The sequence below is a fragment of the Crotalus tigris genome, unplaced genomic scaffold (genome assembly GCF_016545835.1).
Source record: "Crotalus tigris isolate CLP2741 ecotype Arizona unplaced genomic scaffold, ASM1654583v1 scf7180000024506.7606697, whole genome shotgun sequence".
NCBI classification, from domain to species: domain Eukaryota; kingdom Metazoa; phylum Chordata; class Lepidosauria; order Squamata; family Viperidae; genus Crotalus; species Crotalus tigris.
In genome coordinates, this window is record NW_024100678.1 from 2,179,821 (window position 1) to 2,390,000 (window position 210,180).

The 210,180-nt window shown below is 39.5% G+C and overlaps 10 protein-coding genes and 1 long non-coding RNA gene across 15 annotated transcripts in view; 6 read left to right on the forward strand and 5 right to left on the reverse strand.

Moving 5' to 3' along the window:
* The first annotated feature begins 17,045 nt into the window (after positions 1 to 17,045).
* LGALS1 (galectin 1) lies at positions 17,046 to 25,381 on the forward strand. Its single transcript, XM_039333697.1, has 4 exons — positions 17,046 to 17,154; positions 19,387 to 19,466; positions 23,843 to 24,014; positions 25,166 to 25,381. The coding sequence occupies exons 1-4, from the start codon at positions 17,149 to 17,151 to the stop codon at positions 25,310 to 25,312; spliced, it is 405 nt and encodes a 134-aa protein (XP_039189631.1). The 5' UTR covers positions 17,046 to 17,148; the 3' UTR covers positions 25,313 to 25,381.
* A 5,898-nt stretch (positions 25,382 to 31,279) lies between these two features.
* On the reverse strand, positions 31,280 to 32,308 carry LOC120303770 (urotensin-2 receptor-like). The gene has a single exon (XM_039333539.1). It carries the CDS (start codon positions 32,306 to 32,308, stop codon positions 31,280 to 31,282), a length of 1,029 nt encoding a protein of 342 aa, XP_039189473.1.
* Positions 32,309 to 35,804: 3,496 nt separating this feature from the next.
* Positions 35,805 to 51,411, reverse strand: LOC120303830 (arf-GAP with dual PH domain-containing protein 1-like). The gene is made up of 11 exons (XM_039333693.1): positions 51,019 to 51,411; positions 49,373 to 49,500; positions 48,120 to 48,211; positions 47,933 to 48,015; positions 44,415 to 44,527; positions 43,999 to 44,145; positions 43,325 to 43,408; positions 42,998 to 43,060; positions 41,967 to 42,038; positions 38,411 to 38,642; positions 35,805 to 37,054 (listed from the first exon to the last, which is right to left on the reverse strand). Exons 1-11 carry the CDS (start codon positions 51,107 to 51,109, stop codon positions 37,026 to 37,028), a joined length of 1,134 nt encoding a protein of 377 aa, XP_039189627.1. The 5' UTR covers positions 51,110 to 51,411; the 3' UTR covers positions 35,805 to 37,025.
* Positions 51,412 to 53,863: 2,452 nt separating this feature from the next.
* On the forward strand, positions 53,864 to 74,863 carry NOL12 (nucleolar protein 12). The gene is made up of 6 exons (XM_039333650.1): positions 53,864 to 54,097; positions 56,168 to 56,273; positions 57,271 to 57,319; positions 58,610 to 58,746; positions 63,664 to 63,749; positions 71,239 to 74,863. The coding sequence occupies exons 1-6, from the start codon at positions 54,018 to 54,020 to the stop codon at positions 71,408 to 71,410; spliced, it is 630 nt and encodes a 209-aa protein (XP_039189584.1). The 5' UTR covers positions 53,864 to 54,017; the 3' UTR covers positions 71,411 to 74,863.
* A 2,447-nt stretch (positions 74,864 to 77,310) lies between these two features.
* On the forward strand, positions 77,311 to 144,905 carry LOC120303866 (TRIO and F-actin binding protein). 4 transcript variants are annotated; one of them, XM_039333748.1, is made up of 22 exons: positions 77,311 to 77,351; positions 77,847 to 77,963; positions 82,907 to 83,052; positions 90,064 to 90,190; positions 91,263 to 91,437; positions 94,122 to 94,509; positions 95,145 to 95,277; positions 97,728 to 99,122; positions 99,886 to 99,963; positions 128,223 to 128,279; positions 128,763 to 128,831; positions 129,152 to 129,241; positions 130,304 to 130,413; positions 131,098 to 131,641; positions 132,857 to 132,952; positions 137,152 to 137,299; positions 139,987 to 140,098; positions 140,760 to 140,919; positions 141,572 to 141,682; positions 142,283 to 142,369; positions 143,532 to 143,685; positions 144,178 to 144,905. In XM_039333748.1, exons 1-22 carry the CDS (start codon positions 77,340 to 77,342, stop codon positions 144,180 to 144,182), a joined length of 4,314 nt encoding a protein of 1,437 aa, XP_039189682.1. In that variant the 5' UTR covers positions 77,311 to 77,339; the 3' UTR covers positions 144,183 to 144,905. The 4 variants fall into 4 exon arrangements, with proteins under 4 accessions (XP_039189682.1, XP_039189685.1, XP_039189683.1 ...); XM_039333751.1 differs by lacking the exons at positions 77,311 to 77,351; positions 77,847 to 77,963; positions 82,907 to 83,052; ... (4 more) ...; positions 97,728 to 99,122; positions 99,886 to 99,963 and adding exons at positions 105,087 to 105,312; positions 125,340 to 125,416; XM_039333749.1 differs by lacking the exons at positions 77,311 to 77,351; positions 77,847 to 77,963; positions 82,907 to 83,052; ... (4 more) ...; positions 97,728 to 99,122; positions 99,886 to 99,963 and adding an exon at positions 105,088 to 105,312.
* On the reverse strand, positions 144,718 to 147,724 carry LOC120303868. Its single transcript, XR_005555550.1, has 2 exons — positions 146,886 to 147,724; positions 144,718 to 145,259 (listed from the first exon to the last, which is right to left on the reverse strand). It is a non-coding gene; the product is annotated as an uncharacterized LOC120303868 (long non-coding RNA).
* A 2,268-nt stretch (positions 147,725 to 149,992) lies between these two features.
* On the forward strand, positions 149,993 to 152,263 carry LOC120303867 (histone H1.0). The gene has a single exon (XM_039333753.1). It carries the CDS (start codon positions 150,489 to 150,491, stop codon positions 151,065 to 151,067), a length of 579 nt encoding a protein of 192 aa, XP_039189687.1. The 5' UTR covers positions 149,993 to 150,488; the 3' UTR covers positions 151,068 to 152,263.
* A 2,898-nt stretch (positions 152,264 to 155,161) lies between these two features.
* On the forward strand, positions 155,162 to 170,425 carry GCAT (glycine C-acetyltransferase). Its single transcript, XM_039333651.1, has 9 exons — positions 155,162 to 155,434; positions 157,421 to 157,551; positions 159,086 to 159,187; positions 159,886 to 160,032; positions 160,445 to 160,599; positions 162,587 to 162,669; positions 164,528 to 164,699; positions 166,184 to 166,305; positions 169,273 to 170,425. Exons 1-9 carry the CDS (start codon positions 155,236 to 155,238, stop codon positions 169,422 to 169,424), a joined length of 1,263 nt encoding a protein of 420 aa, XP_039189585.1. The 5' UTR covers positions 155,162 to 155,235; the 3' UTR covers positions 169,425 to 170,425.
* A 1,613-nt stretch (positions 170,426 to 172,038) lies between these two features.
* Positions 172,039 to 175,672, reverse strand: LOC120303847 (noggin-1-like). Its single transcript, XM_039333713.1, has one exon. The coding sequence runs from the start codon at positions 174,082 to 174,084 to the stop codon at positions 173,266 to 173,268; it is 819 nt and encodes a 272-aa protein (XP_039189647.1). The 5' UTR covers positions 174,085 to 175,672; the 3' UTR covers positions 172,039 to 173,265.
* A 7,558-nt stretch (positions 175,673 to 183,230) lies between these two features.
* GALR3 (galanin receptor 3) lies at positions 183,231 to 203,915 on the forward strand. Of its 2 annotated transcripts, XM_039333696.1 has the most exons (4): positions 183,231 to 183,835; positions 197,513 to 197,680; positions 197,765 to 197,886; positions 199,577 to 203,915. In XM_039333696.1, the coding sequence occupies exons 2-4, from the start codon at positions 197,537 to 197,539 to the stop codon at positions 200,145 to 200,147; spliced, it is 837 nt and encodes a 278-aa protein (XP_039189630.1). In that variant the 5' UTR covers positions 183,231 to 183,835; positions 197,513 to 197,536; the 3' UTR covers positions 200,148 to 203,915. The 2 variants fall into 2 exon arrangements, with proteins under 2 accessions (XP_039189630.1, XP_039189629.1); XM_039333695.1 differs by having other exon boundaries at positions 183,233 to 183,835; positions 197,513 to 197,886; positions 199,577 to 203,914.
* Positions 203,916 to 209,396: 5,481 nt separating this feature from the next.
* The window catches only part of ANKRD54 (ankyrin repeat domain 54), an 11,301-nt gene continuing 10,517 nt past the window's right edge, over positions 209,397 to 210,180 (reverse strand). Inside the window, exon 8 of the mRNA XM_039333527.1 lies at positions 209,397 to 210,180. This exon is cut by the window's right edge and continues 1,046 nt beyond it. The gene's annotated coding sequence lies outside the window, so the exon portion shown is untranslated.

Here is a 210,180-nt window from a genome sequence, read left to right on the forward strand (position 1 = left end):
CAATAGTAACAATCCCTGCCTCCTCCTCAGATTCTTTTTCCAAAACTGCTATGGGTGAGGACATAAAGATGGTTATTGAATACACCTGTACATGGCATCTGTGCCACACCTTTCTTTGACATACCTTTCCCAGAAGCCCAGTTTAAATTCATATAAGCACTTTGGGGCTGGAGGCACATTAATAACCTGGAGAGCAGACATGGTGGTCATGGCAAGCCTCCAAACACCCATCTATCAGGGTCAAAACCAAGACGTTTGCTCCATTGTTGGATGCCCTACATTCAATGCTTCCACGCCCAGCTTACTCTTATCTTTTCTGATCATTCACTTCCAAATAAAGGACTCGCCCTTTTTCATTCTTTCAAAGTATCTTCTGGATCTATATGAATTCCAGAAGTATTCTTGGAAATAAAGGCAATACAAGTGGCTGGCACTTTGAAGTATGTTTATTTCCAATCTTATTTTTTTAATTCAAAAAATATTTTAAAGGTTCATAGAGCAGAAATTGGCCAGAAGCCCTTTTTCTGATTTAGACATATTTTTAATGGCTATGCTCTTGGCACAATAGTTTCTCGTGAATTGTACTATTAGCTTGCTATAGAGCTTTACAGCTTCTCTTTCCAACTTGCTGTGAATTTTACAGTGTGGGATGTTGTCCTGCACTGGGATGAACAGCATCAAGAAGGAGGCAATTAGCAAGTTTCTAATGCTTTTATTAATTTGTTCATAAGTCACTTAATGATTCATGCTATGATTACAGGATATAAATTATGCAAAGAAAACCAAGAACAATACACAGAAAAAGTACATTGTGCCTCTTAATTCATAGCTATAGCTTAATACAGCAAAAAAGACCACATCCAATCCAGGAAACCTAAAGGTCAATTTGAAGAGTAAAGAATCAGGAGAGACCAAAAATGAGACCAGAGGAACACAGGTCTCATAATGGAAAATTGTTTTCAATGCAGGGAAGGCATCCTGGGAGTGCTCTTAAATAGCAGGAATTCAGGACCTTGCCTAATTAGAAGAACATGCTGTCTGCTGTCAAGGAGACCTGCTACTCCTTAGTTGATCATGTGTTTTAAGATTTGGTACTCACCCAAGTTCAGGATTTGGCCCCTTGTTCTCCAAATCAGCAATCACCTAACACTGGGTCTGAATTGTTGATTTGTTTCCCATCTACAGATTCTCCTCTTCAGCTTTAGAAATAGGCAAGTCCGTAACAATAACTAAATGGGAATGCTCCATCATCCTGCTTGAGTAGGATCTCATAATTTTATTGCACAGAACATTTGTCTTACAACTCAAGATTGAAGCAACACTCTAAGATTAAAGGCTTAAATTTATTATTTTGAGGGTAGGAAAGAAAACATCTGGTCATAGATTTGGAAAAAGTTCTTCAGACTATCAAGCCAACCTGGTGATTAATTCTAGGAATTCAAGCAAGCTCAATGCATTGAACAGCCAGTCAAGGAGAGTTAATCATTTCTGTTAATTCTTGAGTCTACTGCCCTATTGAAGTTTTCTTAATATTCAACAGGAATTTTCCTTGTTTGTGACTTATTCTGTATAACAAGAGTGAATAGGCATTGATCTTTGGGGTGTCATCCATTCATATTCTTGAAAAGTGGTACATGTCTTTCTACTCCCTTTGTAAGGCTAAGTATTAGAAATATACAGCTTTCTGACAGGATGGATCATTCTGAAATAAACTCAAACAAGGTAATCCCTGATCTGGTTACCACCTGCTCTTTGATCAGGACTGTGGATCTAGGAGGACCTTCAGATTGCACAATGTGTCTGTCTGGGATTGTTCAACCCCATCCAGGCCAGAAGTGGAAAAAACTTGATACTAGAAGGCCCAAGCACCCAGGGCCACTCAGTCTTACTTGGGTTAAGCTGGAGCCCATCGTATGGGAGGGAGAGGGAGAGGACCTACTCCTGGTCCAACACCTTAATCACATTATTTGCTGACTATAAGTATAGAAGGGTTATTATTTTTTAAGGTAGGATACTTTCATGTTGTATATGTTCCTGTGTTAGCTGTCTTTACAAAAAGTCCTGTAGCCTAGTAATAAACAATAACAAGAATCTATTTTACCAATAAAGTTATATCAGATAATCAAGTTTTAGAACACCTTTAGAATACCTAAATAGAAGCATTTCCTTAAAAAGAGATTACTGAATCCCCCACAATATAAAGGAGATCCCTTTATTATTTGTTATGTTCTTCAGTTTGCCAATTGGCTTTGAATGCTGCTAGAAAATACAAACTTTTCAAAAAGGGATTTCAGCAGTAGAGGGTGCTCTAATGTAATAAGTGTTTTGTATTGTAAGCAAAACAAGTATTTTTATTTTAATAAAGTCAAATAGAACATAACATTTTTAACATTTAAATAATTGATAGCATAAAATTATTTGTTGGGCTTTCTACTAAGTGTGATGTAATAACTTCCTCTCTTTGTTATACTTTAGGGTATCCAAAAAAACAAAGCAGGCTAGGAAAAAATATAATAGCAAAAAGTAATTCTTTCATTTCACACTATATACACATTTCTTAGGATAATAAAGGAAGTAATTATCACAGTATAATTTTGTTTTATTTCAAGTGATCACTCCTTTCAAATGATCTGTTAGACAGGAAGCATTTTGATACTTGGGTCTCCAAATAGTATTCAAAAGAAGAAAGTAAATGCCACATAAATAATAGTAAAATTAACCACAGCAAATGTAGTCTTAGATACAAGTATGAATTGCAAGCAAAACAACAAACAAAGAAAATCCAAACTTCTGATTCATTGGGAATGTAAATTGTTTTAAATCCTTGATTATAGGCTATTCACTCTTTCCACAGAGAAGTTGAGTTGTAGTCTTTTCCATAATCAAAGCATGCTTTTTGAATAGTTCGATATGTTGTAATCCTTGAATAGTAGTGGTGTTAGTGATGTTTGTTAATTAATTGTGGAATAGTGAATAACATGAATTTATTTTATAGGATCCTATCATTTGAAATTTATATTTTAAACTATTTCTAACTAACTCACAGACAAAGCAATTTCATTTACTCACTCTCTCCCCCCAAATCTCTATTTCTCAAGCTGATTCTTTATGGAACATAATATTTTGCTCTTTCACAATATAATCCAGCAATCTCAAATTTCTTACTGTTAATTATATTTTGTTTGCATTATCAGTCGAAGCATCTTACCAGAACCAAGCTTTTTCACAAAGCTGTCTAGTTATAAAAACATGGCATTCCCTTTCCCTTTTAAAAAATAATTTCAAAAATATAAAATAAGAAATCTGTGAACTGTACCTTTCTTTGAATAAAATGTGAAATTAACACCGGTGTTGCTCATGTCAGCAGTTTGGACCTATGCTGTAGCTGAGCAGTAGAATTATTGTCCACATCTTTTTACTATAAAGCTAGACTTCCAATAAATGAAGGGAAGTGACACTAGTTCAGGAATAAACCAATCCACTGAAAACCTGTGACTTAAGATGGAGACTCCAGATAATGGACTTCAAATTTAAAAAGCTCTGCCAACTAAATATACATCATTATGTCAGTCAAAATGCTTGTCCAGCACTCTACAAAATGTTCTTTATTTATATCCTGACCTTGTACAATACAAAATAGTTGCATCAGTCCCTGGTATTATTTTTCTCTGATCATTGAACTTGACACCCCCAAGGTAAATTTTCTTATTTAAGTATGGCAGAGGATAAAATGGAAATATTCCAGCTTTTCCTTTCTCTTTTTAGTTAAAGGTTTGGCTGCACTATGCCCTTCTACTGTTTTCAATTAGAAAACAGGTTTCATTTTATTTATTTATTTACTTTGCTTTTTAGTGGTATTAGTGTTGGTGAAGACCATGGCTAGTGAAGCGGGAGCAGAGATGAGAAATGAGATGTGTGAGAGAAGCAGAGCTCTGTGCCTCTCCAGAATTTCTTCTTTGCTCCCTACTATCACAGTTCTGACACTGGAGAGGCAGCACCCACCAAGTCCTCTGAAACAGATGAAGATCCTGAGGTAGAAACCCACCTGTGGACCAAAATCTTTGTGTACCTTTTCAGGAATGAGGCTGAAGACATTGACAAAAGACAAGTTCTGTTATGCCTACAATATTCCCACACTTTATTAAAGAAGTTGTCAGATTTAAAAAATGAGATTTATCTTAGCTCTTGACAAATCCATGCTGATTTCATGTAATTACTGCATTGTTTTTGAAGGTGCTTACAAAGTGAACACTTCATGATCTGTTCTAGCCCAAGTACTGATGTCAGACTGACTGGTCTGTAGTTTGCTGGATTCTCCTTTTTCTACTTTTTGAAGATAGGATCAACATTTGTTATTCTCCAGTCATCTGATGTTTCACCAGTTTCCCAATATGTTTAAAATATAATAAGTATTCAGTCATATAATCAGCTAATTTATTCAGTATCCAAGAAATGGAATTAAACTGGCCTGAAAGTCAAGCTCATTTAAGGAGTTCAATTATTCAGATAAGAAGCAGAAAAGGTACTTCAGAGAGTCCAAAGGCATGTTCACCACACCTGTTAGTGCCTCCTTAAAGAAGCCATACCTTTTCCTGAGGCCTCAAATGCATATTTTTCTGAGATCACACATCTAAGTTAAGAATATTTAATCCTTTTATATCTCCCTCCAGCCTCTGAAGAAGAAAGTAGTTAGTAATTTCCTGCCAAAATTATGCTTGAAGAAGTTTGTCTCCCAACAGATTTTGTTTGATTGTATCTAGCCTTTGGCACAAAGGGTCAAGGTGGTAGACATTCTCTCTCTAGCCCGGTTTTTCCTGGAGCCAGTCCTACACTTTAGGCACACTACCAAACTGGATACAACAGATGCTAGAATAATTAAAGCCTCCCATCATTACAAGGCCAAGTTTCTTTTAAAACTTTGCTATTTCCTCTAAGAAGACATAATTCACATCTTCTTCACCATTGAGAAGGCAATAATAGATGCTGACAATAGTATTTTTTTATTACCTGCAATCAAGTGCTGCTTATAGCATCCATTTGAATTTTTGAGCAAGAATGGGGTTTTTTTAAACATACAGTGTAACTCCTCTCTCATTCTTTGAAAAAAAATCAATTGCTGTATTCCAGTGTTTCTCAACCTTGACAATTTTAAGGCATGTGGACTTCAACTCCCAGAATTCCACAGCCAGCAATGCTGGCTGTGGAATTCTGGGAGTTGAAGTCCACATGCCTTAAAATTGTCAAGGTTGAGAAACACTGCTGTATTCTAATCGGGGGCTCTGGTATACATTAAATTGTATCTGTTGTCTGGCACTAAAGCTGAAGCTCATCCTTTTGTTTGTTCGTATCCATGTATTATATAGACAGTGGAGCCATGGGTTTTATAATCCTGTTCTTATTCCCAGTATGCCTCTCATAAACAAAACAAATTCTGTAATCGGGAAAGAAGACGAGAGATCATGCTTTACATATTATATTGTATAAATGTGAATTTTAGTGAACAATAATGAATATATGTAGAAACCAAAAAGATACATCTAATGATTTTCATTGTAGCAGACTCACAAAAGTAACAGACACAATTCAGCCAATTTTCTGTACAGCTTGCCCTGCATGTGTGCCTTTTGGAATTCCAGTTGTGTGCAACTATCATAAGCTTGAGAAAAATAGGTTAGTTGAGTTCCAGTGAAGAGGGAAACCGGAGTGCTTTAAAAGCCGGTTTGGTGTAGTGGTTAAGCCATCAGGCTAGAAACCAGGAGATCAGGAATCCTAGTCCCACATTAGGCACAAAGCCAGCTGTGTGATCTTTAACGATTCACTTTCTCTCAGTCCTAGGAAGGATGCAATGGCAAACCACTTCTGAAAAACCTTGCCAAGAAAATAAGATAGTTTTTGAGAATCAGATATGATTGAAGGGAAGAAAAAAAAGTAAGGATAGATACTGAGTATTAAATATTCAACCATTATCATTTTTTTTTTAAAAGCCAGCCTACGAGTGACACCACTGAAATAATGCAGGTGACAGGCAGTGTGCAATTCTTAGCAATATTCTTTTATTGTTGCTACATTCAGGCCACGTGGAGCTCTTCTTGTTGGCAGGTAGCTGCCAAATTAGCTTTCAAATACAGGCATCTTTTTCCTGCTATCTGTTCAAAATGAGACTATAGGTTTGTTTCTCACAATAAAGAGGTGTGATAGTAAATATTTCCCACACTTCTCACACCTTTGACAACTTTTCAGCCACAATTCTAAAATCCTGCTACAATGGAAGCCAACTTTGAGTGGAAGGAAAACTTGTGATTCACATTTCCAGTACTCCTTGACTTGCAACCATTCGTTTTGTGACTGTATGGCACTGAAAAAAGAGACTTACAACTATTTTTTCACACTTATTATAACTATTGCAGCATCCCCATGGTCACATGATCAAAAGTTGGGCACTTGGCAACTGCCCTGTGTTTATGACATGTTGACCATTTGTAAACTTCCCAGCTGGCTTCCAACAAGCAAATTGAATGGGGGAAGCCAGACTCACTCAGCAACCACATGAGTCACTTAACAATTGCAATGATTCGCTTAACAACTATGACAAAAAAGATTGTAAAATGTAAAAAGTGCAACTTAACAACTGTCTTGCTTAGCAATGGATATTTTGGGCTCAATTGTGGTTGTAAGCAGAGGACTACCTATATTTAATTGAGAGGATAATGACTCTTCAGACCCAACCGTCAGTCTTAGGCAGGTTAAAAGAAACAAATCCAGAAGCTCAATCATTTGCTCCTGAGTCTATATTCCAATATCTCAGGGGCTGCCATAAAGAAGAGGGAATTAAGCTATTTTCCAAAGCACCTGAAGGCAGGACAAGAAGCAATGGGTGGAAACTAATCAAGGAGAGAAGCAACCTAGAACTAAGGAGAAACTTCCTGACAGTGAGAACAATTAATCAGTGGAACAGCTTGCCTCCAGAAGCAGTAAATGCTCCAACACTGGAAGTTTTTAAGAAGAGACTGGACAGCCATTTGTCCGAAATGGTGTAGGGTTTCCTGCCCAAGCAGGGGGTTGGACTAGATGACCTCCAAGGTCCCTTCCAACTTTACTATTATTATTATTATTATTATTATTATTATTATTATTATTATTATTATTATTATTATTATTATTATTAACAGAGCAGGGAAATTTCACTTCCAGATTGCTTTTTCTCTGTGTTTGTGCACATGTGTGCGGGTGGGTGGGTGTGGGTATGCATCTGTGTATGTATAAGCTACATTAGCATGGACTGAAGTGATTTATGATTTATTTTACAAAATTACAGTAAGTTAGAATGCATCTCTGCAAGACTGTTAGTCCCCAAGCTCTTTTCCGTTGGCAGAATTTCACATACTTCTCAACTGAACAACAAAGCCAGAATTCAAAGAGCTGTGTCAGGTGCCTAAACATGTGGGAGTCTTCATTTATTTTGATCAGCAGATTTTTGGGTCAGAATCACAAGCTATTATGAGAAGTCCCCTTGGTTTCAAAAGCCATTGTGTTTTGTAACAACCATATTGTGGGCAGGAAACTAAATGTGATTTCTTTACACATTTTGATAAATTGTTATGATAATGGTAGTTTAATTTTAGGCAGGCAGGAAGGAAGGAAATGTACAAAGATTTTTTTTTCTGCATCATTATCTTCATTATTAATTAACCCAACTTTCTGATGAGCCAGTTCAGCATCTATACATGTGAAATTGGATTCTTTTTATGGCCCAATTGTGCTTCACTTGCTTCCATTAGACCATATTTTGTTATTTAATGTGCACCCTTGCACTTCCTTTCAGAGTTCTTGGTATCTCTTTTCGTTTTAACTGCTACTCTAAATAAAGTAATTGCATCAATGGAGATCAGCATTTTATTGCTCCAGATCATTTAGGAACAACTTAAAACATTGCCTATTACAAATTCTTTGTGAGATCTTTGTGTTATTTATATCCATCCATTGTGACATGAGAATAAGTTATTGAATAACTTATTTGAGAAGTTATTAGGTCATTCGATTGGCTCCTTCTAATACCTTTCCATCTCCGTGATGTCCTTTTGAAAATGGAACAAAAACTGCATACAGTACAATGCTTCAGATTTTGTGTATACGTGTCCCTCAGTTGGTCACAGTTTATTTCCTAATATTTGGAAACATTATTTTTTTTTACTGTTGCTACATATTCTGAGTGAGGTAAGTATAACATATTGTAGCAATTCTGCCCTTTTCACAAAATGTCCTATTTATGTTCTCTCAGAATTAAATGTTGCATTAAAAAAAATATTTCCAAATAAATATGCACAACACCCCCAACCTTAAACTTTATCTCAAAAGGGAGCATGAGAAATTCCATGAGAAGCAAAAGAACTTCTCATACAAATGATAGTTTGCAGTTCTCATGTAGCTGGAAATATGTCTAAAGTAGACAGTACAGATTATAGAGCAGAATAGGGATTTAGGGTTCCCAGACTGAGTCTAATTTTATTTCTAAACAGAAGCAGGAGACACTGCTTTATTCTTGAGAAATCACCTTTACTCCTTCGTTCATATTACTGGAGGATCCAGAGAACTCAACTGATTATTTGAAACACTGTGGTTTACCCACCGTTTCTTCTATCTTTTGTCCATACCACACGAATGAGAAACACAGATGAAAGAGAGCTTTCCTGCTGCAACAATCCATGATAAAGAATCTCTGATAAAAGGGCCATCCAGCTGCCTCTGAAACAGATCCAGTGGCTGGAAGCCCACTACTTCACTGGGTAATCAGTTCCACTGTTGAAATGCACTCTGAAATGAGGGCGAATGAGTATTGGAAAGAGGTACCAAAAGGGGGAAGAACTGCAGAGCGGAGGGCTAGGAATGGTTTGTCTGCTGCCACTCCGGAAGGCTATTTTCAAATGCCTTCTTGTAAACTGTATAAAATGCTCAGGCTGATTACTAGTCCATGTATCCTTTTTTATATTAAGATTCAAAACAGTGTTAAAGTAATAAAGTAGAACCTTATTTTTTAAAATATATTTTCACTACAAAAAGCATGCCTAGGATAATCTCCTTTCACTTAACTTCTTTCCTAGGAAAGAGTATATTTCCAAGTTAAATGAAAATTATTATCAAACACAATCAACCTTTGCTGCACAAAATGCTCCAGGGTTACACTGCAAGAATGCAATGTGTCAATAATGGTAATTATAAATGTTTCCTTATTCTTGGATATTCTTTATTGCATTGAATTGAATTTTAAAAAGTGTAAAGATCATGTAAGAAAATACAAAAACATACATTTAAATCCATTGCTCTATCCTAGAAATACTGCTGCTTAAATTATGGAATTCAGTGCCACAAAGTGTAGTACTGTCCTTTAATGTAGATGCCATTAAAGGCAATTAAAAGAATTGTGGAAGATAGACTACCAGTAACAGTGGTGGGTATATGGTAGCTTCATCAGCACATTGTGGTCTTGCAGATATTGCTGAATTATCATTCTCAGAAGCACAGACTATGGTCAATGGTGAGAAATATTGAGACCAGCCAATAGTTCGAAGACGTGCTTATTCTTTCTGAACACCTGTTTCTGGGGGACAGTAGCAAATAAATCCTGTTACCTCCAGCTCTTGTCTTTGATTTGATAGACTGGTAAACTGCCTAAGTATATAGTAATTTAGTATGATACCTAAACTAGAAGACTGTTTCTGTGTTTTAATACATCATACAAATATAAGAAATTGGAACAGGTGGTGGAGAGGTTGTATCTCCTGTCTCTCATCTTTGAACCTAGCACCAGATGTGGCATGCTGGTGGCCATTGCTGGTGAATAGACAGAAACCATCAATAGTTCCACAAACTCAAACATGCATAGTAAAGGTACAAAGATGGCAGAGAGGGTATGGTGGTGTGTACATGGTTAGTATTTCTCTTGTATGCAAACAGGTTGGAAGGTAGACCCAGTAGGAGCCTCAGTGTGGAAGCTTGAGAATCTAGAGTCTGTGCAGATTTGCCAAGCCATAGGCAAGACAATTATAAGCACATCACCGTGGGAGAAGATGAGGCCTTCCATGTTACATTGGACTGACAGCATCAGTCATTATGTAGCAATAAAAGACATATCTTAGCTTATTACTTTGAGAATATTTCACTGCTAAAGACAGAGACAGCATTCTTTATACATCAGCATGGATACTTTATGATGGATTCTCCTGGAGGCATTTGGAGGCATTTCCCTGTTGAACCTTTTTCATCTAGTGAGTGCAACAAATTAGCCTTTTTGATTCATTGTTTTAAAATCTGTTCAACTGACTTCTCTTTCTGAGTTATTAGGCAACAGAATTTCCTTACCACAATTCCAGAATGACCTCACACTGTCATTTATTAACTTATTGTTAATACTGTACTTATTTTTTGAGGGATCACTTCCCCAGTCTGGTACCCTCCACAAATTTTGGTCCTTCAACTTCACAATGCCCAGAGAAGCATTGGCCAGCTAATCTATTTACTCAGCCTCCTGCCCACATTTTTCTCCCCCTTGTCTTACTTGGAGAGGAGTAATATTCTGCTAGCTTGGATAGGTTTTTACTAAAAATACAAACCTTCATGAACACTGATATTTTTGAACATCTAGGGAAAAAAATAAAAAATGTATCCTTGGGGCCAAAGAAGTCATAATATAGATAGTCCTCAACTTACAACCACAACTGAGTCCCAAATTCCTGTTGCTAAGCAAGACTGCTGTTAAATTAGTTTTGCCCCATTTTATGACCTTTTTGACACAGATGTTAAGTAAATCACTGAAATTAAGGTAGTAACACGGTTGTTAAGTGAATCTGGCTTCCCTATGGATTTTGCTTGTCAGAAGTTTGCAAAAGGTGATCACATGACCCCAGGACACTGCAACTCTCATAAATACGAGTCAGTTGCCAAGCGTCTAAATAAAGGAAAGAGTTCAAACTGAGCTTCAGTAGTTTAGTAGAAATACTGAGGTAGTTTGCCAATGCCTTCTCCTGGAATGGTTTTTCAGCTTCCCAGTTTAGTTTACAAAGATATTTATCAGGAGATTTTCAGTCCACTTAATAACTAGGCTTGACCTGCTCAACTTCTGAGTTTAAACTAAGTTAACCAGGAATTGCCATCGATTGAGACTTATATTAATATCACCACTTTGAATTGAGTCAGAAAACAAACTGGCACCCAGATCACATAATAGGGAGGAGTTAGCTGATGTAGTCCCTTTTTCACAATATCCTGCCTTTCCTGGGAGTAGGGTTATCATATGGGGAGAGAAGCACCTTTCGTAGAAGTTTAATTTTATAATTATTTTTTTACATTCAGACTAGGAAGGATTAACTTATTGCTCTAAGTACATGGGCAGACTTTATTTTAATTTCCAAGGTCCATGCTTTTCATTTCAAAAGCCCTATGCTGTGCAAGAGATCAATTCAATATCTAATAAAAGTTATTTTTCTCTTCTTTGGCAGCCTGCCAAAGTTGGTGGGGGGTGGAAAGTAATGGAAAAGCAAAGGAGAATTTTGGGTTTTGATTTCATCAGCAATCTTCATATAACCCTCTGTAAATTCCCCTGACCGGGCAATGTTGTCATATTCCATCAGAGCAGGAGTATTGATCTTGGGTTGCACTGAGGAGACCAAACTACTGCATTTTTGAAAATAGAATGGACTCCCCAGGGTAATAGTGCCTTTGCCAATAACTCTGTCAACATGCATAGCTACTGCAAAATCTAGTGATAAATTTTATATGTGAATGGTCTATGCCAGGCCTGGTTACACTGATAGCAGAGATTATTCAAGGTGCAGCTAGATTCATTTTAAACTTTGGGGAGTGGGTGTGGGGGGAGGTGGAATAGTGCAATGAGAGCTAGGTTTCTGTGCAGTTGGAAATATGGAGTTTAATTTTAAAAAAAAACATGGAGATATGTGAGCAAAGATCAACAAAATAGAAATGTCATATTGTCAGACCTGCCAGCACTTAAACCGAAAAATAGAAATGATCCTTGGCTCAATTTATTGAGCAAGGTATAATTTTATTAGAAGTCAAGTGTTTGGCAGTAATGCATAACCAGAACAGAGAATCGCACACCAAAATCCCTAAGTTCAACTTTTCCCTCCCTCAACTGCCTCTCATCACTGACCCCTAATGACCAATCAGTTTCAAGCAAGATGTTTTCAGAACAGAACTTCAAAAGTAGATTGATATGCAGTTACTTTCTTCTCCCAGCCAAGTGACCTTGAAGCAGCATCTCAGGGAGATACAGAAATACTTTCGCTTTCCCCCAAGCATCCCCCCCTCCCATCCCCCCCTCCCCAGAGTTCATGGCAGGATGTCACTGCATGGTAGCAAAGCACAAAAGCAAGGGGAAAGGAGCAGCTCACACATATTTTCTAATTCATTATCAGTTTAATATCTCATTGTTATGCATTTTTGATTAGAAAATATTTGGAAGGTGATCATAGACTACAGAATGAATGGCAGAACTTTATTAATATCATACACTTGCTAATATATTCTTTTTTTTCAGAAAAGAGCCTGATATTTCTGATACTTTAGGACCAATTTATAAAGATGAATCATCCAAGGAGTGGCAGGCTAACTAGCACCAGATTCTAGTATATTTGCAATCTGATACAATTTCCACTATAAGGCAAATGTCATGCTTTGTGGAATGGAACTAATTACTGTTTGTGCCAAAAGTAAGTTTTAATCTATTTTAGTTCTTGCTTAGTTTCTCCTTGTTCCTAACCAGATGGATTCCACAATTTCTTGCTTATTAAATCCATCCTTAGTGGAGCTGAGAGTGAGAATAGTTTATAGCAGAGATATATGTGCAACTCAAAGAGTGTCTCTTGGTCCCAAAAAGTTATATATACAGGTTCATAGTCAGAATAGATATCTGTTACTTATTTACACTATGACTGGGGAGAACGTAGTTTGAGATTACCAACCAACATAATCAGTCCTTTGCTGTAGAGATCTAACTTTCTGTTTCCCTGTTGTAATGAAGATAAGATAAGATAACCTTTATTGTCATTTTTTTAACCGTGGGCACAATAGCACACATCAAAAATGAAATTTAGTTGCCCGCTCTCAAAGTGAAACACATACATTTGATTTTAATGTCTGATTTTACTGCAACAGAGAGAGTCGGATGTCAGTGTCTTTTGTTTCTTTCCCCCATTTCTTCACACCTTTTTTGTTTTCCCTTTTTCTACTGTTGTCCCCTACTATTTGCTTTTGTATTTTCACATTTTATGTTATATAAATGAATAAAACTTAATAATAAAAAAGAAACAAAAAACTAAAACAAGCTTATTGAAAGATTAACACCCCTCTTTTCCTGTATGTTTGCACCAGAGGGTAGAAGGGAAAATGGGGAGTGCATTAAAATCATGTCTGGTGAGTTTAAAGGACAGAAAAGCTTGATGCTGCTGCACCGAGTATGTTATCTACTGGGGTAACAAAACATCTGTAAGGAAACAACCAAGCTTAAAGAGCACTAAGGATGCCACAGGACCACGGAAAAGTAGATAATCTAGCTCTAAAGTATAGGAAACAAAGGCCAGCAGCTACCCACCCCTCCATCGTATGTTATATTTATAAGGCTAGATCAGCAGGAATACCCTGAAAATGGATATGTGTTTTTTTGCTGAAAAGTGCTTGGGAGAGAAGATATCCCCACACTTTCTAGATATAGCATTCACCCTCTGCAGCTGTCTCTTATCTTTATGCACTTATTATATCACCAATGCATTAAATTTTGGAATTCCGTGAGAATGCTAATGTGAGATCCATTAACACCATTTCCATAAGCAAGCATAAGCTGGTTTTGTAGAGCAAAGGAGAACCGTTTGTTCTGAAACTCATGGAAGGACTTCAGCTGCCTTGAGATGAAAATACAAGCAAAACCACAAGCCACAGAAACAGACGTTTTGCCTCTGGCTTTATTTTTCTTTACTCTGCAGATTTAATTCTTCAGAGAACTTATTCTCCCCACCCCCTATCCTCCACTTGAAAAAAATCTCACAATTGGCAAGCTATACCAAAAACTGGTCATTCTCAGCTTCTGCAGAAATTGCTGAAAAGCCTTTGCCTTTGTACTAAATTCTTCTGTTAACTCCATCTGAAACCAGCTGGATTATCACCAAGCCACACCCACTTAAGGGATTAGATTAGATCTGAAAGTTGGCCACTTGTCTAAACAATTCAAGGCACCCCAATTTAATGAGCTTCCCACCTTGCCTTTTGGCAGCATTAGACCCTACCTGAGCTCTTATCAGATGATTGTGGATCAATTAAAAATTAAACAAAAAAGTTGTAGCAGCCAGTATGGATGACCTACCAAAGTGACAAAGCCAAGATAATGATTCCACTCTTTGCTGGGTAATATGACTTGTTGAATAGAAGGGAGTATCTATAGCTCAGGATTGAACTGTGGAATGCTTTTTGTTCTCTTAGATTGGTTATTTGCTTGCAGGCTTTTTATTACCTAACTACATTACAGTACAGTACAGTAAAGTTATGCTTAAAATCCTACAAGCTAGACTCCAGCAGTATGTGGATCGAGAACTACCAGAAGTACAGGCAGGATTTCGAAGAGGCAGAGGAACTAGAGATCAAATTGCCAACATACGCTGGATCATGGAGAAAGCTAGGGAGTTCCAGAAAAACATCTACTTCTGCTTCATTGCCTATGCAAAAGCCTTTGATTGTGTGGATCACAACAAATTGTGGCAAGTTCTTAAAGAGATGGGAGTACCAGACCATCTCATTTGTCTCTTGAGAAACCTATATGCGGGTCAAGAAGCAACAGTGAGAACCGAACACGGAACCACTGATTGGTTCAAAATTGGAAAAGGAGTCCGGCAAGGCTGTCTACTGTCGCCCTGCCTATTTAACTTATATGCAGAGCACATCATGAGAAAGGCAGGGCTAGATGAATCAAAAGTTGGAATTAAGATTGCTGGGAGAAATATCAACAACCTAAGATATTCAGATGATACCACTCTAATGGCAGAAAGTGAAGAGGAACTAAAGAGCCTCTTGATGCGGGTGAAGAAGGAGAGTGCAAAAGTTGGCTTGAAACTCAACATTAAGAAAACCAAAATCATGGCATCCGGCCCTCTCAATTCCTGGCAAATAGATGGGGAAGAAATGGAGGTAGTGACAGATTTTATTTTTCTGGGCTCCAAGATCACCTCAGATGGGGACTGCAGCCAAGAAATTAAAAGACGCTTGCTCCTGGGGAGGAAAGCTATGGCAAATCTAGACAGCATCTAAAAAGCAGAGACATCACCCTGCCAACAAAAGTGCGTATAGTCCAGGCCATGGTTTTCCCAGTTGCAATGTATGGCTGTGAAAGTTGGACCATAAGAAAGGCTGAGCGCCAAAGAATTGAGGCCTTTGAACTATGGTGCTGGAGAAGAGTCCTGCGAGTCCCTTGGACTGCAAGGCGTTCAAACCGGTCAGTCCTAGAAGAGATCAACCCCGACTGCTCTTTAGAAGGCCAGATCCTGAAGTTGAAACTCAAGTACTTTGGCCACCTAATGAGAAGGAAGGACTCACTGAGAAGGGCCTAATGCTGGGAAAGATTGAGGGCAATAGAAGAAGGGGACGACAGAGAATGAGATGGCTGGATGGAGTCACTGAAGCAGTAGGTGTGAATTTGAATGGACTCCAGAAGATGGTAGAGGACAGGAAGACCTGGAGGAACATTGTCCATGGGGTCGCGATGGGTCGGACACGACTTCGCAAGTAACAACAACACATTACATCCTCAGTGCGAGTGAGAGTGGGGTTTGCTGCTTGTTTTAGTTTGTTTTTTATGCTACATAATATAGCCTTTTTTTTCCTTTTGCCATATGATATTCTATTGTACATCTTTCAGTGTGAACATCCATTCATGGCTCCTCCTCTCTCTGGCTTTCCTAAAGCATTAAGTGTTGATGAAAAGTTGCAAGCTCATTTTGTCACTGTGATGCCTAGAACATCCTTGCAGCTTGCAAAGATGGAAGAAATGCTATGAAGTACTGGCAATTAATGTCACGGAGAAAGAAAAATAGAGGCCGAAATAAAGGAGCCTAGGTACGGTACTTAACTGTAACCCGATGTCCTTCAAATGTAATAAATTTGCAACTTTCAGGATTTTCAACTAGCATGTTGCATTTCTGCAGCCTCACTCTGCAAATCTTCTTTTGATCCTTCCCAATGTTAGATTTTTCTGGTGTGACAAAGATGTGGTTTTGAAATTTTACAGAAGGATTTTTCAGTACCAAATTCCCCATTCTTCCTTCAGCCTCAGAGGAAAAATGCAAAACATCTTATGATCTCTGGTAAGTCCTCCCATAGATCATAAGATTTCAGCCTAGTCATATTAACTGTTGATGGTTATGTTCTCTTTTCATGGGAAGAATGACCAGAAAATAATCCACAAAATATTCTAAAATAGAATCATTCTGGTTAAGCAAAAACAGATTGCAATCCTTCCTGAGATCAAAATCAACTATATTTCTCACCCTGGAGATATGTCAGGTAAGAGTAAAACATTAGGATAAAATCTCTGTTTGGAAGAAAGTCAGACAACAAAACAATCTAATAATAAATGTGTGCCCATCACTGTTGTTGGACAAGAGTATGGTATCTTGAGTTAGATATAAGAATCATGCCTTAACAATAGGTTAATTCAGCAATTCTGGTTTAAGCTTCCCCCACTTTTTTTTCTTTTTAAATAAAGCCATTTATTCAAATATCTCTGGATCTTTTGGCTATGGTCTTTATAGGCTTTTTCAATAAAGAGACCCAGAAGTGCCTGCTAACTACTCAGTTTAAACTGGGGAGGGGAGAGATCTTGGACAATAAAACCCTCTCTTTGTACGGTAAAAGTATTTTCCATTGGCCTCAATGCATAACAATAAAAAAAACACTATGCCACATTGCCACATCCCCCACAAACAACTGCCTTGATAATCCTTCCAGCCATCATTCACTGCTGCTCTTCTATTGGTTGGTGGAGTCTATAATTCCTCAGTTGCAGAGTATTTAAAAGCAAGGGAGTGGCATCATAGTTCCCTTCATCTCTGAGTAGAATCTTCTCCGTGAGCTGCAGGAACAAGGAACAGAGCCATGCCTGTGAGTTTATGGGGCAGTGATGTATGATGATTAAGGATGCTGGCTATTGTTGAAGCGAGACATTCAGATTAAATTAGGGTACCTTGCCTTCCTGCTGTTGGAAACAGAGGCAAGATACCCTAATCTACCCTGATCCTTCTGGAGAGGGGATCTTGATTTTGAGCTGGCTGATTGGTTTTTCCTAAAAGCTGTCATTGTAGTAGTACCACAGTGAAAGGTGAAATTGGCTAAAAAAAATGTTAAATAGAATGTGTGGTCTCTTAACAGGCTTCTATCTAGTATAGAGTTTCTGACGGATTGACTAACTATGAGGTTATTGTAATTTTCTCATTTGTTTGGGAAAAGTTCATGGAAGTTTGGCTTAGATTTGTTTCAGCTTAACAATCTTTTTCTCCCCATTCTCATCCTATCAGCTTTCTCCCAATTTTGCAGTAGCTGCAGAAAACTGCTGAAAAAAAAAAGCTACTAACGGAAGCCTCAGTTTTGCAGACTCTGTAATCTCATTATTATTATATAAGTCTAGCATGATTTTAAATCCACAAATTTGAAGGAACTGAAGACATCTATTAGGGGGAATAAATAACAGGAATGTTCAAAGTCTTGGGGCAACTTGGTGTGGCTCAGGCTGGCGTAGACTTGCAGGGGCGTTGCCCTATTAGGCCTTTCCTCACATTATCTATCATTTTCTCTCTTTTATGGGTAACTTAACTTTTGCAACAACAACAAAAACCCGAAATGAATCTTTTTCCATTTTTTTTTAGTTCAGTGTCAGGAAGAAATATTGCTCGAGTTCTGTTTTGGCTGCTTCGTAAAAAAAAACTGTAGGCATCAGAAAAACTAGGATTTCTCTTGCCTCTTCATAAAACATACTTTGCCAGTTTTAATCTCTTAAAAATACCCCAAAGACTTTTGTAACAATTTCTCTGAATAGCAGATGGGGATTGAGAACAGTTTTCCCGAAGAACATCGCATCAGGCATTCAGGATCAATGTGATAGGAGTCTGAACTTAGCCATCTTTCCATAAAGGAAGGGACTGGAAGCTTTAATTGTTCATGTTGCCATCTTTTACTTTTGAGATTTTTCACAAGCTTCCAGTTATGAATTACTGTGCAAAAGTTAACTATCAAATGATGATGTCAAAACACCTCTTCCCCTCTCCAAAATCCCTGGCATACACAGTCAGAAGATGGCTATGGGTTTGAAGCACTTCTCTGCTTTTCATGGCCTTGCCAATCGTGAAATTCAGCTTGCAGCAAAAGGTGGCTGGCAGTATCATGACTCAGCCTGGTTCTTGTCTTGCTCCTCTCGGCTCTGTTAGGTTTGGCAGGATAGAACAAAGCAGGATGAGGCTGCAGTAATGATGGTCTGGGAGCGAAAGAATGCCAGCTCAGAGAGAACAAGATGAAAATCTCAGATGAGGTTCTTTCTTTTGTGTCATGGCTGCCTTAATGCAGCTGTCCAGAACCACACAATGCTAGAGCATTTGGTCAAAGTTATAGCTACACTTGTGTTTAATAACGGAAGGGAGGAAGATTTTTGTTTTTATTGTCAATAGCAACAAATATTCCAATTATATGATTATTTTTTCATTCCCAGCAGAGATGTCTACTTAAAGAATAACATCTTAATGTGCCATGCTAATATGGAATAACTAATTCCAGGATTTTTATGTAAACATAGTGCAGATTAGCAATCTTTCCACCTAATAATGTACGATCTGATGAGAAATAACCAGTTATGCTACCCCTTCTGATTTATGCAGAAATATCATTCCTATTGCTGTTCTGGCCAAACATTATTTGGATTAGCTGGAAAGTATCAATATAAATTTGCATTTGGTTAGCGGACCACTTTGCTATGTGTCCTAATCTAGGAACAAAACATATCAAGGCACATTATAAGGGAAATGCATGATATTCCATATTTCTGCTAATTCAATTAAATTTGTACCAGTTTTATTTGTTTAGAATACCTTTCCCAACCAGTGAACCTCTAGAGATGTTACAGATTTGATCCCATTGTTGTTGGCTGAGGTGAGAGTATTGCAATCCCTTCTGGAATGATTCTCTGAACTGGTAACACTGGGTAAAATCTTCTATCAATGCAGCAAATTGTTGGCTTCAAATAACCCAACAGCAGTTGTTTATAATGGATGTAGATTCTAATTTACCTTTTCTACAAAGGAGGTTACACAAACAACTCACTAAATGCTTTTGGAATTCCTTTTCTAGGGAATTGTTTGTACTAATCTGAGCATTGCACCTGGCCAGAAGGTGTCCGTGAAAGGTGATGTTCTATCAGGAGCTAAGAGGTAAGTTGGCATCACTAGTAAGATAATTTGGAACATATTTAGAATCATATGTAGTAGAACCTTGTATTGGTTCATATAAGCTTTCCTCACCAGGTGATGGCCATTGTACAATAGGAGTTTATATCTAACACATCTGGAAGATGCCAGATTGTTAAAAGCTGAATTAACCATAATGGCTTCTTCCAAAATGCCTGGGAACTATGGTTAAGTAACATACAGAAATTTCTTTGTACCTGTCAGATTGCCAATCCCATCAGGCAACCAGACCAGAAAAAGAACTCCACATTAAATTAGAACTATACTTTATTCAGATAGGATATAATACTGGAATCTTGAACACTTGATGTGCTTTATTTCTCTATTTCTTATATCCCAGCAAATCAGGGATGAGATTGCTTAAATTACCTCTAGATACTACCTTGCTTTCTGAGACTTAGTGTTTCAGCCCTCTTTGTTTATATAATGATTCTTGCATATTTCTATCAAGATCATCTCCCTGACTCTCTACACCAGTGGTTCTCAACCTGTGGGTCGGGATCCCATTTGGGGTCGAACGACCATTTCATGGGGGTCGCCAAACAAGGCTGTCCGCCATTTTTCCCCCTTTTCTTTGGCCACGCCCCTGGCACCCGGTGATGTATAAGTGGCTGGGGGTCACCACAACATGGAGAACTGTATTATGGGGTCACGGCATTAGAAAGGTTGAGAACCACTGCTCTACACTGATATATTCTCCAATGAAATAAAGTACAGTCCTGGACCTATGAGAGTAGGAGGAAGAACTTAGTAGTTCTCAGTAACAAAACAGAAGAATCATGTTGCGTCTTTCCTCTTCTTACTCTAAAAGGAGCAAAATACTTGCTAGAAAAGATTCCAAAGTTGTATTTTCCAAACATCTTTTGGAAAAAAAAATCTTTGGGACAACCATGATGTGGATGATTGAGAATCTCCATGGACAATTTGCTAGAAAAGGGTTAATGCCACTGTAACATTTTCCAGTGACTTATATCTGAACACATCCTCCCTGGTCTCTGCTACTCCTGCCAAAAAACTAAATAAAACCAGCTGTTGGGCAGCAGCCCTACTGTCTGTCTGCCTTCTGTCTCCTCTTGGAATGTGCCTCTCCTCTATTCACTGCACACAGTAATCTGTGTTTGGTGGTCTTCTAAAAGAAAGAGTAAGATGATTTGAAAACTGTACATATGCTCTTCTGACTGTGGTTTCCAGTTTGAGTCTCCATTTTTAGAGACACATGTTTGTCCATTTGTTGACTCATACTGTGGCATTCCTCAGCCAAGTGTCTTCCAGATGTGTTGGATCACAGCTCAACAGCTCAAGCCAGCATGTTCAAATGTCATTCAAGCTAGGAATTGTGGGAGATGCATAAAGACATTTTTCATAAAGTTGAGAAAAATTATCTTGATTTTTTTTTTCAAACCCTGACATTTGACTATTGGATTTTTTTTTTTTTTTCAGAAATGGATATTTGACTATTACATAGGCCTTGTTTTTTCCCTTCTATTCAATCATGCCTGATTCTTAGAGATTGCCTGGACCATCTCTGCAGTTTTCTTGGCAAGGTTTTTTAGAAATGGTTTGCTATTGCTTTCTTCCTAAGGCTGAGAGAAAGTGATTAACCCAAGGATACTTAGCTTGCCCAAGACGGAGTTAGAACTCATGACCTTCCAGTTTCTAGCCTGATGCTTTAGTCACTACACCAACAGCTCTCACATATGACTCTAAAAGTTTAAAACTGTATGCTTGCTCTTCCAGTTCTCACCAATGTCAGGAAAGGAACTGGAGACTTTCCTTGAAAAAACTGCATGATCAGCACCACTTAGTAATTTCCAATCAGTCCTTAATGTTTGGCTTGACATGAAAGCAAAAGTGGGTGATAGGTCTGTAGAGGAAGAGCAGGTCTAGGCAGGAAAATATTTTAGAAATCATTCCAAATGATAAATAGTGGAGTATCTTGCCAAAAAATGGTAACATACAGATAGGAATATTCCCCCTTAAAATATATTGAAGAAGTACAAATTATAACTAAAATCTAGTCATTGAAGGCCACTTAAGAAAAAAAAGGAATTCACATGGCAAAAAGGTACAATTTGAAAGAGAAAAATGGCAGGATATTATGAAAATCATGCTACACAATGGACTTACCCAAGCAGGTGACTTCCAGATTGTGCTGCTTTTAAGCTCCCATCACTTCTGGTTAAAAGGAATTGTAACACCCTCTGGCAAGCACCAACGGTGTTGGTGGGGAGTGTGTTAGACATCTATAGACCCCCTTGGGGGAGTCTGTATTTTGTCACTGAGACAGATATTCTGAGGATCAACATGCCCCAACTCTTCCCTTACTGGTAATAAAATCATTCCCATTATTTGGCTCAGACATCTCCCACTTGCACCCCAAAGGCAGGGAAGATCCCTGGAAGAGACAGATGCTACTAATTAAAGTCAAGAAAACTGATCTTCTTTGGGAAAGATGCTTGAGTAAGAACATTGCTATGTGACTGCTTCAGCTTAAGGGTAAGGCGAGGCAGCTACCAGGCTGCAAACTGGGGTGGGAGAAGGTTGGAATTGGCAGTGGATGCCTTTTCCCCATTACCATGTTGCAGAGTTCCCACCCATCCTGAAATTAGTCAGAAATTACCAGCATGAAATTTTCCATTCCCATTAATGATCCCCCTCCTGCCTCTGTTTCCCTCCAAAGCAGAGTTTTTCAACCTTGGCCACTTTAAGATGTGTGGACTTCAACTCCAAGAATGCTGGAATGCTGGCTGGGGAATTCTGGGAATTGAGGTCCACATATCTTAAAAGTGTCCAAGATTAAGAAACATTGCTCCAAAGTAAGGGATGGCAAGCCAGTTCTTAAGGCCTTTGCATAACGCCAGTGCATTTGGAGCTATCAACTACACACAAAGACACACACACACACACACACACACAGAGAGAGAGAGAGAGAGAGAGAGAGAGAGAGAGAGAGAGAGAGAGAGAGAGAGAGAGAGAGAGAGAGAGAGAGAGAGAGAGAGAGAGAAAGAGAGATGACTTCAAGTCTGTCTCATTGAGGGACGGGAAAAAGTCCTTGGGGATGTCATGGGGACAGGGCAAGAGCCCACCATCTATGTTTATGCCGTGGTTAGGTACAAGTGGGGACAGATCCTGAAATGGTATAGGGTTACCTGCCTGAGCAGGAGGTTGGACTTGATGACCTCCAAGGTCCCTTCCAACTTTATTACTATTATTAATTATTATTATTATTATTATTATTATTTGTTCCCAAAGTTGTTTTTCTTGTGATTTTCCATACATCAGTAACTTGACTGTCCCATGAAATTTGAGATGTAAACATTTCTCTGATTTTGTGCACTGGAAGAGATGAGTCATTGACAGTTCCCTAACTTGTTTCTTTCTTTCCTATTATCTTTGCATGAAATCATAAATTCTCTGCTCATGCTCCTATCTTGTGTTTAGTTCAGAAAGCAGATGTCTTCTCAGAGTGTAAAATCTCTTTAAGATTCTAAACATCTGAGAGGAATTATGCTTTCTAAACTTTTAGAGAGATATAACATTTAAAATCAACACAATCTTGAGTGGAGGAAAAGATACTTATTATATGTCAAATCTGATTGTGTAAGCTTTCGAAGCAATGTCAAACTTTACTAAAACAAACAAAATGCACTAAGATCCAGATTATGGTAAATTGAGTTAAATATTTCCTGAGATGACCTGCTCCAAACTGATTTGGAACAGAATATTGAAGTAGCATGTGTGCTTATTCTTATCTTCATTTATTGCTCTTTATCAGAGTAGAAAATATGCAATGGAGAGCATTTGTATGAGTGAGAGAGACCACCTGTTTAAGACCTGAACTTGCTTCAGATTACAATGTGAAGGAGGGAAGGAGGAAGCTACCACAATAATTCTCAGTAGCTGCATTTGTGGAGTATACTGCAAACTATCCAGCATGTTTCAGCCTACTTGGTTGTGTGAACTCAGTTTGCCAGTTTACTTTAGTGTCTTGTGTGAGCCAAAAAATTGGGTTAATAAAGTATGGATAAGTAAGAGTGCCAGGCAAATACTTCATGCACATATTGCCACTATTTTTCACATAACCCTTAGAACAGTGGTTCTCAACATGTGGGTCGGGACCCCATTTGGGAGTCGAACGACCATTTCATGGGGGTCGCCAAACAAGGCTTTCCGCCATTTTTCCCCCTTTTCTTTGGCCACGCCCCTGGCACCCGGTGATGTATAAGTGGTTGGGGGTTTCAGTGATTTTGGAAGAGAGGGATATAAATGCCATAAATCAATCTATTTCTATTATTCTTCCTACACAAGGATCTAACCATATTTTTTTCCATCCATCACAGTTTTGCAATAAATATCGGCAAAGACAAAGAGAGTATTATTTTACACTTCAATGCACGTTTTGATGCTCATGGAGACATCAGAACCATCGTGTGCAATTCCAAGATCAATGGGCAATGGGGGAAAGAACTCAGGGAGAGCAACTTCCCTTTCCAGGAGGGTAGCCCTACTGAGGTAAGACTTGAAAATATTCAAGAAGAGACAAAATGCACCTGCATGCTTGGCAAACTTAGAGCAGTGTTTTCAAACTTGGCAATTTTAAGATGTGCAGATTCCAACCCCCAGAATTCCCCAGCTAACTGAGAAATTCTAGGAACTAAAGACCACAAATCTTAAAAGTTGCCTACTTTGAAAAACACTGGTTAAGAGCTACACACATCTTACGCACTTAAGCCAACTATTTTGAAGCTGGAATTCCGAACTAAACTTGTTCTTATCCAAATTGATAATGAACCTTATCCTTTTCACTTTCAGAAGGTCTTCTGTTAAATCAGTGTTTCTCAACCTTGACAATTTTAAGGCATGTGGACTTCAACTCCCAGAATTCCACAGCCTCTGGGAGTTGAAGTCCACATGCCTTAAAATTGTCAAGGTTGAGAAACACTGTGTTAAATCTATTAAGAATGGTATGAGAAGCTATCACAACATAAGGGGCAGCTTTCCCCAGCACTTACTCTGCACCTGTTTGATAAAAATACCAATTCTCCCAGCCGGTGGCTTATCAGCATTCTATTCCAATACACCTAGGGACTAATTTAGACATTATTCATCTAATAGTCCTTCTAATACTCCTCTAGCAGTTCCTTTAATTACTCCTCTGATAGTACCAACTGAAGCTCTTGAAGGTTTTGTGATGGGCAGCTCTTGGGAGCAGTTTATTTCCTTACTTGTTCAACTTCTCCTTGGGGAGTTCCTAGCTCTTTCTAGTGACAATGAATAATTTTTTAAGAATGATGGGGTCTGTCATATATGAAGATCTCAAATTATGTAAGTCTGTTGTAGCTAATAAAGAGGAAATTAAGAACTTGTGCTCTTCCCAGCATTCTTAGTCACTGGCTATATTGGATGAGACTAATGAGAACTGGATTCTATTTGGAAGACTATATATTCTCCAACCTTGTATAATAGAACGTTTATCCATCATATAATTAAAGGCTTAAAAGCTTTATGAAATTACCAATCATTAGTCAGATTTTCTTTGGCAATTCTTTCACCTACCCAACTGCTTCCCAACTTATTATTCATTATTATTAGGCTAATTAAATGGATGTTGTCTCTTCTGCTGAACTATATTTCACTCCACAGTGTTTTTTTTTTCTTTTCAGATATTGTTCACACATGACAAAAAAGAAGTGACTATTACATTGTCTGACAACCATCAGATCAAGTTTCCCAATGACTCTGGTTTGGAAACCATTGACTTTATCTGCACAGAAGGAGACTTGTGTTTCAAAATCCTCTCACTAGTTTAAACAATCTCCTCCTGTCCTGCTCACTTTTTTTGCTTAATAAGGCAACAAAATAAATGCAACTGAATTCTGGTCTTCTGGTGATGTGTCTTTTCAGTTCTTGCCTTTGTAGTTCAGGATTTTTCAAACCAAGCATTTCTATATACAGTACCTTGAGGGTGGCTGACTGGACATATGGTTGCCTGGTATCTCTATATTCAGTATCTTGAGGGTGGCTGACTGGACATATGATTCCCTGGTTGAGAGATAAAAGCTGTATACATTAAAAATGTAAAAGAAATATATTTTGGGGTCCTTATTGTTTAGTAGAACTATTTGCATCTCAGTTCTTATTTTATAACAATAAAAAGAAAATAAAAATGATAAAATAAAAGATGATAAACCAGAATAAAAACAATTTATTTCAAAACAAAACATAATTTAGGAAGAGTTACTGGCTAAGCCAGCATAGAATATATATTTTTAAAGGAAGGCTAAAATTTGAGGCCTGGTGTGTCATAGAAATGGAAAGTTATTCCACAGAACAGAAGATGCTACCACACAGAAGATCTTTGACCATAGGAAAAGACAAGAACGTAACCTTATCTCAGTTTGTCCAATAGTCTCTCATCAATACAGAGTTTAATTAAAGATATTTGGAGGATACCAGTTAGCAGAAATAGATAGCCAGTTTGTTGTAGCAGTTAACCTGATGCTTTAATTCCTGGCTAGAAACCAGGAGTCTGTGAATTCTAGTCCTCATTAGAAGCCAGGTGGGTATCCTTGGGCTGGTCGCTCACTCTCAGCTCTAGGAAGTAGACAATGGCAAACCACTTCTGAAACCTTGCCAAGAACTCTGCAGGGACTTGTCCAGACAATTACCAGGAATCAATACTGACTCCAGGAAAACAAGCAAACAAAAAAAAATAGCAGAAGCCTGCTTCACCTATTGGAAAGTATGCTTCACCAGCTGTTGAAAATGCACCAGAACTTCCAAGTGCTAACTTGTTACTTCTGCAATCATAAATACATCATGAATATCCTAGAAGTGCAAAACATGTATCCATGTGAAACCTTCCTGGAGTAATTGGGCAAGAAAAATGAAAGCTTATAGTATTTATTTCAGGCTACCTACTTGTACAATAATCTTCAATAATTGTTAAAACATATAAGCCACTTCAAAGAAAAAGCCCTCAAAGTGCCATGCAAGCATTTTAAAATATATTCATGACTACAAAAATGTGGCAAAAAGGGCGAATCTAAAATCGTTACTAGGGAAATATTAGAGATTTTTATTAAGTCAACACAAAATTTATCATACATGAATACATTTTAAGATCTCCATGTAAGGCAGGAAGATTTTCCACTTAAAACTATTCATTTAGCAATCATTCAAAATTACAACCGCACTGAAAAAAGTTACCTATGACCAGTCCTCACACTTATGACCAGCGCAGCTTTCCCCACAATCATGTGATCAAAATTTACCCGCTTAGCTACCAGCACATCTTTACGATGGTAACAGTGTCTCCAGAACATGTGATCACCATTTGCAAGCTTCCCAGCCCACTTCTGACAAGCAAGGTCTAGGACGGAAGCTGGATTTGCTTAATGACATGATTCACTTAACAACTGAAGTGATTTGCTTAACTGTGGCAGAAAAGGTTATAAAACCCAGTGCAATTCATTTAATAGCCACCTTGTTTAGCAATGGAAATTCTGGTCCTAATTGTGATCATAAGTCAAAGACTACCTGTATACCTGAACCAGTTTGGCTTCGTGCAGAAGGTATTGAGCAATGCCTGTGGATTGCCAGTTTTATAAAAGACAAATTTTAGGGTTAATCTACTCTTAGCTATGCTGCCTGTTATCCCCAGGGGATATCCTTGCCCACCTCCTGGCTGTGGGCTCAGCTTCAAACTGGGCATGTGACATAGATACGCCACAAGAAACATCCTAATAAACCATGTTCCTGATTATCCCATTTTATCTAAATTGTCTTGAATGTCATAAAGAAGGCAGTCTGCCATCTGGTGGTGAGGAAAGAGTCATACAGACTACAACGTGTTCTAGAATCTACATCAGAGGTCCCCAACCTTTTGGGCACCAGGGACTGGTTCCGTGGAGAGAAGTTTTTCCACAGACTGGAGGGGGCATGGTTTTGTGTGCTGCCTACATCCCGTGGATGGAACTTTGCTTGTTTGTGCGGACCAGTTGCTGGTATGCCGCGGCCCGGTACTGGTCCACCAACAGGGGGTTGGGGACCCGTTTTAGATTGCATGCAGACTTCTATTTGGCAAAATGAATTTGCTGAAGATGGGAGGAGTAAAAAAAAAAAGACTTTACCTATGTCCAATTCCTTTTAATATTTTTGTTTGCATCTTGCCCTTCCCAGTCATGTAAGCTGGCTAGCCCCTGAGTAGGCAAATCCACCAGTTAATAGGCATTTTAACACAGAAATCAGCTGAAATTATATTACTGAATTTGTGGTTGAATTTTGAGTGGGATTCAGACTGGCTTGTAGCTGGCATTAAGGGCTGATCTGCATAACTGACTTACTCCAGAATGATGATGGACTGCCAATCACTTTTGGAGGTTATGAACGCACAAGATCATCCTATGATTCTAATCGACAAGGAAAATAACCTTCCCTTTTCTTTTTGCTTGTTTAGTTATTCAACCCATCTGCTAGGCTTCCTTTCTTTGTAGGCAAATCCCTCCCTTCCAGTTGATCACTGTGTATGGTCCCCCCTGACTATTTTACCAATTTAAAAAAACTGAACTTCCTTTTTTTCTGTTAGGATAGAAGAGTAGAACAGTGGAATATGGACTTTCTCCCCTCCCCATGAAATTACTGAGAGTTGTGCTGCTCTTCCCTTTGGGTCCAGGTGGCATTTAAAACTTGGTTTAGGGTTAGGTTATCTAAAATCTATGGTGTTTTCTTTTTCCTTTTTACCCTCCTGGAGGGCTAAAGAAGCAGAGAAATACACTAATTAGAACATTAAACTATGCAATTCTGTTCTGTTTTGTATTTGTTCTGTTCCATTTGCCTTTCCATTTTCCAATTTCAAAGTTGCTTCCAAAGTTATATTAGGGCAAGCTGTTGTAGAGTCGGAGAATAATATTGCAGGCAGAGTTTTCCATCAATTGCAGACGTAGGATGAGCTGAGATCATGAACTTTGATATGATTAAAAATATTAACCAATGCACAATTAATGAATGCACAAATGACTTAACTGTTATGGGTGAAACTTTGGCAGCTATAAATCAGCCTTATATCTTTGGTAGGATGTGTCTTTTTCACTGGAAGAAAAAATGTCTCATGTGGCTGTAACATACCACATAGCAACAACATTTAAGAATGGGATGAGAGGCCAGTTTGCACTCTCTATAATTAGAGTATTGGAAATGCTTACAGGACATAACTGGAATATCCGTATCTTAAACTTCTTCTATAATTCCATCTCATTGACCAAGTGATAGCTTTCCACTACATGTGCAAATAATCTCTTAATAAGCACATTCTTAATCTTAAACAGAACAGAGTAAATGCAATGATTTTCTCTGATAGTTTTTATTGCCCTATTGGTTTGTACCAGATCATAAAATCAAGAGAAGCAAAAGACAGGCTTAAGCTTAACATGTGGGGATGAAACAGCTTACCAGATGATTATATTAATGCCATAGTAATGGACTACATCACAAATGGTGATCTCTATATATTTTAGAACACTTATTTCAATTTAATATGCTGGATTATAATTCTTAGCACTTCTGCATAACACAGGCAGAGTAGAAGTTGAGAAATTGCGACTTACGTCAGTACACTACTTGTTAAACTTGTCATTTTGGTAAGAAGTTTATTACATATCTACATGGATGAAAAAACTGGGAACTGAGGAGATAATATAATTTCTTTCTAGGACATTACAGCCACCCAGGCCTTATATCAGGCTGACATAATTAATGGGAGGAATAGAGCCAATTGTTTGATACTGTTGATATATGCCAGAAGGTGTGGACGAAGTTGATGCAATGACATCACTGGAAGATCTGAAAGACCAGATTAGGGATAGATTGTCATGGGGAAAATCTATCTATGTTGTCACTAAGAGTCAACAACAACTTGATGGCACATAACCAATATGTATATATCAAGTACAATAGGCTAGATCCAGACTAAAAAACAATAAACTTGATTACAAGTATAGCCCTCCTGAAATCAACACAGCTTAACTGAAATTAATATTAATTTAATGACTCTAAGAATATTTCCATAGTATTATTCTACCACTTCCTGATTTTGCAAAAAAATCCATTATCCTCTACAAACCTGCCAACTTCAAAATGCCAAAGATGAGGAGCAAAGATCACTGACCCACTCAGAACTGCCAGAAGTTCTCCACTAACAAAAATCCCCTCAAGGAGAAATAAATTGCCTCATACACACCTATATTCTTGTTATCTGTTCTTGTCTGATGGTATGTAAAGTAAAAACCAGATGAACCCCGAACTCTGGGAGTGGGTAGGCAGGAGTTCTGATGAAGGGGAAATAGTAATCCACAGGTTCAAATGAGCCAAGGTATTATCAAATAAAAAAGTATTTTCAGATGCCCAAAGCTGAGCCAGAAACAAATTAATTCAGCTTCTAAACTGGGCAATATAATGAGCTCAGAGATCTAGAGCTGTTCTTAAATTAATGCAGAGCTCTCACTTAGAAATAGCATCCAGGCCAGGAATACAATACTGCTGCAGGAAACTAAGGAACAGCTATTATTTATTCTTAAATGCCTTTGAGATCAGGTGATTTTAACAGAATATTTGACTTCCAACCTTTTGTTTTTTCAATTTTGAGAAAAGAATATAGGCATTATCATGGAGGCAACACTGAGCCTTTTCCCAACACACATTTAAAATACTACCCACCCATCCTGGAACCAGAAGAAAATGTACAGCTGTCAGCATTTTGAGGTAAATAGATAGGAAACCCGTAGAATTTTCAGGGATGCTTTTTATTGTTCTAGGATACAATAGCAATATCTTGAAACTAAACCAGTCAGAATTTTTGTCTATTATATCTTATACCAAACAAAATCAAGACAGGATTATTCTTTCTAAACGTTCTCCTCCCAATGGTTCATCTACCCTTTCTTCATTCTCACTTCCAGCATGTGCAGGTAAAGGGTTTTGAAAAAAGCATCACATTTGCAACTAAAGCCACCCTTAAAAATAATAAAAAAAACCTTCCCAAGTTCAACAGGATACTTTTTCATAAGTGTGGCATCTTGAGCCTGCCCAGGAGGTGATCTGCAATTTCTGCCAGGTGGTAGGAAAGCCTGATTTGAAAAAGGTAGATTCTCTGTCTCTCCTTGAAAGACAATGATCCTGGAGGGAGATGCCCAGGGACCAGAAGGGAAGGTTGTCTCCACACCAGCCTGAAATGGCCAGTAGGTGCCAGAACGATTCATCCCCTTTGGCTACCTGACTGAATCACCGATAACAAAACACATTATATTTTGCACACTTTTATCTAGCATCTGTGACAAGATGCCTACTGTTACAAATTTATCATGGATATCTTCTTTAATGCTGACTACCCTTCCCAACTAATAAAATGGGAATTTACTAGACCTCAAAGCAATGTCCCACTCTTTAGCACTACTTTTCCTTCTTAATAATATATCTAAGCCTTCATAACCTCCACTAGCAATCCTAGAAAATAAAAATGTTAAGTAGTTGCAGCCCATGCTTAATTTGGAAGGGTACTTGACTGCTCAGAGTAAGGAAAAGCTGATCTGAGAGCATTTTAAGGTCTAGAGAGGTCAGCAGGAATATTGTCACTAGTCAGCATAAGTCTCTATCATGTGCTATCAAATTCTCAAGATGCCTAAAAAGTTGAAGTTCTTGGATTAAGTGAGTAGGATGAGCCTTAGGAACAATGACATCTTTGGCATTAATTATCAATGGATGTCTTCTGTTTCTTCAATCTGCTACAACTCCGCTGCAGATACAAGTTCTGCTTGAGGTTTTGCATCTCTCCCCCTTCTGAAGAAGGCATGCTGTCTGCCTTGTCTTTCCTCACACTGAGTTGATATGTACTCACGGTAATTCTTTGTTAGCAGGGTATAAAGAAATGGGTTGATGCAACTGTTGCTATAAGTCAAACAGGTAACACCAAAGTTGAGGTAAGCCTGAGCAGTAGAACCAATCTCCAAGTCCATTGACCAGTATAATTTGGCTAACTGCCAGGCCCAGAATGGTACAAAGCAAGCCCAATAGGCCACAATGATGCTGAAAATCCTGGAGAACAGCTTCTGTTTCAACATTCGGCCCGTCACCTGAGTCTGCATAGTTTTTGTAGAAATCCAATAGCTCCATGCAAGACGTGAGTACAGTATGGCTAGGACAAGGCCAGGTGTTAGGATGCTAGTGCCAAAGAGAATTGTGAGGTAAACTCGGAAGGCATCAGGTGTCCATGTGGGAAAGCAAATATGTTTATGGCTTCCACCTTCCCGCTGCTGGATCATGACCATCATTGGTATTGTAAGTAACAGTGACAGAAGCCACACAGCAATGCTGGCAACCTTATGATAACTGTTCCCAGCAATCCTAGCCTTTAGTGGTCTGGTCACTGCCCAATAACGTTCCAAGCTCATGGCTGTCAGCAGAAAGATGCTAGCGTGCATTGTGAGCAAGTCCAAGCTAAGTAAAAATCTGCATCCTGCATCTCCAAAGAACCAGTCCTGGGCAAAATATGTACAAACCACGAAAGGGATGGTGGAAAGGTAGAGTAAATCTGCCAATGCCAAGTTAATAACATACACACACAAACAGCTTGTTGAACGAATTGCCATGCTGCCAAACGCTACCACCAGTGTATAGATATTCCCTGTCATCCCAACGAGGCACATCAGGAGGAGGATTGCTCCCAAAACTCCTGTGAGAGAACTCTGCTCCTTAAAGTCAATTTCTTCATCTGAGAAATTGCCCCAGAATGATTCTTCAACGAATTCTGCCATTACTGGGTAGCCAAAAGGCACTTCAATGCTACAGAAAACTACCATAGACACATTTTGTGCCTCACATTTGTGGCATTAAGATCAATAATGAAGGATGGGAATGCTGATGGGGAAAAAATCCAAAATAGGTTGGTTATGAGATAAAGAACCTATTCTTCATAAGGAATGATGGCAATGTCTTCTTTGCATGTCATGCTCAGCAATGCTTCTTACCATTCCTTAGAGAAAGACCATGACTGTAAGAAGTACATCCATTGCATTTTATGAATTAAACAGCATGATTTCTTCTTCTTTTTGTTTTCAGCCTCCAAAGATTGTGTCCTCTGTGCATCTGTGGGTCTCAACTACTCTCTCTATTCCAGTATTTATCTGCTAGCCCATTAGTGCAAATAAATCTTCTTGAAGCAATCCAACTGATTTCTTCCTCACCTCTTCTGCTGCCCAACTGTGCCCTACTCAAAAATAGCATTCCCCTTTACGGTGGATGAATGTGTCTGACTCACCACTTCACACTCAGATGCTAACATTCTCAGCAATAACTTCTGGACTGTTAGCTAATGAAGAATGGCACTGTGTATTTAAACCACCATGTCTTCCCATCCATCTAACTCCCATTTTCTTCCTTCAGCTTTCTATCAGTTTCTTCAACCCCAGCTTCTCCCTTTTTGTGCATTGTTGTGTGGAGAAGGAATTGTCTTAGAATAAAAATAGAAAGTGTTAGGATGGAAGAGGACTAGGATGGAATAAGACAAACTAGTTAATGGAATTAACATACTTTCTATAGTGCAACAGAAAGGATTGGCACTGAAAAGAATTCCCTCTTTGATAAGTTTAAGTGTTAAAAAAAGGAACACATAGAATTGCTTGTGTAGCATTGTAATTTTAACAATCTTTTAAATATATCTGGAATAAAGGATGAGTTTTTTTAGTCAAATCATACCTGATATGTCTTCATCTAATCAGGGTGCTCATCATCTTATGTAGTGGTCTATAACAGATGTGATCAGATTTGGATAAACATAGATTTAAAAGAAGCTTTTAGACAATTAAAGCCAGCTTGCAATCAATGCAAGAACTCATATTAAAGCAAGTCTCATATTTCTATGATTCTGCCTCTACTTTAACTCAGCCAGGACTTCATTCCCAATCTTGGAAATTGACAGTTATCATATTTCTCACCCATCGCTTTCATTTTCAAGGCTAAATATATCCAGTTCTTCTTTTAGGACATAGTTTCCAGGACAGAAACTTTGAAAATGTTTTGAAAGAAATGAGTTATGAATCTTACACCTCACTTCTCTGCTGTTTAGTAAAGCTTCCTGCTATTTTTTTGTGCATCTGAGGGAAAAAAAGATTCAGCTGCTTTAAAAGTCACATTCAGTTTAATGAATTGAACGATTAAAACAGACTTACCTTTTTTTCAGGGTTGCATGGAAGCCTAAAAATGACAGGCTGTTATAATTTCACTTTGAAGTGTACAAAGTTTACTTTCCAGGCTAATGATTCTTCCTCTTGTTCCAGAATTTACTTTGCTTCTGTCAGGACATTGAAGTCTGATAATACCAGGGAAGTAGTGGTTGTAGAGGAAGAGTGAGGTAAATAAATGATGAGACTGGAATTCAATCAACCGCGTACTTACTGCACTCTATAAGTTCTGCTAATCTTCTCCATGCTGAGATCCTTCAAATACATTGTTATTCCCAGAATAGTCAACCAGTTCTACCAGATAATTCTAGAAACTATAGTATAACGTTCTGTAGGGTAATGCACTTTATGGAAGGCTGCATGGAGTATTGTGATCCATATAACTTCATTAAGTGGAAGCTTTTTAAATGTAAGCCTATGAGTGAGAAATCAGGGCTGATCTGTGGCAAGGGAAGTAGCAGCAATTTTTTGATCTACCAGTCCCAGGCCTATGGACAGAAAAGACATTGAAATGGATATTGTTTTGTCAACATGACATAAGAAGCATGGATGTGGTTGCACAATAGGTCTGATGATGGCATTGAAAGCAGCCAAATTGCCAGCAGAAGCAGGACTACGAAGACTGTAGAAGCATTTGGTGAAATTATCGTCATTAGGGCTATTATATCTGAGGTGCAGAAATCCAGAAGATGACTAGATAATAGCAAATAACTTTTTGTTACCATCTAAGATTATCCAGATTTTAACAGCTGGGGCTTAGTAGCTGCAATTGATTTACTTTCAGTGATTTTCTACATAAGCGCTACCAAGCTGCCTTGACCGCTGATTATAGAATGAGTTGCTCTCTGAATCAGCTTAATCAGCAGGAAGGAAAGCATTGTTTGAAAAGCTTAAAATAAAACTAGTGGCATGTTTTGAGATGTAGATTTAAGAAAATGATGTTCCTATTAACTTTCCCAATCTTAACTGAGTCTCTTTAAAATACGTTCTTTAAGTTATTCCCTTAAAAAAAAAATGTTGTTTCTAAAGTACCGGTAGCTTCTTGCTGCAAGTTCAAGCACTGATCTGCAGCCTTTAATGAAACCAGCTTTTTCTGGTCCTATTTGTTCATTTGATCAATTCATTGCCCAACCAATACAAGAACAACCAGACTGATTCAAAAAAAAAATAATAATCATGTGGCAGTTGTAAATCTAAGGAAGTCTACATAAGTTTGAAAAAGTCTCATTCAAGCTAATGTCAATTCTTGATGATTCCAAAAGTACATTCATGAAGCTTTCTTTTCAGCATACCATTGGACTTTTCATTTTAATTTCCTAGTCCCTGATATTTCTTTGTAACCTCCCATCCCACTAATACAGTGGTTCTCAACCTTTCTAATGCCGCGACCCCATAATACAGTTCCCCATGTTGTAGTGACCCCCAACCACTTATACATCACTGGCTGCCAGGGGCGTGGCCAAAGAAAAGGGAAAAAAAATGCCGGACAGCCTTGTTTGGCGACCCCTGTGAAATGGTCATTTGACCCCAAATGGGGTCCCGACCCACAGGTTGAGAACCACTGCACTAATAAGTCTGATTCTTGTCAACTTAGCTTTTGAAGGAAGATGCTGTCATCTAATAAGAAAAACAGGCATGACAGGTTAGAGATATTTAAAATGTATTGGGAAAAGATACCATTGATCCTCCATTCAATTGCTTTAATTATGAAAAAAACAATTTAATTAAGGATTGTTGTTTTTCGTTTCTCTGATTCACTTTCATTTCTGTTGGATTGAAAAATAATAGAAAAATATTTCAAAGATTGCCCACATGGGTGATAAATGTGCAAGAGAAAGAGTAATAGAAGATGGAATAAACAAATGGATCCATCAATATTTCATTTCAGAAACAGCAGCACATGTGATTTTTTTAAAAGAATTGGGAACCCAGCAGGATATGCATCTTTTATGGCCCATCAAAACTGTCTGTTTGTTCAGTTTGCTTGAATGTGGATAGAATTGATGCAATGAGGTGGGCAACCTTTTCAGGGGTGTCCACAGGCTATGATAAAAAAAAAATCAAGATGAAATCAAGGTTCCATCTATTTTATGTATGTACAACACATAAAAAACAGGCAAAATTTTGATTATACCATCACAGCTGCTATACTGGCTTTTTTTTTAACCATGTCTTATGGACGCTTCTCACTCTTTACAATCATTTCCACTTGGGAGTTAGTTTTATTCAAAGGATGAAAGAGACTTGCTCCAATGATACAGTGATATATAGCAAGGGGAGGTTGAGGCACGTTTAAAGATAAAAATGGATGCATTGACCCATTCATTTTAAATTTCAAGTTTTTGGAAAAAAAAGCATTAAAAAGTATACTGCCAAAATCAGCCATTTGGTCATCAAACTTTAATGAAACAGTTCTGAGGTTCTTTAACAAACCATACTGAGGAACAAAGGATGCTATGTAGTCTAAATATGTCTTGCCGCCTCTGATTAGTGAATTGTAGAAAACCTAGAATTTTCATATCATTTGGATAGGAAGCCAATAAAGTTATAGGCAGCAGAAAATTGGCTGGCTCTCACATTGGTATTGATGGGGAAAGTGAAAATAATGCAATTGAAAGAATGAACAAGACAATATAAAGTAGCATTTTGTACACCTTAGCCTTTAAAAGGAGCTTGCCAATCGTCTACAGGCAACTTTAAGAGACAGGTCTACAGTCCTTTCCTCCCCACTTTCCTTTGAAGAAAATTTCAGAGCACAAGCACACCAAAAATGGCAACCTATCATATGGACTTGAGTAAGCAGAAAAATGGGAAAGAATGGTAGGCCTGGAATCAGAATAATCACAGAATGACAGGCAAGTGGATACTGACACAACCATCATCCTGGTGGCCCTTCACATTCCTGCCAATGTCTGCAAAGCTCGCCAGGCAATCAGCAGCAAGCAATAGTAGTACAAAAATGGGAATGTGCATATTTTGATCAATGCAAATAAACTATTCAATTTATTGAAGGGCTCTGCAGTAGCATCCATCAGCTGCTTTACATCAGTCTTTGTGCTTCTTATTTCTATACCAAGTGTAGTTCAGGGTCAAAATGACAGAGGACTTTGAGGGACAGATGTCCAGCAGTATTTTGGCAAAGGGCGGTCTAAATGGATTTTATTTCTTTCAACACTTCTTCCTGTTCTGAGAGAATGCGTAGGCTGCTTTGACTCCAGAAAGTCTTTTCTTCTGTGTTATCCAAAAACTGTAGACCAAGAAAACAGCAGCAACTCACTCTTCCCCAGAGATGTTAATGTTTGATCCTAAAATTAGCTTCAACTGTTAAAAAAAAAAGTGAAAATCTATTATATTATAAATCTACTAAGGCAAAAATAAATAGCCATAGGCAAAGGGGGGATAATTCTGCAACGCTATATTTACACTGATTTTATTGCTGACCATATGACATAATTTATTTTAAAATTACTTTTTTAGTCCTGATGGTTGACAAGCTAAAAGGGTTGCGGGCACTGCCTAGTGGCAGCAAGAGATAACAGCTGCATTTTACTACCCAACAGCGTATAGTCATACTGGCCACATGACTAGTGAAGCATCTTTAGACAATGCTAGCCCCCCTTGGTTAAAAAATGAAGATGAGCACCACCCCCTAAAGTTGGACACGACTGGATAGGGAAAGCTTTACCTTTACCTTAAAGGTCCTCTTGCCTTATGACTAGTGAAAGCATAATAATTTCAGTAGTGTAAGTAATGTGACATGCTTGTGTTATGTTGGGAAAAATAAAGGATATAGAACAGGACATCTCTTGTTCAACTCTCATACCTGCCCAATCTACCTAGATGACCTTCCTGTTCTTATAGGTCACAGCAGAGTTTCTCAACCTCAGCAACTTGCATGAACTTCAATTCACAAAATTCTGTAGACACCATGCTGGCTAGGAAATTCTGGGAACTGAAGTCCATACATCTTAAAGTTGCTGAGATTGAGAAACACTGGGAGTGTTTCAGAATACATTTGGAGTGTTCAGAACATGCAGAGGGCAATCTTGCAATAGTCACGAAATAGCTTCTATAGGGGACAGAACCAGTTACAAAACATTAGTTTAACAATTAGTTTTACCTACCATCTTCTCCATACTCCGATTGCTTACCTTGGTCCTTGTCCTGGGTACATTGGCATACTCACAAACAAGCCACTGAACTGTAGTCTCCCATTAAGCTTACAAGGTTCATTTGATCCCTACAGTATTTTTAGAGGTTGCCACTTTACCATAGAGCCAGATTGGTGTAGTAGTTAGGGTATCAGTCTGGAAACTGAGAGATTGTGAGTTCTAGTTGTGCCTTAAGCAAAATGCTATCTGGGTGACCTTGAGCCAGTCTCTCTTAGTCCTAGGAAGAAGGCAATGGAAAACCACTTCCAAAATCTTACCAAGAAAACTGCATGTTGTGAAGGCAGTCAGCAGAAGTCAACATTAACTCAAGGCAAGTGGAGATACACAAAGATACACAGAGTTTTCAATGTAGCTTGCCACTCCTTACTTCTTAATTCATCTATTTTAATTTATCAAGTCAGGAGGGGAGGAATACCAAGAGAAAAATCAGCAATCACTTTAGGGCGACGCCCTGTCTTCAATCTCTCATAGTTGAATAGAATGAAAATATCCTCTTGGAACTTACTTGCATACTCCTGGGGCGTCATGGGCTGCTTTATCACATGGCTGAAGACAGCTTTCCATTCCTCCTGATCTTTCTCCGTCTCACAGGTGAAGATGTAGTTGCGGTCAGGAGTTACAATAATGATGCCATGTTTCCAGGTGAACCTACCCTGCATGTCATGTGGCAATCCTTTTATGACGTTATATCCTTGTTCCTCATTACCCAGGAAAACTTCACCTTTAGCAAAAGCATCCTGCATGGGACAAGGAAAAAAATACATCTGTCTAAAAACTATTTTGGGATTCTAGACTATAGTTATAACTTATAACAGAATACTGTCAAGATGCTCCGGTTGTTTCCCCTGAGAAGGAAGAAATTTGCCAATACTTTAGCTACAATACCCTAACCTTAGAAAGAGGAGCAGCAGCTGGTAGAACTGAAACAACAGCAGAACATTTCTTCATTCATTCTTAATCTGGACAATAACCAATGTTCTCTCAGCAGAAACATTTAAGGCTGGGGTTATCAGTACAATGGGGAAATCAGTATAGTCAAGATATATTCTGCTGCCGATATTTCCAGCAGAATGTTGGATATTCTGATGTTTCCCTCTTATCCATCTTGTCAGCTCCCCGGTTCCTTTCTTTCTTCCAGATATTTTCTTCCAAACAGCTAATTTTTATCCAAAATCTGCTTGGCTGATAAATGTAACAGATAGTTGCCATCTATAATGATTTCTGATGCATTTCTGAATGCAATATATGAACCCTTCACCTCATCTATGGCAAACTTTAACCTTAATCATTGTACTGTATATTTCTCAGATAGACTATAGCGGGGGAATCAAACTCGCAACGTCACGTGACGTGTCATGACGTATCGTGACTTTTTTTCCATTGCTAGCAATGGGGTGGGCGCGGTTTCGCTATGATGCATCCGGCCCACGTGCCAGTAGTTTGACACCTCTGGACTATAGTGTTTGGCCTTTGCTGTAACCACTTCAGACCAGATGCAAATCACAGTCCAACCTCGGAGATACAACAACCTGTTACTGCCTCTATAAGGCATGGCTATCTCAAATGGCTTTGCAAATGTACTTTTTCCTGGTTTTTTTTAATGAGGTTTATACAACTTGTAAAAAGGCAAAGAATTGTTGTTCTACTTTCTTCATAGATCAGCCAAGAGAAGCTGGCTGTCTGATTTATGAATGAAGAACTCTAGCCAATTAAACATTTCCCGTCAAGTCCTGCTATTAGCCTTACTGCAGGAGAAGCTGTTTTTACTAATCAACCCCCTTCAAGATTCTCCCCCTTTGGGGAAGAATTTGCCAAGCACTGTTCAGAATCTTCAGTTAAAAATATGTTACACATGGAGCTTCTTAGGAAGTCAGAAAATTAAATATGTCAGCTAAACAAGAAACTTTAGATATTCTCTACAAAAAAATTAATCCAAGGCCTATGAAGAACAGCTGCAAGACTTGGGTTTGGCTAATCTAAAGAAAATAAGAAATAGGGGTGACATGATAGACTATCCCAGTATTTGAGAGGCTGCCACAAAGAACAGGGGGTCAAATTATTCTCCAAAGCACCAGAGGGCAGGACAAGAAACAATGGTTGGAAACTAATCAAAGAGAGAAGCAACCTGGAATTAAGGAGAAAGTTCCTAATGGTGAGGACAATTAACCAGTGGAACAGCTTGCCTTCAGAAATCGTGGATGCTCCCTCACTGGAGGTTTTTAAGAAGAGACTAGACGATCACTTGTCTGAGATGGTATAGATCAGTGGTTCTCAACCTTTTTAATGGTGTGACCCCCAACCGGTCGTAAGTCGAGGACTACTCAACCAGTCGTAAGTCGAGGACTACTCAACTGGTGCAGCACCGTTTGCAGAATGGGACTTTTGGCGGGCTCAGCAGGGCAGAGACAGCCTGGACAATTCCTATTGGCTTTTGAAAGCCAATAGAATTAGACTCTATTCAAGAGAGTCTATTCTATTGGCTTTCAAAAGCCAATAGAATAAAAGGGAGTAGCACAGCTAAGGAAAAGGGGAAAAAAATGGCGGACTGCGTTGTTTGGCGACCCCCGTGAAATGGTCGTTCGACCCCAAATGGGGTCCCGATCCACAGGTTGAGAACCACTGGTATAGATTCTCCTGCTTGAGTGGGGGGCTGGTCTAGAAGACCTCCAAGGTGCCTTCCAGCTTCTATTCTATTCTATTCTATTCTATTCTATTCTATTCTATTCTATATCCTGGACTGAAAAAAATGTTCACTTTTAGCCTTTGAACTGGCTCTCTGGTGAGCTAATGAAAAGATTGATCAATATGATTCCTTTGGCGCAAAGTTTAAAAACAGAATCACTTTTATATATCACTAACAAATGTGTATTTTACATCATTGAGTTGTTGTTTTTTTATTTTTGTTCTTTGGTACTCATTTTTATTCTTTTTTAAATATACATGTATATTGTTTGTATTTTTCTTTTCTTTATCTTTTGTATTACAGATTTGCTTTGGGAATTACATGTTACACTGAAGGATTAAGGATGGTAACTGTTTAGTCTTAGGTGGAAAAACCTTTCATTCCCCTGGGTATTATTGAACCCTCAGAATCCCAACAACATCTCAATCACAATCTTCCTTGATTGTACATGGCATAGGAAATGGGCAATGTCAAAGTTAGGTTCTTGACAAGGTTGCTTCAATCTTTGGGACTAATGATGGAACATATACAGAACATATGGAAATCAAAGATGTGACCTTCAATGTCTTGGTAAGAAATGCAGAGAAATGCAATTCAAGCATATCTTGAATTGGGCACTGAATAGGGAAAGGCTGCTCCAACTTTAAAATTGAGGAGATAATTCTCTCTAATTTAGAATACATAACCAATAAAAGGAGAAATAGTCTGGTCTGTTGATGTGTTTTTAACAGACGTTTGATATGCAAAAAAATCAAGTTGGAAAATTTATTTTATTTTATTTTATTTATTTATTAGTAAAATTTATATGCCGCCCAATCCCTAGGGACTCAGGGCGGCGTACAAAATTAAAACAACAAATATAACAATTAAAAATGAATACATTCACACGGCATGTCCCAATCGAATCCCGGTCCCCCTGGGGACATCAACCCCAGGCCTGCCGGAACAGGAGAGTTTTAATAGATTTCTTGAAGGCCGGCAAGGTGGGAGTAGTTCGAATCTCAGGGGGAAGTTAATTCCACCACGTCGGAGCCACCACAGAAAAGGCCCTTCCTCGAGGGCCTGCCAGCCGTCATTGTCTGGCCGACAGGACCTGAAGGAGGCCCAATCTGTGGGACCTCACTGGTCTCTGGGAACTATGCGGCAGTATGCGGTCCTGTAAGTAACTTGGTCCTAAGCCATGAAGGGCTCTAAAGGTGACAATATGAAATTTGACATAGATGGGTTTTGGGGGGCTACAGAACTGAGTTCAAAAACCAATAACCCTATTTTTATTTCAAGCAACAAAATGACCATGTTTCTGTTGGACAAATATTTACTTAAATACCTGAGTAAATGAGGAAGCTGAGAGAAAAGGCAAAATCAATTACTGACTTACCAAAGGATCTTTGAAGTACATTAGCCTTCGGTGATCCAGACTGAACCAGCGCTTCTTGAAACACTCCTTTTGCTGTGAAAACCAACCACAGACATTTATAAGAGGAGAGAGCCCTCACCTGGTCATTCTTTGGAAGCAGCATTAAAAACAACTTCAACTCCTAACCAGTGCTAGAGCCAAGTACTAGAGTGGAGATTTTGGGTTTATTTGTTTCCTTTGTTGCTGTTTTTACATTTACCAGTCAATCATTCCAAGGACATTACAATAAAAATTGTAATGGATAGACTCAATTACAGTAGCAGTAAGTGCACCCTTGGAAGAGCTGAAGGTTCAGTTTAGAGAAAAATCATGATGGAGAAAATCTAAGAGTCAACAACAACTTGATGGCATGTAATCATCACCATTATCATCATCATCCCACTCAAAGATAATGTGAGGCTTTTCACTTCAAAAACATTGCATTTTGTTGAGTGAAAGAATAGTTAATTTTATTAAAATCTGCCTGGAATTGAGCATCGCTGAACACTCTTGTCTTTCATGCTCCCTTTCTTTTTATATATAAACAGACTTTCAGCATCAATAAATACATAAGAATAAACCACTTACACAGCATTTAAAAGAAGCAATAAAAAGCAAAGAAGGAAACAAAAAGACCAGAACACGTCCTTTCCAGCAACCCTCAGATAAGTAAGGATTAACACCCAACAAACAATCAAGCAGAAAACAATATCCTAATCAAGGAACTACCAAGGGGAAAACCATATCCCCACCAACATTGGTAGGGCAAGCTACTATATATACTTAAGCAGGGAGCAACTCCCATACTCACTAGCACTGATGATGTTATCCAGTTGCATAATGAAATGTCTGCAAGCAAATAATCAAGATCAGACACATCAAGGACTCCACAATTCAATCCTAAGCTACAGATATTATGTTCTATTGGAACCTCTTTTTTGGTGTATGGTAACAAAGTACAATAATAAATAATAATAAACTAATAAATAGCAATAAGTAATAAGTAGTTATACCTTAGGTCCAGTTTTTTCCATATAGCCTTCTCTTAAGAAATTCCGTGTCAACCGGATTTTCAGCTGCAGCAAAAAAAGTTATGAGGATGATCTGTAAAAATGCCTTAGTTACTTTGAACAATTAAAAACTTGAATGAACTTTATTTTATCCAGCTATTCATGCTGGACAGAGAAGAAAACATGCATGAGTCCAGAGACATATAATTATCTCATTGCATGGAGATAGCCAAAAATCTGAAAATAATTAGATTGATTATGTCACAAGGAAATCAGATCAGCTGTAATATAGTTTAGTTAATAGGCTATCCAGTTTTGCAAGCTTCTTACCTCCTCATCACTAGCGCCAGGAAAAGCAACTTTAAGGTGGTGGAATTTTATAGCACGGATTGTATTGAACCAGTCCACAATTTCCTAGGAAGAGAAAAAGCACAATAATTATTAAAATATGATTGGCAACTTGAGCTTAAGGTGATCTACTCAGAAACAATTCTCAGTTTACTTCTATGGAATTTATTTGATTGGTATACAGAACTTCCAGAGGGAATTTCTAGACCAAAGTATGCACTAGAATAGAGTTTTGTTGTAATACACATGCACCAAACTATATTTCCTGTTTCTTAAATTAATTACTGGCACAAAGAAAAGGCTTTCAAAGAAGAATTGAAAGAGAAAAAGAAAAAATACTCTTTAGATATGTTAGGTATAAAACTGCAAAATTTTAACCATGCGCTGGAGAAGCTTGCAGAAGGTTCATTTAAAGAGAATTTCCTTATTAGGCTTTCAACCACAGATATATTTACTGGCAATAAAAAAGGTCATGATGAACAGAGAGTTCTTGCATTGCAAGTAGGTCTTTTCTAGGGAAGAGTTAAAGACAGGAGGGAAAAACAAGTAGAAATGATCTGGCCCAGCTCTAGTAAGGGTCTTAAATGTACCATTTAAAGATTGCAGCAATAATTTCCTATAGATGTACAATAAACATATACACCAGATCCTCATACCTTCCCATCCTCGTGATAAACAAAGATGTTGCGAGTCTTGTTATGTTTAAGATAAGTAATCTGCAAGCCATTTGAATGCCTCATCTTTTCTGGCTGGAACATGGCATTGACAGTGTCAATTTTAACTTCCATTTTGGGTTCTTTTGCCTGAGAAGAAAGAGGTTTTGCTATTACTTGTACACTATTAATGGGTAGACATAGGGCTACAAAGTTCCACTTCTATCTTCATCCATTTAAAAAAAGGAAAGATCCTTCTACCCCCTATGAACTTAAAAAATGTAGTTCTTGCAGAAAGCTGAGTTGATAGTGAGAAAGAAAAGGAACTGTAGAGACATCCAGATAATCAAATGATTCTCTGACCCTAAATAAGGCTGTACTCTGTGTACGAGTCACTTAAAAGCTGATTTGTTACGCACATCCTGTTTGATGAAATATTTCAGACATCTCTCTTTCTCAGACAGAAGAAATCTGCGTGGCTGATATAGCTGATTATCTCGGCCTTGTTTCCACAGGATCCCTTCCTTTAGTCCTAGGAGAAGAAATACAAGCTGCAGAGTATGGCTGTGTTAAATCTTTTTAATTATGACACACTAGGTCACAACGGCAGGGTCAAATAGGTAGTCCTCAACTTATGGCTATAATTAAGCTCAGAATTACAATCCTAAGTTCTCTCCATCATTAAGTACGTCCTCACATGACCAACCCAATTTTACAACTGTTTTTGGAGACTTGTTAAGCAAAACAGCAGTTATAAAGTAAGCCCATTGTACCCAATGGATGCTTTTTGCCAGCAACCAGAGTTAAAAACTGGTTTCCAGCAAAAAAAAAAGTTGTATATTGCAGTCATGTGATCACGGGATCCTGCAAACAACCATAAATGCAGGCTGGTTGCCGAGTGCCCAAAATGTGATCACATGACCAAGGAGCAGACATTAGAATCCATTCAAATCCAGGTCATAAATAACTTTTCTGGGGTCCATCGGAATGTCAAACAGCTGCTAAGCAACTGGTCATTAAGTGAGGACTACCTGTATATCAAATTATCAATATCAAATTAAATCCTAAATCCTAGATCAGGGCTTTTCAACCGGTACGCGTACCACTAGTGGTACGCTGGCACCTGGCAGGTGGTACGCATATGAGGGGTTGAACAGCACTGTAAAAAAATGTAAAAAAAAGTGTAAAAGTGGATGAGGTGAAGCAGCAGCAGTGCCACACAGGCTTGTGGGAAAGTCAACTGGAACTGCACATTGCCTGGGCCCTACTGAGAGCCCAGGATCAAAGTGTGCAGCTCCAGCTGATTCGGGGAGGCCTTGGGGGCAGCAGGCAGCCTCACACATTCTTCGGGTGGAGATTCAGCTGGAAGCTGTGCGACACATTGCTTGGGTCCTGCTGAGAGCCCAGGATCAGCGCACACAGCTCCAGCTGATTGGAGGTGGCAGGCGGCCTCACCCAGTGTTCAGGCAGAGATTCAGCTGGAGCTGCGTGAAGCATTGCCTGCCTGGGTCCTGCAGAGAGCCCAGGATCAGCACGTGCAGCTTCAGCTGATTGGGGGTGGCAGGCAGCCTTGAGCAGTCTTCAGGCAGAGATTCAGCTGGAGCTGCGAGAGGCATTGCCTGGGTCCTGCTGAAGGGGAGAGAAGAGCTGATATTAAAGGGGATGAGGGAAGAGATGATATTAAAGAGGGTGAGAGAAGAGATATATTAAAGGGGGTGAGAGAGGACTACCTGTACTTTATCACTTTTTTCCGTGGGGTTTTTTTTTTTTTTTTTTGGTCATCAAGTTTTTGACACCTTGCTAAGCGACTGGTGGTACTTGAATATTGCCATATTCTAAAAGTGGTACAATTGGTGAAAAGGTTGAAAAGCCCTGCCATAGGTTACAAACTACAACAACCGGCTTCTGGCAATATGCTTAACCACATTCCAAAAAACCACATTAAGGCTAAATTTGTTGCTGCAAATGTAATTAGCCTAAACTTTCCTTTGCTTGGTACTTCCAGACATTTAGAGTTATAATCCTATAACTTCTAATTACAGACCATATTGTCCAGGCTCGCAGGAGCTATAACTAGGCCTACCATATTTCAGCTACAAAAATTCAAATGACTATTATCTTATTTTGGCCATTTTATTTTTGGTAGTCCAGATACAGTAATTCTAAATTGTTGTGTACCTACAATTCCTCATTATGTTACTTCATCTTTTGAATCAAGAGTGAAATTGATTCAACTTCAACAAGGCCAAATCCCCTCACTCTCCACTCTAAACTGTTACTTTGGAAGAGGTCCTTTTTCCTTCATATTCCTTAGTTGTAGTTATTTAAGAGCTTGTACAAGTGGTAATACTTGAGATAGAGCATCCTTTTGTTCAGTAGGAGATATATCTTTTTTCACTTCTTTGAAGTCAGAAAATAAACCCAAGATGTGGAGTTGCATTGTAGTCTTCAAGCTAAAGGATTAGCAGCAGATCCCTAGTGCAGGTTCTGATGAAAGGTTTTTCCACCCCATTTTGTAAAAGCACCAGGTTCCTGCTGCAGAGATCTCTCCAGTCTTCCCCCTACCTTTTTGTTGGATGGCTACCCCTTGACCCTCCCTTGGAAAGGGAGAATGGAGATGAAAAGGACCCTATAGGCCATTTGTCTTAACTCTGGCAGTGCCACTGGCTTATATTTTTCATAGGGCTGGGCTTTTATTATCTTCTTCAGCACTAACAGTTTATTTGAGGGCACTTTACAGTAAAGAATGTGGAGAAAATGTTTAATTTTTAATTTCTAAATTTGCTCTGCTTATCTCATGAGAAAGTCTTCAAATACTTGAGATATAATTTCACATCTTCTAACACGCAAAGACCACAAATACAGAGCTAGAATTCTTCCTGTTGCATTTTTGCAGGTTGTCACACTGTGACACTTCCTATGTTGGACAACAGTGAAGTGTTATTACCTGTAGCACTGGCAATATCATTTTTATGAATAATGTGGGCCTGTTAGAAGGAAGAGGTTTCTGTATGCCTGAGAGTAGTTGTTTGGTTAAGCATTGGGAACATAAGCAGCTGCCTTCTCCCATGGAACTGGCTTTCTGTGTCATTTTGGGTAAATGAGAAACTAAATGACATTCTGCAGTTGTAATGTTTGTTGTGGATATGGTTTAATATGTAAGACCTAGTATTTTAAACATAGATGGGCGGAACTAATGTTAGGAGAGAAAATTGCACTTCCATCAAATAGTTATTTTACTTTTCCTAAAGCAAATTGTTTCTGTATAATCATTTTTATCTGTGTTTCAGTATCACATTGTAGGCCATTTATTTTGCTGCCGGGTCTCAAAATAAGGAGAGGGGAGAGCAGACCATCTAAATATAATAACAAAGAACAAATGCAAACCATACTATGCAGGAATAACTCGAAATTGAACTGCCCTATTACTAGCAATTTGTATTTCCTGAAATACATAGCTACTTCCTCAACATAACGTATTATAAAGGAATATATCAGGGATGTCCAACCATTAAGTGTTTAAGGAGATGTGTTACATTTGTGTCCCTGGGTACTCCCTGCAGGCAATTCCTTCCCTTTAACAAAGCAAATGAATGGATTGTCCACAACCTGATAGCCTAAAAAGAACTACTGTATTGTAGTTCTAGTCATATTGGAGGGGAGAAAATTCAACCAATTTCATCTTATCCTTTTAGTGGTATACTTCATTGGATGGAATTTCCCCTTTTAAATCTGGAGCCAGAGCTTTATACTAAGCTCCCTGAAAATTATAGAGAGATTGATACAACATAAGTAGCTCCCACTGGGCTTTGCCTCAGGTCTTCCAACATGCTGTTTGGAAAAGTTATTTCCCAAGTTTTAATATGATTAAGATGAAAGGCATATACATTTGCATAATATATAAATAAAGGGAAAACTTCCATTATAGAATTGTTACCATTGGAATAAAGAATTTCTTTCTTTGGCTCCAGGAATTCCTTCCGTTCATACTTGGCTCGTATCCACTGCTCTCTGAGGACTCTGCAAGATGTCACCACAAGTGATAAAGCAGGTAAGAGAAGTCCAAGAATTGGCTTACCACCCAATCTCCTATACTTTCTCTAGTCAAGAGTTATAGCACTTACTGACAGTCGCTGTAAAATGGGTGGTAATAATAAGCAGGTATATGAGCCTCATACGTTGCTTTGGCCAGTGCATTCCCACGCTGGGACAGAAACTGTAAAGCAAGAAAAGGCAAATGCTCTCAGACATCCCCCTTGGCACAGAAATGATCTCCATTAGTAGTATTTCTACCTCTCAGTTATCAAACTCCAATCATCCTCAATCATATTCTGTAGAAAACTTTCTCTCTGCCAATTAGTGCTTGTAAAGGGATGCAGACCTGACCTTCTGTAAGAAAGAAGCAAACCATTAAAGAGCAGGCTTGCAGAAATGATTACACAGTCTTGAAAAAGAACACAGTTTAGCCTATTGTGTAAGGCATCAGGCTAGAGACCATGATACTGCAAATTCTTATCCTGTCTTGGTGATCTTGGGACAGTCACTCTGTCTCTGCTCTAGGAAGGGGGCAATTACAAAATATTCAAAAAACCATGCCAAGAAAACTGCAGGGACACATCCAGACAGTTGCCAGGAATCAGGAAGGCACAAAAAAGGGAAGAAAAAAAAACCTCAAAGTAACCGTGCCTTAATTTTGTTTAGGAAAATGTGGGACAGAGAGAAACCTGGACAGGCTTTCAAGATAGTGTTATTCTACCTTTTTACAATAAAATAGACTCCTAAAATCTTTGCTGCACCTGTTTCTTGACCTGTCCTACATCAAAGGACTAATAGCACCAATTCATCAATTATGAGAGAAGGGCTTTTGTTGGACACTTTTCTGAATTCTTATACCACTGCACCCTTTTGCTTAGTAAGCGTCTCAAAAACATGAGTGTCTGCAACAGCAGAATTTCATGTGGCCCTCAGCAGTCTTTCAAGTTAGTTAATTTTCTGAAAATGGCCCTGACCTGTCCAGATTACTGACTCTTTCCCTTAACTACAGGAAACCAAAATCTGAAGCAGGCATGCTGGAAAGCTAGCAAAGCAATAACCTTGTAGGAATAGTATTCTCCTAGCAAACACTCATGTCTGAGAAGTATCTTAGTTGTGGATAAATAGAATTCACCTGCTGCAATTAAAACTGAACTGGGAATTTATACCGTTTGTTCTTTGTCCAAAATTGGGCATATAATTCCTTCCCTGCTGCTGCAATTTAAGAAAAAATAGTAATTTCCCCTCTCTTGACATCTGCCTCCTTGAATGCTTTTGAGAGAAAAGATGGTTTACATGACCAAAACAAATAACAGGGAAAGAAACTTCTCAGGATAGTACTCACCTGTATCTGACTTTCCTCCCAGCAATTCTTTATTGACTTAACTTCACTTATATTAGGGATCTTGTGGTGTATTTCTGAGCACTCATAGCAGATGAAAATACCCAAAGTACAGGAGACCCAGCAAGGATCTGAACAGAATCAAAGAGCATCAATGGCTATGGACTGACTGTTATGAGGTTGAGTACAATAAATCGTAGGGAGCCTAAGTTCCTTAAGGTTCCAATAGTCATCAGTTAATTATCACTGCTGCTTGTTGTTCACATGTCATTGTTACTGGCAACACCTTTCTTCAACCTAATATCTCAAAGTTATTTATCAGTCAAGAACTGAAAATGGACCCTCTTTGGGGGCTTTCTCAGAGTCCTGCTTGGATGTGTATAGGCCACACAATACTGTGATGTTATAGAATCAGCAGGGCAGAATTTTTTAACCTCCTTTTTTGTTCTATTTTAGGGTAGTTTTAAGGACGAGATTGATGCTATCCAAAATAAAAATATAAATCCCCTGAACCATTTTTTTCTTAGGAGGCCAGTCTCTGCAAATACTTTTAAATAAATCAAAATCCCAGCTCAGCCTCCTACACTTTGGGGGAACTCCAGTAAGGGCCTGGCAAAAATATGGCAATATCAGAGTATTGGGAAAGGCTTTAACTCCATGTCCTATCAAAGGCATGATCTGTTAAATTTCTGTTCTTTCTGATCCAGATTACCCAGGCTGTAAACAATGCAAACAGGATTAAACAACTGTGCCCTGCTGTTTCAGTTTATAATATCAAAGGTCAAAGAATACCTTATGCAGTTGATTTATTAAATAACATCCTATTGTTTTATTATGTGTGCCTCTCAGTGGCCTGCATCAATTCCACCTCAAAGGCCTGCCCATATAAGTATCTCTTAGAACCCTGCAGCCCAAGTGGTTTGTTAAACCTCAAATGTTCATGCCATCTTCAGGATACAGTCCCCTCATCAATGCTTAAGTATTTTTTTTAATTACATCCATTTCTTCTATTTGAAAAAAAATCTATCTTTTTCTCCAATACCTCAAAAGACTGGATACCTTCAAATATTTGCCTCTGTCTGGATGGTAGTCCTTCTCTTAAATAAAGTCCAGTGAGTTCATGCTTTCTTGGTCCTTCAACAATCTCTGTATAGTAGTACTATAATTCTTCATTTCTATCTTCCAAGGAATTCACTCTTATTCTTCGGCAGTGGAAGCAATCTCCCTTCCTAACTACTGCTAGATTCTGAACTTCGAATCCCACCACCCAGAGGAAGCATGGCCAATCATGATGGCCATTTGGAATTGTTGTTCAGCAACATCTGGACTGCTATACATTCTCATCACTGAATGGAAAGTCAGAGAGACAACAGTAAGCACATTCCTGTGTTAGATAGCTATTATCTGCACAGAGTTACAGAAGCCTTAATCCTTAGCAGAACAAAATATTTAATGTACAATATATAGCATACACAGCATTCCATATTTAAGAAATCATATGATAATATTAACAATATCTTCCTTGTCCTAAGTGCCAGGTATAATTCCTCCATCTGAATTTCTTTTAAATTACTGCAATTGTTTTTTTCAGGAGCTATCTTTGCTAGTTATTACTTCCTATTACCACCACCATTTCCCCCTTTATTTACCAGGCCGCCCGCAATCTGCACATATGGCATTTTCTTTTCTCTTCCAAACTTCCTGAAGGAGGTTTCTATTCCTCTCATCTTCTGCAGCCATTTTTCTCAGTTGTTTTTTAACCCTCCAGGAAGAGCAGGGCTTTTTTTTTCCTCCTCCACGTGCATAGGAGACTGATGTAGAGAGGTATGTTTCTCTTCCTTTTCTTTTTTTGCAAGGGGAGAGAAAGAGCAACAGGAAAACAACAGTCAGTGCCCCTGCAAGGCAACTTGAATGATAGACTGCTTTTGTAATCCAAACCAAGTTCAGGCTGAAGGGTGTTAGGTAGATTCAAGTGACAAGAGAGTGCTGTAGTGCAGGAGACCAAAGCTGTGGGTGTAGACTTAAAGGGAAGTACAGCTATTAACCACAGAACCGGATTTTCCATCTCAGAAAGGGCTAAAGGACAAGCTCCTAAGTTTAAGCATTTTGCAGACTGCTCTGTGATCAACAATACTGTATGACTTTCCCACCCCTTTGATAAGTTCAGAGTACTTGTAATCAGTCACCTATTAGCATGAATCATATTTGGTGATTTAAAAAGGGGGGAAAGTGAACTTGAAGATGAATCAAACACGTTCAAGTTGACTTGAATTTTTAAACACATGACAAATAGATCTCCTAAAAGATCCTCCAATTCCACTTTGCCTTCTGCTTCCATGAAATAAAGTCTCCATAAAATTGCTCAACCTGGCCTACAAAAATCCTGATGAGCACTAAAAGTGGTAGCAATCAAACATAAAATTCTAATTATGCTGTTATTTAGAGATAGTCTGGATTTTTGCAGTCCAAAATTGGTAGCCTTTATTGAAGACTTGAAAGAAAAGGCAAAATGACCAATTCAATAATTTGAGTCTATCCAGTGGAGACTATCAGGACTAGGTCGTAGCTCCAGGGTATTCAGCATGAGGATAAGTTGACATTTTCAAGCAATGTCCATCTGTTTGTGACCATCAAAGTAAGAGACTGAGGCACTAAATCTGTAATTTTCTACCACAGTTGGACAAGCATCAAGGATTAGGGTTTTATTTTTTTTTTACCAAAAGCCAAACAACCATAACTAATTTGCTTCAAATGCAGATCAAACGTTGGATCTAGCTGGGAACAAATTGTGGTTCAGAAGGAAAAACTGACTGTACATTACATCCCAAGGTTGTACATTGCAATGATCAATAATGTCTGATAGCTTAATTTAGAAAATGATCCTTTTTATAGCTTTTTCTGTTCATTTAAATGTATTATAGTTCTAATAGAATCTGGGCAGTGTACAAACCAAGGCAAAGTCTATGAAAACAGATACATAAAATAATAGTTTGTACTAAAATGATTTTAAAATGACACAAATTAAAAAGAAACCTCCCCCCCAACAATACTACATTAAGCTCAGACCTGTGATCAAAACCAGGTTTTCAAGGCCTTCTTGAATTCTAGAGTGAGGTGCCATCTTAACCTTTGCGGGAAAGCTGTACCAGTGTGTATGGGTTGTTACAGGGGAGGCATGCTTTCAGTCCCACAGGATGACATTTAATAAAGGAGATTTGGAGCACACCTACTCTGCCAGAAGAAACCAGATTGGCAGAAACAATTGGGGATGTGGTCCCTCAGATCTCCAGGCCTTTATACCATACACGATGGCTTTATAGGTAATAACCAGAACACTGAATTGTATTTGGAACCCAACTGGCAACCAATGCAGTTTGAGAAGCAGAGGTGATACATAGGGATGCCGCAGGAACCATTGCTGCTGTATTTTGATCTAGCCATAGCTTCCAGGTGTTATTCAGGGGCAGTTCAGCAATGGTCAGCTGGAAGCTCTTGCAGATCAACTGTATAACATGCAGTGAAATGCTAATAGATGAGCTGTGGTGGTGCAGTATTTAGAATGCAGTATTGCAGTTCGATTCCTTCGATCCCTATTGGCTAAAGGTTGACTCAGTCTTCCAACCTCAGGAGGTCAGTGAAATGAGGACCCAAATTGTTGAGGCAACATGCTGATTTTGTAAACTGCTTAGAGAGTGCTGTAAAGTCTAAGACTCTAAGTGCTATTGCTAGATCCCAATCTACCTGCTTCCTTCCCCCTGGGAGTTTGCTTACTGTTTATTTATGTAGTCACTCTTATTCTTTTCTGTTAACAAAAGTACAAGACCAGTATTGTGGCTTGAATGGTGAGTGAACTTTTAGAGAGAAAATTTTTCACATGCAAATACTGCAGAAGGTATAAGTGAAAAAGATCCAGGAAACCATTTAAAAATGCAAGCTAGCCGTATGTTCCACAGAAACTGACACTTACTTCAGATGACAGAGACTGAGATATAGATGCTTTTTTTTAACACATCCTAACCCAATTTGCTTCATCACGGTTGACTAAAAAAAAAATGGAAGCACACGTTTAAATCACAGGTTGCAAACCACACTAGCTGGGCTCATATAAAACTAAACCATAATCATAGCATGATTTAGCATATAATTTACACAGTCTTTGCTATCCACATGATAAGATTGCTCATTTTTGGCTAACCAGAAGCGTGCTGAAGCATTGGGAAAACAGATTGTCTCCGGGAGGAAGCCGCATTTAGGTTCTTGGCCCCCAAAATATTTCAACTGTGGATACTGCAACGCAGTCCCTAGGCCAGGGGTAGGCAACTTCGGCTCTTTTATGACTCATGGACTTCAACTCCCAGAATTCCTGAGTCAACTATGCTGACTCAGGAATTCTGGGAGTTGAAGTCCATGAGTCATAAAAGAGCCGAGGTTGCCTATCCCTGCCCTAGGCAAAAGTTGTGTAGCGATCGCATGACTTAAAAAAAAAGAGTTGGTAACATATAACAAGCATGACAAGGAATGATTAAATCCAACAGCAGAGGCGGAGCTTTCCACGAAAACTCATCGAGGAGGCGGCGGCGGCGGAACGGAAGAGGTGGTGCACTAGTTTGCACTTCGGCCGGCGGAATCGGAAGAAGTCATCGCCGGCATGGGCCGCAAGAAGAAGGAGCGGCGCGATGGAAATGCGATGCTCCGGAGAGTCGTGTGTTTTGACGAGAAGAATCGACGGTGAGTGCGGGAGAGGAGGAAGAAGCTGGGCGAATAGATCTACCGCTGCCCAGCTCCTCGCTGGGCGATGTGTAGGCTTTCGATGTGCAGATGCCTCCCGCGGAAGCCCCCCCCTGCGTGGGGAGGGGGGAGTTACCGGGAGACTCTTTCAATAGTGAGAGAAGAGTTAACGCTGAACAGGATGCTTGGTGCAAGATTCAGACACGTGTTGCTTTAGTATAATGTTTTTCAAACTTGGTCACTTTAAGATGAGTGGACTTCAACTCCCAGAATTCCTAGATTTTCCCCAACTTCGTACTTTCCAATTTTGGTTCACAGAACCTAATCAATGGCTGGTTGATGCTGGCTGAGGATGATGGGAGTTGTCCTCTTCTTCATCAGCCAAGGATGTCATGTTTTAGAAACAATACACAAAATAGTTAAACCAACTCTTCAAAGAGTGAAATCCAATTTTCGTTCTTGAAGTTGACATTCACAGTTACTTGTTTACTTGGCTTTTGCCTTCTCATCCTTCTTGCTTAGGAAGCACCTACCCACCCTCCTAGAGAAGGAAATATTTTGGGGAATATTTAAAAAGCAGAATATATTTTCCCAAACGAATAATAGAAAATCTTAGGCAGAACCCCCCCCCCCAAGTCTCTCTGCCCCAGGAAGAAACCAGGTCTGTAGAAATGTAGATCTGATAATGCCTTCAGAAAGACGAGCCAGGAAGCTTAGAGCTGATGGGATTAGAAAGACAAAAGATCCCTAGAATCAACCCAACCAACCCCTCAACCCAAAAAAATCCAACACAGGAAGTAAGCCATCAGCCACAGCCCCAGGGAAGCAGGATATGACCTTTAGGACATAATAGGATTAACCCATCACCTACAGAATACCAGAAGGGCACACTGAACCTCAGATCAAAGTTCATGCCACAGGAACAACTCCAAACACAAAAACCCAAGAAGGTATAAAAACTTACCACTCCCCACTACATGTGGTCAGCTTTCTCAGAGCCACATTTTCTGTCTGGCTCTGCTCTTCAATAAACAACAACCTCCTTTCTAAAGCAGTCTCCATTTTGTTTATTCGTGGCTTGGACTGGACCCTGATGAAGATTTTTCTTTCAACAGGCTGTATCTGAGTTACAGATATTCATGCTTTAGACTGCAGCTGAGTTAAATGTTTTCTCTGTGCTGCCAAGTAGAACACATAATTTTTTTTCAACTTAAGAGGCAAATAGAAAAGTGAAATTGGAGCAAGAAACTTTGCTTTTTGTGCTCCATCTAAGCGTGTAGATAAGTTAAATCTAAAATAAAATGGCAAGTAATGGGCAACAATTACATTGGCAAGAAAGCTAGCTCACTTAGTGGAACAGAATCACACAAGGGTACCTGGACATTCAGAATTATAAATAATTCTCAGTTAACAACTGCCTGATCTAATGATTGCTCAGTTATATCAGTGCTGAAAAAAGTAGTTTTATGACTGGTCCTCACACATGGAACTGTCACAGCATCCCACAGTCATGTGATCATTATTTGTGAGCTTCACATCTGGTTTCCAACAAGCCGAATCGATGGAGAAGCCAGCAGGAAGTCAGCCATGTGATGTTACACTTAACTGTGGATGAGTCATTTAATGTTTGCAGTGGAACTGACATAAGTCTGGCATAGTCATGTGATATTTCACTTAACAACCATATCTTTTAGCAAAGGAGCTACTGGTCCTAATTACAATTGTTAAGGACTATCTGTATTACTCTTTGAGAGGCTTTAAAAAAGAATCATAGCTTCCATACTTTATGGTTATCCAGTCTGCTCTGCCATTTTTCCTCCTGTACAAATGATTTAGACTCTTAAGAAATGTATTGCAGGAACCAGCCCATACTTCTGAGTTAGCCCACATTATGACCACATCATGGGATGTCTACATGGGAATGTTTAATATGGACAAAAGCATTATATGCTTTTACCTAAAGGTAAAACTTTTGTATGTATTTGCCTACTGATCATGCAGGATAACTTTATTTGTAGAATAATGATTGCAAGTTATTGCTGCCTACTATACTGTGCTCATTCTTTCCAGGGAGTTCTTGACAGGGTTTCACAAACGTAAGGTTGAAAGGAGGAAAGCAGCTGTGGAGGAAATAAAGCGCAAATTGAAGGAAGAAGAAAAGAAGATGAAAGAAGAGGTATGATTTCATCTAAGATCTGTCTGGAAAATGGAAGGCTGCAACAGCTGCAGAATTGTGTCCTTCCAAAATGGGTGATTTGTTTTCAAACATTTTGGACAGCTGCCTTCATTTTGCCTTTTTATTATTGATACTGTAAGAATGTAAGTAAACTATTTGCTTGCTATTTTAGCAAGCTTACCCTCGCCATTTTGACTCCATTCTAAATATGTTATACCAATTTATTACCAAATTAAACTGACCTTACTTCTGATTAAACAACAGAGGCATATGATTAGGGGACAGGAGGCTAAAACATATAAGGAACGGTTGCTGGAATTGGGTATGTTTAGTTTAATGAAGAGAAGGACGAGGGGTGACATGATAGCAGTGTTCCAGTATCTCAGGGGTTGCCACAAAGAAGAGGGAGTCAAGGTATTCTCCAAAGCACCTGAAGGTAGGACAAGAAGCAACGGGTGGAAACTAACCAAAGAGAGAAGCAGCCTAGAACTAAGGAGAAATTTCCTGACAGTTAGAACAATTAACTAGTGGAACAACCTGTCTCCAGAAGCTGTGAATGCTCCAACACTGGAGGTTTTTAAGAAGAGACTGGACAGCCATTTGTCTGAAATGGTATAGGGTTTCCTGCCTGAGCAGGGGGTAGGACTAGATGACATCCAAGGTCCCTTCCAACATTATTGTTATTATATGTGCTTGGAAATAAAATAGAGTACCTCAGATTATGGCTTATATTTTGAGTCAAAGATTTTGTGGGGGGAAAAGAGCTTTGTTTGGGGCACCATGGTTTAAACTAGTTTATTTTAAGGGAGATTCCAGATCTTGTAGGCTTTGATAGTGCAATATTATATTACCACATAGACCACAATTCTACCAAATACTATACTACTACAGTATACATAACTTCTTGTTGGCAGGATTTTAACTAGCAACTTGAATGAGGCAGTTTAGGAGATGTCTGAAAACTCTTGGAATATCTATTTGTTTGCTTCTCTTGTAGAGACATAAAGAATACATGAAGATGTTGAAGGAGAGAGAAGAAGCCTTAGGTAAGTATCCTATTTGAAGATGTAGCCTAGCCTGGAATCCCATAATGAATAAGATGACAACTTAGAGAACAAAAGACTGTTTCATACAACCTGTCTAAAATGAGAGTAAATAAATATGAATCATGATTCAAACCATATCTTCATTATGAGTTTTGAAACATTTGATCTCTTTAATGAATTAGTTTTTCTACTCTATAATCTTTAGCACACTTTTACTAAGTGTTATTTTTACACTACTCAGTGTGACTATGTTTAGGCCACTGCTGTTAATCACAAACAGTTGGAGGGAGGTTTAATGTTGATTTTTTGTTGTTGTTGCACTGTATAAGCTTTCAGTCTTTAGAAGAATGATTACCGTACGGACTTTCTGCTGATCTGAGGTGGTGTTTTATGAATTTGTCTAGAGACGCAATGGGATGAAGAAATAATTCTAAACTTATAGGGGTAAAAAGTCACTAAATTTGTTTAAACTTGTAGTGATGAAGATTGGAAGACATTTTACTATATTCCTATCTTTTTTTCTTTTTCCTTACACTATTTACTCTTTCTTTAAATAGATTAGTATTATAATCAAATTCATAGAAAATATATATATAAAATGAAATATATTTTCGTGGTATCTGACTCAAATGAAAAGATAGAGAAGGTTGTCAAGACCTGGTTAAAGATACGTATGGAGTTCTTTTTTGATACTTGAAGCTTGACCATTATTGGTGGAATTGTGTAGTAAATAGTGATAATAATGTGGCAAATACAGATAACAAAAGAACCTACTTCAAGGATTATTTTCATGTTTCATTTCTTAAAATATTCCTGTTTAAAGTTATGGAGATGAAGACATCAATTGTTGTTCAACCCACATATGTAAAGAAACAATAGAATGTAATGGTAGCAGGGCTGAAAGGTTTAAGCTTAAAGAATTCCTTCCATAAGGTTTCCATTTAGAACAGGGGTCCCCAAACTGTGGGCCATGGCCTATTCGCAACTAGGATGTGAGTGGCTGGCTGATGCGCGTGCATGCGTGCACACAGTCCCACTCACACAAGCATCGCGAGCATTCGGGGCCTCACTTATGCAAGCATAATGTGTGCTCTTGGCCACACTCACGTGAGCAACAATTGCTCATACATGACTATACTTGCGCACTCGCCTGCCCCTTCCACAAAACCATCCCTTCTTTCCCCCCTCCCCCTGCTCCGAGGATTTAGAACATAGATACCATTCTTCAACAGATTGGTTGAAGAAACTCCCTTTGCACAAGAAATTATGGCTGTTATTTCATCTTCTCAGAGGAAGCTGATGAATTGGAACATCTAGTGACATCTCGAACAGAATCGGTGAGCTATGATCACCCAAATCATACTGTCACTGTTACTACCATCAGTGACCTGGACCTTTCTGGTGATCGTGTGCTGGGGCTAAATGAGGTAATATATCTGTTTTATTAACTTGTTTATTCACTTATTAATGTAACAAAAATATTTATATGTATTTTTTATATGGCTGCCTAACTCACAAATTCAACTGGTTGGCTAACATAGGTGTAAAATACAGACAAATGAACAACAATAGGAGGGCCACAGCATGCAATATAAAATAGAATAGAATTCTTTATTGGCCAAGTGTGATTGGACACCCAAGGAATTTGTCTCCGGTGCATACATTCTCAGTGTACATACGAGTAATAGTGATAATCATGATCATATACAACATGAAAATACATTAATCATAAATCGTGAAATACAACACTTCATCATAAATTATAAGATGCAACACTTAATGATAGTCATAGAGTACTAGCTAAGCAAACAACATAAATCATACTAGGATACTAAAAAAAACCAATATAAATTGTAAGATACAAGCAGCAAAGTTATAGTCATAAGGATAGGTAATAGGAAAGATGAGGAGTATCATAGTGATACAGCTTTACTAACTATTTTGATAGTTTTGTAGGAATTAGTTGTTAAGCAGAGTGGCGGCGTGGGGAAAAAAACTGTCCCTATGTCTAGTTGTTCTGGTGTGCAATGCCCCATAGCGTCATCTTGAGGGAAGAAGTTGAAGTAGTTTATGTCCAGGATGTGAGGGGTCTGTAGATATTTTCACAGCCCTCTTTCTTGCTCGTGCAGTATATAGGTCCTCAATGGAAGGCAGGCTGGTAGCAATGGTTTTTTCTCCAGTTCTAACTATCCGTTGAAGTCTGTGTCTGTCTTGTTTGGTTGCAGTTTTAAACCAGACAGTTATAGAGGTATAAATGACAGACTCAACAATTCCTTTGTAGAACTGTGTCAGCAGCTCCTTAGGCAGTCTAAGCTTCCTCAGTTGGTGCAGGAAAAACATTCTTTGTTGTGCATTTTTGATGACATTTTTGATGTTAGGTATCCATTTTAAATCTTGAGATATTATAGAACCTAGAAACCTGAAGGTCTCTACTGCTGATACTTTGTTGTCTAGTATTGTAAGAGGTTGTAGAATAGTAGGGTTTCTCCTAAAGTCTACTATCATTTCTACAGTTTTGAGTGTGTTCAGTTCAAGATTGTTCTGGTCGCACCACAAGGCTAGTTCAGCCTCCTGTCTGTATGCCAATTCGTTGTTGTCTCGAATGAGGCCAATCACTGTTGTATCATCTGCAAAGTTCAGTACTTTAACAGAGGGATCTTTTTTTTTTTAACCAACAAGACAAAACAAAACAAAGCAAAACATAACACACATACACACACAATATATACTCCTCATTTTTTTTACAGCAATTGCGTAATGGTAATCTATTATTTACATTTCCCCCCTTATTCTTCTTTAGAATATTTGTCCTTATAGCCCCGTTATTTCTTATTTACATTTTTCTTCCTTCATGTTCTACTTCTTACTAAGAATAATTCTTATTCTTATACATTATTATACACATATTTTCACTTTTGACCTTTCCATATTTATTCTCCTCTATTATTTCTAGTCTCCAACCAGACATTCAGCTTGTTCCATGTTATATAATACTCTGTGTCTTCCTTTTCTTTTATCTCTTTTGTTAATTTGTCCATCTCAGCACAGTCCAGGATTTTTCTTATTACTTCTTCCAACCGAGGGATCTTTTGAGATGCGGTCATTGGTATATAGAGAGAAGAGAAGTGGAGAGAGCAAACAGCTCTGGGGGGGCCCCTGTGCTAATTGTACAGGTATCTGATGTGATTTTGCCTAGCTTCACTTGCTGCTTCCTGTCTATTAGAAAGCTTATGATCCACTTACAGATGTGCTCAGGTATGGCTGGCTGATTTAGTTTAGTGAGAAGAATATCTAGAATGATAGTATTAAATGCCAAGCTGAAATCTGCAAAAAGGACTCTTGCATAGGTCTTTGGAGATTCAAGATGTTGTAGGATGTAGTGGAGAGTCATATTAACAGCATCATCTGCTGATCTATTTGCTCGGTAGGTAATTTTCAAGGGGTCTAATAGCGGATCCGTGATGGTTTTCAGGTGGAACAGCACTAGCCTTTCAAACTATGGATGTCAGAGCAACCAATCTGTAGTCATTCAGTTCTTTGATGGAGGGTTTCTTTGGCACTGGGATGATAGAGCATTTGAAGCAATAAGGAACATAGCACATCTCTAGTGATTTCTTAAAGATGTGGGTGAAGATGGGGGCCAATTGGTCAGCACAAGCTTTCAAGCAAGAAGGCGTTATCTTGTCTGGGTCTGGTGCTTTTGTCTGTGAAATAGACCTTGCACATCATTTTCTTTGATTACCAGAGATGGGGGACCCAAGGGGAGGAGGTCAGTTATAGGAGGTATGGCTGTTGTTGGTGTATCTGAGATGGGGATGGTGGAGATAGGTGACAATGGTTTCCTCTCAAACCTACAGTAAAACACATTCAGGACATCTGCCGGTTGTCGATTTCCTTCAGCATGGAGAGGAAGTTTGCTCTAGCCCAGCATGGCTCAGGAATTCTGGGAGTTGAAGTCAATGAGTCATAAAAGAGCCAAGGTTGCCTACCCCTGCTCTAGCCAGTGATATTTTTAAGAGTTTTCCACATATTTGCTGGTTCATTTGTTGAGAACTGACTCCCTAGTTTTTCAGAGTAGCTTCTTTTTGCTCTGATCTCCCTTGTTAGTACATTTCTGGCCTGATTGTACAGCATTCTATCTTTTTTCCTGTAGGCTTCCTCTTTGGCACAACATACCAGTAGTTCCTTGAGTTTAGCTGTGAACCAAGGCTTATTGTTACTGTATATTGGCAAGTTCCTGGTTGGCACACATAGGTTTTCACAAAAACTAACATATGATGTTACAGTGTCTGTGAGTTCATCCAAGTCTGCAGAGATATCTTTGAAAACTTTCCAATCAGTGCAGTCAAAGCAAGCCTGTAGCTTTAGCTTTGCCTCCTCAGTCCAAGACTTCACTGATTTAATTGTTAGTTTTGGTGTTTTAAGCCTTTGTCTATAAACATGTACACGGTGAATCATACAGTGATCAGAGTATCCCACAGCTGCTCGTGGTTAAAACCAATAAGCATCTTTTAGTGTTGTGTAGCAGTGGTCTAATGTATTCTTGCCTCTAGTGAGACAGTTGAAGCGCTGAAAGTATTTTGGTAGCTCTTGACTTAAGTCAACACTATTGATATCACCTAGCACAATGAGGAGTGAATCAGGATGTTTTTCTTCAACCCACATAATCAGTCAGCTAGAGTTCATAATGCATTGTTTACGTAAGCTTGTGGCAAAATGTACACAGCAATTTGTAGAAATGAGGAAAACTCTCAAGGATAATAAAATGGTTTGCAATTGATCATTAATGTCTCTAAGTCCACATCACAGAATTTCTTTAGCTACATTTTTGCACCATCGGTTGATATAAAAGCAGAGACCGCCCCCTCCCTTCTTTTTATCGGATGTTTCTGCAATTCTCTCTGCCCTCTGTATCTGAAACCCTGGGTTATGCAAGCCTCTCTCATCAATTGGCTCATTAAGCCAGATTTCAGTGAAGCAGAGGGCTGCTGAGTTGTAAAAATCGGAGTTGATCTGATGGCACAAAAACATAACATCTCAATATCCTAAACCGTTTTTTCAACAAGCTCATCCAACATTTTAATTGGGGTGTACATGTGTGTCAAGTTTTTAAGTCTTACAGAAATTCAGCACTTTCCAGATCTCAGGGGACCTGCTATTCCAAAGCATAGGAATGTGTGCCTCATATATCCTTTAAGTAGTGTTGTTTCTTTTTTGAAGGGACTCAAAGCACTCTCTTTCTGTTGGATTTTGTGGAATGGGCAGCTATCCATAATAGGTGGTTCCTCAAATAACCCAACACTGAGCCATAAACTGAGCCAGTACATTTACGGCTTTATCAACAAAAGCCAGTATTTTTAATTGCATCCAGAAGCTGATAAACGAGTGCTTATGTAGTGGTTATGTAGTAATCATGATCATGGTACATCTGGATTGCCAATGTTAGACCCATATACAGTGTGTAAGACTAGTCTGTTGGGGAGATACCATGGGTCCAAGAGGATTCCCAGATTGCATAGCAATTCTGCCTAGGGAGTGCTATCCCATCCAAAGTGAGGTGTGGGGAGAGAAAATGAACAAGCCCACAGCTACTCAGTTTTGTTTGGGTTAAGCCAAAGCTTTTCCTCCCCATTTAAACCCCTAAGGCCGCCAGACACAGAGAATCTGAAGGCACTGTTTGGTCAGCTTAGAATAGAGATGGAAACATACCTACCATTAGCATACTGACTAATGATATTTAACCCCATGGCAATGGTTAAGTTCACTCTGAGATGTGTTGGAAAGTAACTTGATTTTAAGTTTCTAGTCCAGACCGTCATCAGGAATCAACATTGACTGGGAGGCACAAAAATAAAATATGCAAAAGGGGCCTGGAAGAAGAACCCAAAATTGTCCAGCATCCTTCAGTGAGGAGTATGGCTCAGTGGGTATTAATCTGTGATCTCCACAGCCATAGTCTGACAGTGTAATCACGATACTACACATTTCTCTCATACATGTATTTGTGCAACCAAATATACAAGATCTTAGTACTTTATTATAATTGTAATGCCTTTTGAGCTGTTATCCCCAAAGTTTATGGAAGGGAATAGTTTGCCTGAATCCAACTAGAAACCAAATTTTGAACCGTAATTTACGGATTACAGTTCGCTACAGTGCTAAATGATGGATGCTAAGTTTTGGTTCTACACGTTTGGTCTTGGTGTTGATAGCTACTATTCTTTAAAGTGTTAACATTTAATTTGAAATGTTAATATTTTGTTTAGAAAATCAAATCATGTTTCTAGTTGTATGTCTAGATTTCATTGTGGTGTTCATTATTAGCTCATGTGCCTTCTTTTTAGAAAGAAAATACTGACCTGGAAGGAGAAGACGCCTTGAATACATGTACATTGCCTAAGAAAGCTAGAGATCCTCTTCTGTCTGAGAGGTATTACAATTGTGTGACTTACTTTTAATTACCAAATCATTCAGAATGTCCCATCTGTTCTCCCAAGATTTGCTTAGAGATTATTCTAACATGGAGCGGAGAGTAAACTCCATTGAATTGAAGGGGTTTTTGTTCTGAGTAGACAGATATGGGATATGCTGTCTAGTTATGTTAGAATGAAATAGGAGAGGTAAGTATGATTCGGTCAGGTGGAAGCGGGCATAGAGTGAAAGTGTTACTTATGTAAAGATATTACTGGCTGAGTTAGGAAGAAATGTGACTGAAGAATCTTCTCTCTGCTGGTTCTCTCTCATGGTATTCTTTCCTTAGAAAGTATACAAATACTCTTACCCCTAACCCTTTGCCTGTGTAAATATAGTTTTCCCACCTGGCAAATGAGTTAGTTTTTTAGTCTTTTTAAATATGTTGGGATTTTTTTTTTACAGTCCTAGTTCTCCCTTTAGTTCTAAATTTATTGCTGCAGAGTTTATTTTCTCAGTATGAATTGATTTGTTATCTCTCAATAATGCTGCATTTTGTATTGTTTTGTTTAACTTTTATAATCTGCCCAGAGAAATTCAGATGTACAGTTTTTTTAAGGCATGTAAAAATAAAATATGAGAAGAGGACTATGTCAGAATCCAATTATATTTCATCTTTAATTATCAAACATAGAAACTCCCAATTCTGCCTTCTCTGGATTCTGCCATAAGAGGGAGAAAAGGGGGAGAGCAAAGGGGCTTTATGGCCCTCACTTCCTTCAGCACACTTCAAAGGACTGAATGTGTGTTTATTGTGGCCTCTAAGCTTTAACATATCAAAGAAGAGTAATTGCCTTTCATGTAGTTATCTGAAGTCTCCATCCAGACGGAAGAAGAAAGGGGATGGAATTGTGATACTTGAAACTATCACTGGAAGGGGGGTTGATTGGGTGGGACTACTGGGGAACCCCTTAAAACCTTGAATGGGAGAGCTTGAACCCCAAGTCCTGTCTAGCATGCCTGCAACCATTTTCTCTTAATAAAGGATTCCTGTTGGAAGAGCTATTCCAAGAGTTCTGTCTTCTTAAGATGCAAAGTGGGGTGGGTCCTTACATTAGACAGGACTTGCAAAATTAATCCACCTGGAAGGTAGACCCTTGCCGGGGGATTTTGCAAAAATTTACCATGTCAGACAACGAAGCAAGAGAGGGAGAAAACTCCCTGGAAAGAGAGCCGCTGACCCAGTTGGAACCTTGCCAGATGTTGGGATCCGAGAGGCCAGATTTCTCAGAAGAAGAAGTGGTGGAGACACAGGACCACAAGCCTCGCTGGTCGATGGGCGTTGGAAAGAAAAGCGAGTGGGGAAAGGAATCAAGAAAAGTGACCCTGAGACGGGGAACCAAGCAACCAGAATGGAAGCAGGAGATGGAGAAATCCCTGCACGCAAGTGAAGAGGGAGGAAGCTGTATGCCGTACTCAGACTGGATCCTAGAGAGAGCTATTGACCTGATGAAGAGAACTCTCAGCTCCCTAGGAGAGGAGATTCCTGAGCCCTACGCCCGCCCCAGTTCCTGGAGCCACAAAGGGAGAGACACCGAGGGGGACGTGGAACCTGCAACCCCAGGGACATTTACTGATCCAGGAGCTCCCACCCCCTACCGGACCACAGATGGAAATCTGGACGGAAGACACTACCACCCACAATGGAGGCACCGATCCATTCCAAGACGTCCACCGTTGGAGGTGAAATTCAAAGGGGAGCCAACACGCTTGGGGTTTTTCCTAACCCAAGTCCTCAGCTACATGGAGGAATATGGGCAGGACATCCCCAGCGACAAAGCCCGCATCCGGATCGTGCAATCTGCCCTGGATGGACCAGCTGCAGATTGGGTGGTGAACCTGCATGACTCCAATGCCCCAGAACTCAGTAACTTCAACCGTTTCATGTCCTCGTTGAGAAGACGGTTTGAAGACCCCCTGGCTGATCGCAAAGCCCGTGAAAGAATAACAACGATGAGGCAGGGCAAACGCCCAGTGGCTGAGTATACACAAGAATTCCGAGCCATTGCCAGCAAACTGAATTGGCCAGAAGACATCCTCCTTGGCCGTTTCAAAGACGGACTAAACTATGATCTATATGATGCTTGCCTGCCCCGAGGAGACCCACATCGACTTGAGGAATGGTACGTCTTGGCAGAGGAAGCAGAGATCGACATATTGAAGAGGCATCGCCGAGGAAAACAATGGAGCCGCCCCCCGCCTGAGCTGACACACCAACCGGTGAAATCATCGGATACAGCCAAGAAGCAGATGGGGTGTTTCAAGTGCGGAAGAGAAGGGCATCGAGCTGTAGAATGCCGCTCAAAGGCCCCCCAGCACAACCCAGACAGATCCCCAATCAACAAACCCAGAGGGTATTCAGCTAAGCCAAAAGAAACAGCCATGAAAATGATGGAAATTGCAGAAAACCCCACCTCTGCTCACCAAGGGGAAAGAACTCCAGCCTACACCACAGGGACGGTGGATGCCTCAGATGACAGCTCGGAAGGCGAACCCCTGGTAAGTGGACGCATCACACCCATCTTCAAAACAGTGACTATATTAATCCCCCCCATGCCCGAAGCTGTGAAGGTGAAAGCCTTAATAGACTCTGGCTGCACCCGCTGCCTCATTAGCCCAACACTAGTGGGGAATCTGGGCATCCCATCCAGGAGACTGGAACAACCAATCTCATTTGGCCAGCTAGATGGATCCATAGCAGGGGGGGTGCCAGCTACCCTAGCCACTCTGCCAATACACCTCTCCCTGGGCAACCATGAAGAGGACTTAACGTTTGTGGTGACCCCAGGTATGGAATGCCCAATGATTCTAGGGATGGAATGGTTGAAAAAATGGAACCCCTGGGTAAATTGGAGGACGACAGAAATCAAATTCCCGAAGGGGGACCCTATGGACTTAAAACCCCAAGAGAGGCTACCAGAATCAAGAATAGAAAAAGCATCCATAGGAGAGGAAAAAAGATTAACAGAAATACCAGAGGAATATAGGGACCTTGCTGAAGTCTTCAGTGAGGAGAGGGCGAATGAGCTTCCCCCCCACCGACCCACAGACTGTACCATTGAATTCAAGCCTGGGGCAAAACTCCCGAAGCCCAGATTATACTCCATGAGCCCAAAGGAGAAGGAGGAAATGGAAAGATTTATAAAAAAAAAACCTGGAGAGAGGTTTCATTGAACCAGCTAAGCCTAAAGTGGCTGCCCCGGTCCTTTTTAGAGAGAAGAAGGATGGCTCTTTACGTTTATGCGTGGATTATAGGGCCCTGAACACAATCAGTGAAAGCAACCTATACCCGCTGCCCCTCATGAAAGACATGCTGTCACACCTATCGAAAGGGAAAATTTTTTCTAAACTAGACTTAAGGGAAGCTTACTATCGCGTGAGAATCAAGGAAGGGGACGAATGGAAGACTGCATTTAACTGCCCCATGGGGTGCTATCAATTCAAAGTCTTGCCATTTGGATTACAAGGGGGCCCTGCAGTCTTTATGCAATTAATCAATGACGTTCTAAGGGAGCACCTGTTTAAGGGGGTCCTTGTTTACTTGGACGACATTCTTATCTTTACCGAAACAAAAGAAGAACACGTCAAACTTGTCAGAGCGGTTTTAAAGAAGCTGCGAGCCGCTCACCTATATGCCAAACTCTCAAAATGCGAATTCCACCAGGAAAGGATAGACTACCTAGGCTATCGCATATCCCCACAGGGCATTGAAATGGACCCAGAGAAGGTCAGAGCAGTATTAGAATGGGCACCACCCCGCACAAGAAAGCAACTACAAAGTTTCCTGGGCTTTGCAAATTTTTACCGCCAATTCATCCCCTCATTTGCACAGATAGCCTTGCCCCTCACTAACTTACTAAAAACGAAGGGAACATCCTCAGTAAAACCTAGCCAGCCACTAACATGGACAATGGAGTGCCAAGCAGCGTTTGAGAGACTAAAGAGACTTTTTTCTGCCGAACCAGTACTAAGGCACCCAGATATGGACAAGCCCTTCATAATACAGGCAGATGCAAGTGATGTGGCAGTGGGGGCTGTGCTATTACAAGAAAATGATGATGCAGTATTGCAACCCTGTGCATATACATCTAAGAAACTCACGGAAACAGAACAGCGCTGGCCCGTATGGGAGAAGGAGGCTTATGGGATACGTTGGGCATTACTCACGTGGCGACAGTTCCTGGAAGGCAACAAAATCCCCTTCCAGGTATGGACTGATCACAAAAATTTAGAAGCCCTGAAAACTTCCAGGAAACTCAATCCCAAACAAGCCCGCTGGTCCCAGCATTTTCACCAATTCCAATTTAAGCTCAAACATTTACCAGGAAGAAAGAACTTCCTGGCAGATGCACTATCTCGCATGCCCCAATATAACAGCGCACGAACCACAGACTCTAGACCAATAATGGCAGAATCACAACTGGCAGCGCCAGTAACCACAAGAACCCAAGCCAAAATAAAACCACAACTGGACAGCCAAACTGGGATTGAATTCAGAAAAAGTTTGGAAACAGATGATTGGTTCCAGAAAAACAAACATGTGTGCACAATGAGAGACGGATTGCCTTGGGTAGGGGAAAAGTTATATATACCAACAACTCAAAGACTAACTTTCATGCAACTTTGCCATGACACAAAATCAGCAGGGCATTTTGGATTTGTAAAAACTTTACACTTAATTAAACGGCAATTTTGGTGGCCATCAATAAAAAAGGACATAGAAAGTTATGTTGCCAGCTGCCCAACCTGTGCATCAGCAAAGAGGTTGCAAGGGAAATCGCCAGGGCTGTTACAACCAGTGGCAAGTCCCTCAGCCCCCTGGAGGGAAATAGCCATGGATTTTATAGTGGAATTGCCTGAAAGCAATGGGAATACTGTTATCTGGACAGTCACGGACCTATTTTCCAAACAGGTGCACTTTATCCCTTGCCAAAAAATTCCCACTGCAAAGGCCTTAGCAAAACTTTTTATCCAGCACATTTACAGATTGCACGGGGCACCCCAACGCATCATCTCTGATAGGGGAGTGCAATTTACGTCTACATTTTGGAAGGAATTTTTATCCCTCTTAGGGACCACTCAGGGACTGACATCTAGCCATCACCCTCAGACAGATGGACAAGCGGAACGCTGCCAGTCGGTACTTGAGCAATATTTGAGATGTTTTTTAAATTTCCAACAGAGTGATTGGACGGACTTACTTCCTTTTGCAGAAGTTGCCTACAATAATGCAGTCCACTCCAGCACAGGCTACACTCCTTTTCAAATAGCCAACGGCCAAAGTTTCAACCCTATGCCAGAGTTAACCCCAAAAGAACCAACGATCCCTTCACTGAAAGAATGGATGGAAAGCCTACAAAACACCTGGCCAATAGTCAGAAAATCACTAGATGAAGCTAGGCGGGCATACAAAGCACAAGCCGATAAAAAAAGGGTTGAGCCTACACCATTCATTATAGGAGAAATGGTGTACTTATCTACAAAATACCTAAAGTCCCTACAGCCCTGTAAAAAACTTGGACCAAAATATATAGGACCTTTTCCAATTAAAAGGATCATAAATCCAGTAACAGTAGAATTAGAATTACCCAAAAACCTCAGGCAAATACACCCAATTTTTCATTGCAGCTTGCTGAAAAGAGAGCATCAGTCACCTCTACGGCCAAAAATCCCCCCCCCACCACCTCCAATCATGGTGGAGGGGGAACAACACTTCGAAATAAAAGAGATCCTTGACTCTAGGAGATATCGTGGAACAACTCAGTACCTAGTTGCCTGGAAACACCTCCCTGCCTCACAAAATGAGTGGGTCCATAAACGTCACGTCAGAGCCCCGAAGCTATTGAAGAAGTTTCACACAGAGTATCCTAACAAGCCTAACTAAATTTTTTACTTGTGTTTTCTTTCAGGTGGATCTCTCTTATTGTTAAGAGGGGCCGGATGTCAGAATCCAATTATATTTCATCTTTAATTATCAAACATAGAAACTCCCAATTCTGCCTTCTCTGGATTCTGCCATAAGAGGGAGAAAAGGGGGAGAGCAAAGGGGCTTTATGGCCCTCACTTCCTTCAGCACACTTCAAAGGACTGAATGTGTGTTTATTGTGGCCTCTAAGCTTTAACATATCAAAGAAGAGTAATTGCCTTTCATGTAGTTATCTGAAGTCTCCATCCAGACGGAAGAAGAAAGGGGATGGAATTGTGATACTTGAAACTATCACTGGAAGGGGGGTTGATTGGGTGGGACTACTGGGGAACCCCTTAAAACCTTGAATGGGAGAGCTTGAACCCCAAGTCCTGTCTAGCATGCCTGCAACCATTTTCTCTTAATAAAGGATTCCTGTTGGAAGAGCTATTCCAAGAGTTCTGTCTTCTTAAGATGCAAAGTGGGGTGGGTCCTTACAGACTGGCAATTTTATAAATAAGAGGAACATTCAAGTCAGAATTATTCCAAGGAGACTATTTTTTTTTCTAATCTGTTTACTGTCCATCTTTAGAGCTCAGAATTGTCTTTAAATATTAAAAGATCCTAAAGCTGGCTGGACATACATAGCTCTGAGCTGTGTTTATAATCATGATTTCTTGAATAAACCACTATAATGCTCTTGACTAATGACTATTTCATTTTATGTCTGTTCAAAGCTCCAATGGCTTCAGAAAAAGTCACAACCTATACTTGCGCATATGGCCATAGCACCATCTTCAGAGTCGTGTTATCACAGTTTAGGAGCTTGGCAGTCAGTTCATATTTATGACCAGTTGCAGCATCCTGTGGCACATTAATCATGATTTGCAACCTTTTTTTGCTAATTTCCAGCAAAAAAATGCCCATTGAGAAAGCTGGATTTGCTTAACAACTGTGGTGATTTGTTTAACAACTGCTTAAAAATTGTTGTAAAATCAGATCCAATTTGACTTGTAACCTCAACTTACAACAGAAATTCCAGTTCCAATTGTGATTGTAACTCAAGGACTACTGGTAGTTTGCAAACCATAGCAGCTATGTTGACATAGCATATAAGGCTCCAAACCAGCCACAATAGTGTATAGGGAGTTTTCCCCCATGCAATGAGATCTTTGAGGAATTGAAGTCCAGTATATCATCCTTTGGATGAAGCTTAGTGCAATGGAGAAAACCAGTGGCATAGTCCTATCAGGTGTTCCATGTTGCCTAGATCACCAGTTATTACAAGAAGGTCTTATGGATCTTTCCTGGTGCCTCAACACCCTTGATAACATTAAGTCTCACGTCTAGGCAGCTTGAGACCCAGAACTCATTAGTGTTACCAATCAAGTTGTATAATGAATATCCTCAATAGAGGAGAAAGACACGCATCACAAGGAGAAAACAAGGAATATAGGTAAGGGTGAATAAACCTGAGAACTAAAAGCTAGCTTGTATTTTTTAAAACTAAGAAACAATCATTATTTTCTTCTCCTGTCAACAGAATTTCTTCCCTCACTGCTTCTCTGCATTCCCGTAGTCAGAAAAAGGGGAAAAGAAAACAGATCAACCACAAACAAGGAGTAAAGAACAGAGGCCAAAAGATAAGAACAGGACGAACAAGCAAGTCCCAGCGCCGGAAAATGACAGGCAAAAGGAGACATGTCCAAGACTGAAAGGCTGACTTGGACTGTTAAACTGCTAATTGGCTTGGAGAACACAGTCTTCTGCTCAGGATTGCAGAAGAGAGGTGATATTTGGTATTCCAGGAACTAAGAAATGTTGAGCCTGTACAAGCAAGCCTAATCTTGGTTTGTGTAGGTCTCCTGCTGGGAAGGACCTCTCTCATTACCTTCCCTTATTTCAGTGGACAAAGACTTTTTTTTCCAGAGATAAATTAGATCCCTGATTAATATCATGTTTCCCAAGATTGGGGAAGGCTGCATTTATAATTGTATTCTGGTTGTTATCTCCATACAATATCATTTCATGTATTGGATTCAGAAATAGAAACAGGTATAAAAGAATAGCCATGGACAACCAGGTGTTCTCAACTTGTTGGGACAAACACCCAAATATTGTGCAACACATCTGTCAAGTATCAAGTTGGGTAAGGCTGGCACAGATAATAGCAATATTTTCTTCTTGCACATTTTTTTTACTATTATTCATGTTAATTCTCATCTCTTGATGAGAAAACATGTTTGTCATAAATTCTTGTGACATTTTCAAACAATTACACCACTACTCATAAACAAGCATTGAAGATAAAAGTAGCTGTTAACTTTTTGAAAATTTTTTGCTCTCGTGGCAAAACATAGAAGCTGCCACCATTCCCAGAATAACTTGTTAGTGCTCACAGGAAATGAATATATGGAAACAGTGGGAATGAATCTGTATCTCCACTTAAAAGCCCCATACTTGATCTATTAGCTGTCAGAGATTTTTTTTAAATGACCAGGATCCAAATGCTTTTTAGGTGGATCCATAACTCTTCATTTTATTTTTCGTTCTGAAAAGTCCCTCTCACAAAGGGTTGGCTCTGTGTCTGAGCATCATTTAATTATAGTACATTTAAATGTTAGGGCTTCTATCAACAACATTTTTAATTCCTGAATTAGATTTCCAGATCAAGAAAATTTATTGGATGTACTTTTTTGCCCATCCAGCAAAAAGGAGAGGAGGCAGGAAGAGGATTTTCTGTATTATGTTCTAACAGCAGCCTAGAAAACTGGGGAGAAAGCCAATACAGATGCTGTTGCTTGTATCCTGGCAATAATCACACCAAGCCAAAATATTTCTGATCTACTTATAATTGGTAACAGAGCCCAGAACAACAGAGAAATAATGCATTATGATGGTGAAAACGAAGGGAAAGAGGGAGAGGTGAGACCTAGAGGTCAAGCTGTATATGTGTCTTGTGGCCTCAGTCATGTGAGGACTTTGAAAGGCAGCACTTGCTGGATAAAGTATTTTTGCTCCTTTTCTTTGAAGGGTAAATGACAGAAACACTAGGTTCATGGGTGGTTTCCTCTTTGGGTGAGGGGGTAGGTGAGGGAGGAGGGTATGTTTTCTGATTTCTCAGCTATTGGAAAGCCCTCACTCAATAAATGGGATGATACAATCTTTTAAAGAAGACACTTGCATATCCAAATCCAGCTTTGGCAAATGTGCCAATTTCTATCCTACACAGACTGGCATAGCCTAATGTCAATGCTCCACGCACAAGGAACCTTTCATTTGGATTGCTGCAATGAATTCTTCATAAAGCTATCTTGAAGTCAGCCCCGAAGCTGTAACTGGTGCAGACTACATCTCCTAATGCAGTGGTTCTCAACCTTTCTAATGCCGTGACCCCATAATACAGTTCCCCATGTTGTGGTGACCCCCAAGTGGGTGTGGCCACCAATAAGAGGGAGTAGGACAGCTAGGGAAAAGGGAACAAAATGGTGGACAGCATGGTTTGGCGACCCCCATGAAAATGGTCGTTCGACCCCAAATGGGGTCCCGACCCACAGGTTGAGAACCACTGTCTAATGATTAAGAGAGGAGGATATAGAGTCCATATCACGCTAGTCCTGAAAGTGTCACACTGGTTGTGATTACTGGACTGTATTTCAGGTGCTGAGATTAATTTGTAAAGATCCAAGTACTTAAAAGAATACCTCCTTCAACACTGTCCAAATTTGCATTACAATCATGTGGGGAGGCCTTGTGAGGTCCTGTTAGTGGATTTGGTTAATAGTATGATGGCTATCTTTTTGTAAATCTTGGAAAATCACTAAGGCAACCTCTGCCCATTTTATGCTAGCAATCTGCTTCCCCTGACCATTGGAGTTGGTGGTGAACCCTACAGTGAGTGTGTCACCCTCCAATATCATGTTGGAACAGAGAATTGAATCATGCAGTTCATCACCAGGAACATGGTGGCGCCTCACTTATATTGGATACTTAATATAAAATGATTAACTGCTATGTCTAAGTGGACTTTGGTCATGCAAAATACTCTAGGATTAAACATAGTAGAAACAAGCATCAGAAATGAATTGTTAGCAGGAATATCATCTTGGAACTATTCCCTCAACATTTTAAACCATACAGGCAACCCACTGTCTCTAGCAAGTATGGTTAATGGGAGTTAGTCCAAACATTTGGAGACCAGGTTGCTAACTTTGCTCTGAAGTACAAACAACTGCCAGATAGCTCAGCCCCACTTCTATAACAGGGATTGCAGGAAGGAGAAACAGACAAGCGGGAGGAGGGATTTAGAGAGCTCTGCTGGATCAGACCAATTTCAGCATCTTGTATTATTCCATCAGATGTTCAGTAACGAAGACATGAAGTTTATTATTAATATTCTCACTGTTTTCCAGTGGACAGCATTGAATGGGTGGTTGCCTTTGATCCTAATTTCCAGAGAGCATATGTACCTTGACATAGAATTTTTGCATTTATTCCCTGCCGCCTTTGAAGATCCCCCACCCCATTAAATGAATATATAGACCATTCTCTATCCTGATGCCATCCAGATGTGTTTGGATTCTGGCTTTAGAATTTTCAGCCAGTATGACCAAGATGTATGAAGGAAGATGCCAGACTGGAGATGGCTGCTACAATGGTTGGTATTCTTAGATGAGATTAAGTTCTAATGTGGCTGGTTTGATTTTGGCTTTGTCTGTAGTATGAGCAAATACTTAATGGTGGAATTGCTTGTAATGTTTTTATGACTAGGTATTTTTTTCTCTGCTACTACAGCCTACAATGGCAGGGTTTATCTTCATTTGGCTTGCTACATCTGGGGGCCATCCATAATTACTGTAAATGTACTTAAATGTGCAACAGATTAGTTTTTCCTACTAATAGGCAGAAGAGTAAGCTTGGGTGGTCTAGAAAGAGATGCTTAAGCTTTGTTTTAATCAAAATTCCCCTTGTGCAGAAAGAAAAGAAACATAATCCTGATTAATGAAGATCCAACGAGAGATACTTAAGAAAGGTTTTCAAGGGAGAGATAGACTGAGAGAAAAGGAAGATGTTGCTAAATTATAATAATGCTAAATTGTATGTGAGAAATGAAAAAAAAGACTTATAAATATTGAGATAATTGCAATAAAATCTACCTTATCAATCAATTTAGCAATGTATTGGGGATTGATTTATATCCTGATTCAATGAAGATGGTCTCATTTGTTCTGGAACTCATGGCCCACATAGTGCTTCCTCCTATCATTTTTCATCATAAGAATCACTCTGTGAGATACATCATATTTGAAGTTTATACTGAGGGGCTTGGTCAGGTTTTTCATTGGAAAGGTTGAGGTTAGTTGAGATGGCTCTTTATATTTATGATTTCTATATTACACACCACCCAGGTTGTTTTGAGAGGACATTTTGTGGAACAAAATCTAAGTGCGCATATGCCTACAATAAAGAGTATTGTGTGCCTAAAAGGCTACAATGCTGGATCGGTAGCAACAGCATCCTTGTCAAAAATACACTTTTGTGGTAGAGTTGACCTAGAGCAGGGTCCGGCAAAAGTTGGCACATACTGTCATGGAAAAGAGAGATTCCAAAGATGCTATAACCACGGCAAAAATCAAGAAAATACCCTTCATGCGATGCGGTGTCAAAACGGGTGCCATTGCTTAAGTACGCTATTTCGCACTTTATCTCCTTATAGCGGTGAAAAGACCGAAAGCATTAAAGAAAATAATGGTTTGCACGAAAGCAAGCGTGCTAACGCTGACAGAAAACATGAAGGGGAGAAATCAGTCACACACCCAACCACTCTGCAACGCGGGTTGTAATAAAATATTGGGGGAGAGGAGACGTCTATTTAATTGCAAAAACACCGTAGCCGAAAAAGTTCCAACTCAAAAACTTCCAATATCGCCAGAAATTTCATTTGTTGCTGATCGGCCCACCCCACTGAGACAATCAATTGAGATAGTACATTCAAATGAGTGTGGTCCGTGCAGCCAATGGAAAGGAGATTAGTGGGTGGAGTCTTGATCCACTTCCTCGGAGGAAAGTTTGTATTCATAAAAAAAGGTCGGTGGTGGAAGAGTTCTAGTTGTAACTAAGCATAGGCGTGCGTAGCAGGAGTTGCCTTCTCAAGGTGCGTTTTTTTCCTCTATACTATGTAGTGATACTTTATGAGCTTGCTATTTTCTAGTCACAAATTACTTATAGATTAGTATTAAAAACTATCCAATTCTTAATAAGATGGTATTTAAATTTTCTGTAGAAAATTTACATTTTCCAATTGTTGATAATTGTTGATATTTTTATTATATTATTGATATTATATATTATTGATATATAAGTGAATTATTTAGAGCTTGTGAATTTCTTGCAGGTACAATACAATTTTCCTCTATTAGTAAGTTCCAGAATAGTTTCAAGTGACTGTGCTTGATTTTTATGTGTTTCTAAATGTATTGCATGATAATTTAAAACAGTGGAAGAAAAGGGGGGGGGGAAATCACGTAAGGAAGCATATAAAAAGAAAGATGTGCAGCAGACATGGATTATGAAATTTGAGTCTTTCTATGATATGCATTGTAAAAATCATTTCTAATTTTTTTTCTAAAAATTACCGTTGACTCCTAAGTTGTGCTAAATTCTTAAATCAGGTTTCTAATGAATGAGCAGGAGCTACATTTTGTCTGACAGGAAGAGAAACTATACAAAGATGCTTGTGTAGAGCTTATGCTGTGGAGTGTGTTTTTTAGTTATCTAAGAATCGGTTGATATAACTGCACGGTAGCATGAGTTATAGCCATTGCTTTTCTGGGGGAATGTTGTACCCTGATAGTTTTTTTTTCCTTTTCAATTATGTCTGATTCTGTGAGACTGGACAAATCAATGCAGTTTGTTTGGCAAGGTTTTTCAGAAGTGGTTTGCCATTACCTCCTTCCAAGCTGGTTTTGTGTCTAACGCATCTCCTGGTTTCTAACCAAATGCCTTAACCACTACACAAACTGGCACTAAAAAGCATAGATTAATCACACAAATAGAATACATAAAAAACATAGAAGAAACTGAGATGAGAAATTAAGGATATAAAACCAATGTTAAGTTTGAAATATAAAATGGCAAGGGCAGTTGTGTTTAATTAGTTCAGTCAAAATCATTTGACTTACATTTATATCCTCATGATCACAAATAATTAAAAATACAGAAAAGTACCCACTGTCATTAAGCTGGTTCTTACACTGATGGAATTGCGCAGTGATTGCTCTCTTGTTAAAATTAGAACGTGATTATTTGCTCTCATTTTCCTTTTCCAAAGTCTTAAGCTTCATGTTGACCCACACCATTTCCACTATCTATTAGAAAGTAGAATCTTGTCAAACACTTCACAGAGAAATGCATGTGGTAAACATGGGCATCTGAAAACATTATATAATGTTGAAGCATCAAGATAAGTACAAGTGTTTTGGCATGCAACACACTTATGTGTACCTGAAAGTTAGAAGCAATGTCTCTCAGCTGGGATGATGGAACAGGAGATATTTAGGCATACAATACTTCTTCAGCCTTTTATCATACTAGCATCAATGGCAAAAGATAGCTTCTTAACATTAGAAGAGCTTTTGCTAAAATATGTGCATCCAGGTAAGAAATATGAAAATGTATTCCCTTTGTAAACCACAGTTATCTACAGAATAACCCTTGCTGGAGGATCCCAGCAAGTTAAAAAAAAATGTTTTTTTTGAGAAACTGCAGTTGTACTGTATCTAGGAGACAGCAGGTTGAAAAAAACCTTAATAAGATGATTCTCTGCTGGTACAAGTGAGAAAATTTACATAGCAAGTCTACCTAAACAAGATATGCTTGTGTGGGTGAGTGTTTGATTCCCATGTAACTGTAGGCATCTCTCTAGCTTTGATATTCCCTTCTGAAAATTCTTTTCCAGGTGATGAAAGAGCTATCTTACAATTGCCAGTAGATGCCAGGCTGTACAAAATGTTTTCTCTTTGATAAGTTTGGAGGAAACAAGGGGTATTGTTGTGTCTTGTCTTCTGATCCGTTCACAGCTGTTCTACCTCCCTGCTGTCTCCATCTTTCCACCAAACTACTTGCCTAAGGCATCTTTCCTTCCTTGCATAGACTATGTCCGAACCAGCTGATTATATTCTCTGTGAGAAATTTGAGGCCAATATGTTTGCCAAGAACCGATGCCAGAACTGTTTGCGAACAATCACTGCTCATCAACATGGTAACCAGGTGAGCTTAATTTTGATATGAAGGAAAAATTAATTCATGAGGAGTGCTTAGTGTTGGGAAGGGTAGCATCATAAATGTTACAAGAGGAGTTTTACAACAGTAAGGGGTTAAAACAGAAGCAATATTTCTGGTGATTAAGATTTAAGGCAATGGTGTACAATCCTTTTTAAAAAAATCAAGAGTCTGTTAGCACCTTTTCCAACTAGCAGACTTTATTTAAAAGGATAAGTTTTCATCAGTTGCAGCTTCATTCTCCCTTTTAAACATTACCAACAAACTAATTCTTAATGAAAAGGAGGATAAAGGATAAAGGTAGTAATCCTGTTCAGTGAACCCACTTCTTGTCCTTTACATTTTTATATATATTTAAAAACACTTTTATGCTAGAGTTGGTACAGATTTGGGTTGTGGATGTTGCAGGTGTGGAATGGAGGTTGAAGCAAGAAGTTTGGCAATTTATCCTGAGTCCCCATCAGATGTTGTCGTCAGAAGGCAAAAGATGTTTTTAATATTGTACTTGGATGGGATACAACTAGGAATTCCTCTGGCTGTAGACTAAATTAGCAAGTTGAAAGAAAAAAACACCTCAGAAGAAGGCAATGGCAAATCACTTCCATGTTGTAAATCTTCCAGAAAAGCTTGAGTAGATCTATTTATGTAGTTGCCAGGAGCTGACCTGAACTCAACAGAATTTTTATCTTTGTTGTGATAAACTTCTCATACTGTAAACTGCAATTTAAAAACATCAAAAGGAAAATGTATAAATAAAATAAGTTACACCTAAGTCTATAGTACATTCAACCAGCCTAGAATAAATATTTATAATTGTAATGAAGAATAGCACTTGACTAAAGTAATCTCAAAATACGTTTCAGTAGTTAACTTAATCAATTTCAGTACAATGAAATAGGGTATTTTGACTTGCCAAGCCAAATTTCTTGTGCAGTTCTCAGTATATGACAGAAATTGCTGGAATGGTCTATAGCAATGATGGTGAACCTTTTAGAGACCGAGTGCCCAAAAACTGGCCCCGCCCCCACTCCCCCCCTGTCCCACGCCCACCTCGCCTGCTCACAGGGCCACTCACCGCCTCCAGGGCCCACTGCAGATCGCCCAGGCAGCCCAGCAGCACCATGGCAGCCACGCCCTCTGTCCACGTCCCACAGCATCAACTGTGCACAATGGGGCATGAGGCCAGATTCTTGGCTATGCTGCCTGGCTGCCATGTTCTTGGCTGCACTGCTCCACATGGGCCACGCTCGGGGGTGATTCTCCAAGGGGCTGCTGGTGAGGTGGGGGTCACGGGGGGAGGCAAGGCTGGGGCAATGGCACATGTGCCCATAAAGAGGGCTCCAAGTGCGGCCTCGGGCACGCGTGCCATAGGTTTGCCACCACTGGTCTATAGGCACTGTGATAATATGTGATAGGCAGGAATCTTAAAGAGTGCACTATCAAGGGATGTAACATAATAGTGATGCCTTGCCATATCTGAAAGAATGGGCCTATATCTACAGAATTCTTCATCTGAAACACAGGAAAATTCAAATCCTGGATACTTAGCAGAATAATTATAAGAAAGGTGGACATTTAAAGCAGGCATGTGCTTCAGTAGACATCATCTTGGTATGAACAATGCCACAGAAGGAAAATTATATGTGTGCTGTTATAGAGACAAAATGGCTAAATGATTTATCTTAGAAATAAAGACTCAAGATTATTGTGGAATAAGCACTTAGTGCCCTCCAGATATATTGACCTCAACTCTATCAGTCTCAGCCAATATAAAAAATGGCAAGTGACTGCAGATTCAAAAACTTTGAGAGTCCTTCTCCAAAGTTATCTACCTTTATATTTTTCAGAACTTGCAAGGGAGCCAGGATGACTTTGAATACTTGCAGTTCTTCCTCTCTCTCAAGAATATTCTAGATGTGCTAATCCATGACCCTGTGCTAAATTTAGGATAGTGGAGATTGTTGTGGTCGAAACACATTTCCATTATTCCTACAAGGAGCACTTGATGATGGGGCATTTCCTTTATAGGCTGTTCGCAATCCCTCAGTTGGGACTGCTGGCTGTTCCTTATTTAGGGTTTATTCTACTTCCTTTTGTTCTCTCTGGATTCCTTTGACTTCCGCTTAGGTAGATGCTTTCACCAGGTTCTTCAGCCATAGAACCAGCAAACCATGCTCCTTCCTGTACCTTTAAAAATGTAAAGTGGGATTATTGAAAATAATGCCCCTTTTTATCCTTGTAGGACTGCATCTACTAAAATGCAGCTTTCTGCACCTGCCTGTGATACTAGAAGGCTGATTATTCAGGCTGTAAACTAACCTTCATCCACCTGGTGTTCTTAGAGGGCTTAGATTTCTCTCCCCCCCTCCCCCCACTTAACATGCTGAAGACTGTGAAGTGGGTGGGGAGAGGCTGCTGAAAGTGTCAAAAGTGACTATCCTCTATTTTCCTGTTTTGAAGCATCCTGAGGAAAGCAGAGAAGTTACTCCTGTCACAGCCCCAGCACTTCCTAAAACAATGTTGGCTTGCCGAAAGGAAAGAACACTCCTTCCTATTGGCTTGCTGTCTGTAGTACTGTTTGCAAATGTGGAATATCAATAAAATTCTAACGTTTAGTTAAAAAAAATATTTTAATGATAAATTAAGGATTGTGTTAGGAGGTGTCAGTGGCTGAAAATGTCAGTTCAAGGTCTACTGTGGAGATTCTAGGAGGTTTCTTTTCTAAAGGGCTGGGAATTCTGTGTCTTTAATTGCTTTGTGGCAGGTGGCTACTCAGCAGGTGAAACCTGCCCTGTTTATTTTCTGCAAGGCTGTAGGATGCTTTCTGGCCTGGTCTAGATTGACTGGGCAAGCATTAGCACCATCCTTCCTTATAGAGTGCCAACTTGTATTCTGTAAACAGTGGGTTTTACGTTGTGTTTTGTTCACTGGGCTTCATCAGCCCAGGATTATGAAATAATAATGAGGTTTCTTCTCTCCAGTCCTGGCCCTCTAGAATTTCCTCCTGGCTCAGCTGTGTGCAGCCCAGAGCCAGTCCCCCTGAGCTTGAGCAAGACAATGGAAGGGAAATGGAGGTGCTGACAGCAGTCTGCTAGGGACCCTCCCTTTGCTGAGCAAAATCTGTTAAGGTAACCTGACTGGGTTGAGGGGGGTGGATGGCTGTCTAGCTGAATAAAGCAATAGGATGCTCTTAAAGGCACAGGCACATTTGAAATTCAACTTGGGATCTAAGTAGAAGAGGATGATTTACTTACACTCCATTTCTCTGGAGCAGAGCAGGCAATGCTTCTCATTAGATGGTTCATCCCTGATAATCATGGGCTTGATCAGGAACCATATGCTAAGCCATAATATGATTGATTTTCACTTCGAAATAGTGGTTTATGGCTCTGTGAAACATGAATTCAGCCTATGAGTCAGGTAATCTATACCTCCACTAAAGTTCAAGCTACAATTAGCAAATTTGTGGTTTAAGAGTGTCTGTAGGATTGGAACTGGTGTGGCCAATTGTAACCTTCAGTATACAGTTATTCCATTAGCCTGGCATAAGCTAGGAATAAAAAAAAAGTATCCTCTAAATGGGTTTGTAAATATCATGAAGCTGTATTGGTTGATTTGGTTTTGACTTTGGTGTTGTGTGAACCCAACTAATGGCTAATTTAGCAACCTGGGCTTCATACAGTCTGTGAGCTCCACCTGAGTAGGAGCTTGGAAATATTGCCAGGCAAAGATGGGTCCATAAAGAGATATAGTTGTAATACAAGTAGCTAGTGCATGGCCCCTCTCCAGATATTTTGAATTATAGATTTTATATCCCTTCTATATCGGCTGGTCTGGGAAAAGCTGCATTGAAAATGAGTTGTGGATACTAGATAACTATCTTAAATGTTAAAGTGGGTTATCCCCTCTGAAGAAAGGTATGCACCAATGGCCAGAGGAGGTTGACTGTGGTGTTGGAGACAAGTGTTGGTAATGTGGTATTCATATTTTTTAGTCTATGAGCTTTTTGGTCCATGATTTTCATTCTGGGCCTCTTTATTTGTTAGGTTATATCAACCTTTTCTCCAGGAGCTCATGGAGGTTAACATGAGGATTCTAACAACTAACCTGATTGGCTGGTCTAAGAGCATGACTGGCCCAGATTGCCCAGTCATTGCCATGACTGAAGGTGAACTTCAAATCTTGTAAAGTGAACAAAACATTTGAGATATTTTTTGTTGAGATGCTGCTTAAAAAACAGTGAGTTAACAGTATTAGCTGTCCCTGTACAGGTAATCCGTGACTTATAACAGTTCATTTAGTGATGGTTCAAACTTACAATGGCATTGAAAAAAGTGACTTATGACCATTTTTCACACAACCGTTGCAGCATCCCCATGGTCACATGATCAAAATTCAGATGCTAGGCAACGGTCTCACATTTATGATCATTGCAGTGTTCCAGGGTCATGTGATTATCTTTTGAGATCTTCTGACAAGCAAAGTCAATGGGAAAGCCAGATTCATTTAACAACCATGTTACTAATTTAACAACTGCAGTGATTCACTTAACAATGATTTCAAGAAAGGTTGTAAAGTGGGGCAAAATTCACTTAACAAATATCTCAACTTAGCAACAAAAAATTTGGGCTCAATTGTGGTTGTAAGTCGAGGACTACCTGTATTGAAAGATTCTGGGCAATGCATTACAATATGTCAAAGCAAAAGTTATAAAACTCAACAAACTGAATTAAACTCAGATAACCAAATAATCTGATTAAAATGCTAAGATGGGCACCTATAATCAAACCAACAAAGGCCAAAGGCTCATTGGAATAATGGTGATTTTAATTGTTCACAGAAGATAACCCATCTTTCCTCTGAGAGCTGCTGAAGAAGCAATAGGGTACCTTTGTGCCCATGTTTTATAGCTTATCAATTTTTTCTGACAGGGATTCAAAAAAGATGCCATAAACCTTCCTAATTGTATTGCTAGTACCAGCGAATTTGATCCTGCTGATCCATGGGACCCTCTGTGCATTCTAGCATCCCAGTGTAAAGTCTATGTATATGTGGGTTCTGAAGACAGAAGCGAAAGGTAAGTACTGTATTTGTGAGACAAAAGATGGTTTATTTTTGAAAGTTACAGCCAGTTTTTCAGTAGGCATACAGAGTTTCCTGGTCAAGCTTCAAAAGTGTGTAAAAGGGATGAAGAAACTTTTTATATGGTAGACAACATGTGATTTTGCATAATGTCACAAGTCTTACATGTAAAGTGATATTGATACACATGAGAGCCAGTTTGGTGTAGTGGTTAAGGCAGTGGGCTAGAAATTGGGAGACTGTGAGTTCTAATCCCACCATAGGTACAAAGGCAGTTGGGTGACCCTGGGCCAGTCACTTTCTCTCAGTCCTAAGAAGAAGACACTGCAAACCATTTCTGAAAGAATAATATTAAGAATTGAAGAAGATCACAAATATTAAGATCTGAAAATAGGAAGATAATGGCATAAACTGACTGTGGTGGTCCTAGTGGTTATTAGCACACTGGGTCTTATACCAAAAAAACTTGGACAGCACTTAAAAATTCTGTGAATTGACAAAATTTCCATGTGTCAATTGTAAAAGGCCACACTCTTTGGATCTGCAAATATACTATGCCAATACATTACAATATTGTAGGTTGTTGGGAAGAAGTTGATGTATATGATGGCCAACACCAGTTAAAGTACTGGCAGCTGTGACTTCACATTGTTGAGAACAGACAATCATAATGCCTACTCCAGATCTTTGGGAAGGATTTGATTGGTGGATAAAAATGCCAAATGCGGTCTAAACATCTGGTTGACTATATGACTAACCACAATACACAATACATATTAAAATAAAAATACCATTCTTGGAAGATTTGATTATTTCAGAAGGTTTTACTCATTTGTATTTATTTTTAACTGTACTGCAAATGAATAGACTATCTCTAATGATATCCCTATCCCTACAATGCTAGCGTCCTGAGTACTGTAAAAAATCTTGGGTCTCCATTCATAAAGATAACAGTTTTTAGCAAAACAATGAATGGGAAAGTTTTTCCTTGCCACATTTTTATTCCTTGCAGTTTTATATGGCAATAATAAACTATGTGAAAGGTTCTTGTAATAGGTAAGTGTGAAATGCACCTGGCTATCCAGTGTGATATTTAAATGTGAATTGAATTTCCCCAAAAGACAATTTGCTTTCCTTATTCCAGTTATTCCTAAGCATAGTTTCAGAATGGTTTTGCACAAAGGCTCAGGTTATTTCTATCACCAATTGTGGTGGTCTCCCATGGAGAATGAGACACGCAGACAGGTATCTCGGGATGAGAGCCCAGAGCTGACTCCAGCACCCTCTTTTATTGTTACTAAGGTTTTTACATCACACAGCATAATCAAAAGACGTATATAGGGGTGGTTACAATGTATCAAATAACAGACACTCTCCAGATACAAGGCTACTGCAGGTGTTCTTATCAGAGTCTGTCCAAAAGGCTGATGAATGTATCCTGTGTCTGAAACAGTTATCTCAGGCCCTTGTGGGAGATGCCCATGGATAGATGCCCATGGACATTTGTGCAATTAGTCCCACATCTCCTGCTTTTCTGTTTTTTCAATGTTACTCACTTCCAGTTCCAGAAGGGATCTTGATTCACTGATTAAGGCGTCCTTCCTAGTGGAGGGCGTAACATTTTTGCACATTTGCAGGAGGGAGGGAATACATTGAATGCAACAACATAGCAATACAAATAATATCAAAATGGTTACTATAATAGAAATCAAAGATCGTAGCCAGGATCCATCTGGTAGCCAGGACCAAAAGGCACCCCAAATATCCACGGTGCCTGATCCATCACTGCGTAAGGGATTATTCTGGAGCATAGATTCCATTTTCTTTGCTGTAGCAGAAATATTAGGTTGAAAATCATGTATATATATACAACAATGAGAATGAATTAAGGCACATACACCGCCTTTTGCTGCTAAAATAATATCTAAAGCATACCGATTTTGCAAAACTACTTCCCTTATTTCCCCCATTTCTTGATTAATCATTTTAATGCTGTTAATTGTTTCATTAAACATATGAACAGTCCAATTGTTAAGCAAATGAAGGTCTCTATAGTTCATGGCAACTCCTAGATTGGGTAGAATCCCTCTGCTGATTTGAGTCTCTAAACTACCACCCAATGTTAGGGGTGGATCCGAGGAACCAGTATCACGTTTGTTCCGCAGGCGTCCATCAGGGAGATGAGGCAAAGCATATACAGCAGGAGTCAAAAGGCCCAATGTACAGGTGCCTTTCCAATCCTTAGGCACCTGGCGATAGGCTCTACGGCCACATAGTAGCCACATATCGGGTAACTCATAATAACCCTGGTGAGACTCATTAGCAAATGTTATTATGGATTCCATGTCAAGGCAAGCCATGTAGGTACTGATGTTTGTCCATTGATTGCTTTGATAAGTGTCATTTACCTTAGTAAGGTTGCTTTTGATGGATTTACATTTCTTTGCTGAATTCCATATAATAACTTGTTGACAATTACTATAAGTTCCCAAATAAATGGCAGTACGGAATAGTCCTGTGCTATAAAAACAAAATCTGGCAGGTTCCATTATACGAGCACCCACAGCATATGTCATATTCAATGTCTCTGTAGTTATGCTCCACAGCTGCTTCCATCCTGTTTCATTGAACGGGATGGCATGGAAAATAAGGCCACCACGACTGTCACCAGGAATTTGCATGCAGATCCAACAGTTCGTGACGTTAAGTGTAAGAGCAGTGCGCCTGGCATCCCGTACAAAAGCATTAAAAGCCCACAGTCCCTGATCCTCATATGCCTGGCTGAGGTGGTGTACGTTGAGCCATATAAGGACGAACACAACGAGCTGGAGTCCAAATGATCTCGCCATGGTCGTCTATTGCAGCATAGCCTCGACCCCAAGTAATGAGGGAGGCAGGCCCTTTCCAGGTGGGATCAGGCAAACGTCGATAGTATACCTGGGGGCGTGAAGAATCTGTGGGAGAAGCAGAAAAATGCCTGCTTGCGGCAGTTGAGCCAGGGGTGCCAGAAACATTCAAAAAGTTTAAGGTAAAAAGTACAAGATTAAGAGTGTTTTGTATCCCAGGCAAGCCGGGGGTATTTTCCCCTTTCTTTTTTGCATGCATGTCTTCTTTTGGATTGCCCAGGATAGAAAAGATACGAATACAATGATTAATAACATGTTTAGCAGACTCACCCCTTTGAGGGGTGGCCATAATAAAACCTGAATAGGTGTCAATGGAAACATGCAAGTATTTCCAAGGGGCAAATGGCAAATATTGTGTAACATCCATTTGCCAAAGTTGACAGCTCTGCGTCCCTCTTGGGTTGACCCCTTGAGGAACAGAGTGTGCTTGGAGGCTGCAGGTGGGACATTGTTGTATGATAGCCGCAGCCTCCGTAGCTGTTAAAGAAAATTGTTTCATTAAAGCCTTCTTATTTTGATGAAAATATGAATGGCTGTCCCATGGAGTTATGGGAGATAAAACAAGGACAGAAACGTCCTGGTGAGTGGAGGCGGCCGAAGCGGCAGCATCCGCCTTGGCATTGCCTTCGGAGATAATACCAGGGAAAGGTTGGTGACTTCTAATATGAGCAGGAAAAAAAACAAGTAGAGCGGGAATGAAGAAGGGATTGGAGTGTGAGAATAGACTGAAGAGAGAGTCATCCAGTGAGGGTGACACATATGAATCAGATAAAGAGGTGAGAACTTTATATACATAAAGACTATCTAAAATAAGATTAAAAGGTTCAGAAGAAAAAGTTTGTAAGGCCAATATTGTAGCAGCAAGTTCAGCACGCTGAGCAGAAGTTTGAGGAGGAGTAATTTTTGTGTGCCATTGTTCACCCTCCTTCCATACACATGAACCATAAGTCTTGCTGCCATCAACATACAGGGTGACAGCGTTAGGAATGGGAGAGGAGGAAATGGGAGAATGCAGAGAAATTGAAACATTATTAAGGAGTTGGAAGCAAGGGTCAGAGGGAATATGACAGGAAACAGATCCTGCCCAGTCAGCAAAAGAAAGTTGCCATACATCTGAAGAGTGTAATTGAAGCAAGTGCCTTGGGGTTGATTCCCCTTTTGGATTGCAGCTGCAAGAGTGTCCATTTGAAAAGCATTGGTTCCCACAATGCGACAGGCTTTAAGAAAGTCTGCCAGAGTGGCCGTGGGACTGGAAACAATTGGTTTAAGAATGGACTGGCAGTCTGCATTTGCATATTCATAAGCCAATTTTATGAGGATTTCATTTGCTGCATCTCTGTTTGAAATTTGATGCTCAATGGCAACTTGCAGGCAATTCACAAAGTCTGCATAGGATTCAGTTGCAGTTTGGTGAATGGCAGAAAAAGATTGAATCGGGCTGCCAGACTCATCAACACGAGCCATGGCAGAAAGAACACAAGCATTAATGATAGGAAATGCAAAGGGAGTAAAAGTTAGAGCTTGAGCATTGAGGGTACTAAAATTGCCTTCTCCAAAGAGTTGTTCTGCTGTGTATTGTGAACCTGGGTAATTAGCTCTCTTTTGTGCCTCTCTTTTATATTCAGATTCAAAGACTACGTATTGTGTTCCGTTAAGAAGCATGCGGAACAGATCTTTCCAATCTTGAGGCAACATTCTATATGCACTAGCAATTGAATGTATTAGTCCTCTAGTATAGGGACTGGTTATGCCATAATCTTTTGTAGCCTTTTTCAATTCTCTGATCATAGCCAGGGGAAGTGCCTCCCAACCCACTATTAACCCTTTAGCAGTCTGTTGGTAATTAACAGGGAACAACTCTGTCTCGGATAGTTCAGAAACGCTTAAATCACCATTATTTAAAGCCTTTTGAAAAGCACCACGCATGATTCCAGGAGAGAGAGAGAGAGAGGAGAGAGGAGGCAACGTGGCAGGAACAGGAGAGGTTGTTTGCTGTTTATCAGAATCCATAAAATTTGCAGGGACAGAAGGGTTAAAACCAGCTCCAGGGGGTAAGGGAGTGGCCAACATAACAGACGGATTTTTATACGGTGGAGGATCTAATAAAGGCTGATGAGGCAATTCAGCATAGGTTTGAATCAAAGTATAGGCAATTTTCCAAAGGCATAAAATCTCTGGGGGGGTTCTCGGAGACTGGTGGAGAATAATACCAATTTTCCTCCATGTATCTATTTTTAAAGATCCAGACTCCGGATAGGATGAGCAGTTAGCCCAAACGTAAGCAAGCAATTTAACAGCCTCAGATTTAGAAAGGTGACGGGTTAATTTCTGTTCCTGATCAGTAAGATATTTTTTCCTGCCAAGTAGCCTCAGCTCTTCCACATGCTGCTTTTGAGCGTGAGACATTCCACCCCCCATACTTACGAAGAGGAGTCAGTTGCCAGCAACTTCGTCGGGTGCACCAAGCCTATTCCAGGCGATAAGTAAAGGGTTGGCAGGGACGTATCCTTCAGTGGATCACGTCGGGGTCACCAGATGTGGTGGTCTCCCATGGAGAATGAGACACGCAGACAGGTATCTCGGGATGAGAGCCCAGAGCTGACTCCAGCACCCTCTTTTATTGTTACTAAGGTTTTTACATCACACAGCATAATCAAAAGACGTATATAGGGGTGGTTACAATGTATCAAATAACAGACACTCTCCAGATACAAGGCTACTGCAGGTGTTCTTATCAGAGTCTGTCCAAAAGGCTGATGAATGTATCCTGTGTCTGAAACAGTTATCTCAGGCCCTTGTGGGAGATGCCCATGGATAGATGCCCATGGACATTTGTGCAATTAGTCCCACAACCAATAGTGTGATTTAAACTATTTTTAAGTTGGCAATTTAGTGAGGGTTTTTTCTTTTTGAAAAAAAAAAATCAAAATATAATTAGTTTTCTGCAGAGATACAAGAAGTGTATTTTTAACTCGCTTTGTGTGATGTCGATGGTTATCTCAAACGTTCAGACTTTGCATGTTAACCATAAAGAAAAAATGTTGCAAGTGGTTCTTTTAATGTATGATATGTTAATTTCAAAGTTTTTTATTAATAGTCATGTAATTGAACTGTATGATCCATTTAATTGGCTGTTCATATTGTACACAAACATTCTTTTCAATGTTATTTTAATTGAAAGACTTGTAAATATTTTTAAGAGATGACTATTTGTTGATGTACAGTATAGGTCCCTTACTTCATCCAAATTTCCAGGAAGCTAAAACATTTGGGACACGGATGTCAAACTTGCCACGTCACGTAACGTGTCGTGACATATCACGACTCTTTTTGCATTGCCGGCAATGGTGTGGGTGCGGCTTCAGTATGATGAAACCGGCCCGCGGGCTGGCAGTTTGACACCCCTGATTTAGGAAATCTCTTTTTCAGCCCAACTCACCTCACACAGTTGTTGTTGTGGGGAAAATAGGAGGAGGAAAAATGTGTTGGATATGTTTACCGCCTTGAGTTATTTGTAAAAATAATAAAGGCGGGATATAAACAAAGATAAAACCTAGTATTTCAGTCTTAGAATGATCAGAGAACGGTGCTAGTAAAGGAATTATTTGTATGGAAGTATATCAGAGTAGTAAAATCCATTGCTGGCTGGATTCTACATAGAGTTTCTCCCACTTAAACTGCAACCTTACATCTTTCTTGGCTGATAGGAGACATCCAGCCTTCTTACTTTAGACAATTATGAGTAGTGCAGTGAAATTAGTACATTCATTTTTGGTTCTTACAGTAGACCGATGACAATAGAGGAGCAGAACATCAGAGCAAAATTACAGCATTTCACTTGGCAGAATGAGTAGATAAATTTCCAAATTCTTGGAAATCAGCCTCATGTGACACAGGTTTAAGTCAGTAAAGTCAGCACCAAATAAAAACAAATCTGAAGATTCACTTTAACCAATTGGCATAACTGTTGATTTTGACCACCTTTACATGATTTATTTTAAGCAAAGCTGAGCCTTCTATTATAGGCATAGCTCTTAACATTACAGTTGTACCTGAAATGTTGGTGGTTCTCAGTTGTTTGACTTCTGCTTGCCCCACAGCCGGCAGGAAAGCTTGGATCACACTCAGCTCAACTGCAGCAACGAAGAATCTGAAGCAGCAAATACATGCCCTGATGCCAGCAATATCCTCAGCACTGATGCAGATGGCAATGCCACGCTTAGTGAGGTGAGATCAATTCTCCTATCTGCTTAAACAATAACTCTTCCATATGCGTACAAAATATTCCATGCTTAACATTATTCTTTTTATCACACATTCTCTAAATCAGTGTTTCCCAAACTTGACAATTTTAAGGCATGAGGACTTCAACTCCCAGAATTCCACAGCCAGCAACGCTGGCTGTGGAATTCTGGGAGTTGAAGTCCACATGCCTTAAAATTGTCAAGTTTGGGAAACACTGCTCTAAATCAATAAATGTACAATGAACTTTATGCATTCCTCCATTTTTTTTAGCAACCTGAAGGGAATAGGTCTAGTCTGCACATTCTCTGCTGGTACAGAGCTATATGGCGCTTCCCAAAATTTGCTCATCGACTCTTCTGGAAACCTTCCATTCAGGATTCTGCCAAAATAATGTTTGCAGGCACAGTTAACAAACCAGACCCTGGTAGATGTTCCCTCCACTCTTTCTACAAAAGAATCAAAATAGCATTCTTCCAATAGTCAGACCCTGATGCAGTTTTCACATAAACATTGAACGAGTTGTACATGCATTCCACAAGCAAAATATCAGTACAGGTAGTCTGCAACTTACGGCCACAATCGAGCCCAACTTTCTGTTGCTGAGACATTTGTTGAGTGAGTTTTGCCCCATTTTAGGACCATTCTTGCCACAGTTGTTTAGTGAATCACTGCAGTTAGTAAGTGAATCTGGCTTCCCCCTTTGACTTGCTTGTCAGAAGGTTACAAAAGGTGGTTACATGACTCCAGGATATGAGTCAGTTGACAAGCATCTGAATTTTGATCACGTGATCATGGGATGCTGCAATGGTTGTAAGTGTGAAAAATGCTCATAAGTCACTTTTATTGGTGCTGTTGTAACTTCGAACAGTCACTAAATGAACAGTTGTAAATTGAGGACTACCTGTATTTTAATATTCCTTCACTTACCTTCAACTTCACTATTTGAAGTTCTTACCGTATGAAAGCATTCTCACCATATGAAATAATAAGTACATGAATAAATCTGCTTTGTTGTAGGGACTTTTTAGTGACATGTTAATTCTTATTCTCTTAGGACCAGGAAATGACTAGACTGCTCAGCAACATTCTGGAGTCTGAAAAAGAAAACTCACTACAGCTTGCAAGTCTGAAGAAAAAGGTACAATCTGAAAACTTGCACCCTGATTGGCACAGATGGGCTGAGGCAACATCCTGTAGAAGAACAGTGTCCTGGAGTTGTCTGAAACCTGGTATGTTTTCCTATCACCAACAACTTTCTGTAGATCTTGTTTTTAGAAAATAATCTCCTCATTAAAAAGAGATTTTAGTGCTCCACTAAGGAAAACAAATCTGTATTCTAAGTAAACTAAAAATTATTTTCTCTCTCACCGTTTATATCAATCTTCCCTAAATGGTGTCTTCCAGATGTATTAGTCTTCAGTTCACATACCTTTCTGTTATACTAGATTTCAACTCTGTTTGGCGGTTTGGGAAAGCCTTATCTAGGTTTCAAAGAACCTGAAAGTTTTAGACAGGTTAGAGGTGGATGTAAGGGCAAAAGGAAATAATACTTTTTAAAATGTTTTTTATTAAAATATTTTATATACATTTCTTTTTTAAAGAAAAAGATATGATTAACATAAGAAAAAAGATATAAAAAAGAAAAAGAACAGAGTAGAACAGAAAACATGAAAAGGCTTCTGATCGTCCTCTTGGCAGTCATACATACAATTCTAATCAAACTTCTCTGTAAAATTACATCATAATCCTCTTTTTTCTATAACCTATAATGTTATGTTGGCCTCTTTCCATCTGTCAGGAATCTTTCCATTCTGTAGAATAATATTCCTTGTTTGTTGTAAATGTTGTAAACATTCATCCTCAAAACATTTATAATAAGAGGCCAGCAAACCATTTGGGCCAGCTGCCTTCCTTGTTTTAGTATGTTTTTCTTGACTTTTATATAGAGTAAAACAATACTGGGGAAACATTCTGCATATTTGCATTATCTGTTATTACAGTATTTCCTTCTTGTAACTTTAGTATTACTTTATTTTTCTTTTCACAACATATGCCACCCATTTCTGCAATATACTTGCAGATTCAGCTTTTTTTGTTTTGCATAATTCATCTTTATTTCCATCTTTCTCATTGTTAACATAGATAACCATCTCTGTAGAAGCTTAATTTGGTGAGTAATTGTTGTTCCCTCTGATGACTTCCTGTTTTGCTTTTCTCTGTCTTTAACACTTTAGTCCTAATTAACTCTCCATAGCTACAATCACACAATCTGGCTCATATTATAATTACCTTCTTATTTTGTAAAATCCATCAAGTGTCTAATTTCCTTAATAAATAATCAATATTCCCATGAAGCTTCAGTCTAGTTGTCTAGTTAATTTTACTATTTTTAAAGAGACTTCAAAGACAATTCTTCTGTTTTCTAAAACTATTGTCCCCTTTACCTATTTAAAACTTAAATAGTAATCTTGTTTTTTGCTTTTAAGTCAAAATTAGGGTTTTTTTCCTCTTAATTTCAAAAAGAAGGCAACTGAATGAGTGTCCTTATTTTTTCTTGTTGCTTGGAAAATCTCTCTTAAGACATAAATTAATTATATCTGAAAGTGGTTTTTTTTAATGGGTCTTTGGCAGGTCCAGTGTCCATAAGAGTTGCACAGTGTTTTTGAGTGCAGTGGTAACTCCTCTACTTCCAAGCTACTCAACCCATGATTGACCACAACAAGCTTAATTCCTGTAGCCTCTTTTGCTAGAACACAAGTGGACGATCTCTTCTCCGAGGAAAATTTTGTTGACCAGAACTTTCAACCTGGCTGCCAATCTCTTTGCCATGGTGTTGTCCTCACTCACAGGAACATCTATCCTTTCATAGATCCTCACTCAGAAGCCGCAAAAGAAAGTAATATTAAGAAGCAGATTACAAATTTGAAATGACCTCCTAGAGAGGACAAAAAAACAACAACAGGAGAATTTCTGAAGAAAAGGAAATTAATCAGTATTAGGCACTAAAGTCTTTCCCTTTGACTCATCTTCGTTGGATTTCTAAGTAACCTTTAGTATTACTAAATACTAATATTTATTTATTCAGTAATATTTCCATACAGTGTGTGAATAAGTTTGTGCCAAGGACTTAGAAATACTTCTTCTCTCCCTTCTTTGAAAACTGGCATTCTGAAGATCATATCTCAGAGCTAGAGATTGGACTCCATTCATGGGAGGGGTTCATGAAGGAATGCACGCTGCTTTAGTTCAGTGTAGAAATCTTTTTGGTAATCTGTTTTTCAGCTTACTCTCATCATTGAATATGAAGACTTATTTTGTCTTGAGCAGTGGTGGACAAGCTGCAGTTACAACCAGTCAAAACAATCTTTATCCTCATCCACTCACAATTCCTTTCAACCACCTTGAAATTATTAGATGGGGATTGAAGGCTTTTCTTTTTGCTCACCATGCAAATGCCAAAAGGTTGTTTTTAAATTCCCTAGTCTCGTAAGCATTTTTAAATTAAGCTTTCTATTGGCCAAAAGGATTTGCTATGTCAATTTGGTCACCAGCAAACATAATTGATAATACAAGAGCCTTCATCAAACTGGCATCCCTTACATATTTAGATTGTAATTCATGTTTTCACTAGCCAGCATAGCCAAGGGGCAGACTGGCTGAGGCTTAGAAACTGGTAATTCAACATGTCTGGACAATTGGTCTGGAAATTCTGTAATAACTCTACTCCATCAATGTATAGAAAGATTCCGAGAAAGAATAAGGCAGAATAGAATGCTTTTTGTTAGTCCTTTGGGGTCTTTGTTGCCCAATTCTGTTTTAAAAGCAACTCTGTTCAGAGATATTTTTGAACTGTTTCTTTCCTAGGGATGTGTACATTTTTGAACAATTTGTCATATCATTTTTTTCCTTCTAGAATCCAGGGTTATGAGCCAGGATTGTGGGGACAGCAGGAGGAAGCATCAAGCTGAGAGTGGCTATTTCTCTTTGGAGTGTTGTAAATCAGAGTCAAATTGGATCTCTTCCACTTCCTGTCCTAATCATAGCATGTTGCCTGCCTCTATCAATGCCACAGGAGCAAGCAGGTGGACTACTTCCTCCCTCAGCTTGGGAGATTCAGAGCTGAACTGGCACAAGAGTCGCAGCAGTGAGGACCGATGTGGGCTTATAAGGCAGAACTATACAATCTTGGCTGACTTACCCAAGGCAAAACGGCTCCACCAGGATACTTTTGAAAAAGATCACAGCCGTGCTCATAGTCCAGGCCGAGCAGAGGTGGAACGGATTTTTGGGCAGGAACGCAGGTAAGAGATCCTGTTGCATCCCAAACTGCAACCTTTCTCAGCCACAAGCATTGGAACTAGATAACAATATTACTACAAAGATTCATCTATGATAAAATGGAGAACATTCCTTTTGGTCCCATTAGAGCAGGGGTCTGCGGCACATTTAGAACTGGGCCATGGAAGTGATGAGCGAGCATGCACTCACAGCTCCACTTGTGCAAGTGGCAGGCACATGTGCTCGCTGCTTGCACAAATGGAGCTGCACAAGTTTGCTCCATTTGTGCACAAGTCACGTGGAACTATCCCCTCTCCCAATTGTAGTGACTCGCTTGACAATCATTGTAAAAATAGTCATAAAATCGAGTCTACTCATGTGGTGACTTGACTTCTAACCAAAATTCTGGGCTCAGTTCTGATCGTAAGTCAAGGACTGCCTAGTTTACATATCTATTGTACCAGCATTCACTTGGCTTTGGGAGAATAATGGATTTTATGATCAAACATGGCTCAAGGCTACCAGACTGGGAAATATTAATATTAAAACATATCCTGGAGTGTATATGTTCATATTATCCCTGTATTTGAATGTGGAAGTCCTTTGCAGGTTGTTTCAGTTGTTTCTGAAGACTGTCTTTTTATTTTTTGGTTGTTAGGAAGTCAGAGACACTGGAAGTATTCCAAGCGCTGGAAGAGGGCCTCCTAGAACGATTGGACAGTAAGTCCTTGAAGCTGGCCAAGGAAGGGCGATTAGTCAGAAGGCGGTCGAGCCCCACCCTGTGCAGAGAAGTGAGTGTCTGGTCCACAGACAGAATTTCAGTTTCATGTAACAGCTGAATATAGAAGGGGAAAAGAAAAATGTATTTTCAGTGTTGCATCCCTTCATTTGTCTTGCTTTCTGTGATAGTCAACCTTGAAAAATGAAACTCTTGCTCTTTTGGCTTTTTCAACTATGGGGCAGAATACTGAGGAAGAGACCAGTCCACGGCAGCTGAAGATTGTACCCCTTCTAAGCACATAAGACAGTTGTTAGCTTGAAAATGCTGTGCTCACAAACTCTTCCTGGTTGCACAAAATTCACCATGGTGCAAGGGAGAAGCAAACCAATTTAATCCTCTCTTTGATGTGCTAGCTTTGCAAGGATATCAGATTTGTCCCTTACATATCTTTGCATTGTGGTGTTGGGAAGAAACTGCTTTGCCTTTTCATTTGCCAAAAGATGGCAGAATACTTTTTATGTGTGGGCATGGCAACTAAAAATAGTTGAAACCTATATTTTAATTTCCTTAACTGCTAGTGGTATCTGCCAGTGGCCCAGTCCCAGGGAATGCATGTTCCTGTAATAATAGATGTGAACATGAAGTCTGAAAAATAGTCACTATGTGTGAACCAACATGATATAGGATTCTACTTTTTATCTTTTGTTGTTTATTTTAAATATACAGATAGTAATCACTGGGGGCAGCAAGGATACGGGAAGATCAGAGATCAGAAGCTCAGAATAACCTGCTTGACCAGTTAACCTGATACTGATTATTTAATTGCACTAGGTGAAATTTCTGGGCTATTGAGAATGTTCCATGTATTTTGCAAATCCCTTACTACTGCAAAATTTAGCCTCTTCAGTGTTTTGGATTTATTTTTTTAGAACTCCTTGCCACATACATAGAACAGTGATGGCAAACCTTTTAGAGACCAAGTGCCCAAATCGCAACCCAAAACCCACTTATTTATCACAAAGTGCCAGGGCCGCATCAGCATTGTGGTCTCGGGGGGGGGGCAGAGAGGTGCCTCTGAGTGCTGCCTCTGGCACACAAAAACCGGGGCTGCAAAAATGGGCCACTGTGCTGCAAGGTGCTGCACGGTCACTGCCGTGCCGCGGGGTGCAGATACAAGGCACTGCACCAAGCAAGAATGGGGCAGAGCTAGTGAGTATCATGCAGGCACTAGCCCCGCCTCATTTGCAGTGCGTGCATGCTGTGGCCCCGTGCGCGCATTCACATGTGTAAAATGCTTCCCCCTCCCTTTTCTTCCAGTCCACCAATCGAAAATGGTTGGTGACCTCTGCTCTACCACCTCTACTCGAGTTTGCTAGTCGGGCGCTTTGCCTCCTTTGTGCTGAGCGGGGCTCCTGCTCCGTGTGGCAGTGGCGGCCTGATGGACCTACTGGCAGCGGTGATATGTGTGCCAACAGAGAGGGCTCTGAGTGCCGCCTCTGGCACACATGCCATAGGTTCGCCACCACTGACATAGAACAAAGTTCTTAGCATCTTGGACTACAAAGCAGGCTTGTAAACATTGGAAAAGGTCAAAGAAAATCTCAGAAGGCTTAGAAAAATATCCAACTAGTAATCATTGATTTTCCTAAATCCAAGAAATTATAATCTTTAATCATTTTGTTTGACCTACGTTTCTGGCTTCCAGATGTGCTAAAATTGTAGTTCCCAGAACTCCTAATCAATATGCTTGTGGAATTATGGGAATTGCAATCCCAACCAATTTGAAGGATCTTAGATTAGGAAAGACTGATCTTGAGCTATTGAGCTTTGTAGTAGAATGTTTTTCTACATATGCAATACCCATCTGCTTAAATCGTACAGCCCTAGAACTCCACTATTCCTTTTTGTAATACCTAAAAAATAGATGATTTCTAGTTGCTTATCTCCAAATCCCAACACTTCCAATCACAAGCATCAATGATATTTATAGTGCTACCCAATATCTACTGAACCTTCCTGTTCTAAAAGCAATGGCAGCACTTTTTTTGCAACATAGAACATACATTTCTTTTTAAAATATTGCCTTAATTAAATATTTCTGCTTGGCACTGACCATAAGGCAGTGGAGGATACACAGTGTCACCAAAGGCATCTAGGTAAGTTCAAGAAAGTCTGATTGAATAAGGTGATTTTACCATTAAGTGGAATGAAGCAGCAATTTTGGCCCCTGCTAATGAAAACAAGGGTTTCTGTTTTATTTAACAAACTATATTGGCTTGTATTGAATATTCAACAGTGAGAGAGATGTAGTAGGACGCTCTTTTATTACTGAAAATTAAAAAGATATGTGAGGAAATCAGACACTGTAGTAAATTGAATTTCCTACAGTTATAAATTTCAACATGAGGGATACTTTTCTGATGGATGTCTAATTTCCAAAATAATCCACTAAGTTTAACTGTTTGCAATGGGTACCTAGATGGGATTGCATGATTTGTTCTCTTCCCTTCCCTGCTACAGGTAAAGAAAAGATTTCCATGGGAACCAGAACATTCTAGGACAAGAGAATCTCTTTGCATAGGAAGATCAGAACAGCAACTCAAGATTAGTAGCCAGAGCCATGGTGAATCCTTGCACTTAAGGAGCCCAACTCAGCAATCAGAGAGAGCAATTCAAAGTAGAGGGATGCCTCTGTATTCAGCAACTTCATCCTCTCAGAAGATGGAGAGAGAAGGACGGAAATTGGAGAAGCTTGTGTCCTGTCTGAGTTCCAGTGCAGAGAGGGTTGCCCTTTGTCCTACAAGTCATGGGAGGCAAGTGGATAGTGATAAAAAGAGGCGAGTGGAGATCTTGCATCACAAGAGCCCTGGGAAGAATGGCACAGATACCAGATGGAAAAGCAGTCCAAGTACCTTGCATACTGCTAATCCTTCAAAGACTTTGGACAAGAACCAAGGAAGGCTCACAAGGCAACTAGATAGATATAAAGAAAGTGACCGGAAGGCACGAGGAAAACCTTTGCTCCTTATAGGTACCGTTGACCAGCCAAGAAAGGACATAAGAGACTCCGAAGAAGTTATTTGTGCTGTTGGCCCAAGAAATGAAATCGCAGCTAGAGGGAAAGGGGGACAGCTATTGGTTTGTTCAAGGCGTGGGTATGATCAGTGCGGAACCCAAGAAGTGAAAAAGTATTCTTTTAATCCTAGGAAACAAATGGGAATCAGTTTGAAAGGTCCTAGTGCAGAGTCTGTGAATAACTCTACTCCTAGAATATCTGCTAGTAGAAGTAAAAGAGATATCAGACATTCTTGTGATCCATGGAGATGCAAAGAAGACAATTGGAACAGCTTGAGAGAGCTCAGACATCCTCCAAGTCCTGGGAGTTTGATGGAAAGTAGCCAAATATCCCTTGAACAGACAAGATGCTGTGCTGCTTCACAGCAGCACCTAGAGAATAACTGGAAAAGTCAAAGGGAAGCCAGGCGTTTAAGGGCCAGTGCCAAAAGTGATGGGCTGAGCAAAAGAGACCCTTCAATTGCTTTCACTCCTAAGAAGGAGAATGATTTGCAGGGTTGTTGCACATCCTTTAGCCCCACAGACCCTACAGTTTTTGGACAGAAAGGGATGGCCCAAGAAGTTCTTGCACACTCCATCAAACCAGAGACTGGCCCAAGAATCCAAGAAAGCTCCCAGAGCCTGGTACATCCAGTGGCATTCTTGGAAAAAGAGTGGGTAAGGCAAGGGGAGTGCTTCCGTTCTGCCAAGCCAGGGCAGCAACAGTTGGTGGATAACAGGAAAAACCAAGGAGCTCCAATAAAATGGGCAGAGGATGAATGGATAAACTGGCAGAGGAGTCCCAGTCCCTCAACAGCAGAAAAGCATCTGGGAAATAATAAGGAAAAGCTTTTCTATCAGGTAAGGAAGAGATAAACAAACCCTGCCAGAAATTGCTTTCAGGTTATCCTATATTTTCTCTTTGTTCCTGTTTTCTGCCTGGTCTTCAAAATGCAGTGGGGATAAGCAGGCATGCGTCAGAGAATCCTGTTTTCTGACTCCTGAAACAACATTGTCTCATTTTTAAGTCAGTATGTACATATGATGTGTGTGTATCCCTGTAAAATATGTCATTTGCACTATTGTATGAGCAGTTGAGTCAAGGAGTGGAATTATATAAAAATAGAAAAATGTAGCTACTACATCCTGGTAGATGTGTGGGAAGATTCCATGGCCCTAATGTCGGTTCTCAGGATTTTAAAAACCATGGTTTATTTAACTAACCAAATGTCCACAAATGATTACTGCAATCTGCATATGCAATATTAATATAGATGAAGGGTTACTCATTCAGTAGGACAAATCTGAACTGTTGAAAAGGCATTAGGAAAGGGCTGTTATAAGCAATCAGTACTACATACTGTAGAATATAAAAGTTTTCATTGTGGTGTAAAATAACATATTTACACTGATATTGTGTAAGGCACACTAAAATAGCTTAGAATTGCTGTTTTATAAAGACATGTGACTGCTTATTTAATTTTTAAAAATCCTTGACAAAAACATCCATTGGCTTCTGAACAGAAGTAATGTTTGCTTTTTGAGGCATTTCTTCGTTATCCCATTAATGGGGAAATGGCGATTCTCCTAAAATATACTTTTCTTTCTGCACTTTCCTTTGTAGAAGCAGCAAGGTGAAGGGCACAGTGCTTGTTCCTCTAGAAGTCAAATCCTTTATCTGGGCTCCAATAAGAAACATAAGGTACAGTACAACTTTCTTCTTTGGCTCAAGTATATGCAACTTGATGTCCTTCTAAATTTTGGATTTCTTCAATTCCAGTCAACATGCTCAAAAGGAAGGAACTATTGGAAATGAAGTCCCGAATATCTGTATGACCATAGGTTGTCTACTCTTGATTTAGCTGCTCAACATTGCCTACTATTGGCACCTCAAAAAAACCTTATACTTTTCTTTGGAAAGAATTCTTCTGTGCATACTTGGTGCAAATTCAATCCTTAGCATCTCCAGATACCTGTTAATATATCTTGGACAAATACTGTAATTATAAGAATCTGAAAAGCAGATTTGTTTCTTCTCCTAGGAATAAAGGCAACTGCCTTATATCTGATCAGTCTGCTGATCTATTTAGTTAAATACTATTCTGATGAGAATTGCTCTTCAGAGGTGTTTCCCATCTTTTTTCACTAGATTTTTTTGCAGGAGGGGTCACTGGCTATGTGCCTCATACTTTTAAAGTTGGTACTCTGTCCCTGAGCAATTCTTCTTAAGGGACTGGTGGTACTGAGATCAGCCAAGCACAACTGATATCAAAACTGATAGCAGACTTAGCGACCACTAGGAAATACTAGGGGTGGCAAGTTTAAATAAATGCATTTGTAAAAATGCATTCCTGAATTGTGATCAAGAAAACATGGAAGTACCTATGAAATCAGGAGTTGGGGCTTGACATGAAGACTTATTGTATCTCGCCATGGGAAATATACTACTGATGCAAGCCCACTGAAGATTTTGATGTTTTCAAATAGATGGTCGTAAGTTGCAAGTAAATGAAATGCACAGAGCTAAAAAATAATAGTTCCTTTAAGTTTAAAAAAATCCAGTCCCCCTAATATTTGGTTGTAAGACTGAGAAGGGTCCCCCTTGCCAATTGGCCTGAATTTATGGGTCCAGGAACAGTGCAGTGTTGAATCTGGACTTGAAAAACCTGATTTAAAAAGTAGTGCATGAATAGCAGGAGCATGTAGACAACATTGGGGACTATTATTTATTGTTCAGGTGGAGATGGCTGGCCAGCTGGCCTCTTCTGTAGACATTGCATCAATCCCTGCCCCCCCAATCTTTAGAGCAAGCCTCTGCTTGAATTGCAGCTGCAAGTGAATGATACGAATCTGCCTGCATGCTTTAGGCCAGCTTAACACCTGTATATCTGCTCTTCCAGACACTGCCTCTACTGTTGAGCATGTTACACCCTTAAGGGAGGCAGCAGCAAAGTAAATAGCCTGAAAGAACCATTAATCCCTATTTAGAAGCCATGACACTGAAATGACCTAAAGCTATATGCAAATATTTCTCTAGTGGGAAGAGATATTCTGTAATACAAGATAAATACATATTTGAGGAGAGTTTGTAAATATACAATCTCTTTAATTTTTTAAAAGGCAAAATCCATTATCCAGTTAATCTTTTGCAGTAAAAATAGGCCTCCATTTACATTTTTACAGATACCAGCTATGAAGAATTTCTCCAAGTCAGGGGTGTCAAACTCGCCACGTCATGTGACGTGTTGTGATGTATTGCAACTTTTTTTCATTGCCGGCAATGGGGTGGGCGCAGTTTCGCCATGACACAACCGGCCCCTAATCTAAGTATTCTGAATTGCATGATTTCTGGGGGGGGGGGGAGTGGAGTGGAGGAAAGTATTTGGTATAGCTGGTAGAGAGCTGCCCTGGGTGTCATGCTCCATGGCTACCCAAGAAAACTGTTGATTTTTCAACTTCTCCTGGCATATTTTAATAAATAGTAGATAACATACAAATGAGTTGGGCAATATAGATAAGCTAGTAGACTCATTTTTCTTCATAAAGCAATTCACCCCGTATTATTGCATTTTAATTTGAATGTTCAAAATGAAAAATTCGTATTTTGTGAATAGAAAATGTTGAAGTACCTTTGCCAATAATTTCTGTTCCTTCTAAAAAATAAATGGTCTTATATTAGACAACTTACAAATATCCAACAGGGAAAAGCTGGCAATTTCTTAAGTACAGTCATGTAATTTTAACTGAAGATGGAAGCAATTTAGTGATTTGCTACAACAGATGTAATACTGAGCAAGGTTGACAGATGGGAGACAGAAGCAGCTGGTTAGCACCCTGTTTAGGAGATGGCATGCTGGGGTGATTTTCTCATTTACAGAGTGTTCTCTTCCCATCATCCTGCATTTTTCTTGCTAGCAGCAAACCTTCTCATCATTTTTTCCCCCAGTGGATACCAATAGATTTTCTCAAAAAAAAAAAAAAAAGTGTTTTCAGCTGCTGGGCTGTACAGTAAGCAAGTACTTTTGTTTCCAACTGTGCATGCTTGAAAATGATTTTTTTCCCCTTACTTTATATATTTAATTGGTTCTTAGGTTGCAGAGTCATTTGAGTTTCCGGAAAGCAGAGTTAGGGCCTATTGTGTCCTGGTTGAATGAACCATTGATGGCGATGCTACTTATTTCTTCGGGCTTTTCCAGAGATCATGTCATTACAAGTTCAGCTAGTGCTAGTAAAATGTGAAGTGTGCATTTTCTGAAGCTGTAAGCTTTTCATTTGGTGCCAGACAGAGCTCCATTTAAGAAAAAAACAATGAACAGTAATTCAGATTTCTCTGTGGGATGTATTTATATTATTAAATTTGCTTTATGCTTTAACTGCCCAGCCATATAACTATATAAAGGCAATCCCTTCCTAACTAGCAAATTCTTGCCATTATTTTTAATGATAAAAGAAAGGATCCTTTGGAAAAGAGTGTGTTCAATGTTAACTAACGGTTTCCTGTGTGTTTTCATGCTTTTATTCAGTCTATTCATTGGAGCCTTTCTACCCTTGGCATCTATGTATGGTCCAAACATAGCATTGCCTTCGTCTCGTCCTCAGTTCATGCAGGAGTCCTAAATTTCCCTTAATTACTATTAAGTAAAGTAATTACTATTACTGAAATAGTATTTTTCCCCTCATTCTGGCATTAACCACAGGCAGCCTCAAGACATCTGAAATCTCTTAGGCTTTGTCAGTGTTGCCAGGCAAATGGAGAGACTACTATGCCCTGAAATAGAATCAGGATAGGGATCAGCAACAGAGACAGCAAATTTATGGCAGCCTAGTTCCCCTGACTCAAAGCTGGGTAGATTAACTATGTGGAAAGATCAGTGGTGGGATTCAGCCAGTTCACACCACTTCAGCAGAACCGGTAGCTAATTTTTTGTTGCTCAGGCCCAGAATGGACTTCTGGAAGCGGCATCCACACAGAGAACTGGTTGTTCACATATTTGAATCCCACCACTGGGAAAGGTCATCTATGAGGCAGCCTCCCTGAGGAAATTCAAGGTGGGGCTATGTGTCCACAGTCTTTGTGAAACTTGAATACAGCTAGCCCTTGATTTACAACCATTTGTTTAACAATTGTTCAAAGTTCCTATGGCACTTAAAAAAAAAAAGACTTATTACTAGTCCTCACATTTACCTCATATTTACAATGGTTGCAGTATCCTGGGGACATGTGATTGTCTTTTGAGACTTTCCCGGCTGGCTTCTGACAAGCAAAATGGTTTTCTTTAAGATTTGCTTAACCATGTGATTCATGTAATTGGAGTTATTTCCTTCACCACCATGGCAAAAAAGGTAATAAAATTGAGAGCCATTCATTTAAAAGCCATCTTGCTTAGCAATGATAATTCTGATCCCAATTTTGGTCATACATTGAGGGCTACTTGTACTCAGTCACATTAAGGGTCAAAATGCTCTACTGCATACAGAAGCTATGGAAAATAGGCTCCTGGTTCAGGGAGTGACGAAACCTAAATTTATCTTAGAATGTTGTATTTACTCCTTATTTGTAAGCAATTTAATGGTTTTGTTAGCCCAACTATTTCTCTTATCTTTAGATTTTATAAAGTTTGTAAGTTACAAATGTTTTAACCTTTATTGGGTTGGTATGGATAATGGGTTTTCTGTTTTTTTAAGTTTCCAGAGTGTAGTCATCTCAATATGCTGATGTCATTATCTTGGCATTTTAAAGATAACATTCTGAATTTTTGGTCCCAAGCTTTTGTGAATAGAAACAGCTCACTTGATTATAGAGGTATTCTAATCTGGGACTGGTGGCATAAATAGGAAGCTGAGAATTATGAATTTAAAAGAAATGAAATGCAGTCAGATTGTTTTTAAAAGGTCGATACTTAAAAACTGTTGTTGGTCTTGAACCTGTCATTCCATTTTGACTTAGGAAATGTAATTGGCACAATTCTTGCTCTAATGGGGTTTCCCTCACTTAAATTATTAGTGTTTTTCATTATACCTCTTGGATTGCATGATAGAAACAGTAACTTTTTTTGTTTCAGGCAAAAGCAGAAATTTTTACAGCATTGCATACTTCAGAGTAAATACATTGTCTGATCTTGTCAGCCTTTGTGCAAAAATATGAGCCATAGATTCTTCCCCTTTCCCCCATCAATGTAAAGGCTAAAGTTATCAAATTATTGGACTTCCCATTTGTGCAAGCCAGAGTTTATATGTAAACCATCATGATGAATTCCACAAAACACCTTTTATCCTACTTAGGTTCCCCCTCGGGCTTCTTTACAAATTAACATCAGATTAGAAAGAATGCCACCAAAGAAGGCTGAGGTAAGGGTGCTTTCCCTCCCCCCCTATCTTAAATTGCAACCAGACTTCTCCCTCCTTCCCAATAATTCCCAGGATTAGAGAAAGACAGGGGAGGAAATAACGCGCGGGAATCTGGAAGGATGGTAAAAAGGAAGAAGGCGCAAGCCTTTGCGTCGGATTGTATTTCGGCATTCGCGCCTCAAGGCTTTCCATAAGATGATAGGCTCTTTTTTACTTGTTTTCATCAGCCAACCTCTTCTTTGCTCGGGTTGACAGGCGCAGCCCGGCGCAGGGTCTGTGTCTGGGAAGGGACTGCGCGGCGCCTCTCGCCGGACTCTGCCGGCTCCCTGCTCCCTCGCCGCTTTGGTCCCTCGCGCCCGCCTCCACCATTGGTTACTCTTGCTTTGGGGTAGCTAGGCTCCGCCCCATCTTCGCTCCTGCTTCCTCATTGGCTGCTTGGTAATAGTGCCTCACGAACGTTGCAATTCGATACGTTCTTATTGGCAGGGAAGAGCCTCCCAGGAAGTTTTGAGGAAAAAGGGGAAAAAAGTTTCTCCTGGGCGGATCGGAGAAGTTAGGCGAGTTCGAAGGCGAGCGAGCGGAAGGCGAGAAATGGCCATTGATGCCGCTGCTCTCGGCAGTGACTTTAGCGTCGCTTGGGGAGGCTGATACGAAAACGTCCCAGGAGACTTGACAGCCGTTCGCTTTAGACGGCAGCATGACGGTAAGTATCGGTCCTGGAGACTTTTTGTGACCGCGGATTCCGGTTGTGTAGACTGTCTGGAAGGCGTGTCCGGTCAAGTTGAGCGGTCAGGCAATCCGCTACCTTTCGGCTTCGAGCTAGTCTCGAATTGTAGATGTTCGCGGGGCTTTTCCCAGCTTTTCCTCTCCTAAAGGAGGGCTGATACCTGAACTTCCCCGCTATGGCGCCCCTTTTTTAGGCCTGCTGCTTTTTTTCTCTCTTTTGGGGAGAGGTCACGCGTTTGAACACGAGTGCGCGCCGTGCTGACTTGGGTAGATTTTGCGCCGGAGGCTTTCGGAAGGGGAGAACGAAAGCTTGATCCCTCCAAGCCCGCTTTGCTGAAAGCGGCCGACGCCGGTTCTCTCCTTTCTCTTCCCTCAGGGGAAAAAATGTGGGCAGAACAAGCAACTGGCTTGATAAGTTTTCTAATTTTTACTGAAAAAGAGCTATGCAAGCTTTCTCGGTAACACAGAATTCTTTCGTTAGATAACGGATAACGAATTCTGTAGAAAATGTCTGTTAAAACATGTTGAACGCTTATTCTGGCAGAAAAAGTATTGCGATATTCCCTCATGATAGTATTGTGTTCATAAAATATCCATATCCGTAGAGCAGATACGTTTATAACTAGGAAGAGCCGCTGCTCCTGGGTAGGAAAATAATGTTTTGTCTGTCCCAGAACCTACCATCCTTTCTAGGCAGACCTAAGAAGTTGGCTTTGTGCAATCTCTTTTCTTCAACTTCTTCTCTTTCCCATTCTGACCTCCTGGGAATGGGTGTGTTGTAATCATCGCATCCAGCAGTTTTGAGATGAACATCATGTTGATTTGGAAAGCACAGAGGGTTTTTTTATGGCTATTGCATATGAGTTGTTAGGATTACTTTGTGGAAAACTTTAAAGAAAAAAAAACTTAGCCAAGCATATTCTCTGGATCTGTTTCTTCTCCTTAGCCTGTGAATTGGACATTATAAAATATATTGCAATAAACAATGTGTGGTTTCCTGTTTACTGAAAATTTTTCAACATTTCATTCCTCATCTTTACAGAAAAGAGTAGCATCCAACATTTTGTGGAATTTCTGAAATAGTTGGCAATAATGGTATTTCTTCTTATCCTTAAGAAAATAAGGAACCTGGAGAGGATATTGTTCCTGAATCCCAAAACAGGGAGAGATTGTTCCTGAAAGGGGATGGGATGGGTTGTGGAAAGGGATAGGGTACAAGAGGACTAATACTGAAAATACTGAAACTTTGCTTTTTGTAAATTTGTGTTATGGACCTTTCCCCAATGCCTTAGGACCGCGGAGCAGAATTACTTAGTGTGAGATTGAACAAACTGAATGCAGTAACAAGTTAATGTCCCTGGCAAAAATCTGACCTTCCCAGTCTGATTGGCAGGAAACAGATTTGCCAGTTGATCATGGTGGCTGGTGTGAAGCTTTCTGCTTGTTGGATTGTGAGATCAATGAGCTTGTTATGCAAGAGGTGAAAATAAATGGGAATCTTAGCTCTTTTACCTTTTTGTTTAGCAGCCATGAAATACATCTGCTTAGATGTTTGAGGGCAGAGCACTGATCTAGGAATATTCGTAATGTCCTAAAATCTGTGAGAGAGGGCTGGAATAATGAGGGAGTGTGTGTGTGGTGATAGCATTTGGTTATTTATCCTGGCTGCATGAAGAATGAAGGCTTCAAGTGATTTCACAACCATATTAGGGGAAAGCCATGACCCTGAGTTTGCTCCCTGCTTCCTACTGCCTCATTAACATCCTGCAGCCCTTCCTATCCTTCCTGGAGACACCACTCCTTTTCCTCTTCTCTTACCCTTCTGACCCTCCCACTATCACCACTCCTGGCTCGGAATAATTACTGAGAGAGGAGGAGAAGGAAATGGGCACATGAAAATGATTTTCCATCTTGAGGTCTGTGTGGAGTGCCTCTCAGTTCCACACGAATGGCATAATTCCGGGTTAGATTTTTCTACTTTTGGTTTTCCATTCGCTCTGTTTTTATTGTGGGTGGGTGGAGTTGATTGTCAAGTCTTGGCTACAGTGCAGAGAGAGTGGTGGTTTATTTTTTTTAAAAAATAATAGTGTTGAATTCTATCTCACTAGCTAGAGAAGGTGATCCTTACCTCTTGCTGTTGCTACATTTCTTTCTTCCTTTTGACAGTGTCATTTTTATTAATTCAGTTTTAGTGAGTTCTCACTCAGCGCTTACACAGGAAAAATTTTCCAGTGACTCTTGTATGCAAAACAGTCAGGTGATCTTTCTTTACTCTTAAACAGATCTGTACTTTGGTGGTATCTATTGGAGACAACATGTCCTTTACAGAATACAGTTTAGTCTGTGTTACAGGCATGCATTCCTCGACATTTAACCCAAAGGAATGAGTAGATAATAGTAAATGGCAACAAACGATAGTTTGTGTGGAAGTATATGGGAATGTCACCCATGGCAATTACCAGAGGTTACATTCAAATATAATACTAAACAATTTAATATGTTAATGAGCTTTGAGTTTCAGTCTCCCTCCCAAGGCATGGCAGTTGAAGAAAAGGCAGGTCAGTGCTTCCAATTCTGTTCCAAAATGTTGTTGTGGATTACATATGATAGAAGTGTTACAACTTTCTGCACAAATTTAAAGCAGCTGCATTTTTTCTTGAGAATGAGTGCCAAAATGCTGCAGTTATGGGGGTTTGATGCTGGAATTAAGTGCTGGACTAGCTGTAGGGAGCCCAAGGTTCTGATTCTCTGTTAGGCATAGAAGACAGCTGGATGACCTTGCCCCAGTCTTGGCTCAGTCTCTATTTCTCAGCTCCCCAACAGCATCAAGTTCTCTGATTAGCCTGCTTGAAGAACTAACCTCTCATTGCATCATGCTTTGATGCCTTTGCTCTGTGAAGTAGGCAAGGACAGAGCAATCCAGCAGACTCCTCAACAAATAAGAAAAAGCTAAAAAAAAAAAAACCTTGGAATTTGTGGCAGCTGAACTTTTGTGAAATAAACACAAAACTCTGCATAGCGCTTGATCCTCCTGTTGAAATAAAGTCTTTTGAGTTTCATCCAAAGAAGCAATGATCTGTGATAGCTTACAAACAAGGATTAGTTTTTTTATTTTAAGCTATGTAAGCCGTGGACTGCTTGTTAAGATGTAGTACCAACCCTACTAAACTGTAATGTATCTTACTTGTTTTTGATTTAGCGTGTAAAAGCTAGCCATTATAGTTGGTGAAACATTGTTTGATTAATGTTCCATCTTTCTACCCCAACACTATTCAAATCATCTATCATTTTTTAACAATTCCAAAAAATAAACAAATTACCATTAATATTAACATGAAAAACTAGTAAAAGTTATGCCTTCATAGATTTTTAAGACCAGTGTTTCTCAACCTTGGCAGCTTTAATATGTGGATTTTCAACTCCCCAGCCAGCCTGCTAGCCTCTGAGAGCAAGGGCACCTTCAAAAGGGACTTTTCTATCGATTTTAATAAATTCATACAAGGAAAAGTAGTTCCTGATATAAGAAGAACCATATATATTTAAACTTTATAAAAAAACATTTTATACTAGTTGTATTGTAGTTGCTAGACACTCTTTAAAGTAGCCCATGTACAATAAGTTGCAATAGCCAGATGTAATCAGCATAGTCATTCTCATAAAATTCTGCTAGGTTAGAATAATTATTAAAGCATTGGCATTAGCCACAGTTGCGCAAATATACTTCTTGCCATAGCTGCCCTCTTTGAATTCCGTACATCTGAGGATTAAGGAACACTCACAAACTATGGAACTTCTCTTTCTGGAGGAGTACAACCCTGTACAAAATACCTTTGTCACTGAGTTGAGTTACCTATTTATCAGTAACACCAGGGCTTTTTTTCTCATAGAACGCCCAGAACGGAGTTCCGGCACCTTTTTTTGGATGGAACCTTGTAGGGTAGGCAAGGCGGGTTGTATGACGTGTGTGAGTTCCGGCACTTTTTTTTTTTTTTTTTTTTTTTTAGAAAAAAAACACTGAGTAACACATTAATATTACATAGGTTTCAGCTTGTTCTCCTTCATCCAATCCATTATCAGGCTTAAGCAAGACTCAAAAGGTATCTAAAATATCTGGATGCTAATAAGCACTAGAACTGGGTTCATCAGCCTGGGTAACACCCTGCTACTGTGCTTTAAATGATCGCCCCTGCAGTTTCATGTAGATGTTACATTGTAGGGAGAGCAAAAGGAAATCTGTGGGATAGTTTCGATCAAAGCTTTAATATTAAGTAGAACAGTGGTTCTCAACCTGTGGGTCGGGACCCATTTGGGGTTGAACGACCATTTCACGGGGGTCGCCAAACAACGCAGTGCGCCATTTTTTCCCCCTTTTCCTTAGCTGTGCTACTCCCTTTTATTCTATTGGCTTTTGAAAGCCAATAGAATAGACTTTCTTAAATAGAGTCTAATTCTATTGGCTTTCAAAAGCCAATAGGAATTGTCCAGGCTGTCTCTGCACTGCTGAGCCCGCCAAAAGTCCCATTCTGCAAACGGTGCTGCACCAGTTGAGTAGTCCTCGACTTACGACCAGTTGAGTAGTCCTCGACTTACGACCGGTTGGGGGTCGCGGCATTAAAAAGGTTGAGAACCACTGAAGTAGAAGTTCCCAACCACCACATTCTGGGTATTGCTTGATATGAAATGCTGGAACTACAGTAAAGTTGGCATGTAAGGCCCAATTCCATCAGATAATCTAGAAGGGTGTTTTGTTGATCATTTTGAAAGCAACTGAGAGGTCCAAAAGCTCCAATAGAAGTGCATTCACCATTTTCCAGTTTCACTGCAGATCATCACCAAATTAGCCAAACACTGTAATTGAAATGTTTCCAGAACATCAACCATATGTTTGGATTACTTTTCCCAGAAATTGAAATTTTAAGAGTGATATAATTGTACAGAACTCTTGGCCAATAAGCACGTTTTAACTCACTCTCCTTTGGCTGGAAGGGGATATTTCCCTGAAAGGAGGCACTGAATATTTTCCTCAAGAAGTATGGGCCTAGCACAGGGATAGGCAACCTCGGCTCTTTTATGACTCGTGGACTTCAACTCCCAGAATTCCTGAGTCAGCTATGCTGACTCAGGAATTCTGGGAGTTGAAGTCCACGAGTCATAAAAGAGCCGAGGTTGCCTATCCCTGGCATAGCAGTAGTAGAGGCCCATTAAGCAACTATAGTTTTCATCTCCGAAGACATCTTGTGTACATGTTCAAGAGCCACAAATATTCTAACATAATATACAAGTAGTTGCTGCTGAGATTGTGTCTCTATGATCTGCTCCAATGCATCACAAGTCAAAATACATCCTTTCAACCTTACCTGCAAAAAATAATTTGCAAAATAAAACAAATGAGTCACTGAGTCAGTGATTGCCAACCCTTGACCTAGTATGGTATAATTTTAAGGCTTGGCGTGTATAAGAATTTGGAGTTCTGATTACTGCGAACTTGGAAATACAGGAGTTGGAGGCTATTTATTCTTTTAATAGAAAACTTATTCTTTAACATTATGGCAAGAGCCTTGTCACTCAATCTATTCTTGTCTTCTCCATTAACTATTTCTATGAAAACCATCTAGGCATTAGAGTTGGTCAGTATTTATTTAAAACAAAAGAGTTGCATGGAAATTATTTATGCAAGTAACTTGAGTAAGGTTACTTTACTTGTATTTTGGTAGAGTTATATGAAAACTCAACCAATGGTTGGTGGAATCTAATACATGTTTGCCTGTTTGCATGATCTATTCCTAATTTCTGTATAGTTATGCTTTAAAAAGAATCAAGGCAAGTTTAATGAATTATGTCTCTTTTTTTGTATAGATTTTATTAGTTTTTATAGGGTTAGGGGTAAGGTAGGGTTGGGGTTTGGGTTAGGGTTAGGGTTGGGGTTGGGTGTCTAATATATATCATTAAATTAGACTCTTCTGTTATATGTTGCTGCTGGTCAGGAAAAATTTTCTCTGATGTTTTATATTCCACGCAGTAGAATGGGTTTCTTGCTGCTTCTGAACACCAAAACCTAAGTCAGAATCGAGCCTTTGGTTTTTTTTTTTACTATGGTTCGTCACATAATAAGCCAGATGTTTAGACTGGATTTTATATTTTTATCCACCTATTGAGTCCTTCCCTTCTGACCTGGGATGGGCAGATATGGATGTTTGAGGGTGTTAAAGATATGATTGCAAGTTGTAAGCTGTTCGAGTAAAGCTGCTTTTTGCAATTGATTGATGGTACTATTTTAAATGTTTTTGATAATCAAGATTTATTTTAAATAAATGTATGCAGTACAAAGTCACTTTGAATTATGCTGGAAGTGCATTTTGGGAATTGCAGTCTAACAATATGACAATTTTGGGCTTTGAAGGCTACTTTATAGAATTTTTCTTTTGATTGAAGGAACTTTGTCCTCACTTATTAGAAAACAGAATTCTTTACAATTTACAATTTTACCTGACAAATTATAATAATAATAATAAGTGAAGGAAATACCATCAAGTTCCAGTCATTAGATACAAGTTGGAATAGTGGACTGGACTCAAAGAGAACTAAAAGCCCTGGATAGGAAGACCAGAAGAATAGTGAGAATGAATTCACCCTTCTGCCATGCAGAGTTGTTGACAGGCTCTACTTACAAAGGAAAATGGGTGAGCCCAGAATGTGGCAAGTACAGGTAGTCCTCGACCTATGCCAGTAATGCCCATTAGGTTTGCAAGTTGTGACAGCCATTAGGTCAATGTTTCTCAACCTTGACAATTTTAAGGCATGTGGACTTCAACTCCCAGAATTCTGGGAGTTGAAGTCCACATGCCTTAAAATTGTCAAGGTTGAGAAACACTGCATTAGGTGATTGTCTTATTTAACGACCATCCCTGCTCTCACCAGTGTGGTTAAGTGAAAAATGGGGGCCTTGGGAACTGCAGGGGAGGCCCTGGGAGGCCTAGTGCAGGCTGTACCCTGACACCCCCCCAGGCATCGCATGCTCTACTTCCTGCCCTTCAGGGTCCCTGCCAGCTATTGGGCCTGTTTTCCACTCCACTGGGTCCCATACACTCCTCCCCCCTTCACGGATCACTTACCTTTTACTGTAGGTTTCCTTCTGGAAGCTCCAAAGATCACAACTGGGGAAGAACAGCAAACTGTTCCATCCATATGATGCATGGCCTGGCACCAGAAGCAAATCCCTTTTTCAGTTCAGCCTAGCAATGCAGCCAAGGGATGCAGCAGCTTGCTCTTCTGCATTGTCTTCCTTTCTATTCCAGGTAGCTAGAAGCTGTGTGGGAAACAAACTGGGAGAGCTTTGTCCCAACATCATTTTCCCCCTCGCTACTTCTGACCTCCTTTTCTAGCCCAGGTGGAAAAAAAGAAGAAAGGCTAAAAAGCTGCAAGGGAAACGAAGCTGGGACAAAATTCTCCCGGCTTCATTTCCCCTGCAGCTTCTAGCCCACCTGGGCTACAAAGGGAGGCGAGAAGCTGTTGAGGGGGAAACGAAACTGGAATAATTTTTACAGAAGTGTCAAATTCAGAAAAAATGAGCCTTTGTGCATATTCTACAGATGTTTGTTTATTTATGATGTGTAAATTAGAAGGGACAGATTATAAGATTTTATTACATCAGTGGTAGTCAACCTGGTCCCTACCGCCCACTAGTGGGCGTTCCAGCTTTCATGGTGGGCAGTAGGAGTTTTGTCCGATACTGAAGCACTTTCCTTTTTTTAATTTAATTGACTTTTTAAAAAAATTTCATAGCATTATTTAAAAATGTTTTCATTAGGTTTTCATAAAATTCCCCGTGACAATTTAAATTTCTGAAAATATACTATTTGTATCGCCCGCACATAAGTTTAGTTCACGTTACATAAGTGAAACTAAATGGCGCTATAGTGCAACCGCAAACAAACGAGCCTTGTCTCAGAATAGCTCGCACATCTCCCCCCACACCACCCAGCTGTAACAGGCAAGCAGAGCTGGTAGCCGGCGCCCCCCAAACCCAATTCACGATGCGTGAGAGACATGCGCAGACGACGATACATAGTGCAGGCTCTTTTGTTTGCGGTCGCACTGGTCAGTATGCAGTTAGATTTGTGAGAGTGAGCACGTGTCTACAGCTTCAAACAAAATATTGTGAGTCCATGTCTCAGAAAAAGAAATACGCTCATGGCTATTTGCCAGAGTCTCTGAAGATGGGTTTCATAGAATCTGTTGTAAATAAACAACATCCAATGTGTTTATTGTGTCATAAAACATTATCCAATGAGGCAATGAAGCCAAGTCGATTGCGAGAACATATTTCTACAAAGCATCCAAATGATAAAGACAAGCCCATTGAATATTTTCAGGAAATATATAAAAAAATTTCAAAATCATTCAACAATCATTGCATCATTTAAGAAACAACATGCAGCAAACGAAGATGGATTAATTGCCGCTTATCGCATTTCACAATTAATTGCAAAAAGTGGTAAAAGCTATAATATTGGAGAAACTGTAATAATACCCTTTATAAAAGAATTTATCTCAACAGTAATGCATCAAGATATACCTGAAATTTTAAAAACGTTGCCCCTAAGCGATAGCACAGTAAAGTGACGAATTGAAGTAATGGCAGTTAATGTTGAAAAAAAAACTGATAAGTATTCTCCAAAACTCTTCATTTTCCATGCAAATGGACGAGTCTACCATTGCAGATAATAATGCTTTATTGATGGCATATGTACGTTATTTTGATGAAAACAATACATTACGAGAAGAAATGCTATTCGCAATAAATCTCATTACAGATACAAGAAGATTATCTATATTTAATACTGTGAAATCATACTTTACAAAAAATAATATTCCTTTGAATAATATTGTTGCATGCGCTACTGATGGAGTACCATCAATGGTAGGTCGCTATCATGGATTTGTTGCTTATTTGAAGGAAGAAGTGCCAAATGTTTTATGTATTCATTGTGTGGTGCACAGACAACATCTTGTAGGAAAACATCTAAATACAAGTCTCCATTCATCATTAACTATAATAATTCGAGCCATAAACAAGGTCAAATCCAATGCAAAAAAATGATAGAATGTTTTGACAGCTTTGCCAGGACAATAATGAAGATTTTATTACGTTACTTTTGCACACAGAAGTTTGGTGGCCGCTGCCAAAGGGTACATCTTTGGCTTGTTTTGTAGCATTATATGATAGTGTCATACAATTTTTTGAAAGTAATAATGAGACTAATCTGTGTCAACAGTTAAAAACAGTAAAGAATGATGCCTTTTATTTGGCAGATATTTTCAAGAGATTTCATGATGTCAATTTGCAGCTTCAAGGAGCTAATAAAACTCTTATAGGTTGCCAAAGTATTGTGTCATTATTTGACAAACTTGAACTACTTCGTTATAATCTATTGAAGAGAGAATTTCATCAGTTTCCTGAATTATCATCTATAAAAGATGATGTAACTCCAGAGGATATTGACAGATTCAGTAGCCACCTCAACGAACTTAAATTGGACATGGAAAAACGATTTGAAGATATTTTGAAATTGAAGGTGTATGACTGGATGAAAAATCTTTTTACCGCAAATATTGAAGAGGCTGATACAACTTGCCAAGAAGAACTGTTAGAAATTAGATATGATGAAGAAAGTAAACATAAATTCGATAGTGGTGGATATGAAAACCTATGGCAAAGTAAAAAAATGCCTGTCTTATATCCAGATATGTGGAAAATGATATTCAGTTTATTGATACCTTTCCCTACCTCATATCTTCTGGAATCAGGCTTTAGTGCTGTTAATCATATTATGATCAAAGAAAGAAACCGCCTGAATATTTCCAAAAGATTTATTCTGCCAAACTTAGCGAAAGTCCAACATAAAGTATTTGGTAAGTAATTATTTGGTAAGTAATTATTTGGTAAGCAATATTTTACTTACCAAATAATATTTTAATCTTCATTCACTGCATGTTGTTTTTTAAATGATGCAACCATTGTTGAATGATTTTGAAATTTTTTATATATTTCCTGAAAATATTCAATGGGCTTGTCTTTATCATTTGGATGCTTTGTAGAAAGATGTTCTCGCAATCGACTTGGCTTCATTGCCTCATTGGATAATGTTTTATGACACAATAAACACATTGGACGTTGTTTATTTACAACAGATTCTATGAAACCCATCTTCAGAGACTCTGGCAAATAGCCACGAGCGTATTTCTTTTTCTGAGACATGGACTCACAATATTTTGTTTGAAGCTGTAGGCACGTGCTCACTCTCACAAATCTAACTGCGTACTGACCAGTGCTACCGCAAACAAAAGAGCCTGCGTCGTGTATCGTTGTCAGCGCATGCCTCTCGTGCATCGTGGATTGGGTTTGGGGGGGCGCCGGCTACCAGCTCTGCTTGCCTGTTACAGCTGGGTGGTGTGGGGGGAGATGCGCGAGCTATTCTGAGACAAGGCTCGTTTGTTTGCGGTTGCACTATAGCGCCATTTAGTTTCACTTACGTAACGTGAACTAAACTTATGCGCGGGCGATACAAATAGTATATTTTCAGAAATTTAAATTGTCACGGGGAATTTTATGAAAACCTAATGAAAATGTTTTTAAATAATGCTATGAAATTTTTTTAAAAAGTCAATTAAATTAAAAAAAGGAAAGTGCTTCAGTATCGGACAAAACTCCTACCGCCCACCATGAAAGCTGGAACGCCCACTAGTGGGCGGTAGGGACCAGGTTGACTACCACTGATTGATTCTGCCAAACTTAGCAAAAGTCTGACAAAGTATTTGGTAAGTAATTATTATTATATGCTTTAACTTGCTGTAACTCTGCTTTATAAATTTTATAAAGTAAACTTACTTCCCTACTTTATAAATCACTATTAATGTGGAACCGGTGGGCGGTTAGAAAATTTTACTATTAACAGAGATACAAAAGTGGGCAGTAGGTATAAAAAGGTTGACTACCCCTGTATTACATGATCTCCACAATTGGAGTGGAAAATTCATTAAGTGGTGCAATTGTTAAGCAAGACACAATTTGACTGCAACCTTCCCTGCTAGCTTCCCCGCTAACTTTGCTTATTGGAAGCTGGTTGGGCAAATTGCAAATGGCGATCACATTACTACAGGTTGCTGTCTCTGTCCTAAGTGCAAGCTGGTTGCTAACTGCCTGGATTGTGATTATGTAACCACAGGGATGCTGTGGCCTTCATATGTATGAGGACTAAATTAATTTCAGGGCCCTCAACTTCAAACAGTTGCTTAACAAATGGGTGTAAGCTGAGGACTATCTAACTTGCATACAAGAGAGGCAATCCAAGTGAATGGCTAATTTTTTAAAGTTCCTTTGTTTGATTTACATTGATTTAAGTTTAATTTATATCTGAGCAGAATCAGAAGCAATAAATATTAACAACCTATTAGAAAAAAAACTTATCACGGGACATTGCTTTTTAAAAAAATGTACGACAAAAGTTGTCTTTCCCATACCCATAAATATCTTACTCTTGTGCAATATGTATATGTAACATTACTTTGGCTGGAACATTTTACGGTGATGATTCCAGATCTGTATCACTGATTTTGCAAATTGGAATGACCTTGTAGTAGTCTGGTCTGGTGCAGCAAAGGTAGCCAGCCATTCACAATTATAGTTTTTCAGAAAAAAAATGAGCTTATTTTTCCTATGAAAATTATACTGTTTTTCATAAGAAAATTTATATCTGCAGTGAAATGGGATAAAAAATATTTTTAACTTTGCTTTCAAATTTTATTTTAAGAAATTTATTTTAAAAAATTTAAGTTCTTTTATAAATACACTCAAAATCCCTAACAGTTCAGTGTTGATTTAGTATCCAGTTAGTGTTGAAAAATGTGCTAAGTCTTGCAAAAGAGAGCCAAGAAACTAGCTTGCAGAGATAAACCTCTGAAGCTGGAAATTTGAATCCAGGTCGGGGGAGCTAGATGTACCAAACCTCTATAAAGTTGCTTGCAGTCCTCAGGTATCCTTTTTCAGGTTATTTGATGTTCCTTGATATTCCTGTGGGCGTGACTAGGATGAAACACTGGATAAATGTATCAGTTAATTGAGGGTGAAATGTTCCAAAACTCAGCCCTACTCATTTATTGCTGCTTAAAAACCCTATAGATATAAATCAGGAAAAAAAATGAACTATGGGTTTTGGTGATTAAAAAAATAGTTAATAGAAAAAAATAGCTTTTCTCTTTGTAGCCATAGAATATGAGAGGATGTTGTAATTATACTTGATTTGCTGCAAAGAAAATCAGAAATTTCTTCTATTTTTTTTTTTGTCTTTTTGCACTTTTGTCTATTTTTCTCTCTTTTCATTTATTTTCTTTCTTTATATTAGTTTTGGTTAATTTGTATATTCTTTTAAAATCTTTTAACAAAATTTATATGTACAGGTAGTCCATACTTAATGAGTTACAACAGATTTTCTTCCAAGAACAACTTATGACCCAGTTCCAGAATTCCAACAGCTATGCTGCCCCCCCCATGCAGTCATGTGATCACATTTTGAACATTTGGCAACCAGCTCATATTTAGGCCATTTGCAGCATCCCGCATTCATGTGATTACAATTTTAGCAGGCTTTTTGTCATTTTTCAGCATTTATTTCCGGGTTTGGGCAAAAAACACCCATTGAGTAAAAGAGGTTCGCTTAATGACTGCTGCAAAAAAGGTAATAAAATCTGGTACAATTATGCGGTGAGCCTTTTAAATGATTGCCACAACTTATAACCGTAATTCCAAGTTCATGTATGGTCATAAGTCAAGGACTACATATATATATAGTCACTTCCCCCTAAAATGTTATGTGTGACCTTTGTCCACCCATAGATTGTTTGCAGTTACAACAGCATTAAAAAAGTGATTTGTGACCATTTTTCACACTTATGACCGTTGCAGCCTCCCTCTGCTCACGTGATTTACATTCAGATGCTTGACAACTGACTCATAATTATGGCACTTGCATGTGGTCCCTTTTGGCGACCTTCTGACCAGCAAAGTCAAAGGGGAAACCAGGTTCACTTCACAACCATGTTATTAATTTAAGAACTGCAATGATTCATTTAACAAATGTGGGACTGGTTCTGTGGAGAGAGGTTTTTCTGCAAACTGGAGCATGCGTGGTTTTGAGTGCTGCCTGCATCCCATGGACGGGTCTTTGCTTGTTTGTGCAGCCCAGTTGCTGGCATACTGTGACCCGGTACCGGTCCATGGACCAGAGGTTGGGGACTCCTGCTCTAGATATATTGAGCAGTGGGTTTTGATTATGGTAGTCACAACACATTCTTAGTAAGGTGCCAGCTAGGGAAAGCCAGATTTATTTTTGAAAAATAGAAGTTAGAATTAAGGTGGAGGATACAGTGCCATGTTTGGTTTTCTGTTTAACTTTATTAATTCTGTGTGCAGAACACTTCTCATTCTCTGTCACACAATCTTTTTATTAAAGGACTTGTTGTTTGCTTGCTTTTTTTCTGCCCTAGTTATGAAATCCTGTTTACTTTTGGAGTAGGGTGGATATAGTATTTAATTGTGATGAACCATTCTGATTTGATGGATTTTGTGAAATACTTTCAACTGGGTTCTGTAACCTCATTTCTGGAAAACATGAACAGGTCACTGTTTTCCAGTTTCAGGTATATTGGGGATGTGGCATAGTTCAAAGAGATTATAGATAACAGCAACCTTTTATGTCTGATCATGAAGTTTGGTTAGAATTAGATCATTGCTGCAGCGGTCATAGTTTCATTTTAGTATAACTGCACAGTGACCAAGAATGCTTTAATGTATTCATTAAGTAATCCCTTAATTAACTAATTCATTATTTTAGACTTCCTGAATCTCCGGTGTGTGGACTACACAGCTCTGCTGGCTGACAATAGCAGGAAGTCTTGTACGTATATCTGAAAGACTTAAGTGGAGGAAGGGTAGATTGCACCGCCACTGACAACACTGAAATTAAAACTCACCTCTTTTGCATCAAGTTTATATCATTATTTAGTGATCTGCTTTTGCTCCTGAACTTCTAGGTAACAGGGAATTAGTGTGCTAACTTTTGTCTATTTAAACTTATTAATTGGTTTTGGCAGTATATGTTTATGACTTGCATGTGAAAAAGATTATGGCTTTCCCGGTTAAGATAAGCCACTCTAAATCAAAAGTAGAAATGGAATTGGAGGGATGTCCTAATGTCCATGCTACAGATTGCTTTATGCTTTCTCTTGACTTTGTCTCCAAAGTTTGCGTGGACTTTGTGCCATTTTAATCTTCTCCACAGTCCTGTGAAATAGCCATAAGCAAAGAAATTTGGCCAGAAAACCAGTTGCTTAAACTGGGCAACAATTTCATTGAGCTAGCTTTTTTTATAGCTACTGTATTGTGCTGGAAAGATTCCTGACTTTCTTAGCCTCATTTTTTTTCCACGTGGCTTCTCTTTTTGATTTGGAGGAAACTGTTCAGAACATTATGGCTTTATTATTTAATTTTTATCCTTAAGAGCATGAGTGGTGGCCCCCAAACCTCTTGAGACATACAAGGTATTTGTAATTCTCTCAGAAACTGTTGGACCCCCCTTTCATGCAATCTTGCTATAAACTACTAGATGTCTTAGGAGCATTCCTTTCTTGTTCTTCTACCGTTTTGCCAGTCTAAGCAATTCCTCTCCTTTGGTATTTACATTCTTGGCGTACTTGCACACTATTATCATATTCCCCATCAACTTCATTTTAGCAGGGTAAGCATTTTTTTATTCTTTTTAATCTCATGTAGCATAGGCCTCTTCAGACCTGTAAGAGGATTTGTGAAATACACATGCGAACGCATGTACACACACAGATGTTTTACTACATCTTGTAGCATGTTGTTTTAAGCTGAAATGTAACACTTATGGTGTAATTTAATTTGCTGCTGGTTGTTTTCTTGCATGACACATCTTTTCTACTATTCTTGTTAATTTAATATTGCTAACTTTCATCTAATTGGACTACCGTTTTCTTTTCTAGTATTCCTTTTTCCTAGGTTTTCTTGAGAGCAGTATGATCTGCTTGGGCAGGCTGCATTGAGAAATGAATACAGTTCAAAGGTAGAATACCTGTATATGTAGAAAGTGCCAAGATCAACTATTAGCATCACCATTTGAAAAGAGTTTGGTAGCACAAATTCCCCCCCCCCCGCTATGGGTTTATAAGTGATAGGAATACAGATCGTCCTCATTTAATATCTACGTGTTCAGCAATTGTTCAGAGTTACGAGGGTACTGAAAAAGGAAGCTACAACCCCCAGTCCTCATAGTTGCAGCTTCACAGCATCCCTGCATTCACATGATTATGATTCAGGCATTCGTCAATCAGTTCACAATTACCTACAACATTGCAGTACCCTGCAGTCACATGATCACCATTTGCCATTCTCACTGCTGGCTTCTGGCAAGCAAAATCAATGGGGAAGCCAGCAGAAGGTTGCAAAAGGCAATCACGTGATTGCAGAACATTACAAATATGTGGGATTTGCCTAACAAATGACCGCATCACTTAGCAACAGAATTCCTGGTCTCAATTACCATTGATAAGAAAGGACCAATTGTAATAAATCACAATGCCTGAAGGATCAAATTGGGAAATTGTTACAATATTGGAAGAGAAACCCTGGAAAGCTGCCTGCTATTTAGAGAAAATATAAGGATTCAAAAGTCTGGTGCCTTCCAGATGTTTGAGAGTGCAATTCTCATAATCCCTATCAGTTGGTCAAGCTGGAATGTCTTAATCATTTGCAACCTCTAAAGATGCCAGGATGTTGTTGAGAGAAGTGGACAGTTTCTTATTAGAAGGACAACCAATCTAATTTCATCTCGTGTTTCTAAGATGTCTGTTGATGATGCTTACTAGCTTGGATTTCTGGAAATTTATATCAAAATGTTGCATTTACATTTTGAATCTGAACATTTTCATATCATTGACAGAGCTAACAAACATCCACTTGCATATACACAACCTGCTGATTCCCCGAGAGAGGAACAATGATTTGGATGGTCTGAGTTTGAACGCTTCATTAAACAGCAAAATGATTTTTAAAAATGAAGTGAATCTTTCCTATAACCCATGGTTTTACTTTTGAAGTTTGACAACTACATCTGAGTATTATTATTCTGTTGTTTCGTTTATAGAGAAATTATATCTAGATTTGTTGTAGCAATTTTTTAAAGTCAGTAACCTAACATCAGATGTTTTAAGTACAACCCTTAACCCAGACAGAAAGATCATTTCCATGGGGGTAATGTTATGTTTTTTTTTTTAAATCAAACCAATCAATGGCCTCCTATTTTTAAAAATTCTCTTTAATACAATTCAAACAGTTAATCAAGCTAAAGTATAATCCCTTGCAGCTTCTAGTTTTTCTTGACCAAACGTCACTTGCCTATATATTTATAACATGTGTTGCTACGTTTCCACTTGGGAAAATACTTATACTTATGACTTTATTGGATAAATGAGATCCATCTCCATATTTTGATGTTTGTTGCAACTAGGAATATCATTCCTTCAGATCTGCATAACAGCCTTGTGCATCTGGATTTTAAATACTGTTGAAAAAGGGCTGCCAGGCATAAATATATTATTTATTTATTTTCCATCTTTCCTTTCCTTTTTTATTTTTTTCCATCCTCTTTCACTTTAATTTGTATTAGTTTTTACAATTATAATTATATTTCTTAATTTTTCAATAAAATTATATTACAAAAAAGGAAATGACAACTTAGAAACATTGGTTCTATCTTTCCTTTCTTTTGCCACAATTGTTCTACTTCTATTTGCAAGTGTTTGTATTTGGTAATTTTTTCTAGTTCTTTCTCCTCTCTTCTGCTGTCTCCAGGTACTGCCACATCCACTATCCAGACTTTTTTGTCTTTCTTATCAATAATGGCTACTACATCCAGGGTGTTATGTGGCAGGCTTGTCTATTTGAATTCTAGAACCCCAGAGCAATTTAGCTTCATCACTTGCTATTACTTATCCTATTTTGTGGTTGCACCAGGTTTTGCTTGCAGGGAAATGGTGTTTCTTGCAGATATTCTAATGCAGAGGTCCCCAACCCCCGGTCTGTGAACTGGCACCAGTCTGCAGCATCTAGGAAGTGAGCCGCGCAAACAAGCAAAGCTCCAACTTCAGGATGCAGGCAGTATTCAAACCCACACCCTCTCTGGTTTGCAGAAAAACCTTTCTCCATGGCACCAATCCCTGATGCACAAAAGATTGGGGGCCTCAGTTCTAATGCATCACTGTTGTGATGGAATCTGGCACTGATTGCAGAAGGGAGGGGCTTTTTCTGCATACCAAGGATTTAAAGCTGATTTGTCTTGTAGCTTTTAGCCTCTCTCTCCTCCAAACCAGCGCCAGATGCCATTACAATTGTGGCTAGTTTGTCATGCCATTTGTAGCCAGTCTATGCAGCTAACTAGGTGTCCAGTGTTTTTTCCACTTCTTTGCAGAGACGACATTTGCTGTCCGTTGCTGTCTTCTCAATTTTTGTATGGGCTAGTTATTTAGGCTTGGTCTTGTGCATCTAAAATTAGCCCCTGTAATAATAATGGGGCCATTAGAATCAGGGCCATCTGGATTTTGTGGAGACCCTTGTTTCAGAGGGTAGGTGCTGCTGCATAGAAGGCAGACTTCCAGGATCGCATTAGATCAGTGGTTCTTAACCTTTTTAATGCCGCGACCCCCAACCGGTCGTAAGTCGAGGACTAGTCAACTGGTGCAGCACCATTTGCAGAATGGGACTTTTGGAGAGCTCAGCAGGGCAGAGACAGCCTGGACAATTCCTATTGGCTTTTGAAAGCCAATAGAATTAGACTCTATTCAAGAGAGTCTATTCTATTGGCTTTCAAAAGCCAATAGAATAAAAGGGAGTAGCACAGCTAAGGAAAAGGGGGAAAAAATGGCGGACTGCGTTGTTTGGCGACCCCCGTGAAATGGTCGTTCGACCCCAAATGGGGTCCCGACCCACAGGTTGAGAACCACTGCATTAGATGATATTGTTTACTCAAAGAAACCCAGAGTACACCAACTCGGCAGGATGAAATTGGTCAGGCAGATCCTGTAGAGGACAGGGGGTATCACATAAAAAGAACTTCTGAATACAGATAGTCCTTGACTTACATCCCTTCATTTAATGGTAGTTCAAAGTTATAAAGGCACTGAAAAAAGTGACTTACAATCAGTTTTTGCACTTAAGACCATTGCAGTTCCTGCAATCACATGATCTAAATTTGGCTGCTTGGCAACTGGCATGTAATTGCAATTGCAGAAGCTCAGTCTTACATGATCACCGTTTACAAACTTCCCAGGGAGCTTCTAGCCAGCAAAGCCAAGCAGGAAGCCAGATTTGTTTAATGACAGCTATGATTTATTTAACAACTGTGGCAAAAAAAGTTGTAAAATTAAGTGTGACTCACTTAATAATTGCATAGCTTAGCAACAGAAGTTCTGACTCCAATTATGGTCATAAATCAAGGACTACCTATATGATCATTTTGAGCTGTTCTGTAACCTGATGGGAAATGATCAACATTATATGTAATACATGTGGAAGGTTCTAGGTTGTTGAAGTTCCTAGAGGCACAATTGGTCCTTCAACTACGGTACCTTGATCTTAGGGCATTTAAAAAGATATTGATTCCCACCCTTTTGAATCCATTGTATAGATACCAGGTTATGTATTGCTGCTATAAAATATGGTAGAATGCATACCTGAGACTTAACTAGTGGGCAGCAAAATTACCCTGAGCTCTTTCAGGTACTAAAACAAAATTTTACACATTTTCTTCATGACTTTGATTGTCCTTACCTGTCTGATATCTAGGAATCTGATGAAATTGAAATCTCTTTGGAATGGTAGCTAGAGACAGTCCGCACTTTATGACCACAATCAGAACTACACTTTCTGTTGTTAAGTGATGTGGTCTTAAGGGAGTCATCATGTGAACGCACCTGGTTTTACAACCCTTTTTGCCACAGTTGCTAAGTGAATCATGCATTCGTTAAGGAAATCTGCCTTCCTCATTGACTTTGCTTGTGGGAAGCTGGCTTGTGACTATGGGATGCCACAAGCTCTGTTGTGAAGAGCTGCTGAGGGGCTCTTCTTCGTTCACATGGGATAATTTCATCTCCCTTCTTCTGCTAGATACTGCCTATTATTTTTTATCCTTTTTTAAACTGGCATACATCCAAATAAAACTCTCTTAGCAGCTGTCCAACATTTTTATTTTTAAAAAATACAGATGGTCCTTGACTTACAGCCACAATTAAACCCAAAATTTTTGTTGCTAAGTAAGACAGTTGTTAATTGAATTTTGCCTCGTTTTATGACCTTTCTTGCCACAGTTGTTAAGTGAATCACTGAAGTTGTTAAGTTAATAACATGGTTCCCATTGGCGACCCCATTGACTTTGCTTATCAGAAGGTCGCTATAGGTGGTCACATGACCCTGGGACACTGCAAACATAAATATAGATTAGTTGCAAAGTGTCTAAATTTTGATCACATGATTATGGGGAGGGTGCAATGGTCATAAGTATGAAAAATGGTCATAAGACACTTTTCTTCAGTACCTTTGTAACTTTGAACAGTTACTAAATGAACTGTTGTAAGTCAAGAACTACCTATACTTGTGGAGCTCATTGGCATTTGAAAGTAAAAATGATGTCATTAGCTGATGCTTTTTTCCTGCTATGCTAGGAAACCCAAGCAACTGTATTAAATACAAATTGACAAGTACTGAGGATATACAAAGATAAGACCCTAATTTCCCCGTTGTCTTCACACATTCATATGGACTCCACACCATCTCTCACTTTTCGGTGGCTAGAGAAATAGAGATGAGAAATGAGAAAACCTTGCTTACCTGGCTCTAGTTTCCATGTGGTTTTTTTTTTCTTTATGTTTTCCTAGGGATATCAAGTTCCTGCACCTCAGCAAACTAGTCCATCATATTCGTGTCAGAAGCACCTACAAAGCTAACCGAAATGGTAGGCTGGGATTCATAGTTGTAGCAACAGGTGGCCTTGCCCCATATCAAATCAGGTTGTACAATCTGGGATGGGCCTAGCACACATGCTTCAGTACGCCTGCCCATCAGCTGGGGTGTAACCAAACTCATTCCTCTGAGATGAAAGCAGAGAAAGTTTCATAAAAGTTGGATTTGCAGACTCCACTTGATCCTTTCTTAGAAGTATTGGAAGCTCAGCAAGATCTGAGTGTCCATCCAAGAACTGCTTCTAAACACGGTATCCCTGAGTGGAGAATGTGGCAGATGAGATCATTGGATGGTTTATCTATAAATGCTTTTCTTGCTGCAGACAGCTCTCTGGTATGGATATATTATTTTATATATTCTATATGAAGAACCTATGGAAGCCTAGGGTCATTTTGCTGGTGTAAACAGAGTTTCGATAACTGATTTAAATATTTTTGTTTACTTCTTATTTTTCTTTATTATTATGCTAGAACTACATAGTGCATCCAAATATTATTTTGTTCTATGTTTGAAGGGTTTAGTATCCTTTCTGTTTGTCTGAAACAAGAGAAATCTTCCTAAGGCAGCTGTCCTGAACTAGGGAGCCAAACTGGTTGGGGTGCAACAACAGCTGGCATGTGCGGCATTGCAAATTTGGTTTGAATGGCATCCACCCTACCTATGTTTATAAAGTGTGTAAAAGTTTGTTAGCAGAAACAGGAAGGGAATGGCAAAGATGGAAAGCTTCTGGCTTACCTGAGAAGCTTCCACTACATGTTTTACATTAGGTTTGTTTTTCTCAAATTGGATTTATGCCATAGCCTTGAGTGGGTAATTTTAATATTTATACATTACACCTCCTGTGTTAAGCACAGCTTAACTATGATTTGTTTGCTCCATGTTTTGTGCGCAGAAAAAGGGAAACTTATTTTTTAAGATATAATTCATAGTGCAGGATAGCCCTTTAAAAGAAAGTTCATTTTTTTTGCAAATACACACAAAAGATGCTGTCCATAAAGAATAATTCATGTAAATGAGGGAAAAAATGTGTCATTTTTTTCTGAAAAAAAATTGTGGGTAGTTCATTTATGTCAAGTCTAATTACTTATTTATAAAGGTAAGTTTAAATGTGTTCACTATTCAATCACTATGGACTAAGCACTATTAAAAATGTTGCAGAGAAAGGAGCTCCTGACCTAGTCATGGATGGAGAGCCCCATGGAATGCAAGGGCTGTAGGCGAGATCAAGAAAACTACCCAAAAGAAGGCAGTGGCAAACAATTTCTGTATTGTTGTTGTTGTATTATGTCTATTTAATTATCAGAGATTTGATTACTAATTTATTTGAGAGTTAATGTAGTTATGCAAACATATTAAGTATAAGCTAATAAATGTATTGTACAAGCAAAATTAATGTTAAATAACACCAGTACATGAAACTGTTAAGATAATACAGCTCACTTTTTAATGTTGTTCCTGCCTTATCAGTTACCAGAAGAATTACCTAAACCAATCATGATTAGGAAAGTTTTTTTTTGTTGTTGTTAAAATCTCTATAGATTTTGTCTGTCATAAGCAAGTGGGGGATGGAGCCAAGCATAGAATAAGTAGCATATCTTGTAGGTATCATAACAGCTTATCTGGCAGTAAATGCTTATTTACCCTGAGGAGAGTCGGTATTAAGTAATAAATAAAATTATGTTTTAATTCTTTGAAAACAGATCTAATAACTGAATTTGGGCCAACAAAATGTTTCTTTTCAGTTCTACAATTGCAATACAGGAAAAGCAGTAATCCTTATTATTCCCCTAAAGGCACTCATGTAGCGATACAGTGAGAAAGACCTGTTTGTGTGCTGCTGTTTTGAAGTAAGGTTATAAGCCTCCTAGATATTCTGGTAGCTATAAGTATAGATGCTTGCTATTCTTTGTGTAGATGAGTTTTAATGCACATTTTTATGATTCAGGGTGATGGAGGATGTGGATGTTTTGAATATATAAAAGAGCTGTGGTTGATTGTGTAGATCGGTTGGGGAAATATACTGTAGAGCAGTGGTTCTCAATCTTTTTAATGCCGCGACCCCCAACCGGTCGTAAGTCGAGGACTACTCAACTGGTGCAGCACCATTTGCAGAATGGGACTTTTGGCGGGCTCCGCAGGGCAGAGACAGCCTGGACAATTCCTATTGGCTTTTGAAAATTAATAGAATTAGATTCTATTCAAGAGAGTCTATTCTATTGGCTTTCAAAAGCCAATAGAATAAAAGGGAGTAGCACAGCTAAGGAAAAGGGGGGAAAAAATGCGGACTGCGTTGTTTGGCGACCCCTGTGAAATGGTCGTTCGACCCTAAATGGGGTCCCGACCCACAGGTTGAGAACCACTGCTGTAGAGGACTTGGTCTTTCATCTTCTCTCTGCATAGAAACCAAGTAAGAGCTTTAAGGAAGGAAACTCTTTCATCTGAATCCTTCTGTATTATTACAACCCCCATCAAGTTAAAAAAAACCCAAACTAATCTTGGAGACTTACTATATTTACAAAGCAGAGTTAATTAGTCATACGCAGGAAACATACAGCAGTGGGTCTATGGTTGAATTTTTCATGTTTTCAGAAGTAAGGATTTATTGTATATTTCCCCAGTGTGTGCTTTAATCTAGTCTTTTCCATCTTCTAGATGCACTGAAATGTCCTACTGTGCCACCCACTTTGTCAAAAGTTATGAATGATAATCATTGCATACTGGAGAGTATAAGGGCAGGGAATGGTCAGTTTAACCTTGTGCTCTTATTAAATCTGTTCTGTCCTCATCTCTCTTTCCAGCCAGATCTTCTGAATTTCAAGAAGGGATGGATGTCCATATTGGGTGAGCCAGGAGAGGTAAGGTGGAAGAATTATTAGAGCGCAATCATCCCCTCCTCCCATTTGAAGAATTATTAGGACATAATCAAGTTCTTACTCTTACTCTTCTTTTTCTTCCATTCCCACTGAAATAATGGTTTCACGGCAACCCCATTTTGAAAATGTGGAAATTAAATATGCTTTTGACTTTTCTTCATAATTAAATGCATTGCTTTACAGAAGCTTTTGCTTGTGTAACATAAATAAATTATATGTATCAGTAAAATACCAATATGGATACTTTGCCTAATGTGTCTTCTGTGAATCATACTTCTGTTGCATGTTCCTGTCAGAAATGACTGACGAATAAATTGGGAGGATTTTTTTTCATAATTAAGTGGCTACTCATGAGGCCAAGTGCCTTGTGAGCAGTATAGGTGTTGAATGGTTTGTGTTTTTGAGAACAAAAACATCTTATATTTTGTCTTGCTGTTCTCCTTCGGTTAATGATCTGGCCAACAGTGGACAAAGCACTGGTTTGTGCTGACAGATTCAAGTCTGAGGTACTACAGGGACTCCAATGCTGAAGAGGTAAGAAAGTGACCTGCATGGAATCTTTTGGATGTGGTAGTCGGGTATTCAAGGGAAGAGTACTGTGTAATGATTGTATGTATTTCTTTTGGGGAAAATAGAAATGATATACTTATTTAAAAGAGACAAAGAGATGCCATGTATTTCTCTGTACACTGAAAAGATAACATAAGACTTAGCTTGGAAATAATTATTTAACTGAAGTATAAGTAAGATAAGAGGAAGGAGGCTCCACTAGGCTGAAAAGATTGTATATCGGAGATAGGAAATTCCTGGACTAGATGATTTGCGTAACACTTACGGTCTGGAGGTCTTTTCAGGCAGATGATCTAGACGGAGAAATTGACCTACGTACTTGCACCGATGTGACAGAATATGCAGTGCAGAGGAATTACGGCTTTCAGATACATGTAAGTGCTCAGAATCCTGGCATTTGGAAATGAAATAAAAGGGACATATAGTTTACTGAGTCCAGCAAGGAATTCTCTAGGGTTCTTTAATTCTGTTGTGGAAAAGATGCTTCTGTTTTGCCACCACAACGAAGTAAACGCAAAAGATGGCAATTTAGCTTGTGAATTGAAGTTATTTTTTAAACCAGTCATAAAATTGTAACAGAAAGGATTTGATCAAGCTGAAGTTTTCCAAATGGAATAGGCCTTTGGTTTGCATGAATGCTGTTGAACAGAGGGCTAAACTAAGTGGGACACAGCTTTAATTACAGTTAGTTGACTTAGGACTGTAATAGAGGCCAGAATATCAATTGTGAATCATTGTGATCTTAAGGCATCATGTGACTGGACCTGGGGTTTTTTGCCATTTTTTGCAGTGGTCATTAATCAAACCCCATGGTCGTTAAAGGGATCTGGAAGCAAATGTTGAAAACCAACAAAAATGCCATAAATTGTGGTCATGTAATATGTGCAAATGACTGTAAAGGTGAGCTGGTTGCCAGGTGCCCAACCAGCGCATGACCATGGGGGTGTGAGGCCATCATAACTTCAAAATCAGGTTATAAGTAGCTTTGGGGGAAGGGACCAATCATTACTTTGAACGGTTGCTAAGTGACCAGTCGTAAGTTGAGGAATACTTGTAATACTTAGTTTATAATGAAGTTCTTATGTAATGTTACCCTTATTGAAATCTGGTTGTTTCCTAGTTTCCTGTTTAATCAAAACCCAAACCTGGACTCAAATGTACTTGTAGGACTTGCTAGACTCGGTGCTCTCTGAACTTGGTTGTTTGCTTACAGATTTTTCATTTTCTGACTTCTCAGGCAAATGAAACATTTGCAAACAACAAAGCTCAGAATGTATTAAGGACTCCACAGTTTAATCCTGAGCTACACTATATTATCTTCTGTTGCCAGTGTATGCTGGCTTCCATTTGGCTCTTACCTTTTCTGTGTTGAAGGTGAGCCAAAGGTGTACCTGAGGTATATAATCAAGCATATTTTGTGTGTTTCTCTTTTCCAGACTAAAGACTGTGTTTTTACATTATCTGCAATGACATCAGGAATCCGTCGGAATTGGATTGAGGCTCTAAGGAAGAGTATTCGACCAGCCAGTGTGCCTGACGTCACAAAGTATGTGATGCATCAAGCTTACCAATAATTAAATTGTTAAATTAAATCTATAAGACTGTGATGTCAGAATGGGGATGCCAGAGTAATCATCTTAAATCTGGTGCTCTTTAACAGACATGGTGGTTGAGAATTGCAAGCAAAGCAAACATGGAGAACTGTGCTGAAGGTTTTGGTGAAAAACAGGTTTCTTATGGAGTTGAGTGGAGAAAGTGGAGAGTGCTGCACCTCAGCACTATCTGCACTGGTCAATAGTTCTTCTCTAGATTTCAGAAACCCCTCTTCTCCAGCCCCGATTAAATTGGATATAGCATCCTTTCAATGTTCATTAGGAGTTAGATTGCTGTGCTGGGCCTCTTCGATTCCCAGAGGTTGTCCAGTTTGATCCAGTGTTATCAGTCTGGAATGCCTACTGTTCTCTCCAACTGAGCCAGGTGAAAATATTTACTAGTATTATTCATCATAAGTGTTTTGTTGTATTTTCAACAATCTAGTTATTGTAACATCTTGAGAACTTGTTCCTCTTGAATTACTATGTGGGATAATAGGGCTGACTGTATTTGGATGGCTCCCAGATCAGGGTGTCATCTACACTGAGATCAGAGAACCATTGTAGGCAGTTTCTGCAAACACTTTCCTGAATGATTTCTACTTTTAAGCTTTGCATGACTTTCCTCCTGGTTCCAGGCTATCTGAGCACAACAAGGAAAACTCATTCCGCAACAATAAATCCCCCAAGAGTTCCTTCCACACTGAGCTGCAGCCCAACACTGGAAGTGAGGTGATATCCAGAGCTGGCAGCAGGAAGGCTGAAGGGCAGCAACAGGCTTTTGACTATGTTGAGTTATCCCCCTTACAACAGCGGTCAGCTTTAAATCAGGGGTCCCCACAGCGGTCAAGAGGGAGCACAAGAACTTCCGATGGAGCAGTCAAGCGGGAAGAGTTGGAGCGGGACCTGGCCCTCCGCTCGGAAGAAAGACGCAAGTGGTTTGAGTCTTCAGTCAGTGGGGGCCTGCAAACAGATGGTCCAGTGGAGAATCCTTGTCTTAAGAAGCCTCACGGGACTCCTCTTACTGAAGTTCAGAGGAGTCGGCTAAGTGAAGACATTGAGAAGAAGTGGCAGGAGCTGGAACGTCTACCTCTAAAAGAGTCCAAACGGGTCCCACTGATGGTGCTGCTGAACCAGGGCAAAGGGAACCCTGAGGATGCAAGTGAGGCACTGGAGAAAGAGGTAGAGGAAAGAGGGAGATGGGTGGTTTTAAAATTAGATAAATAAATAAAATAAATAGTAGCCACTGGCAAAGTCATCGTGTGTGGGAGGAAATACCTCTGTCCTTTTCACAAGCCTGAATAATGCAAATGTGCACATTCTCTGAATTGTTTCTGCTGTTGATGCTGACTCTTTGAAACGTGTTGAAATAAGAAAGAAGGAGAAACATAAGCTTCTCTGCAGAGATATCAGTAATAGCATTTAGACTTATATACTGCTCAACAGTACTTTACAGCACTCTCTGAGTGGTTTACAATGTCAGCCTATAGCCCCCACCAATGTGGTGGGTGTTCTCATTTTAACAACCTTGGAAGGATGGAAGACTTATTCAACCTTGAGCCTGTCACAATTTAACTCCAGGATGTGGGCAGAGTTAGCCTGCAATACTGCATTCTAACTGTTGTACCACACAGCATGCCATCAGTCTGGTGTACTGAGAACACTACGGTATTGAATAGGAAAAGACTTCCTTCCATGCTTTTAATATTCTGCAAAGAAGATGTCCCAGGCCAGGTTCATTTTGAGTAGTTTGACACATCCACCAGTTAAATTTTGATCACTTGGCCATTCGACACACATAGGTGTGGCTCAGCTACAGTTTATTAAATAAAATATAAACTATGGTTCACAAACGACAGTGGCTAGATTTTCCTGACACACTAAAGCAAAATGGAACAAACCACATTTTAGTTTAATACAGTACATGAAACATCCATGAAGCTATTGTGCAACTTGTGTGGTTTACTTATATCACTCACAACACAAACCAGCACACAGAGATCACTGGAATGGTTCTATGTTTCATTATTTGCAGAAACAGAACATAGTACTTTGAAGCTGAGTATGATGGTCAGAGCACAGAGTCACCTGGATAGAAAAATGACTTTTGAAAATTTCCAGCAACTTCTAAAATCCACTGTAGAAGTTGACTTCCATGCAGCAGTGATTATGATGTTTTGGAGCAGCAAAACAAGGGAAATATTAAGGGGTTTAAAATTGATGTACTGAATTGATGTATGAGCATGGCAGCATGTTCCTATGTCATAATATCAAGGGTGTGTGGATGGATTAGGGAGTAAGTCCACTGGCCTATCCTGGTGAGCTGGGACTCCTGTTAACAGAAAAGTATTATTTGGTGGTAGTAGTGGTTGTTTTGCTAAATCATTTTTTTAACAGGTCCAAGTCCTGAGGTCACAGCTGGATTCCTTGCGTTCCCACAATGAGGCAAACCTCCATAAAAATGGGCATATGCCCCAAGGATACATTTCTCAGGTAATGGTAATAGCCCAACATAATCTTTACATTCTCTGTCTTTTTCTTTCTCCATTGCAGTCACTAACTGTACCAATGCTGGTAGAGAAATGAAAAGAACTGGGACCATGTCCATCATTTTCCTATCAGAGCTATCTATAATTGATGTATCTACAATGGGACAATGTCTTTAACATATGGCAAACATTGGAAAGGAAAGACTTTCCTTTCCAATCTCTGCAAAACTGCGCTTCCTCTTTGAAGTAGGAATGGGGAACCTGTGGAGTTCCAGAAGCTGCTAACTTTGATTTGCAGAACCTCATGATTTTACCATGTTGGCTAAACCATGCTGCTAGTTCAACAGTAGCTGAGAGGCTGGAGGAATTGAAATTGCTACCAAGTTGGCTAAAGTGTGTGTGTGTGTGTGTGTGTGTGTGTGTGTGTGAGAGAGAGAGAGAGAGAGAGAGAGAGAGAGAGAGAGAGAGAGAGAGAGAGAGAGAGAGAGAGAGAGAGAGAGAGAGAGAGATTTATCCTATCCGGTTTCAGTCTCAACCAGTGATAATAATTGTAAAAGTCTGCTTGTCTGATATGGAGTGAGGACAAGGCAGGAAACTTCTGTTTCCATTCCATGATTCTCTTGCATATTTACTGACCAGCTAAGATTTAGTGGGGTTGGACTCACAAAGTTGCTGTATCGGGCAACAGTACACTCTGTAGTGACTCAAGACAGTATTTTCAATAGAAGGCACTTCCCCTGCACTCGGCAACAATTTCTACCAAGTCTTGGGAACTTTTAGCACCAACTTGTTCATTTAAATATTTAAAAAAAATTCCTTCCCACTTTTAGATTTCTTTTAGTCATGATTACAGATTTAAAAACAATGAATGGAGGGACAAAGTTGCTATGACTTGTTAAAAAAACCCAGTTCCAAACGGTAATATATGGTTGTTTTAACTTTAGCTAAAGCTATTTGGAGTTCTTGTGAGGCCAGGCAAAATAGTAACTATAACAAACTATAACACGTGAATTGGAAGGGAGAGTTGTCAAGTTTGCTTTGGTGGTTGCACGATTAACAGAGAAGGTTGAAACCAAGATTCATTATGTCCTGTTTTTATAATGCTAAATTACAGTATAGCATTTCCAAATAATAAGATGGTTGAAGATACATATGGTTAAGAGTATTTGCCTTTGAGGTTCAGGAGTATCTATAGTTTATAGTGCAAAATAGGATGCAGTTAGTATCATCAACTAAATTATTTAATGAAAAGTAATTGGACAGGCTGAACTTGTTGACTGAAACTGTAAATTAGAGACATCTTTACATTTTGAAACTCTTTTTGTTAAGTTTATTTTTATTAAAAATATTTCTGTTTTCTTATTATAGAATACTCTAAAGCTTTTCAGACCAATTATAAGATCATTCTAAAATATAGCAAGATGATGATTATGAATAGTTTTAATTGATTGTCTATTGAAACTGTTTCAATCAGAGTCACTGTAGGAATAAGTAAAGTACTTGATAATTAATAACAATTTTTAAAAATGAAACTTTTAAAAAAGGTACAAGTTACAGGCTAAAAAAAGGCTAAAATGTAGAATTGATTTTTTTTAATGATACCCAAAGATATTCCTCCACATACTTCTATTGATACTAAGACATATGTACTGTGACTCATTATTGAGTTGCTTAAATTAAACTTAAATTTTAGATTTACATGTACATTTACAAACTAAAATGTTAATATCGAACTTCGTTACTTGATTCCCTCTGACTTTGTTCATGAGATTTATTTAGATTATATCTGGTTTACTTCAATAAACACTAGGTGACTTTTAATAAAATTAAATATTTTAAAACCTTATCAACGAACAGCTATAATTAAAAATTTGAAAGTGACTCTGCAATGCACATAGCTCAAACCCCAAATCCTCACCAGAAAAATGACGTTTTCACAACTTTCCAGAATGCTTTGGAGAGATGGGGAGCCACCACCACAAAGCCTGATTCCAGACTCCCATTCTAATCTCAGAGAAAAAGGACTACATCACCCCTTGCTAGCTAATTAACAGGAAGAGCAGATTCTATTTTTAGGTCCCATAAATAGGTTGGACACAAACTATATAGTACAGTGGTGGTGAACCTATGGTACACGTGCCAGAGGCGGCACTTGGAGTCCTCTCTGTGGGCACGCGTGCTATCGCCCCAGCCCCGCCTCTCCCCGCGGCCCCCTCCTCACCAGCAGCCCCTCTGGAGGAGAGTCACTCCCGGGCGCGGCCTGCATGGAGCAGTGCAGCCAAGGACAAAGCCAGGCAGCAGGGACAAGACTCTGCCCTCGCGCCCATACCGTGCAGATGATGCTGCGGAGGTGTGGGCAGAGGGCGTGGCTGCCATGACGCTGCAGGGCTGCCTGGGTTATCTGCTGCGGCAGGCCATGGAGATGGTGCATGGCCCTGCAAGCGGGCAGGACAGGGGGCAGGCAGGGGCAGAGCAGATAGGACGGGAGGCAGAGCAGGGGCAGGGGGTGGGTTTTGGGCACTCGGTCTCTAAAAGGTTCGCCATCACTGATATAGTAGAAATAGAACAATAACAGTATCTTGAATTTATTAAAAACATATTGGTGATAAATATAGCCGCCCCACATTCTATACTAGTGAAGTGGTTCTCGCCCAGCGGCATGCAGTTTCCAGGTAGTCTTCACGGATAGGCTAAGTAGAATGCATTGCAGTATTGCAATCTCCAAGTAATAAGATCATGAATCATTGGTGATGAGGCCTGCCAAAAAGAGCCACAGACTAGCAGAAGTTGGGCAAAGATTTCCTTAGGGACAGATGTTGTCTGCTGCCCCAGTGCAACCCCCAAGTTGTAGACCTGCTCCTTTAAGGGAAGTGTAACTCTATCCAGAGTGAGAATAGGATCAACAGCAAATCCAGTGGTCTCTAAATGAATAGTTCCATCTGGCTAAAGTATGGTCTCTGCTTATTTAATTACATTCAAAGTCTTATTGTTGGCAGTCATTGGATAAGGATACACACTGCATCTCCTACCTGGCTATAATTGTCAGCATATTGATAATACCTGATGATGACTAAACAGACTTCTCTCAGTTTCATATATATATTAAATAACATGGGTGAAAGAGCAGAGCCTATGTATGAACAGCCAAGAGTTTGATTGCTCCTCTCTATACTACTGACTGAAAATGCTCATAGTAAAATAAAACACCCAGCTCCCAATTCTCATGGGGAATTGGGATCCAAAATATTAAATACCACTGACAGGTCTAACAGGACCAGGTCTTCCATATTCTCCCCATCCATATCCCAAAGGAGCATAATGCAATAATCCCACATCCAGGTCTGAACTGTGACCCAAAGGACTGAGATAATCTTTACAGGGACCTTTAAAATCATAATTCCACTACCTTCTTCAGAACCTTCAAAACAAAAGGGTTGGGTCCAATAGAAGTTGTGTATCTTTGAGATCAAGAAATGAGCATTTGAAACAGAATGTACTTATCACCACCATCCCTCAAAGTCCTTAAGTACCTCCTGAGGCCAGCTATTGATTCCCAGAACTGCCTGAAGGAAACAGATGGCAGATCTTATGCCTTCTAGCATGCTGCCCATACGGTGAGAATTCACAAGATCAAAAGAATCACAAGATAACTTGCAAGACAGTGCCCAAATTATCTAATTGGATTCTGCTGATGGGGAGTCAAGATCTGAGTAAATGGAAGCAATTGTATCTGCACAGGGGTTTGCTGTCATGACAATCTAGCAGAAGATTGTCAAGCCTGTCCTTCTCCAGTAGAGATTAAATTACGTTGGAGAGTGGTATTAGGAGATCTTCTGCCAACACAGTGTAAGCAGACATACTGATGCTTTCCTGTCCTTGTTGTCCCCATGCTGGCCCAAACATGGACTTCTACCAACTGGTTTGTAATGTCCTCAGAATTATGTGCCTTGATTGCTCAATTAAAACTGCATTTTAACATAGCTTTTCCATTGGAAATGTCTTAAAATCTAGTCCTGATAGAACTGCATCTGGCTGCATAGTACAGATGCTTGTGAGTCTCTGTTTTTAATATGTTAAGTCCCTGTTAACCTTTTTGCGATTATCTGTTCTCAGTGTTCCCCTATGGCAAACAGAGATGCATTTTTTACTAATTCATCATATAAAATGTGTTTTTCTGTTCTTCTCTCCCCCATCCTCTTCTAGGAGGCATGTGAGCGCAGTTTTGCAGAGATGGAAAATTCCCATCAACAGGTCATGACAGAACTACAGCGGCATCACCAGTGGGAGATGGAGCGGTTGCGGCAGGAAAAAGAGCGTCTTTTGTCTGAGGAGGCAGCTGCAACAGCTGCAGGTAACACAATGCACACACAAAACTAAGCTGTAACTCTTTTCTTCCTGTATAAAACATGAAAAATAAGCAATTACAGATGCATATTCTAGCCATCTATTTGCCCAATCATGTTGATAAAAGATTTCCATTTTGACAATAGCAAGCCAGTTCAAATGCAGAGGCTACTTATATCATCAACCCAAGAAAGTAGATTCAGAGTATAGTCTTTTCACTATAACAGTAATTTTTTAATGACCCATGCCTAGTATTTGGTACGTATTTCTTTTGTTAGCGAATTCCATTTTTTCCTAAATAGTTAAAATCATGTAGTGCTGCCCTCTCTCGATGAGGAGAGGCAAAGCATGTACTTTGATAGATAACAAACAAGCATCAAAAATAATTGTAGTCTACAGGCTGTAGTTATCCCTTTAAATGCCAAGGACCAACCATGTAAAATGTTGGGAAGGTATGGTTGTTAACCACAGCAATGTTTTGGAAACAAGCAAAAGATAAGTCTTCACAACAGGAAGGGGAACAAAAGAGAAGAAAAGGAGAAATCAAAAGATGGGAAATTTTTAAGGGAATTTACATTAGATGTCTTGTAATCAGCAACAAAGAGACCTCACTAGAGATTTGGGGGAGCTGCTACTTCATTTTTCATTAGCCCTTGTTAAGGAACTTCAAACAGTATGGATTCTTGCTTTGGCCTCTTCTTTCCCTACTGCCCTGACTCCTGGAAATAGCAGGACTGGATTCATTGAACTGGATTCCCCCCTTTCTGCTAGGTCATGCTTTTAAATAGCTTGAACTTGCAACTGTTGATTTGTTAGCATTGGACATTCCAATGTCGATCTTAAAAATATTATTTGTAATCTAAAATGCATTTCAGTATTGATAGTCTTTAGGAGCTATAGATGTTAATGCATCCAAATCAAAGTGTAAAATCAGCAGATGTTTTAATTAGATATATACTGGCATCCTGCATTTTTAGACAATTCAAAATTCTTTTGTAATAAATCATTCTTTTTAAATACATTTGATCAAAGATAAGATAAAAATACAAAAAGAAACAAAAGTTAGAAAACTGACAGAAAGAGAAGTGCAAAGAAAAAAGTAGTGACTCCCGACTTAATGCAGTAAGATACAATAAAAAAAATTATAACCTCAACTTTTTGCTTTACATTTCAAAACATTCAAGGCTATTCCTATAATAAGAAAATTATTCTAATCATCAAAATCTAAGATTAAAGTATCATTTTTTTTCAGTTTCAAGTAAAGAGACTAGAAGCAGTTCCAAGTGGAAATAAACAAGATAAATTCTTCTCTTTAATTAAAACAGTTTTGCCATCTCCCCTAACTTCATCACCTTTATTATCTGTTCTTCCAGTCTGGAAATTAGTGTGTCTTTCCATCTTGGTGCACATAAGACTTTCGCCACTGTAAACATAATTACAAAGTTCCAAATTTTCTTTAAAGTTCTTTGTCCATCAAACCTAAAAGGAAACTTCTGGTTTCAGTTTTATATTTATTTTAAGAATCTTCTGAATCATGATAAGCTCACCTAATGAAGACTTTATATTTGTGGTTTCAAAAATCTTGCATAGCTTTAAGATGGACAATAGGCAATTTGTTAAAATGATTAGAAACTGATGTTTACAAACTTAGCTTCCTTTAAAAGTCTCCAGCATGGTTGCAGGCAAGATGGCTGATCCTGTCATCTCCTGGAGCTCGCACCTACGGGAAAACCTGCTGTCCTGCAATCTCCTCATGAGGCGCAGCTGTCTGGAGCAGATGTGGCCACTCTCCCATCTTTTTTTTGTCCAGAGAGGTTCCAAGGAACTGGTCTATTCACTGGGTTCCTTGCTCTTGGCTGTGATTGTCAGTATCACTTTTGTGGAGTTGTCTTTAATTTGCCATTCCCAGTAGTCCAGTAGGCAAGTGAATTTCTCTTCAAGTAATTGCTTTGAGAAACTTAAGTAAAACTTCAAAGTAAAAACCTCATATGTTAGCAATTATAATTGGGAATATATATTTCTCCGTTTAATTGAATAACCTGATAATTCAAATCCTTTTAATACTATGGCAATACATTTTGGGAAAGAATATTCACAATGATCAATCAAATAAAATGTGTCATTTTCCATTATTTAAAGTAAACCTTGGTAAGCAAATGTTGTTTGTCACCCGATACAATGTATGAGTGTAAAACTTAAGTTCTTCCACTGGATATTTCTCCTCCCCAAGACAATTTAGTTTGGAATACAGGTAGTCCTTGACTTACAACAGTTTGTTTAGTGACCGTTCAAAGTTACAACTTCACTGAAAACAGTGACTTATGACCATTTTTCGCACTTACGACCATTGTGGCATCTCCATGGTCAGATGCTTGGCAACTGGTTCATATTTATGACGGTTGCAGCATCCCGCAGTCATGTGATCCCTTTTTGCAACCTTCTGACAAAGTCAATGAGGCCAGATTCATTTAACAACCGTGTTACTAACTTAACAAGTGGAGCGATTCACTTAACTGTGGCAAGAAACGTCATAAAATGGGGCAAAATGTATTTAACAAATGTTTCATAGCAACAGAAAATTTGGATTCAATTGTTGTTGTAGGTCAAGGACTATCTGAATATTACAAGTTTAGCAGGCTTTACTGATCCTTTCTGTGTCCTGCCCCTCTGCTCCTACCCTTCCCTTTGCTCTAGCAATTGAAGCTCTGAAGAAGGCACACAGGGAAGAAATGAACAAGGAGTTGGGCAGAACACGCAACTTTCAGAAAGGGTTTTCAGATCCAAATGCTCTCCAGCAACAGCATCGGTAAGAGACAATTGAAAAATGATTATTGGAATTTTGACTCATGAATTGAGGTAGGTAGGAGATATAATTATATCTATCAAAATGTTGATTGGTATAGCATTTGGTGAAAATCTTTGGGTGCGTTTTGGGAGCAAATTGACTTTGCCATCAATTTTAAATGCAATATAGAAAAAAATATAACTGACAGTAGTCCTATTAATTTATGTGTTTATTTAAATTCAACTTTTGCCTACCTCTACGGTATGTCATTCTTTAACACAGCCCCCATGTGCTTTTGGGATGCATCCCCCCCACCCCCCAGCTCATTTAGCTAAGTGCAACCCTTTTATAGGAAAAGCTAATGACCTTTCAGTTTCCACTTGTTTTCTTTCAACAGACGGGGCCAGATAGGTCTGTAATTAAGTGGGACCAGTAAGGCTCTTTTGCACCAGAGATAGCCTAAAGAAAGAACTCTGACTACTCAAAAATATGCCTAGGCACATCAAACCTGGAAATGGGGTTGATAGTAATAGGCTGTATTTGTATAGATTAGCCTCTGTCTCATGACGGCTATGTTTTGTTCAGGAGTTGCAAAATAAGATTCTTATTTTGGAAGAGACTGGATTGTGAGAAGACTAGCACAAAAAACGTACTGATGGCAAAATTATGGTATCTGCTGCAGGTCTGATGTGGAGTCTCTGAAGCGGGAGTTGCAAGTGCTTTCAGAACAGTATTCCCAGAAGTGCCTGGAGATTGAGGGCCTTATGGACAAGGCAGAAGAACAGGAACAAATGTTGCAGCGTTGTCAACAGGAGGGGAAAGAGCTGCTTCGGCAAAACCAGGCAAGGATGGTGCTGCCAATAGCAGAAATTCTGAGGGAAGAACAATGACAGAACAAAGTAGCATTCATGAAAGGAGGACAGTTGCAATCTCCTTAATTTAAAATTCAAATTAAATTTAAATGCCAGTGAGCTTTCCATTCGTCTTACCTGGTGGTCCTTGTCTTAGCAGCTAATTCTGGGAGATTTGGCAACAGTTTTTGTGATGTCAGCCATGGATCTGTATGGAATCCCTAGGATGCTGAGTCAGATTGAGCAATAGAATAGTAAACACTATTGAGCTCTGGAAAGACAAGCTTTGTAGAGAGCCCTGGCAACATTCAGCCTAAGATGTTTCTTCTCAAGACTGCACAATTGAAGATTGGTAGCAGGCCATTGTGCAAAAATGGTGCAATTATCCAGAGCCTTTTGTCAATATAAGAAGTTAGACAGCCATGGCTTGGCTATATGTAACTCATCTTTTAATAACTTAAAAAGTTAAAAAATCAAAGGAGCAAAGCCAGAAACAATCTGTCTCCCTTGAGGACATTATCAGATGTATTCCCTCCATGGCCCCCAACTATTGAAAAAAAAGGTTTAAAAGACTACAGGCTGCAAAAAGGCTTCCTTACCTGTTTGATGAATATGTTAGACTATTTCATCCTCATTCTTCCAGGAGTTGCAGAGGCGTCTTTCAGAAGAGATTGGCCAGTTACGAGACTTTATTGCTGCTCGGGGCTCTCGTGATGGTGCTTCACACAATGATAAGAGTTCTTGTGAGCTAGAGGTAAGGAGGAGGGTTGCTTGTTCCTGATACTTTTTGCCTGTCAAAATTTTCCATTTTCTTTGTTTCAGGCATAAACTGGCTATGTAATATTGTGAGTAAAACGAATCTCTGCTGAATCCAGAAGCAGATGCACACAGCTTTTGCGGCAACAAATAGCTAAGGTGGAATCGGTTTTTAAAAGGGAGATCTGGGAAATTATAGGTTAGCCAACTTAATGTATCTTCAAGACAATTGATAGAAATGGTAATCAAGGACATAAAGAAAATCAAGAGGAAAATCAATCTAGATTTTATCAAACTTCTAAAGTGTTGTTGTTGTTGTTGTTTGTTTCTTGAAAAAGCCAGCAGGCAGTAAGGAATGGTTGAACAATCATGGTTGAGCAGGTTGCAAGAACCAAGCCATAGAAAATGAGTTTGTTCATGAACACTATCAATTTCCTTCTTTGTATCAGACATCATTTTAGTCTAAAGGGGAATATTTGGGCAACCTAATTTGTGCTGTCTTCTGAGGACAGTATCTCACCCATCTTATCACATTGAAGGTGTTTCTATTGTAGACAATTGTGTCCTGAACATTTCCGTTTCCATCTTTCTTCTGAAGGTGCTTCTTCGAGTGAAGGAGAATGAACTGCAGTATCAGAAACAAGAAGTCCAATGTCTGAGGGATGAACTCCAAATGATGCAGAAGGTAGATCAGAGCTGCTGGTTTGCAAGGAGAAGTACATACACACATAGGCACAAACCGATCACTCCATTCCCTCTAACAGCATGCAGTGTTATCCAAAGAACTGAAAAGTAGCAAGCTAAAGAAATTAAGGGCATCAGGTAGAAAAGGAAACCCAGCTAAAGCCATTTTACACCAAATCATTCTGTGTATTGCTGGCAGATCACTTTTGCTTCCAATATATTCATACTCATTTTATACTCTGTCTTTTATTCTTTAAATTGTTTGGCTCTCTTTTTTGAGGATCTTGTCAAATCTCTAAATTCTCAGTCATTCTTTTCATCTCAACTTACTTCATTTTTTTTGCAATTTGATTCTCATTGTTTATGATTGACTAATACATTTCTTTCATACTAATCACTTAATATTCAGTACACATTCATTCTTAACTCTCCTCGATCTCATTTTATCATATTACATTGCATTCAACTTTGTTTCTTTCCTGATGTGCCTAACATAAAACAAAGTGAGCAAAAGCAAACTCTTATATGCAGTTATTGTCTTTTGATGAACATTCACTTCTTGCAATAGACCTATCTACTATTTCTCTAGAAGCATTTGCATATCTTAACATTTCTATATCCAGGTTCCCATCTCTAGCTAATGTTCTATAGCATTGATGTACAGATCATCTATTTGCTTTTTGCCATTTATGTACTACTTGCAGACATTTAGCCAATTTTCCCTGTTATCCACAGCTATCTTTGTGTTTGATGAATTAATTTTCATATCCATACTCCCTGTTGCATCACACAATCTAATATTCAAATCATTCGACTTCTCAGCCAACACAATATCATCTGCCTATTCTAGCATGTTTATATTCTACTTAACATCTCTGCAAGTCGATAAATACTTTAAAAACCAGAAGAACATCCAGCATCCCTGTCTTATGCTCCATCCAGTATTGAGCTATGTGCTAAGCATTTATTCTTACATATGCTTTGTTGCAATCATATACCACTGTTATTCCATTCAGCAGCAAACCTCCAGCACAAAAGATTCCATAATTCAAGCCTGTTGTATAATTAATAACATGTACTTCCCCTCAGAAGATGCATGTGTCTCTCATTTGTATCCTTGCTTTCTAATCTTTCTGGACAATGGTACTTCCTTCCCCATGCAGGACAAGAAGTTTGCCTCAGGAAAGTACCATGATATCTACCTGGAGCTGAATCACATCAAGCAACGATCAGAACGAGAGATTGAACATTTGAAAGAGCATCTGCGCCTGGCCATGGCAGCCCTAGAAGAGAAAGAGATGCTGCACAACAATATTGGTATAAAAGATATGTTTGCATTAAAGACACATGTTGTGTAAAGTGGAGCTAGTCAAGCTGCAAAGGCAGAAGGCGTTGGTGCCCCTTTTATCTCCAGCAGCAGAGATGCACCTTGCATTGGATATCTTGCTGATTGCTTCACAGTGTCAAAAACTTTCTCTTTGCCTCCTCTTCTCTCCCCTCCCTTATTTTGTATGCCAGAGGACAAATGTATAAACAAGTTGCTTGTAGAATTCTCCATGAAATCAGGTTGAAAGCCACAGGTCGGTCACTGCTACTGTATTAGTCTAGTCAAGCTCAGTTTCATTTTGCATCTAAAATAAGGATATTACAGCTACAATATATAAATTGTCATCACCAAGACACTCCAAAGGTTTTAGACTTCCATCTCCCATTATTCTTGGCATGGCCACAATTCCTGCTATGTAGCAAAGATACACTTTTTGAGCATTATTCAATGTTCTTAATTCTACTTCTTTCTTTGTTCCATAGGTTAGTTACTTTTCTGTGCACCACTTTGGAGAAGAAAGCAGCGTTCCTCTCCAGGAGCACTGGGCGAGACTTTACCAAATAACCATCACATGCATCTGCATCACTTGGGCATGTTTTGAGCTGGATCCTATTACTAGCACCTTTTGGGGACTTTACAAATGAAAATAATTTTTATATTTTGGGGGGTGGGGATATGTTTTAAAATCTTATATTTACGTTTCCCAGCAGTTAACCACAAAGGTGGACCAGATATTTCTCCCTAAAGTTCCTTTAAACCTAATTGTTCCTTCTCCTAAATATTTAGCTGTATTTACATTAAAAGTGTTTATCTGCTTCCAGTTTTCTTCCAAATGGAGAAACAAAATCACACAACCCTCAACTTCAGGTTGTACAGTGTTGCTTCACAGCAGTCCATGTTGGAGATGCACTGTGCTGTAAGAATGTTCTGTTGATTACATTGTCAGTGGAACTGGTTTGTCCAAAGACCATGCAGAGTTTAGGATCCATAAGTAGCAATTGTTTTCAGAACAATGGAAGATATTTTTTTAATGTTAATTAAATGTCTGTGCATCCCATTGTAAACGTAGTCTTCATCCCCGAAAGTTGGGTTCAACTAATGCGTTCTCATGGGGAGGAATTTCACTGCTGATGTTGCCAGAGCCAAACAATGAAGGCGGCTGATTTTCTTTTATTTCTGCAGAATTAACTTAATAAAATCATTGACTATAGAAATGTGTGGTTTTTGCTTGGCAGCAAAAGGTATAAATGTTGAACCATTTTGCATTCTCAAAAGGTTGGTGCTGCTTCTTCTGTCTTATCATTCTTGGCACTTAATGCTCTTTGGAGGTTCAAAGCATTTTCCCTTTTTTCTCTCTAATGTTAGAAATATTTAAGACAGAAATGGAGGGGGAAAGCTTTATTTACATTTTGGATGACTTGCAATAGATCAAATACTTGACTCCAAATTGTTTGGCAATAGCAGCAGGAAAAAATTTCCACTCCTAAATTCATCTTTTATAATCTGTTCTGCAAATGTAGTTTTTCATTAGTTAATTTGGCTCTATTTAATAGACTCCGCAGTCCTAAAAAAAGAAAAAGTAACTATAAAATCTGTCCATACTTGCTGCACGATAGATAAACCACTAATGTTCCTGTTACTTAGGACTATTTCAGTAAGTGGCAACACCAGGTTGAGCTTGGCTGGTTCAGAAGGCCTTGGCCTATTTAATAATTGAGTGGGATATTATCAGGAAATCCCAGAATGGCAGGTTCAAATGACAGGTCAAAAAAACATCCCAGAAGAAAACAACCCACTTCTCTATTGTTGCCAAGAAAACATGTCATAAAATCACCAGATACTCAATGTGGAGACTCTAAATATCCCTTAAGTAGAAATGCAACTACATATTTGCAGCAGTTACAATGTGCTCCCCAAATATTTTCCTTCATTATCCAAAACTGCTTATCAGAAAGTCCTTTTTACCAATATAGATAAAACATTTTTAAGTCAATTTAATTACAGTATGTCCCACTTGTGATTGGGTAATAGATTTATGAGTTGTCACCTAAAGAAAAACCACTTTTACCCAATTTGGGGTAATTTACTAAGGTTTGGGAAGCATAGTTAAAATTTCCAAACCTTATCTTGAACTTGACCCCAAATCATCCAGTTTTTGTATATTAATGGGAACTTAGGAACTTGAGTTTCTCTATTCCTATCGTATGCTGAGCACTCTACATCAGTGAAATACCACATCTGAATGCAAAGGTTATGTGCAAACTGTTTAAAGTATGCAGATAAAGATTCTATTATTGCACATCTTGTTATAAAAATATATATGTTTTGAATTTTGTTAAAATGCTGTTATCAGTAGTGAATATTCCAAAAATTATGAAAGACATTCTTACTCTCTTACAGATATTCTCCCACCCACAATTTGCCTTTTTTAAAAAAACAAACATGCTCTGCATTTAGTACAGTCTTTGTATTAATTATATTACACAAGATCAAATTTCAGAATTAAAAAAATCAAGACTATACTAGCATTCTATCATGCAATTAGATTAGATAGCCCACAATTGGTCTCATTTTCCCATATAAAACAAGCACAAGTGCGTGTTTTTTAACATGCATGGCTTTATCCAAGTTTTTTTTCATGAGATACAATTCCAGTAAGTTCATAACATTTCTTGTATTCCCCCCTCCCCTCTCTTTCTCTCTCTCTCTCTCTCACACACACACACACACACAAAAATGCAGCCCTATAATAACTGGCATGTCAGGCTTCTCATTTGAGATATGGCAAAATGGTAAGTTCAGTTTAAAACTAATTAGCAATTTCATGTATGTTGTAATTTCATATGTTTAAAAAAAACAGGTATTTCACAGCTACTTAAATCCTCTCCCTCTAAAAACGACCTTGACTGAACCAAGAGAATATAGTTTACATAAATACTGGAGTCCAGCTAAAGAAAACTTTGTTTCTCCAACCTCACAGTGATTAATCATGGCTTACTCTATCCAAATCAACCATAGTTAATAGCATGACTGAAAGGTGACTGAAAGCATGACTCAATTTGTCGCACTAACACAGCCATGAAAAACTACGTAAGGGAAAATGTAGCTCTTGCGAATTATATTTATTAGATACGGTTGGGTTTTAAATAGCTAAAAGTCGTCTTGAGGAAAGCCTACAAAAAATCGTCACCTGTTATCTGAAAAACCCTCATTTTCATTGCAAAGAGAGCCGCGTATGTATCCCCCAATCCAGCCATTCCTTTATTCTTTCATTGATTTCGTAAGTCGTCCTTCGCATTGCCTTTCTAAAGCAGCGGATGGGGATGACGCCGAAAGTAAACTCAAATTTTGTCGTGAAGCAACTGAGGAAGCGAACGGCACGTGTGTCCAATACCCATCTCTGGCTTCGCTGTGGGAAACAAAGGAAAGAGGGGGGTAGCCTCTTTTGGGCGATGCGTGTAGTCTATGCCGGGGAGGAAGCGTGTGTGATCATCCAGAAGCATTTGATTGTCGCCGTAAAAGACGAATTGTAGGGAGGACTAATATTCCTGTTTCTTCGATTCTTCCAATGTTGGCGCTGTCAAGTAAGGTAGAAGCCTTCCTTCTCCGACTACATTTCCCATAAAACATTGCTCGCACGTTGTACGGTGGCTCTTTAGCCATACAAACCACTTTGACTGATTCCTCTCCCTGGGTAAGAATTAATCAGCTGATTGCTGAGAGCTCTTCAAAGAAACTATTGCTATTGTCAACAGAGAACTGTCAACGCGCTTACATCCCATAGGGCTTTTTTTTATCGCTGGCTCTTATCGAAATCCTTTTAAATTCTTTAGTACATACTTACACGGCTCATACAAAACTACTTTCCTGAGATCTTGGCTCGTAATAAACACCAAGGAAGCAAAACCCCACTTTATAATTTCAATAAATTAAACATTATTTCTTAACTTTCGGGAAACATATTTTAAAATTTTGTGTAACATTTTTATACCTTTTATACCTTATGTGAATCCTGTAAGCAACCCTCGATCTTACCGATTGATTTTGTACATTCCTTTGCCGTTTACAATTCTGGAATATGGGGAAATTTGAAATTTAATGTAGTGGCGTAATCTTTTCCCCCATTATGTTCTTCGCAATTTTTCGGTATAATGAGTCAAGGGAAAAGGCAACGTTAAAAGAAAAGTTTTACATGAGTGCGTATTTCCCCCCCCCCCGTTTTTTTTTTTTTTTTTTTTGGTCAACTGTCCTAATTAAAAGCAGACTGGATTAAAAATATTTTTAAATAATGTGCAAGCTACTGAGATAATGATAAAAGGTAGAAATTAATGAGCCTAGAGCCTAATCATTTGACAAAACAATAAGATTAGCAATCCCAATCTTGTTCCACAATGTTGAAGTCAATGAAATTAAATCGAGATAGACGGGCCGGGGGCTGGGGCCAAGACCCTTCCCCACCCTTCTATAGCCATCAACTTACTTGGAAGTCATCGAGCAATCTCGGGAGTTAGAGGTAGTAGAACAAGCTACCTTGTGGTTTAACTCTATTCTGTCTTTTATCTCTCCCCCCCCCGTCCTCCCCCACGCCATCGGGGTCTTTACTTACTTTCTCCAAATCGAGGAACGCCTGCTTGCCCCTTTCCTTTTTGGAAGTCTTAAGGAAGCTAGCTACCCAAGAGAAAAAACGCAGGTATTGCAAAGGTGCTGACGTTTTATTATTCGCATTCTACTGCTGCCATATAACTGCATCTCATGGTTTTGTACTTAACAAAAACAAAACAGACATAGTGCTAACTCAATTTTTGGAACTGAGAAGCGACGGGGTATTTTGGAAACGGGAAGAGGTGCGAATGTACCTGGACGTGTTTTTTTTGGGTGGTGTTCTCCGTGTGGCTAGGATGCCAGTTCGATCTTATAATTCCCTCTTTTTAAAAAAGTATTCAGAGGTGTGCTTTTTTAAAACTTTTCCTCCCTAGTTTTTCCGATACCACAAGGCGATACTTAGCAGCTCCGAGTCTTTCAGGTTGCAGCCCCGACGCTTTTCATTAATTTTTTTTATTAACAACAACAATAACAGCAACACTCCTAAGAGGGGAGAAGGGGGGAGAAACAACCTCAGTTCTTCCAGCAAGATGGCGATTGCACATACATGTAGTCTTCCAACAGTTAAGCCCTCCGCCAAGGCTGGCAAATTAGGGTTAATTCATTTAGGAAACGGCTTTTCAAACCCCTGTCGCCTCTTAACCCCCTTCCCTTCTCGGGAACTTATGTTGAGAAAGTGTTTAAGTAAGAGGGGAGGCTCCACCTTGAAAAGCCCAAACAAAACAGCTGATATAAATCTCCACTGTCTTTTAGTGGGGGACAAAACAAATCGGGGGGCCGGGGGCACGAAGGCAAGTTGAGCTAGGGAGTGATTAGAGGTGTCTGAGATAAGTCGACAGTGGGGTAGTTAAGTAATGGGGGTGTTGTGTCCCTCTCCCGTTTCCCTCTTATGTAGACATACTTATTTTGATCCCATTGCAGCCAATGAAGTACGTTTGGGGGTAATGGGGGGCGAGTAAAAAAAGACCCCATTCTTCCCCTCTTCGTCCGAAGTCAAAGGGAAGATCCAGATGCATCCCCAAGTTAGGTGCCCCCCAACTCCAAGCAGGGGGCTGCCAGATGGTCCTTGGGGGAGGGGATGGCTGCAAACTTCCCATCTAACAAAAAGGAAAGTTTTCTCAGCGCTAGGGCTTGGGGAGGGGGCGGCTGGAGGATGGGACCCACAGCATGGGGGGCGAGGGTCCCCCCAGAGACACCCCCAACCCTGGGGGAGCCGCTCCCCCCACCCTCCCTGGCCAGGTCTTAGCTGAGTCTCGGCTGGCTCGGGGCTCCCTGTGTTAGTTGGGGTCTGCTCCAGGGCTCCCCGCGCGGCTCTTGGGGCTCTTGAAGATCCGGAACGGGGGTTTCTCATTGGCCCAGGGGTGCCTCTTGCTTGTCGCTTTCCCTCTTGGCTGGGTTCCCCTCGGCTGCTTCGCTAGGGGGGAGCAAAGGGGAAATGTCGAGGCGCCCCACTCGCACCCAGCGCCGTTTGGGGCGCCCTGAAGCGGCGGAGGACGGCTGCAGAGGGAGCCGGCCGCGGGGACCAAGAGCTCAAGGACCAGAGCAGCCGGCGGCAGTGGTGCGGAACCCAAGAGCCACGGGGAGAAGCGGGAAAAAGCCGCTTTAGGCGGCGGAAGAAACACAGATGTCGGCGGCGCGGCGCCATTCGGGGCCTGAACAGGCAGCCAGCAACCCTGTCCTCACCGCGGTCCGCACTTGAGCGCTAAATACCCGGATGCGCCGGCTGCTGCCTAGAGAACCAGACACAGAGCAAGAAGCGGAGGCAGGGCGCAGCAGAAGCTGTCAGAAGAGGTGGGGAATTGAGTCCCAGAGAGAGAAAGAGACAGAGAAAAGAAGACAAGCAGGAGCTGGGCTTGGGCACAAAGCAGTCCCCAAGCCTGCGTGCAGACACCTGCTTCCTGAAAAGACTGTTGAAGGCCTTAGCCAGAGCTGTTTCTCAGGAGGGGTCATTCCCTAAGAAGACTGTCCTGACCGCACCCTGGCAGCAACTGCCTGAAAAGACTGTAAGGAGGTGACATCCTCCCTGGGCATTAAAAAAGAACTCTGTCAGAGAAACTGTTGGCGAAGTTTCAGTACATCTCAGCAGGATCTTCTGTACCACGCAGGCTGCTGAGAAGGAGTCCCACGTGTCTAAAGAAAGTTTAGGACCAGACACCAGACCTGTCTTTCTGAAAGGAAACTGCACAGCAGGATGACTGAAAACTCTACCACAGCACCTGCTGCCAAACCCAAGCGGGCCAAGGCAGCCAAGAAGTCCACAGACCATCCTAAGTACTCTGACATGATTGTGGCCGCTATCCAGGCAGAAAAGAGCCGGGCTGGTTCTTCACGCCAATCTATCCAGAAATACATCAAGAGCCACTACAAGGTCGGGGAGAATGCAGATTCCCAAATCAAGCTGTCCATCAAGAGGTTGGTCACAACAGGTGTTTTGAAGCAGACCAAGGGTGTTGGGGCTTCAGGTTCCTTCCGCCTGGCCAAGAGTGATGAACCCAAGAAGGCTCCAGTCAAGAAGGCCAAAAAGGAAGTCAAGAAAGCTACAACTCCCAAGAAAGCCACTAAGCCCAAGAAAGCTGCTGCCAAGTCCCCAGCTAAAAAGTCTAAGCCTGCAGCAAAGAAAGCCAAAAGGAAGCCAGCACCTGCTCCAAAGAAAGCCAAGAAGCCAAAGACTGTCAAGGCCAAGCCGGTGAAGGCCTCCAAGCCTAAAAAAGCAAAAGCTTCCAAACCCAAAGCAAAGTCCAGTGCAAAGAAGTCGACCAAGAAAAAGTGAGGAGCAAGTTTGGGACTTCTTTCTTGGAACTTCTTGATCTCTCCTCTGTAAATAGATTTCTTCTTTATTCTCTACTCATTTCTATTGCAGCTTTATAAAGACTGAACAATTCTTGCCCTATACTTTAAAAAAACCATTCATATGGAAGCTACATTTGGGGTTTTGTTTTGTTTTTCTATTGTACTTTGAAAGAGATTTTTATGTCATTATTTTATGTCCCTTCTCTATTAAGGTATGCAATACATGTGTCTAAGCATGAGGGAAGATTAATGAGGGACATTTTTTAGTGTTCTTATTTTAGGAGGAAGATTTGAGAAATATTTGATGAAGGGGAGGTGCTATGGGCCTTCTTTAATTGGATCTCCTCAACTGAATATACCCTCAACTGATCATTGTAACTGGCTTTTAAGAAAAAACAACTTTTATCATGGGATGCATAAGCTTCCAATTTAGCTGATATGGTGGATGATCGTTTCTAGACCTAGTGAAGATTGGGTTGGTTGAGGTTAATAAGCTTTCCACTGACTTCATTCTTTCAGAGGGGGACTGCTATTTACAGGGAAGATTGAAATGGGGTCAGTGAAAAATACTGCAAATATTTTAATTTCTCCCTATTAATATTTGTACATGTTGGCCACATTGAATTAAAGTAAAGATGTTAATTCTATTCCTGAAAAGAGAATAGAAATAATCAGGAGGGGGTGTGCGCACAGTCTCTGACCACTGTCTGGTTCTGGCAATTTCAAGAGAAAGTGTTACAAAAGCTATCTATTACTTGCTATTGAAATCTGGATGCTTCCCAGTTCTGCAGTGTCTGCCATCTAAAATTACAACTTTTACATGAGTATAATCTACAAGATTCCTTCAAATCTTCACTTTTTAATTATGGGTCTTTTGGGGTTAAGGGAGGAAGAACAAATGTAGGGGATAATAGATAACAAACGTAGCCAATATTGAAGCTGTATACAATTATTGCTAAAATTTGGAATGTACTTCCCCAAGAGGGGAATGGAAAACATAATTTTAAGTGCTCCAAATTTTTTAAAAAATCAAGTATGCTTATGTTTAAACATAAGAAAATTCTTATAGGATTGATATTTGATTGTTTATTTTACTTTGTATGTGTAATTTTGTGCAAGGAAGATTTAGCTGTCTTTGTAATTTTAGGGTTTAAAATAAAATGTAAAACAAACTAACATTTTAGTTACTTATTTACATTATTTTGATATACTATTATGTAAAAATCATTTTTTTATAAAATTTCAGATTGACTGAAATTTTAGACAGATCAAGAACATTATTCTTGATCAAATAACTTGACAAAGGACTCAGTTCTTTGGTAATGAAAACAAAGCAGTCAGGGGGAAAATGTGCCCAAACCTAGCTTTCTCAATTTTGGTGCTCTCCAGATATTTCTTTCCCACTCCTGCATCGAACATATCTGGAAAGCATGAGTTTAGGAAAGCTTTATTATAGAGAGATAGCATTGGTGACGAAGGAACTGGCTATTTGACAGGTTGAAAAGGAGAAGTTTTCATCACAGAAGAATCAATATAACTTGGCCACTAGATGTCAGCCCAACAAGACATAATCTCATTTTACTATGAAAATGTATTTTACAGTAAAATATGCATCACATTATCAAGATGCATAAGTGGGTTTTGGCTTGCAGTTTGGGCACTCTAAAAGGTTTGCCATCACTGGTCTAAACCCTGTGAACTATAGACGAAGTTGCATTTACATTGCAAATATGTGTGTCACAATTGTCTGCTACAATGTTGACTACTCTTGTTACATACTATCATAGAATGCAAACACATTTGATATTAGAATCATCAGATGGTCCCACAGTGCCTGGTTTGGAATTTGTAATAGAGATAAGAACAATTTGGAACTTGTAGAATGCAGAAAGTACTTTCACAGAACAAATACATCTGTTCCTCTAAGAATATCCATGCAGATGTGGCTTTATAAAGTTAAACAATTTGACATTTGTATAACATCTTCCATTTGTATAACATCAAAATTCCAAATGGAAAATTTCTGTGCAGGGATATTCACTTTGTGGCTAAATCTTCATAATGGCTCCTGCATAGAGATTGAGATAAAATAAAGGCAAATAAAGAAGGGAAACTGGAAGGAGGCATGCATCTATAGCACTTTCCATATAGTGCTACACACATAGCTGAAAATATGTCATTTGTCTTGTGATGCAGTTAGGAAATGCATCCACAATCATTGTTTTAAGCCAGCACGTTTGGCAGTTGGCTATCTGCACTCACTGTAAATGGGTATCTCTGAAGTCAGCCAAAGTCTCCAGGCTGAACAAGTCTGTTACCTAAACACAAGCAAAATAATTTTGAAAATAGGTGTTGTGTTCCAATAATCTCTAGCTTTGAATGAAGCAGGCATGCAAATAAACCCTTGGTATTTCCAGACTCAAAAAAACATGAAAAAATATGAAAAATAGAATAGGAATAACTGACACTCTTAGCTGAAATATAAGCAGAATAAAAACCTGAGGAGATCTGGGTGAATTTCCATCTTTGAAGATCAGAGGAAGAAATAATATAAATGAAATAAAGTCCTGTGTGGGTGAGCTGTCCCTGTCTGAGATAAACCTTTTGAATTTGGAAACAAAATTTTCCTAGCATGAAATCAGAGTTAGATAGACCTATTTGGAAATGTCATTCTACAAGCCAAGAAGAGAAATCATTCTGCAGGAGATGGTCCCCTCCAATTTCCACCCACCTTATCTTACTCAACAAAACATCACATTAAGATCCCTGAGTGTGGATCAGTCAATTCCAGAGAGGTTTTTGATCCCATGTGGGTAAGTGTTAAAGGAAAAGAACTGGCAATTTGAACTGATCCTATGTCCTGACTTCTATTAATAATTTATATATGAAGAATTGATTGTAGCTCTCAAACTGACTTCCAGGCAGTCCCACAGGGAAAATGTGAGAGTAATCTGACCATGAAACCTAGCAAAACATCTCCAAAGTTTCTACTTTGGAAAGTTTGCAGTTGGCAGTGTAACTTTATCTGATACAGGCATTTGCCTGTCTGGAGAAGTACTGAGGCTCGGAGAAAACCTAAAATCCCAGTGCTTCTGAACAGAGTAAAAAAGCTGTAGCATAACAGCCATGAGAAATTTTAATACATACTATATTGTATACCATTTGATTTCCTTTCAGAAATGAAGGTTGAGCACAGAAAACAGGCAACCGGGTATATTTATTATGCCATGTTCCATTTCCAGAAACATCTAGTAGCTTCAAGAGCCATTGCTTGTGTTCACTTAACAAGCCACATACAAGTAATCACATGTTGCTCTGTTGTGTTAACTCAGCAAAAATGAGCTTCTCTTTTTCACAGATTTCAATTGCATTAACTTGGGTGGGGGAGAGAAGGAAATATCATGTATTTCACAACAATTCTTATTAATCCATATTAACATTTTTAAAAGTTTCCATTGTTTTTCTAGTCAGACATTCCCTTAAACCAGTATTTCTTAAAATGTGGCCCTAGGACCCTTGGGGGTCCCCAAGACCCACTCAGAGGTCTGTAAAATCAAAATTATTTACCAGCCTATGTTGAACAATAATACAATATTAAAATCCCATCAAATAATAAGTAATAATGGCAGAAAATGCATCCATTTTAGTTTTTAATACAATAAATATAAATAAATATAACTAATCAAACAAAACCTCTTTTGGGGTCTCTATAATTTTTAAAAGTGAGAAGGCATCCTAAGAAAAAGAAAGCTCCTAAACAAATGCAAAATTGCTGACAAACCTTATCAGTTAATTTTCAGCAAGTTAATTTTAAACTAACTTAAGCCAGCTTTCAGGTTTCTTTATATTCTGTCCTGTTAGACCTGCATTATTTGTTCCAATAACCCATCTGGCTATTTTTCATCCCGCTCCTTACTAATTTCAGTTCAATTTCAGCTCCGTTTAAGTGTCAGAATATCATTTTTTCCCCCCTAACGTTTCTCTCTCTTTAAATAAATCCTGCTGCTTATTGGTGCGGCTGGAGGGAGAAGCCTTTTCTGTTCTCCGATTGGCTGCTCAGTCCACACCTCTTTTTACTTGATGCCTAGTGTGAGTAGTCTCAGATTTTATCTTCTCCCTTTGTCGATGTGGTGCTTTCCTTCGGAGTCATGTGGTCTAGCCAGTTCTTACGGTCCCCGTTTGTTCTAGGGCAATGCAGCCCTTCGCGGGCGCAGTCTGCTTTGGCCCAGCTCAAGCGCCTGCTAGAGGGTGAGCTGGAAGGTATCCGAGGGGCTGGGACCTGGAAGAACGAGAGGATAATAACATCAAAGCAAGGCCCGCATATTAATGTGGAAGGCAGCCGAGGAGGTAAGCCGTTGGGAAACAGAAACGAAAGAGAAACGAAGCTTTGGAGAGGGGGATAGAGAAACTTATTTGGCAATAGTTTCGGGAAATCATGTTCCCTTTTCTTATAGAACTGGCACATTTGGTAAGCAGAAGGCAGGCTATCGTGGTGCTGCTAACCCTATAAGAAAAGGAAAAAATCCCAGGTCAAGTATAAGGGTGAGGATTTAGGTAACTTTTAGAGTGGTCTGGTGGTGAAGATGCTCATTTCCCATTCAGAAGGTTGACAGTTCAATCCTGAGTTGAGAGAGAGTTCAATCTTGAGTAGTGGCGGCCGCACTCTGCGAAGGAGTCAGAAAGTGCCCCTCACTTCTATAAAGGGAGTTTATTTAGGTTACCTTTCTCTTGTATGGGACAACTCCTATTGACTTTGTCTTTTTCTTGGGAACTATGCATCTGTGATCTTTCTAACACACAAAGGTTCAAACCAATCTTTCTTATATGTCCCTTGGGGAATCCAATAGTCTTGAAAAATAGTATTTTGTTGAATAAAATTTTATCTTAAATTCAAGTAATATTGATCTGACTTTTTTTTTAAACTCTAGCCCATTGATTTTTTAAAACAAAATCTACTAGCTTCTTATGGGAAGCCATCTGCAAATTACCCATAGTTTTCAGTGCCATTTTTTCAACTGTAAATAAAAATTAGCTCTAGGAATAAAGCTTTTTCTAATGATATGTAAGTTAAAAATCTTCAGAGGCAGCTAATCCAAACTATCAAGTGAGAATATATTTTCATCAAATGTATTATGAGAAATTTCATATAGTCACAAAAACACAAAAGCTGTGCTAAAATATTAATGCTTCCCCCCAGGAATTCCAGAAAAAATTGCTTGTACCAAATTTTAAGAATTAGATTGCCGCATAGGCATAATTTTTAAAAATATGTTCCGCCTGTTTATTTCAAACCACATTTATCATTTTAGTCTCTACTCCTTCCATTTAGAGACAGTATTTTTAACTCTTTAGTATTTCTTTTTGTTTGTTCATCTAAATAATTTGACCTGCACTGTGTCATTTGAGAATATGTTTAAAAAGGAGTGGTACTTGGAATTTTGTTGAACTAGATTTCTGAGTGAGAATTAACCTGGTGCATAAATGTTCATACATCTTCATGGCCAATTCCTTCCTCACCACACTCATATGAAAATTATTGTGATAGTTAAGAAAGTTGGAATAGGTGGGAAAAGTGAAGACAGGGTGGACTTTTAAGGATTGCAATCAACTTTTTTGAATGAGGCCATATTTGTACAAGAGTGGGTTTGGGATAGATTTGAGGATTCATGTTTTTTAATACTGATATCTTTTGTTAGGACTTTCTACTTTAGTTTTCATCTATTTCCCAGATTTATTGACAGCACAGGCTCTTGAGGTTTCTTTCAGCCCATCAATGCCAAAGGTGGTTCAAAGCCAACAAGAAAGGGATTCAAATATGCATATTTGGGACCTCAATTTACCCACCTCTAGAATAGATTAATATTATAATTTAGCTTTGAACTTGTTAATCCCATGATTAATCTTTGCATTTATATCCATAACTCTGACTCTGTGCATTACAATCCAAACAAAGGTTCATTCTCCCATATCTGCTGGTGTAAAGAAAGGCCTTTTTAGTAACCCAGTGGGCCTGGACTACTTATACTGTATGTGCAGGTATATTTAAAAAAAAATAGTATCAAAACCTGCAATTGAGGCTCAACCTTGAGAAAGACCTATAGGATGTTATTCTTAAGGCTCTATCTTCAGATGTTCAAATTTTGGACAAAAAGAATAAACTAGGTTAAGTAGATGAGACCACTTCATGACATAAAACAAAGTCACATCTAAAAATTGAAATATGGAATATATTTCTCTATATAATATATAGAAATATAGAATTATTTAAGAAGATGCACAAGGCTCGACTATTCGAGTTCAATTTCTCTTCTTAATACATGTCGTTTTTTGCAGATATCCTGAATTTCTGTGCCAATAATTACCTTGGACTTTCTAGTCACCCAGAAGTCATCCGTGCTGGACATGATGCTCTGGAAAAGTACGGAGCTGGCCTCAGTTCTGTCCGCTTCATCTGTGGAACACAAGTAGGAAGGCATAGGAATGTGGATCTGTGTAAATGCTATCATTTTATAATTCAATGAATAAACACCTTATAGCACTATATTTGCAGAGCAAGCATTTGAAAATTTAATTTTGCTTAACAGTTGCTCTGGGGACAAGTTAAAGATTTTCATAAGCAAGACAGAGTTCTGTGTATTATTTCTTAGAACTGTTTAGCAGTTCAATTTGGAGGCAATAAAAGTGCTTTGGAAAATATGGGGTGCAATTAGATACACAAGGAATTTGTCTCTGGTGCAAAAACTTTCAGTGTACATGCAAAGCAACAGAATAATAATCAAAATAATACCAATAAGGAGCAAAGAAGATAATAAGGATAAATAACAATGCTACAGCCATACTACATGGGTAAATACACATAGACATTAAATAGTACTGTAAGAATTAGTGTTTAGCAGAGTGATGGCATGAGGGAAAAAACTGTCCCTGTGTCTAGTTGTTTTGACCTACAATGCCCTATAGCACTGTCCTGAGGGAAGGAATTGAAACAGTGTATAGCATTTAATACTTAGATTTATATACCTCTTCACAGTGCTTTACAGCCCTCTCTAAGTGGTTTACAGAGTCAACATATTGCCCCCACAATTTTATGTCCAGGATGTATGGGGTCTGCGTACTGTATATCTTCTCAGCCGAGCAATATATAGATCTATGGAAGGTTGGCTGGTTGCAATTCTATAGTTGAAATTTCAAATCTCCAGGACCTCTCCCCAGCTTACAGCACAATCCCAGGAAAAGACTTTTGGCTGAAGAAATTGCAGGCAGATGCACGCCCCTGCAGGCTGAGTGACTTTTTTGCCTTTAAATCCAAAGGAGTGCACAGCCCTCAGCTTTATATTATGGCATCTATAATTCTATATCAAAAGTACTGAACTTGGGTACAGGAAGAAAGATAAAAACATAAAAAATATCATTACTAACACATTTCTGGTGCTAGCTTTAGGAGCCTAAAGTTTATATAGATTTGAGTTTCTCGGGATTCTATTATACACCTGTTTTCCAATTCGAATGTTGTCTTTTCTCATATAGTAGGTCCTCCTAAAGCTACTTTGGTTTGTCTTGGTGGGATAATAGTTAATGCACTTGCACTTATTTGGATATTTCTGAAAATATAACAGAATTTAATATCAGCCTTCCATTCGGATTTGACTGTGTAGATACTGTATGTTTGGTGTTGTGTCAGAAGTTTATTCTGTGTGGAGAACAATGAGTTACTCCTGAACATACTGAAATTAATTGAGCATAATGTTGGAGGTACAGATCTATTAGATAATAAATAACATCTTTTCTCAAGCTACTATTCTCAGATGTGTTGGATTGTTTATGACCCAGTGCTGCTTATGACTCTTATCAACTGAAGCAAATCATGATTTATCAATGTGTGCATACACTGATTATATCACCAAAAATATGGGTGTAGATTTTTCAACCTGCATGAGTAATAGTGATAGTTGTGGCCATTCATTTTGGGATTTTTTTGTCTATTTGCTAACTTTTTAGAATATACATAAGGATCTGGAGGAGAAGATTGCTCGTTTCCATCAAAGAGAAGATGCCATTCTCTACATCAGCTGCTTTGATGCCAATGCTGGGATCTTTGAGGTTATTATCTTTGTGTAAATAGGAGACTGATGCACTGAGGGGTGGATTACCCATCACAATGGCAAAGCAACTGTCTGTGCAGTAATTTCTGAATGATTTGCCATAGTAGTTTTATTACAATAAATAACAAAATTGTTCTGAATCATCATGATATTATTATGGCCCAGTGATTAGATTCATCATATGGTTTATGATATGATATAACAGAATAACAGAGTTGGAAGGGACCTTGGAGGTCTTCTAGCCTAACCCCCTGCTCAAGCAGGACATCCTATATATACCATTTTAGACAAATGATTATGCAGTCCCTTCTTAAAAGCCTCCAGTGCTGGAGAACTCACAGCTTCTGCAGGCAAGCTGATCATATGATTTGATCTGGTTAAGTCTATTGTGTAAACCCAGCCAAATATAGTTTATTTAATCATGATTAACTATGGCTTAATGTGGCATAAGTATGTAGTATACAGTATTCCAGAAACTTGTATATGGAAACAGACATAGAAGTATAGAGCAAAAAATGTAAACAGCTGTCCAAGGAAAACAAATGTTCAAGTAAAAAGACTATTATTACATGTATTCAAAATAAACATACCAGCATTCCAAACAGCAAAAATAAATACCTTAGCAATATTAAAATGTTTATTCCCATTTATGATGAGATTATTTTTTTATAACTATTTCTTTTCTGATATTTACAGGCACTTCTGACACCTGAAGATGCAATACTGTCAGATGAACTGAACCATGCTTCCATAATTGATGGAATCCGTCTTTGTAAAGCCAATAAGTATCGTTACAAACATATGGATATGCAAGATCTGGAAGTCAAATTGCAGGATGCACAGGTTAGTAGTTGGACTATTCCTTTGCAGCTTGGTGGCCTGAAGTGGGGAGAGGGGAACCGGGCCACGCAAGCGATGGGCCAGTACACATGTGTGCATGCAGCTCAACTTGCACGAGCAACAGGCCAGCACATGCGCACACAGATCAAGTGCAAGTTGAGCTACATGTGTGTATGCACACATGCTGGCCTGCCACTCACCGCAAGACAACCTCTGCACACTGGCCCACCACTCACATGGCCCAGTTGCAGCTAGGTCATGGCCCAATAATGACCTACAACCTGGAGGTGGGAACCTTTGTTCTAGATTGTTCAGTAGAACAGATCTCCCAAAAACCAAAGCAAAAGAAAATTCTCAGATTCTTTAACTAGACAGAATCTCTTGCTTATACTTTGTTACCCACTGTTCTGCACAGAAATATCGTCTACGGATGGTGGCCACGGATGGTGCTTTTTCCATGGATGGGGATATTGCCCCCTTAAAGGAAATATGTAGCCTCGCTCAGAAATACAAAGCCTTTGTTTTTATCGATGAATGTCATGCCACTGGATTTCTTGGGCCCAATGGCAGGTAAGAAACTTACTTTTTTCTGATGGAAAGGATTTTAGAAAAGCAGCTATAGTGACTATGTTGAGAATAGCAAATTAAATTTTGCCTCTGTGTTGCTTTTTGTATACACATCCTGCATTCTGACTTGTCACATCAAATTATCCATGATTTCTTAAACCATGATGTCCAAAGCACTGCAAAGCATTATTGATATGATTTCTGGTCCACAATGATTGGATTCACACAACAAGTCAAGATCAAATAAAACACAGTATGATTTAGCATAGTATAGATAGTTCTTGCTTAATGACTGTCTTGTTTAGCAACCATTTGAATGTCCTATGGTACTGAAAATAGATTTATGACCAATCATCAAAGTTACATTGGTTGTTGCTTCCGTGCAGCAATGGGTTTGCAATTCAAGTGCTTGGCAACAAGTGTAATTTACAACAGTTGTGGTATATCACAGTCATACGATCATCATGTGCATCCTTCCCAGCCAGCTTCTAACAAGCAAAGTCAATGGAGAAGCTGGCAAGAGGTTGCAAGTTGTGGCTTAACAGCTGCAGGTGATTCACTTAACAATTGCAGTCGCTTGATATATGCTGGATTTGGTAATGTGCTATGTTGCTTAGCAATGGAGTTGCCGGTCCGAATTGCGGTGGTTAAGTGAGGATTCTCTGTATATTATCTCTCTCAGGAGTATATAATAAGATCTTAATAACAAGAATCATGGACTAGAATGACAGTTACGTCATCATAAAAAATTTGATGGAATGGGGATCTGCTTAGAGCAGTGGTTCTCAACCTTTCTAATGACGCGACCCCATAATACAGTTTCCCATGTTGTGGTGACCCCAACCACTTATACATCACCGGGTGCCAGGGGCGTGGCCAAAGAAAAGGGGGAAAAAATGGCGGACAGCCTTGTTTGGCGACCCCCGTGAAATGGTCGTTTGACCCCAAATGGGGTCCCGACCCACAGGTTGAGAACCACTGGCTTAGAGGATGATGATAATGTGTTTGCCATTCTGCTTGTAGGATGACAACAAATACAATACATTCTGTATGGTAGTTCCATTTGTGTGAAATTCTGTGTTTAAAGGGAAGTATTAGCCTTTTATTTGTGCTTGCATTATCCCTTGTACATAGATCAATTTTTTTCTGTGTTTCTGGGAATTCTTTTGAGAATTGATCGTGAGTGGTAGATAAGTATTCCTAAAACTAGATTAATCTTCTGCAATACAAGTGCTGTTGAGAAATAAGCACATTCAGATTATATACTCACTTTGAGGTGTATAATATTCAGATCCAAAGTGGGCAAAGGTTCTTCAAACCCAGCATGAGTACCTTCTTTCTACTCCTTTAAAGAATAGCTGACAGGTAGAGAGAGAGGGCTCGTATGCTGGATCTGAAGCATGTGTTTTCACTTTGGATCTGAGTATAATATATACTGCTTGCTATCAGATTTTGTTAGTCCCTTTTTTCAAATAGATTCTTTTGAATACATCTCCCAATACTTTCTGATGCATAAGAGCTTTTTTAATAGCAAGAAGAACAACATGTTTGTTTGAAGAGCTCTGTGCAGACAGGACATCAGACTTATTCTGGAGTGATTTCCAGAAGTGCAGAGACATATGGAAGACAATTCTAGATCTGTTGGGGGCAAAGTCTTTTCAAGGGAGACTTAAAAAGCAAGAACATACAAAAATGTGTGCTATAGAATAATCTTCCCTAATTAATGCCCTCCAGATGTATTGAATTGCAATTCTCCATCATCCAAGTCCCGATGCTGAGTTGGACAAGAAGACTGTAACAATGGCTTGCATTCTATTAGAATTTACAGTTTTCCTTTTCAGACTAGATAGTTGCTTATATCCTTACCTTCTGAAAGTGTCAGTGAAAGGGCAAGGCTACATGAAGTAAGTTAGTGAAAGCATGCTGATTTTGGATTGTTGTTACTATGACTTGAATTGCCTAAACTATTAAGGTTCTTTTCTCCCTGCAGGGGCACCGATGAGCTTTTGGGAGTGATGGATCAAGTAACAATAATCAACTCAACACTTGGAAAAGCCCTTGGGGGAGCAGCAGGTGCCAGTTTCAGCTAGTGGTTTTAACACAGAGTTTCTAAATCAGTGGTTCTCAACCTTTCTAATGCCGTGACCCCATAATACAGTTCCCCATGTTGTGGTGACTCCCAAGTGGGTGTGGCCACCAATAAGAGGGAGTAAGACAGCTAGGGAAAAGGGAACAAAATGGTGGACAGCATGGTTTGGCGACTCCCATGAAATGGTCGTTCGACCCCAAATGGGGTCCTGACCCACAGGTTGAGAACCACTGTTCTAAACCCTGGAAGCCTTGAGGAAAGACAGGACAATTTATTTTCTATTTTAGCTTACTATTTTATGCCTTGTTTACATCACAAGCAGTTTTGCAGATCTTCCTGCTCCTTTCATGGAAATAAGTTTGAAGGAGAGCATGGGTTTATGGTCTTGTGCTAAAGACACCATCTTTGTTTATTCCAACTTGGTGCTTTCCAGATGTGTTTGATACCAATTGCCATTATTATTTGTCAGGATGGTAGACTTCATTTTGGGGAAGGCTGTGCAAGACAGAAGTTTGCATAAGAAAAGGCAATTTAAGAGAATAATTGAATTTCAGGTAGCAATTCATGGCTGTCCAGTCATAGTACTGTTTCTGTCCATTTCTTGGTCAGCTATAACTCCTGGGTATGTAATCACACCAAACTAATTGATCCACCAACACCACACAAACCTATTTATGGAAGGAAGAAGCATTTTGGAGGAGTTTTATCTTCCCACATCGATGTTCCTTCACATTTTCTCCATTCTAACTATGGAGGGCTCAAACTCTTTTACTGAACTCTTTTGAAAGGAAATCCTAGCCAAGCCTCTAAACATATATAACACTCTAAAGTCTACCTCTTGCAATATCTGTGACCATTAGATAAATTTGGGTTCGCTGCAGGCCACATTCAGTCATCCAGGCCCATTTTTTAACATTTTTCGAGTTCCTCAACATTGCCCTGATGAAATTTAGCAGCAAACTACCCAATAATATCAACATAATTTTCTTTAGGTTGGGGCTAAATGAGAAATAACAAGTGTATTAAGCCACTGATAGGAACAGCAGCCTTATTGTAACAGAAAGAAAAACCAGAAATTCAGGCTTCACCCCATCCTATGCTGTCTTTAGCTCTCTGCACCTACAACCCCTCGCCAACGAAAAGTATAGTTGCTGACCAAAGGATATTGATTTACCTCTCCTTAAGGAAAACAAAACATTTTGCCTATGTTTGCCATTCATTTATTCTTCCTGCATCTAATGTGGGTTCCTTTCAAAGTGAAGTAAAGAACTTGGTTGCTCTTTTTGCTGAGTACAGGTAGTCCTTGACTTACAACAGTTCATTTAGTTCATTTTTTACATGACCTTTGTAACACCCTGATGCTCATGTGTTCAAAATTCAGATGCTTGGCAACTGAATTCATAGTTATGACCAATCATACCAAGGTCATGTAATCATCTTTTACGACCTTTTAACAAGCAAAATCAGTGGGGAAGCCATTGATTCACTTAACAACCGGGTTACTGACTTAACAACTGTGGCAAGAAAGGTGGTAAAATGAGGCAAAACTCACTTAGCAAATGTCTCACTTAACAACAGAAATTTTGGGCTCAGTTGTAGATGTAAGTCGGGGACTACCTACACTGTACTTACTCTTCTTCACAAGAGTATGAATTATCAAGAGGAGCACAGACCACCAGTTAAGATGGCAATCCATTGGGATCTTCGATCTTCACTGTCTGGACTATAAAAACAGCAAAAAATACAATGTGTTAGGTCCTTGGAAGACTCACTGGGGATTACTGGTTGGTGAATTACAAGCCTTTGTGCCTGTAATAGAAAAAATACTTTTTCTCTTTGTAGGTGGCTATACAACTGGTCCTAAAGCACTGGTGGATCTTCTGCGGCAACGTTCTCGCCCCTACCTCTTTTCCAATAGCTTGCCTCCTGCGGTTGTGGGCTGTGCCTCCAAAGCTTTGGACCTACTCATGGAGAGCAATGCCATTGCGCAGTCCATGGCTGCCAAGACTTCACGGTAAGGGAGAATATATTGTGCCCTTCACTCTAATAATTTATCTAACAATAGATTGCTCTTCAGGGAAAGAGGATTTGGTTTATCTATCAAACTAGCATATGGGTTGCTTAACTGTTTGAATAAACCTATATTTGCACTGCATGCTAAATCATAAACCATGGTTAAACCATAAACATAGAATGCCAAGCCAAAACTAAGCAAGTTGTGTAATGTCTTAGCATGATGCAAGAATTGAGAAACATGCTCTAGAGTTTAACAAATCAGCAGTCCTTACTCTGCAAGGATTCCCGTCAGCAATACGTATTTTAGCAATTGAACCTAGGTGTGTTTTGTGATACAAATGGAAAAAAGAGGCTTACCAGCTTGGGCTGAGAAGTTTATATTTTCTTCCTTATTCATCCAGTTCCAATAAGTATTTTTCAAATGAGAACTGAGAAATGAACCAAACTCTCTCTCCCAGACAAATGTACTCCCACTGAAATACTTATAATTCCATATATAGCTCTGTCTTCTAAAAGATGTATTAAGAATTGCTACATAGTTGAGACTAATCTGATTTCCACAGTTTTTTCTTATAGGAAGGATTGTTTTTTTTCCTGTTGCCTTCTATGTTGATTTGCTTTTTCTATATTCTGATCCCAATCCTTGATGAATGCTCAACATTTCAGGCAAAGGCAATGAAATACCTTGTAACACTGTGCCAACTAGGTGAGCTAATGAAACTGGCTCAGCTTGTACAAAAGGTAGAACCTCTATCAAAATGTAGTAACATGGTTCTCTTGTTTTAGCCAGCCAGCCTCCAAAATGTTCCATTTCATTTTCTGATATTTCCCGAGCATTCTGTGGATACTGCAGAGTTTTATGTAACTGCTTTGGTCAGTTTTATGAGAACCAATTTTTTTTTCTGTTCTTCCTTGGCCTCTTTTGAAAGGTGTCACAATGTGCTGAACCTACAGATCCAATTCTGATAGCACCAAGTGCTGCTTCTCCTGGTCTTCTTCCTAATGATTTGAGATCAGCAATATGGAATTTGGACTAATTGTGCCTTCATTGCAAATGAGCTTTGAATCCTCTTATGGTTAATATGAGATGAGGAAAGCAATTCAGCCAGTCTTCTGTGTGTGAGGATGGGGGAAGAGAGAGTAGGAGCCATCTGACTCTTTAATAGTTGTCTATGTGCATACTTCGCCAAACTATTGTAGTTTCTTTGCAATCAATGGCAGCAAGGAGAAGAAGAGAGCTGCTGGAGTCAATTGTTGCTTAACTAAATAATCAAGTATGCTTAGATCTTATTTATTTTCAGAAGAGGAACTTGTCTCCTTATACCACACATATTCTCAGTGGTTCTCACTTTATGTAATTATTGGCGCCTATCATATGAAGTCCTTTAGGAAGTTACTATTCCTAAGGATTGAATTGCTGAGATGCCAGGCATATGCATTTAGCTTAAAATAGATAAAATGTGATTTTCCTCTGACCTGCAGGTTCCGAAGTAAGATGGCAGCAGCTGGATTTACAATTTCAGGCAATAACCATCCTATTTGCCCTGTGATGTTGGGTGATGCCCGGTTAGCTTCAGTGATGGCTGATGATATACTAAAAAGAGGTAAATGTTCTGTAGTAGTAGTAGGCTCATATAATCTGATATGATTGCTTTGCCCTCAGGAATTGGTTTCAGTGCCAATTAAATCATAGGCTTAAAGTTATCACTCTATATCCAGTATCCTTTAAACATTCTGTCATAGATATCATGGGCAGTAATAATCCATAACTTTTAGAGGGCATTTCTAACAGCCTGCTTAAAATATTAGTACTATGAGAAGAAAGAAATCACAACCTTCTGCATTGAAAGCCATCAGAGTTGGAACTAGTGCTTTCCTGTCCCGCTCTCAATTTATTCTTAACAGAACAGGTAAATGAGGATAACATCTTGGCAATTTTCAATTTCAAATAGTTGAACTACAATCATTTGTTCAGTGATGGTTTGAAGTTATTATGGCACTGAATGAAGGGAATTAGGATCAATCTTCAAAGTCCCAGCCATTACTGCACCCCTCCCTCCCCTCCCCCACAGTCATGTGAATAGAAATTGGGCACTTGGCAACCAGCTCGTACTTATGACCAGTTAGAGCAGGGCTGTCCAACTTTGGTAACTTTTAAGACTTGTGGATGTCAACTCCCACAATTCCCTAGCCAGCATTGCCAAGGTTGGACACCCCTGAATCAGAGCATCCCACAATCACATGATCACTGTTACCAACCTTTTCTGCATGTAAAGTCAATGGGAAGCTGGCAGGTAAGATCACATGTCACTGTGATAAGCTTTTCTTCCCTCATTCACATACACTGTTCCCTTTTTCCCCCTTAGCGTGCTCATACTCACTGACACCCTCCTTCCCTAGGCCTTCCTGTTGCACACAGATATGCACCCACTAACCCCCTTCTCCCCTAGCCATCTTGTGCTTGCACACCAGCACAGCAATGCATCACAGTTTACGACCACATCGCTCAGCAATAGCAATCCTGGTCCCACTGGCCACCATAGCTCAACATCTGCCTGTAGAAGAAACATCTGAACTAAATTGCTGCTTCTGAGAATTCTACTATTTTTATAAATGAAGCAGAGATTCCTTTTTGGAATTCATAGAATTATGGAACTATCCAACTGAAAGATTATCTCAGGGGTTATCTACTTCAGTGAAGTAGATCCAGGAAAACCAAGAAGGGTTCTTCCTTAAAAGCCTTCTCAGATGGAGAACCCACAACCTTCCTAGGTAGACTGTTCCACTCTTGTACAAATCTTACTGTTAGGTAGTTTTGCTTATGTCTAAGTTAAATCTAGGTAGCTGCAGCTTATATTCATTATTTTTTACCTTAGTATCTATGGAGTGGATAATAGTTTGTGACCATCTTCCTTGCTGGAATTGGGTATGTAACGAAGAGAAGGAAAAGGGAGGACATGATAGCAGTGTTCCAATATCTCAGGGGCTGCTACAAAGAGGAGGAAGTCAAGCTATTTTCCAAAGCACCTGAAGGCAGGACAAGAAGCAACGGGTGGAAACTAATCAAGGAGAGAAGCAACCTAGAACTAAGGAGAAATTTCCTGACAGTTAGAACAATTAACCAGTGGAACAACCGGCCTCCAGAAGTGGTGAATGCTCCAACACTGGAAGTTTTTAAGAAGAGACTGGACATCCATCTGTCCAAAATGGTATAGGGTTTCCTCCCTGAGCAGGGGGTTGGATTAGATGACCTCCAAGGTCCCTTCCAACTTTATTATTATTATGAGTCATGGCAAATATCAACTGAACTTTTAGCAATTTCCAACATCTCTTTTGTCTCATAAATGTGTCGTTTTGTGACTTTGAAAGAGATCCTAGAATTATCTCTAAGACATTATATAGTACTTTAGGGCTGCTGATTTGGCAGTTGTTTCCATCTTGGTTGATGAGTCATAAAGAGACAGTGAAAGCAGAATTGTGGATTTGTAGATGATAGTCATGTCTGATTTTGAGTACTCTGAAATGCCCTTTCAATTTAGCTACTTACTTCTGTTCCTTGTCTTCTCTCTTCTTAAAACCATCTACTCTTCCAAGAGCATCTCCTTTTTCTGTTCATTCTTCTGCATTCTTTAGAACTTTTCTCCTTCTAATTAGATTAGGAAAGATTCTGGCCTGAAACCCTGGAGGGTCAGTTGAAGCAGAGGATGCCAAGGATGATTCAACCATGGTCTGCTTTAGAAGCTTCCTAGGACTGGACACACCACACTGTAGCAAATCTGTACACAATGCTTTATTGCAGCACACACCTTCCCAACAACAGGCTATTATTCTGGATCCTAAATTCATAGGGCTGGAAGGGAACTTGGAGGTCTTCTAATCCAATCTCTTGTCCAAGGCACAGCTCTACCCTGTTGCCATGTAAATACATCTTTAATACACAGTCCTTTATGCTCAGTCTTTTAATATTCTATTCAAACAAAAGTCTCAAATTTTATAAAATAGCATGCAACCTTTGCCTTTTTTTCAAAAATTCTTGTACTTGTTAGGATAATGTGCCGTCTCAGTGTGTTTGTTCCTTTTCTAGTTGCTATCAAGCTCCCACAAAGCTCCAGGCTGGACTCCCACCAGGATATGCTGCTAACCATAGCTTGTTGAATGATAGTCCTGTTGCCTACTTGTAATAGCTGTCAATCTCCAGACATTGCTTCCATCCCTCCCATCTGCATGTCCTTGGCTTATTACTTTTTCTCCTCCACATCCACTCTGTGTTAATGTTTGCTTTTGTAAGCTATGAACCGAGGTGGGATGTGGCTGCCTCTGCAAATCAGCCTATACTTGAAAATGCCAGATGTGACTCAATTATTACAGGCAGCTGGAACACCAGCTTGGGTGCTTGTGAGTAGAATTGTGAGTGAATGAATGTATGAGGGAAACGGGAGTGGGAAGCACTTTTACCTAGCTAAAGCTACATATCCCAAGTGCAGAGAGCAATCCCAACTTCACTCCTTCATATCAATCCACAGCAGAACCAAGGTTGGACTAACAGCAGCACCATTTTTGTCACCCAACAGGCATTTATGTCATCGGCTTCAGCTATCCTGTAGTGCCCAAAGGAAAAGCCCGTATCCGAGTTCAGATCTCAGCTGTTCACAGTGAAGAGGATATTGATCGATGTGTGGAGGCCTTTATTGAAGTGGGGCGTAAACATGGAGCCTTGCCTTAAATGGCTGCAGGAAGTGAACTGTGCCTTTCTACAAATGGTGCTATTTTGCTGTCAGATAGCCCTTTAGTTTTGCCAAAGATAAGGATTGTGGAAATTATAGTTCCAAATCCCACAGTTTGCCTGCTCCTTTTATATGGATCACTTTGCAATAGTTCCAATGATGCAATGTTAATTGAAGGTTTATGTTTTTTTAAGAACTACAGTCCAATACTATGCCAGAAGATTAATAATGATTGTCTCTCCCATCGTCAAAGGCAACCAGAACCTATAAAACAAGGGAAATGGTTGCATAAAATACTCCATTCTGATTTGGGTCTTATGATGAGGCCATTGTGGCTCCATTTTACCTCTTTGTTGCAGAACTCAAGTTGGAGGAAGGAGAGGGAAAAATGACTTTTTTTCTTCTCATCCTTGCACAAATTTCTCTTTATGGAAGTAGTTTCTTCAGATTGATCACTAGAGGGCATATTTGTAACTCTGGCCTCAGGGACCCCAAGGCAGCAGAACATACATACATTGCAGTAGTTTATTGCTTTTCATTATGAAATTCCATCATTGTGATATATTCATTACCCTTACAATGTACCAAAATATTAACAAATAATTACTGGTTCTCTGTGTTTTAATAGTCTTCTTTGTATAAAAAAAGAATTAGAAGTGGGAAGAGGGGGTGGGGAATAGGATCTGTTCTAAATGGGGCAAAGGAGTCAGAGTACAAGCATATTTGTAATGGGGTAAAGCCAAATTTGATTTTGCTGCTCGGTCATGTACATGAGATTACTATATCTGGCCTGTAAAAATCTGGACAGCACAAAATGGCAGCAAAGAAATATAGGGCAACAGTCTAGTGATTCTATATTTGTGTAGCCTGCATATGAAAGTTGTACTAGTATAATCCATTGTTAAAATTAAGAAAGCAGTCGGATCTGTAAAATCAGACTAGCATAACTATAAGATATAATGTATATCTTTATAAGATATAAAAATATATCTTAAAGCATTGTCATTTCTCTTTTTTAAAAGAGCAGTATTGACTGCTCATTAAATTAGCATAAACCGAATCTTTTTCTGTCTGAGGTGAAAATAATATCTCTGCACATCTCGCACTACATACAAGGATGGTGGCAATCAGTGAGCTAGTTGTAATGGCTAGAAACATACATTCTGTGCTATCAGTGAATTACATGAGGTACCTTTGCGGAACATATGGAAAAATTGGACATATGCACCTTTCCTATTTCTCTCTAATCTCCTGCAATAATGATTCATCTTACTCAAGACATTTTGCAGCGATACCTCTTGGACTGTGTTGTCCTGAGCAACAGCAAACTGAATAGGAAGAGACAAGTATCAAAGTGTTTTTCCTTAATCCTCTTCATTGCAGCTTTCCAGGTTATAGTGTGCTTGCTGAGTGGGGGAGGACAAGGGTAGAGGAAATGAACACTTTAAAAAGATGACAAAGTAGGATATTCACATACATTTTGCCAACGTCCATAGGATATAATTGCAAAAATAGAATTTGTATGTATTTCTTTGAAGCAGTCTTGACTTCTGGCAACTGACTGACCTACTTCCTGCAGTTTTCCTGATAAAATTTCAGAAATGGTTTGTCATTGCCTGCTTCCTAGGGCAGAGAGAAACTGACTGGCTCATGCTCACTCAGCTGGCTTGTGCCTAAGGCAGAACTAGAATTAATGGTCTCCTGGTTTCTAGCCTGATGCCTTTAATCTCTATATCAAACTTGCTCCTAGAATGGATTATTAACCTATAAGTAGATTTCACGATAAGAAAAATAACTGTAATAATATGATCTGTTGTGCCTGTTTGTCCTGTTATCTCAATTGCTGTAAAACCTCTGATCTTCTATGCTCTCCTCTTACCATCTTATGTTATGATAGCCTTTGACTCAACAAGCCTTTAGGCAATTGGCAATTATAAAACAGGAACATCTCTTGAAAGAGCCACTCAGCTTCAGGAATTAGCAATAGACCTAGCAGGAATTCCCATCTCACCCTAGACACTAATATTCTGGAATTTTTATGTTCTCAAATACTGAGACATTTTTTAGACAAGGAAGGAAGGTCTAAAGCAGCAGTTCTCAACCTGTGGGTCGCGACCCTTTTGGGGGTCGCACGAGCCTTTCACAGGGGTCGCCTAAGACCATCGGAAAACACATATTTCCGATGGTCTTAGGCAGGGCTTGTCAATTGCCTTCTCTCCCTCCCCCCCCCTCCGCTCCACCTCACTTGTTTGTGGAAAATATGCTGCTTGGCGGCAGTCTGCACGAACTCTACCAAATGTGCCCTGCAGGGGGCGTATGAAGAGCGCAGGCGCAGAGCAAGGCCCCGCCCTCCCCAGAGACTCATTGTGCAGCAACCGGATTGACTTCTTCTCATGCACGCAGGTCAGCGAAGGGGAGGCCGCTGCCACACCCAACTCTTGCCCCCGTCAGCTGGCGACCCCAGAACTTGCGCTTGTCAGCCGAGAGGGCTGGCAAGGGCCGCTGGTCTCCTTTGCCACCACCCGTCCTCGACTCCTCCTCTTCCTATACTTTCCCATTTTTCCTCTTTTTTGGGGGGGGTCAAGTTTTTGATACCCCTCCGCCAGCTGGAGCGGGGGTTGGGGGGTCACCACAACATGAGGAACTCTATTAAAGGGTCGTGACATTAGGAAGGTTGAGAACCACTGGTCTAAAGTAAAATTCTCAAAGAATTTGGAGGTATTCTGTCTTATGAGTTCAGAATTGTATTGCAATGTTAGATTTCTAATGCATTTGTAAGAAAAGATTTAGGAGGAAATGCATTTTGGCAGATCTGTTGCCTTATGACGTCAATACTGATTCCTGATAAGGTCCTTATTGTCTAATTTGTCATTAAATCAAGCTGAATAAGGAGTTCTTCTGGCTAGGGCTTTTCCTCAAAGCAGTGTTAATGTGTTTTTTTCTGGCAAGGAGATGGCACAAAAATATGCTGGCATACCTCATGCTGCCCTCACTGCTGAATCAAATTCTGCCTTAGCAGTGAGGACCCTGATATCATGTACTGGCAGAAAAAAACAGCCATCAGTCATTCTTTCAAAGAAATGATACTGTTCATCTTTACAAGGCAAAAGCCAAGGAATTCCCACCCTGCACAGATCAAACACTGCACAACATCTGTTTAAATTTGATACTACATTGTCCTTGTTTTGAGTCCTGATGTCATGTACATTGAGTAATATCCTAGGTCAAAACCACAGAACAGAACAGAACTTTTTTTTTTTTTTACTTTTTAATGGAGCCCACAATGGAAAATGTCAAGGTTTGGGTCCATGTATATTATATATGAGGGTTACTACATTATGTATAACCAAGACTACAATCCTCTATAGTAATGTAGTGATAATATGATGAGATTAGTTAACCCAAATTCTAATTATGGCCTTTTATTTCCTTATTCCCCTTTATTTTTTCACATTAACCTCACGCATCACCTCCAGTTAAAAAAGAAATGTTATTACTAAATTTCCAGAGTTCCAAAACTCTTGATTAAAACATATTTAGTTTCTGCTAATATTTCATCATTGCACATTTGAGAAAGATGCTGTTGTTTCTATTTTGCATTTGGCTAGCATTCCTTGGATATGACAAAGAACTTTAATACCTGTTTTTTTTTTGTTTTTATATAGCTGTGAAGATTCCTCCAGGCACAGGTTTTCAGATGGTTCATGAAATACTTCTCTCATTTTCATTCCAATTATTGTTCAAATGCCATCTTGAGGACCAGCTTTCATCTAATTGAGAAATGACAACAAAATCCTCACAAAGTCCAAATGCTGCAGTATAAACTTCACTTTATCCATATCACGAGCAGGCACATTTACATGCAGTTACAACAGGATAAGGAATTTGTCTCCAAACACATTCCTTACGAGACTTTCTAGAATTCAGAGCCTGGGTTCCATTTATCCAACAATGCCATGCCAGGAGTTTGATGTTGGTAATTTGGGCTGGCTGGCAAATCATGCCTGGAGGCCAAGCACATCCAGCTTGCATCAGGTCACAGTATGTATGGCGTATCCAGCGTGGCCAGAAGACGGATCCCATGTCTACCCAGGAAGAAGTTAAAGAACAGGTTGCACTATCCACTAGCCATCCACATAGATGATAAATGAAGGACTGGCTCAAATTACGAGTGATCCCATCCTCAAAAGGCAGCAATGGCAGCAACTTGGGAAGCTCTAATCTGCTTGTCTCCTGCAGGAGCTTCTTCCTAAATCGGGCTGTTTGTTTAGTCAGCTCTCGGTTCTGTGTGCTCAGTTCTTTAGTGCTTGGGTTTCGACCTCGGGGGTCCTCAGGAGACATCCAGAAAGGTTCATAGGAAGATCCCAGAAGTTTCACCAGCTTGGAAGTACGCAAATGCTTTGGCTTGGGCACAGAGTAGTGATAGTCCTCAGGAGAGAGGGAGAGGCTGTAAGGCCTTGCTTGAGTCTGCAGCTTACTCCAAGTAAGATGTATGTCAGGATTGGGCTGTTCCAATGCCCTGATGTTATTCGATGGTCGGGGAACCCCACTTAAGGAAAAGCCTCCTTTTTGAGAGACAAAAATTGCTCCAGTGTAGTGGAACCCCTGGCTCCATTGCTCCAGGAGCAGCATACAGGCCAACCATGCTTTAACATCCATGTTTCTTCAAGACTTGAATGTGTCTCAATTGCTGCAAGCTAACTCTATGAGGCTTTCTTTCTCTCCACCTCTTTTATTATCCAGCCTTTGACCCAGAGTTTAGCAGCTCCCCTCTCCCCTACTTGCAGGCTTTGATAACAAACAGTGCTGTGGCTCCCATTGACATAAACGGGGGGAGGGATAGCCCTTGTTTAACCCATTTGGACATTTTTTTTACTAACCTAGGGTTTTAATGATATGATATCATCAGCATTAATGGTTCAACAACTCTACGTTCAACAATTCTTTTAAAAATGCTAGGGCTTGGATTCACCATCATTGTCAGATTAAGATTTAGTTCTGGATTTTCAGACTATATCAGCATTCCCCAACTTAATGCCCTCCAGATGGGTCAGATCACAAATCCATCATTCCTGGCTATATCAGATTTTCACTAACTCCCTCCCCCCATGGTAACCATTAATTTGGTATGCATGCAAATGATCTCAAATGATTAATTGTAACAGTAAAACAGTTTCTGGATTATTGCATACCAAGATTTAGTTTGTTTGATTGCTTGCATTGCATTTGGATAATTGCATGTTCTGCAGAACAGCTGTGGTTCTGGAATTGGTGAGTTTTTTGGAAACTGAACATAGACCTTGCAACTATTCTAAAATTTGATTCCATCTCCAGCAATGAGATAAAAAACTGGGAATGGTTCTTTTTATCTCTATGCCTTTACTAGAAATCCTCCAATAAGACAAACATTCAATTACTGGGCATAATACATGACACATGCCTCATCTTCTCTGGAAAATTGAAAATACTTCAGTTAAAATCCTATCTGAAATTTCACTCCAGAATTCTTTGTAAAGGAACCTGGGACCCATTCTGACATTAGAATTAAGCAGTAGAACATGTTGAGGAATCATGTTCTGTTGCATAGATGATAAGTCAGGACAGAGAAAACTCATAATAAACTATTTGTTTAGTCAGGAAATAGATCAGTCATAAGAAAAATAGATTATTACATCAGAACAATAACCATGTGGTGCAAAGGGAAGAGATAATTCAAACATATTCTAGCATTAACTCTAGAAAACAGAGAGTTTTTAAACTAAAAAGTTCACTGTTATACCCAGATGTCAGATGTTACAACTAGTCCCTATTAACTTGAGTTATTTCCTCATAAAAAGTGCTATATCTTAAAACTCCTATACTGACAAGACATCCTGTTTTACAGCTGGAATATCTTTATGCATCTGAATTTAAACTTGCCTGTATTTTGGGGGCCTGAACAATGTTATTCATATTCTCCAAGGCAACTCTGGCAGTTACACAGACACAAACACAAAACAGCTGCTTCTAAGGAATTCATATCTCCCTCCCAATTCGATATTTTTTTTAAAAAAACAGGTGTTGTTTTCAAGACACGTGATTGAGAAAACTAAATTTACTAAGATATTCTAAACACTATTTTTACCATTTTAAATTATATTCAGTGGCTGCTCCATTCAGTTTTTCTGATGGAGTTCATGATAACTTGTATCTCAGCACCACACTATCTAAGTATGCCCAATGTGGTACCTTGTGATGCCAGGTGCTGATGGACACCTTCCATGTTTTTTAATTGTTATTTGTATTTAATACAAGAATAATAAAAGACAAAAAACCCTTTGAAATATAAAATGTTCTCTTTCTAATACGATTGAATTTTAAAACAAATTAAACCTTGATCATGTACAGTAAATTACTATCTTTCCCTTCCACAGATAGTCAGTTCAAAAATTGGGAGGGCACACATACCGGTATTTTTTCTAAAAGCAAAATAATAATTTGAACAACAAGAGATATAAAGTTCTTCATAAATACAGACATCTTAACTCTCTTCCTAAAACCTGGTTCACGTTCACATTACTAAGTGAAAATCTGCAGAGTCTCTTGGTCCTGATGCAAGGACAATCCATTAAAGGTTCCAGAAGACTGCCTGGATGCCACTGCCTGTATTTTATCATCCATTTACAGTTGAGTCAACCAAGGATATTCTTAGGTGTGACTGTTTGAAAGGATTTTTTTCTCTCTTATTCCATCTCCAGATGCTGCATGTTGGCCAGGTAGAATGCATTATTACTCATGGAGGAGATAGACTGAAATTATATATTCTGCATCAATTTGTGGCTCCAACAGGTCCTGCTGGTTCTCTGTGGGCCTGCCCTCTCCTTTTGGCCCCTGACTTGTTCTCTTGCCCCTCCGTCCTCTTTTCAGTGTAAGAAAGACTGGAGCTTCCTTCTGCAGGCTTTGTATTTTTTCCCCCAACAAAACTTTATTAAATATTAAAAACGTATAAAATCCAAAGGAGAAAGACAAAAGTTAGAACGAGGAAAGGAGTGAGCAGGGAATAACACAAAATTGGGGGAAGCAGACAAGTGATAAAAAAAGCTATAAAACAGATTGACTTTCAACTTTTTTCTGTACAGTTATACAAGCATGAAATACAATGATCCTTTGAACTGGAACAAACCATAGCACTCAGTACTTGTATAGTCATTAGCGGTTCTAGTCATCTAATTCCAAGGTTAAAATTTATTTTCTTTTAGTGTCAAGCAAAAAGCCCAAAAATGGTTTCCAAGTAAAAACAAGTCTTTTTATATAAAGACTTTTCTTTATTCCAGCAGTCATTTTCCCCATCTCTGCCAAATCTATTCACATTCTTCTATTGTTGATATTTGTGAGTCCTTCCATGTCTGCACATAAAGAAGCCTTGCTGCTGTTATCATGTATAAGAACAGAGGGTTATTTTTTTTAATAGGCTGATCAGCAGTTGACTGTCAGGGTTAGAGAGTGTGAAGCCTTGATGTAGACTAGCCTGTCCTTGGCTTAATGTAGGCGAACAGAAGTGTGATTGAAAGGGCCCTGCTCTTGTTGGAGCAAAACTACATAATGGGCAAGGAGAGACAGGAACACTTTATTTACAATGCCTACTGCCAAGGCCATGTATCTACAGATGTACTCATTGCCATGGCAACAAAACATTTGCATTCAGGAAGAAGTTATCTCCCTTTTTTCTCTGTTTAATGTTTAACTATTATTTCCAGGAGAAACTATTCAACATGAAAAAATAATTATAAGTAATATTATGTGGTCCTTTATATAAAGTCCATGAGATAGCCATAGTTCAGTGCAGATGGCCTTCAAAGTCCCCTTCCAAAGTATCAGTTCAATTTCAATTCAACAGGTTTTCTATCCTTTTTACCCCATCTGCTTCCTACTGCTTCCTACTAACAGCATCAAGACTCTTCAAATAATCCTGTCTCTTTAGATTAAATTTGCCGGTGCCATTTTTTGCAAACCATCTAAATCAGGGGTGGGGAACAATGGCCCCTTTGCGATCTGTGGACTTTGACTCCCAAAATTCCTGAGCCAGAATTCTGGGAGTCAAAGTCCATATGTCATAAGAAGGCCATCATTCCCTGTCCCTGATCTAAATCAATGTTTTTTTCCCCCAAATTTGGCAACTTTAAGTTGTATGGACTAATATCCAGAATTCCCCAGTAAGCATGCTGCCTAAATCAAAAGTAATTCTTTTTTCTGATTCTCACGAAGTTCTAACTTCAGCAAGATCTATTGAGATGAAGAAAGGCAAGGATTTCAATAAGTGAACTATTTCCAATTTATCAACAAAATATCTTAATGAGAAATTTTTCTGGTTGTCTTGTTTACAGCATTTGTAAGGAGAGATTAAGAGAGTGAGACTGAGGAAAGTAGCATTGCAGCGTTGGGATGCAACGCTTTTCTATGTACATCAAAATGTTACACATATGTCCCAAATAGGTGGAGCTTGAGGTGTGCTGCTGTGACATCACTTAAAAAGCAGCAGGATCTTGAAGATTCCATAAATAAGAAAGTGAATCTCTTAATTGATAAAGATAATTTTTATACCTAGTTGTTTACATAATAGTCATCTAAATCTACCAGTCTGGGAATCAATTCTTATTGATCTTAATGTGGCCAAAATGGCACCATCTACCGAGAGAAGCAGATGGTTATTTTATTAGATTTATTTGCTGCCCACCTCTTTTCAAAGTGACTCTGGCCAGCCTACAGTATTAAAAGCATTAAAATCATAAAAAATAAATATTTCTAAAAATATCAGCTTGAAGGAGTGAGAGTTATGCATAAATAAATATTTCCAAGTAAAGAAACCTCAGCATTATAGAATCATCAAGTCCAACCTCTTGCTTAATTCAAGAATCCAAATTAAAGTTTTCTGGATGAGTGTCTACCTAGTCTCCATTTAAACACACAATTCTGTGTGTAACTGGTTTTAATATACATGGAAGAGGGTAAGAAGCAGTCCAGTGAGAACAAAGTCTGATAGAGGGCAGAAGTTGCAGACTAATTTGGGGATGAGAGAACAAAAGCATTAGCTAAAGAGGAAAAAAAGTAATCCTAAAGAAAATTAATGGCTTCTTACTGGCATCGATAGCTGATAATTGGCTGTCAAGACAATGTTCTTTAGATATTAGCTCATATTTGAATTCTGGATCTTCTATTATATTTTGTATTAATTATGTTTTGCTCATACAAATTTGCAGAAAATGTTACCTACTATAAGTGACATTATTATGACATAAAACCCTCACAGGTTTTCAAACTCACTAGAGAGTCAAAATGTTTATTTGCTAGTGCTAGATTTTGCTCGGACTGATTAATATAAATATTAAGGTTAAGGTTATCTGTCTGTGCAATATAATTCAATCTAAAAGCAATAGCTGGCTCATCATTATTTTAAATGACATAACACTAACTAGATCTAAACCCACACCAACAGCTTTATTTTTATTTAATATTGGATAAATATTTAATATTTGCTTAATGTGTTTGTTTTGAAGAATTCTGCTATATGGTTTCATACAAAGACACTATATAACATTATGTAGTACATGAAATTTCTCTCATTGGCTGCTTTTCAGACCTTCTGAGACAGCCTGAATGTTTTGATATATGTATGTTTAGAGCAGTGGTTCTCAACCTGTGGGTCGGGACCCCATTTGGGGTCGAACGACCATTTCATGGGGGTCACCAAACAAGGCTGTCCGCCATTTTTCCCTCTTTTCTTCAGCCACGCCCCTGGCCCCCGGTGATGTATAAGTGGTTGGGGGTCACCACAACATGGGGAACTGTATTATGGGGTCGCGGCATTAGAAAGGTTGAGAACCACTGGTTTAGAGGCATCACATTCAATTGTGTTGCCTTTTTATTCCAAAATGGCTACTTTGACATCTGTAATGGAATGGCCCAGGAAGTTAAAAAGCTCTGCTATTACTTTGACCTTGTTTTGAGTCCTGATGTCAAATTTGTGCCCATTAATTCTTTTGTGTGCAATGTGTCATATTAGCCTATACAGAATCCAGATGGGCATTGAAGGGCATATATTGCATTAAAAGAAGAAAGTGTGGACGCATCTCTACCCCAATAAGTACCAGACATGTTCTGAATTTTTGGCTATCACAGCCTTATGAGGCTCTCCTTCTGCCATGTTCTTTCACAGTGTGATCCTAGCTAAGATTGAGTCAATTGGGATAAGATATGATTCCCTAGCAATCATTACAGAAAACATATTCCATTTGGATTTGCGCTCAACCAGATCTTCCTCCATAAGCCAGTCAAATGTTCAGCTAAGAAATCTTAGTACAACAAACCATCAACTCTAGTTTACATCCAATAATAATTAGGCTCTCACAATGTGCTATGCCAAACACTGTGTCTTAACAAAATGTGTGCATCCTGTTAGTTCTGTGAAAAGAAAGGAAATCTAGAAAAAAAATGTTTCCTTCATTGGAGTTAGGATACTGGGATGAGATATAAATCAGCATTTGTGGGGGACATCCCACTGCTATTACCAGTACTGTATTATATTTATTTTATATCATTTATGTCAGAACTACACAATTATGAAAATAAAATCAAATAAATAAACAGGACCAATCAAGACATGGTATAAATATGCATGTTTGAAATAACGTTTTCAAGCACCATCATGAACAAATTTCTCTCTAGAAACAACTGTAAATCTAATTATAACCACAAGAACACAGCTTTAGTAGAAATCAGAAGTAGAGGAAAATTATTTTATGATCTGACAAATCTATTTTGTGCTGCATAATATATGACAGGATGTTTTCTTGGAATCTTGCAGAAATAGGACAATAAAGCAAGTATTGAGAAGATCCTCAACCATATTTGTTCAGTACTGTATGGATAAAGGCATGAATTATAGAGAATAATTCAAAACTTGCCTTCAGGCACTGGCAATGTTATCAGCCACATTCATAACTGATCCAAAGCCCTTCTTGTTGAAAAATTCCAAATTCATACAGAGTTCTATAACAATAGGAAGAAAAGCAAAGTCATGCCCTATTACTTGCTAAAGCAGAATTTTAACAGAATAACATAAGGAACTTTGGAGATCTTCTAGTCCAAAATTCAAAATCCTATACCATTTCAGATAAGTGGTTGTCCAATCACTTCTTTAAAACCTCCAGATTTTGCTCCAGTTGTGAAGCACGCACAACTTTTGAAGATAACCCATTCCATTGATTAATTGTTCAGTCAGGAAATTTCTCCTTATTTCTAGGTTTGTTCTCTCCTTGATCAGTTTCCATCCATTGCTTCTTGTCCTGCCCTCAGGCACTTTGGAGAATAGGTTGGCCCTTCTTCTTTGTGGCAGCACCTCAAATATTGGAACACTGCTATTATGTCAGCTCTAGTCTTTCTTTTCATTAAACTAGACATGCCCAATTCCTGCAAACGTTCTTCATGTTTTAGCTTCTAGTTCCCTAATCATCTTTGTTGCTTTCCTCTAATCTAATTTGACTGCATACACAAACATGGATCTTTATTATTTTTATGATAAACATGGATCTTAAACATGGATCATTTCCTCTACAGCAGAAGGGGAGAGATGGGGAGAATCCTCACTGGAGAGCTCCTAAACTAGGAACTGCTGATGGGTAGATCTTGCCCATGTGATGTATTAGTCTATATTTGTTCCAAAAAGCAATTTGGCTATTATAGAAGGAGGTGAAGTGTCAGAGCTTGAGTCAGTAATTTTAAAAATATGTCTGTATGTGTTGCTATTCTTATAGAATTTATCCCAGTCTACCTGGAGTAGTACCATCAACATATAAATCTTATGTTTTATTGAGATGTAAAATTCTCTTGGAGCTCAGTCATAAAGCTCTTTGCCTTTATTAGTGCTTTTTATACTTTACATCTAAAAATATACTCTAGAATTAACTGCAAATTTACTTTATTTAGAACATATTTTATTCTATTCTTTCACAATGGAACAAAATTGTCATCTTCTTTATTTTTCCAACAATCCAGTAAGGTAGGCTGTGTATATGCCACACAGCTAAGGTTCAGCTCAAGGGGGTTCTTTGAATTAACTCCACCATGTTTGTTTTACACACACCTACAGACCCCAGAGCCTATTTTCCAAACAAAAAGATACAGGAAATACACATAGACAACAATTGTCTAAGCTTACATCCATTTTTATTAACCTACCCATTACCCTTTCTATTGCCTGATGCCAAACTGTAGTATTTATAACATTTTGAGTATTATGGTGTTCTTTGTGGCATGAAAATAATTTAATCTAAATGTAGAAATGATTTATATGCCACAGATTTGCAGTATGATCTTGCTTGATCCAAGGACAGGCTTTAAAATGGTATTGTTATTGAATTATTTATTTTAAAATGTGCAAACTGTTCTTTTGTATAAATCCTAAACTGTCTTTATTTATAGGACTGATATGGGAACAAAAGAGTTGAAGAATGTCCTATGTTTTACAAAGGAAAAATGACACTTTGATGAAACTGTCAGTTTAATCCCAGGCAGATGAAAATAATGGCACTAGTTAAACAGTGACAGGAAACCACCTAATGATAGTAGCTCATAATTATAATAACAGTTTTCTGGACATAAACATTATGTACTGGGATCTTTGAGGCATTGAGGAGGCAAAGGTGAAAATAACAACACGTTTATTGATTAACACAGAAGCGGCTCTAACAGCCGCTTAACTTCTATTTATACGGCCTGCCGATAGGCAGCAGCCAATGGAATTAAAGCAGTTATTCCCGCCCAAAACACAAACTTACAATTCTGCAGACAGGCAATCTGGAATTTAAACGGACACAGCAGTTACTTATTTATAACTGATTCCAAGTAATTTACATCAAAACATAACATAAACCATGATCTCAAATACAGTATGTGCAGGTTTCAGTTAAATAAAGAATGTGTTTCACTCTACCTCTTGCAACTGAATGGACTTCAGAGTAATAATGTTTGGCTGACTCAAGCCTAACCATCCGCAGAATATTAAATGGATAATTATTATTTTGTCTAAGAGTTACTAGCATTTTTTCTTAGTATAATTCATCTGCTCTGGAGACTTTTATGCCAACCTGCAAACTGCAATTTTAGATCATTATGAAAGTAATATTTTTTCACCTTTGTTCTGTTATTTGATGTGTGATCATCCAGCATATAAAGTGTGCATTCTACCATTTATATAAATAAACTGAAGCATGTTACCAGATTCTGAAATTGTTTTTTCATATACAAGGCTTCTATAATTCCAAAGGAAACTAATCACTGGAATGAAACCTAAATATAAGGCAAATTCTGCCTGTGTAATTAATCTGAAAAAGCTTTTTTGGGGGGGGGGGTTATGCTAAAGCATAGTAAGAGGATGGTTCTTTTGACCCTAGGGAAAGGAAAAGAAAATATATTCTGGAAATCTATGCCGGCTGATATATAACATTAGTTGGTTATGGTCTGGGGTGTCATTGTTTCCATGGTCATTCAGAAGACACTACTTAGCTGCAGTTGCAAATATAGTATTGAGTGGGGAAAATACGCTCATCTGTCATTGATGGGAGCAATATACAAGATGGATGGATAGGTAGATGAGAGAGAGAGAGAGAGAGAGAGAGAGAGAGAGAGAGAGAGAGAGAGAGATTACATTGGATAAACAGTGCTGGCTCCTGTAGGGTTAACACAAAGGCACAGCAAAAACAGGAGGAGGAGAGCAAAGACAGATTATAGGATGAGAAGAAAGAAGAAAGCAGAGAAAGGGAAGAGTTGAAGAGATGTGCTGAAAGTAGATTACAGGGTGGGGGGTGAATCACAGGCCAAATCTGGTCATCACAACTTCAGAAATTCTGCTCAGCCTTTTTTTCGGGCTCTGGAGTAAAGGGAATGAGGGCTTCTTCATGTTGCTAGTTACTGCTTCAAGTCCAGGAGGAGCCCATCTCTTGTCTAATAAAAGTGAGTAAGTGCAGCTTACAAGGAGGAAGATATCTGGTTACAGGGTGACTTTCCAACAGTTCTACAGGTTACACAGAAACAGAAGGAGGGAGTAAATGTTCCTGGAGTGGCCAGATTCAAGACAAGCTCTGCCTACTTTTAGTGGGGAGAATTTCAGCAGGTGTGTTTTCTTCCGTGACAGTTTTATGTTCAGGCAAGGCAAAGAAGAAATAACTCTTATTTGAGGCAGAAAAAGATGCAGAGAGCTGAATACCATCTCCAAATAGGGCATGTGGCAGTGGACAATAACTGGATGGGCGGAAGCTCAGAACCAGTCCAGCTGGACGGCAACAGAAAAATAAAACTGCATATTTCAATACCTGTGTTGTCAAAGGAATGAGTAGAGGATAGCAATTCAGTGTTTTTTGAAGGCTGTTTTCTTTAGGTAAGTGGCTCATGGCTATGATATGTCAGCATTTGTTTCTGCTTTATTAACTTTTCATGGTACTGTTCTCTGTTAGTAATATAACACTTTTATCTTTGATAATTTTCTTTCTTCGAATTTGTAATTTTTGTTTGATGAATAAAATAAATAATAATTTTAATAATAATAATAATTTTTGTTTGCTGAATACTATGAAATAAATAATAATATATTTGATATATCTTTCTACCAAGGATAATGCTGCAGAGAGTACCAGCTCTTTGTGTGAACCTCAAAGCGCTCCAGAGGCGAGTAGTAGAAAGAGAGCATTTCGAGAGGCTTTATGATTCTGCAATAAGGCAGAAAATGTCACTCAGAAAATTTTCTGACATTCAGGAAAGCTCATTATGTTAACTAACCTATGTTCTTTCCTCAGTGGCTCTCAGCAATTTTTCTCGGTGGCTCTGAACAAACCCTCATTTTATATTTGCATTGCTAGCATAATGGACAATATCGTTTAAAAAGTCATGTGGAACTTATTTTAAATACTAATCATACACAAGTGAAGGCGAATATACGTGTCCTAGGATAGTATTTCAGGATCCAATCTGGGTTGGTCACTGGGACCAAGGTTTTAGTCTTCCAAGCTTTTGGACTCGTGCTGGAGCCCCCATCCTCAGGGAACATCTCTCTAGAAGAGTCCAAAAGCTTGGAAGACCAAACCTCTGTTCCCGGTGACCGACCCAGATTGGATCCTGCAATAATCATACAAATTATGTTCTTTCCCATTAATCTTACTTTAGAATGTATTATTATCACACAGATTTAAAAAATGAAAAGATTTAATCAAACCTGGTGTAATATTTTTTCACTACTGGGATTTAGTAACTTGTAGTCTCCAGGCTTTTGTCCCTGGCAGAATTTATTTCTATTGGTGAAATGAACATAGACAGCTGTGGGATTATACTCATAATAGCTTCATTGAGGGTCTGTGTTGGTCCCTTGTTTAAGGCACCAAGGTTGTCTCTTTTTTTACAACCAGTTTTTGGAAGAGTACATACTGTAAACAAGCTACGTGTGGCATGATCAGGAGCTGCAAAATGTCACTATTGCTTATTCAGAATTATTCACTTAACATGAACACTGGAAAGGAAGGTGCAGAAATATAAAAATAAAGACTGCCAAAAAAACACAAAAACCCTCAGGTGTGTGTATCAGAAACAAACCTAAAGGCTGAACTCAGTTAAATCAAGTAAAAACTAGAGATAGACTAGTTTTATTCAATGATTTCACATGCTCAGCTCCAGTATGAATTGTTCTGAAAAAGCTACAAAATCTATTTGTACAGGAGGACCAAAGAATGTGAGTAGACATTAAGTGTTCTTTGCAGATACCTGTTATTTCCTAAAATCATATACTGAGTTCATTCATTATATTAAGCCATAATGTTATTCATTGATTTTGGTTTCATATGATGTATGAACCTAAGGTCATATGTGAATCAAATTATTATGACTAAACTTTTTTTCATCCATACATTATGTGCCAGGGCTCCTATAATTCCTATGACTGAGAGGAATCCAAGGTTCAGTTTTTCATAGGAATATCCTTTGACATGCCTTTATGTAAAATACAGGACCTGCCTCAAAACACGGCAATTTGTATAAGATCACAAAGAAAAAGAAAGATTTAACAGCTATGGGGAAAATAGCTGGGTATAGGAGGGAAGCCAGAGGTTTTTTTACCTTGACCTTCCTAAAAAGAAAGAAGTTTTGAACTTGCACCCTGAGTAATGGAGAAGAAAGAGCTTTATTGCTCAATAACACCATTAAACTAGGATATTTAATATAAGCATCTAAAAGATATTGGTTGGATACATGAAATATACCAAGCTATGGTTTATTTTAACAGTGGCTAGATTCAAACATGAAACTGCAACAAATCATAACTTACAAATGGCAGTGGCTGGATTCCCAAAGTAAACAAAGCCCAACAATGCAAATTCATGATTCAGTGACTGTCAAAAACAGATCTCAGGGCCAGCTGACAAAGATGCCCAACTCATGCCCCTTAAGTAGAGCCCAACATATTACCATCCAATGCTGTATGCTCTTGGACAGTAGATGGGTGCCAAAATTGCAACCAATGCCATTCAAATTTACAGGTTTGCATGTTGATCAGAGCTTCTGTGTTTAGTTTTTATGGATCCTATTGTCATATTTCTATTCTTCCTCTGTTCTTGTGTTTAAACATTGTCACACATAAATACATTTATGTGTGGATGTTCGGATGCTACTTATTATCATATCTGGTGGTCATGTAAAAATATAAAAGCTTTTTGGATTAAGATATGGTGGAATATCCAAAGAATTTTTAGAAGAAGGGTAAAATTTACCCCACAATTATTTTTGTTAGGTATTGTTTCTGATTGTGATACTAAAGAGACTATATTGATGTTAAATTTAATTACAGCGGCAAGGTTGTTAGTAGGGCAATGTTGGAAGAAGGAATCCTTGCCTACCTTGCAAGAGTGGTTTTTTAAAGTTTCTTATTTGGCGGAAATGGCAAAGATTTCGGCTTTCTTAAAAGACCAATCGCAAGAGAAGTATTTTTTTGGTATGGAAAAAATGGATAGACTTTATACAACATAAGTTGGATATAAAAAATATTATTTAGCTTTTCAATAACTTATATTTAAAATTTAAGATATTTTATAGATTTTTCTTTCTTTTTTTATTTTCCTTTTTTCTTTTTTCTTTCTTCCTATTTTCTTGTATTTCCTTGTATTTTTGTCTTTATATATATATATTATTGTTAACTATTTCACAATTTGTTTAATTAATGTATTTTGACTTGTTAATGGTTTATATCTGTTTTAAGATTTTTTGAAAATTTTTAATTAAGCCTGTATTCAGCTCTGGGAAGGTTGGGGGAGGGTATGGGAGGGTTGGGAGGGCTCGGGGAAGGGAACTATATTGTTTTGTAAAATTTAAAAATGTTCAATTAAAAAAAAAAAACAGATCTCAGGGCCAGCTGACAAAGATGCCCAACTCATGCCCCTTAAGTAGAGCCCAACATATTACCATCCAATGCTGTATGCTCTTGGACAGTAGATGGGTGCCAAAATTGCAACCAATGCCATTCAAATTTACAGGTTTGCATGTTGATCAGAGCTTCTGTGTTTAGTTTTTGTGGATCCTATTATCATATTTCTATTCTTCCTCTGTTCTTGTGTTTAAACATTGTCACACATAAATACATTTCAGCCAAAGATTATTTTCTCTCTACTTATACACTAATTTAAGAAAAGCTTAGCCTGTTGAATGCATGTATCAGATTTCTGCTAAAGACAAAGCAGGAAAGCAATTGCCTCCGTAACTGGCTTTTCATCCACTAGTGGTGTCCTGGGTACAGAGTGCTTTCCTCAAGACAGTATGAGTGGCCCCTACTTCTGTCTTTTAGGCACTAAGTAAATTCTAGGCATTAAGTAAATTCCTGCTTTGTTTACCAAGAGAGATCTTCATTTACTACTATTTTCGTATTTTACACACTTGAATTTTATCTGTGCCTTTCTTAATGCATCCATTTTCTATGTACAGTATTTTTGCTTTGAGAAAAGCAGGCATTTGATGCACTGAAATTGAAACTAAAAAGCATTTGGCCCGGTGGGTTGCCGGTCGGGTTTTTGGCCGTCCAGCGACGAGGCGATTGTTGTTTGGAAGCTGCCGCTGAAAGAGGGACTTTGAGTCGCCCCATTGTGGGGCTCGTCATATGGAAACGCCAGGTATCTTGGATGGACTCCAGTCCCGGTGGTTCCCTGGCCACGCGAGGCGGGCCCCGCAGCATTTTGGTTGGGTATTTCCTATGACTGTGCTGTGTGGCTACGGTTTCTTTGCTAACTTGCGACCATTGGAACCTTTTCTCACACCTTATTTGTTGGGACCGGACAAGAATCTCACCGAGACCCAGGACAATCCCCCATCCAATCAGAGCACAGCCAAGCTCCTAACCAATCAGAACACACCTCCATCCAATCAGAACACAGCCAAGCTCTCATCCAATCAGTTCATACCCCCACTGGCAGTTAAAAGGAAGAAACAGCTACAATTACACATTGCTCCTAGAAGCACGAAGCTGAAAACACCAGCCTGAAAATGACGAATGAGACTTCGTTGAAACGTCGCCAAGACGGAGAAAACCCGAATAACCAAAGACCTACATACAAACACCCGCGAAAACCTCAGTATATATATATATGTTTTCTGAGGTTTTCGCGGGTGTTTGTATGTAGGTCTTTGGTTGTTTGGGTTTTCTCCCGCGTAAAATTGGAAGTGTCTTGGCGACATTTCGACGAACTCCCATTCGTCATCTTCAGGCTCGTGGACAGACTTCACCAGCCTGCAGTACAAAGGCTGTGAGAGAAGCCAGTCAAGACCCTGGCAGCCCTTCAGTGTCTTGGATGTGGAGGACGCCACAAGCGCTCGGACTGCCGGTTCCACTCCGCCATTTGTCAGGCATGTGGTAAGCAAGGCCACATTGCCATTTGGGTTGCCAGCAGGTGCACGGGTGTCAAGTGTGCCAACAGTCACGGCCTGAAATGCCTCAAGCCCCTGTACACAGGTGGGAGGAGACACAAACCCCTTGGTCAAGGATACATTTACATTATGCTGGGCCCTTTCAGGAGCAATTCTTCCTTATCCTGGTTGATAGCCTCTCTAAGTGGCTAGAAGTTGTCCCTGTCTCCTCCACTACTACTGCTAGGACCATCCAGGTGTTAAGAGGAATTTTCGCTACGCATGGACTTCCTGATGTCCTCGTATCTGACAATGGGCCTCAATTCACTTCTCTTGAGTTCCAGGCTTTCTTACAGGCCAACTTGATCAGGCATACAAAGTCAGCATCCTTCCACCCTTCCACCAATGGGCAAGCAGAAAGGATGGCACGCACAACAAAGGACGCACTCAAAAGACTCACGCATGGTAGCTGGCATCACAGGTTAGCTGATTTCCTTCTTGCACACTGCACCACACCATGCACTGCCACAGGAAAGAGCCCAGTGGAACTTCGCTGGGGTCACCGCCTCATCTCCAAGCTGGACAGACTGCACCCAGACCGGGTGGCTTCACAGGTGTCACAGCCACGGGCACCTAGGAGACTTCAGGTGGGCGATCCGGTCTGGGCAAGAAATTATGGCCCGGGTCATCTTTAGGTCACTGCTGTTGTCTGCAAGGTCTCAGGGCCACTATAATACAAAGTGACTTTGGAAGATGGCCGCGTCCTTTGGCACCACATTGACCAACTGCATTGGTGGCTGTCCAACCATGTCTCCGCTCCTGGCTTTGCTCTCAGGGGGGAGGGGGACCATGAACAAGCTCACACTTCAGGTCACAATCCGGGGAAACAGCCTTACAGTGCCAGTGGATTTTCGCAGGTTGCTTTTCACGTCCCAGTGGATGAGCAAGGGCATCCTCAAGGTTCAGCTATTGCTCCAAACAGGGAGTCTATAGATCGGGGGTCATCCCAGGGTTCTGCAAGTGCTCCAAACAGGAATTCTCCTGAGAGGGAGTTTGCCATAGAGGGGCTCCTGACTCTGGCACCTCGGCCACATACACGGGGGACTGGAACTACTGGGGCACTGCTGCAATGCAGGCCACTTCTGATGCTGGTCGCGAGCTTGAGGGACAATGTTCCCAAAAGGAGTCCATTGTGGATTTGGAGAATTCCACTCCACCATTGGGCTTGGGGTTTTCCACCCCTCCAAGGAAACCTGGCTGGGATTCAGAGGATCCAGCCAGTCAGCTGCGGAGTGAGTCACCTGGAATCCAAAGGCATCAAAGTCCTGGTCTGTCGAGCTCACCAGACGGGCTGGTAGGCCAGGCACCGTTAAGTAGAAGTTCTGGTCTGCCTAACCTGGCAGGTGAGCTGGCAGACCAGGCACACTCCCTGATCTTGTGAAGGTCACAAAGGACTAAGGGCCCTCCCAAGCATCTGGGAGACTATGTGAGGTTTCTGTCATTGCAGAGGGAACCTTGCTAGTCTGTAACAGGATGATGTTGACTACACCCGGTATAGTGTAATATATACCAATTATGATTTTGGAGAGCGTTTGTTTAAGTAAACCCATTATTGTATAAAAGTACTCTGCCTGTGTGCAGGCCAGAGTAATTCCATTATTCCTGGCCCTAGAACAAATGTATTCTGTGTATAGTTATGTGTGCTTTATCCAGGGGGGAGGGGTGGTGTGTTCTGGGCCTGCTGAGGCAATTCAGCAGGCCCAGAAATGTTGCAAATGGTCCCGGGCAACCTAAAAGCTGCCCGGGACCAGACTGGTTGGCGCTGGCCTTGCGCACATGCGCAAGGCATGAAAAAGGGTGTTTGTGATTGGATGGGTTGGGGAGACTATAAAAGGCCTGCGCGCCTGTTTGTTTGCTGAATAGTACAGTGGAACGAATAAAGAAAGAACTTGGTTAACAACTTGTGTGTCGCTTCAATGCCGTGAACCCCAATACGTAAAAATTTGTAATTGTTTTATTTCGTTTTAATTCTGTTTGTTGCACGGAGTCACTTGTTGAGATGGGCAGCTATATACAGACAGTCTTCAGCTTATAACCATTCATTTAGTGACCGTTCAAAATTACAATAGCATTGAAAAAAGTAATTTATGAGCGTTTTTCAAACTTATAACTGTTGCACACTTGCTAAATGGCATGTATTTATGATGGCTGCAATATCCCAGGACCAACCTTTGCAACCTTCTGACAAGCCAAGTCAATGGGAAGCCAGATTCACTTAACAACCGGGTTATCAACTTAACAAGTGCAGAGATATACTTAACAACTGTGACAAGAAAGGTCATACAATGGGGCAAAATTCACTTAACAACTGTCTTGCTTAGCAATGGAAATTTTGGGCTCAGTTGTGGTTGTAAGTTGAGGACTACCTATAAATTGAATAAACAAATAAAATGATATGCCAGTCCTGACCAGAGTCCCATTTGCTTTGTATATTTCAAGAGTACTGAATTGCTTCTGTTTGCTGTTTCAGTTTGCAAACATTTTTACCCTGCTTATTTGAAACCATGGGTATAGATTTACCTTTGAAAATATTAAACACAAAAATGCATATATAGTAATGCCAAGGTACAAATTTAGAACAAGTATATAGTCCTTGCTCCAAGGAGCTTATAATGTAATGTAAAGTTTAACACAAAAGTAAAACCCAGGCATAGCTAGCTTGGGCAGTATGTGTATACAGTATAATTCAGTTTTTTAGTTCTATGTGCTAAAGGACATAGTTTGGCAGGGATGGACAAGCTTTAAATCATTGCAGAGCTGAAGGAAATTGCCTTGGAGAAGCAAGGCAAAAGTTGAAAAAACAAAAGTGTGCTTTAATACAGATATAAAGTGTGAGTAAGAGGATAAGATTCACTCCTTCTTGGTTCAGCAGAACTGTCATTTCCTAGCCAGAACTCCCTGGCCAGCCTTTCTGGGAATTGCACTCCACACATTTTTCAATTGCCAAGATTGAGAAATACAGCACTATAATATAAAAGGCAGGGAGGGAAAAACTCAGGCCAGGCTTTCAAAATTCTATTACTATAGTTTAGCTTAATAAAGTATAGTTCCAGCTACATTTGCTGAGTCTGCTTCTTTTTCTGATCTACCTCGAAGGGCTGACAGTCACTTATAGCCAGTCCAGCATCACTTTTGCAATTCTTAGAACCCCCATGAATCAGGAGGAGTCTTCTAGCACCTTTTCTAACTGATTTTATTAAAATGTGTTATTTAGAAAAGGTGCTATCAGACTGCACCACAGACTAACACGGTTCTCCTCTTACAATGACCTTGAAGCCTTGTGTTATGTCCCGAGCCTTGCAAACGGGCTCGGGGCGTTTGCAGGCAGTCCCGGGCAGGTGCAAGCTGCCCGGGACCAGACAGGCTGTCGCCAGCACCTGTGTGCATGCGCGGGTGCTGGCACGGGAAAAGTAACACATTGACCCGGGAATTGCCTATATAAGAGGCTGGGAGCTTTTGGGCGTTGCTGAAGCCTTCACCTGTAAGCTGAACCCAGAATAAAAGAAAACCTGAGAACTACAACTGCTTCTCGTGTCTGCTTTTCGCCAAGGACTCAACACTGGCGACAAGGATGGGATCGCCTTACATCGCCTGGAAAGGAAGAGGTGTAAGCTTACCCAAGTGAGTCCTGAGCGGCGGAACGGCGTTGACTCGGCAGCTACCCGCCAATCCAGTGCGCATTCGGGGGTAGGCTGGCTGATAGACTCGTCTCCTGAAGATGGCAAAGGTTGGAAGGCTTTCGGAGTTCGACGTCTCACATCCAGAGCGGTGGGAGTCCTACATAGCCAGGGTGGAAACCTACCTCAAGGTGAACCAAGTGAGGGAAGAGAGCTTGAAGGCTGCCACCCTGCTTTGTGTCTGCGGTCAAGACGCCTTCGAAATCGCAGAAAATCTTGCAGCACCTGTCCCATTAGAGTCTGTCAGCTACGCAGATCTAAAGAAGCTACTGAAGGAGCACTTCCAGCCCAAGATGTCCGTCATCGCATGGCGCCACACCTTCGAGCAGAGGGATCAACGATCCGGAGAGTCGGCCAAAGAGTACATCGCTGCATTGAGGAAGGCCGCCAAGCACTGCGAGTTCAAGGACCTCGAAGAACGACTGAGGGACCGATTCGTGTGCGGCTTAAGGCATCGAGATCTACAACAGAGGCTTTTCGCCAAAGAAGACTTGTCCTTCCAAGATGCCTTAAGAGAGGTCACCGCAGAAGAAGCAGCAGGCGGCGCCGTCAAAAACATGCGGCCGATCAGGAACAGTCCAGATGTTGCATCCGTGCACCAAGAGGACGTCCAAGGGAACTCCGAGGAGGATCCGGACGAGGAAGTCGACCGTCTCCACCCCACGAAGGAAGGGAATCAGAAAGGAAGCTCTGCAGCTCCCCTCAAGTGCATCGGCTGTGGAGGTCGCGACAGGAGAACCGACTGCAAGTTCCGCTCCGCTATCTGCCGGGCGTGCGGGAAACAGGGACATATTGCAGCTGTGTGTCTGGGCTGACGAAAGGTACAACCTCAGGAAGAACTGCGCCTGAAAGGTACCAGGGTCCCTAGCCAGAATAGGGTAGGTTTTTGCGCTTCGCGAAGGAGCATCTTCAGGACAGGCACACACAAGCCCATTAAGAAAAAGCTATCACTCAAGGTGAAGCTACAAGGGGTTCCATTAACTATGGAACTAGACACGGGGTCTGCCCTTTCAATCATATCCTTGCATACATTTAGGAAGATTTGTTCCGGCAGTGGAACTCAGGCCAAATTAAGGCCTTCTGACATTGTGTTAACAGACTTTCAAAACTCGAGAGTGTGTGTTAAGGGGGAGGCCACCCTTAACGTACAGTATAAGAATTTTGAAGGTCCACTAGACCTATTAGTAGTAGGGGGTGAACGAACGAGTCTCATAGGACTCGATTGGTTTGAAGCCTTGGGGATACACGTCACGGGGCTCAACAGCTTACAAACACTCGACCTACAGGAAGTCTGCAAAGAATTTGCAGATGTCTTCAGCCCCCAGCTGGGCACATTCAAGGGACCCCCTGTGTCCTTAAAACTAGACCCCACTGTCACTCCCATTAGAATTAAAGCAAGAAGGGTCCCTTTTGCTTTAAAGAGTAAAATTGACACTGAGTTGGACAAACTGATCCAACAGGGAATTCTAGAACCTGTTGATTCCAGTCCTTGGGAGACCCCCATTGTCACGCCTCTAAAGGCAAATGAGGACATTTGCATTTGTGCTGATTACAAATGCATTCTTAATAAGGTATTGCAGCAACATGCCTATCCTGTTCCTGTGGTCAGTCATATTCTGGCCTCCCTCAAGGGGGGGCGCGTTTTTGCAAAGCTTGACCTAGCTCAAGCGTATCAACAGCTGCCTGTTGATGATGATGCTGCTATAGCTCAGACTATTGTGACCCACAGAGGAGCCTTTAAGGTAAAAAGGCTACAGTTCGGAGTGAATGTCGCTCCTGGGATTTTCCAAAGCGTAATGGAAAACACACTATGGGGCATACCGGGGGTTTGCCCCTACTTTGATGATGTCTTAATTGCAGGAGACTCCACACACATTCTAGCTGAAAGGCTAAGGGCTGTTCTGTTAAGATTCAGGAAAACAGGCCTCAAGCTCAAAAAAGACAAATGCAAAATTGGGGTGCCTTCTACTGAATTTCTGGGATTCAAAATTGATGCTGCTGGGATTCACCCTGCTGAATCCAAACTAACTGCCATTTTAGAAGCACCTAGGCCAAAGTCTAAGGCCGAACTTCAGGCCTTTCTGGGCCTCCTGAATTTCTACAATTCCTTTCTTCCACATAAAGCTAGTGTAGCTGAGCCTCTTCACAGGCTATTAGACAAACAAGCAGTGTGGCAGTGGTCACAAACACATGAGGCTAGTTTCAATGAGGTCAAGGCCTTACTCACTTCTAACAGTGTACTTGCACACTTCAATGAGTCCCTTCCTGTGTGCATCGCTTGTGATGCTTCCCCTTACGGGGTAGGAGCCGTCCTGAGCCACCTCAGGTCTGACGGAACTCAGGTTCCTGTTGCATATTACTCCAGAACACTGTCTTCTGCTGAGCGCAACTACGCTCAGATAGACAGGGAGGCTCTGGCTGTTGTTGCTGGAATTAAAAAATTCCATGATTTTTTGTATGGCAGGCATTTCACGGTCTTCACTGACCATAAGCCTCTGCTGGGACTGTTTACCACACGTAAGCAAACTCCCCAAATCATTTCCCCTAGAATGCTTAGGTGGTCTATTTTTCTGTCTGCATATGATTTTTCTTTACTCTACAAGCCTGGGAAAGAAATGGGCCATGCTGATGGCCTCAGTAGATTGCCCCTGCCAGTAGTAGAAGCTGACCCTGCGCCAGCTGTCAACATTCTATCCATCCAAGCCTTGCCCGAGTCCCCTCTGAATGCCAGGGATGTTGCCGCTGAAACAGGCACAGATCACACACTTTCACGTGTCCTTTCTTGGGTTTTGTCTGGATGGCCTGAGCACTGCCCTAGTCCTGAGTTTCAGAGTTTCTGGTCCAAAAGGAACGAGTTGTCCACTTCTCAGGGTTGTCTGCTTTGGGGAAACAGAGTTGTCATTCCCACCTCAATGAGGACTAGGATCTTAGAGTCCCTCCATGAGGGTCATCCTGGCATTGTTCGCATGAAGGCCCTTGCGCGCAGCCACTTGTGGTGGCCTGGTTTAGATAAGGACATTGAGGCTAAGGTGTATGCATGCCACCTGTGCCAGCGCTCTCGCCCAGAGATGCCCCAAGCTCCTGTGCATAGATGGGAGGATACACAGTCCCCATGGTCTAGGGTGCACATTGACTACGCTGGGCCCTTTCAGGGCCAGTTCTTCTTGGTCCTCGTTGACAGTCATTCAAAATGGCTTGAGGTTGTACCTGTCTCATCCACCACCACTGCAAAGACTATTCAGGTACTGAGGGGGATTTTTGCTGCACACGGTTGAATTTGTGTCTGACAACGGGCCTCAATTTACTTCCTCCGAATTCCAAGCTTTCTTACAGGCTAACATGTCATGCCATCTGCACCCTTCCACCCGTCCACCAACGGTATGGCTGAACGCATGGTCCGCATCACAAAGGACGCCTTGAAAAGACTCACCTATGGGGACTGGCATCACAGGTTGGCTGACTTTCTCCTTTCTTACCGCACCACACCGTCCACTTCTACAGGGAGAAGCCCAGCTGAACTTCGCTGGGGGCGCAAACTTACTACGAAGCTTGACCGGTTGCATCCGGACAGACTGCCTTCATCTACCTCACATCCTAGGGCACCTAGACAACTACTTGTGGGTGCCCCGGTTTGGACTCGCAATTACGGGCCTGGTCATACCTGGGTCCCCGCTTCTATTTCCAGGGTCACAGATCCTCTATCCTACGAGGTAGCCCTGGACGACGGTCGTGTCCTGCGCCGGCACATCGACCAACTCCGCCCTAGGCGGGATCTTCCAGCTGAGACTCCTGGGTCTTTTCCAGGGGGGGAGGGGGACCCTTTGGAGCAAAGGGAAGGGCACGAGCTGCTGCCCACCTCCAATGATGGAGCCACAAATGGCCCATTCCAAGATTCCGCGAGTGCCCCAAACAGGAATTCATGGGGCTTACCCAATCATCAGGCATTCACGCCTACTCCAGCCAGGGAGTCACCCCGGGGGCACAATCACTATCCATCTACACCACACAGCACTCCAGTCAGGGAGGATACCCGGGAGCGTCCCAATAAAGCATACCCCGCAAGAGAGCTGGCACATAATCCCCAGAGTTGGCCTGACCTTACCCCAAGTCCTACAGGGGGTCAAACATACAGGGAGGTGGTCGAGGAACCAAATCCCGACCATAACACCTCTAGCCCAAATCAGGGAGTAACTGAGTTTTGGGAAGGCACAGAAACCCACACAAGCCCAGACACAGAACGGGGCTTAGGGGATGGACAGCCTCCTGACAGGTCTTGGACGGACCTAGGAGGTTCTACAGAGACACCCAGTAGTGGCTATCACTTCAAGGGGCCCGAGGGCCTACAGCTAGGCGGGTCAACCAGGTCACAAAGTTACAGAAGCCCTGGCCTGACGAGCCCGGTGGGCAAGCAAGCAGGCCAGGCATTGGGGCACAGTCCTTGGAAGACACCAAGGCAAGATAAGGGGAACAGGCACACGTCTCCCCTCAGTCAGGGAACACCTGTCAGAAACCCAGAGCTGCGAAGGTCACAGAGAGCAAGGAAATCTCCTAAGTACTTAGAGGATTACATAACATTGCTGGCTAAACAAAAGCCAGTAAACAGTAGGAGCACTGGGGAGTAGAACACTACATCAAGAAATAATTGTATGTTGGTAGTAGTCTTAGCCCGGGGGAAAGGGGTGTTATGTCCCGAGCCTTGCAAACGGGCTCGGGGCGTTTGCAGGCAGTCCCGGGCAGGTGCAAGCTGCCCGGGACCAGACAGGCTGTCACCAGCACCTGTGCGCATGCGCGGGTGCTGGCGTGGGAAAAGTAACACATTGACCCGGGAATTGCCTATATAAGAGGCTGGGAGCTTTTGGGCATTGCTGAAGCCTTCACCTGTACGCTGAACCCAGAATAAAAGAAAACCTGAGAACTACAACTGCTTCTTGTGTCTGCTTTTCGCCAAGGACTCAACACCTTGCATATTATTTGGCCTGCCCACTTTAACCTTAACCCTACATTCTTTATTCATATAATTTAAACGTGGCACCTCTTGCCTTCCCACAATCTGTTTTGGGAAACTTTTGACTGCAACTTAACTCCCCTATATTGGGCTTGAATGGTAGGCTGCTTAGAATGGGAGAATTGGAGAAGTAAGATCTTGGAGGCTGAGTGCTGTCAAGAGGCAGTAGCAGCAATGAATATGCCTTATCTTGTGTCTCCTATATGGGCTTTCAGCCTTCAGGTGTGGTCAAGTGAAATAAGATTTAATTGTCAGTCCAGTGGGGTTCTTTAGATGGAATGGTAGAGAAGAAGACTCATATTATCCTTCATCTCAGGTTGCAAAATGCTGGGATAGAAAATGAAAGTGGCAATTTTTGGAGGTAAGAAGAGCATATGCTGAACCCAGGAATGAAAGCCATCCTTAAGGAGAGGTCATTTATTTCTCTTTCTATTTTTGCCAGGCCTAAATTATCTCTGATGGAGAGATGCCAGACAGCTGGAACACCTCTTCCGACAGCCTAGAAGCAAGAGTTGTAGGCATTATTGTGCCTGTGGTCTTTTCCCTTATCTTCCTTGTAGGCACAGTTGGGAATAGCCTGGTGTTGGCGGTGCTGCTACACAATGGAGAGGTGAAATATAATACTACAAACCTGTTCATCCTCAACCTGGCAGTGGCAGATCTCTTCTTTATTGTTTTCTGTGTCCCATTCCAGGCCACCATCTATACTCTGGATGGATGGCTTTTTGGTGCTGTTGCCTGCAAAGCTGTTCATTTCTTCATCTACCTTACCTTGTATGCCAGCAGTTTTACCTTGGCAGCTGTTTCTGTGGACAGGTAAATATATGTGTTGTATGTATTCAGGCACTGAGATTTATTTTTTTTAAAAGAAGAAGAAACCATTGCTTAATATGATATGTGAAATCAGTCTATTTATTTCTAAACAGGAGAAGGAAGAGAATCTTTAATCCTTTGACTATTCAAAATCTTAAAGTACCTGACATGTGACCCTATTAGAGGAGAATATTTGTAACTCGGGGTTAAAATGAGGAGTCCTTGTGCTCTCTGAGCTAAGCAACCATCTGCAGCACATAGACATAAACAATGTTTACATGTCATTCAAAAGAAACAATCAACGCTAAAAAGGGAACAAAAAGATGAAAACTCATTCTCACCAGCAATCAACACTCAAATGAGCAGAGATTATCACCAAGCTTAACATTAGACTAACAATCAAGAAGCAAACAATACCCCAGTCAAGAAACTGCCAAACCAGCTAACAGTAAACAGCCCAACCAAAAAACCACCAAGACAACTCCCACCAACACTAACAGGGTGAGCCACTAGAGCAGGTGTCTTCAAACTTGGCCCTTTTATGACTTGTGGACTTCAATTCTGAGGATTCCTCAGCCAGGCATGCCAGTTGAAGTCCACAAGTCATAAAAGGGCCAAGTTTGAAGACACCTGCACTAGAGTATAAAATGAGAGCAAATCCCACTCCCTACTAGCACTGAGTTGTTACCTAATTTCAGTAATGAAACATGTGCAAGAAAACAACCAAGCTCAGAAAGCACTAAGGACCCCTCATGTGATCTATTTTTATTTATTTAAAAAACGTACTTCCTATCTTCCCATAACTAACTAAGGCATCCCAATTGATTTGTCTCTTATGTGGTTGAGGCCAGAAGTATCCCAAGCATGCCTGGGAGATATACAAATGTCTTGAGCTAGATTAGATGGTTTCCAATCAGATTGAAGGATACATTTAAAATCAACCATGAATGTTTTTATGTACATAAAAACATGACATATCAGAAAGGTAGGATCTAAACAGCCTGCTCCACCTTCTGCTAGCTTTATACTTGCTAGCAAAAGTCTTCCAGGGAACAGAGATTACATGGATTGCTCAACATAACCAGACTCTTCCATACCCAAACTCTCTCATTCCATTCAACTGCATGCAGAGTTTTAGCCTTAGGCTTGATCTCCATCTTCATTCCTAACCTCCACCTATGTCACAGCCAATTAAAAAGTAAGTGTCTTGCTTTCTCCACATAATTATTTCTATTTTTATCACTTTACTCTTTTTGTGCTTTCCCCTTCCTTTCCACTTAATAATTGTAGCATACTTACCAGTTCTTTTTGTTTCCTCTCAAATGGTATATGAATAAATTCTTTCAGAAAAATGTCATATCCAAACATAGAATGAATTTTTGGCATGGTTCAAATATGTGGGTTCCAAAACATTTCTATCTGTATTGGGGAAAAAAGTTCCACATCATATTTGTGGGATTATGAAATAATGAACACCTACACCAATTTCTGTAGACTTTCTAATAGTAGGTTTGGGTGGCATTTTAAGTGTCAAATTCATGCCAAAAAGGGAATGAAAAAGGTTTGTCACAAGGAGAGTCTGAATCTGGAAGAAAGTGGGCCAATAAGAGCAATGCATTTAAGCAATAAAGGTGAAAATAATGATAGGTGTATTTATATCTATTGAATTTATCAACCTCTCCCTTCTTTCCAGATATTTGGCTATTTGCTACCCACTGAAATCTCGGAATCTCCGTACCACTTGCAATGCAGTCCTTGCTATTATCATGATTTGGACCCTCTCCCTGCTTTTTGCAGGACCCTATCTCAGCTATTACCAAACCATTAATCACCAGGAGAGGTTCATCTGTGCTCCAGTTTGGGAGGACCAACATCGGAAGATCTTAGACATCTTCACTTTTGTGTTTAGTTACATCCTCCCAATCTCTGTTGTCAGCCTGGCTTATGGCAGAACCATCAAATTCTTGTGGACTGCTGTAGACCCTCTGGAAGGAATCTCAGAGTCCCGCAAAGCCAAACGGAGGGTCACCAAGATGATTATTACAGTGACTGTCCTCTTCTGCTTGTGTTGGCTGCCTCACCATCTAGTGATCTTGTGTTTCTGGTTTGGCTATTTCCCCTTTAACCAAGTTACCTATGCCTTACGCCTAGCTTCTCATTGCTGCTCATATGCCAATTCCTGCCTCAACCCGATTGTTTATGCTCTCATTTCCAAGCACTTCCGCAAGAAGTTCAAGCAAGTCTTCACTTGTGTTCTTGTCTAAGACAAGAACAAGAAGGAGTGAACTGACAATAAATCCAAGTGGCCAATGGTTTCATCAACCAGACTGTAGGTTTCTTTGGAGGAAACACAGAAGTAGCATGGTTTAATGAGGAAAATATGAGCTGTTGCATGGATCTGTTGGTAAGAACATGGGAAGACATTCTTCCTGAGAAATGGCTCTAACATTTACAAGACATTACAGTATCATATATGTACAGAAATTACAAAAGGACCAAGAAAATTCTGGAACTATCAACAGTCACCTCATTGACTGCAACATGGATAACAGTAATTTTTAAATATTAATTAGATATGGTATTAATTATTCTTTCTCAGCATTATTCCATATTTTCATTCAAATCAGGCTTGGGTTGGTGAAGGATAGGTGGACTCAAATTAATTTTTTTCAATGCAACCAAAGTACCCACAATTCCTTAGGGAGCATCTTGATATTACTTTAGACCGTCTTCACAGTTGGCTGCGGATGAGACCAAGACAATATCATGAAGAAATGTAACTTGAAAATGGTTCACAAGCTCCTTGTGCCAGAGTTAGAGGGATGTGAAGATAAGCCTGGAAGTTCATTCTAATACTTCTGATTTACTCTTCTAGGAGTGGTTACAGAAAGCATAAATGAAAGTTTCAAAGTACTTGGGTTACTATAGGAATTAGGGTTTGGAAGATATATCTATGAACAAAGGGGTGGTTGCTTTTGTTTGTTGTAGCCTATGGACCCAGACTGAAAAATGTAAGTGTGTGTATTCTTTCTCTCTTTCCTTTCATCTTGTAATTAAGACACATTATGTTTGGATTTCTTTATCTTTTGATTTTGAATTTGGTTTTGCTTATTTTTTTTAAAATAGGATTTTTACATTATTTTAAACTTAAGCATTGTTTTGAGAGAGGAGAAATTTGTGGTTTTGATTGTCACAAAGATAAGCCAATAGAGCTGTATTGGCTGGTGTCACGGCAATGTGAGTTAAAGTTCAGAGGTGACTCTGATTCAAGCCTTTTTAGGACTCTGGGAGTCCTAAGGATAAATTTTCCACTCGATCTCTCCTCCTTTTCTTCTTGTTGCTTCCAATGTCAATATAGCTCCCACCACTGACCCAGCCACTCACCCAAACATGTTCTTTGCTATTTACAATTAGTAAACAGATGTGTAAGAGGAAACACCAAATTATAGAATCATTTTTGGAGCTGAATTTGATAGTTTAGTTTTATTCCTTGAAGAAGTGTATGGTTTTAATTTGAAGAAATGCTGAAACATTTTTGGGATGGAAGTCCCTTTGTACTGATATGTGGGGCTTATAGCTACTGAACGTTTTGCACATCCCAAAACCCCCGCTTACCATCTCAAAGCTGAAGGGTTATTATATAATTTGTGATGGAATTCACACATCCATACTCAACCATAATGTGATTGTTTGGTCTTAGCAGAGCATATTAGATGAAATCAACCCTCATAGTTTGACTGAGAAACAAAAATTTGACAAGTGAACCCAAATTATTGTATATTTATTTTGGGATTGAGCAGGAGTTTTAAAGATTAGAGAAGCCTTTTTTATTTGCCTGTTCATTGCAATTTTGTCTGCCTTGCACAGTTAAGTTAATTTGAATTCAGCAGTAACCTAGAAACAAAGTGCTACATTACTGATATCAATGAATAAGTATTTCTCCAAATGTCTTTCAGTTTAAACCTGTTGTTGTTTACATACTTATTTGGGTGCTGATTCTATTGATTTAATGGGACTGACTTCTGAGTTAGCATGAATACCAGTGAGAATCATCAGCATAATAGACTCTGTTCCTGTGCTCTTTTGTTAACAAACAAAAGGAATTAGCAGAATACATTTAATGAATAATGATAAACTGGTATTTTCTATCAGTGAGACTGATTGCCCCAAAGGCCTGATCAAGGTTTAACTTTAATTATTTCACATTCATAAATATTCAGCACAGCATGTCTGTTTCTGTTGCCTGACTTTGAAAATTAGAGCTGGCCCAGGAGTATTTAGTCAATTAATCCTCTGCCTTCTAGTTTCAAGGCTTTGTATCAGAACAAAACACAGTCTTCAATCTTGCATCTTAAACCCAACAGTAAAGAAAGCTGATAGCTCATATAAATAGCTTATTATTTCAGTTTCACTTCAGTATCTGAAGAAGAATTGTTGTAAAACAATGAGAATATATGACAAGCTTGCTTCAATTACAATCTGTTATTATCTTTCCACTTTTCTATGAATTGCATAATCATGGAAGCTATTATGAGGTTGATTTTTCTGCCAGACAACTTTCCATCCAGGATGAGTTTTCTAGGGCCATGTTCATCAAAGCCTCACAATATTTTTTAAAGCAGTTGAAAATGGTACAAAATAACCTTTGCTTATATATTCATTTTTTATATTCATTTTTTAAATTTACATTTTTAAATTTAAAATGCATCCATTCAAATAGACTTTGCTGGTTTTTAATCAATGCATAACTTATTTATCAAAGCAAAATATTTATTTATCAAAGCAGCACTTATTTACCAAAGGAAGATGAGCTTAGCTTCTTTCAAATCACCTTCATTTCTCCCCCCCACCCCCAATATGTCTTTACAAGCCCAATTGGCCCATCAATCACATGATCTTTATTACACTTGACTTAACCCCATTTCAGGATGGCTTTGATCAGTCATTGGTAGATTCCTAGCTAAGTGCCTGCATGTGAAGAAGACAAGTCATGGCCATTCACAAGCCACTCTCAAAATGTCTCCTTCCATGAAGACAATGCATGTTGTTAGCCACTGAGGACAGAATATAAATAGGGACAGCACATTAGTTTCCCACCAAGCTATTATTTTGACACCCCAAGGGCTGGATGACACTAGTGAAGAAAGGTTCATTTGTGTGTTTGTAATATATGTTTTGCTTTTTTTTTTTTAGTTTCCCTTTTGGTTCTCTTGCCTATTCCTTTCTCAAGTCTATCCATTAGTAAGAATCCATTATGACGGTAGTGATGTTTTTTTTTTCATAGATACAGATTATGTCAAAATAGTATATGTGAAAACATTACAATGAAAATCAAGATAGTCTTTATCAGATTCTACTCAAACCTCCATAAAACTATTCAACATTTGGACACATTCCTCATTGCATGTATTGATCCAGAGCAATTTCTGCATGTGGCAAAGGATTGGGAGAAAAAAACCTTTACTTCCATTCTGGAAACAGGTCATCTCCTTCCTCAAAGTTGCATCGTATAAAGCATCTAAGCTAAGGCTATTGCCTAGAAGAAACTTTAAGAATTGTACAATAATTGTGCTTTTTAAATAGATCCTGCTAAATGTCACTTTGTTTTCTGTTGAACGCAGCTAAGCATAAAGTAAACCAACTCAGTTCTAGACAGAAATTGTATTGTGGGATTGCACAGGTGTGGAACCGGTCTGGGAGTGTCACAAGCATTGTGTGTGGATGTGCCACACATGTTACTTATTTGTCTTTATTTAATGAACACTTTCTTCTAGTCCATCTTACAGCAAATATTTTAATATGCGATTGGCAATATAGCCATACAGCACTCCTAGTTATGCTTGCAGGGAAACAAATTCTGCCACAGGAACTTACAGGGCATTGTGGTCTTGGGTCCAATTATGAGTTTTTAGCACCAAGCTAAAAACCAGGAGACTGTGAGTTCTAGTCCTGCCTTTGGGCCAGTCACTTTCTCTCACAGGGTTGTTGTTCTGAGAAAAATAGGAGGAATGAGTATTAGTATTATTATTAGTATTATTATGCTCTTGAGTTAAAATAATAATAATAATAATAATAATAATAATAATAATAATAATAATAATAATGTTGGAAGGGACCTTGGAGGTCATCTAGTCCAACCCCTTGCTCAGGCAGGAAACCCTATACTATTTCAGACAAATGGCTGTCCAGTCTCTTCTTAAAAACTTCCAGTGTTGGAGCATTCACACTTCTGGAGGCAGGTTATGAAAATAATAGGCAGAATATTAATAAACAAAATAATAAGAGACTGATGAAATTAGGTATTCAGCTCCAAAATGTTATTAGATAACTTCTGCTGTGTGCCATACTGATAAATTTGAGGTATCAATTTATTTCAAACATGTCAAACTCAAGGCCTGAGGGCTGGATGCGGCCTACGAAGTGGTTTCATGTGGCCCGCGAAGCCATCCTGGAAACAGTGAGGAAATGGCCCCCGCTGCCTTGGCCCTGGCCCAGGCCGGCCAGGAGCCAATGTACAATTTTGTGGTGGCCATCTATGCTGAAACACATTCAGTCTTAGCTCCACAAGGCTGTGTCGGCCCCACCCCCTGGGTGCATGCTGGGGAGGTGTCACCCTTTGTGAGGAATGAAGAAATGGACCATGCCTTGGCACTTGCCCTGGTCTCACCCCCTTCTGCCAGAGACCCTCAGATCTATCCCACTCCTGCCCAGGCCCCCACAGGCACCCTTGACGTGAATGATGTAGAGCTGTCCATGCCCACCCACCCTGGCCACACCCACCCACCCCCCTGAGGGCAACCGCAATGCTGATGCGGCCCTCAATGAAATTGAGTTTGACATCCCTGATCTATTTTATCTCTTCACCTGTTTATGCATATTTACAATTTACAGTACCATTTATCTATCAAAGAAGGGGAAAAAGAAAAGGATTCAAGTATTGTGCTTATTTTGACAACAGAAGTATTAAAATTGGATCCAAGTATGATTCTCTGAACAGCCTCAGGCTCAGCAATGCAGTGAAATATAATCCTTGTCTGAGAAAAGAAAAAGAAGATAAAGAAAGAGTCAAGAAAGAACAGAAACTGGAAATAAGGAATCTTCTAAAAAAAGCAGACTAAGAAGGTACTGCAATGTATGTTCAGTAGTTATTGTAAATAAAGAAATGCTGTGTAATGGGCAGTTCATAAAGTAATGGCCAGTTCATCCATGCAAAACTGCCTTTGTGAGATACATTTCTCAAAGAAATCTGCATGTCAGCTATTAACTCTTTTTACGATCTATGTACACTCATTAAAATTTCTATTTGGTGATACTAAGGAAATCTGAAACAAAGCTATCAGATTCATATTTAAGTTTTAATTCATGTAATTGTCTGTAAATACACACAGAGAGACACACCGACACACTTACACACACACACAAAGGCACACATATACTGCTTTTAAATTATCACAGAATGCCACTTTGGCTGAGCCAAAGCAAAATGGACAATCCAAAACCGCACAGTTGCAAGGCTGAATTGATGCTCTGCTGCATTCCTATTGACAGTAACTTGTTCAAATGAGATCCTTGGGGAAATATTATTCAGAATGGCAAAACATTTACTTGTCATCATGGGGAAGCTTCTTAGATTTAAAAGGGAGAGAAAGAAAAGGCGGCAAGCATTGGCTGTAACTATAGCCAGGATAGTTAAGCTACCAAGACAAAATAGGGGAAGGCAAATCTTTCCCCATTTCCATCAAAATGTGGGATGAATGTGCGCCAACAGCGTGAGGCTTTCTGCTGTGTTTGCTGTAACAAGGCCTTCAACTCACACCCATCCATACTTGAAGCAGTTTGAAATTTTCTGGCTGTTCAAATGTTATTGTCATTTCCCCTCCCCCCCCCAAATATAAGCAGATAACAAAACAGTAGTTTGTTGTGGATAGAATCATACCGCACTAACCATTCAGTTGTTATCATAGACAGGTGAACCATTAGGGACTGTGATCAGCCCAGCATCTACTGAATGAACCGCTTCAAACTGGGGTGAACAAAACTTGATCCTGGACAGTGTCTTTGTCTGTTCTGGGCATCAGGAGAGCCCAGTTCTTTCAAACTGGGCTATCCCTTTATACTGAACTGTTCTCCAAAGTGACCCACAGTTTGGAGACCTGAATCAGCTTGAACAGCAGCTGACTAGCAATGGCAACTGAAAGTAGTGCAATCCTGAGCCTGCTCTCTCTCCAGTGCTCTATACTATCCTTCAGTACATTTTTCAGTTTTTTTAAAAAAAACATTGTGTTAGTGCTGAAATAGTACTAGACCAGAGGTAGGCAACCTTGGCTCTTTTATGACTCGTGGACTTCAACTCCCAGAATTCCTGAGCCAGTATGCTGGCTCAGGAATTCTGGGAGTTGAAGTCCACGAGTCATAAAAGAGCCAAGGTTGCCTACCTCTGTACTAGACCCATATTCAGAATGAGTCCAGCTAACAGCTGATACAGATCTTTGACTTACAACACAACAGTTTGTTTAGTAACCATTCAAAGTTACAATGGTACTGAAAAAAGTGACTTAGAACCATTTTTCACACTTACAACTGTTGCGGGATCCCCATGGTCACATGATCAAAATTCAGATGCTGGGCAACTGACTCATATTTATGACAGTTGCAGTGTCCTGGGATGATGTGATCCCCCTTTGAGACCTGACAAACAAAGTCAATGGGGAAGCCATTGACACAGCTTAACAACCGTGTTACTAACTTAACAACTGTCTTGCTTAGCAACAAAGATTTTGGGCTCAGTTGTGGTCATAATCTGAGGACTACCTGTAGTTGGTTTCCTTTGGATATACCTGTGTAAGCCCAGAGCAAATTTGAAAGATGGTTAAACTATCTAAATCTAGATAATTTGTTAAAATTTGTTTCTTCTATATCTGAACCCCAGTCAATGTCAAGAAGACCAATTGGTGGAAGAAGAGGAAAATCCCTATCATACTGCAATTAAAGGTAGTACCATTCATCAACATTATGTTCTATCCAGCTTTTGACAGGATAGATAATGGGGGTAGCAGTCCATTTTTCTCTAGCTCAAGATAATAACACTTATGAGGGTTAGAAGAACAACTGGAGTGTATCAGGAACAAACACATTTTCCTTGGTTCAGACTAACCAAAAGGCCTATAGACACACCTATTTAACAAAATTTCTCATAACCCTCTCACATCCTATTTTGCCTCTTTTTGGCTCTTGCTAAAAGCATAAATACATTTTGTTTTGGAGATTTGTAGTTTGCTAATTCTCTATTTAAATGTAGCCCATTAAAGGTTGATTTATTTCTCTGTCCTATTTGAATGTAATGGGTAGTTTCTGAAAACTATAGAAAATCTCAGTATTTTAGAAAGATTATTTGAAGAAAATCATGTTATTCACATTTTAAAATTTGAACCTAAGAGTAATCAATGGGATTGTATTAAAGTACCCTAATTTTTACCCCAGCAATTGCACAGCATTGTCTCCTAAAGGTGCTCAGTTCCTTTTAAGTAATTTGGGCTGTGTGATTGGACCTCTACCTTATGTGCATCACGTCTCTCTTGATCCTGTACATATATTTAAGTGCATTTTTTAAAAATCTGTGATGCATTTATGGCTCCTTAGTTGACGACTTAAGTCAGTTGTGTAAGCCCTATTACAGGGTCTAGCAAAGAGAAGGACTAGGAGTTACACAATATTTGAAGGGCTGTTACAGAGAAGAGGGAGTCTTCTGAGGGCAGGATAAATAAGGGATGGAAATTTAGGGAGAGATCAGGGAGAGATCCAGTTTAGAATAAGGAGAAGTTTCTTGTGAGTGAGAACAATTAAAATAGCTTTCTCCAGAAGTTGTGGGATGCTCCATCACTGCAGGTTTTTAAGAAAAGATAGGACACCATTTGTCTGGAATGGTATACGGTCTTCTGCCTGAGCAGGGAATTGGACTAGAAAGACCTCCAAGGTCCCTTCCAATTCTGTTATTCTGTATTCTGATTCTCATTTATCTGTATGGTGGTCAAATACATTTCTTGTACTGACTTTGAGCTTTTTCCTCCCTTGCTCTGCTCATAATTAAGAATGAAAACATGATTTTAGAGGCACTTTCTGAAGATGACTAGGGGAATAACACAGTAATTTCCGTTCATACAATAAACAGAGAAGTGAGGACAAATACCTGGAGCCCCAACCCCCACAGTTAGAGGTTGGTAATAATGAATGTGGATACATAGAGAATGAGGAAACAGGGGAAAAAAGGATGAAATTTATTAAGAGATTTTGGAACAGTCGCCTGACGCTTTGCTTAAATATATAAATAATCAAGGAGCTCATGTTATTTGTTTCAGAATTATAGATGTTTGTATTGCTGTTTGTACAAAAAATGATACTTTAATGGGAGGAGATCTTAAGGAGAACGTAGTGGTTAATGTGGTAGGCTACAGAAACCAGAAGAAGCCTTGTTGTTGTGGGGAAAATAGAAGGCAGGAGTTTACACATTACATTAAGCCATGCAGTTTGCTTAATCTAGTATAAACCAGTCATGCAATGTGTGAATTTAGTCTAATCTTCTATATTTTAAGCAGCTCCCCACACTTCCAGAGGAGCTTGAGATGGAGATTGTTTGATGGACTCTACTCCAAATTTCATCTACAAAATTTTCAAATAGGGACAGGTATAATAAGCAGAAAAAGCTAGTAGATGTATTGTATATTATGAATATGGTTTCCTCTGTGTTTAGCATAATGTGTGAATTCAATTATTGTGGTTTGTGAGCCATGGTTAAGGCTTAATATATTGGGTAAACTGAAGAAATTATGCCAATAAACTGTGTTTAAGCACAAAATGGAGTCACATAATGTATAAACATACTATTATTGTTTCTTTTACTTACATATAAACCTCTAAGGTATTCCAGCAAATCTGGTTAAGTTTAAAAGATACTGAGATATTCATAGCCATAGTATGAAAATAACAAAACATACATATATCACATGCCCCATGTATGTTGCATCCCACCGTTGAAGGCAAGTACTCGTATCATATGGTTTGTGTCGTGCTGTTGAGAAGTGTACTTTATCATTCCTCCCTCTCCTCCATAGGCTTTTGGAGATATTATATAATTATTGTCATTTCCTCCAAACGAACAGAACAGCCTTTTATATGTTGCCCTATCCTATTTACTACCTGGTCAAACAAATTAAGACGTTCTCACTGATAGAAGACTTTCTCTGCCACCATCAACTCCTCTCTTTTTCAATCACTGTTTACATGTTCCCAGTTCCCAGTGTTTTAAGAGTCAGGAGATCTTAATAGGTTTTCACTCACAACAAAGGGAGGAAATTACGAGTACATCATGATTACAGCCTCTGAGCTCACAGCAACAGGATACTATCACGTTTCATTTCATTGCTGTTAGTCCCAGTAAAGAAATGGCTTCAGGTTGAGATTAAAAAAAAAGGAGGGAAAACAACATGAAAGCAGGAAAGAATAAAATCCCAAACTCATTCTGACAGTAAAACAGAGTTTTATTGAAAAGATAAATCGCTTCCCACCCTCCTTGTATAATAGAATAAAATTCATTGTATTCACAGTGACAATTCTAGCAAAGTCTGAGCCAATTCAGAACTAAAGCATCCTCTTTAGGAAAGAATTCAGGATTCCTTTATCAAGCTGCTGCATTCAGGAAATTCAAGAACTGTATCTCTTTTAAAGTTACGCATCCAGTTACTCTTCTGCCACAAACATTGCATATTTACCAGAAATAAAGTCATAAGAAGATACAAATCTCAAGGAACCGAAACAACCTTGGAATTCTGATGATGCTGGAATGGCTACAGACTTCTTCCTTTTTAATTACTGTTGACTGGTTAAAGTCAAAACACCCTGTTAGGACATAACAATAGCTTTGAGGGTGTGTTTTTTCTCTTTGAACTAGCTCTTATTCAGCAAATTTATAATTACATTTATGATTTCATTACCAAAATGAAAAAGCAAGTACTTCCCCTAAAAGAAGCAGAATTTCCAAAACCTGCTCAGCCAAAGCCAATTAAAATGGCATCATTAAAAAAGTCTCACATGTTCAAGGAATTCACAGGCACCAGGGGAAAACACTGTCCATTTACATTATCCTAGATAGCGTTTGTGCCTAATTCAACATAGCTAACTATATTTTGATATGCGTACAACCTACATACTATCACAGTGAGACATATTTTGATTTAAAGCAGATGACTTGCTACAGTACCTGAATCTGGCATGAGCTGTAAACCAATTTTATGCACTTTGTAT

Coding starts and splice junctions, on each gene's coding strand:
- LGALS1 (XM_039333697.1), top strand. Junction 19,467..23,842: donor GTTCTATCAGGAGCTAAGAG/GTAAGTTGGCAT, acceptor CATCCATCACAG/TTTTGCAATAAATATCGGCA. Junction 24,015..25,165: donor AGGAGGGTAGCCCTACTGAG/GTAAGACTTGAA, acceptor TTTTCTTTTCAG/ATATTGTTCACACATGACAA.
- LOC120303770 (XM_039333539.1), bottom strand. CDS start 32,308: ATGGCAGAATTCGTTGAAGAATCATTCTGGGGCAATTTCTCAGATGAA.
- LOC120303830 (XM_039333693.1), bottom strand. CDS start 51,109: ATGGCTGCAGAAGATGAGAGGAATAGAAACCTCCTTCAGGAAGTTTGG. Junction 48,212..49,372: donor GGGAGGAAAGTCAGATACAG/GTGAGTACTATC, acceptor CTTGCTTTACAG/TTTCTGTCCCAGCGTGGGAA. Junction 44,146..44,414: donor AATATTTCATCAAACAGGAT/GTGCGTAACAAA, acceptor CTTTCTTCTCAG/GCAAAAGAACCCAAAATGGA.
- NOL12 (XM_039333650.1), top strand. CDS start 54,018: ATGGGCCGCAAGAAGAAGGAGCGGCGCGATGGAAATGCGATGCTCCGG. Junction 56,274..57,270: donor AAAAGAAGATGAAAGAAGAG/GTATGATTTCAT, acceptor CTTCTCTTGTAG/AGACATAAAGAATACATGAA. Junction 63,750..71,238: donor GATCCTCTTCTGTCTGAGAG/GTATTACAATTG, acceptor TCCTGTCAACAG/AATTTCTTCCCTCACTGCTT.
- LOC120303866 (XM_039333748.1), top strand. Junction 129,242..130,303: donor ATTACGGCTTTCAGATACAT/GTAAGTGCTCAG, acceptor TCTCTTTTCCAG/ACTAAAGACTGTGTTTTTAC. Junction 137,300..139,986: donor GGCAGCTGCAACAGCTGCAG/GTAACACAATGC, acceptor CCTTTGCTCTAG/CAATTGAAGCTCTGAAGAAG.
- LOC120303867 (XM_039333753.1), top strand. CDS start 150,489: ATGACTGAAAACTCTACCACAGCACCTGCTGCCAAACCCAAGCGGGCC.
- GCAT (XM_039333651.1), top strand. CDS start 155,236: ATGTGGTCTAGCCAGTTCTTACGGTCCCCGTTTGTTCTAGGGCAATGC. Junction 160,033..160,444: donor TCAAATTGCAGGATGCACAG/GTTAGTAGTTGG, acceptor TGTTCTGCACAG/AAATATCGTCTACGGATGGT. Junction 166,306..169,272: donor TGATGATATACTAAAAAGAG/GTAAATGTTCTG, acceptor GTCACCCAACAG/GCATTTATGTCATCGGCTTC.
- LOC120303847 (XM_039333713.1), bottom strand. CDS start 174,084: ATGGATGTTAAAGCATGGTTGGCCTGTATGCTGCTCCTGGAGCAATGG.
- GALR3 (XM_039333695.1), top strand. CDS start 197,537: ATGCCAGACAGCTGGAACACCTCTTCCGACAGCCTAGAAGCAAGAGTT. Junction 197,887..199,576: donor GCAGCTGTTTCTGTGGACAG/GTAAATATATGT, acceptor CCTTCTTTCCAG/ATATTTGGCTATTTGCTACC.